General features: G+C 43.3%; 3 protein-coding genes across 4 annotated transcripts; 2 read left to right on the top strand and 1 right to left on the bottom strand.

Moving 5' to 3' along the window:
- Positions 1–550: 550 nt before the first annotated feature.
- Positions 551–129,186, top strand: ARMC3 (armadillo repeat containing 3; the record flags this gene model as incomplete). 2 transcript variants are annotated; one of them, XM_082259096.1, is made up of 18 exons in its annotated part: positions 551–598; positions 3,298–3,415; positions 5,010–5,135; positions 27,317–27,385; positions 35,569–35,744; positions 35,823–36,017; positions 38,175–38,358; positions 48,304–48,456; positions 48,541–48,646; positions 70,607–70,856; positions 95,977–96,113; positions 102,388–102,556; positions 102,722–102,822; positions 106,271–106,369; positions 106,670–106,762; positions 119,468–119,674; positions 123,468–123,630; positions 128,978–129,186. In XM_082259096.1, 18 exons carry the CDS (start codon positions 551–553, stop codon positions 129,179–129,181), a joined length of 2,598 nt encoding a protein of 865 aa, XP_082115222.1. In that variant the 3' UTR covers positions 129,182–129,186. The 2 variants fall into 2 exon arrangements, with proteins under 2 accessions (XP_082115222.1, XP_082115223.1); XM_082259097.1 differs by lacking the exon at positions 551–598 and adding an exon at positions 1,901–1,987.
- A 17,646-nt stretch (positions 129,187–146,832) lies between these two features.
- MSRB2 (methionine sulfoxide reductase B2) lies at positions 146,833–181,759 on the top strand. Its single transcript, XM_082258045.1, has 5 exons — positions 146,833–147,067; positions 171,756–171,856; positions 173,738–173,814; positions 178,892–179,039; positions 181,178–181,759. Exons 1-5 carry the CDS (start codon positions 146,950–146,952, stop codon positions 181,274–181,276), a joined length of 543 nt encoding a protein of 180 aa, XP_082114171.1. The 5' UTR covers positions 146,833–146,949; the 3' UTR covers positions 181,277–181,759.
- A 12,813-nt stretch (positions 181,760–194,572) lies between these two features.
- On the bottom strand, positions 194,573–208,038 carry SPMAP1 (sperm microtubule associated protein 1). The gene is made up of 3 exons (XM_082257976.1): positions 207,789–208,038; positions 199,059–199,158; positions 194,573–195,112 (listed from the first exon to the last, which is right to left on the bottom strand). The coding sequence occupies exons 1-3, from the start codon at positions 207,966–207,968 to the stop codon at positions 194,955–194,957; spliced, it is 438 nt and encodes a 145-aa protein (XP_082114102.1). The 5' UTR covers positions 207,969–208,038; the 3' UTR covers positions 194,573–194,954.
- Between the last annotated feature and the right edge of the window lie 52,648 nt (positions 208,039–260,686).

Genomic DNA, 260,686 nt, shown 5'->3' on the forward strand with positions numbered 1-260,686 from the left:
CCCATTTTTCTGTAAATACTTTTATTTGCACCAATTTTAACCTTTTTATAATTAAACCTTATTTTGAACAGTGTTAAAAAAAAAAAAAAAGTTCAACAGATGCTAAGATGGCAGTTTCTTTGGCTGTAAAGATAGGAGGGTTTAGTTTCTATTTTAAATAGTTTGTCTCAACCCTCTAACTGCCTCCTTTGCTGGACAACTTTGTCTATTAAAGGAAGTTGAAAAACAATAGACTTACTGGCCAGATCATCAGGTAATACATTTAGACAGAAGCCAGTTATGCATGTCTTTGGAGTATGGGAGGGAGTACCCAGAGGAAATCCACACAAAACAACAGAGAGAAAATGTAACCTCCATGCAGATAAGTGTTCTGGGCCCTCAGTTGAGAACCCCAGTGCTGCAAGGCAGGAGAAATAACCACTGATCCATTGTGCTGCCCCATTGTTCCACTTTTAAAGTTTTTTTTGTCTGGATTTGGGCTTCATGGAATGCTAGTTTGTCCCAGTATATTTTAGCACCATAATTGACTGTCTTATATATTTTTTGTAGAATGGGAAAAAAAGTTAAGAAAGAAGTTGAACCACCCCCGAAAGATGTGGTAAGTTTGTCACCAGATGCATGAAATTGAAATGCACAATTTCCAAACAATGAATATAGTTCAGAATGCAATATGTTACATTACAGATTCCAGTTACATTGTGGCAGGTTTGCATTTTTAGACTACGCAATTAAATAAACTTGAATTCTGTAAATGTTCCATACTACACTCTTAACCACTTCAGCCCCAGAAGTTTTTTCCCCCTTAATGACCAGGCCATTGTTTGCGATTCGGCACTGCATTACTTTAACTGACAATTGCGCTGTTGTGTGATGCTGTACCCAAAAAAAAATTGATGTCCTTTTTTTCCCCACAAATAGAGCTTTCTTTTGGTGGTATTTGATCACCTCTGCGATTTTTATTTTTTGCGCTATAAACAAAAAAAGAGCGACAATTCTGAAAAAAAAAAACAATATTTTTTATTTTCTGCTATAAAACATTCCCAATAAAAAAATGTAAAAATCTATTTTTTTTTCATCATTTTAGGCCAATTTGTATTCTGCCACATATTTTTGGTCCCAATAAGTGTATATTTATTGGTTTGCACAAAAGTTAACGCATCTACAAACTAAAGGAAAGATTTATGTCCTTTTTTTTTTACTAGTAATGGTAACGATCAGCCATTTTTAGCGTGACTGCAACATTGCTGCAGACAGATCGGACACCTAACTGACATTTTTGACACTTTTTGGGGGACCAGTGACATTACTACAGTAATCAATGCTAAAAATAAGCACTGTTATTGTAATAATGACACTGGCAGGGAAGGGTTTAACACCAGGGGGCGATCAAAGGGTTAAATGCATGCCTAGGGGGTGTTTTCTAACTGTGAGGGGGAATCAACACAGGGACGTGTGTTCCTAAATAGGAGGAACACAGGAGCCCTGTGTTGTTTGCTTACAGAACAACAGCCTGCTGTGTTTATAACGCAGGCGCCGGCCCCGCAGATCAGCTTCCCCTCTCGCAAATCGCACGAGGAACGATGTATAGGTACGGGGATTCGCGCAGCCGAGCCACTTTGCCACAGTTTATCTATGGCGGGTGATCGGCAAGAGGTTAATGCATTCGTCCTTTACTGCTCTATCCTCTCTTGCCCCAGCAGTTTGGTCATCAGTTTATACAGACCCCACTTTTGAGAGACATTCACCTTCCTGATGCTGTACACTACAGCCTTTATCCCAAACTGTTCAGAATTCTGCACAGTGCCTCTTGCAAATACAAACTGCAGACACCATTGACTTTAGTTCCTCACTGGACCAAAATGCTGCATAGAGGCCCTGGTTTGATGCTCTTGGAGTCCATTGTGGAGAACTTTGGTATGTTCAGACGGAAGGCTGTGCTGCCCTGAGAAGAATGCGCAGGAAAAATCTTGTAGGAGCAGGGTTACAGGTAAGTACTGTATAAATTATCACCAGACTATTGGGGGATCAGGAAATGATAAGTGCACTAAGTAGCCTATTTATACTGCAGAGCAGATAGTGTTATTCAACGGACCCTGCAGTGTTTTCTCCAAAGTAAGCCTATGCCTGCCCATGGATTGTCTTCTCTCTGCCTAAAGTGGATGTAAACCTAAGTCACAAAATCTGAACAAAGCACATAGATCTGTAGTATTTACTTGTCTATCTCCAAAGCTCTAAGTCTGGCTATAGACGGTTTGAACAGTGTGAGGGCAGGCTGAATGTACCAAGTTGATTGACCGATCAACTTGGGTACAACCCACTTGCCGGATTCACTTGCAATAATCACTGGTGGCTGCTATAGCCGCTAGCAATAATCACTGTTTTCTCCCGGCGAGGACCGGATCCCCCATCCGCCGGCAGGAGGGATTCCCCTGTCAGCACTGTTTGTGTTGATGGGGGAATCTTGCAAAATTTGCACGGCCTATGGCCTACCTAAGTGTCATTTCTCTCTGGTGCTTTGTTCCTCTCTTTTTAGCATGAGTCACTTCTAAGAAGTTTTTCCGACACACGAGATAAATCTGTGACGGGGGAGGAGAGCTCAGCACACAGCTGGTCTGTTCAGAACACAGCTCTGCAAGTTCCTTTGTTTCTGTGCCGTGTGTGAAGGAGGGGCATGTCCCTTTCCTCCAATCAGCTCTCACACAGTGTATAAGGGCTATAACTGCAGCTCTCTGCCCCCTCTTCTGTGCTTTAGACAGATGCAGAAGGATTTTATCACAATTGTGCACTTTTGAAGGGATGTAGAAGGTGTTCTTTCATCATTGTATATCATCTGAGTCATCTGGATATATATGAGAGTTTACAACCACTTTAACACTGCTGAGAGAACTCCTTGATTGGATGAGTGGCTGGTCAAAAAACGTTGACAGGTCATGTGACTGGACTCTCATGCCCCCTGCTTTTTTCCATTTAATGGTATGAATAGTGGTCTGGTTGGGGTCCTACAAGTACTCTTATCTTATAACTGCCTCCTTGTATGTTCCAGCTGAAAAATAAGGGGAGGATTACTAAAACTGGAACTCTTCTGAATCTGGTGCAGCTTTAAATGGTAGCCATTTTGCTTCTACCATCAGATTGTTCAGTTAAACTTTGACAATAAAACCTGGAATCTGATTGGTTTCTGTGCAGAACTGTACCAGATTTTGCATGCTCAAGTTTTAGTAAATCTCCCCCATAATGCCTTATGTGTTGACTTTTTTAATACTCCTTTTTACCTTTCATGCTCTTCTCTCCTTCCAGTTTGATCCATTAGCAATTGAAAGTAAGAAGGCCGAAACAGCTGTGTTGATGCTGCAGTCTCCAGAAGAAGAAATTCTCACAAAAGCTTGTGATGCCTTGTACAAGTTTGCACAGAAAGGTTCGTTTTCTTTGAGGTAACATCATGAAATAATAAGTCTTGGAAAATGTGTGTAAATGTTGCAAGCCAAATGTGACTTTCAGATACACATTCCCTGGATCAGAGGCGTAACTAGAACCTTTAGGGCCCCGGTGCAAGAAACCATGAAGGGCCCCCCGGACCCCTAGCCGGGGGCCTTCTCTTCAAGCCTGGGTATCTTTTCACTGATCCTGGGACTCTTTACTCTCGTTGTGGGACCCTTTCACAAGTTTTGCAGTGGGCCCCCTTCCTGCCATCTTGGGGCCTCCGCACGGTGGTGGAATGCCGGGGCCCGGTCGCAAGTGTGACCTTTGAGATCCTGAAGGTTCACACAATGGTGTCAGTAGTTTTTATTTTGTGCCATTTTAATTGAATTATTTTTTATCAATTTATTTTATTTTTTTACAATGTCACTGACTAGAACTCCATTCAGAAAAGGAATGAGCTGGTAAATTACATATTTACCGACCCCTTCCTGGTTCTCTATTGTGACACATCCCCCTGCAGCAGCTGGCAGGAGAGGGAAGGGAGCACAGTGGGGGGAGGGGCAGCACAGTGGGGGGGACCAGGGGAGCACACAGGGGCCCAGAGACAGCAGAACACAAGTGAAGTGGATAGGAGGAGTGGTGGGGGCAGTATACAGAGGAACCAATCTCCTCCATTTTCCTCCTGCAGCTACAGGTGGAAAAAGGAGGACAGTGATTTATCTACATGCTGCCCCTGCCGATCCTCCTATCCAGGTGTACAGGGGAGCATCACACGCCCCCTGGAGCATGGGGCCCAGTTGCAATTGCAACCCCTGCAACCCCTGTAGTTACGCTCCCCTGCCCTGGATCACTTCCACAGACTCCCTGATTGGGGGCCATACTCGCCATATTACCAGGGTTCCAAAATTAAGCCATGAGGTAAGAAATATTTAGCAAGGAAGCAATAAGGTTGGATCACGGCAACAAAAGAAAAGAAATTTGGAGATTTGGAGGAGGCTGAGAGCAATATAATGGGCTTTTTGAGTTAGGGAATACATACTTGAATTGAACTTTTTTTTTTTATCAAAGTTTACTTTAAGTGACAACACTGATCTGAATTCAGAAGCAATGTAGCAGCATTGTCACCCCATCACAAGAAGCTGGATCAAGTGCACTTTACTGACAGCATCATCGGGTATTCTTGATACTTTCACAGGGGGACTAAGGGAAAAATTATAAGTGAAGATGTATGTACAGTTTTGTGCTGCTGCACATATTTTTTTTATAGGAGACCATAGTTATATTTTAATATTTAACTAAACATTCATTACCTAGATGTGCAGATGTTAAAACACTTACAGTATGTATCATACTATATCCACAATCTGTAAAAATTGTATTAATGCAAAATTGCAAGTTGTTGTAATATTGGTAGCAAAACTGTTTCATGTTGACATATATAACGATCATCAACATAGATCTATAATGATGTTGCTTACTACCTCACTTTCTACAGCGCTATATAGGTCACCCAACTTAATTTTATTGATCCTGTAACAAGCTGTAATTTCCTTTCGATAACACTAAATTATTAAATCCTGTTCCTCCAGGAGATGAAAATAAAGTAACACTTCTAGGACTTGGCGCAGTAGAATCACTATCTAAGCTCATCTCTCATGAAGATAAAACAGTTCGCAGAAACGCCGTCATGGTGTGTGGGATCATGGCAGCACACAGTAAGTTTTTATATAAAAGAATTTCTGAGAGAAACTGGGGTAAGCACTATCCATGATTTTTATTTTTATTTGCACTGGCAAATACATTTTATTTTGAGCCCCCCCACGCGCACACACGTATGTGAAAGCACACAAGTGGGATACCTATGTGTAAAAAATGTTGCTTGTGTAACACATAGTACATATAAATGCGCACAATGGACTGAGAACAATTATTCCAAGCCTATTATTCATGGCTAACTCTAAAGTGATGACCTATAGGAGCTTTTTGAGCGTCGCCTATGGAAAATATATGAAAGAAACCAAGGAAGTGTCCCTGGGGAATTTAACTGGACAAGGCTGGGTAGTAAAAAGGTATGAAGCAATAGAAAAATAGATATTCTATTTTTCTATTTCTTCATACTCTTTTACTACCCAGCCTTGTCCAGTTAAATTCCCCAGGGACACTTCCTTGGTTTCTTTCATGAATTCGTTTGGGGAAGGGACAGTAGGCTCTGTTTTGGGCACACTTATGTATCTACCCTTTGCCTGTACCTATGGAAAATATAGGGATTGTTTGACAGACTCGTTCAGTTTTAAAACTTCCCATGTTTAGTATCTATTTAATCAGTGAAGGCTCATATTTTATAGTATATCAGAAATTGGCTAATATATTGTGCTTGTGTGCCTAAAAATGGACTTTAGTGCATTTTTTACTTAAAATTTGCACTTGATAAGCTGTTATGTAAATATCATGTGACATAAAAAATGTGGAACTACCACAATTGTACTCTTCTGGATGTCTTTTTTCAGAAAATATATAAAGTTTTGGGGGTTTTAACTAACCTTCAGGCCTAAAATTATTTTTTAATCATGTGCGCAAAAAATCACAAAAACAGCCCTGGCAGGGAAAGGGTTCAGGTCCAAGGAATCCTGAGAAAAACTAAAATCTACTTTTGTGTTTAGCACTCCTCCCATAGCCTCTGAAGAAACAGAGACCATTGCCTACTGTGGCTTACTTTATTTGGAGCCTATTGTCAGATAAGTAAGATGCTAGCAACACGTGAAACATGGTAGTTCCTGTACAAGCCTAAAGGGTTGATATACTAAAGACAAATAGACTGTGCACTTTGCCAAGTGCAGTTGCACACTGCAAGTGCAGTTGCTCCAGTGCTTAGTAAATGAGCAGAAGCTCTGCTAACTGCCTTTATCCATTCATGTACAAGTAAAAAAGCTAATATATATTTCCTTTCACGTGATTGGATTTTTTTTGCCAAATGAAGCTTTACCTCATTTACTAAGCTCTGGAGCAATTGCAGTTGCAAAATACACAGTCTATTTGCCTTTAGTAAATCAACCCCTATGTATTATATGGTGCTGCGAATGTGCAATGGCAGATTTCTATTCTGGGAAGACACAGAAGGGACTAACCATAACACTCAACTCACATTTTCCGCAATGATTAAAGTATTACAGGTTACCCATTTTAGGTATCTAACAATATGGATTTACAGATATTACATGTGTATGAAAGTCAGGGCTTTTTTTCAGCAGGAACGCGGGGGAACGCAGTTCCGGCACCTCCAATGGGTGATGGAGGGTCTACTGATGCTGGCTGCTGGGAGATCTTTTGTTGCTGGAGGGGGATCTATTTTTGCATGGCAATCTATTGTTGCTGGGGAGGATCTTTTGATACTGAGGGTTACTTATTGCTAGAAGGGATCTACTGTTTAGGGAGGGGTCTACTGTTGCTGGCTGCTAGAGAGTCTATTGATGCTGGCTGCTGGGAGATCTTTTGCTGCTGCTGTGGGGGATCTATTTTATTGCTTTTCTTGTTGCTTTTCTTGTTATCATAACCTAATTCCATACATTCCAATACAAAATTATACTTGGTTCTATATTCTCTAAAAGAGTCTGCACTGGAAGCTGGGTAGGGGGTGGAACCAAGGTTCAGTGCTCGGAGGTTGGAAGGGGTGGAACCAAGGGTTAGTGCTCGGAGGTGGGTAGGGGGCAGAGACACAAAGTAACTTAGAAGGGGGAGTTCCTGCACCTATCCTCTGAGAAAAAAAGCCCTGATGAAAGTAATATAGAAACTCTCCAAACAGTCAAAAGTAGGCCTGGTGAGGCCCTGATATTGGTGCACTGTCCATGTACTGTAGATGTCAACTCTGCTAAAGCTATATTTCACCCTATATTAGGGCCAATATCAGCAACGCAATATTAGAGCTTCAGCAACCAATTGAAGTCAATGCAGGTCGCCTCCAGGTAGCCCCAAAGTGGTACAGGACCCTTTTTCTAAGTCGGAGCGACTTGTGTCGCTCCTATTAGAACGGGTCCTGTGCTAATCTATAGCAGGCGACCCACCGCAACTTGTCAGGCGACCAAGTCGCCTGACAAGTCGCGCTAGTGTGAATGGGCACTAAAGGTACTTGTAGAAACCTTTTAGCTTCTGTTCCTCAGTCATACTGTTGGTTTAGCAATTTAAAGGTTTATACATTTATTGTATTTATTCTTTTTTAGTTTCCATACTTTTATTTACATTTTTATTCATGTTTGCCTGCAGACCAAGCTGGAGAACAAAATTGACAGTTGGGACAATAAATATAAATCAAACAGGGATGCTAGAACAGTTTGAGGGCCCATTCACATATTCACGTTCTGGTGCGTTAATGTGCATTATGTTGCATGTTGTGTTAAACAGCCCATTCATTTGAATAGAATGCTAAAAGCACCAGAATGCACATGTGCCATTTTTAGCACCACAATGCACAATAGTGCTTTACCCAGCCTTGTGGTGGGCTTCCACTCAGAATTAAGTGCACTGCAGCACATTAATGCACATAATGTGTGTTGCTACGCTTTGAAGTAACATGTCTGGTAATGCACATTTTTACCCAGCAATAGTGTGAATCCAGGTTTAGGCTATGTGAATAAATGGTGACCATTGTAAGTATCCCTGGCAATATAAGACTATATTTACACCCCTGTGTTTTTCACATGTTATAATTTCAGGGTAGTGTGCTTCAGACATGTTTGAGGTACGTTTTTTACATGTGTTTTTCAAACATTGTTGTAGATTTACACGCGTGATCATTACTCCCTGTAAAAATTGTGGCAAAGACGCATCAAGCAGACTTTTACAAGGACCACTCCTGCACTGTATCTAGATGAAGACCTGTGAATGCACCCTTACTGTATTTATTTGTTCCAAACCCTATTACTGACTTTTGCAGTACATCTTGGTCTGCAAATATAGAAAAAAAGTATACAAAAAGGCAAAAAAAAGAAAAAAGATGCTTTACAGTAATGTGTGGCAAAGTAGGTGGTTTACCAAGCATTACTGGGAGCCAATGGTAAGTCATAAGCAACTTTCCAGTGCCATTTGTGCTGAATGGCACTCCAACACACCTTCAATGCACCACAACACACAAGTGTGAACTCTCAGTGTTGTGGTGGGCTGTATATACAAAATGCTGCAGGTGTGTTGCAACCTGTATTTTGGTGCATGGCAGTCTATGCAAAATGATTGGGGGTTCATACTGCAAAGTGGGTCCGTTTGTGAAACTTCAGCTAGGAGATCTGTTTGCAACATTCCCCAAGAAATTGTAGATGCTGGGGGTGATTAAAACCACCATTATCAAGGCAAAACTGATATATCAGTTTTAGATGGACTTGACCAAGGGAAATGGACCATGTTTTACACAGTTTTTCCACAGCCATCTGCTGTTTTGGAGAGTGGAAAGTCAGTAGAATTTAGAAAATAATTCTAGAAAGCACTATGAGACATTGTAGAAGGTGTTCAGTAGAGCTGCTCTCTGTCTAACCATCCAGAAAAATAATCAATAGCACATCAATGGAATAGAAAAACCTCAGTGTTTCTAAGACGTTTCACAACTCGCCAATTCTTCTTCATATAGCCAAGTGTTTGTAGTTTAACTCAATTAAATCAGCATCCAGCATAATTAGACAGGAAGAGCATTGACCTAGCTTTCATATAGCATGAAGCTTCAGCAAACTGTTACATTTTTTAATGTAATCTGTGCTCTTTTTAACATTTGTTTGATGTATAAATGGTGTCAGGTGAATGAAAATTATCTAATAAATGTGTGTTAATATTTAAAGAAAGCTTGTTTCTGGGACTGTTATGTGAATTTTTTTCACATAGACATGCTCATACTTGCCTTATTGCAGCCTTTCTCAGCCTTTTTTTTTTTAAATTAAATTCACTTTCTCTACCTTTTTAACACAGAGGAAACCTTCAAATAATTTTTGGGCCTCAGGGAGCCACTCTGAAAACAATTTCATCGGGGGTTATTATCGAAATGTCCCTTATAATGATGGTCATTGGCAAAAAAATGATTTCCTTACAGTGATGGTCAGAATCCCACCCTTACAGAAAGCTAAATAAATAATTGGTGTCATGTTGCAGGTTCTGCCAAGTGGCATCAGATCCAGAACTATGGTGGCACCATCAAATGAGAGGTCAATAAGTCACAGCTTGAGGAACCCTTAACCTCTGGAGGAGCCTTGGTGTTCCATGGAACCCTAGTTTTGTATGGCTGGTGTACAGGGTATTGCTCTCCTTCTTCAACCTCATCCTATGCCCAGGGCTACATTAGAGCAATGTTTTGTTATTCATGCTACTAAAATTGTTACAGAAAATAGTTATTTGAAGCCCAGAAATAGAATTGAATTTGGACTCAAACTTTCAGGAATCAAACTGTCACGGACTTGCAATAGTGTTTGGCAAGCTTATCTGTCCCTTCATGTCTGTATTAGAGGTCAGACTGCACTTCTGGTTCCTTTTTATCACCTCTACTTCCTGTTCCTGCCCCGCCCCAGGTCATCACAGGAAGTCTATATTAACCAGTGCACTGCAGGTCTGCTTTGCTGTTCAACAGTGTTTGTTTCCTGTTTGCCGTGTGCTTGATCTACTTTTCTGTGTACTGACTTTGGCTTGTCTCTGACTATTCCTCGTCGCCTGTTACCCTGACCTTTGGCCTGTCCCTTGGTTACCCTTGTCTGCCTGTTACCCCGACCTCGGCTTACCCATAACCATTCCGTGTGTCCTGAGTGGCTGCTTTCCTTCTCTCCCTACGGAGCGTGACCTGGGGGACCCCAGGGGCCGCGACCTGGGCCCAGCTGCAGCCAAGTCCATCCTCACCAATAGAGGCTCTGGTGAACACCTGCTGGGTCTTAGACTCAGCGCCCTGGGGAATCTTGGGCTCACGTTCCGGTCCATCCGCAGCAGTCTGCTATCGGGTTCAATACCTTGCGCTGCGCCCCTGCCTCCAACAGGGTGCAGTTGTCACCTGGCCACAGGTGACCTGACACAAACCTTTTTTATTCGCTGCAGCAGGGCGGCTTAGCCCGGTTCATGCCTGTTTGCCAAGTGCCAAGTAAGCGTGTACATTACGTATATAAAAACAACAGTTATGTCACAGATACATATTTCTCTAACTGGCTTGGCATTTATCGATGGCAATTAACATTCCTGGCTTCACGTCTATCTGTATTTTCGGAGAACAGAGAGGAAGAGGTAGTGAGAGAGAAGTGGGGGCTAAAATGTGCAGCTTGATACTGTCCTGGTCTCTGTAGTGCCACAGAATCTACCATTTTGTTTTAGAAGACTAATTATCCATCATTTTAGAAGGTTTTCCAGGTGATGCCCCAAAATCACTATTGATTACAGTAGAATTCCGGGCTATCAATAACTAATCTTAAAACTGTTCCCACCCCCTGTCTAACACCTATACTAACTACCCTGTAGATAAAAGATGCGTACACTTACCTATTTTCAGGGTGCTCCAGTGTGATCACGTGATTAGCTTTCCTGAGTGAGCTAGCAGTGGCTGAAGGGAGAGGAGTAATTGCCAACGGATGTCCCATAGTCACAGCCATTGTCAAGCGCTCTCTCCCCTGTAACTGACACAGGGGAGATCATGTGTCCAGACTGGAGGAAATCTCCCCAAAGTAGGAAGGCCTGTCTTAAGCTATACACTTCTAGATTTTCAAATAAATCTTCATATGAATATTCATACAAAAATTCTAAATTCTCAGTACATTCAATGACTTGACGAATGCCATTCAAAAATACTAAATTTAGTTAGTTTTTAACATTTGATTTTTCAATGAATGGACTTTTCTAAACAAAAGCCACATGCACTGTTAGAAATTTGTTCATTCAAGAAAAAATTTCCATCCTGCTTCTTCAAATTTTATCATCACTGTGGTCAGTTATGAACTTTGATTTAATCCTACTAACAATTGGAAAGTTAAATGAACGTTCTTAAAACCAAAAGACTTTCAACAAAATTCTACTAGTGTATGGCCAGCTTATCTTAAGTATTTGCAACCACAACAAGTTAGCAATTGAAAGATTTCCTCTCTCCTCCTGACAAAGGAAGGGTAGAAGGGCCTACTCTGATTACCTGCAGACAGTCACTTAGGGACAGTTCACTCATCCATCCTTACTCCCAGTTACTCAATAAACAGTCCTGGGGTTTTGGTTTTATATTTATTGTGGAACTTGGATGGGAGAAGGGAATAGTGGGATACTCCAACTTGAACTATTTACAGTTGATAAGGACAACTCTCACTTGGCCTCACCAGGTTATTTGTGGAAGCAGTCACACTGCTTTAACCATACTGCCACTTCTATGGAAGAATTAAGTCCTCTTGCTCTCTCTAGCAGCAGACTTGATGCAACTACATTATCTTCAGGACACTCTTCAGCATCCCTTTGACTGACACCTGTCCACTGACTCTCCCAACAGAAAGGGTGGCCCCTCTCAGAACAGGCCCCATGACACAGATCTGTACTCACTGTAGGCAGAATCAGATCCTCTCCAGTATCTCCCTGGAAGACATCTTGGTTCAGCTCCTCTCTGACTCTATGGCCTTCAGGTTGACCACCTGAGGCCACATGGCAGCTTCTACAAAGGAGGGGCAGCTGCCTCCTCTCTCCGGGACCCTTCTCTCCAGCTGAAATTCCCAGAGCACATGAGCCCTTAGCATTTATACAGTATACCAGCATGCACCAAGGCACTTTCCTCTGCCAATCACCAGCAATATGAATTTACCCGGCAATCTCTCTAGTAAGCAGAAAAGATGCAAGAACTATATTTTCTCTTTTAGCACCTAGGAGGGTGCTACTTCCACCCGCCGCCAAACTGAGCCATGTCCTTACTGGCTCTTGGCATCCGCCCCATCAAAAATACCTGTACAAAAATTTACAAGGAGTATCCCACAAACGTAAAAAGGGGGAAAAGGGAAATAACCTATGTACGGGGTCATGGGGCATACCCCATATGTGGCCAGTATATACAATAAATCTGCTGTACAACATTTAAAAATTCACACAGTTCTCACCAGGTGCATTATATCAATGCACCCCCCGCCAAACAAAAATCTGTCTGACAGAAGAAGGTTAAACATCCAGACTGACTACGCTAAAAATAGCATTCATACACATATATGATAGGCAGTAGACAGCCTCTCAAAGGGAATGAAGCCCTAGCCCTAACAGCAACTTTGTAACATTAGAACTCTTCGGGCTCACTAGCCCCTTTGTAAGGCAAACTCTTCCTGTTGGACCAAAAACTCAGCTTAGCTCAATAGTAGTGATCAGGATGAGATATGCGGATGATCTTGCCTTCAGGACTCAGGATACTGATGACACAGGCTTGGCCTATTCTATCTGGGCGCCATCTTGCTCCTCCACACATGTGTCTGTTCCTCAGCTACACGTCGTTCTGTGCCCAGCCCGGGCATGAGTGCGGAGTAGGTCTGGGACCTTAGTGGTGTAGGCCTCACAGAACCCAAGATTCCTTGCACACTTCATCCGAATGACCGCTGCCTCTGTCTCTTCCCTAAGTTAACTGGAACTTGCAGGACTTCTTCTACCTTTAGTTTCCCAGTCCCACTTAGCCTCCACTTCTGATTCCCAGTCATCGATTCTCTCTTCCAGGGATCCATATCGATACTCAAAGCTGGGTGACCCCACATCAATGGCCCCTGCCTCCCCTGCATTGAAAAAACTGGAGGACTTCAACTTCAGGGCCCATTGACACCCCTCTGCCTCTTTAGGAGTTGGACTATTCATTGCTGCGACCGTAACCAATGTACCTTGCGACCGCTGCTCGACCCTCACAGCTTGTGTGCATTGAATCTCGGAAATGTGGGTCTCCCTGGTTTGGCAGATGCTTGTGCGGATCTGTACTACTGGTCCTGGCCCCAGTGGTACTCTCGGCACTCCCCGTCCTCTCCCAAAGGGAATGGCCACTTTAGGTGTCAGCAGTTCAGATGCGGTTCCTACCTCCCAGTATACATACAGTCTTCTGGGGTGGCAATCACTCTACTCCAACTTCAGCAACATGTCACCTCAGTGCCCACACTGGCCTCACCCTTGTAGCCGCACAGACACATTCAGGCATCTTGCACATACCAGTCCAAGATGCTCCATGACCCCTCCGCTGCACAATGCCAGACTTCCCTTGGGCGTCAATCGGACCCCTGTGTCCAACAGGGTTGGATTTTGCGATTCAGTCCGCTCTACAGGTTCTCCGCCAACACGTGGGATAGCCCCTGTGCTCCGGCTCGCTCCGGCATCCGCCATCTTTCTCCTCCACACACGTCTGTTCCTCAGCTACACCCCATAGCGTAAGTGACGTCTCAAATCCCTTCCTCTGTTTGGATTGGTGGCCCATGGATGGTGACTCTGCCCACATCTCCAGACTTGCTTACTCTCCGGTGGTGGCTCCTCCTGCAAGGCAGATATTTTAGCATGCTCTCTCCTGCTCTGTGCAGTAACCCCTTCCCTGTTGCCATCAGGTTGCTCAGCCTGCACGAATGGTACTGCAATGCAGATTGTGTTCCCTGCTGCAGATACACATACATCTGCCTCTTCTATTAGGACTTGAGCTCCAGTTGCAGTCTTCCATTCACAAGCCAACCGAACTCCCTCTTTGCTAATGGAATATGAAATTTGTCTTGCTGTTACCAACTGCACGGCAGACATTTTCTTCTACAACACATGTACCGACATAACTCCAGACGCGCTGATCCCCGCATCCAGGGTCACTGCTTTCTTGACCATAACTTTAAAGCACACTTGTACTGATTAATGTAAAGCAGACATTATTTTCTCTCACAATACAGCACATCCTTTCTCCACCGACACATCAGCACTTTACTTGGGAAGACATGGCGTTTCTTGGGTAAATGTCCGGTCATTGCCTGTAGCAACCAATGCTGTAACTCAGAGGAAATCCTGGACAAGCCCCCAAATGTAGCAATGTCCCTGTAGGGCTTGCTGTGTGTTGACTTCTTGGGCCTCCTCTGATTACCTGCAAGCACCGAGGCACTTTCCTCTGCCAATCACCAGGGCTGTACTAAATGCCTATGCACTCATTTGTCAGGTTTCCTCCCACTGTCCAATATGCCACCCTATTGGACCAGTGTGAAACACTTAAGACAAACTGAGCTGCACCTGAGCACCATGAGCAGTCCTCACTAGCACATCCTGCTCTCTGGTAGGCAGAGAGCAATATAAATTTACCTGGCAATCTCTCTGGTGAGCTGAAAAGATCCAAAAACGATATTCTCCCTTCTAGCACCTACGTTGGAGGGTGCTACATCTATTTCAGGGTGGCTCCTTTCTCTTGCAGCAACATATGGAGCCACCCTTGTAAGCAGGGACTGCAGCTGTGTCTCTGTATACTGTGTGCATCAATGAAATTACACAGCCCTTTAGCGTAGGATGGCAAGGCACTTTTTCTGCTACTCCCTCCTCCAAGCTAACAGACTGGTTAGAGACTGCACTGTTAATGCTGTCCTGTGAAGGGAAGCTGCACTGAGAGGGTAGGATCCAGCAGCATTGAAAGTTGGACTTCGGTTAGAATTTCAACAAATAGCTTATTGGGGGAATATTTATTTTATTGTGCTCAATGTGTTAAACTAAAAAAATGGATTGGATTGGAATAGATCATGATTGCCACCAGTATTGAGATTCAAAATCAAAATTCTAATTCAGTTGGAATTCCATTGAAGCTTAGAACCCTATTGTATTCAATAGAGTACTGTGTTTGATGGCCACTTTTGTACTCTTGGAGGGCTGTTAGACAAGATGTGGTCACCCACAGAGCACTGAAAGCCACTCAGCTCGGGGGGCCTTTGCTAATGCAAAAAATAGAAAAAACTGCGGAGGGCTTCTAATGCAACTTTACAGGTTTGGGGAATACCCTAACGCTTAATGAGTATACCATAGTTTTCAGATATAACATAACTATCAATATGGTAGTGCATATCTCTCTCTACAATTGATTCCTATTTTACACTTTGCTTACAAATAGCAGCAACACTCCAAACTATTTTTCAATAAGTATTTGAGTCAAATGCTTTTTCTATAGTCGTTTAAATTCATACTAAACTATATTCTTATTTTTTTTTAAATAATCCATACATATCCACTACTTAAAAGGAAAAGTACAGCCAACGCTTGTTTGGCTATACTTTTTCTGTGGATCACAAGAGTGCAGCCGCTTTGCACTCCTGTGACTCGTTTTCAGTAGACAGCTGAAGCCTGCTGTTGGCTAATGTCACAGAGCTGGTCCAGGCTCGGGAAAGATTGCGACCATATGGTCGAACTCTGCCCACACTCAACGAGCCGCCCCCTCCACAGCCCGGGGCTCCAGTGAGCATGGGGCAGAGCAGAGAGCCAGTGACTGACAGTCATCAGCTCTCTGCTCAGGAAGCTCTGAGAACCGAGTGATTGATGGTGTTTGATCAATCAGTTCCCAGTGTTAGAGCCAGCTGGGGACAGATGGAGCATTCACAGAGGTAAGTATGATTCTGGCAAAAAAAAAACATTCCTATACTTCTCTTTTTAATTAAATTGTTCTTTGATCCCCTATTGTCCATGGTTCCTGGTTCATCTTGGGAGAGGGTGGCTACGCTCCCACTTACAGTGGGACAATGGAGAACAAACAAGGAATGTGGAGATTTGGAGGAGGCTAAGAGCAATACCAGAGTTCATTGTCACTTTCAGCAATAAGATGTGCATTTTCATTAAGCTCTAATAGGACTACTTTGACTGAGAGAAGTAGTAGCACCAAAATATTTTTAGAACTATAGAACTATTGGGAAAATATTTTTTTTTTTAATTTTGGATAGCGTAAAGGAAGGTTATATCTCCTGTCAGTTTTTTTGTCCCTCTAAGGCCCATTGGGGAGATTTTCAGTGCCTTGAAAAAGTATTCATACTCCATGAAACTTTCCACATTTTTTCATGTTACAACCACAAAGGTAAATGTATTTTATTTGGAGTTTTTTGTGATGGACCAACACAAAGTAGCACATAATTGTGAAGTAGAAGAAAAATGATAAATGGTTTTTAAAGTTTTTTTTTACAAATAAATATCTGAATTGTGTGGTATTTGTATTCAGCCCCCCAGAGTCAATACTTTGCAGAAACACCTTTCACTGCAACTACAGCTGCAAGTCTTTTTGGATATGTCTCTACCAGCTTTGCACATCCAGAGAGTGACATTTTTGCCAATACTTCTTTTCAGAATAGCTCAAGCTCTGTCAGATTGGATGAAGAGCATCTGTGAACCACAATTTTCAAGTCTTGCCACACATTCTCAATTGGATTTAGGTCTGGACTTTGACTGGGCCACTCTAAAATATGAATATTCTTTGATCTTAACCATTCCATTGTAGCTCTGGCTGTATATTTGGGGTCGTTGTCCTGCTAGAAGGTGGACCTCTGCCCCATTCTCAAGTCTTTTGCAGACTCAAGCAGTTTCTTTTCTTCTAAGACTGCCCTGTATTTGTCTCCATCCATTTTCCCATCAACTCTGGCCAGCTTCCCTATTCCTGCTGAAGAAAAGCATCCCCACAACATGATGCTAACATGACCATGTTTCACGGCGGGGATGGTGTGTTCAGGGTGATAATTTTCTGCCACACATAGCATTTAACTTTTAGGCCAAAAAGTTCAATTTTGGTCTCATCTGACCAGGAACACCTTCTTCCACCTGTTTGCTGTGTCCCCCATATGGCTTCTCACAAACTGCAAATTGCTTATGGCTTTCTTTCAACAATGGCTTTCTTCTTGCCATTCTTCCATAAAGGCCAGATTTGTAGAGTGCGTGACTAATAGTGGTCTTGTAGACAGATTCTCCCACCTGAGCTGTGGATCTCTGCAGCTCCTCCAGAAATAACATGGGCCTCTTGGCTGCTTCTCTGATTGTTGCTCTCCTTGCCCAGCCTGTCAGTTTAGATAGACGGGCATGTCTTGATAGGTTTGTAGTTGTGCCATTCTCTTTCCATTTTCGGACGATGGATTGAACAGTGCTCCACGAGATGTTTAAAGCTTGGGATATTTTTTTATAACCTAACCCGCTATAAACTTCTCAACAACTATCTTATCCCTGACCTGTCTGGTGTTTTGCCTTCGTGATGCTGTTTGTTCTCTAAGGTTCTCTAACAAATCTCTGAGGCTTTCACAGAACAGCTGTATTTACACTGAGATTAAATTAGACACAGGTGGACTCTATTTACGAATTAGGTGACTTCTGAAGGTAATTAGTTCCACTAGATTTTAGTTAGGGGTATTGGAGTAAAGGGGGCTGAATACAAATGCATGCCACAATTTTTAGATATTTATTTGTAAAAGAATGTAAAAACAATTTATTATTTTCCTTCCACTTTGCAATTGTGTCACTTTGTGTTGGTCTATCACATAAAATCCCAATAAAATACAATTTACGTATTTGGTTGTAACATCACAACATTTCAAGGGGTATGAATACTTTTTTAAGACACTGTACCATATTTCCTGTCCCCTAGTCAAAACAGGAAGAGAGAGGAAATTCCTACAAATGAAGGGAATGGAGCTCCCCAGGTCACCACAACTAGTGTCCCCATTGAAAGATTTACCCTCTATTACTTTTCTAGGGATAACCCAAAAATTGGGATTTTCTTATACTTTAATTTTCAATCATAACAATAAGCAGGACAAAAAGAGAGGGTGAATTTCCCCAACGGGGGCACGGACTGCAGTAGAAACCGAATAGGTGTTCTAATCCCTCTCCATTCAATCCAAAGCTAAATAAAAAAAAAAATAATTCTTGCCTTTAGTTATACTTTATTTGCTAAAGCAATGGGTATAAATACATTTTGTTTCCATAAAATACAGTATTCACCCCCCCCCCTTTTTTTAGGAAAAGTGTTACCAAACTTCTGTCCTTTACAACCACTTCCAGTCCTCCTGCATTTGATCCAGCAGCATCTGAACATCATTGCTTTGGAATGGCTCCTGAATAGTAACGATGGTGGACCATGCTTGCAAAATATTGACAGGGACACTTGTGGTCTCCACCAGTGTAATGTGACAGGGACAGGGTAATGCAGAAATGCATGGGGTGACTTTTTTAATGAGTGAAGGGCCAATGCTACTGTATCTCACAAAAGTAAGTACACTCCTCACATTTGTGTAAATATTTTATTATATCTTTTCATCTGACAACACTGAAGAAAGGACACTTTGCTACAATGTAGTGAGTGCACAGTTTGTATAACAGTGTAAATTTGCTGTCCCCTCAAAATAATTCAACACACAGCCATTAATGTCTAAACCGCTGGCAACAAAAGTGAGTACACCTCTAAGTGAAAATGTCCAAATTGCGCCCAATTAGCTGCATCATGCATCCTGCTCTGAGGACTGCGCCTACCAGCTCTACCCACCTACAGAGTGGACATCACCAGCCAGCTCTTACGCCACTGGTGCCATCTCTTGCCCTTACACTCACTGGCAGAATATTAGCTGGCATAAAAAAGGGGAAAAAATATAATCCTGCTACTTTATAAAAATCAGGTTAGGCCACATCTGGAGTATTCTGTTCAGTTCTGGTCACCAGTCCTCAGATGGGATGTGCTGGAGCTGGAGAGAGACCAAAGAAGGACAACTAAATTAATAAGGGGATTGGAGGACCTCAATTATGAGGAACGACTACAAGCACTAAATTTATTCTCGCTGGAGAAGAGACACTTAAGAGGGGACATGATAGCGATTTACAAATACCTCAATGGTGATCCCAGCCTAGGAAAAAAAAAACCTTCAGTCTCAGGGAGTGTAAGAGGACACAGGGCCACACAATGAGATTGGAGCAGAAGTGGTTTAACCTTAAGCTGCGCAGGGAGTTTTTCACTTTCAGGGCGATACGGATGTGGAACTCTCTTCCACAGTTGGTGGTGTCAGTGGAGAGTATTGATATTTTAAAAGACTCTTGGATGTGCATCTTAAAGAACACAACATACAAGGATATGGGAAATAATTACCGACACTGACACACGTACTCCTAGACAGGTTGAACTGGATTTACTATTGTCCATATTCAACCTTAGCTGCTATGTAACTCGCTGTCTCCACCTTCCGGAGTGTTGGGCAGGAGGTGCAAGGTGACCTCTACAACATTTCAGTCTTAACCAGGTACATAATACCCCATAACAGTGAGTGCCAGAAGAATCAGAATCACCATGTATGTAAATACATTATAATTTCATGCTGTTAGATAATATAAAATATTTAAAAAGAAAATTTACTCACAACGATTATAATTTCCCTTTAAGATACTGTCTGTCTTCATTGTATTTTTTATTCAGCACACTGGCCGAGGGAAGAGAAATGTCATATATGAGGGGTGGCCTGTAAAGGACACTGTGCTCCGGAGTCTCAGCCAAATGTCAGCCCAGCTGTTTCTATGAAAAGAAGTAGTTATAACAAATAACATACATCAGAAATTGTGGGTTTTTCTTTCGAACAGATCTGCTGTGAGCACAATTTGTTGCCTCCGGTGGTAATAGTGGCTTCTATTCTTGTTTTGAAGGATTTCTCAAGTGGTCAGTGGCTTAGGATATCAGACACTATATGAAACTTAGGGCACCTGCAAACTATTTGTCTGTCTATCATTTGCCACTTATTCCCCAATAAGTGGCAACCTGTTTGGTTACTGGCCATAGTTAAATGTGAATTGGCAGCCCGCTAGTATGTCGCAATAAATCCGCGTCACATCTGGAGTTCCCATTCTAAAATGGAAAATCCAGGTCACAGTAATGTAGGGCAGAGCTTTTGCCTTGCAAAGTGTATCTCCCTAAGTAACACATAGGCCATCTAACTCAAACAGATGGCGTTGACCTTATTATTGTAATAAACAGGTCAGTCAGGGCTTCCGATGGAACACGACCTGATGTCTTCTATCATTGGGCAGATCTACAACAACCTATGTTCCTTCCTTCCCTGGATTTGTCCATTACTTCTTTTTATTAAGGAATTTATCTGTCAAGTTATGTATTCCACATTCTCTCCTGCTATGTCAGTACATACGGACAGTGTATATTTTAATTGCCTTTTAATATATTCCAAATACCTTATATTATATTATGCCCGTTTTCAGTTCATTTACGTAATCATATATGTTTATATAGGCGGGTGATGAGGGGTTAATGATCGTCAAGGACACTGGGTGGTTCCATCCCCTCCCCAACCTAGCTTTAAAATGCTTCCGTTGCCTTTTTTCCCGTGGCTTGACAAAGCGCATGCGCGTGAAACATGTCGTCACGGCAACGTTCTCCTTCATGCGTTCCTGGCTGGTTTCACTTCCGGTTTTGAGACTTCTGCTCCGCTCTGCATCGCTGCAAACATCACGCGCTGAGTGCCGGCTGGTCCGGCTCAGCTCCTGGGCTCCACAGCTTGCATTCACATCCTGGAGGGTGTCATTCTAGCCCACCGCAGTGATTGGACCTTTCCACCCAGTGGTCCCGGCCGCAGGTCATCACCCATCACCACCGGCAGAAACGGCTTGGAACACATTTTTAACTATTGCTTCCTTCAATAAATGTGTTTCATATTCATGGGCTGCTTTCACAGTTATCCATAATACCAACATCTGGACAGCGCTACCTCTTTCTCCTTTGGCAACTTTCAGGCTGGCAACAGCATTTTATTGGTAGCAGCGCTGTTGGTTGGTTTGGGACCGTTCACAGTTTGTTTGCCGCAGTGACAGCGCTGGAACTTTGTTGTTGTACTTTGATATTAACTGTATGTCTAAAGCTGGTCAAAAAGCTAACAGGCTCCTCCATCCACTCTAAACAGCATGGCTGGACTTTGATGGTTAAACATTTTCCAGCAGACACCTTCAACAAGAGCGAAACTATCCCCAGCATTAGTAGCCCACTGACTAGGTTTACAGCTCACCTGCTGCTTTTCCTTGGTTTAGATATACTTTATGGATCAATTACACTATTGTCACAACTCACAATGCCAGGTGTTATAGAGACAGGCCGCTAGGGGGGTCCCATAAAACTTTTGCTATGGGACCTCATGAATTGTAGTTACCTCCCTGGTTCTGAGGTTGAATGTCATCTTAAATTAGTGCTTGCAGTTGCAGCACAACAGAAAAAAGAAGCTGCAAAATCATACAAAAAATACAACTGGCACTTTGGTTGCAATAACAAATTCACTCACAAAATATACAGTAAAACTTTGGATTGCGATAATTCGTTCCGGAAACATGCTTGTAATCCAGAGCAATCTTATATCAAAGCAAATTTCCCCATAAGAAATAATGGAAACTCGGATGATTTGTTCCACAACCATTTATTCATAAGTCCTTCAGTTTCTAGTACATATAACTAGGGCCACGGATAAGGCAGGACAGCCAGACCTCCTGTTCTGGGCCCTGACCTTATCAGTTCAAAAGGGGAGCCGGGCACCTGCCTGAGCAGGAGGTCCAGCTGTACTGTCTTATTGCAGACACCGATCCTCTTCTGCCTCCTCTTGGAGCGCTGCCAGCTTCCCCTCTTCTTACTCCCTCCAGCTTCACTGAAGGGGAATTGGTTCTAGCACGTGCACCCCCTCCATCTGTTATCCAGGGCCCCTTTCCCCCCACAGCGCTGCTGGCTTCCCACCTCTCCTCTCTGCTGTGGGCACACAGGGGGATGTTTTAGGATAGAGAGCGGGGAAAGGGGCAGGTAAATATGTAATTTACTGGTCCCTTCCATTCCTGAATGAACACAGTTAGCGATCGGTACCAGTTTCTCATGTGTTCATTTGTCACTGATGCATAGTAAACTATGTTTACTATGCTTCACTTAGTAAATGAACAGGAAACATCAGAGCACTTCCTATTTATTCAACTGTGCAGCTGAGGCTACAGTGAAAGGGACTGAAAAATCTGTCCTGTCACTTTCGGCTGGGGAAGGGGAGGCCCTGTCATGTAAGCTGTTTGTGGCCTAGTGATTTCTAACAGCAGCCCTGCATATAACAAGATTATAGCAATGTGATAGGTTGTTTAACCATAAAATGTCCATCAACAAATGGCAGCCATTTAGAAGCAAAATCCAGCAGGAGCTACAGAGTATAACATAGTAGAGAGGCGCCTCTAAGTGTAGCAATATGGTTACATTCAATGAAGGTTCAACATTTATTAACTCACATGGTTGATGATCAAAACAGTCACATCTACGTATGCAGGCCTCCGGGGTAAAGCTGTCTACATAGACCGTCCCCCGCACCGCCAGCTCTCTCTGCTGTCAGTCCACAGTCGTGACTGGGAAGATTACCTTGCAGTAGAGCGATTTGAAAGCGAGGCTTGAATCGCTCGTGGAGAGCAGTGTGGAAGGGATTTTGTTGATGGCGGTGAGGAGGACGGTCTATGTGGACAGAGGGGGGTAAGGGGAATGGTGCTGTCTGGCAATAAATTAAGTCTGTATGGCAATAAATATATTAAAAGATGATATGTGAGTATATAAGAGAGAGGAATATATAAGGATGGATACAAAGGATATGTATATAAAAATATATAAATATGCACTAGATAAATATATATAAAGAATTAATTAAAAATGGAGAATCAAAGTGCTATGTGCATAAAATGTGCAATCAAGGTAAACATAAACTTAAAATTTATACAAATGTTGTACTCATAAATATATATATATATTGAATTTACATAAAAGGTGATAGGGAATAAAGTGTCAAAAAACCGCAGGTGCAGTGAAGGGTACAAGGTGAACAATAGTGATGTCGCGAACATAAAATTCGCTGTTCGCGAACGGCGAACGCGAACATCGGCGAATGTTCGCGAACCGGCAAACATTGCGAACCGCCATAGACTTTAATAGGCAGGCGAATTTTAAAACCCACAGGGACTCTTTCTGGCCACAATAGTAATGGAAAAGTTGTTTCAAGGGGACAAACACCTGGACTGTGGCATGCCGGAGAGGGATCACACAAAAAAAAGTTCTTAAAAATTTTAATTTTTTGATAGAGAGCCAATTATTGGAAAAATTAAAAAAAAATAAAAATAAAAAATTTGTTTGGATTTAGCATCCGGGGGGTCTAAAAAGTATACCTGTGAAGTTTCAGCTCTGTAGCATGTCCGGAACCAGAAAAAATGACGAATTAGGGTTAGGGCTAGGGCTAGGGTTAGGGCTAGGGCTAGGGCTAGGGCTAGGGCTAGGGCTAGGGTTAGGGTTAGGGTTAGGGTTATTTTTATGGCTAGGCTTAGAGGGTTAGGGTTAAGGTTAGAGGGTTAGGGTTATGGTTAGAGGGTTAGGGTTAGGTTTAGTGTTAGGGGCTAGGGTTACGGTGAGATACTTAGGGTTAGAGTTAGTAGCCCTACCCCTACCCCTCTAACTCTAACCCTAAGCACTAAAAATAACCCTAACCTTAGCCCTGACCCTAACCCTAGCCCTAACCCTGATTCTATTTTTTTTTTCTGGTTCTGGACATGCTACAGAGCTGAAACTTCACAGGTACACTTTTTAGACCCCCCCAGACAATAAATCCAAAGACATTTTTTTTTTTTAAGTTTTTTTTTTTTTTTTTTAAGTTTTCCAATAATTGGCTCTCTATCAAAAATGACAATTTTTAAGAACTTTTTTTTGTGTGATTTAGTGTCTAGGGGGTCTAAAAAGTGTACTTGTGAAGTTTCAGCTCTGTAGCATGTCCAGAACCAGAAAAAAAAAAGATAATTTTTCAGTAGAGCAGGGATGGTGGGAACCCCTTTTACACCTATATGATCTTTTTTTCTGGTTCTGGACATGCTATATATATATATATATATTAAAAAAATACTCAAATACCAGCCCTCAAAGGGGCTTTTGGGGACAATATATATATATCACAGAACAAAAAAAATTACACAAATACCAGCCCTCAAAAGGGCTTTTGGGGACAATAGATATATATATATATATATATATATATATATATATCCAAAAAAAACCTCAAATACCAGCCCTAGGAAGGGCTTTTTGGGGTGCTGTCCTTACAGCAGGAGTGTACCAAGAACACTGGCTAACAAGACCGGGAACTGTCCCCAGCTATAACAGCAGCAGCAGCACTTTCCCTGCTCTCAGTAACACAGAAGTGATCTAAGATGGATGCTGCCCTTGCTTATTTATAGGAGGTGGGAGGGTGTGGGAGGGAGGTATGCTGATTGGCCTGGAATGTGTCTGCTGACTGTGATGTTCAGGGTCAAAGTTTGCCTCAATGATGATGTATAGGAGGCGGACCGAACATCGCATATGTTCGCCCGCAGCGGCGAACGCGAACGTTCGAAGTTCGCCGGGAACCGTTCGGTACATCTCTAGTGAACAATCATCAATAGGATAAATTAACCAGTGCATGCAATGAGTGCATATGCAAAGAAATAAATACCGTGGATATAAAGTGCCAAATACGTGAAATCGTATTACTATGCATACATATAAATGCAGGTAAGTGACATAAACTCAATAGTTATTGGTGATATAAAAAGAAAAGAAAAAGGGGAATTGATGAGTCCAATCGTGCAATATTGTGACTTGAAAAGTCCAGAGGTGGTTTCAGCAGGTGCCAAACTGATATTATCAAGGTACCGAAGGGGTCACCTAGCACCTCACTGCCCACCACGGGGTCATTTATTGCACCTTGATAATATCAGTTTGGCACCTGCTGAAACCACCTCTGGACTTTTCAAGTCACAATAGTGCACCATTGGACTCATCAAATCCCCTTTTTCTTTTTATATCACCAATAACTCTTCTCTTTTATACTCAGTTGTGACATGACGCTACTTTTATATCAAGATATTGCTTGTTTATCAAGTTAAAAAGTTTAAAAACATTTTGCTTGTCTTGCAAAACAGTCTCAAACCAAGATACTCTCAATCCAAGGTTTTACATGCAAACTGATGATTGGAGATGCAGTTGGGTAATAAATGTTCCCCCTCAGCCTAAGTTACCCCACCCTTTAACCACTTGCTGACCGCTCACATTGCTGCTACTTCAGCAGAGCGGCTCGGCTGGGTCTGGCGACGTAGACCTACATCGCCAAATACCTCCCTCTCTCAGCGGCTTGCGCATGCCGCCGGAGGCTCGCTCCCGCTGTGTTTAGACACAGTGGGAGTTGGGCCAGGGGAGGAGAGGCGGTGATCACCGCCTCTCTTCCCCGATCATCGGGGAAAGACTGAGGAAATCTGTGTAAACAAAGCGGGCGGATCTCCTCTGTGACAGGCAGGGACAGATCACAGGATTCACAGCATAGCTGAACCTGGGATCTGTGTCTGTGTTACATAACCCCCCCCCCCCCCCCACACACACACACGTCAGTAAGCATGAGGCACACATTTAACCCCTTGATCACCAACAGTGTTAACCCCTTCCCTGCTATTGTCATTATTACAGTAAGGCTACGTTCACATGCTGGCGTACCGGATCACGGGCAGAATCACCGTGATTCTGCCCCCGATCTGGAATCATTGCAAATCGTGGGACGCCTGTGCGATGCCTGTGATTTGCAATGGCATCCCAAACGCCGTGCGAAGTTGCAGCGATTTAGCCTGCCAAATCGCGATAACATCGTGCACACAGAATCGCAGGACGCACAAAAGACGCTCCTGCACCTTTTTGGTCGCCTTGCGTCCCACGATTCTGTTTGTGTGATGTTACCACGATTCGGCGGAGATCGCGGCAACATCGCACAGCATTTGGGATGCCATTGCCAATCACTGGCATTGCACAGGCGTCCCGCGATTTGCAATGATTCCGGATCGCGGGCAGAATCGCGGTGATTCTACCCGTGATCCGCTACGCCCACATGTGAACGTAGCCTAACAGTGCATATTTATAGCACTGATTACTGTAGTAATGTCACTGGTCCCCCCAAAAGTGTCAAAAATGTCAGTTAGGGGTCCGATCTGTCCGCCGCAATGTCGCAGTCCCGCAAAAAAAATAAACAATAATTGTTTTTTTTTTCACAATTGTCGCTCTTTTTTTTTCAAAAATTAAAAAATCGCACAGGTGATCAAATACCACCAAAAGGAAGCTCTATTTGTGGGGGGGAAGGAATTTAATTTGGGTACAGCGTTGCACGACCGCGCAATTGTCCGTTAAAGTAACGCAGTGCCGAATCGCAAAATATGGCCTGGTCAGGAATGGGGTAAATTTTTCCGGTCTTAAAGTGGTTAAAAATACGCTCACTGAGAATTTTTTTGTCAAAGACATGTAGCTAAATACATTTTGGCCTAAATATATGACAAAAATTGAATATATTGGATATTTTTTAACTGTCAAAGTAGAAAATGTCAATTTTTCGCAAAATTTTCGCTCTTTTTTTATTAATATCACAAAAAATGAAAATCACAGAGGTGATCAAATACCACCAAAAGAAAGCTCTGTTTGTGGGGAAAAAAAGGATGTAAATTTAGTATGGGTACAGCGTTGCATGACCGCGCAATTGTCAGTTAAAGTCGCACAGTGCCAAGTTGAAAAAAGTGGTCTGGACGTTAAGCAGGAAAATCCTCCGGTCCTAAAGTGGTTAAAAAAGAAAGTGCACCTATAAGTTTTTGTTTAGTTTTTAATTTCTTATGTTGCACATTCTTTACTAGAATATGACGATGCTTATGCTGAGTATGGCTGATTTGTGCTTTGATGACAGATGATCGAAAAGAAAAATGTTTTGTGACTGCAGCAGACGAGACACACAGTTGGTTTTATTCAAACAGCAGCCTTGGGGCCCCTAGGGCGTCTGTGTGTTTCGCTCTTGTGATTGAGGAGGGATTCGCTGATGAAAAATAACGATGTAGAGTTTTGCTATATTACCATGCACTGCAGTTACTAAATAATTTCTTCCTATCTTTTCGTGTTTTATCCCAGATGACGTCCGGAAACTGATGCGGAAGCTGGATATCATACCTTCCTTAATTGCTCGTCTTGTTCCAGAAGGTAACTCTCTGAATCTGCAAAATATTCTGTTTACAAACCCAGCCATCTGCTCCGAAGACTCCAATGTAACCAATATCTGCTTATACGGATTACATTAACTGGTGTTGCAGCCTCCGTAAAACTATTAAATGATTTATAGAATTTAACACTTGAAAAGAGCTTTAACCAAGGGATCCAACTTGCTGAATGTGTACATGAAATCAGGCTTGCTGTGTTTTCGCGTATAGCTTCACTGACATACTGTTATTCAGAGTATTCATATCAAAGTTTTTAATACTCCAACGTATAACATAAACACTTAAGAATTTGAGAAAAAAAAAACTACAGCCATTCTGTGAAGACATACTGACACTTGTGGTCTGTCCATGCTTTTACCTGCTATTCATGCAGAGATTTTAATCTCGGTGTTTGGCCAAACCTTCTTTGCAGAAATTATAACTGAACAGGTCTGAACTAGGGAAATAAATTGCTACTTTTATTGAATTGACCGATTATCGGCAATGCCGATATATTGGGGGGGGGGGGGGGGGCGATATGCACTTTCCCTCATATATCGGAATTGGCCCCTGAGGTTACCGATATTGCCGATATTTCGGGAAAGTGCATGCACTGGAGTGATGCTTGCAGCTAGAGGCATCACCCCGGTACCGGCGTCCATAGCCGACGGTCGGCTGTCTTGTAATGACAATTGATGCGGCTGAGAAGCCACTCAGCTGTCATTACAAGGAGCGGGAGGGGACGACCCCCCTCCTCCCACGGGTCGCGCGGGGCTCCCGTCCCACCGGTAGACCCGGGCATCCTACCTGCATGGCCGCCGAACAGAAGACCGGATCAAAGCCGTATTCGGCTCTGATCGGGTGTCCATGTAAAAACCCAGAAATTATGTCATAACATCATTTCCGGGTACTCGGCGGCAAAATAAAAAAAAAATGCGAGCATTCAAAACAGCCAAACTTGGCGTTTTGAATGCTTTTAGATCCCTCCACCAGAGTACCTGTAAAAAAAAAAATTTAAAATGTCTGAAAATATTGGCCAATATCAGCCGATACCGATATCCAATGACCAAAATATCGGTATCGGCAATAAAAAAACGATATCGGTCGATCACTACTATAAAATATTCTCCAGTTCTGCTATGGTTAAGCTGCAGTGTGGATTTGGGTCATCAACGATTCAAAATTAATGTTACTTCTCCCATGTCTAAATCAAGGGTTACATTCTGTGTTGCTGGCCATCGTCTTCTTAATTTTTGTCCTGGTAGCCCCCTTAACATAGTACTTCCTAAGTCACACATATCACAGAGTACAGAGCTCAGTGGGGTCACAGCTATTCTTCTGCAGATATGGGCTTTCATTGAGTGCAAGGTTCTTAGGGGGCTTCAGTGAATGATTTAGAAGAAGTGTAGAAACACGTAAAGCAAATATGTACTTTGGTCATTCAGGGCATAGAAACAGGTTTGAATAAAAATATAGAAATCGGCGCAACTGTACTAAAAAGTGTGTCCTAAAGTGACACGTGTATCACCAAATATATATATATATATATATATATATATATATATATATAAATAATCATACAAAATACAAATATGAGATGCAAAAAGTGCACAGTGCTAAATGATTAGTGACTTCAAAATAAAACAAACTTCTATGCATGTGATCATATCAGGTAGTGATTACACATGCATTTCTTTTAAACAAGTTGTGCAAAATTGTGCTTCACTGTAAATAAATATAGATAAATAAATATACTGATCTGTGCAAAAAGATATTGGGTGCTAATTTGTGTAGTATCACGATAACCTATCGTCAATTTATGACAAAATAAAAAAAATAAAAAAAACAGAAAAAACTTTTTCTTATAAGTATAAAGTCAATTAATAGTGATTCATAAAAGTCCAAAGACAAAGTCCAATAAAGTGCAGCAAAAAAGAATGTGCAAAAAGTGCAAACTGAGTTGTCTTTTCAAAAATAAGGTGCAAAATGTGCTGACTCTTCAGAGGTGATTGTGCTGACTCTTCAGAGATAATGTGCGTAGTGAGGCACCCTTTGTGCTGCCTTCACCGGTCGCCCCCTAAAATAACTCACCGGATGGTAAAGTTATAAACCAGCAATAGCACTGTTTAGAAACAGGTTTGCATGATAGCTTGCCCCTCCACTGGTCATATTTAAAATAAAACAGTAATTAAAACTTTTTTTTTAGTATTTTACAGAGTGGAGATGGATTAGAACACCGATTAGGTTTTTTTTTCCTGCTGCCTGTGCCCCCAAATGGGGTCGATTCACCTTCTCTATTTATCCTGTTTACTGTTACAAAAAATAAAAGTAAAGGAAAATCCCACATTTTTGACTGTCCCCAAAAAAGTAAGAGAGGGGAAGTCATCCAATAGGAACACTTGTTCTGGTGACCCCAAGGGATTTCCTTAAATTGCAAAGATTTCCTTTCACTTTCAATCTCGGCTTTGGGACAGGAATTAAAAGTTAATCTCCCTAATGGGACACAGCTATCAAAAAAAAAAAAAAAACTGGGGTTCTAACCCTCCCTTACTCTATCCGAATAAAAATAAAATTGTGCCTATAGCTCTACTGTAAGCTATGTATACAATAGTAAATTTTTTAATAAACATTCGTACAAATATTTGTACTAACATCCATATGAGAATGCTCAGTACAAATCGTAAGCAGGTTGAAGCAGTCAGTAGGTGCAGTCCTGGCTTGGAGGGTTAAGGTTAATGTTTTGCCCGGTCTTTTAGTGGGTCGGTCTGTCTGTCTGTCTGGGTCTGGAATAAAGATATATACAGTGGCGCTAGAGGGATGTATAACAAACATAAGATTTGCAAACACATCATGATAAAATAGGAAAGTCCATGGTGGAGATCCATGAGATGAAAAGTAATCAACCAGCACCTGGCGGGTGCACCCTTTGTATCAAATGTGGGAACAACAAAATTTAGAATGAAGGTATACTGGACAAGAGCAGTTTTGATAAAAAGCATAAAACAAAACTTTACTGGACATCAAGATACATAAATCTTCTTACACATAAAAGTTACCATAAACCTTACACAAAATACTATGACTTAAAACATACACTCCTATTCCCAATATGGTAGTTGAATGTCAACAGCTTACACTGGTTAGCTGGAGGAACAGGACAATAAGAAATCCTGGCTGCATGCTTGGTCTTTCCACAGCTCCAAAAAACAGAGTATTCCTTATGCTATGGACTCTTTTTATAGTCCTGTATACCAACCACCCACAGATGTAATCATTCCTCTTGACCTCTCACAGGTCATTTTGTGAGTGAGGTCATCAACACATGGTTGCAGTTCCCCCCACCCCCCTCTCACCCTCACTAAACCACCTGTGGGTGAGAGATATTATTACACATGTATGGGAACATTTGTCATGAATCTGTTAACAATATCCACAACTGATACACCCTTAGACAAAGAAAGTGACTCTGTATAGTGGAAATAGGAACAGAGGGGCGCCAGACTCAGTGCAGTATTAGATGATTTAATCAAAACAAGACAAGTGGCAACTCACAAGATTGATGAGTGAAATAGTTACATAGTTAGTGAGGTTGAAAAAAGACATCAGTCCATCCAGTTCAACCTATGATGTGTGTGTGTGTTTGATGTTAACCATACATTGTATACCCCCTTATGTTGTGGTCTTTAAGGTGCCCATCTAATAGTTTTTTGAAGCTATCGATGCACCCTGCTAATACTAATGCTTGTGGAAGAGAATTCCACATCCTTACTGCTCTGACAGTAAAGAACCCTTTACGTATTTTAAGGTTAAACCATTTTTCCTCTAGTTTTAGTGAGTGGCCACGTGTCTTATTGTATTCCCTTTCTCTGAAAAGTTTGTTGCTTATGCTAGGGTTATCACCAGTACAGTATTTGTACATTGATATCATATCCCCCCTCAAGCGTCTCTTCTCCAGAGAGAAGAAGTTCAATGCTTGTAGTCTTTCCTCATAGCTGATGTCCTCCTTTCCCCTAATTATTTTTGTTGCCCTTCTCTGGACTCTCTCTAGCTCCATCACATCCTTCCTGAGGACCGGTGCCCAAAACTGGACGGAATACTCCAGATGTGGCCGGACCAGAGTCTTGTAGAGTGGGAGAATAATCTCTATTTCTGGAGTGAATCTCCTTTTTTGTACATGCCAGTATTTTGTTGGCTTTGCTTGCAGCGGCTTGGCATTGTATGCCACTGCCAAGTCTGTTGTCCACTAGTACCCCCAGGTCCTTTTCCATCTTAGATTCACCCAGAGGTTCCCCCCCTAGTGAGTAGCTTGCTTTCGTGTTTCTGACGCTCAAGTGCATTACTTTACATTTTTCAACATTAAACCTCATCTGCCATGTAGTTGCCCACCCCGTTATTTTGTTCAGGTCTGCTTGTAGGGTTTCCACACCCTGCATCGTAGATATTGGCATGCTCAGTTTAGTATCATCCGCAAATACAGAGAGTGTGCTAGATATCCCCCTCCTCTAAGTCGTTTATGAATAAATTAAACAGGATTGGTCCCAGGACAGAACCTTGGGGGACCCCACTTTCCACACCCGCTTAATCTGAGTACTCCCCATTAATCACCACCCTCTGGACTCTCCCCTGGAGCCAGTTCTCTATCCAGGTACTCACCCTATGCTCCATACCTACGTACCTTAGTTTGTACAGTAAGCGTTTGTGGGGAACTGTGTCAAATGCCTTTGCAAAGTCCAGATACACCACATCCACAGGCTTTCCTTTGTCTAGATGGCAACTCACCTCATCATAAAAGGTTAATAGATTGGTCTGGCAAGAATGATTTTTTCATGAATCCATGCTGATTACTACTAATAATACTGTTCTCATTACTAAAGTCTTGTATGTAGTCTCTTAACATCCCCTCCAAAATCTTGCAGACTACTGATGTTAGGCTGACCGGCCTATAGTTACTCAGGATATATCTCGGCCCTTTTTTAAATATTGGTACCACGTTGGCTTTTTTCCAATCAGCTGGCACCATACCCGTCTGTAGACTATCCTTAAAGAGCAAGAATAAGGGTCTGGCTATCACCTGGCTGAGCTCTTTACGAACCCTCGGGTGCAAGTCATCCGGTTCCGGTGATTTATTTATGTTAAGTTTCTCTAGTTTAGTTCTAAGTCTATCTTCTGTTAACCATGGGGGTACTTCCTGAGGTGTATTATTTAATTTAGCATTATAAGCTGGGTTAGTGTAGCCCCCCAATTATTTTGTGAAGACTGAAGAGAAGAAATGATTTAACACTTTTGCTTCTCTCTGTCCTCTGTGGCCAGATTCCCTTCGTCGCCTTTTATGGGGCCAATGTGTTCTGGCCTCGATTTCTTACTATTTATATACTTAAAGAATTTCTTGGGGTTTTTTTTACTCTCTTCCGCTATATATCTCTTGTGTTCTATTTTAGCCGCCTTGATTTCGCCTTTACATTTCTAATAGGCTCAAATAGTTAGAACTTATCAGTTTCCAGGCCTCTCCTAGCCATCTGGGTATTGTAGCAGCCCTTGAGCCCTGGCTGTGTCACTGAATGGAAGCAGGAAGTGGCCGATTGCCACCGTAGCCAGCATGGAACGCAAGACGGCGCTGGGCCGGACATGACTTCACTACGGAGGACATGCTAGTGTGCTGACGTATAGCATGAGTCCTGCTGGCACTGGGGAGCTACAGTTCATTGAGGGAACCATGAATACCAACATGTACTGTGACATACTGAAGCAGAGCATGATCCCTTCCCTTCAAAGACTGGGCCGCAGGGCAGTATTCCAACATGATAACGACCCCAAACACACCACCAAGACGATCACTACCTTGCTAAAAAAGCTGAGGGTAAAGGTGATGGATTGGCCAAGCATGTCTGCAGACCTAAACCCTATTGAGCATCTGTGGGGCATCCTCAAATGGAAGGTGGAGGAGCGCAAGGTCTCTGACATCCACCAGCTCCATGATGTCATCATGGAGGAGTGGAAGAGGACTCCAGTGGCAACCTGTGAAGCTCTGGTGAACTCAATGCCAAAGAGGGTTAAGGCAATGCTGGAAAATAATGGTGGCCACACAAAATATTGACACTTTGGGCCCAGTTTGGACATTTTCCCTTAGGGGTGTACTCATTTTTGTTGCCAGCGGTTTAGACATTATTGGCTGTGTGTTGAGTTATTGAGGGGACAGCAAATTTACACTGTTATACAAGCTGTACACTCGCTACTTTATATTGTAGCAAAGTGTAATTTCTTCAGTGTTGTCACATGAAAAGATATAATAAAATATTTTCAAAAATATGAGGGGTGTGCTGGTCAGCAGAAGGAAGTATGAAGTACTCTAGAATTTATTGGTAGAGGGCTGCGCTGACTTTGGACTTGATAAAACGCAGTTGACCAACCCGAGCAGAAGACATGGCTCCCCAAATCCCTACGGACTGTGGAAAATTTTGCATTTAATTTGGAAATCAAGGTCCTAGAGTCTGAAGGAACAGTGGAGAGGCACACAATCCAAGTTGCATGAGGTCCAGTGTGAATTTTCCACAGTCAGTGATGACTTGGGGATGGGGAGCCATGTCATCTGTTAGTGTTGGTCCACTATTTTTTATCAAGTCCAAAGTCAGCGCAGTCCTCTACCAGAAAATTCTAGCCCTTCATGCTTCCCTCTGCTGACCAGCTTTATGGAGATGCTGATTTAATTTTCCAGCAGGACTTGGCACCTGTCCACACTGCCAAAAGTACCAATACCTGGTTTAATGATCATGGTATAACTGTGCTTGATTGCTCAGCAAACTCGCCTGACCTAAACCCTATGGAGAATCTGTGGGGTATTGTCAAGAGGAAGATGAGAGACACCAGAACCAACAATGTAGACGAGCTGAAGGCCGCTATCAAAGCAACCTGGGCTTTCATAACACCTCAGCAGTGCCACAGGCTGATCGCCTCCATGCCAAGCAGCCATGATGCAGTAATTCATGCAAAAGAAGCCCCAACCAAGTGTTGAGTGCATACTATACTGTACATGGACATACTGTACTTTTCAGTAAGCCAAGATTTCTGTATTAAAAATACTTTTTTTTTCTTTTTTTTTTTTTTATTGGTCTTATGTAATATTCAAATTTTCTGAAATACTGAATTTTATGTTTTCACTAGCTGTAAGCCATAATCATCAAAATTAAAGAAAGAAAGGTGTTAATATATCACCCTGTGTGTAGCGCATCTATATAAAATATTTGAGCTTCACTTTTTGAATTGATTTACTGAAATAAATACATTTTTTGATGATATTCTAATTTTATGAGATGCACCTGTATGTTCACACTATAATCCTCAGTGCCGGGTCACACTTGTGCAATGCAGGAAGGCTGCGAATTTGCAGCCTGTTCCCGCATCGCAAACGCACATCTGGCAGTTCACACTGCCATATGCGATACGCTGGGGGTGTCAATGAAATGTTAACGACACCCCCAGTTTGATCGCATATCGCAGTGCGATCTGACAGTTCGCACAGGATCGGATCGCACAAGTGTGAACCACTGTGCGATCCGATCCTGATGCGGCTGAAAAAATGCCTCATGTGCGTGTTTGGTGCGGGTGCAGTGCGAATTTAGCCATACAAAGTGTATGGCTGAATTCGCACTACACATCCGATCGCATGTAATGAAGAAGCAGTGCGCTCCGATATTACATGCGATCGCCGCACACGCGGAAGTGTGAACCGGCTCTCAATGCTAAATTAGCCTCTGCAGAAGCATACTTTATACAGGGCTTGAATCATCACCAAACCAGTCAAGTAAGCCAATGATGAAAACTGATCACGTGTCTACAAGCTCTGTAAGATTAAAAATGTTCAGAGTTCATAGACTGAATCTATTCATTGTTTGAGCATATTTTAGCTGTGGCTTACACTAGTGTTATTTCAGATGCGACATGAGTTGTACAGAATTGCATGACAAGAGAAATCACATTATTTGTAACAGTGCCCATTCAACCCAATGCAACCTGCAGTGTGATTTTGTAAAAGGTTCCTGTGCTACTTTGGTGCGATTTACAGTGCAATTTGACCCCATAGAACATGCAAGCCACATCCAAAATGACATCAATATAAGCACAAGCTTTTTTGCATTAAGGCAATTCAGTGAAGTATATTTGAACGTCTATCTGTTCTTCTTCCTATTACAGAGGAAGTAGTGGTCCACGAGTTTGCCACCCTTTGCCTAGCACACATGGCTACTGACTATTCCAACAAGGCAAAGATATTTGAACTGAATGGCTTAGAACATCTCATCCGTTTACTAGGCAGTCCTGATCCTGATGTGAAGAAAAATTCTGTGGAATGTATTTATCTGTTGGCCCAGGTAAAGGAATGTTCTTCATATTAGCAGTTTTGTTATTTTGACATCCTGCGATTAAGATTGTGTTTGACTTTAACCCAGGACTTTCAGACTCGCAGTGCTGTGTGTGAAAACAATGCTGTGCCCCCGTTGTTGGAGCTCTTAAGGTCAGACTACCCGGTTATTCAGCAGCTGGCCCTGAAGGCTCTTGGCAGCATCAGCTGTGAAGCAGACTGCAGGTTGGCTCTGAAGGAGAACCAAGCTATGGATTATCTCCTAAAAATCCTGGAAACAAAGGTATGCAACCGCAGACTATAGTGGTGTTCTTTTCCGGAAATAAATGAACCCAGACATGATTGATATAAAGTATCTTAGTGGATATACCCGGCATCCTTACACCATTGAGGTCCTGGGTCAAATGCCCAGTAAAGCTGTATGCTGCATGTATGTTCTTCAAGACATGGATGAGCAAGTTTGGGGTGGAGGAACTTGACTGGCCTGCACAGAGTCCTGACCTCAACCCAATAGAAAACCTTTGGGATGAACTAGAGCGGAGACTGTGAGTCAGGCCTTCTCATCCAACACCAGTGCCTGACTTCACAAATGAGCTTCTGGGAGAATGGTGAAACATTCCCAAAGGTACACTCCTAAACCTTGTGAACAGCCTTCCCAGAAGAGTTGAAGCTGTTATAGCTGCATAGGGTGGGCCAACTCAATATTGCACCCTGCGGACTAAGACTGGGATGCCATTAATGTTCATGTGTGTGTAAAGGCAGGCGTACCAATACTTTTGGTAAAATAGTGTATAAAAGGTTGCCGGTAGTAATAGGTTTACATTGTCTTAATCTAAGAGCCCTCCAGCTAGAACCAATGGCCCCCTCCCCCACTTATACTCAGTACTCCCCCTCTTATCCACTTACAACCAATGGCTCCCCTCTCCCCCCCACTTATCCTCAATGTCCCCCTCCCCCACTTAATTTCTGCTTTCATCCAGTACACATCCAATTAATGCGGTTTTAAAGTTTGTGCATGAAGCCAAAAAGAGGTTTATACTTACCTGCTCTGTGCAAAGGTATATTCAGCATGGACCAACCAAATTTCAATCCATGTATGTGCAGCCTGGTTGTACATAAATCAATCTACTGATCGATTTATGTACAACCTCCATGTTGGAAAATTTCTGCAGGATCTGCGCCGCCAACTATAGTCAGCAGCCCTGATCAGTGTATTCTGACTGGGGGAAAGTCTCCCTGCTGTCAGAAAACAATGTCTTAGTGGGAGGATTCCCCTATCCATCTTGAGTGTGTGGATGGGGGAATCAAGTCATTTTTTTTTCTTTCAATCCACTGGGGTTAGTATGAGATTAAGTGTAAGGGAGGGTTATTATAATAGTTAGGCAGGCCATACACAAGTCATTTTGTTTTTTCCTTCAACCAGCAGGTGGAACTGTGGGGGTCATAAGGTTCCCCTTAACTACTTAAATACAGGGCATTTTCATCCCCTTCCTGCCCAGACCAATTTTCAGCTTTCAGTGCTCATTGGCGTCTATGGGAAATCTTGGTCAGCTTGATATGGCACTGCTCCCTGTCTTTAACATTGGCGTATATGGGAAATATTGGTCAGCTTGACATGGCACTGCTCCCAAACCATAAGTGACAGGGACACCAAACTTGGGAAGCACAGAGAGGGGACCCAGGACTACAACATATCAATACAATTTAAAAGTGGGGTTTGCCTGTACACTTCACTGACTGAACACACTATCCACTAACTACCAGCCCAATCTCAATTGTCACACACTATACACGGCTGCCGTGTAAGAGTCAGCATTATATAGTGTGGGGCGTGGACTTAGCCCCTGAGCCATGATTGGCCATTGATGGCTCTCACAGTACATTGTACTGTGATTGGCCAAAGCATACAGGTCAGGTGCATGCTCTGGCCAGTCATCAGCAATCAATGCACTGCAACAGCGCAGTGCATTATAGGGCACACATTGGCGGGCAAAGTTCCCGCCTAGCGCCCCATTTGTTTTTGTGTTCAGCGAACACTCGAACAGCTGACGTTCGAGTCAATTTTACGCTCAACTCAAACACAGAGCCCATCCCTAGTGAGGAACCCCCCCTAGGGTAGGCCATTGCTATTGAGCCGGTGTTAATGCTGATAGATAATGTATCATGGATTTCAGCTTCAAAAATATCCAAAAATAGTTTCCTCCAAAAAATGCATTTGATATATCTTTGTAAATTCGGCAACATACAGCACCATAGAAAACCATGCCATTTCTTCACCACAAAGTTTCTGTCTATGGACAACAGACATAATAAAACCAAACTATGTGCTTTGAATGTGTAGAAGTGTTTTGTGGCGCCTGCAACTTTTTCCATGCTGTTTGTTCTATATTGTACATCTCCAAGTCCTTTGTCTGCATATGTGCTCATTATGCCTTCTTAGGAGCTTAATGACTTACACGTGGAGGCCCTTCTGATAATCGCTAACTGCCTTGAGGACGCAGACACCGTGCAGCTTCTCCAGCAGTCAGGAGGACTCAAGAAGATTCTGACCTTTGCAGAGACATCCCCCCTGGCTGACATACAGAGGAATGCCGCCAAGGCCATCGCCAAGTCAGCTCACAATGGTGTGTGACATTCAGTGCATAATTACATTTAGAATTATTCTGAAATAACACATGTGAATGGTCGCAGCTCAGAACCATTTCTCTGATGGTTGCCACTGGATAATGTCAATCTTTTGACAGTTTGTCTTTTCTTTACATCAGACAATGGCAAAAATGTATTTGTGAGCTGATTAGCTTATAGATTAGAGGCTAGAATAATTTCCATGCATTAATAAATTAAGCTTGTACACCATGGGGCTAATAATTAAAGTGGACTTACAGTGTGTGTATATATATACATACACACAATTAAAAAAAAAAAAAAATTATATATATATATATATATATATATATATATATATATATATATATAATATATAAAATCATTTTATTATAAATAATTAAATAATCATATCAATGTTAAGGTTGTAAACACCTTGTTTTTATGTAGAAATGTAAAATAGAAATGTGCATGAGAGTATCCTTGACCCCTAGATATACAGGCTCAGCTTTCTGCTCATTAGAACTGAGAATAGTGGCTATACCTGTTTTCCCAACACACAACAGCCTAGCAGTATTTAAGCATATGCACAGAGCAACCATATTTAATCACTGGATAGGCAGGCTCTACTCCTTGCTTTGCTCTGTTACATGATGATTTTGGCTAGCTGCTCCTCATTACACTGCAAGACTAGGGGGGAGATTCAAATGACATATAGGTAATTTGAATCACAGTCGGAAATCTTTCTGATTTTGCCCGCATTTCCTGAATCGCAGAAAAACACGGGACACCCTAATTGCTGTGCGAGTTGACGCAAAAAGTCACATGACAAATTGCAGCTAAATCACTGAAAAGAAGTTCTGGGGGAAAAAAATAAATTGCACCACGTTTAGGGTGCCATTGAGAAATAATGGCATCACAAACATGTTCAGCGTTTTTCCGTGATTCTGGAATCGCAGACAGAATAGTGGCAATCCTGCCCGCAATTCGAATCATCTATGTGTGAATGGAGCCTTACTAAGACTGGTGCACAGAGAATCTGGGGCAGCTGTGCATGGTAACCAAGCAACTTCCAGGTTTTATTGTCAAAGCTTAATTGAACAAGCTGAAGTTAAAAGCTGATTGGTTACTATGCACAGCTGCACCAGATTCTGTGTGCACCAATTTTAGTAAATCTCCCCCTATGAAATTTCACACGGGCGATCCGATCCGCCTGTTTTTCAGGCAGACCTGATCGGATGCTCCATGCATCCCTATGGAGCAGCGGATGTCAGCGGAGACATGTACGCTGACACCCACTGCTATCCGATCCGATCCTGTCCTTGAAATCCGGACAAATGGAAACCCTAATTTCCATCCGTCTGGAGAATTGGATCAGATGGGATCGGATGAGAACGGACAGGCGGTCCGTTCTCATGCGTTCTCCCCATAGAGGACAGCGGGAATCTGACAGCTCCGTCTCCACACACAGAGCGGAGACAGAGCAGTCATACGGCTGCTCGCTGAGCAGAATGGACTCCGTCGGGCGGTGCGCCCGTGTGATAGAGGCCTTAGCTGGGTCATTAAAAACAGTGCTCTCCCTGTGTAATTGGTGTCTTAGTAAATCTCCCCCTATGAGTTTGCTGGGTCATTGAAAACAGTGTGCTCCCTGTATAATTGGTGTCTTCGTAAATCTCCCCCTATGAGTTTCCTGGATCATTGAAAACAGCATGTTCCCTGTGTAATTGGTGTCTTAGTAAATCTCTCCTATGAGTTTGCTGGATCATTGAAAACTGTGCACTCCCTGTGTAATTACATAGTTACATAGTTACATAGTTGGTGAGGTTGAATAAAGACAAAAGTCCATCCAGTTCAACCTGTGTAGATGTGTGTGGCTGTAATCATCTTGCATACCCCTGAATGTTCTGATCCTTGAGATGTACGTCTAAGAGTCTTTTGAAAGCCACCATACTACCCACAGAAACCACCTCATGTGGTAGAGAATTCCACAATCTTGTAGCCCTAACAGTAAAGAACCCCCCACGTTGCCTGAGGTTAAAACGCTTCTCCTCTAATCGCATTGTATGCCCCCGAGTTCTCATGCAATCCCTTCGACTGAACAGCTTTTTTTCTAAGCCTAGATCCCCATTTAGATATTTAAAAATTGCTATCATGTCCCCCCTCAGGCGTCTCTTCTCCAGGGAGAATAAATCAAGCGATTGCAGACGCTCCTCATAATCAAGGTCCTCCAATCCCCTAATTAGTTTAGTTGCCCTTCTCTGGACTCTCTCCAGCTGCAACACATCCCTTCTCAGGACTGGTGACCAGAACTGGACCGAATACTCCAGATGAGGTCGGACCAGAGTTTTATAAAGTGGAAGGATTATAGTCTTATCTCTGGAATACATCCCTTTCTTTATGCATGCTAATATTCTGCTAGCCTTGGCAGCTGCCGCTTGACATTGCATGCTGTTGCCTAATCTATCATCAACCAAGACTCCCAGATCCTTCTCCATTTTTGATTCTCCCAAGGGTTCCCCTCCTAACGTGTATTGTGCTTTTATGTTTCTAGTCCCCAAGTGTAAAACCTTACATTTCTCCACGTTAAACCTCATTTGCCATGTCTTTGCCCACTCCGTTATTTTGTCCAGGTCATTCTGTAGGATATCTGCTTCATGCTGTGCTGTTATTGTCCTGCCTAATTTTGTCATCTGCAAAAACTGATATTGAACTACTGATCCCGTCCTCAATGCTGTTTATGAATAAATTGAACAAGGTTGGTCCTAGGACTGAGCCTTGGGGGACCCCGCTTACTACCTCAGACCAGTCTGAGTACGCGCTGTTTATTACCACCCTTTGGACACGCCCTTTTAGCCAGTTCCGTATCCAAGAGCAAACCCTGCTGTCGATACCTACAGACCTTATTTTATAAATTAAGCGCTTATGGGGAACTGTATCAAACGCCTTAGCAAAATCTAGGTACACCACATCCACTGGTCTGCCCCTATCTAGCTCACAGCTCACCTCCTCGTAGAATGTTAAGAGATTGGTTTGACAAGAACGCCCATTTGTAAACCCGTGCTGGTTACTACTGATGATGCTGTTGTCCTTAGCAAACTCTACGATATAGTCCCTTATCATCCCCTCCAGAAGTTTACATACTACTGATGTCAGACTGACAGGCCTATAATTTCCCGGTATATGCCTCTGACCCTTTTTGAATATCGGAATCACGTTAGCTTTCCTCCACTCCCCTGGTACATCTCCTGTCCTAATACTGTCCGCAAAGATCAGGAACAGTGGTCTGGATATAACCTTACTGAGTTCCTTGAGTACTCTCGGATGTACGCCATCCGGGCCTGGTGATTTGTTTGTGTTGAGTTTATCCAGCCTTTCCCTGATTTCACCCTCTGTTAGCCATAGTGGCAAGTCCTGTGTATTACTACTAACTATACAGTCATGGTCAGTGTACCCCTCCGATTCCTGTGTAAAGACTGATGAGAAAAAAGCATTCAGTACGGTTGCTTTTTCAGTGTCCTCTGTAACCATCCTCCCATCATTGTTAATTATGTGTGCAATATGCTCTGCCCTATTGGTGTCTTAGTAAATCTCCCCCTATGAGTTTGCTGGATCATTGAAAACAGCATGTTCCCTGTGTAATTGGTGTCTTAGTAAATCTCCCCCTATGAGTTTGCTGGGTCATTGAAAACAGTGCGCTCCCTGTGTAATTGGTGTCTTAGTAAATCTCCCCCTATGAGTTTGCTGGATCATTGAAAACAGTGTGCTCCCTGTGTAATTGGTGTCTTAGTAAATCTCCCCCTATGAGTTTGCTGGATCATTGAAAACAGTGCGCTCCCTGTGTAATTGGTGTCTTAGTAAATCTCCCCCTATGAGTTTGCTGGATCATTGAAAACAGTGCGCTCCCTGTGTAATTGGTGTCTTAGTAAATCTCCCCCTATGAGTTTGCTGGATCATTGAAAACAGTGCGCTCCCTGTTGGTGTCTTAGTAAATCTCCCCCTATGAGTTTGCTGGGTCATTGAAAACAGTGCACTCCCTGTGTAATTGGTGCCTTATCCCAACTATTAAGCAAAAAGCAGAAAACCAGCACTGAGCTATTAATGCTCCCTCTATTGGCCAATCTACAAATCCCTACATTTACAAAATATGTGTGGGCAATATAAAAATATATACACATTTGTGTTTTGTCTGCAGAGAGTATACAGAAAAATACCAAACAATCTCAGAAAATCAGTGTGCTTCTAGCTAGGCTCCTGTAGTAGGCTGACAATGTTGCCTCTAATTCATTGAAATCCAAGCACTGTTAGCCCTGCTGGACTACGGAACACTTTCCCCATGTATTACGGAGATGAAGAGAGGGGGAAAGAATTCTTTAGTTCACAAGAAAAAAAACAGGGCTGACAACACTGTTTGGGATCTTAGTGTAGGAGTGTAGTCCGCTCACTACAGGAATTCATTTTTTGTCATTCGTACAGTACAGGAGGAAGGCTTAGGTTGTATATTGCTACCTTCAGGTGATTTTTAGCAGCAAATAACCCTTCTATGGCTAAGCCTGTGTCCTGTACTGTACTCCAAGAAACAGATTTAAAAGGCAAGTCAAAAATCCCTTTTTTTTACCCTGTCATTCACTATAATAGAATGACTAATCATTCTATTATAGTGAATGACAGGGTTAAAAAAAAGGGATTTTTGACTTACCTTTTAAATCTGTTTTTTGACTTACCTTTTGGGATTTTTGACTTACCTTTTGTATCCAAGCACAAGCATGTTAAGATCACTACTTATTGAATATTGAAAGAATAGCTCAAAATATGTTCTCAAAATTCGTCCCCTTATTCCCAAGCTTAAAATACATTAAAAAATACATTAAAACCTTAATAAACATATAAAAAATATCCTTCCTTTTGCAGCATTAGATCCGATACCTAATAGCAGGTCCACTTTAAATGTAATATACACTAAATCTCTGTGTCATTTTGCACATTTGCTTAGCGTGTATCTTTTTTTTTTCTTTCTTAGTGGGATATGTTCAAATCTAATTTGTTTTCACTTGTTTGCTTCTCTTGATTCATCTGCTAATTATGCCCACTCTCTGTTAATGAGCCATCACCCCCGTAGAGCTGCTCAGGGGGGCTGGTGGGTACAGCATGGTGCCAGAACATCCTCAGCACGATTATCACGCTAATTGGCTGACACTATTGATCTGGAGGCAAAGTGTCCGCTCCATACATGGGGGCCTGTTTGTTTCACAGAATCCTGTTCGGGGACCTAAACTCTGACACTGGGGGTTATTTCCCAGTGAAATGGGAGGGCTGATTTCTAACAGTGTCAGTTACATTTTGATTGCTCAAGTGTGTCTATCTATGTCTGTATCTATCTATCTATCTATCTATCTATCTATCTATCTATCTATCTATCTATCTATCTATCTATCTATCTATCTATCTATCTATCTATCTATCTATCTATCTATCTATCTATCTATCTATCTATCTATCTATCTATCTATCTATCTATCTATCTATCTTTCATTAAATCGTTTTTGAATGTTGTATTGTAAATTAATCTATCTATATATATTTATCCATCTATCTAAACATCTAACCATAAAGCCTAGTACACATGCAACGAATTTCCGCCGACCGGTCGTCCATCTTTTGTCCAGAGTGGTGTTTTGTTGGCTGGAATGTGCTCTAGACTGCATATGAATTTTGTCGACCGACAGAATTCTACTTCAGAAGTGATGTCATGTGTTGGTTTGCTTTCTTTCTGTTCTTTCTTCTCTGAGCATGCCCAGTCTTGCTCATAGGATTTTTCCCTATCGAAATCTGTACTGACTGCACGAAAATCGGACGTGTTTTGACGGAGGACAAAAATTTTATAGCCTGCACACCAGAATTTTTTTCGGGCCGAAAAGTCGGAGTCGGTTGTCGGAAGCATCATACTAACAAGCCGAAAATCAGCAGATCGGTCGTCGGACGAAAATTCCCGGCCGAATTTCGACTCGTGTGTACGGGGCTTTAAAGTGGACCTTCACTTCAAAATTTGTCTTTTCCTTCTTGCAGCTCTCCATCATTTTAAAGCTCCGATTTTTATTTTATTTTTTTTTTTGCTTACATTTTTTTTCTGGCCCTGCCACCCACACCACATTCTCTCCTAGACTTCTCTTCTGGAAGTCTATTCTAAGCATTAAATACTTTTTTTTTTTTTATAAAAAAAAGATTTGTTTTGAACTCTCCTCTTGCTAGTTTTAGATCATCTTAGCTTTATTTTGAAAATGCTGCTCTACTGAACCTTAAGCTGCCCATAGGTGGATCAAAATTTGGCCAGTTCAACAGGCACTGGCCGAATTTTGATCCATCTTCTCGTCCCCACTTGACAAAAGTTGGTCCAATTACCAACTTCTGTCCAACAGGACTGTTGGAAAATAATTTCTTGTAAAGCCAGCTGCAGCCAATCGGCCACTGATCACTGTATTCTAACAATGGAGGAGTCCCACAGACTACAGTGGCACACCGGGAAGGGTTCCCCCATCCACCTCAAATTTAGATGTGGGGAAATCTGTTTTTCTTTTTTTTTTTTGATCAGCCCTCCGACTGTTCATAAAAAAAAAAAAATCAAGTATCCAAGGCCGGCCTTATGCTGGTAATACCCTATACGAAAAATCGTTTAAACAAATTTTCAAAAAACGAACACTTGGCCGTGAGAATAAACGATCGTGCCATCATGTAATGACCGATAAATCATTCAATGCACATAAATGAATCAGTTTTTTGTTAGTTTTTTTTCACATATACCTTATGCAAACAGTTTGGACGAGAAACACATTAACCTTTCAATTTATCGTTCGTTCGTCAGAAAATTTCCAAACTCGTCCTTCGTTTTTTCGACTCAAAAACGTCACAACCGATTACTGATTCGTGCCCATCAACTGGCTGAAAAACGAAAGAACTGTCCAAATTACCAAATTGCGGCCGATTTTTTGAATAGTGTATGGCCAGCATAAGTCTTACCCATATTGTGTTTAAAGGTTTCAATCATGTCCACCCATTTCCTTCTCTTGTTAATGCTGTACATATGAGGTTCTCATAGGCTCTCCTGATATGTTTTAGCCTTGAGACATTTAATACATTTTTGTTGCCTGTCTCTGTGCTGATATTTAAAGGGTAAGTCCACTTTCTTGGGGGGAAAAAATAGCATATTCAACTGTGATACGTTATTATGGAATTGATTTTTATTAAAATATTACTTTTCCTTTTCAACCTACAGCCCTGATTTTTCTGTAAAATGTAATGCAATATGGCAGCCTGGATGTGTTCTGTACACAGACCCCCTCAGATAGGTCATTTCCTGCTTGTGTGATTGGCTTATTGATTTTCCCACAAGTCTACTCTATGATACAAGTCAGATTTTGGGCATCCAATTCAAAAAAATGTCATTTTTGGTGAGATACTCTCAAAAGGAAATCACCTCTAAAGGGATGCAGAGCCTGCCACTTTCCTCATAAAGGCCCTGCAGGTGCAGCAGCTGACTAGTAATTAAAAAATCACACCACACAGATTAATTCTGCACATGGACAGACAACAGCTATTACTTCAGAATAGCAAAAGGTAGAAATCTGCAACAAAGTTTGCTAAAATCCCTGCAATTTACATAGATTACCCAGAGACTAATGTTTTTAATCTCAGCAAAAATGGAGTTACTTTTTAACCACTTACCCTCCTGAAGATTGTCCCCCCTCGTGGCCTGGTCATTTTTTGCTTTTTGGCACTGCATTATTTTAACTGACAACAGAGTGGTTTTGCAACTCTTTATACAAATTAAATTAATATTTTTTTCCCCCATAAGGCTCGGTTCACATATATGCGATGCGGGAAGGCTGCGAATTCGCAGCCTTTTCCCGCATCGCACACGCACCCCCGGCAGTTCACACTGCCATATGCGATACGCTGGGGGTGTCAATGTAATCTTAATGACACCCCCAGATTGATCGCATATCGCAGTGCGATCGTGCAGTTCGCACAGGATGGGATCGCACAAGTGTGAACCGCTGTGCGATCCGATCCTGATGCGGCTGCAAAAATGCCTCCTGTGCGTGTTTGCACCGGGTGCGATGCGAATTTAGCCATACAAACTGTATGGCTAAACTCGCACCGCACAGCTGATCGCATGTAATGTCGGAGCAGTGCGCTCCGACATTACATGCGAACCCGGCACTCGCAGAAGTGTGAACCGGGTCTAAATAGAGCTTTCTTTTGGTGGTATTTGAGCAACACTACTTTTTTTTTTTTTTTTGTGCTATAAACAAATTAAAACAAAAAAACACTGAAACAAAACCCCAATATTTTTTACTTTCTGCTATAAAACATATCCAATAAAAAAAAATCTAAATTCTTCTTAAATTTAGGCCAATGTGTATTCTGCTACATAAAAAATCCCAATAAATGTATTTTGATTGGTTTATGCAAACTTTATAGTGACTGAAAACTATGGTATATCTACTGGAATTTTTATTTATATTTTTGTACTAATTGTGGCAATCAGCGACTTATATTGGGACGGTGATAGCATGGCGGGCAATCTGACACTAAATTACACTTTGTGGGAAACAGTGACATCAATACAGTGATCAGTGATAAGAAATAAGCACTCTCAGTGTACTAATGACACTGACTGTGAAGGGGTTAATATCTGGGGCGATCAAAGAGTTAACTGTGTGCCTAACAGTGCTTGGTGTGTTTACTGTGAGCTGCTTTCACTAAGAGATGTGACGGTTTTTATTCCCTGCTTTTCAGGGAAACAAATACTGGTGCATCCCCGCTGACAGGACAGAGCTCTGTATTGTTTGCATAGGCAGAGCTCTGTCCTGTCTTCCTCCTCACCGATCAGCAGGTGCCGGTGGTTATCTATTGGCCGGCACTCGCTGATCAGCCTTTGCTGTGACTCAACACAGTACAGCTGATGCGCCCCCTACCTGAAAGTGCTGGACCACATACTAGGTACATGATCTGGCACAGGAGAGCTACTTTGCTGCCATAGTAGGCTGTCATATACTAAGACAAACACACAGCCAGTTATCTTCCTAAGAAAAAAGGAGAGATACCGGTCTGTCTTCAAACAAGGTACTGCTTCCGCAGGACTTGCTGCAGTTGCTGGTGACACAGGTTCCACACTATACTCCGACCCTATATAAATGTTTGTAGTAACCCCAGGAAGGAAGAGTTTGGGTCCTTTCACACGGGCTTTCCGCCCGGCAGACTCAGTCTTGCTCAGCAGGGATCGATCCGCGAATCCCCACTAAGCAGGCGGATGACAAGTTCGTCCCTGCTTACTTAGTAGAGACGGAGCTGTCAGATCCCCACTCTCCTCTATGGGAGATCGGATGAAATTGGACCGCCTGTCCGTTTTCATCCGATCCAATCCTGCAGATGGATGGAAAATAGGGTTTCCATTCGTCTGGATTTCACAGACAGGATCGGATAGCAGCGGGTGTCAGCGGAGATGTCAGATCCCCACTCTCCTCTATGGGAGATCGGATGAAATTGGACCGCCTGTCCGTTATCATCCAATCCGATCCTCCGGACGGATGGAAAAAAGGGTTTCTATCTGTGTGGACTTCCCGGAAAGGATCGGATAGCAGCGGGTGTCAGCGGAGATGTCAGATCCCCGCTCTCCTCTATGGGAGATCGGATGAAATCATCCGATCCGATCCTCCGGACGGATAGAAAAAGGGGTTTCTATCTGTGTGGACTTCCCGGAAAGGATCGGATAGCAGCGGGTGTCAGCGGAGATGTCACCGCTGACATCCGCTGCTCCATAGAGGTGCATGGAGCATCCGATCCGGTCCGCCTAAAAAAAAAACTGACACGCGGACCTGATCGTAAAGCCCGTGTGAAAGGCGCCATACAGCTTGATGCCTAAAAATTAAAAAAAATGTATTTATCCAATTTGTTCTGATTGCTTACAGCCGAGAACAGAAAATTCTTCCATGAACAAGAAGCAGAGAAAACCCTGCTGTACCTGCTGACTACTGATAATGATGGGGTGAAGATTGCTTCATTGCAGGCTATCTCCATTATGTGTTCTAATGCGGCTAGTAAGGATGTCTTTGGTACGCACGGTATGTTATCAAGCTGGGTAATGTGCAATGAGTTGTATGCAGCCGCCCACTACACTGAGCTAATAAGCTGTATTCTTCATTTAGGAATCCCTCCGATAATTCATTTATTGAACAAGGACAGTGCAGAGCTACGAGAAGCTGCAGCCTTCACCCTGGCCAATCTTACCACTGGTTCCCCGAGCAATGCCAGGTAATTATCTGTCCTTAAAGTTACCAGAATACTGATGCCTTGTATGCCCCTGAGCATCTGCCCACTGAGCAGCAATATATAGAATCCCCCCTGTGTTCTCCACTTGACACCGGTGACATTTGCCTGACCTTTATTCCGTGTGATGGGAGAATTGGACAATATTTGACGTCTCTCCACTGGATCAATTTTAAAGCCGGTCCTCGTCAGCACATGTCACAGGGAAGCGTGCTGTTACATACAGAAAAGAAGCCGCTTATATGAAACAGGTTGGGAAGGTGGATGGCTTTCCGTCAGCAGCGGTAAAATTCTTTGCCTTCAGGAGTTTTGGCAAAGGATCAGGTATTGCACAATAATAGTCTGAAATGTTGTCATGAAAGGTCAGAACGCCATTCATTTCTAAGTGTGTTTAGGGGGTACCATTTAGAAAGGACAATTTAAAGGTACACTCTAAATGACATTTTTGCTTTTGATCTGGTTTAGACCATAACACAGCTTACCTGTTTAGTAATTTCATTCCTGGCTTTTATTCATAGCATTGTGTGCCCTTATCTTCTGAATGATCCTGAAATACAGTCTGATGAAATGCAAACCAAGGGTTCTGTGGTTCAAGGGCTCAATAGATTCTTATCCACACTCAATTTCAGGGGCATCAATGGATTGTCAATGAGGTGCTCAAAGTAGCAAACCTTTTACAGAAAAAAAAAAGTAAAAATTGTTGCATTATGCGGCATTGTAACACCTTGGAAACTTCCAGGACATGTCTGACCCTGTGGATAGATCAGTGTTTCTCACATTTTTTTCAGTCAAGGCACACTTTAAAATTATGGACAGTCTTCAAGGCACCCCATTCTAAAATGTAAAAGCCAGGGCTGGGACAAGGGGTGGGCAGAAGGGAAGGCTGCCCTGGGCACTGTGGTTTCATGTGAGGTGGGGGGGGGGCACCACAAGGAGATTTTTTTTGGGGGGGGGGGTTATGTTGTAAGGGGCATGTATTGTTCTAAAAAAGGAAATTTGGGGGGGGGGGGGAGTGCTAAGAGTGGTTATGTAGGGAGAAGGGGAATGGGGGAAAGAAGATCTGTGCTAGCTGGGGGGATTTGGGGGAGTTCTGGGGGGGATTTGAAGTGGGGGGGTGTTGTGTACTAATAGAAGGAATTTTAGGGGGTAGAAGATTTGTGCAAGGAAGGGTGACATTTTTTTTGGGGGGGGGGGGGCATTTGAGCTGGGAGGGATGGGGAGGCAAACATTTGTGCTGAGATGGGGAAATTTCAGCAAGGGGTGGATTTGTACTGTAAGGGGGGGAAATTTATGCTTGGGGGGAAAGCATGCTGATCAGCGCTCGGTGCTTTTATGGGGGGATTTTTGCTGACACATAATGCTCATACATCTTGAGGGGGGGCGCAGTTTGGCATGTTCGCCCAGGGCTCTAGGTGACCTTGTCCCGGCACTGGTAAAAACAATTCTAATAGTTTTGCATAATGCAGCAACATCCACACATAGGACACCCAACGTTAGAGGTGATTTTTACTTCCAAAGCAAATACACTTTTGCACACTGGTACGCACTAGTATTCCAATGTTTCTCCTCTCCCTTAGTCAGCTAATGTCACCTCAGTGCTGATAGAGAGAGGCAGATGAGGGTCAACAGACCGTGGAGGCAACAGACCTCCTCCTTATCAACTTTTACTGTCATAATGGCTTTGTGTAACTAAAAGGCCGGCTTCATCCACCCATGGCATTTTGCCAAGGCACCCCTGAAGAAGCCTCAAGGCACCCTGGTTGAAAAAGGCTGGGATAGAAAAACAGAAAAATACACAGACTGCCTTAAAGGAGAACAGTCAAAGTTATTTTGGCTATACTTCTCCTGTAGGTATGGGGAGTTCAGTTTGTGTTTGATCAGAGCAGCGGGGGATAGATACAGCATCTGATCAATACTGCAGACACCTGAGTATAAAAGTTTTTTATTTCTAAGTTAATACTTCTCTTTTAAGCTGACCATGCACAGAGTGAATTCCAGCTGTTTTTTTCACTCCTCTGTCAAAAATCTTATGAGGAGCACTTGGTCTTGGCCAGTTTATGGTGAAATTATGTTCTTTCCACTTCTAAAATATGGCTCCAACAGTGCTCACTGGAACATTCAGACATTTAGAAATCCTTCTGTAACCTATGCCATCAATATGTTTTGCAACAATAAGGTTGCAAAAGTCTTGAGAAAGCTCTTTGCTTTTACATAGATAGTCAGGTTGAAAAAAGACACAAGTCCATCTGGTTCAACCAAAAAAAAAAAAAAACAGTAAAAACAAAAAACAAAACCCATCATGAAATAATTCGTGTGTGACACCTTGGTAATGAGACACATTTTTATAGGCCATCAGTTGAGACTGAACCGGCTGATTTTAATTTGCACTGACAATGGGCAGGATTGCTTTTTAATTTCTGATAGATTTCATCTGGTGTCTCGGCTTTCCATGCCTGTTTGCACCTCCCTTTCTTCATGTGTTCAAAAAACTTTTCCCCTGTGTCATTCCATTTTATTACACAACTTGCTTAGCCCCCGTTCACACTAAGGCGACCTGTGAGGCGACCTGGTCGCCTCACAGGTCGCCGTAGGTCGCCTTTCATAGGGAAGCTGCGGACCCGTTCTAATAGGAGCGACTCAAGTCGCTCCGACTTAGAAAAAGGGTCCGGAGCTTCTTTGGGGCGACCCGGAGGCGACCGCCATAGACTTCAATGTTATGAAGTCCGTGGCGGCCGCTCCGAGGTCGCGCCGCGCTGCTCGCACCGCGACCTCGGAGGTCGCCCCCCGAAGTCGGATCGCCCCTATGTGAACGGGGCCTGACTAAACTGTATTTTTTTGGGTTGTTTTGTTTGCATGGATTACATGGGTTGTTCCCAATGTGGTGAAAATTTCATGTCAATAGCAATATACAGTGGGTACGGAAAGTATTCAGACCCCCTTAAATTTTTCACTCTTTGTTATATTGCAGCCATTTGCTAAAATCATATAAGTTCATTTTTCTTCCTCATGAATGTACACATAGCACCCCATACTGACAGAAAAACACAGAATTGTTGACATTGTTGCAGATTTATTAAAAAAGAAAAACTGAAATATCACATGGTCCTAAGTATTCAGACCCTTTGCTCAGTATTTAGTAGAAGCCCCCTTTTGATCTAATACAGCCAGGAGTCTTTTTGGGAAAGATGCAACAAGTCTTTCACACCTGGATTTGGGGATCCTCTGCCATTCCTCCTTGCAGATCCTCTCCAGTTCTGTCAGGTTGGATGGTAAACGTTGGTGGACAGCCATTTTTAGGTCTCTCCAGAGATGCTCAATTGGGTTTAAGTCAGGGCTCTGGCTGGGCCATTCAAGAACAGTCACGGAGTTGTTGTGAAGCCACTCCTTCATTATTTTAGCTGTGTGCTTAGGGTCATTGTCTTGTTGGAAGGTAAACCTTCGGCCCAGTCTGAGGTCCAGAGCACTCTGGAGAAGGTTTTTGTCCAGGATATCCCTGTACTTGGCCGCATTCATCTTTCCCTCGATTGCAACCAGTCGTCCTGTCCCTGCAGCTGAAAAACACCCCTACAGCATGATGCTGCCACCACCATGCTTCACTGTTGGGACTGTATTGGACAGGTGATGAGCAGTGCCTGGTTTTCTCCACACATACCGCTTAGAATTAAGGCCAAAAAGTTCTATTTTGGTCTCATCAGACCAGAGAATCTTATTTCTCACCATCTTGGAGTCCTTCATGTGTTTTTTTAGCAAACTCCATGCGGGCTTTCATGTGTCTTACACCGAGGAGAGGCTTCCGTCGGGCCACTCTGCCATAAAGCCCCGACTGGTGGAGGGCTGCAGTGATGGTTGACTTTCTACAACTTTCTCCCATCTCCTGACTGCATCTCTGGAGCTCAGCCACAGTGATCTTTGGGTTCTTCTTTACCTCTCTCACCAAGGCTCTTCTCCCCCGATAGCTCAGTTTGGCCGGACGGCCAGCTCTAGGAAGGGTTCTGGTCGTCCCAAACGTCTTCCATTTGAGGATTATGGAGGCCACTGTGCTCTTAGGAACCTTAAGTGCAGCAGAAATCTTTTTGTAACCTTGGCCAGATCTGTGCCTTGCCACAATTCTGTCTCTGAGCTCTTCAGGCAGTTCCTTTGACCTCATGATTCTCATTTGCTCTGACATGCATTGTGATCTGGAAGGTCTTATATAGACAGGTGTGTGGCTTTCCTAATCAAGTCCAATCAGTATAATCAAACACAGCTGGACTCAAATGAAGGTGTAGAACCATCTCAAGGATGATCAGAAGAAATGGAAAGCACCTGAGTTAAATATATGAGTGTCACAGCAAAGGGTCTGAATACTTAGGACCATGTGATATTTCAGTTTTTTTTTTTTTAATAAATCTGCAACAATGTCAACAATTCTGTGTTTTTCCGTCAATATGGGGAGCTGTGTGTACATTCATGAGGAAGAAGAATGAACTTAAATGATTTTAGCAAATGGCTGCAATATAACAAAGAGTGAAAAATTTAAGGGGGTCTGAATACTTTCCGTACCCACTGTATCTTTAGAAATATATTTACCTAGAAAAATTGTGACTTGTTCAATACTTATTTTGCTCGCTGTATAAAGGCAATGAATTAGCCAAGTGCTATTGTTACATGCATAAATCCCTGTTTAGCCAGTCAGATTTGGCCCCCCTGTGCTTCTGGGTCCCATTAGCAGTTGTGTGGTCTCCTATGGCCATAGTCTTCTTGATGAAAGTTATGAAAACAGAAAGTTTCATACAGGTGCAATTTGATATGACATGAACCACATCCCAAAAAGGTATATCAATACAGCAGATACAAGAAAAATGGTGGGATTTTTACAGGATTTTTTTTCACTATCACCGTTAAAAAGGTCACACTATTTTGCATGCAAAAACAGTAAAATTAAATAAAACCATGAAGTGAAATAGCAGTTTGCTATTCCCCTATATAGGGTCTGAAATCCTAACAGACAAGCCCCAATACATCATACACTATGTTGCCAAGAGTATTGGGACGCCTGCCTTTACACGCACATGAAATTTAATGGCATCCCAGTCTTAGTCTGTAGGGTTCAATATTAAGTTGGCCCACCCTTTACAGCTATAACAGCTTCAACTCTTCTGGGAAGGCTGTCCACAAGGTTTAGGAGTGTGTTTATGGGAATACTTGACTATACTTCCAGAAGCGCATTTATGAAGTCAGGCACTGATGTTGGAGAGAAGGCCTGGCTCGCAGTTTCTGCACTAATTCATCCCAAAGGTGTTTTATCAGGTTGAGGTCAGGACTCTGTGCAGGCCAGTCAAGTTCCTCCACCCCAAACTCGCTCATCCATGTCTTTATGGACCTTGTTTGTGCACTGGTTTGCAGTCAAGTTGGAACAGGAAGGCGCCATTCCCAAACTGTTCTCACAAAGTTGGAAGCATGAAATTGTCCAAAATGTCTTGGTGTGCTGACGCCTTAAGAGTTCCCTTCACTGGAACTAAGGGGCCAAGCCCAACTCTTGAAAAACAACCCAACACCATAATCCACACTCCACCAGTGCACAAGGCAAGGTCCATAAAGACATGGATGAGCGAGTTTGGGGTGGAGGACCTTGACTGGCCTGCACAGAGTGCGGACCTCAACCCGATAGAACATCTTTGGGATGAATTAGAGTGGAGACTGCGAGCCAGGCCTTCTTGTCCAACATCAGTGCTGACCTCACAAATGCGCTTATGGAAGAATGGTCAAATATTCCCATAGACACACTCCTAAACCTTGTGGACAGCCTTCTCAGAAGAGTTGAAGTGGTTATAGCTGCAAAGGGTGGGCCAACTCAATATTGAACTCTACAGACTAAGACTGGGATGCCATTAAAGTTCATGTGTGTTTAAAGGCAGGTGTCCCAATACTTTTGACAATATAGTGTATTTTATCTTCATATAAAATATATATAGATACAATAATCCTCAATGATGCAAGGTTTTAGGTCTGCAGGAACTAGTAAAAAGTAATCCCAGCGGACCCAATGTGTTTTGCTTGCGATACGTCCCTTCCATGGACAGACACCCTAAAAATCACAGACCATGGACAGACACCCTAGAGATCACAGACCATGGACAGACACCCTAGAGATCACAGACCATGGACAGACACCCTAGAGATCACAGACCATGGATAGACACCCTAAAATCACAGACCATGGACAGACACCCTAGAGATCACAGACCATGGACAGACACCCTAAAATCACAGACCATGGACAGACACCCTAGAGATCACAGACCATGGACAGACACCCTAGAGATCACAGACCATGGACAGACACCCTAGAGATCACAGACTATGAATAGACACCCTAGAGATCACAGACCATGGACAGACACCCTAGAGATCACAGACCATGGACAGACACCCTAGAGATCACAGACCATGGACAGACACCCTAGAGATCACAGACCATGGACAGACACCCTAGAGATCACAGACCATGGACAGACACCCTAGAGATCACAGACCATGGACAGACACCCTAGAGATCACAGACCATGGACAGACACCCTAGAGATCACAGACCATGGATAAACACCCTAGAGATCACAGACCATGGACAGACACCCTAGAGATCACAGACTATGGACAGACACCCTAGAGATCACAGACTATGGACAGACACCCTAGAGATCACAGACTATGAATAGACACCCTAGAGATCACAGACCATGGACAGACACCCTAGAGATCACAGACCATGGATAGACACCCTAGAGATCACAGACCATGGACAGACACCCTAGAGATCACAGACCATGGACAGACACCCTAGAGATCACAGACCATGGATAAACACCCTAGAGATCACAGACCATGGACAGACACCCTAGAGATCACAGACTATGGACAGACACCCTAGAGATCACAGACTATGGACAGACACCCTAGAGATCACAGACTATGAATAGACACCCTAGAGATCACAGACCATGGACAGACACCCTAGAGATCACAGACCATGGATAGACACCCTAGAGATCACAGACCATGGATAGACACCCTAGAGATCACAGACTATGAATAGACACCCTAGAGATCACAGACCATGGACAGACACCCTAGAGATCACAGACCATGGACAGACACCCTAAAAATCACAGACCATGGACAGACACCCTAGAGATCACAGACCATGGACAGACACCCTAGAGATCACAGACCATGGACAGACACCCTAGAGATCACAGACCATGGACAGACACCCTAGAGATCACAGACCATGGATAGACACCCTAAAATCACAGACCATGGACAGACACCCTAGAGATCACAGACCATGGACAGACACCCTAGAGATCACAGACCATGGACAGACACCCTAGAGATCACAGACCATGGACAGACACCCTAGAGGTCACAGACCATGGACAGACACCCTAGAGATCACAGACCATGGATAAACACCCTAGAGATCACAGACCATGGACAGACACCCTAGAGATCACAGCCCATGGACAGACACCCTAGAGATCACAGACTATGGACAGACACCCTAGAGATCACAGACTATGAATAGACACCCTAGAGATCACAGACCATGGACAGACACCCTAGAGATCACAGACCATGGACAGACACCCTAGAGGTCACAGACCATGGACAGACACCCTAGAGATCACAGACCATGGATAAACACCCTAGAGATCACAGACCATGGACAGACACCCTAGAGATCACAGACCATGGACAGACACCCTAGAGATCACAGACTATGGACAGACACCCTAGAGATCACAGACTATGAATAGACACCCTAGAGATCACAGACCATGGACAGACACCCTAGAGATCACAGACCATGGACAGACACCCTAGAGATCACAGACCATGGACAGACACCCTAGAGATCACAGCCCATGGATAGACACCCTAGAGATCACAGACTATGGACAGACACCCTAGAGATCACAGACTATGAATAGACACCCTAGAGATCACAGACCATGGACAGACACCCTAGAGATCACAGACCATGGACAGACACCCTAGAGATTACAGACCATGGATAAACACCCTAGAGATCACAGACCATGGACAGACACCCTAGAGATCACAGACCATGGATTGACACCCTAGAGATCACAGACCATGGACAGACACCCTAGAGGTCACAGACCATGGACAGACACCCTAGAGATCACAGACTATGAATAGACACCCTAGAGATCACAGATTATGGATAGACACCCTAGAGATCACAGACCATGGACAGACACCCTAGAGATCACAGACCATGGACAGACACCCTAGAGATCTATATGGAGCACCAGGACCCTGGCTTGAAAATAATTTTAATTTTCCACTGAAAATGAATGAAAGAAGTAACAATAGGAAGTTCTCATCAAAGGCATCAAATGTCTTGTAAGTTCATGGCTAAAGGAAAATGCCTAAGATTCATCTTTTATATTTTGGTAATTATAATTTGTAATTACCTTTAACATGAATAATACAGCGAGATCTCATCTTAGCAGTCAGTTATGCTGCAGTCAGCTGAGAGTTACAGATTTCAAATTTAATATATATATTTTTAATTAGAACGTTACTGCCATCTGTTGGTAGATAGGCAGAATAACACTTCACAAATCTTCCAAAAAAAAAAAAAAAAAATACACAGGCTGCTACTACTGACCTCCTGAACCCCTGGCTTTAGTGCTTCAGAGACTCAGAGTCAGTGATCTGAGACAAGCATGCATACATATATGCTTTGAATCATTTAGGCCATAAATAAATAGGAAATGATAAGGATGAAGTTTGTATGAGGATAAAGTTTGTGCCTTTATAAACGAGTCAGCCATAGAAGATCCAGTATTATTCTTAAATGGGAGAGTCATTCACAGTAATAATCACCAGTTTAGTTATACAATGTCAGGTTATGTACAATGGATGTTTGATTGCACATTGCAACAGCACCTACATTAAAGTGGCTGTAATCCCTCACATGTACCCAGTGATGTGACTGGCCTCTGGTAATACACAGAGACTAATAAATACTTGTTGTACTTGTTTATCTGCAACCCTCTGCTCTCCAGAGCTGCTCAAAGTGTTCAGGTTACACAGCATTTTTTAGGTTCCAGAGGCAGGGGGTGGGGATCTGACGTGACGCAATGGCATAGAGCAGGGACCTGAGTGTAATCTGAGACCAGAATGGAGGGAATGGACACACTCCCCTCTATGTACTCTCATAGGGAAACATGCACAGTTTAGGCTGTTAATGAAAACTGCATGCTAGAGCCCCTGTCACCCATGAGTGCTTGGAGTCAGGGTCAGGAGAGGGGGATTTCTGTTGGAAGGGGGAATTTGGGGGGGGGGTGGCAGGGGTTAGGTATTGTGCAAGGAGGGGGAAATTTGCAGGGGGTCCTAAGAATGGTCATTTAGGGGGATTTGGTTTGAGAGGGGGGAAAGAAGATTTGTGCTAGGAGGGGGGATATGGGGGAAATTTGAAGTGGGGGGAGAAGATGTTTCCACGTATGGGAAATTTTAGGGGTAAAGTATTTGTGCTAGGAGGGGGTGAATTTTTTATTGGAGGGGTGCATTTGAGCTGGGGGGGGGGGGTTTGGAGGATGGGGGAACAAATGTTTGTGCTGAGAGGGGGGGGACTTCGGGGGGGGGGATTTGTACTTAGAGGAGGGGGAATTTATGCTTAGGGGTAAGCGTGCAGATGCTCAGTGTTTTTGTGGGGGGAAGTTTGCTGACACATAATGCTCATACATCTTGGGGGGGGGGGGGGCGCAGTTTTGCATGTTTGCCCTGGGCTCTAGATGACCTTGTCCCTGCACTGCTTGGAGATGCTATAACCTGTCAGATTTTGACTGATGCAGATAGCAAAGGAAGGAGAGAGCAGACAGAGATCACACTAGGAGTCTGGATTGAGGCATGTACACACTATAGAAGGATACGCTTTGTTTATTTTTAATTTCAGAGGTTTACAATCACTTTAAAGCTTACAATTCAGTTCTTAGCAGGAGTACGGTTTCAGATTAAGCCCTGCTTGGCAGGGGCTACTGTTGGATAGAATTGCATTGTGTGTACTTTGATCCCACAAAAACCCAGTTTGCTGGAAATAAATATTTCCCCTAAGAAAATCTAGAATTACAGAACAATAAAGCTGGTCTGTGGGCTAAACACGTACCCTGGAATTCATAGCTAATTAACTCTAAATTCCATCGTTCCTCTGCTCAACAATCATCAATGTGGGAGACAGATTTCTGTACCTTTGAGAAACAGGAGGGGGCAGTACTGAGGCTGGAGTGTCCATAACGCAGACACTTCATACTTAAAGCACAGTTGTGGGTGGGGCCACTCACCCTGCACTTGGGGCAGGGGAGGACTGGGGCAGGGGGGAAATTGCCCCGGGCCATTCTAATGCTCTGTAAAAAGGCTGCATCGCTTCTGCCACAGACATGCCTAAAGGATTCCTGCTGAAGAGAAGTAAAAAGTCCCCACTGCTGACCTACTGAGTGCGGAATGAAGACAAGGACAGCACGCAGACCTCAGAATACATATTGGCCTAAATTGATGAAAAAATTTGATTTTTTTATTTATTTATTTTTTTATTGGGAATATTTTATAGTAGAAAGTAAAAAACATTTTTTTTCCAGAATTGTTGCTCTTTTTTTGGTTATAGCGCAAAAAAATAAAATCCGCACGGGTAATCAAATAACACCAAAAGAAAGCTCTATTTGTGGGTAAAAAAGGGGCATCAATTTTATTTGGGTACAGCATCACATGACCACGCAGTTGTCAGATAAAATAACAGTACCGTATTGCAAAAAATTGCCTGGCCATTAAGGGGTAAAACCTTCTGGTCCTTAAAGCGGAGTTCCACCCAAAAGTGGAACTTCCGCTTTAGGGAGTCCTGACCCCCCGACATGCCACATTTGGCATGTCATTTTTTGGGGGGGGGAGCGGGTACCTAGTTTTGACAGGTACCCGCTCCCACTTCCGCTCAGAGCGCCGCGGCGCCCTGAGCGGAAGTTCTCCTCTCCCCCCTCCCTCCCTGCAATCTTCTGGGGCACGTCAGAGGTCCCAGAAGATTGCCGGCCAATCACGGCGCGCAGCGCGACTCGCGCATGCGCAGTGGGTACCCGGCTGTGAAGCCGCAAACTGTAACAGCCGGGTGCCCACAGCAGTGATGCCGGCGCCGAGGGAGAGGATCGAGGCTTCCGGCGGCCGCATCGCTGGACCGTTGGACAGGTGAGTAAATGGCTGGAACTCCGCTTTAAGTGGTTAATTCCATCTACAATTGTTAATTCATTTTTTTTTCTCAAGGCTGTCACATTGGCTGCATCTCTTATCACACCTTTACTGATCTACATTATATTAACAAAAGTATTGGGACACCTACCTTTACACACACATGAACTCTAACCACTTAAGCCCCGGAGGATTTGGCTGCTCAATGACCAGGCCATATTTTGCGATTCGGCACTGCATGACTTTAACCGACAATTGCGCAGTCATGCGACGCTGTACCCAAATGAAATTTACGTCCTTTTTTTCCCACAAATAGAACTTTCTTTTGGTGGTATTAGATCACCTGTGCGATTTTTTGCGCTATAAACAAAAAAAGAGTGACAATTTTGAAAAAATAACAATATTTTTCACATTTTTTTATATGAAATATGTAAAAATCTAAATTTTTTAACATTTTAGGCCAATATGTTTTCTGCTACATATTTTTGGTCAAAAAACCCGCAATAAGCATATTTTGATTGGTTTGCGCAAAAGTTATTGCGTTTACTAACTACATTTTTATTGTTTTTTTTTTTACTAGTAATGGCGGCAATCTGCAATTTTTTTTGCGGGAATGCGACATTGCGGCGGACAGATCGGACCCCTGACTGACATTTTTGACAATTTTGGGAGTACCAGTGACATTACAGTAATCAGTGCTAAAAATATTCACTGTTACTATAAAAATGACACTGGCAGGGAAGGGGTTAACTGTACTGGCGATCAAGGGGTTAAATGTGTCCCTAGGGGCGTGATTCTAACTGTGGAGGGGTGTGGCTTGTGAAGTAATCACAGAGACATGCGATCCTATATAGCAGGATCGCATAGCCTCTGTGATTACTTTAGTGAGAATGACAGACGGTTGTGTTTACATCAGCCATCTGTCCTTCTCTCACTGCTGTGGGAGATCGCAAGTGGCCGGCGGCCATCGGAGCCACCGGTCACACGTGCTGGCTCCCCAGCTAATGAGCGGGGGCGGTCGCTACAGTCTCCTGAGCGAGCAACGTAGTATTATGTCACTTTTCCCAGGAGCGCCTGCCTGCCGCAGTAGAACTGCGGTGGGCGGGGCTGAAGTGGTTAATAGTATCCCATTCGTCTTAGTCTGTAGGGTTCTGTGCTCTAATTCATCCCGAAGATGTTCTATCGGGTTGAGGTCAGGACTCTGTGCAGGCCAGTCAAGTTTCTCCACCCCAAACTCACTCATCCATGTCTTTATGGACCTTGCTTTGTGCACTGGTCCAAATCATTGGGTGGAGGGGGGGATTACGGTGTGGGGTTGTTTTTCAGGGGTTGGGCTTGGCCCCTTAGTTCCAGTGAAGGGAACTCTTAAGGTGTCAGCATACCAAGACATTTTAGACAATTTCATGCTCCCAACCTTGTGGGAACAGTTTGGGGAATGGCCCCTTCCTGTTCCAACATGACTGCGCACCAGTGCACAAAGCAAGGTCCATAAAGACATGGATGAGCGTGTTTGGGGTGGAAGAACTTGACTGGCCTGGTCCTTATCTCAACCCAACAGAACACCTTTGGGATGAATCGGAGTGGAGACTGCAAACCAGGCCTTCTCATCCAACATCAGTGCCTGACCTCACAAATGAGCTTCTGGTAGAATGGTCAAACATTCCCATAGACACACTCCTAAACCTTGTGGACAGCCTTCCCAGAAGAGTTGAAGCTGTTATAGCTGCAAAGGGTGGGCCAACTCAATATTGAACCCTACAGACTAAAGCCCCGTACACACGTAGCGATTGTCGGCCGTAAATATTTGGCCGCCGAACGATCGGCCGATTGTCGGCTTGTTAGTATGATGCTTCCGACAACCGACAGCGACTTTTCGGCCGAACAGAATCTGTTGTGCAGGCATTAAAATTTTTGCTGGCCAACACCAGAACGGCCGATTGTTCGCCAGTCAGTACAGAATTTGGCCGACAAACAGCCGATTAGCAAGACTGGGCATGCTCAGAAAAGAAAAAAGACAAGGAAAGTTAACCATCACATGACATCACTTCTGCAGTCGGCTGTTGTTGGCCGACAAAATTCGTGTGCAGTCTTTTGCAGTTTTCAGCCGACAGGACAGCACCGGACAAAAGACGGCCGATCGTTCGGCCGACATTCGGAACATGTGTACGGGGCTTAAGACTGGGATGCCATTAAAGTTCATGTGTGTGTAAAGGCAGGCGTCCCAATACTTTTGACAATCTAGTATATATGCGCTTATTAGAACACTCTAGTTTATTTGAATTCTTAGCAAGTATCACCTGGAGATGGGATTGTGGATTAAGTTCCGTACAAGAATGGACACTTTGATTAATGATAGTATTTCAGCGGCACAAATTAATTATCATCGGCTCAGATCATTTGTCAAATTCTGTATTTAGCATGAAGATGAATCTGCTCATTTAGATAGTCGTGTGTTTAATATATGCCGTGGATTTCTGCAAAGAATGTTTTTCCGTCTTTCTTTTTAAAGGGACAAACAGCTGGCTTTTACCGTGATCGTACCTTCGGTTTTTGTGCAGTTAACTTGCTGCTTCCCATAGACTTTATATTAACTCTTGCATTTTTGGCCTGTTTTTGTAACCACTTCTGGACCAGGATTTGCCCCCTTAATGACAAGGCCTTTTTTTGGCTCTGCGATAACAGACAATTGCGCGGTGGTGCGACACTGTACGTGCATAAAATTGATGTCCTTTTTTTCCCACAAATAGAGCTTTCTTTTGGTGGCATTTGATCACCTGTGGGATTTTTATTTATTGCGCTATAAACAAAAAATAGCGACAATTCTGAAGAAAAAAAACAATATTCTTCAATTTCTGCTGTATAACATTCCCAAAAAAAATTTGAAAATCTATTTTTTTCATCCCTTAAGGCCAACTTGTATTCTGCTACATATTTTTGGTTAAAAAAATCCCAATAAGTGTATATTGATTGGTTTGTGCAAACGTTATTGCATCTACAAACTAGGAAAGTTTTATGTAATTTTTATTTATTTTTTTTTTTACTAGTATGGGCGGCGATCTGCGATTTTTAGCGGGACTGCGACATTGTTGCGGACAGATCGGACCTCTAACTGACATTGTTGACATTACTACAGTAAAAACATGCACTGTTAAAACAGCGCTACCAGGTAGGTATATATAAATGACATAAAGTGCATCTGTGCTAAAAAATTTAATTTTCATAAATTCATATAAATATATAAAGTGCACTACAACATATTGATATAAAAGTGCTCACGTGCAAAAATTATATATGCATAGATTCATATAAGTATATACTAAGGCCCTGTTCACATAGGGGCGACGCTACTTCGCACCGCGACCTCCGAGGTCGCGGTGCGAGCAGCGCGCCGCGACCTCGGAGCGGCCGCCACGGACTTCATAACATTGAAGTCTATGGCGGTCGCCTCCTGGTCGCCCCAAAGAAGCTCCGGACCCTTTTTCTAAGTCGGAGCGACTTGTGTCGCTCCTATTAGAACGGGTCCGCAGCTTCCCGACACAAGTCGCTCCGACTTAGAAAAAGGGTCCGGAGCTTCTTTGGGGCGACCCGGAGGTGACCGCCATAGACTTCAATGTTATCAAGTCCGTGGCGGCCGCTCCGAGGTCGCAGCGCGCTGCTCGCACCGCGACCTCGGAGGTTGCGGTGCGAAGTAGCGTCGCCCCGATGTGAACGGGGCCTTAGTGTGAATGGGGGCTAAATGTGCCACATGTATCTTTAAAATCTAAATATATATACAATAAGTAAAAAGTGACAAACTATGTGAAAAAGTTTGTTAAAAATAATAAGGTGCAGTCCAAAAGAAGTGAATAGTCCACTTAAAGTGCTGATAATCCTCCTCCACACAAAAAAGTGCCTTACTCTTTTCACAACTTAAGGTCTGCCCAGGAAGTAATGTAAAAGTTTTCCATACAACAAACTGGACACTGAGGGTTTGTGTGCAAAGGTATCTCGGAGAAATTCTTTGGAGGCTTATTCCCATTGTCCATCTGGGGACACCGAGGCTTGATAGCACCATAATCTGAGGTTGGAGGCTGATTTGGAGGTGTCTGCTTGTTATTCTTAAGGCTTTTGATTTGCCAAAATCTGGTGAGTGGATCCCCAAGAGGGCCTGTTGCAAGCACTGGGCACTTTTTTGTGTGGAGGAGGATTATCAGCACTTTAAGTGGACTATTCACTTCTTTTGGACTGCACCTTATTATTTTTAACAAAATTTTCACATAGTTTGTCACTTTTTACTTATTGTATATATATTTGGATTTTAAAGATACATGTGGCACATTTAGTATATACTTATATGAATTTATGCATATATAATTTTTGCACGTGAGCACTTTTATATCAATATGTTGTAGTGCACTTTATACATTTATATGAATTTATGAATATTTAATTTTTTAGCACAGGTGCACTTTATGTCATTTATATATACCTACCTGGTAGCGCTGTTTTAATATTGCAATTTCTTTATTCTTAGTTTTATCTAAGTGTACAGCTGCTGCAGGTAGTAATTGCACTTATTATCATTTAATACGGGTTTTAAATACAGTTTTTCCAAGTAAAAATATGCACTGTTACTGCAATAATGACACTGGCAGGGAAGAAGTTAACCCAGGGGCGATCAAAGGGTTAAGTGTGAGCCTAGGGGAGTGTTTTCTAACTGTATGGGGGAGGGACTTGTGAAATGAACACAGAGACCTGTGATCCTATATAGAAGGATCACAGGTCTCTGTGTTCATTTCAGAGAAAACAAAGGTCAGCTATGTTTATAACAACAGACTGTCGTTCTCTCTCAATGGAAAGCGATTGCGGGTGCCCGGGTGGATCGGCATTCCTGCTGCCTAGTGGGGGCAGGCAAGCCTCTGGAGGCACACGCTTGTTTCCAGGAGCGCTCCCGCAGCTGGGCCAGTTTGCCACAGTATATCTGTGGCGGGCGGTCAGCAAGTGATTAAGGCGCACCCAGAGTCCTGCATGCTGCATCTTTAGTGCACTTTCAGAAAATGTGGCAAAAACGTGCAACCTAATAGAAAGTCTCTGAAAACCTCGGGTACACCCACACTGCAGCCAAACTGCAGCTCAGCAGTGTGAAACTGGTCTTAAGCCTCATACACTCCAGTAGTTTTTTTTCTGTTCAACCCAGCAGGGCTGAACGAAAACAAAACTGACAGATCAGGAGGAGCCGCTGTACTAACTATCTGATGTCAGTACAGCTATCTCCCATGCTGTTCTATTGTGTTCTGGCAGGGGGGCGCATGCCCCCCCCCCCCCAGAACACTTTAGTCAGCGCTCTCAGCCACTGGCTAAGAGCACTGATCCGGAGCCGATCAGCAGACCTTTTTCGGTCATGTACACGTGGGCCGAATGTTGACCAGTTTCTGTTGAACCGGCTGATGCCGCCCGACATTGGGCCCGTGTGTACTAGATCATAGACAGAGCGATTTTCTTCCCTGCAACCACAGGTTACAGTCAGTGTTGATGAGGGAATCCCTTTTGAGGAGCCATTGTGCTCTGGGGCAGGGGAAGCCATCCCCATCAACACAGAGATTATTGCAAGCGGCTATAGCAGCATGTAAAATCCAACAGGCTGAATGTATCCAAATGATCGCTCGTCCAACTTGGGTACATTCAGCCTGCCCATACATGGTTCGAATGTCGGCCGGTTCCTGCTGAGATTCGAACCATCTATGGCCGGCTTTAGTTTTGAAAAGAGTGGAGAGGAATTTAAAACCCGTCAGGTTTATGGCTAGAAAAGACAGCCAAATACTCCCTTGCGCTTAGTGGTCCTCATCAAAGGGATGGCCAAAACAGTGACATCACATACACGGTCTAATGCCCGGTGGATGCAGCCCTCCCGAAATAGGGGTTTCCAGTGTGGAACTACAAAAAAGGGAAGGCGCAAACCCCTGGTGCATTACTCGAGTAAAAAGGCATTTCCCTGGGTCAGCACAGCTCTGAAAAAGGTGGTGCAACCCCCGAAACACGTCCACGTACTTAATGTGAGGTTGTAGAAACACTTGCACTTTCTTTTTTTGTTTAACTTGTTTTTATTGAAAATAGTTAAACAGAACATAAACAACACAATCCGACACAGCAAATTGCGGGAAAGCTATAAAGTCATAACAATAGGAGTACAAATGACCAACATTTGCCATGCAGTGCCAGAGAGTACTATAGAACGCGAATGCATACATCATATCCTGCACAGCTCTAACTCGAGACGAGCAATCAGACCATAATCAGTATGAGCAGAGAAGCGTAAACCATGTCGGAGGAAAAGCAGAAGAAAGAGAAAAAGAAAAGGAGGAGATAAGAAGGGCGGGGGGAAGGGGAAGGAAGGGGGTAGGTAGACCACGAGCTACTAAAGTTTAAGCCTATACATATGAATTGGGTGGGGCAGTATTGGAAGTGCCATTTGTGATTAAAGAGATATAAACCGGGGAGGTTTTAAAGGTGGACCATGAGTACCAAATAGATTGAAAGCGGTCCAGCTTGTCTCGGGCAATAAAGGTGAGTTCTTCCAGCCGAAAAGTCGCATCCACTGCACTTGCACTTTCTACTTCATTGTATCCTTCCTTTTATATGCTGTACACCTCTGCACTTTTAGGAGTATGCATTTTATTGACTTCCTTTGATTTTATTAAATACCTTTTTACTCGGGTAATGCACCAGGGGTTTTCACCTTCCCTTATTTGTTTTTGAGGTTTTTATGGCTGTCTGTGCTCCTGTTAGGGACATTCACCCTCTCTTGGTCCTGTTTTTCTTTTTATGTTATCACTGAAAGTGAATGAAAATCCCAAATTTTGAGTTGCCCCCAGAACAGGAATAGAAGGTAAAATTTAGAGGACACCAGTCTAGGAGTTACACTAGTTCTAAAGGCCCTGGTGACAACTTTGAAGGGCTTTTCTCTCACTTTCTGTTTTGTCTATGGGATAGGAAGTAAAAGGGAAATCTCCTCAGCATGACTCAGATGGCAAAAAAAAAAAAAAAAAAAAACTTGCCAGGGGTTATAACCCTCCCTTACTGTATGCAAAATGGGGGGGGGGGCAAAAAAGGCTTTTCCTTTAGTTCTGTCTTAACCACTTAACGTCCGCCCCATAGTCGTTTTTCTACTACAGGGTGGCTGTCCTGTACAGAATCACGTATATATACGTGATTCTGCACTTCCGCCTGCAGGGGGCACACACACTGGTGGCATGCCACTTCTGCTGTGAATATTCACCACAGAAGCCAATTTGCGGGTGCTGGGCACTCGATGTCCTCCAGCACCCACCAGTCGTCGGCAATACACAGAGAACTGAGATCTGCCTATGTAAACAAGGCAAATCTCAGTTCTGACAGGGGGGGGGGGGGGTATGTTTTCTGTGTCTCTTCAAAGCAGGGACTACAACCCATCTCTTCCCCTAGTAATAGCAGCATACAGTGTACACAAAAACACTGGCTAGGCACACAGTTAACCCTTTGATCGCCCTAGATGTTTAACCACTTCCCAGCTGGTGTCATTAGTACAGTGACAGTGAATATTTTTAACACTGATCACTGTATTAGTGTCACTGGTTTTTGCAAAGTGTCAGTTAGTGTCCGATTGTCCACTACAATATCGCAGTCCTGCTATAAGTTGCTGATTGCCATCATTATACAATAAATAATTATTCCATAAATGTATCCCATCATTTGTAGACACTATAACGTTCATGTAAACCAATCAATATGCGCTTATTAAGATTTTTAATTTTTGTTTTTTAATCAAAAATATGCAGCAGAAGACATATTGGCCTAAATGTATGAAGAAATTACATTTTTTACATTTTTTTTTACTAGACGTTTTATAGCAGTAAGTAAAATATATATATATACACATTTTAAATTGTCGGTCTTTTATTGTTTGTAGCGCAAACAATAAATGCAGTGGTGATCAAATACCACCAAAAGAAAGCTCTATTTGTGGGGAAAAAAGGACAAATTCTATTTGGGTGCGGGTGTGTGCGAAACTGCGAATGTCATTGTAAGTAACGCAGTGCCGTATCGCAAAATGTGGCCTGATCATTAGGGGGGTAAATCTCCTGCAAGTTGAGGATCAGGCTATCTCCATCCTCCAGGTGGGCATGTGCCCTGTTTTGCATTGTTAGTCCCATTGTAGTTGAGAAACTCTGGTATTTTAGGGACCAATCGCATTATGTTTTTCTGCACTTGATGAACACCAGTTAGGGGCATAGTTGTTTTTTATGTTCACACTACAACACTGCATTCAGGTCTGTTGCAGAAAAATACAGACATTCTGCATCGCTTTGCAACGCAGTGGAATTCACCTGAAGTCGCCATCCAAACTGCACTGAACTGCAATGCAAAAGAATAAATGAAAATGCCACTTTGACATTTCAAATTAATTATTACAGGTATTTCTATAGTGCCAACAGTTTTAGGCAGCAGGTTACATATTGTACATTCACACCAGTCCCTGCCCTCAAGGAGTTTATAATCTAAGGCAGCCTTTGTCCTGCATTTTGCCTTGCCTAAAATTTGATCAAAACTTGTATAGAAGCCAGCAGGTGGATAAAGCCTGCCTTTTAGTTACACAAAGCCACAGGTTTTCATTGTGCACCATTACGACTTTCTAGACACCACTGACATCCGTTAATAAAGAGGATGTCTGTTGCCTCCACAGCCTCCTTGTTTGACCCTCCATGTGCCCCTCTCCTTCAGCACTGGGGTCACATTAGCTGACTGATGGAGAGAAATTGAGGGAGAAGAGAAACATTGGAATACTAGTCAGTGGAAGGAACAGAGGCCGCGTGGCTGAGGTTGTCTCTCTCCCATAGCACCATAGGACTCTGTGGATGTGCGGCACCAGGGACCTTTCCTCTCTTCCTTCCACTGACAACAGGGCACGGGACAAGCTCCATCCCTTGCTGGCCCTCCTGCAGTGGATGCAGCATCACCCACACTAATCCCCATACTGATCGAGCCTGAGGAGCAGGGTGGATAAAATCGATAAAAACAAGAAAGAAAAAACAGAGGGCGCACCGGCCTAGTGCATTAACTGCAAAAAATTGATTTAATAAAAGTACAATTCCATACTCACAAATGAAGATATCATAAAAACATATCAACAATGTTGTTACAGCATCTGAATAGTCGCATCACAGTAATGAAGTCCTTGCAGCGACTAGCTAAATTTTTTTTGAGGTAATGCGCTAGGCCGGTGCGCCTTTTGTTTTCTTTCTTTCTTGTTTTTAGCTCATCCAGTCTTGGGAAGGCAGCAAGGCAAGCGTTATCTTGGAAAACTATAATTTAAGCCCTGAGAACCTCTTTGCCTGAGGCCTACCTTCAAGCGCAGGAGAGTGGAGTGTTTGTTTGGATAAAATCGATGATTTAAAAATAATAATAATAATAATAATAATAATAATAATAATAATAAAAAATAAATATTCAGATTCTTTTTTTTTTCATTTAAATCCAGATTTTTTTTGTTTTTTTTATACATTTTTTTTAAAAATAAAATGCTTTAAATCCAGATTTTTTTAATAAATAAAATACTTTTGGAGTAAAAATCTATCCAAAGATAATTTTTTTCTATTTAAGATACAATAATAATTTAGTTTATTCAGCATGAAATGGAGCTCAGTTATGCATCATGAGGCTGTAAGTTCTGCAAAATTTACATTTTTGGTAAACTCATTCAATGAATCCAAGCTCCGCAATCTGAGATATAATGCACTGCATTGATGCATTCACACAATTTCACACTACCAGTAAGAATGCGTCCTTACTTTTTAAGAGCACCTGTCATTTCAGATTCATCATGGCAGCGCCTGTTCGCAGACATTCACTCACCCGCTGCCGCCATGTCCATCACCTTGTTGTGTCACTTTCGCATCATCAGCCGTCCTATTAAAATGAATGGGACTGTTGGTGAGTCAACAGCGGGTCAGAGGAAGAGGTGCTGCAAGACAGAGATGACAGTTGCCCTTTAAATTTTGATTTAAATCATGTTGATTTAAATCAAGCCTTTTTACTAGCAATTTAAATTGTGATTTAAATCTACTTGATTTAAATCAAATCCACTCTGCTGAGCAGTACACCAGACAATCCATGGGTCACAGGGAATACTAGTCATTACCAGTGCGCAAAAGTGTATTTGCTTTGGAAGAATAAATCACCTCTAATCTTGGGTGTCCTAGGTGTGGATGTTGCTTCATTATGTAAAAGTTAAAAATATTAAGTTAAAAAAAAATTTTTTTACATTTTAGAATGGGGTGCCCAGAGAATGTCCATATTTTTAATTTAACAAATTCAATATTTATTAAGGAGAAAAAGGCATACACAATCAACAAGAGCAACGAATTGAAATACATCTGAACATCAAGGAAACATCGGAGTAGAAGGCAGGAACCATTCGGACATCTGCATAATTTTAATTTTAAAGGGTGCCTCAACTAAAAAAAGTTTGAGAAATATTGCTCTAAGGTTCTTAACTCACATACATACAAACACTAGGGCCAATTTAAACAGGGGCCAGTTAAGCTGCCACTACAGTATGTCTATGTAAACCTATGCAAACACAGAGAGACCACTTCAGCTCCATTCAAACTTTTTTTCCTATAGGATTCATTTGAAATTTTTCATTTGTTATGCCTAAATGTATTTATTGTTTTCTCTTTTACCCAGCAAAGTTGCCGAGGCAGATGGAGTTGCAGCGATAATTCATCTGCTGTCTGATAAAAGGGATGGAGTGGTTACTAACACCTGCACAGTTCTCATCAACATGGCTGCACAAGAGTCTCTTCGGCTCACTCTACAAGCTCAGGGTGTCATGAACGCTTTGGTGGACCCATTGCAGTCCTCCAGCAGTCTGGTGCAGAGTAAAGCAGTGCTCACAGTGGCTGCCGTGGGGTGTGATGCGGATGCCAGAGCCGAGGTGAGAAACATTTCCAGACAAGACTGGGGATCCCCAGAGATGGTGGAACTACACTGCCTTCTGGTCTTTTAGATGTCATATGATTTGATTTCATTGACTTTAGTGCCGGTTCACACTTCAGAGATGTCAGACATCGCATGTGATTCGGAGCGCACTGCTCTGCAAATCACATGCGATGTCTGTGCGTTACGAATTCAGCCATACAGATTGTATGGTTGAATTCGCATCGCATTTGGATCATAGTCACACAGGACCCTTTTTTTGGTCCACACCAGAATCTGATCGCATGGGTGTTCACCCCTATGCAATCCGATTCATGTCCGAACTGACAGTTCGCACTGCGATAGGCGAACTGATCTGGGGGTGTCATTAACTTTGTATTGACACCCCCAGCGATTCGCATATGGCAGTGTGAACTGCCTGCGAGTTTGAGTGCAATGAGGGAACCTGCAGTGGATTTGCAGGGTTCCCGCATCGCATATATGTGAACTGGCACTTAAACTGTATGGAGTTCATCACTTTTTAGCAACTGTATCAGTTTCGTCTACATGCTGAAAACAATGTACCCAGAGAAGGGATGAGCAGGGGGATATAAATGGAAACGTTTGCTGCATAATTGCTGATTCTTTTGTTGAGCTTCCTATTCCAAATTTACCTGAACAAAAGAAACAAATTTTCTCTTTTTTTTCCAGATTTCTTCCAGGGATGAGGTCTATTTGCAATTTTTTTTTTTTTTGCAAATTTCACACAGCTTTTATAATTTACACCTATAATTTATACATTTTCTAATTATATTTCGTCTAATCTTGGGTGAAAGTTGTGTACAACATATGGAAATAGACCCCTTAGTGTTTGTAATTGTACTTTTAATGTGTTTGATCTTTATCTGTCACTTTAAAGCAGTCTTAACCTTTTCAACACAGAGGAACCCTAGAAATAACTTTCTGGTCTCTGGGGACCCCTGCTAAAAATTAAGAATCTACAACTCATGACACATTAGTGGGACAGTCAGTGGGAAGAATTCTCCTTACTCTGGTCATCATTGGGAAGAATTACCCCCTTATAGATAGCTAAAAGGAACAATGGTGTCATTGGAAACTTATCTGAGAGGCAGAAATTTCCCATTTCTCAAAGAACCCCTAGCAACCTCAGGAGGAACCCTAAGGTTCCATGAAATCCTGCTAAAAATGTATATAAACCCTAGGACAAAAATATTATATATTACACGTAACAGTCTTAAGATGTGATGGCTTCCTTATTTTTCCTTTATCAGGCACAATTCCCTTTATTGTCACCTGTTGTTCCTCTGAATAACACACATCCTATGTGGCTATGCTCACTTACTTTACTGTATCTATGGAGGGAGCCATGGTTGTCAGTCAAGTGGGACTTCAAGCATTTTTGCCCTTGTGCATCTTCATTACATAGTTACATAGTAGGTGAGGCTAAATAAAGACAATAGTCCATCCAGTTCAACCTGTGTAGGTGTGTGTGGCTGTAATCATCTCACATAGCCCTTAATGTCCTGATCCTTGAGATGTAAGTCTAAGAGTCTTTTGAAAGCCACCATACTACCCGCAGAAACCACCTCTTGTGGTAGAGAATTCCACAATCTTGTAGCCCTAACAGTAAAGAACCCTCCTCGTTGCCTGAGGTTAAAACGCTTCTCCTCTAATCGCATTGTATGTCCTCGAGTCCTCATGCAATCCCTTCGAATGAACAGCTTTTTTTCTAAGCTGAGTTCCCCATTAAGATATTTATAAATTGCTATCATGTCCTCCCTCAGGCGTCTCTTCTCCAGGGAGAATAAATCAAGTGATTGCAGACGCTCTTCATAGTTAACCACTTAAGCCCCGGAGGATTTGGCTGCTAAAAGACCAGGGGGTATTTTGCGATTCGGCACTGCGTGACTTTAACGGACAATTGCGTGGTCATGCGACGCTGTACCTAAACAAATTTGACGTCCTTTTTTCCCACAAACAGAGCTTTCTTTTGGTGGTATTTGATCACCTGTGCGATTTTTTGATCACGCGCTATAAACAAAAAAAGAGCGTCAATTTTGCAAAAATAACAATATTTTTCACATTTTTTTATATGAAATTCCCCCCCCAAAAAAAGTAAAAATCAGAATTTTTTAACATTTTCGGCCAATTTGTTTTATGCTACATATGATTGGTAAAAAAAAAAAAAAAAATAGCAAAAAGCGTATTTTGATTGGTTTGCGCAAAAGTTATTGCGTTTACTAACAAATGGAAAGATTTTTGTCATTTTTGTTGATTTTTTTTTAACGCGTAATGGCGGCGATCTGCGATTTTTTTCCGGTACTGCGACATTGGGGCGGACAGATCGGACCCTTGACTGACATTTTTGACACTTTTGGGGTTACCAGTGACATTTCTACAGTAATCAGTGCTATATATATGCACTGTTACTGTAAAATTACACTGGCAGTGAAGGGGTTAACTTTATTTGAGAGGGAGGGGTTATGTGTGTCCCTAGGGGCGTGATTCTAACTGTGATTGGCTGTGGCTTGAGCTGTAGGAACACTGATCAACGGTCCTACATAGTAGAACCGTATGATCAGTGTTTCTACACAGGGGAGAATGACAGGCGGCTTGTTTACACTAGCCGCCTGACTTTCTCCCTCTCCCCCGACGATCGCAGAGTGACCGGCGGACATCGGGTCCGCCTGTCACACGCGCGGGGGGGTCCGTGACCGCGCGGGAGCGCGCCGCCGGCAGCGCGCGCTCGCTCCCCAGAGCCTCACAGGCTAGTGACGTACCCCTACGTCACTCTGCCTGTGAGGGGCTGACCGCCGCAGTATATCTACTTGCGGCGGTCGGCAAGCGGTTAAGGTCCTCCAATCCCCTAATCAGTTTAGTTGCCCTTCTCTGGACTCTCTCCAGCTCCAACACATCCCTCCCTCATGGGGGATGGAAGATTCCAGACAATACAAATACATAAAATGCTTCTGACCAGTGTACATGGTTGTATAGCAAAAACATATACAGAAACAACAAGATATAGTAGGAGAGAGAACCCTGACCCTAGAAAACCTATTGATTTTATTCAACAAACATGTCTTGGCTCAGGTGACACTTGCCGACACATCCAGAGATAAACAGTCGACTGTACACTGTAACATCCAGTGCTTGTAAAACTTTATTATTTCAGCACAAACTTCTAAAACACCTGCCTGGGGCCCTACTCCTCTGATTTGTTTTACCCACCACTGGACTTAATAGCCAAGATCTCTACCATTAAGGCTAGTAGTGGGTGAAACGCATCAGTGGAAATCCCAGGCTGTACTTCTCCTATCCTGGAATATTAAAGTTTTACAAGTCTTGGACCTTTCAGAGTGTTACTGGTTGTATTTCTCTGGATGTGTTGACAATTTATGGTGAGGATGAGCCCTTTCTTGGCATCTGCACTAGATCAGCTAGGACAGAGGGAGTAATCCACTGTAAAGAACCTTAGACCAATGGAAAACCTTTACTGGTCAGGTGCCTCCTGCCTTAGGAAGAACACCAAAATGGGAGACAATGATGATGTTTTCCACAATGCAGACTAGCATCTGCCTTTATTTTTAACTGACAGATTATTGCAGTTGGACAATGTGAGGAAGCCAAGGAACGGGTCATTTGACGTCTCATTAAGTTGATATAACGAATTAGTCCCCTTTCACACTTGTGCGACTTGTCATGCAATTTGGAACTGCAAAATCGCATGACAAGTCGTTCTTCATTATTTTCAATGAGCCCCATTCATATCTGTGCGACTTGAAGTCGCACCGACTTCAAAGTAGTCCCTGCACGATTTTGATGTGTTTTGAGTAAAAGACATAAGCCCAGTCAAACTCGCATCAAAATCGCGGCAAAAAGTCGCCTCAAAATCACGGTAAGATTGCGCCACTTTGAAGTCGCACAAGTGTGAAAGGGGCCTGCAATAGAGTTTGGGCACCTAGCTTGATTTTCTCCTTGAGAGCATGATGGTAAAGGGGCGAGTGATCGACTGTCTGATCATTCACCTCCAAATGCCTTTTGGTAATTTTCCATGTTTATAAAATGTATAGTAAAGTGTATTTGTCAATGGAGTTAAGTAAACTGAGTACCCTGTTTGCCCAACAGCCAGATTTCTTTTTCTTCCATGGAAATTACAGTTCTCTATTCACCATATTTAAAGAAGTTCAGTGTTACATTTGCCAGCGCTGATTGCTCTGAAGCATTTGCAAGCAGGTGGAGGTTGCAGTATATCCTCCTACCTGAAGGTGGCACTGTGCTGTGGCCATCTTTAGTTTGGAGTATATACTGTCATTAACCACTTGCCTACCAGGCACATTTACCCCCTTCCTGACCAGGCCAATTTTCATCTTTCAGTGCTCTCACACTTTGAATGACAATTACTCAGTCATACAACAATATACCCATATGAAATCTTTATCAATTTTTGAGACAGATAGAGCTGTCTGTTGGTGATATTTAATCACCACTGGGTTTTTTATTTTTTGCTAAACAAACTAAAAAGACCACCCCCCCCAAAAAAAAAAATGTTTTCTTAGTTTCGGTTATAAAATTTTGCAAATAAGTAATTTTCCTTCTTCACTGATGTGCACTGATAAGGCTGTATTGATGGGTACTAAATGAAGTCAAACAAAGGAAAGCCGCTCAAGGTGTAGTGATGAGCCTGGTGCAGGTCAGATCCGTCATCCGCAATAATAAAACATCCAAGAAGTGGGACCGCACTCAAGGCAAAATTGAAATCAATGGTGTCCTTTATTCCTCATAGATAAATTCGTACAGACAGTGCATGACAGACATGTCAGGTTGACGCGTTTCACGATACGAATGATCGCTTACTCATAACCACAGAACAAGACAACGGTAATCGGCTAGCCCTTGTAGATGAACAAACAGGTGATGTTAACCGCTTGCCGACTGCTCACAGTATATTTACTGCGGCAGTCAGCCCCTCACAGGCAGAGCGACGTAGGTCTACGTCGCTAGCCTGTGAGGCTCTGGGGAGCGAGCGCCCGCGGAGGCGCGGTCACGGACCCCCCCCCCCCCGCGCGTGTGACCGGCGGACCCGAGGTCACTCGGCGATCGTCGGGGGAGAGGGAGAAAGGCAGGTGGCTTGTGTAAACAAGCTGCCTGTCATTCTCCTCGGTGTAAAAACACTGATCACACAGTTCTACAATGTAGAACCGTTGATCAGTGTCCCTACAGCTCACAGTAAGAGTCACGCCCCTAGGGACACACACAGCCCCTCCCTCTCAAATAAATTTAACCCCTTCACTACCAGTGTATTTTTACAGTAACAGTGCATATGTATAGCACTGATTACTGTAGAAATGTCACTGGTAACCCCAAAAGTGTCAAAAATGTCAGTCAAGGGTCCGATCTGTCCGCTGCAATGTCGCAGTACCGCAAAAAAAAAAAATCGCAGATCGCCGCCATTACGCGTTAAAAAAAAAAAACAACAACAAAAATGACAAAAATCTTTCCCTTTGTTAGTAAACGCGATAACTTTAAAAAAAAAATACGCTTTTTGCGATTTTTTTTACCAAACATATGTAGCATAAAACAAATTGGCCGAAAATGTTAAAAAATTTTGATTTTTACATTTTTTGGGGGGGAATTTCATATAAAAAAATGTGAAAAATATTATTTTTGCAAAATTGACGCTCTTTTTTTGTTTATAGCGCATGATCAAAAAAAAAAAACGCACAGGTGATCAAATACCACCAAAAGAAAGCTCTGTTTGTGGGAAAAAAAGGACGTCAAATTAGTTTAGGTACAGCATCGCACGACCGCGCAATTGTCCATTAAAGTCACGCAGTGCCGAATCACAAAATACCCCCTGGTCGTTTAGCAGCCAAATCCTCTGGGGCTTAAGTGGTTAAGGTGGTGTAATCAAGCACATCTTGAACCAATTATTCAAGAATTACACAAGGGCGAGCCGGCAAAACCTTTTGTCTTGTGTTGAAGACAAATAATCACAAAACCTCATAAGAGGAAACAGTAAGGCCTCTTTCACACGGTCCGCCTCTGTAGGCGATCCGTGTTGCTCAGCGGGGATCGATCCGCAATCCCTGCTGAGCCGGCGGATGACAGCTCTGTCTCCGCTTGCAGAGCGGAGAGGGAGGTGTCACAGCCCCCGCTGCCCTCTATGGGGGATCGGATGAGAGCGGACCGCCTGTCCGCTCTCATCCGATCCGATCCGATTACTGAACGGATGGAAAAATAGGGTTTCCATCCGTCCAGATTTCACGGACAGGATCGGATGCAGATGGCAGCGGGTGTCAGCGGAGGTGTCTCCGCTGACATCCGCTGCCCCATAGAGCTGCATGGAGGATCCGATCAGATCCGCCTAAAAAAACTGACAGGGGGATCTGATCGGATCGCCCGTGTGAAAGAGCCCTAAATTAGTTACAAAGAACATACTTGTAAAAACATGTCGTATAGGAATATATACATAACAATGTATCTAAAGACTAAACAGTTAATTTCTAGTGACAAAAAAACCCAAGTGAATAAAAAAGTGAAGGAAGTTGCCGAAGCATACATGTATCGATGCTGTCATCGAATCGATGCATGTATGCTTCGGCAACTTTCTTCACTTTTTTTTTTCAATTTTGCCTTGAGTGCGGTCCTACTTCCTGGATGTTTTATTGATGGGTACTGGCTGCACTAATGTGCACTTGTTTGCACTGATGGGGCTGCACTGATAATCAGGTCACTGACACAGCTGATCACATGGTAAAAGGCCAGTGTGATTGGCCCTTTACCCCGATCTGTGATAAGCTGTGTTCAAAGGACAGAGTGCGCCCGATGCACAACACAGGGGGCGGGGTTCTGTGACGACGTCTATTGATGCGCTCCCAGAACTGGACAACCACGCTGTAGCTGTCTTTCGGCTATAGCGCAGTGGGCAAATGGTTAATTGATTCCTGCTATGGGTTCCAGGCAGCCATCATGGGGAGGACAGCTTATCTTGTTGAATACAGAAATCCTGTGGGATTTAGGCAGCCATAATAATGCAGAAATATATAAATAGGAGATTCTGCCCCATGTGGAGTAAGATAGGGGCAGAGCCCCTCTCTGATTAGGGAGAGAGTAGGAGTAGCATTAGGGAGAGGTACGAGCTGAGGATGGAAATAGTAGGTTTCCCCTTACAGGGTGTTTCCTTTGTCAGCATCCTGGAACAGGCTTCCACTTGCAGTTGGATATCTGCAAGGACATTAGGTATCATAGTGTGAACAAGCAGTATCATAGCCCCTCCCAGGGAACCTGTGGTCTATAAATGTCTGATATATTACTATTGGAAAGTGCCTTGTGGATAAACAGCACCCTCTTCTGCCTAAAGAAGTGTATGACCTGCAACATATGTGGTGCCATTGCTGTACATTGCCTTAATTCTGTGAGCAGTCAATTTCTACAATATAGACAAAAAAAATGGAGAAAAAAATAGCAAATAAAGAAAAAACAATATAGCGCATACAATTGCGACACAAATCTTATTCTAAATTAAATGTTATTAAAAATTACCTTTCCTTTTCAACCTGCAGCTGTTGTAATTTTCAGAAAATGCAATGCAATATGGCCGCCTGGAGCTGTTCTGTACACAGAATGTATACTGACCACACCCCAGAAATATCATTTCCTGCTTGTGTGATTGGCTCACTGATTTCCCCAGAAGTCTGCCTAAGATACAAGTCAGATTTCTGGCATCCCCTGCAACAAAAATGTAATTTTTGGTGAGATACTCCCAATAGGAACATGTCTAAAGGGATGCAGGCCCAGCAGCTTCCCTTATTAGTGCTCTGCAGCTGCACAGCTGACAGATAATTATGAAACCACTCCCATTAGACCCACTAAGCACAGAGGAACAAACAGTGATTTCTTCAAAATAACAAAAGGTAGAAATCTGCAACAAAGTTTGTTAAAATACTTGCAATGTACAGAGATCACCCAGAGGGGAATGTTTTTTTCCTCAACAAAAGTGGAGTTACGCTTTAACCACTTACCGACCGACCGCCGATTTACATCGGTACTTTGAAGCTAAATACTGGGGTTATGGCAGCAGGTAGCTTTTATTTTTCCAAACGGCGGCGGTCCTCTTTCAGATAAGGGTGGTCCCAGTGGCAGATTCGCCACGGGTTTACCCTTACAGTGCGGCGGAAGAGGTGCCCCCCCTCCCGCCACATCCCAGTAGTTTTCCCCGCTTGCCAGACCCGCCGGCAGCGGCCCCCACTCGACTCTATGGTCTTGGAGCAACCGGTTTAAAGAGCCAATTTTTTTTCTGCAATTTTTTTTATTTTTTTTTAGTGTAGTTGTAAGGTCTGAGGTCTTTTTGACTCCAGATCTCACAATAAAGAGGTCCTGTCATGCTTATTTCTCTTACAAGGGATGTTTACATTCCTTATAATAGGAATAAAAATGATCAAAAAAATATATTTTTTTTAAACTGTAAAAATAATAAATAAAATAAATAGGAAAAAATAATTAATTAAATCACCCTGTCCCCATTAGCTCACGCGCAGAAGCGTGCTCATACGCAAGTCCCACCCACACATGTGAGGTATCGCCGCGATCGTTAGAGCGAGCGCAATAATTTGACCTCCTCTGTAACTCTAAGCTGGTGACCTGTAGAAACTTTTAAAGCGTAGCCTATGGGGACTTTTAAGTACCAATGTTTGTCGGCATTCCACGAGCGTGCACAATATTGAGGCATGACATGTTGGGTATCTATTTAATCGGCGTAACATTATCTTTCACATTATAGAAAAAAATTGAGCTAACTTTACTGTTTTTTTTATTTTTTAATTTAAAAAAGTGAAAATTTTCCCAAAAAATTGCATTTGTAAGACCGCTGCGTAAATATGGTGTGATAAAAAATATTGCAACAATCTCCATTTTATTCTCTACGGTCTCTGCTAAAAAAAAAAAAAAAAATGTATATATTTATATATATATATATTATATATAAAAAATATACACATACATATATATATATATATATATATATATATATATATATTTGCAGTACAGACCAAAAGTTCAAAGAGTTTTCTTTATTTTCATGACTATGAAAATTGTAGAGTCACACTTCAAGAGGTAGTCACCTGAAATGGTTTTCACTTCACAGGTGTGCCCTGTCAGGTTTAATAAGTGTGATTTCTTGCCTTATAATGGGGTTGGGACCATCAGTTGTGTTGTGCAGAAGTCAGGTGGATACACCGCTGATAGTCCTACTGAATAGACTGTTAGAATTTGTATTATGGCAAGAAAAAAGCAGCTAAGTACAGGAAAACGAGTGGCCATCATTACTTTAATAAATTAAGGTAAGTCAGTCCGAAAAATTGGGAAAACTTTGAAAGTATCCCCAAGTACAGTCACAAAAACCATCAAGCGCTACAAAGAAACTGGCTCACATGCGGACCGCCCCAGGAAAGGAAGATCAAGAGTCACCTCTGCTGCGGAGGATAAGTTCATCCGAGTCACCAGCCTCAGAAATCGCAGGTTAACAGCAGCTCAGATTAGAGACCAGGTCAATGGCACACGGAGTTCTAGCAGCAGACACATCTCTAGAACAACTGTTAAGAGGAGACTGTATGAATCAGGCCTTCATGGTCAGGGCCGCTGTTAGAAATCATGGGGCCCCATACAGCCCAACTGATGGGGCCCCCTTCAACCAAACCCTTGACGCCACCCATTGCCCCGCCCCCTGATCCCAACTCGAAACAAAATGCAGGTTTGTTGCCGTTTATATAAATGCTTGCGGAGCCAACGTGTGCGTTCGCAATTGCGCATAAGCATAAAGTAGTGGGGGCAGTTTAAATTTATTTAAAATTGTATTTTTATTAATTTTATTACAAAGAAAAAAATCATACACTGTATCTTTACATTTTTTTTTCTTTTTTGCTATCACAAGGGATGAACAACATCACTTGTGATAGCATGAGCCACGACAGATACTCTTTAAGGAGAGATCTGGGGTCTTTTAGACCCCATATCTGTCCAAAGCATCTGATCAAACTAAGATCAGTTTGATCAGATGCTTGTTCAAACCGGTAATGGCTACATGAGACCGAAACTGGAAGTGATAAAATCCTTGTCGCTTAATGCCACACAGTGGGAGGAACGACATCTGCCCCTCTCACTGTGTCTCAGGAACTGGATGCTACTGTTTGCATCCTAAAGGCGGTAAAGGCAGGAATTCCACTGCCTGTAAAAGTAATCCAATGGCTTCTTAGCCACTAGGATTACTTTTACTGTGTGCAGAATCACTGAGGCAAAAAAAAAAAAAAATGATATCTTGTTCATTGCTGTAGTAATGACCAAGATATCACCCTTCCAACCCAGTGACATACTGGTCTGTAGGGGATTGGTTTGGGGGGCAGTAAAAATGCAGCTCTGCTGCACATGTTTACTGCTCCCCCAACTGAATTGTAAAGTAGCATCTCACTGTGTCCTATGATCATCACACAGGCAGCACAATAAGCAGGGGCTCTATCATGGCTCTGTGTTACATGGCTGTTGGTTGCTGAATTTGTTTTGGTTGTGCTGGGTTACAGTCTGTTATGCCCCGTACACACGTGCAGATTATCTGAAGACTTGTCTTCAGATTTACCTTTTCTATGTAGTGCAAGGGCCTGCCGGATTGCATACAAATTGAAAGTGTTTAGGTTTGACCTCATATTATATGGTTTTGGTAAGTCTGCAGACAAAAGTCTTCAGATAATCTGCACGTGTGTACGGGGCATAAGACTCAGTACAGCCAACAGCCATAAGTTGACAAAGTCAGCACCCAACAGCCATGTGACAAAGAGACTTGATAGAGCCCCTGCTTTTTGTGCTGCTAAGGATAACCTGCTGTTCTGTGATATAATAGGACACAGTGAGGATTCTTTCCTCTATTCTCCACTCACTGTGTCCATTGCTGCTGCACTCTCCTCCTGCTGTTCGCTGACAGCCACTCAACTGCTTCACAAAGTTCACATCTCCTCAGGACAGAACCCGGGAGCCGAACGGAGAACAGTAGTATCACTCCGCCGGCCGGGACTATTTGAATAGTGGGGCGACATGATGTACTTGCGCCTGAAAATAAAGAAATAGTCCCTCCACTGCGCTCACCTCCTGGGCCCCTTTGTAGACCTGATGGGGCCCACGAAAATTATATACCACCACCCCATAGGCAAGTAGAAGTGGGAGAGGAGTTTAGAAAGCAATTTTTTTGAAATATGCAGTAACGAACTTTAATGTGGCCGGACCCCCACTGTGTAGCTGATGGCCAGGCCCGGTACAACAGGGCTGGTTGTACTGCCCTATCAGCGGCCCTGTTCATGGTAGAATATCTGCTAGGAAACCACTGCTAAAGAAAGGCAACAAGCAGAAGAGACTTGTTTGGGCTAAAGAACACAAGGAATGGACATTAGACCAGTGGAAATTTGTGCTTTGGTCTGATGAGTCCAAATTTGAGATCTTTGGTTTGAACCACCGTGTCTTTGTGCGACACAGAAAAGGTGAACGGTGTAATGTTCTGGTACCTTTGGGTACCCTAATTACTCTTTCATAAGTGTATGCACCCCACCATTGTCTTTTGGTAAGGTGCGCATACACCTTTAAGACTGATGCTGTCATCACTGAGCGCCGGACTGGATGGCTATTTAGATCGCCGGCTCTCACTCACATGTGTTCGTTCAAACTGCTTTGTGCCTTGATGCTAACCTGTCTTGAAGCTCTCATGCTTGCAAGCATACCTCGCTGTCGGAACCACGCTGCGCTGATCCCTGTATCCCGCTACCGGATCATCCGCTCTTGCCGAACCTCTCCTCTGCTACATTGCTATTAGTGATAAGTACCCCACAGGGGAAACCTCTATAACTTTCATACTAAAGCTTACACTATCTAGCTCTGCATACTAAGGACTATTACTACATCTGCATTATCTAAGATTGCTAGCTCTTGAGCCTACTACCACCTGTTCTTGCACTGGGTTGATCTCTCTTGTATGTCCACCTGCTACTCTGTCATCTGCTACCATACATGATTGCTAAACCTATCTGCATCCCATCTGCTACTATCTTACTTTCAAGAACATTTCCTTTCAAGTGTCTGTCATCTACCATCTCTACCCAACCTGTCTCTTCAGCCTATCATCACTGTGTTACTATATACATAAGTCACTCTAGGAAACATCTTATTGAGTGTGTGTATTTACTTGCTGAATTGAGATCATCCACACATGATGAGTCATTGAGAGTTGGGAATGGTGTCTCAGCGTTTCTCTACATGACTACTGAAGTGGAATATTTCTGCAGCTGAAAATCCACATCATACATAAAACGCAGGAGCGTTACAGATTGAACGAACCACAAATGGATTCAGCAGAAATAACCACTCAGATGACACAATTAAAACAGCAAGTACCTGCGTTAATACACGCACTTGCTGAATTAAAAGAAGACAATCAGGCTCTGTCGCAGCAGGTAATTAGACTGACACAACTTACCACTGCTCAGTCCCCTGAACCCAAAATAAATCCTCCTTTGGTATTTACAGGCGATCGCAAAAAATTTTGCGAATTTAAAAACGCATGTGAGTTACTTTTCTTGCTAAAACCCCGTACCTACCTTACTGATCACATTAAGGTTTGTACTATTATTTCTTACCTAACAGGCGATCCTCGGGCCTGGGCAGACTCTCTTTTTGAGAAAAGCGACCAGCTTCTCAACTCCTATGCCTTGTTCCTAGCAGAACTCACTAGCCTATATGATGATCCCAATAGGCAGAGTACTGCCGATCTTCAATTAAGATCCTTGAAACAAGGTGGGAGACCTGTAGAAGACTTTGTCGCAGAATTCAAGAGATGGACCCTTGATTCAGAATGGAATGATGCATCTCTGAAATCCCAATTTAGGCTTGGCCTATCAGAGGCCGTTAAAGACGAGCTCGCCCGAGCGGATCTGCCAAAAACCCTGGATGCATTGATACAACTCAGTATCACCATAGATAGAAGACTACGAGAAAGAAAGGCTGAGAAAATGGGAATGCCATTATCCAGTTCTTCTCGGATTTCGGCCGTTGACCCCGTTCCTATGGAGGTAGGAACCATACGCCCACCTCTATCAACTATGGAAAGAGCCAGAAGACGATCTGGTAATCTCTGCTTGTACTGTGCATCCCCGGATCACAAGATAAACGTCTGTCCCCTAGTCTACAAAAAGAAGGGTGAGTGTTCACATGTCCTCCTAGGGGGATTGACAACTTCGATCACTAACCCTTACCTTTCTGTTTGCTTAACATTACAGTGGGACCAGAACAGGATTACTACTAAGGCCATGATTGACACAGGATCTTGTGGAAATTATATTGACATACGTTTTGCTGCTTTAAATAAAGTTCCTATTATTTCTAAACTTAAACCTGTCTCAGTGAGTCTTATTAACGGTGTTCCTTCATCCTCTGGTCCGATCACTGATCAGACACAGGCACTCCTAGTCACTACTAACGGGTCTCATATGGAGACCACTACCTTCGATCTAATACCTTCACCCCACTTTCCCATTGTTTTGGGACTTCCCTGGTTGCACACACATCAACCAACCATAGATTGGAAGGAACGGACCCTGACCTTCCTCTCTTGCTATTGCGAGGGTACGTGTAACCTCCCGTCTTTCGGGAAGATCCTGTCTGTGGTGACAGATGAGATTGCACCACTATGTTATCAGGATCTCTCTGAGGTTTTTCTTGAGAAAAATGCTCAAGCACTACCTCCCCATCGAGACTATGATTGTAGCATTGATCTACTCCCAAATAGCAAATTCTCGTTCGGTCATGTTTATCCTCTTTCACAGGATGAACTTTCCCATCTCAAAGAATATTTGGATGAGAATTTGGAAAAAGGTTTTATTAGCCCTTCCACTTCTTCCACAGCAGCAGCACTCTTTTTTTGTCCGCAATAAGGACTCAAGTCTCAGGCCTATCATCGACTATAGGCAATTGAATGCTATTACAATAAAAGATCGCTATCCTCTACCGCTTATCCCTGAGCTCATTGAGCAGGTGCGTGGAGCTACCTATTTTTCAAAATTGGACCTGAAAGGAGCATACAATCTCATTCGAATCCGTGATGGACACGAGTGGAAGACTGCATTCAGAACCAGATACGGATTGTTCGAATATCTTGTAATGCCATTCGGGCTATGCAATGCCCCTGCAGTTTTTCAACGATTTATAAACAATATTTTCAGAGACTTACTAGATGTCTGTGTTGTGGTATATCTGGACGATATACTTATATATTCACGATCCCTGTCTGAACACATAAGACATGTAAGACTAGTTTCTCTATCGCTCATTGACAGACGTAGTCCTCGGTGATACAGCACCTTCGGGTTATGTTGCCTCCACAGGAGTAGGACTAGACAGGAAATAAAATGCTCTGGCCACACCCTAGGGGCAGTCCCAGAGGGTATATCCTCTCTCTCTCTGCCTCAGCAAATCAGTTTTTTTCTGTCTAGTCAGGAGTAGGGACCGATCTTCCATCTTGCTTTACAGTCGCTGGCTTAATGGCCTGGCCATTGAGACCCAGGTACTGAAGGACAAGGGAGTGTCAGCTTCAGTTATTCCTACCTCCAGTTAAAGCAAGGAAAGCGACTTCCAGCACATGGAAGTCTTATATTGCATGGTGTGAATCTATTGGATTTCCCCCACAGACCTATTCGGTGACCCGAATTTTGGTCTGTCTGCAACAAGGGGTTGAGCAGAAACTATCCTTGAGCACGATCAAGGGTCAGGTTTTCGGCGTTAGCAATCTTCTTTCAAGAAACCTTTGGCTAATCATTCCTTGGTGTGGAATTTCATCCAGGGGGTGCGACATCTGGCTCCGCCAGTGCGCGCACCCTTACCGCCTGGTATCTTAATTTAGTGTGGTCGGTTCTTCAGAAACTTCTCTTTGAAGATATTAGGGAGATTCCCTTGCTTACATTCCCAGAAGGTGGCCTTCTTGGTGGCCATTACTTCTCTACGCAGGGTGTCAGAACTGGCCGCATTATCCTGTCGTTCCCCAGATCTGGTGGTTCATAGGGATAAGGTGGTTCTTCTTCCGAATCCATCCTTCCTTCCTAAAGTGGTTTTCGTAAGACGGACTCACTTTTTGTGATCACGGATAGCCCTTGAAGGGGGTTGCCTGTGTCTGCCGCGACCATATCTACATGGATCAGTCAGACGGTGGTACAGGCTTATTCTATTAAGGGTCGGAATCCTCCGTTCCCTGTTAGGGCGCACTTCACTCGAGCGCTCAGTACTTCCTGGGCCTTTCGCCATCAGGCGTCAGTGGTCCAGGTATGTAAAGCGGCCACCTGGTCGTCGGTACATACCTTTACAAAGTTTTATAAAATTGATGTGATGGCATCGGCGGATGCCTCATTTGGCCGCAAGGTTTTGCAGGCCGCAATTTGAGGAGACCGGTGGTCTACCTCGAGGGTTTTTTTCTGTTTGAAAATTTTTTTGTTGAGTCTCATCATTAAGGATGAGCATTGTAAACTTCTAGTTGGCACCGGTTGGGCCTTCTAGATTTGGATTTGATTTCCATTTTCCCACCCCTCATTTGTGATACTGCTCTGGGACTTCCCGAAGGTGCTGTATCACCGAGGACTACGTCTGTCAATGAGCGATAGAGAAAAATGGATTTTTGTAAAATCTTACCGTAAAATCCTTTTCTCTTAGCTCATTGACAGACGTAGTACCCGCCCCTCTGTTTTTTTGAGTTGGGTTGGGTTAAATTCTCTAAAGACTGCTTTTATGACATAACTGATTTGCTGAGGCAGAGAGAGAGAGGATATACCCTCTGGGACTGCCCCTAGGGTGTGGCCAGAGCATTTTATTTCCTGTCTAGTCCTACTCCTGTGGAGGCAACATAACCCGAAGGTGCTGTATCACCGAGCACTACGTCTGTCAATGAGCTAAGAGAAAAGGATTTTACGGTAAGATTTTACAAAAATCCATTTATTATCGAGATTGCTTGCACACAACCTTTATGTGAAACTGAAAAAATGCTTGTTTCATAAAGAAGAGGTACTGTTTCTAGGCTACATCATATCCAAAACAGGAATCGAGATGGACATGAGTAAGATATCCTGCATTCAGGATTGGCCTACACCAACCACACGCAAGGCGCTACAGCGATTCCTTGGATTTTCGAATTTCTACAGGAAGTTCATTAGAAACTTCTCTGCCATTGTGAGACCCCTCACACAGCTCACTAGCATTAAAAAACCATTCAAATGGTCAGATGAAGCAAATAAAGCTTTTCACCTGTTAAAGACAAGGTTTACTTCTGCTCCCATACTACGCCATCCAGGCCATCCCTCCAATACATTCTGGAAGTAGATGCGTCAAACATGGCAGTAGGAGCAATACTCTCCCAACGACCAACTCACACTTCACCACTTCATCCAGTCGCCTTTTTTTCTAAATCCCTAAGCAGTCCAGAGATAAATTACCCCGTGGGTGAAAAGGAACTGCTTGCTATAAAATTGGCTCTGGAGAATTGGCGACATCTACTCGAAGGCACCCAATTACCAATACTTATATACACGGACCATAAAAATCTCCAATATCTTCAGACTAACAAAACTCTCTCGCACCGACAGGTACGATGGTCACTATTCTTTCTAAGGTTTAACTTCCTAGTGACCTACACACCTGCAGACAAGAACAAAAAGGGGGATGCACTGTCACGACTAGCTGAAGAAAACTGCTTCGAAATCCCTTCCGTTCCTATAATACCTCATAAATGCATTATTGGAGTTGTCCGTTCCATGAAGGAAGAGGTTTTGCATGGTATAAGTTTGGATTCACCCCCACCACAACTAAATACTGATGCAGAAGGCTTCCTCTACTACAATGACAAACTTTACATACCACCTACCATACGCACCAAGATCTTGGAATTATCGCATGATGTGCCTATGGCAGGACATATGGGTATGACAAAGACTCTTAACCGCTTGCCGACTGCGCACAGTATATTTACTGCGGCAGTCGGCCCCGGCCAGGCAGAGTGACGTAGGTCTACGTCGCTCGCCTGTCACTCCTTCCAGAGCCAATAGCGGGCGGGCGCGCGCCCGCCGAGGCGCGCGCCCGCCTCGGCTCGTTCACGGAGGAGTGCGGGAGTGTGACTGGCGGACCCGATGTCCGCCGGTCACACTACGATCGCCGCTACAGCGGGAGAAAGACAGAGCGGCTTGTGTAAACAAGCCACCTGTCAGTTCTCCCTGTGTAAAAGTGAAGATCAAACAGTTCTACTATGTAGAACTGTTGATCTTTGTTTTTACACTAGTAGCCATGTCCCTACACAGTTAGAATCACGCCCCTAGGACACACTTAACCCCTCCCTGTCCAATACTGTTAACCCCTTCCCTGCCAGTGTCATTTTTGCAGTAACAGTGCATATATATAGCACTGATTACTGCAGTAATGTCACTGGTACCCCCAAAAGTGTCAAAAATGTCAGTCAAGGGTCCGATCTGTCCGCCGCAATGTCGCAGTACCGCAAAAAAAATCGCAGATCGCCGCCATTACTCGTTAAAAAAAAAAACACCAAAAATGACAAAAATCTTTCCCTTTGTTAGTAAACGCGATAACTTTTGCGCAAACCAATCAAAATACGCTTTTTGCGATTTTTTTTACGAAACATAGGTAGCGTAAAACAAATTGGCCGAAAATTTTAAAAAATTTTGATTTTTACATTTTTTTTTGGGGGAATTTCATATAAAAAAAAGTGAAAAATATTGTTGTTTTTGCAAAAATTACGCTCTTTTTTTGTTTATAGCGCGTGATCAAAAAATCGCACAGGTGATCAAATACCACCAAAAGAAAGCTCTGTTTGTGGGAAAAAAAGGACGTGAAATTCGTTTAGGTACAGCGTCGCACGACCGCGCGATTGTCCGTTAAAGTCACGCAGTAAAAAATCGCAAAATAACCCCTGGTCTTTTAGCAGGAAAATCCTCCGGTGGTAAAGTGGTTAATCTGATTACCAGGCAATTCTGGTGGCCTGACATGAAAACATCTATACAAAAATTCGTCTCTTCATGCAATGTCTGTGCCAGGTCCAAAATTGACACTACGAGACCATCCGGTCTACTATGCAGTCTACCAATACCCCAAACTCCATGGGAAGTTGTGTCCTTGGACTTTATAGTGGAATTGCCTCCTTCCAAAGGATTTAATACCATCTTAGTGTCAGTGGACCATCTGACAAAAATGGCACATTTCATTGCTATTCGCAGACTACCTTCGTCCAAACAAACGGCAGAACTCCTGATGAAACATGTCTTTAAGTTACATGGTATCCCAAAAACTCTTCTGTCTGACCGTGGATCACAATTTATTTCCAAGTTCTGGCAAGAACTATGTCACATACTACGGATCGAGCGGAAGCTCACTTCTCCTTACCATCCGCAGACCAACGGACAGACTGAAAGAGTCAACCAATGCATCGAGCAATATTTACGTTGTTACACTTCTTACCAACAGGATGATTGGGTGGATCTTCTCCCTCTGGCAGAATTTGCCTACAACAACGCAACCCACAGTACGACCAAGCAGAGTCCGTTCTACTTGAACTATGGGTTTCATCCCTCTATTCTTCCACCACGCATCCTTCCTTCAAATAACCCAGTAGCTTCAGACTATCTTACCCAAATAAAGGACTCTCTGGGTTTGCTTAATACTACCATTGCACACGCTCATAGTCAACAAAAGAAGTACTATGATCTTCGCAGAAGACCTTCTCCTCAGTACGCTATCAGGGACCTTGTTTGGCTCTCAACAAAAAATTTAAGACTGAAAATCCCTAGCAAAAAGCTTGGACCTCTGTTCTTGGGACCTTTCCCAATCAAGAAACTTATTGGAAAAGCTGCAGTACAGCTTACATTGCCAATAGACCTCAAAATACATCCCATTTTCCATGTGTCGCTACTGAAGCCCCATGTTCCTGACCAAGGAATAAGGCCTACTATCCCACCTCCTCCTCCTGTACAAGTTGAAGGTGGAGAAGAATATGAGATAAAAGAGATTCTGGATTCTCGTATCCACAGAGGAAGACTTCAGTACTTGGTTCGATGGAAGAACTATGGGCCCCAAGACGACACCTGGCTAAACACCTCTGACATACATGCCTCTAGATTAATCCGCAATTTTCATGCGAAGTACCCAGACAAACCAGCTCCAGAGGCCTTCAGGAGCCGGCCTTAAGGGGGGGTACTGTAATGTTCTGGTACCTTTGGGTACCCTAATTACTCTTTCATAAGTGTATGCGCCCCACCATTCTCTTTTGGTAAGGTGCGCATACACCTTTAAGACTGATGCTGTCATCACTGAGCGCCGGACTGGATGGCTATTTAGATCGCCGGCTCTCACTCACATGTGTTCGTTCAAACTGCTTTGTGCCTTGATGCTAACCTGTCTTGAAGCTCTCATGCTTGCAAGCATACCTCGCTGTCAGAACCACGCTGCGCTGATCCCTGTATCCCGCTACCGATCATCCGCTCTTGCCGAACCTCTCCTCTGCTACATTGCTATTAGTGATAAGTACCCCACAGGGGAAACCTCTATAACTTTCATACTAAAGCTTACACTATCTAGCTCTGCATACTAAGGACTATTACTACATCTGCATTATCTAAGATTGCTAGCTCTTGAGCCTACTACCACCTGTTCTTGCACTGGGTTGATCTCTCTTGTATGTCCACCTGCTACTCTGTCATCTGCTACCATACATGATTGCTAAACCTATCTGCATCCCATCTGCTACTATCTTACTTTCAAGAACATTTCCTTTCAAGTGTCTGTCATCTACCATCTCTACCCAACCTGTCTCTTCAGCCTATCATCACTGTGTTACTATATACATAAGTCACTCTAGGAAACATCTTATTGAGTGTGTGTATTTACTTGCTGAATTGAGATCATCCACACATGATGAGTCATTGAGAGTTGGGAATGGTGTCTCAGCGTTTCTCTACATGACTACTGAAGTGGAATATTTCTGCAGCTGAAAATCCACATCATACATAAAACGCAGGAGCGTTACAAACTGATGGACTCTACATGCCTGGTTCCCACCGTGAAGCATGGAGGAGGAGGTGTGATGGTGTGGGGGTGCTTTGCTGGTGACACTGTTGGGGATTTATTCAAAATTGAAGGCATACTAAACCAACATGGCTACCACAGCATCTTGCAGCGGCATGCTATTCCATCCGGTTTGCGTTTAGTTGGACCATCATTTATTTTTCAACAGGACAATGACCCCAAACACACCTCCAGGCTGTGTAAGGGCTATTTGACCAAGAAGGAGAGTAATGGGGTGCTGCGCCAGATGACCTGGCCTCCACAGTCACCGGACCTGAACCCAATCCAGATGGTTTGGGGTGAGCTGGATTGCAGAGTGAAGGCAAAAGGGGCCAACAAGTGCTAAGCATTTCTGGGAACTCCTTCAGGACTGTTGGAAGACCATTTCAGGTGACTACCTCTTGAAGTGTGACTCTACAATTTTCATAGTCATGAAAATAAAGAAAACTCTTTGAATGAGAAGGTGTGTCCAAACTTTTGGTCTGTACTGTGTATATATATATATATATATATATATATATATATATATTATATAAATATATAATGTTTAGGGGTTCTAAGTAGTTTTCTAGCAAAAAAAAAAATGATTTTAGCTTGTAAACAACAAGTGTCAGAAATAGGCTTGGTCCTTAAGTGGTTAAGCATCTGCGTGTGTTTGCTCCATTCTCCAGTGCGCTGGTTAGGCCCCGCCTACAAGAAATTATGAATCACCGTTTTTATGAAGGATTCATCATGGATGCCTATAGAGGCCCTGTGCTCTTGATCCTGCCTCTGCCCCATCATCCATATTTGCTATACATTTGACACACTTTAAATTAAGATCTTTGCTTGCATTCATTGTTTTCAGACACTGCTAGAAAACGATATAACTGGAGAGTATAATGAGGGTCAATTCCAGTAAAGCTAAATAGAGGAATCCAAATAGATTCACCCACTAAATCTGAATTCCTTTTTAGCAGTTTCTTCATTTTGTTGGTGACCAACGCCTTAAAGTGATTTTACCATTCTGCACCTACTCTAAACTCTGATGGAAGTGTTAAGCATGTTTAAAATGAGAAAATTATCAAAATGATTTAAAGGCGCTTACTGTATAGGAAATCATTACAGCTTTCAAGGCACTGAAAGTCTTCCATCTGTCAGATTAGTACAATAAATCAATCAGTGGTAATCTGCAAGTACCCTGCAGGCGCAAATTGATGTCCTGTATTGTTGGCTATTAAACTGACACATTCATCGGTCTACCCTGATGGATATGTTTTTAAGGGAATGTGATGTGTTTTGCTTTTATTGTTACAAATTATATTTATTTTATATCTATAACTGCCACAAGTATGTTATTAGAATGCAATTATGCAGGTTGAGCTCAGTTTTCACAACACCAATAGCGCATTTACAATTTAATAAGGCAACAAATAGAAAGTCTAACTGGAGCTGACACATTCGGAAGTGTATCTAATCCAAAAAACAGAAGTTAAAAGCGGAACTTCACCCCCCCCCCGAAACCCCCCCACCTGAAACCCCCCCACCTCCTCTGCTATATCTGGAGAATTTGGGAGAGGGAGCGGGTACCTAGTTTTGACAGGTACTCGTTCCCACTTCCGCTGTCCTTGCCCGCAGCCTTCTGGGAGATTTCACTGCAGTGCCAGGACCCAAAGTCACCTAGAACTCTGGACGAACATGCAAAACTTCGCCCCCCAAGATGTATGAGCATGACGTATCAGCAAAATGCCCCCCCCCCCTCCAAAAAAAATTAATAAATAAAATATTGGCCACTAATCTGCAAGATTACCCTCAAAGCATAAATTCTCCCTCCTCCCAGTACAAATCTGCCCCCCTACTGAAATCCCTCCTGCTAGTACAAATCTCTGCCCCCTCCACCCCCCAGCACAAATGCCCTGCTCCCCCCAAAAAAAATCACCACTCCTAGTACAAATCCTCCACCCCTAATATTTCACCCCAGAGTATATATTCTCCCCCGACTACTCCAAATCCCCCTCCTAGCTCAAATAACACCTCCTCCCTCCATCCCTCTTCCTAGCATGAAAGCCCCTCTCCAGCCCCCCCCCCCCCCCCAAAAAAAAAAAAAAATTTCCTCCTAGCCAAATCCCTTCCCCATATCACCTCTTCTAGAAGAAACCCCCCAAATCGACCCTCCTACCACAAATCCTCTTCTACTTTCCCGCTTCCCACACATATCACCCCTGAATCACCACTTCTCGCACACAACGCCAAATTTCCCCTCCTAGAACAATTCTTAAATAAACCCCCTGCTGCCACCCAAATTCCTCCTCCCAACACAAATACCCTTCCCCCTTAATCTCCTTGTAATGCCTCCCCCACCTCACATGATACCACAGTGCCCAGGGCAGCCACCCCTCCTGTCCCCCCCCCCCCTGTCCCAGCCCTGTATCACAGGTCCCAGAAAGCTGCTGCACCATTCACAATGCACGGCTCATGCATGCGCAGTGGGTACCCGGCTGTAAAGCCGCAAGGAGTCACAGCCAGCTGCCCACAGTTAACATGCCAGTGCCGGGGATCTGAAGACCGAAAAGAACCGGCTCGGGTGAGGACGGCGTTGGATCCTTGGACAGGTGAGTGTCTGTTTATTAAAAGTCAGCAGCTACAGTATTTGTACAGATTTTTCAGAACTGACTAAAGAACCTATTCAATATATTGCAGCCTACCAGTCCAGGAGAAAGGTGCATTAGTTTTCTTTTTTCTGACTTTTTTTAACTTTATTTTAACCTATTGATCCAGTGAATAAAACATTCCCTGTTGCTGGCTGGCTACTTTGCTGATTCCACTGTATCTATGGAGGGAACCATGGTTGTCCCACATGTTGGACATGTCTTCCTCAATTCATCTCCTTTAAACTGGCCATACAAATTTTCGACGATTCAGCAGAAAATCAGACAGAATTTGATCTGTGTATGGCGAGCTTTACATGGGGATGGGAATTATTAGTTCCAGGAAAAATTGCCTGGAAGGATCATACGATTCTTTGGGGTTTCAGTTCAGCTCACATGATGTGTCCATTGCCTGAATAAACGAAAACTAAAAGCTGACACTTGTACCTGCTCCCCTGGCAGTGTTTGATGATTGTCCCATACCCTGGGACTGCCACTTTTGCTGGACAGCTTGGTCTGCAATTAAAAACCACTTCCCAATCAGCGACCTGCCCATAGGTTAGGCTTTCAGTTTATTTACCAGGATGTCGTCCCGGTACCTTTTTTTTTTTTGGAGCCGCTGGACTGCTTTTAACAGACAGCGGGAGGGGACAATTCCCCCCTTCCGCGGCTTGCTCGGGCTCTTTCTGTCCCACCGGTGATAGGTTTAGCTTTGATCGGCTGTTCACTATAGTAACCTGGAACCAATGACATGACATCACTTCTGGTTTACCTAGATGTCAATGGCGCCAAATCAAAAGCATTCAAAAACATCAATCTTGGTGTGTTGAATGCTTTTCAGGGCAGAGGAGAAATGTGGGGTCTTATAGTACCTGTCACATGCCTATTGCTGTAACAAGAATGTTTAAATTCCTTGTGACAGCAATAAAAGTGATTAAAAAAAAAAAAAATTAAAGCAACAGTGTAAAAAATAAATAAATAAAATAATTAAAAAAAAAAGTAAAGTGCCCCCATCCCCCTCGTGCTTGTGTGCAGAGGTGAACAGGCTCGCATGCATGTAAACAGCTAATGTCCCACATGTGAGGGATCACCACAAACGTCAGATCATGGGCAGGAATTCTAGCACCAGACCTCCTGTGTAAAGCCTTGTACACACGCAACGATTATCGGCCGACCGATCGGCCGTCTTTTGTCCAGTGTTGGTTGAAATGTGCTCTAGACTGCACACGAATTTTCTCAGCCAACAAAAACCAACTTCAGAAGTGATGACATGTGCTGGTTAACTTTCCGTGTCATGCCCAGTCTTGCTCATCTGATATTTGTCTGCCGAAATCTGTACTGACTGACTGAAAATCGGCCGTTCTGTTGACGACCAACAAAAATTATATAGCATACACAACAGATTTTGTTTGGCCGAAAAGTCGGAGTCCGTTGGCGGAAGCATCATACTAACAAGCCGAAAATCGGCCCATCGGACGTTGGCCGAAAATTCACGGCCAACAATCGTTGCGTGTGTACGAAGCATAAATCTAAAGTCATAACCTGTAACGGCTTTTAAACTGTCACCTATGAATAGTAAAATTTACGTAGTTTGTCACCATTGCACAGGTGTGTGCAATATCAAAGTGTGAACTCTTTGGTATCTATTTACTCGGTATAACATCATCTTTTATATTCTGCCAAAAATTGGGTTATGTATTGTTTTTTTGCATTAAAATTCCAAATATTTTATTCTTTTCTCATAAAATTGCGCTTGAAAAAATGCTGCACAAATACTGTGTGACATAAAAAATTGCAAAACCCACCAGTTTATTCACTTGGGCCTCTACTTTAAAAAATATGTAATGCTTGGGGGTTCTAGCAAACAATACTGATTGTCGCATGTAAACAAAAAGTGCCAGAAAAGGCCTGGTCTGGAAGTGGTTAAATGCAGAAAAGAAATGAAATAAAGGCATGTAAAAATTTTAAAAAAATAAGTTTTCACTGCTTGTTTTGTCTACAGGGACCTGGTACAGCAGTACACTTACCTGGTTCCCGCAGGCTCCTCTCCACTGCTATACCGGTCCCTGAAGGCTCTTCTGCCTGCTTTGACTGTCAAAGTTCTTCTGATGTCATCACTTGCAATCACCCTGCACAAGTATAGCAATAGGGAATTTTTATTGGCTGAATGCTTATTCCAGGTCTGTTATTCAGAGGTACTGAAGCCAGGCAACTGGAATTTTCAAATGGTAGTCAGAAATGGAAGCTTATTTTTCTTAACTAGTATATTAGAAAGAAAGGTATATAGTTTTGTCAATTGCTAATGTATTTGACATGCGTACAAGTAAACTATTTTTAACTTAAACATATGATATCTAGTTTAGGAACGCCGGTGGACTGACCTATCTTGTTAAACTTCTGCACTCCGATTATGATGAGGTGCGGAGAAATGCATGCTGGGCCATTGCTGTGTGTGCAAATGAAGAATTGACTGCAGCTGAACTCTATAGATTGGGGTAAGTAAAGCATTAACACTAATAGAGATTCATTGATGTGCTTCATTAAGTTCAGTCTTTAAATTAGAACTGTAATCTAAATAATTAAGCTAGATCCACATTTAATACTTGAGTGAATGTGTTTTTATGTGTGTTAATATTTTAAGCTTTATATGCAGAAATAAACTGCCAAGGTCATAATGATGGACTACAAACTATTTGTATTTTAAAGTGCCAATCCACTTTTAAAAATTAGTGCGGTTGCAGATTTGCAGAAAGGCGCTACAGTCCATTTTACATTACATGCTTGTAATCCAAAGCACTCGTATATCAAAGCGAATTTCCCCATAAGAAATAATGGAAACTCCGATAATTAGTTCCACACCCATTTATTCATATAAAAATTATTACGGCATCACAAAATACAGTATTTTTATCCTGTATTTACTGTAAAAATAAAACAAATAAATCTGCACTTCAAAATACAGTACTGTACAGAATAAAGTGTACTGTACTGTAAAATAAAACAAATTAACATGCACTTTGCATGACCTCTCCATATACCAATATGACCAGGCTCCCAATCCACAGTTCCTTTTGTATAAAGAAAATACAAATTACAGAACACTCACAATGATAACGAGTTTGGTGCAATTCCAAAACCGCTGGTGTATTTGTACTGTAGTGTTCAGTAAAGCCGCTGGTGTATACAGTTCTGTATATGGCCAGAGGTCCGGGGGTGCTGGTGGCTCCCAGCGATTCCTGCAGAATTTGGAGACACTCGGGAACTTTTAACGTCACTTCCGGGTGCTCCGAACACGCGTTACGTCCGCCCACCCAGCTGGGAGTGTCTCCGGGTTCTGCAGGAAGCGCTGGCAGCCACCAGCACTCCTGGAACTCTGGCCACATACAGAACTGTATACTGTACACCAGTGGCTTTGGAATTGCACCAGACTCTTTAACATTGTGAGTGTAATTTTTTTTTTAACATTAAAACTACTGCTTGTATATTTCTCCTATATTAAGGTAATGTTTTAAAAAAAAAAAACTTTGCTCGTCTTTCAAAACGCTCGTTAACCGCATTACTCATAAACCAAGGTTTTACTGTAGTTTCTATGGGTCATGTTCACCTCAATGCAGTTTCCACTGGGATGTTTTTTGGAAAGGTGCAGGCATTTTTTCCTACATGCAGCACGTGCGTTTTTTGGTTCCATAGACTTCAATGGAATCACATAAAAAGCGACTGAAGAACGCATGTACATACATTTTTGGTGTGTTTTCCTGCATGACAACATACACCTCCTCCTAGCAACATAACACATCCCCAAAAAGCATTAAAAACGCGCATACAAAAACGCTCCTCAAAAAGACATCAACTGCACATGCGTAGATGTGAACCTAGCCTTACACCAGTAATGTCTTTTCTTAAGGGCTCTTTCACACAGGCGGACCGTTCAGATACACCTGCCCATTTTTTTGGTAGATCTGAACGGTCCCCCCATGCATCCCTATCTGCCAAGTTGTGCGGTTGGTCGGCGCCGGTGGATTCTGGCGCTTCCTAGTCCGTGTATGGCACTTGTAGGGCAGGGAGGATTTCACTTGGTTGGCTTGGCTGTGGTTGTCAGAGTCTGCGGGCAGGGGGCTTATTGGAATCTGGAAGCCCTCTTTAACAAGGGGGCCCCCCGATCCTGGCCAACTCCCATGTGAATGAGTATAGGGTACATAGTTGCCCATTCACTAAAATAGGGTGAAAAAAAGTAATAAAAACACAGAGATGGTTTTTGACAATTCCTTTATATATAAAAAAAAAAAAAAAAAACAGTGTCCCCCGATGTAAATCCATTGTCAATCATGACCCCGGAGGGACCGGAAAGAAAAATATAAAGCTCCCGCCGTCTATGAAGGCCGGCAGCCTACTGAGGGCTCTGCCATTTGACAGTTCTTATATAGGTAGGGGCGGGGCCACCTGGAGACATCACCTGGTTGCACCGCCCCCTTTTGTGACATGAAAGACCAGTGAATGCTGGGTCGCTGGCAGAGTTGTACTTGAAACCCATACTTGAGTAAAAGTACAAGTGCTCGATCAAAAAGTGACTTGAGTAGAAGTGGAAGTGCTCGATCAAAAAGTGACTTGAGTAGAAGTACTAAAATATTCAACATTTTTTGTACTTAAGTATTGCAAGTAGTTTTTTTTTAAATTTTGCTACTCAAGTACTGAAAGTAAAAGTACCAGTAGTTTTGAAAAAAAATTGCTACTCAAGTACTGAAAGTAAAAGTACAAGTACTGTGTTATGTAGTTATTAAAGAAAGAAGTCAAAAGTTTGAACATCATATTGTTTTTTATTATTTCAAATGCAGCTTTTATTTATACATACAGTAGCTTTTATTTTCATATGCGCTGATAACACACATGTTTTGAGCTTCATGAAACCTGCCATCTACTGTTCTGGCAGTGGTAATTTTTATAATTGTAACGAGTAACTATGCAGCACAAAAAAAAATATCGGAGTAGAAGTATTTAAATCATTGAGAAAATGTAGTGAAGTACAGTAGTGTAGTAGTTCTACTTAGTTACTATACATCTCTGGTCGCTGGCATAACAAGGGGGCGGTGCCACCAGGTGACGTCACCAAGTGGTCCAAGCCCTTACCTATATAAGATCTGTCAAACAGTAGAGCCTGCAATAGGTGGCCAGCCTTCATGGACGGTGGGAGCATTTTATTTCCTTTTTTTACTTTTTCTGGTCCAGCGGTCGTTTTTATATTACTTTTTGACACTTTTTTGGTAAATGGGTAGGGGTACTATGTACCCCATATTATTTCACATGGGGGGGCAGGATTGGGGGGCCCCCTTGTTAAACAGGACTTCCAGATTCCAATAACCCCCCTGCCCGAATAACCTCACAACAACCATGGGTTCTGGGGATGAGGCCTTTGTCCCCATCAACATTGGAGACAAGGTGCTTTGGGGTGGGTGAACACCTTTTTTTTGGCATGGGGTTCCCCTTAAAATCCATACGAGACCCAAAGAGACCCCATGTTGTTTTTTTCCTTATTTTTTTTTCAATAGCCGCGTACTGACAATTGCAACCGCAAGTCAAATTTAATTTGATTTGACTCGTTTTTTTTTTTCTTTAGAAATTTCATTTTTGCTGCAGCAGGTTCCATGCATGCTACAGATGCGCCACTTTAAAGCCATAAACACTAAAGTAGGTACTCCAAGATGAACCCTTGATCTCACTTACAAAAGTTCTAATGAGATAAAGTGACTCTAAACAGTGGGAGTATATCAGTAAATAGACAACTGGAAAAATGAAGTTAAAAAACCTGATTTGAACTCGAACACCAAAAAATATTTATATAGAAAGTGTATATGACAATACTCACTGGACTGTAATGAATTGATATATACTTTAATGAATTAAAAATGTGTTACAAAAAAGTGGCTATGTGCAAATTACAAAGTATATGATATATTAAAAACAGTACCAAGATTTACATCATACACACCTAAAAACGTACATTCACCTCTCTCACTCAATATACCTATTTAAGCCCCTATGTATATCAATATATGTAATAAATCAAAAACAATCAAAATAATCAAAGAATATATAGTGATAATGGTGATCCCATGTATGGTGGATGGATAGATGGGAGGAAAAAGTTCAATATTGGTGAAGCAAAAAGGAAGGAAAACAAACCTTTTTCCATTCAATGATGGTATTCTTGTGAAAGATGATGGTAAACGCGATGGAACAACCCCAATTCAGATGCCAGTGCCCCCTAGAGGGAAAACAATGAAAAGGGATATTGCATGGAAAACATACATATAAGAAATGTAAAATAATTCTATGCACTCGCATCAATATTTCTATGCACATGGCGAACATACCTACCTAATAATGTATATCACAACACATTTGCATCAAATACTGGTAGTATACAAAACTGTATACTACCAGTGGGTATTCTGTATTCCATTATAAAAAAAAAAAAAGTAAAACAAAACTGTTATTTCAAAAAAGGTACAAAACTGAGGCTGTCGTTCAATCCCGGTCATTTGGTGGCATTCAATTCCCAAATCCACCGGGTCTCATATTGGAGAACCACCTCATCAAAATGTCCCCCTCTAGTGTCCTTGGGGACTACCTCCAGGACCAAACATTACAGGGATCGAGGGTCTCTGTTGTGTTCTAGACACACGTGGGGCACGTAGATGGTATGTAGATATGTCATATATTTGATCCTGAAAACATTTGCGAATGGTTCTGATGGTTTTGCCAATATAAAAAGAGTTACAGGTACACAATATAACATATAACTCCCATGGTGTAACAATTGTCTCTCTGTCTGCATGTGAGGGTCCTACCTGTTTGCAATTCCAAAGTGTCACCTTTTATCATCTATGGGCAAACGTCACAATGTCCACAATGTCCACATCTGGTCATGCCCACATTGGTAAGGTGACAGGCAGACTAAGGGGACCCCCCAGGCACTATATTTAAAGGAATTTTTTATTTTTATTGTTGCACTTTAAGCATCATTAAAATCACAGCTCCTAAAAAAAAAAAAAACTAATAATTTTTTTTAAAAAATTTGCATTGATACGGTACCCGGATCCCGATACCTTTTTTATGGCCAACTACTTGCATATAAGCTTTAAAAATGGACACTTTTGATTTTTCCGGTTTGGCTCCCTTAGACATCAATGGGGTTCTGCATTCAGGTTAGAACTTTTCCCCTGTTGGGGAGTTCTGCTGCCAACCAAATAGGGGGGTGTTTGGCACATCTCTACCATAGAGCCCTACTAGGAGGAAGTGACATCACTTCCTCCTAGTGATCTATGATAGAGATAGCCATACAGGAGGGAAAGGAGTGACAGATTCCATCGTCAGTGGGGGGTTTTAAAATTATTTTGAAAAGCACAAATTATTTTGACAAATTGGCAAAACAAAAAAAAATCATCTTATTTTAGAAAAGGGGGGGGGGGGGGGTGTCCCTGAATGGCAGTTTGGAAATGTGATCACCCTAGGCGGCGGGGATTGTCAGAACAAGTCTGGTCATTGGAGGAGGGTAGGCTGAGTTCCCAGCACAGCTAGAGAACTGACCACGCTGTGCACTCATGCCTAGTGTGGTCAATTTTTAATAGGAAAGCAGAGAGACTGAGAGGATCGCCAGGTATTTCACACAAAGGAAGCAATATAAAAGAGAAGAGGATTGTTTTTCATACAAGTACACGGTACTGCAGGCACATATCAGGAATATGAAATGTTGGGTTTACATATTCTTTAATCCCTCTACAGAGAGATTCACATAATCATAATCCGTTCATGTAATTAAGATTAATTTGCATCCCAACCACCTGCTCCTGATTTGGTGTACTGTACCCTGATGATCGTCATTATTCTTTGGGGGGGGGGGGGGTTGATCTCTAGATAGCTAAAGCAATAAGGGTTGCTTCTGTCCCTTAATATAGAACAAGGGGTTGCTATGGTGCCTCAAGCCAAGGGAATGGGACTTTATGGGCAAGTGATCATGTACAAGGTTTATACATAAATATAAGAGAGGGAACTGGAGAGACTGAAGGAATGCCCTGCCTGGAACCACCCTGGAAACCCAATCCCCAACCCAAAATCACCTTGATTAAAGAAGGGACCCCCAGAAGCTCCTCTCCTTTTTGGAGCACCACTGTGACTGCCACTTTGCAGCACAAACCTGCCACATCCATTGGTTCCTGTTGCGATTAAGGGACAAAAAGAATCACACATGAACAGGCAAACAAATACCTGGTGATAAATCCTTGAAAAAGGCTATAAGATAGCCGAAACGCGTCGGACACGCATTGGGGATCTCTGTGAATACCTTTCCAAGCCCTTAAGCATGGAAAAACAGAGATAATATCCCAATAAAGTCACCATATTTACACCTGTCATGGATTTTTCCGAAACCTTTCTCTTCACCTACTCACTTTTGGGTCTATAACCCAACACCCACTAACGCAATACTCGTGTGTGTTTTTTTGAATCTATGTCTAAACTAATTTCTCTAATACATTTTATTTATATTTATGTATAAACCTTGTACATGATCACTTGCCCATAAAGTCCCATTCCCTTGGCTTAAGGCACCATAGCAACCCCCTGTCATTATACTTTTAACTCCTGTGCAGCTGCATAGCGCGTACAGGCACTATGTCCACCCCTACAAAAGTGCTGGATCAAAATAATATTTGCAGAAATATGTTGATGTTGTTCTGCCTTTAAAACTGGTCACCTTTTTGTTTTTGTGTTCAGGACTTATGATGTCCTCCAGGAGATAAATCTTTCAGCAAGTCGCAGAAGCAATTTTAGCGAGCTGGCTCTGAACAAGATGCTAGATAATAATCTTTCTCTGAAATACAACCAGAAAGGATTTTTATCCTACAGCAACCTCATAAACGATGGATTTTATGACCACGGCCGGGTATGTTAGAACATGAAATTGTCAAAAACTTAGCTGCATAACACAGCTTAGACTTTAATTCAGTAACATCCAAAAGTTTCTAAACTACATGTTAGTTAAATATGACAATTTGGCTTTGATAAAAACACTTTACTGTTAATATTTGTGCCAATTTCCTTCCTACAGATAAAACCAGATGCCAAGTTACCATCTCTGGAAGAACTTAGTAGACAGGAGCTGAACCAAATCCGGGCAATTATTTTAGTCAATACAAGATTACCCGAACTGTAAGTACTGAGCTGAGCTGCTAAACCACATCTGGGAGCGGGGACGGGAAGCTATTGCCAAAACAGGTTCAGTGCTTCTATTGTAAACTTTGAGGATAAATTGCTCCACAGTGCTTGCAGCTACAAAGGGCAGTGGGGGTTTGTTTTAATCTGTGTTATGTTAAAAACATGCAAATGCTTGAATGTCCTTAGCCTTGCCATCCACTTTGACATTTAGTATTATATGTATCTATATATATATAGATGTGTGTGTATATACAGTGTGTGTGTGTAGATATAGATATATATATATATACACACACACACACTATATTGTCAAAAGTATTGGGACGCCTGCCTTTACACGCACATGAACTTTTTAAAAGCATCTCAATCTTAGTCCATAAGGTTCAATATAGAGTTGACCCACCCTTTGCAGCTATAACAGCTTTAGCTCTTTTAGGAAGGCTGTCCACATGGTTTAGGAGTGCGTCTATGGGAATGTTTGACCGTTCTTCCAGAAGTTCATTTGTGAAGTCAGGCACTGATGTTGGATGAGATGGCCTGGCTTGCAGTCTCCACTCTAATTCATCCCAAAAGTGTTCTGTCGGGTTGAGGTCTGGACTCTGTGCAGCCAGTCAAGTTCCTCCACCCCAAACTCGCTCATCCATGTCTTTATGGACCTGGGCTTCTGTGTGCTAGTCCTATAATAGACTTCCACCATATAGTTGTGATATATAAATCAGAGCATGCTTAGACCAGTTGGAGAAGTCTTTTAGCTTATCCAGTTCAGAATAGTTAAAATGCGTGAATAGTCATACTGGAAATGTTGTCAACATTTTGGCTTAGGATCTACTTTGAAGCCCAGTTGATCTCTCCATTTAAATTAGCTAAATATATTCCAGGTGCAAAAAAACTAAAATGTGCTAAGACTTTCAGTTAGAAAGCAGACACAGCTTAAGTAGAAATTCCTGTCCCCTGCCAACAAATGTTTTCTTTGTGGAAGCAGTGGTCTATCTGCATAGGTCCAGCATGCCTCCTGCTGATTCAAAGCCAGAGCTCTGCAATCAGCAGGGAGCATGAACTTTCCTGATTGCAGACCTATTGGCTTGATTTATTAGGGGACTTCTGACTTCTGCTGTAGTCTTGCTGCTTCCACACAGAACAGGGACGTGCAGTCAGGGGAGGCAGGTGAGGCAGAGCAAAAAAAAATGATCGCGCTTCGAGGGCCGTAGCTCCACGACCTGGGGTCACATATTTGGGGGGTAGGTAGCCGAGGTCCTACCCCATCATTGGACAAAATTTGGGGGGCCTATGGTTCTGTAGATATGGGCTGCTTGCATAGCCACTCAGAAGCTACATACAGATAGCTTTAAATACATGCTGGCACACCCTGTTTGCAGCAGACTGAGAGGATGACTTCTTGCCAGAGGCACTGAGCTCAATGGACAGCTTGGTGCCTTGGACCAATGATAAAGCCCCATTGGTACAACAGCTGTCCAATAAAAATACTGCAGTGGAAGCTCTCCTCTCACTGCAGTGTCATAGAAGGGGGCATGTGTCTAAAAGATAAAGGTTTACCCATAATCCCATGTTTTTCTCACACAGTGAAGAGGAAGAATCTGCTGCTGTTGAAAATGCACTTTTTTAATCAAGCAAAATAATATATTATTATACTATATGTTATAACATAATCATTTATTATTTATCTATTTACTGTGAAATTACTGGTTTGAAGTTATAATTTAAGCCACCTGCTTGAGTACAGTTTTTGAAAATATAGTAAATTACCTTAAAAACAATATATAATAATTATTTGTATATTACTTACTTATGGTAATTAACCACTTGCCTCCTAGGCCAATTCTGACACTTCTCCCTTATATGTAAAAATCATCATTTTTTTTTTTTTGCTAGTAAATTACTCAGGGCCCCCAAATATTATATACTGTATATATTTTTATGTGTAAAACAGGTTCACAGGAAATGACGCTGTAGCGTACCGCTGCCCGGAAGTGCGTCGACGCGTTTCGCCCGTTTTTTAGCTGGACTCTTTCACTGTTTTACCGTTTGTTTTAAATTCTCCTGCATTTCACCTTTTAATAAATAACCCTGAACCCTTTATTGTTTGCTTGTTTATTACTGAATAATACTGTTAGTCCCCGTTCACACTAAGGCGACCTGTGAGGCGACCTGGTCGCCTCACAGGTCGCCGTAGGTCGCCTTCCATAGGGAAGCTGCGGACCCGTTCTAATAGGAGCGACACAAGTCGCTCCGACTTAGAAAAAGGGTCCGGGGCTTCTTTGGGGCGATCCGGAGGCGACCGCCATAGACTTCAATGTTATGAAGTCCATGGCGGCCGCTCCAAGGTCGCGGCGCGCTGCTCGCGCCGCGACCTCTGAGGTCGCCCCCCCAAGTCGGATCGCGGCAATGTGAACGGGGCCAAAGATTTCTGGCTTCAGAAAACAAAGAGACATGTTTTATTTTTTTCTACAATCTTTATTATTATATTATATTATTATTATCTTTGCTAATACTATTGTTTCCAGCATCAACAAAAAGAGTGACTAATAAACATCTTAAGGTCCCTTTCACACATGGGAGTCCGTGGGCGGACTCCGTTTTTCTCTGCGGGGGATCTATCCGCTGATCCCCTGCTGAGCAGGCAGATGGCAGCTCTGTTTCCGCGCTTTGTGCTGAGACAGAGCTGTCAGGTCCCCGCTGTTCTTTATGGGGGAACCAGATGAGAACGGACCACCTGTCCGTTCTCATCCGATCCTATCTGATCCCATCTGCTGGACAGATGGAAAATAGGGTTTCCATCCGTCCATTTTTGACGGACCGGATCGGATCGGATGTCAGTGAACATGTCTCCGCTGACATCCGATGCCCCATAGAGATGCATGGGGCATCCGTTCAGATCCCCCTGAAAAACTGACAGGCGGATCTGAATGGTCCGCTACTGTGAAAGGTTTGTAAATATTTTTGTTAAATTAGTATAACTAGTAGAACTGCAATCACTTATATAATGAGAATTGAATAAGTAACTTGTGAATATGTAACCAAGTGTATCTGGCTCTTTTACTAGCCACTGACCTCACCGCACATCCCAGACACAGAGAGCAAAGCTCCTACACTGCAACTGCTGGCAGGGGATAGGCCTTCCCACTGCTTCCTGTTAATTGGAAAGTTCTAACCCTTACTCAAACAGGGGGCTTGTTTGACTTCTGCAGAAGGACCACTGCTTCCACACAAATAGCAAGGATCCTTCTCTACAGCATGCCTGCAGGGGAGAGGCTTTTCTTCTCAGGTTGTGGCTGCTTTCTAAGATAAAAAAACAAAGACATTGAACACCTTTATGTTTTGATGCACCTGGAATGTATTAAGCTAATTTAAACTAAAAGTTCCATTCCGGCTTTTAATAGTGACAAGTTTGTCTTGTAGCTTACATGAACAATTATTCTTTCAGTGCTACCCCATCACCAATTCCAGTGGAGGAGAAAACAGAGCAAAGCATCAGACGATCTCCATCTTCACAGAGCAGGAGCGCCTCTAGAGAACAAGGAGGGTATGTGCTTATATTTCTGTCTTCCCTACTGTCCAGTCCAAATGCGAACAAATTAATGTCCAGAGGCGGACAGAAGAGGTACAGTAAATAATATAAGGAAAAAATGATCACAGCTTTTTACATTTTGAATTTTGGTGCTGCCTTGTGGCAGTCACAGCCCTGATGGTGAAAGCAAATTTCCCATCACAGAGCAACAAGGTTACTGAAACTGGTTTCTGATTGGTTGATTTTGAACATTATGTGCATTGGCAAAATTCCTGCTGTGACAAGTTTTAATATCTGATTACTTTTTACTCTCAGTCGGTCTCAGTCACCTGTAGAAGACAAGCAAGAATCTTTTTCAGTGAAATCTCCTTCTGTAAGCCGGAGTAGGATGAAAGAGAAGTCTTCCAGGTAATTCTCATATATAGTTGTAACAAATTCAGTTGTGTAAATATAGCAGATTTGGCCCTTAACAGCCCATTCAGACTGGCGCGATCCGACTTCGAGGGGCGACCTGTGAAGTCGCGGTGCACAGCGTGCACCGTGACTTCGGCGCGACTTGCAGGGACTTCACATAATGGAAGTCTATGCAAGTCGCTCCCAGGTCGCCCCAAAGTAGTACAGGACCCTTTTTCTAAGTCGGAGCGACTTGTGTCGCTCCTATTAGAACGGGTCCTGTACTACTCAATGGCGAGCGACCGACCGCGACTTGTCAGGCGACTTGGTCTGACATGGGCTCTTAACATTGTATTTACTTATATAGTTACGTAGTTTCCCACTGACACCACTGTTTGTGGAAGGGAGATCCATATCCTTACCGCTCTGACGGTGAAAAACCCTATGCAGCTTAAGGTTAAACTGCTTCTCAATCAGTTTCATTGAGTGGCCCTGTGTCTTCTTACATTCCCTGATACTGAATAGTATCCTCCCTATGTTAGAATCACCATTAAGATATTTGTATATACAGTAACTATCATATTTCCTTTCAAGCGTATCTTCTACAGGGAGAATAAGTTTAATGCTTGTAGTCGTTCCTTGTAACCGAGGTCCTCCAGTCCCCTTATTAGCTTTGTTGCACATCCTTCCTGAGGACTGGTGACCAGAACTGGATAGAATACTCAAGATGTGGCCGAACCAGAGTTTTATAAAGTCGCAGGATTATTGTTTTATCTCTTGAGTAAATCCCTTTTATACATGCTAATATTCTGCTAGCTTTGCTTGCTACAGCTTGGCATTGCATGCCATTACTAAGCCTGGTATTTATTAGGACCTCCATTCTGGATTCCACCAGAGGTTCTCCCCCTAGTGAGTAACTTGCATTCATATTCTTAGCCCCCAAGTGCAATACTTTATGTTTATCAATATTAAACCTCATTTGCCATGTAGTTGTCCACCCCTTTATTTTATTAAGGTTTTATGGTTTGTTTGTTTTTTGTAAGGTTTCAATATCCTGCAGTGAAGTTATTGCCCTACATAGCTTTGTATCAACAGCAGATACTGAGATTAAGCTTTTTATACTAACCTTCTATATAATTTATGAATAGATTAAACAGAATTGGTCCCAGTACAGAGCCTTGGGGTACCCCACTTACCATTTCTGAGCTGTCTGAATACACAGTATTTATGACCATCCTTTGGACACGCCCCTGTAACCAATTTTCTATCCAGGTACAAACCTTGTGGTCCATGCCTACAGACCCCAAATTGTAAATGAAGCGTTTATGGGGAACTGTATGGAATACTGAAAAGAAAATGTACAACGCTCAGGTGGATCTATATCCACAATAAGCCGTGGGTGCTGGACCTCGGATCGCCACCAGATAACAGGAACATGAAGAGAAAGTGGCCACACACCAAAACGTTAACTTGATAGTAGCAAAGATTTATTTGTACAAATCTGGATACAAGGTACAACAGCGTTTCACCCGACCAACAGCATGCTTGTTCACTACGGTAGTGAAGCTGTTGGTCGTGTGAAACCCGTCTACCATTTCCATTCTGTTGTACCTTGTATCCAGATTTGTACAAATAAATCTTTGCTACTATCAAGTTAAAGTTTTGGTGTGCAGCCACTTTCTCTTCATAAACTGTATAGAATGCTTTTACAAAATCCATATACGCGACAGCCACAGGCCTTCCTTTATCTAGATGACGGCTCACTTTCTCGTAGAATGATAACAGATTGGTTTAGCAAAAATTACCTATTCATAAATCCATGCTGCTTTCTACTAATGATATGGTTTTCATCAGAAAATTCTTGAATATAATCCTTCATCATCCCCTCCAAAAGTTTACATACTATCAGTGTTAGACTGACTGGCCTGTAGTTTCCAGGAGTACATCTCTGCCCTTTTATTAATATTGGTACCACGTTGGCCTATTGCCAATCATCTGGTACCATTCCCATCAATAAGCTGTACATAAAAAATAGGAATAATGGCCTGGCTAATAACCTGACTGAAGACAAAAGAGGGGGGAAGGGACAGATAGTCCAACAGCTCTGGTGTAGTATACAAATGTACACCTTTATTAAAACAATGTAAAAAGATCCTATTCACAAAGGTAGCAATTAAGGGCAAAACTCTGTGCCACTGTCAGTGCACTATCCCGAGACACACAGGAGATCAGTCCATAACCCAGCTTCCAGATCACCGACAGTGTGCCGGCTCTTCCTAGGCACTGAGCAGCCTCCTAATGTCCCAGTGCCAAAAAGGTGACCTTAAGACATTTAGGGACATTAAGCAGTGGCTCAGAAAGCATTTAGTACAGTTGCCTTGTCATTTGTAACCAACTCCCCTCGATCATGCTGCATGGGGCCAATGTGCTCTGACCTCACTTTTTTACTGTTAATATATTTAATTTTTTTTTGGGATTATTTACTCTCCTCTCCTTTACTCTCCACCTTATATTTTTTAAAAGCCATTTTTTTCTCTTTGATATGTCTTTTTACATTAAACATTAGCCACCCCGGTTTAACCTTAGCTTTTTTATATTAGGTGCCCGTTGAATACACTAGATAATACCTTTATTAAATATGTTCCTAAAGTACTTCCATTTTTCCTTAGTGTTCATTTTTCCTAAAATTTTATTATTATTATCTTGCACTGCCTTTCTGCCTACTTTTCCCATGATTTATGCTGAATGTTATTATCCTGTGGTCACTGGTTGTATATAGTTCTATTTGTCTTCATGAAAGTGGAACTTGCAGCTTTTTTGCACTTTTGAAGCTTAGTGGCTGCTTACACAGTGCAGTGATATTACTGCACAACAATCCTGTTGAAAAGCAATAAACTCCAGTTTGCATACTTTTTTTTGTGTATTAGAGAAATGGCACTTACGCACTCAGGCTAATCCCTTGATCACGCTTCTGATGGAGACTGGACCTTTTTAAATCACAGCTACACATTGGCTCCCACTCAGGGAGAATTGTTTCCTGCAGTAGAGGATGGCTAAGACCTTAAATGCTCCTCCCTTTCTCTTCAGTTCTTACTGTGTGTGTGTGTGATAAAATGTTGATAAAATAACAATAAGTACAATCTGTATGTAGGTTAAACTATACATACAGCAAAAGTTTTTTTTCTTAGTTTTGAGTAAAGCGAGGAAGGGTTAGAACCCAGACAAGTTTCTACTGCCATTTGGGGCTCTGTTAGAGAGATTTCCCCTTCTTGTCTTGTTGACAATTTACCAAGCCGATAGTGAGGGGAACTCTCCATCAGCAGCACAGAAATGAAAAAGCTTTTCTTTAATACTTTTATGGGCTATGACACCCCAGGTCAGTAGGGTGGTCTCGTGATCATAAGGCACTGCAATAGGCTGCACAGTCATGACATCATCGGGGGGGGGGCATCCTACCAGTTACCAATCATCAGCAGGTAAAGTAGACCTTTACTCAAAAGTGAATGTGCCAATAAGAAATAATCCTTGCTTGGGTCCCTCACCTGCCCACAGCCTCCTGTGATAGATTACATGTCCCAGAAGTTGCAGGACAAATCCCACAGTGTCAAATGATCTTGCACATGCGCAGGATTCCTCAGGAAGTCACAGCTGACTCTCAATTCATAGATAGACCACTACACCAAGAATAACATTTTATTTGCAAAAGCCAAGGAAAACTAGGAAGTTGCAAAGGTTCCTCTTTCTCAGGACAATGGACAAATATATTTTTCCTTACTTCCTGTCTGCTGAAACCATGCCAATAGAACAAAAAGTGAGGGTTAATCTCTCAAATGGAGCCTCAGGTAGCAGTAAAAACCCAATATGAGGTTTAATCCTTGTCTACTCCATCCAAGACTAGTTGCAAGATGTATATTTGGTATACACTTTAATGTTGTAAAAGTGCCTGGCAGACTTTTAATCTTAAAGATGCACTGAACAGAAGAGCTTTATAGTCTAAATCAGGGGTCTTCAAACTATGGCCCTCCAGTTGTTCAGGAACTACAATTCCCATCATGCCTAGTCATGTCTGTGAATGTCAGACCCTTACAATGCCTCTTGGAATATGTAGTTCTGCAACAGCTGGAGGGCCATAGTTTGAGGATCCCTGGTCTAAATGAAAGCTTTTAGTCATAGCTGGCTATGGTTTTTACTCATTATGGGGCAATAATGTTGGAGGTCACTGGAAGTCTACCAGTTGTTGCATTGTCAACTACCTGACCTCACACCCTGTTTCTGATTGTTCAGTGTGTTAGGGAAGGCAATCAATCAATATGCTGCAGACTAAAGCTAGCCATACATGAGACGGAATTCGGCCGGTTCAGCAGGGACCATCCAAATTTCAATCCATGTATGGTCACCCTTATTTTTCTATTGGTCAACTTCTTTACAACCACCCTATAGTTTTTTTCCAAACAATTAGTGCTACCGGCTATATCCGGCAACACTGATCATTGTGTTATGAATATGTGAATGGGGGGGGATCAGTACATTTTTTTTTTCATTCTGCTTTTATTCAACCTGCTGAGCACTTATCCTGTGGATTACAGTAGTGTACTTACTTCTGCACTCCTGTGACCCAGATGCAGCTGACAGTGGGCTAAAATCCACTGTCTGCTGACATCACTCAGCTGGCCAAGGCTGTGGAGAGATCCCAAATTTAATGTTGAGACCCTCCCAATTGCCTGATCAGCAGCTGGTTCAGCCTTTCATTGAGTCACTGAGAGCATGAACAAACCACTCCCACCCCCTTTACAGCCCAGAGGTCCAGTGAGCTCTGGAGGGGCAGAGCAGAGACCTGGTGACTGACAGTCACTGACTATCTGCTCCTTAAAGGCCAAGAACTGAGCAATTAGCAGTCTTTGATTGCTCAGTTCTCAGTCTTAGGGGTGGCTGATTCTCCTCACTGCTTGCCAAATGCTCTCTGAAGAGCCATTGTAGTTGTGTCTCCCTACACTGTGCATTAATAAACACAACCTTGCAGCCTAGAATGACAAGGCATTCCCCTGCTCCACCTTCCTCCCCTCCTTTCTCCAAACTAACAGACTGGCTTGAAACCGCACTGCCCACTGTTAACTCTTTCCTGTGAAGACTGGAAGTTCAGGGAAGCAGCAGTGAGAGAGCAGGAGCCAGCATCATTGAAAGTTGTAAGCTGCAAGTTCTGGGGGTAAAAATGTTAACAAATTCAGGTTCAAAAGGGGGGATAGGTGGGACTTTAAATGAGGCAATGACTGGGTAGAGTCATATGCCTCCATCCCTGGTATAGATAGATAAAGGAGGAGAGAGGTTTGGGACTTTAAATGAAGCACACGGCTATAAAGTGATGAAAAATCAATGTGTAAATATCATGTTTATTTGTACATATACACATATTAAGTCATTGCAAAATACAATGAATAAATAGTATTGCTCATTAATAACACATAGTACATGTATATACTCAGGCATATCTCCACACCACCGTGGTGTGGGCGGTGATATAATCATGTAGGACTAAACCGTCCAAAAGAAAAAAGGGGGGAAAAAAAGGCAAAATCTGTAAAGGCTACGAGTAAAGTAGAAAATGGAATAAAGAAAAAAGGAAAGAAAAAAAAAAAAAAAAGAAAACCAAAGAGGGCCAGGAAAAAGAAAAAGAAAAGAAGGAAAAGAAAAAAATAGTAGAAAAACGAAGAGGGCTGTGGGGATTTTAATGGTACCGTACTTTAAAATATGAATACAACTTTTATTATATCAATAATGATAAAAAGACAGACATGACATAACAATAAGTGTTACATATACATTAAAATTGATCTCTCTAAATCAATAGGCCTGGAGAGCCGTGAGCTGTACCAGAGCCTTGCCCGACATGTTTCGCAGTGAGTAACCGCTTCCTCAGGGGCCTAAATGTTTTGAAGAGACGATCATAAATTTCCCTGGTAAGGGTATAAACATAGTCACAGTATCAATACACATTCTTCATTCCACAGTGTGGGCGGTGTTAATTGGTGACCTGGACCTCTCTATAAAGATACATTGATAGATGATGATTGTAAAAGTGAGTAATAGTTTAGATGGTAGTAATGGCGTAGTATCGAAAACATTTTAACAAATAGTTTCCTGGGCAATGTTAATTTTAAAAAATGTGAACTAAATCATTGCAAATGAATACGGAATGCAATTAGCACCACAGATAGGCAGGTTTCTACCTATATTACATTCGTAGATTTATAGGCCATTATGAGCCACTTGAGGGCGGGATGATTTCACGGTGTGCCGACGCACAGAATGTTTCTTTTTTTTTTTTTCTATCAGCCACCCAATGCTGTTTTCTACTGGCAGATGTTTTTACTTTACACTAATTAATTAAAAACATGCACGGCTTAAAATCATGTGGAGTTTTCTGGAGAGCTCAGAAATCCTCTACTGAAAGACAGACGTGCCTTGGAATGTGTCAGCCAATTCTTTTTTATGAATTAGCAGACGCCTAAACTGAAGCAGATGTGCTTTCTACCAGAATGCCTTCGTATGACGGATTTCGGAGCAACAACTAAAATTAACAAAGCTGAACGCTTTGGATTATTACATGTAGTGTCACCATTTTAACCGTGTTGCAAGGTAATTCATTAAAAAGATTCTGTTTTTAGCAAAGCACAGATAATAATTCAAAATCTTTCAACCTGGGCTCATTCTATTTAAGAAAAAATATACCCGTTTTCAGTCAATTAAATTTCATTTTGAATGTCTCTAATAGCATTGTGTTGGCTTCAGATGATGCTCACCATAGTTTTCAGTTTTTAAGGACCATAAAGTCATTAAAAATTGGAGGTGGCAGATTGCAGAGGTCCATTTAATTCCATCTGATCATTTGTTTAATCGAATTAGGCTAATGAACTAGCTGATTTTTGATCCATCCATGGCAAACTTAATAAGAGATCAAGAAAAAAAGAACAGGTGTTCTCGTATATAGAGAGACCCCTATTAGTTTAAGTGGACATTAAAGACACATACAAAAAAAAATGACTTTGATGAAATATTGATTTATTTAAACAATTAATAAAAAACATTCAAATGTTAAAAGGGTGAGCCATGTAACCAAAACGGACTCAACCCGAAGGGGAGAGGGAGGGAGGGATAACAAGGGATAATCTTCACAACAGATCATTGTACATGGTTTTCATGCTATTCACAGCATAGCAATGTGCAGTGGTGCAGACACTATTTCTATTTAACAGATTTCATCTCCAAATACGGAAAGGTTTCTTCAGGGTAAGAGCTGTGAAAATGTGGAATAGACTCCCTCCAGAGGTGGTTCTGACTAGCTCACCTGATTGCTTTAAAAAAGGCCTGGATTCTTTCCTGGGTGCACATAATATAAATGGGTACTAATATTTATAGGTAAAGTTGATTCAGGGAATATCCGATTGCCTCTCGGGGATCAGGAAGGAATTTTTTCCCCTGATGTAGCAAATTGGATCATGCTTTGCTGGGGGGGGGGGGGGGTTGCCTTCCTCTGGATAAACAGAAGTTTTTAAACAAAGGAATTGCTATATTGTTGTCCTGAACATAATTATAAAAAAAAAAAAACAAACACAAACAGCCTATGTGTGCGTTCCACACACAGGAAGTTCCTGACCGGAAGTGACGTTCGTTTTGGTCCGCAACCGGAAGTGCGTCAACGCGTTTCGCCGTCAATACAGCGTCTGAATTATTTTTGGCACCTTGGCACCTTAATTGGATCACCATAAGGACTTTTTGTTTCAAGCACTGAATATTCTTTTGGAGTATATTTAACCACTTATGTGTATACATGCACTTTATAATTTATTGGATATTGCATATATTTTTTAGCACTTAGCACTTTGTGTATATGATCTTTACTATGCACTTTATAAATTATTGAATATTGTTTATATATCACAGCACTTATCACTTTATTGAAGCTAGCGCTGCATAAATTCGTTTTTATCACAAACAGCCTATGCCCACTTTAGAATACTGACATGTCAAAAAAACAAAAACACCTGTGTTAAAGATCCTACAGACGGTGTGTGTTCGAGGCTGTGCACCAGAATAGATGTCAAATTGGGAGCAGTGGCTGTGTCCATGCAGCTGCTGTGTCCCAATTGACATAAATGGGACTGCCTGCAAGTGAATGGGAATGCAAGAAAAAAAAACCTATGCAACGTAGGGAAGGAAAATACGGCCCTCATACGGTATTACTCCTATGTGAATGAGACCTAGGAAATATTGTATGAGCTAAATGCTCTGTGAACATGTTAAGAACTCACCTAAAAAAAATGCTATAAATAAAATGTCATCAAAGGGATACCTTCGTTTAGTAGAGGAGTATTTTTAATATGCAGCTAAAATTAAAAATACGGAGCAATGACCTCAAACTAGCGAGAGGACAATTTCTAAACGAATCTTAAAAAAAATTTTTTTTCCAAAAGAGTAGTTTATGATTGTAACAGATTTCTAGCAGAGGTTGATTCAATGAACAGTAAGTGAATTTAAACATGTTCGGGATAAACCTAGATCTATACAAAAAGATAAAAAAAAATAAAAAAAAAACAAACACAAGAAAGAGAAAAAAATACAAATAAATAAATAATATATATAAAAATGTAAAATTGCAATCTCTCCTATGCACGACTAAAACTGCATTATTCACATTCAGCAGCGCTTAATCCAACTAGTTAAATGTCCCATATAAATAGTCCAAACAATATTCCGTCCAGTATTGTAAATAAATATAAATAAATATCAAGAGATGCAACTCATTCTGTCCAGAGAGTGTTTCACACTGGTCCAATAGGGAGGCATGTTGGACAGTGGAAAGAAACCTGAGGAATGGGTGCATGGGCTTTTAAGACAGCCCTGATAATTGGCAGAGGGAGAGTGCCTCAGTGCATGTTGGAATACTGTATAAATGCCAGCAGCACATGTGCTTGAGGTCTTTTGTCTGGATAGTGGAGTCCTGGAGGGAGGGGGGCGGCTGCCTCCTCCTCCTGTAGAGGTGCCATGTGGCCTCAGGGGGTCGTCCTGAGGGCCTGGAGAGTAGCAGTGAGGAGCTGAACCCAGAGGTCCGGAGAAGCTGACTGAGAGGGGAGACACTGGAGGATCTGTCTCTGCAGTACAGTGAGTACAGAATCTCGTGTCAATGGGCCTGACCTGCTCCTAGGTTAGTCAGTGGACAGGTGTCCGTTGAAAGGGGATGCTAGTGAGAGTGTCCTGAAGGTAAGTTATCATCCACCAAGTAGTCTCGTCAGAGAGTAAAGAGAGCAAGAGACCCTTTTTACACTTGTGACAGTGTGGATTAAGCAGCCTAGCTGTTTCCAATTGACATAGAAGTCCTGAAGATAGAAGTCCTCCACTAATGTGAATAGTTCAGCTGGAGGATCCCACTATTCCCTTCTCCTATCCCAATTCCAAATAAATACCAAAAAAAAAACGACACCCCTAGACTGTTTATTTGTGTGACGAGCCAATAGGAACAAGGAGAGATCCACGGACTCTAAGGTAACCGTGTTCTGGTAATCAGGGGAGCCGTCAAGTCACTATTCAGCAGGCCCTGCAGGGACAGTGCTACATGCGGATGGGTCCATACAGCCACTTCATCCCTATTTGGTCAATGTGTAATGATATAAAGCAGGAGGTATGTGTATTAATATATACAGTTGCCTGCAAGTACATACAAACTATGCATAGAAACTGGGGAATTAAAACATCAACACACATTAATAATATACTTATATTAAGCTGATCACTTCCATATGTATGTAAAAAATTACAAAGATTATAAATGTCTCTTTAAGTAACTCAGTGGAGTGGTTTTTCTTAGCATCTCAGAGGTCAGGCCGTAGCTTTGTCATTTAGATCTGTCTGTAGGGTATTAATTCCTCTGTCCAGCAGCTGCAGATTTATTTATTGATACGGATTCTAATTTCAACTCAAATTATTCATTTAAAGAAAACACTGTTTGTGTATTTCTTTGCTTTCCCATATATGTTTTGGTGTTTCTGATATTACATGGCTGTCCTGGCTGATTCTTACCTTATAAATCACAGAGGATTACCAGTGAGTTCAGACAGCTAAAAATCTTGGTAAGCCTTAAAGGAGAGGAGACCTGTCATTAAAAGAGAAGTTTGGGGTTTTGTTTTTTTGTAGAAATCATCCTTACCTAGGATGCTGCATCTGTCCCCCACCACCTCTAAGGCTACGTTCACATGTTGGCGTAGCGGATCATGGGCAGAATCACCGCGATTTTGCCCGCAATCCGGAAATCATTGCAAATCGCGGGATGCCTGCGCGTTGCCGTTGATTTGCAATGGCACCCCAAATGCTGTGCGATGTTGCCACGATTTCCGCCTGCCGAATCGCGGTAACATTGCGCAAACAAAATGAATCCCCAAAGAAGTTCTTGTATCTTTTTTGGGCGTCATGCGACCCGCGATTTTGTTTGCGCGATGTTACCGCGATGCGGCAGGCGGAAATCGCGGCAACATCGCACAGCATTTGGGGTGCCATTGCAAATCAACGGCAACACACAGGCATCCCGCGATTTGCAATGATTTCCGGATCGCGGGCAGAATCGCTGTGATTCTGCCCGCGGTCCGCTACGCGAACATGTGAACGTAGCCTAAGACTAAAAAACTGAGCGATCAAACACTGATAATTGTCAGTGCTCCGTGAGCAGAGAGCTGGTGACTGTTGGTCATCGCTCCCCTCCCCCCATCCACCCCACCCCACGTTTATTGAAGCACTGGCCTGTGGAAAAAGCTGGAGGTGCTGGCTCAGGCTCTCAGTGGCTCTTTTATTGCATAAGAGACATGCAGTCTGGAGCACACAGAATCTGGTGCAGCTGTGAATAGTAACCAATCAGCTTCTAACTTCAGCTTGTTCAATTAAGCTTTGACAATAAAACCTGGAAGTTGCTTGGTTACCATGCACAGCTGCCCCAGATTCTCTGTGCACCAGTCTTAGTAAGGCTCCATTCACACATAGATGATTTGAATTGCGGGCAGGATTGCCACTATTCTGTCTGCGATTTTTTTTTGACAATTAGCCCTAGTTCACACTGAATGCAGCTTTGAAATCATGGGACTTCATCTGAAGTCATCTACATTTCAGTTCGACCTCGGGGCGACTTGAAAGACATTCACGCACAGATGTCTATTGTAATCGCTCCTAAAGTTGTCAAAAGTAGCACCGCAAAGTCGGCGTCGCACCAATTGGGATGCTCCCATTGACAGCAATAGGCTGCAATTTGAGATGCTATTTGACCTGTCAAATCGTGTTGATGTGAACGGGGCCTAAAACCTAGAGGCTAATTGGGTACTGTGCACAGCTGCACCAGATTCTGTGTGCACCAGTTTTAGTAAATCACCCCCTATGAATTGTCTATGAATCACACAGGGGTGTGCACCGCATTCCTGTGCAATTCACATGCGATTCAGTGTGGTGCAATTTGAACCCATTCATTTTGAATAGACGCAAATCACACAGCATCACACCAAAGTAGTGCATTCACTAACTTTGGGAACACACTGCAATCGGATTGCATGCTACTTTTGTGTGTTTTGGGCAGAAAAAACGCATGGATCGTGAGTTTCCTGCACCGCATTCTAGTGTGAACTAGGGCAAAGTCATTACATCAACAGATTTTGTTTCCTTTTGGAAGTGTTAAAGGAAGTGGAACATCAGTTGATCTGGCAAAATCAACGGGTAATAAAAACTGTGTTACGGGGGAACTTAGAAAAACAAAAATGTTTACAATTGGCATTTATATAGTTCTGACAATTTACACAGTGTTTAATATATACTGTACATTCACATTAGTCTCTGCCCTCAAGGAACTTACAATTTAAGGTCCCATAATTCTTATACAGACACATGCATACTAGGGCCAATTTAGACAAGAGCCAATTAGCCTACCAGCATGTCTTTGGAAGGTGGGAGGAAACCAGAGTACCCGGAGGAAAGCCATGTAAGCACAGGGAGAACATGCAAACTCCATGCAGGTAGTGTCCTGGACCCCAGTGCTGCTAACCACTAAGCCGTAGTTTGCCTTCAACTGTGAGTTTTCATTGCTGTCTGTGTCCCTGCTGGGGAGATTCACTCAATCTGCCCTGGAGACCAGTCAGTGGAACAAAAAGTGATGGGAAATCCACAATCCTATAGTTGTCACTGTAACAGAATAAGAGTAGAAATCAACAAATGGGGACCATCTGAAAACTACCAAAATGGGGTTTCCATTCACTTCCTTTAATGTGTCCAGGATCAGGATCAGTGTTACACTATTTTGCACCCAAGGCAAGACCAGCTACTTGCTACAATCTGCCACATTTTTTTTTATAATGGCACTTTTTTTTATTTATTCACTGTGTGCCATTATAAAAAATATATATTAGTGGCGGAAGTGGCCACTGTGGCGGAACATCAGGGCCCGGTTGCAAGTGTGACCTTTTCGACCCTGGTAGTTTGAGCCGGATTAAGAGCATCATGGGCCTGGTGCTGAGGATTTTGGTGGGCCCGAGATAATGGAGCCCCTTACCCCTTGACACACATCCACTAACCTGACAGAGTAACCATTCTCTACTCACATAAAAAAGCTTTAGCTTTAGATACATTTTATTCATTTCCATAAAACACTTCTGTACAGAGAATTAAATCTCTGTAAAAAGCCTATTTTTTTTTTTTCAGCAAAGGAAAGGGAAAAGTGAAGAAGGAGGAAGAGAAGATGAAAGAGGAAGAGGAGGTACCCCAGGTCAAAGCTTCCCCAGATCCCAATCCTGAGACACTGCAGTGGTTTCCACCATGTGACCAGGAATTAAATGAATATATCTCAGAGGCTTCCAGAACAATCCTTCCTCTTCCACACATCCGAGATCAAGTGGTAGCACTGGCACAGTAAGTACACGTTTACAGTATTTAGACCAAATCATCCAATAGGACTATGGGGGATATTTATTGAGACTATGGAGGAGAGTGCAAAATCTGGTGCAGCTCTGCAATGCTCCCACTGGTGCGACATACGCTCCGACTTTAGGAACACATGTGGCATGACGTGTATAAATCAATGATTCCCTATAGGAGCCATCTTAACTGATCCGAAAAAAGTCTGTCCGACTTTGAAAAAGGTTCCTGCACTTCTTTGGTCCATCTTCAGCTCATTCAATATCATTAAAGTCGGATCATCATCTTAACTGATCCGACTTGTGGCATGCGACTTGTGCTCTGATGATCTTTGAGTATGATATGGATCTTGAGGGAAAACCCCACGCCAAAATTAAAGAAAAAACAAAAAAACGGTGTGGTATGGGTTTTAAGGGGAACCCCCACGCCAAAAACAAAAAACCGTGTGGGGCCTTCCCCAAATCCATACCAGACCCTTATCCAAGCATGCAGCCCCGCAGGTCAGAAAAGGGGGGGAAGGAAGTGCCCCACCCCTCCTGGACCATACCAGGCCACATGCCCTAAACATGGGGTGTGCTTTGGGGTAGGGGGGGCTTTGTGCCCCCCTACCTACAGCACTTTGCCCCCATGTTGATGGGGACAAGTTTCCCGACAACCCTGGGCAGTGGTTGTGGTATTCTGCAGGCAGGGGGCTTAACGGGAATCTAGAAGCCCCCTTTAACAAGGGCCCCCCCAAATCCGGCTCTGCCTCCCCATGTGAATAGGAGTACATTGTACCCCTACTCATTCACCCAAAAAAGTGTCCAAAACAATTAAAAACAGTACACAGGTTTTTGACAAGTCCTTTATTAAAGTAGCCCCAACTTGCCCTCTTTCTCTGGTGATGTCTTCTCCCTCTGGTCTTCTACCTGCGGTTCTTCTCCCTCCTGTGTATTCTTCCTATGGTTTTCCCTTCAGTTCTTCTCCCTTTGCTGTCTTCCTCCGGGTTCTTTTCCCTTTGCTGTCTTCTTTCTCCGGTTCTTCTCCCTCCGCTGTCATCTTCCTTTGCCGATTCTTCTCCTTACACTAGCTCCCACTGTTGTGTGGGCCATTACTTATATAGCCATGGGGCGTGGCTATCGGGTGACATCATCCAGAGACCCTGCCCCTTGTGACATCACTCGGGGCTCGAGGAGTGAGGAAGAAGAACCAGAGAGAAGACCAGAGGGAGAAGACATCACCGGAGAAAGAAGACACGTTGGAGCTACATTGATAAAGGACTTGTCAAAAGCAGTTTAGACACTGTGTATTGTTGTGATTATCTGTGATTGTCCACAGCTAATCACATGGTACAAATGGGCTGTGATTGGCCCTGTCTGTACCATGTGATCACTGTGACCAATCACAGCTAGCAACACAATTGTACACAATAAATGGCATGAAATTAAGCCATGGATTGTTTACAACTGTCATGTGAACTTCTGTGATTGGTCACAGTGATCATGTGTTTCCTCCAGTGGTGATATGTTATCAGTGCACGGGCTGTTCTAGGGAGGACGTCATATCATGTCCTCCCAGAACAATAGGGTTCCCGCCCAAATGTAATTTTACAATAACTCGGGCAGGAAGCAGTTTAATAGCCCGTTTAGAGCTAATATTGGTGACAGGCGAGCGCCTGCCTATGGGCATGCCTAATGCCCACATCGATGCACATCTGCCTGGCCAGTTGCGGGCCTGCGCATATGTATGCGCCTGGAAACTTATTCTGAACTATGGGCTTGCCTTCCCTGACAGTCCAGCTCAGAAGGCAAGTTTTACACTAGATTACTGCACAGACCGGGAAGAAATACACAATGCGCACCAAGATTCCAGGAAGAACACACATGCCTTTTACATCCGACCGCCATCTAATCAAATCCACTGGATGGAGGGGGAACGGATCCCTATCTGTCTTTTTGGTGGATTGGATTGGATGTAGACGGGCATAAAAGGCATGTGTATTCTTCCTGGAATCTTGGTGTGTATTTCTTCCCGGTCTGTGCAGTAATCTAGTATAAAACTTGGCTTCTGAGCTGGACTGTCAGGGAAGGCTTGCCCATAGCGTCTGTTACACCTGCCGCTCAATAGAGAAGAATGGAGGTTCCAATCGAGTCCGCCTAAAAACGGACAGGAAAGAGTATGGCACAACTGCAAACCTACCAAGACATTGCCGTCCACCTAAACTGAAAGGCTGGGCAAGGAGAGCATTAATCAGAGAAGCAGCCAAAAGGCCCATGGTAACTCTGGAGGAGCTGCAGAGATCCACAGCTCAGGTGGGAGAACCTGTCCACAGGACAACTATTAGTCATGCACTCCACAAATCTGGCCTTAATAGAAGAGTGGTAAGAAGAAAGCCATTGTTGAAAGAAAGCCATAAGAAGTCCCGTTTGCAGTTTGCGAGAAGGCATATGGGGGACACAGAAAACATGTGGAAAAAGGTGCTCTGGTCAGATGATACAAAAATTTATTTTTGGGCCTAAAAGCAAAACACTATGTGTGGCGGAAAACTAACACTGTACATCACCCTGAACACACCATCCCCACTGTGAAACATGGTGGTGGCAGCATCAAGTTGTGGGGGTGCTTTTCCTCAGCAGGGACAGGGAAGCTGGTCAGAGTTGATGGGAAGCTGGATGGAGCCAAATACATGAGAATCTTAGAAGAAAACATGTTAGAGTCTGCAAAAGACTTGAGACTGGGGCAGAGGTTCACCTTTCAGCAGGACAACAACCCCAAACATACAGCCAGAGCTGAAATGGTTTAGATCAAGGCATATTTATGTGTTAGAATAACCCAGTCAAAGTCCAGACCTAAATCCAATTGAGAATCTGTGGCAAGACTTGAAAATTGCTGTTCACAGACGCTCTCCATCCAATCTGACAAAGCTTGAGCTATTTTGCAAAGAAGAATGGGCAAAAATGTCACTCTCTAGATGTGCAAAGCTGGTAGAGACATATCCAAAAAGACTTGCAGCTGTAATTGCAGCGAAAGGTGGTTCTACAAAGTATTGACTCTGAAAATAAATGCACGCCACACATTTCACATATTTATTTGTAAAAAAAATGGAAAACCATTTATCATTTTCTTTCCACTGCACATATATGTGCCACTTTGTGTTGGTCTATCACATAAAATCCCAATAAAATACATTTATGTTTTCGCTTGTAACATAACAAAATGTGAAAAGATACAAGGGGTATTAATACTTTTTCAAGGCACGGTATCTAAAACATTACTTCTAGGTGGACTGACCCTTTAAAGCTTATGGAAAATCACCAAATCATCATTTGGTTTGGAGATTACACGTAACTAGCTCTCTATTGCTTCTAGTATCTAAAAAGAGTTGTGAGGGAGCAAAGGGAAGGTATGCTCAGCTGGTCTGGCATTAAAGTGAACCTGTCCCTTTGCCTTGCATGTGCAAAGTACATCTTCACTGTAAACGTTCTACTAGATTAACCCTGGTAAATATTCTTTTCCCTCTCACTATAATCTCAGTCATTATATTTACTTTCTACAGACTTCAGACTAAAACTGATTTTATTTTAAGCTTTTATGCTGGCTTTTTAACCTTACATAATATGCAGCTGAACAGTCAAGATCCTGAGACAGCCGTATATATTACCATTTTAATTCATGTAATGATATGAGCATAATTGCAGCAATCATTTGGGGGGGGGGGGGGGGTGTTTATAGAAAAAAAAAAAAAAAACTTCTTTATAGGAATCAAAAATCTGATGTGTAATGGATCATCTTCTTTAATTTCACGCAGGTTTGTGGCCGAGAAGATGGGCGGTGCTATAGAGAAGGATCGCCTGCATGAATTCAGCTGGGAGCTCCATATCAGTGAACTTAAATTTGAGCTAAAGAGCAATGTCATTCCCATTGGGAAGATTAAGAAAGGGATATTCTATCACCGAGCACTGCTCTACAAGGTATGCTCGGAGAGATATGTATATTTAAAGGGCATTTTCACTATCTTACTGTAGAGATAAATCAACTCACCAGAATCACATACAGTATCTCACAAAAGTGAGTACACCCCTTACATTTTTGTAAACATTTTATTATATCTTTTCATGTGACAACACTGAAGAAATGGCACTTTGCTACAGTGTAAAGTAGTGAGTGTACAGCTTGTGTAAAATGTAAATTTGCTGTCCCCTTTTTGCAAGAAATAGTTAATTGAAACCCAGAAATGGAATTGAATTTGGACTCTAACTTTTAGGAATCAAACCTTTTTATTCGCTAGTGATAAATGACTTAGCCCGGCTCATGCCCGTTTGCTAAGTGCCTAAGTAAGTGTGTACATCGCATATATAAAATAAAAATTACGTCACAGATACATATTTCCCTAACTAGCTCCTTCTCCTTCAGATGTTGCCTGTAACATTTGTCTATAGCAATTAACGTTCCTGGTTTCATGCTTAACTGTATTCTCGTTAGTTTTAGGAGAACAGAGAGGGAAATATAATCAGAGAAGTGGGGGCTAAAATGTGCAGCTGTCCTGGTCTCTGTAGTGCCACAGAGTCTACCATTTTGTTTTAGAAGGCTAATTATCCACCATTTTAAAAGCTTTGCAGGTACTGCCACACCCTCAAAATAACTCAACACACAGCCATTAAGGTCTAAACCGCTGGCAACAAAAGTGAGTACACCCCTAAGTCAAAATGTCCAAATTGGGCCCAAAGTGTCAATATTTTGTGTGGCCACCATTATTTTCTAGTACTGCCTTAACCCTTTGGGGAAGGAGTTGACCAGAGCTTCACAGGTTGCCACTGGAGTTCTCTTCCACTCCTCCATGATCATCACGGAGCTTGTGGATGTTAGAGACCTTGGGCTCCTCCACCTTCTGTTTGAGGATGCCCCACATAAGCTCAGTAGGGTTTAGGTCTGGAGACATGCTTGGCCAGTCTTAACCTTCACTCTCAGCTTCTTTAGCAAGGCAGCGGTCGTCTCTGAGGTGTGTTTGGGGTCGTTATGTTGGAATACTGCCCTGCGGCCCAGTCTCCAAAGGGAGGGAATCATGCTCTGCTTCAATATGTCACAGTACATTTTGGCATTCATGGTTCCCTCAATGAACTGCAGCTCTCCAGTGCTGGCAGCACTCATGCAGATCCAGACCATGACACTCCCACCACCATCCTTGACTGTAGGCAAGACACACTTGTCTTTGTACTCCTCACCTGGTTGCCACCACACACGCTTGACATCATCTGAACCAAACAAGTTTATCTTGGTCTCATCAGACCACAGGACATGGTTCCAGTAATCCATGTCCTTAGTCTGATTGTCTTCAGAAAACTGTTTGCAGGCTTTCTTGTGCATCATCTTTACAAGATGGGATGACAGCTATGCAGACCAATTTGATGCCGTGTGCGGCGTATGGTCTGAGCACTGACAGGCTGACCCCTTCCCACCACCACCCCTTCAACCTCTGCAGAAATGATGGCAGCACTCATACCTCTATTTCCCAAAGATAACCTTTGTATAGGATGCTGAGCACGTGCACTCAACTTCTTTGGTCGACCATGGTGAGGCCTGTTCTGAGTGAAATCTGTCCTGTTGAACTGCTGTATGGTCTTGGCCTCCGTGCTGCAGCTCAGTTTCAGGGTCTTGGCAATCTTCTTATAGCCTAGGCCATCTTTATGTAGCACAACAATTCTTTTTTTCAGATCCTCAGAGTTTTTTGCCATGAGGTGCCATGTTGAACTTCCAGTGACAATTAGGGGGAGAGAGAGAGAGCGATAATAACAAAATTTAACACACCTGCTCCCCATTCACACCTGAGACCTTGTAATAGTAACAAGTCGCATGACACCGGGGAGGAATAATGAATAATTGGGCCCAGTTTGGAAATTTCACTTCGGGATGTACTCACTTTTGTTGCCAGTGGCTTAGACATTAATAGCTGTGTGTTGAGTTATTTTGAGGGGACAGAAAATTTACACTGTTATACAATCTGTACACTCACTACTTTACATTGCAGCAAAGTGTAATTTCTTCAGTGTTGTCACATGAAAAGAGATAATAAAATATTTACAAAAATGTGAGGTGTGTATAAGCTCTAGCATGTTTAATGCAATTTCAAAAATAGTTTTCAGTCTATAAATCTGTAGTTTTCAGTAAAATAATACCAGATGATTGTGTCATGTAGGCGCTTTCAGTTATAGGATGATACCTGCCTCCCAGCTGTTCTCTTGTGCTGTCACTTTGTCATGTGCACCCTGGTAAAGAATAAATGCAGCCATGCTGACGCATATTGTGCAGGCATGGTACCCTGTTGTCACTGTCAGAAAGGTGGTCAAGAACAAAGATTAGTAGCAGATGCTGGAGTGTGTACATGTAGATAAGAAGCGGCTGAAAGAGGCTGGATGAGATCTGCAACACTGAGATGCAAAAAATGAGTAAAAAGCAGCATTTTTGGGGAAAAAAACAGCAGTTGTTAATAATAGTGCTTTAGCAACAGAAATTTAATTTATTAAGGGTTTAGACATGAAACCCAACTACAGTAAAATTTATTTTTTTAAAGATTATCTTCCAAGCATAAAAAAAAAAGATATTTATCCCTAATGCTCACCTCCTCTTCAGCGCTTTCCATTGCAGTAATTTTTTTCTGCCACTAGATGACACCAGTGTTCCACATTAAAGGGTACTCTGTATCTTTTATTTAACCCACTTCCTATGGTTGCAGGGTGTCATGCACACTCCCTCTGTGTTGATGTCACCACAGCACTTGCATTCAATAGTATATAGATGCTAAATATCAGCGCCACTCTCTGTATCATCGAAGACTGAATGGAAAGTTACAGAAGGCTGTCAGAGACTGAAGACATGCAATAGGAGATTGTCAAAGGCTGCAAGCATGCTACAAGAAATGGTTAGAAAATGCAGACATGCTACAGTTGTTGGAGACTGGAACATGTATGACAAGACAGTGTAATGTTCTGGTACCTCTGGTACCCTTATTCCACTTTCCATTCCGTGTATGCGTCCCACCATTCTCTTCTGGTAGGTGCGCATACACCTTTAAGACCGATGCTGTCATCACTGAGCGCCGCAGAGCGGCTATTTCAACCGCCGGCGTTCTCACTCACATGTTCGTTCAACCTGCCTTGCATCTATGCTTACAAGCGCGTCTCGCTGTGGAACCTCGCTACAGATCCCTGTACCTCGCTACCAGGATCACTTCCTCAGACCCGAACCTCGCTACTGATCCCTGTATCTCGCTACTGGATCACTTCCTCATCACCGGACCCTTCTACTACTATACTATAGTGATAAGTACCCCGCAGGGGAAACCTCCATAACTTACACTACTACTATTGCATTAAGGACTGTTACTACCTATCCATACTATCCTATCATCTGCACTGTTACATAGATTGCTAGCTCTTGAGACTACTACCATCTATCATCTGCACTGCTGCATAGATTGCTAGCTCTCCTGTCTACTACCATCTATCATCTGCACTGCTGCATAGATTGCTAGCTCTCCTGTCTACTACTATCTATCCTTGCACTGGGTTAGTCTATCCTGTATTTGTCATCTGCTGTCCTCACCACCTGTTAGCATACTCGATACTAACCTATCTGCATTCCTAAATACCATCTTGAACTCTCCTGTACAAACCTGCTTACCATCCTTGTCACTGTTCACACCTGTCCCTTCCGCACATCACCTTCATACTATCATATACATCCTATTACTCCAGGAACATCTCATTGAGTGTGTATATATCTGTATGTTGAAGCTGACAGGCCCACGGTGATGAGTCCTGGAGAGTTGGATCTGGTATTCAACACATCTCTACATGACTACTGAGTGGAGATTTTGCAGCTGTAAATCCAGCCTATAACAAAAACGCAGGAGCGTTACAGACAGTCAAAGACGTAAGGAACATTACATGAGACCAGGGCGTTTTTTCTCAGAGAAAAGGTGCAGGAACTTCCCTTTCTAAGTTACTTTGTGTCTCTGCCCCCTACCCACCTTCGAGCACTAACCCTTTGTTCCACCTCTGAGCACCGACACTTGGATCCACCCCCTACCCAGCTTCCAGTATAGCTCCTTTTAGAGAATATAGAGCCAAGTATAATTTTGTAGTGGAATGTATGGAATTTGGTTATGATAACAAGAAAAGCAATACAATTGATCCCCCACAGCCAACAGCAATATACCCCCCCAAGCAGAAATAGACCCCCAGCAGCAGCAAAAGATCTCCCAGCAGCCAGCATCAATAGACTCTCTAGCAGCCAGCAACAGTAGACCCCCTCCCCAAACAGTAGATCCCTTCCAGCAACATTTAAACCCACAGTATCAAAAGATCCTCCACCAGCAACAATAGATTGCCATCCAAAAATAGATCCCCTCCAGCATCAATAGATCCAGTATCAGTAGACCCTCCAGCACCCCTTGCCATGGCATACATTCAGTGCTAGAGGTGCCGGAACTGCGTTCCCCTGAGTTCCCACTGAAAAAAAGCCTTGCATGAGACTGCTAGAGATTCATTCTTTCCACATTTGTCTTCCCTGCAGCCCCCTTTATATTAACTTTTGCCACATTTGATGTTTCTCCCAGCAAGATCCAATAGGGCCACTTCACACCACAATTTCTGCATTCCAGATGTGCTTCTGCATGTGCGTTTTTGACGCATTCCAGTGCGTTTTGTCACCTATTTTCTTATTATTATTAATATTATTCTTTATTGAGGACATATGTGTTCTGGATCATTTTTGCATTTTGTCTCATTCCAGATGCGTTCAATACAGAAAAAAAAATGCAGCATGTTCTACTTTTGTGGACTGCACTGGAACAAACTAATTCTGTTTGGAATCCATGCTAAATTATGTCCATGCGTTTTTTATGCAAAATAAAAATGCACTGGACTTCATCTGGTGTGAACCAGCCCTTATAAAAGATCAATGCAAGAGAAAAGGGAAAGATACCCCAAAGTAGAATAGTGTGAAGAAAATAAACCCAGCCATTTAATGACATAAGTTTAGACTAAAGAAAACTTTCCTTCACTGGACTGAGTAAGCACTGAGGCAAGGTAAACACAGACTACTGTCTGCAGGGGCCCCTGAGGGCCACACAATAGGTGGTAAAGGGATGCAAGGCTATAATGTGTGTGTTTCCTGAGCTGTAATGGAAGCGTTAGCATTGTCTGTACTCTGGAAGGTGTATGTATGTTCTCCAGGCTGTAATGTACAGTGTTAGAATGGCTTGTACTCTTTAATATTCATGTTATTTAGACTGTAGCATATAATGTTCATTTTTTTTAGACTGTAGCAGACAGAATTGGCATTGCTTGTACACTGAAACGAGGGGACTACGGTCGTGCTTGGAATGAAGTCAAGTTGCTTAGTGACTCACTGAGACCAGGGACAAGAGCTCCTCCAGAGAGTTATATTGTGGATCTCATGCATGAACCAGGTCACCTGATGAAGAACGGAACTGTGGAGGCCGAAACTTATCAACAGATATGAGACTTATATCCATAAATGTTCAGGATTTTCCTTTTTTTTTTTTCTTTTTTTTTATTATTTAATAGGACATCTGTTGAAAATGTATACATTTCATGTAACAAGCTATGTGAATTCATTTATATTGTACCTTATTTCTGTATGTATTTCTTTGAGTTCTTTCAAGGCTTCATGTACACTGGCAGCTCCTAAACTTGAGTTTAGAAGCTAGCTTTTGGCATTTTTTTGCCAAAGCTCCTAAACTCAACTCCATAAAAGCCTCCAGACCCTGCACTTTCTGCTTCCCACCTCCGTCCTCAGCTTCCTACCAGCAGCAGCAGCAGGGAGGGTGGGAGGTTTCTTGACTTCTGATGGTAGAGGGCTCTCGAGATCTGTTGTAAATGGGGGGGGGGGGGGGGGGCATCATCTGTCTGGGCAGTCTCCAATAAAGCAGTAAAGTTTTTTTTTTTCAGACCTGCATTATCTACTACAGGAGTGTGAGTGGGCTCTGTGACAGACTGCACATGCCCGGAAGGATTTGCCCCCTTAATGACCAGGCCATTTTTTGCAATTCGGCACTGCGTTATTTAACGGAAAATTGTGTGGACGTGCGACGCTGTACCGTAATAAACTTGTTGTCCTTTTTTTCCCCACAAATAGAGCTTTCTTTTGGTGGTAATTGATCACCTCTGCGATTTTTATTTTTTGCACTCTAAACAAACAAATAGCGACAATTCTAAAAAAAAAAATAATTCCCCAAAAAAAATTTAAAAATCATTTTTTTTTCATCCTTTTAGGCCAATTTGTATTCTGCTACATATTTTTGGTTAAAAAAAAAAAAATCGCAATAAGCGTATTTTGATTGGTTTGCGCAAAAGTTGTCTACAAACTAGGAGAAAGATCTATGTCATTTTTATTTATTTTATTTTTTTACTAGTAATGGCGGCGATCTGCGATTTTTGGCAGGACTGCAACATTGTGGCAGACAGATCGGACCTCTAACTGACTTTTTTGACACTTTTGGGGGGGACCAGTGACATTACTACATTAATCAGTGCTAAAAATATGCACTGTTACTGTAATAATGACATTGGAAGGGAAGGGGTTACCCTAGTGGGTGATCAAAGGGTTAAATGTAAGCCTAGGGGAGTGTTTACTAACTGTGGGGGGAGGGCCTTGTGAAATGACCTTAGAGACCTGTGATCCTATATAGAAGGATCACAGGCGCTCTGTGATCATTTCAGAGAGGAGAACGGTCAGCTGTGTTTACAACAGCTGCCCGTCCTTCTCTTTCAGCGGGGAACGATCGTGGGTGGCCGGCAGCAATCGGTGCCGCCAGCCCCCTGCATCGGCATGCCTGCTGCCTATCCCCTAGCACCACATGCGCGACCGATGTAGTACTACGTCGGTTTGCGCAGCCGAGCCAGCCTGCCACAGTAAAACTGCGGTGGATGGTCGGCAAATGGTTAAAACGTAAGTTATTACTAAAACCAGTAATAATCGAATGCAGAGGCAATTAATTAGTATGGTAAAGAGTAGGTACATTTATATAGTCTTACTGATACAACCGGCCCTTTGAGGGCAACCATGATGCTGATGTGGCCCTTGATGCAATTGAGTTTGATACCCCTGGTCTAGTGTAAGTTTGTTACAGTCATATATGTACAATTATGTTCATAATGGTACACCCCTACCCCTGAGGAAGAATTTGAAAAAGATTTAAAACACATTGGGCCACCCAAAAAATTGACTTTTATGAATAGAGGAATAGTAACTACATGTTATATGCCTGATCTGGGTTGCAATGGGATTACCACTTACATGAATGTATACATGTGTACATTTTACAAAACAAAGTTCCAACTAAAGTTTGATACATTATTTTGTAAAATGTGCAATTTTTTTATTGTTATAAAGAGTTAATTTTAATGTGTATAATAAAAGTGAAGAGTTTTTTTTATAATTTAGTTGTTGCCCTAAAAATGCCAACAGAGGTTAATTTGTATGGATTTATTCTATCCAAAGCAAAAAAAAAAAAGGCCAGAGGCCCCTGCGGACGCAGTATCCTGTAAAACGCATTGGGCGGAGCATACAGCGTGACATTATGCCGCCACATCGGCAATCCGATTGGCGTGTTTGATGTAAGTGTCAGCGGCTTTTTATTCAGTTTTTATGTACTTGGATTTTTTATACGTATATTCGATTGCGTCTACTGCTGCTCATAAGTTAAATAAATTGTTTATAACCTAATGGTGATTTTTGAGCACAAGAGCTGAGTATTGCCCCCCAGTGGATGAAGGACGAAAGGGAGAAGATATTTTGGTAGATGATGGATGTGTGCATCTTTTACAGCTGATCTGCTTTTTAGCTGCACACTTACCTGGCTGTTAGGTTGCTGGTGGTAACCTGATGGCAGAGGAAGGCCCCGATGTTCGCTACAGGGCGGAGCTTGGACGGGAACCCCCAAGGTAAGTGACACAGGCTAGCCTGAGGTGCGGAATCTAAGTATCCACCGGTTTTCGACAGAGCCTCTAATGGTGAGGATGGACTTCGCTGCGTTTGAATAGCAGGTTGCGGTCCTCAGGGTCGCCCCACCAAGGGTGAGCCGGTCAAGGTCCGAAGGCAGATAAACAGACAAGGAAGATCCGAGAGAATGGTCAAACAAGCCGGGGTCAGGACGGGCAGCAGACAAGCGGAGTCAGGGACGAGCCAAAAGGTCAACAGGAAATCAGCAGGAAACAGGTCACAGGTTCAGGAACAAGGGCAGGAGATGTAGACAAGACAGCAAAGACACAGTGCTGCTGAGGTGTTCAAATAAGGCAGCCTGTTGCCAATTACTGCAATTAGTCTGGACTGGGTTAACCCTTTAGATGGCAGACTCATGACAGCACATCAGTGTGCTCAAGGAGCGTCCCCAACACTGGCACTATTGCTTGAGGGCGCATTGCATGTGGATGGTGGCTGGTGTTAGAACACTTTTCGTTCACAGTGTGGCACAGGGTTCACATGTGTTGTTCTAGTTGATGGTTCACAACAGTATTCCACTATAGTTTTCCCCATTTTTCCTGGATGATTTATGAGTTGTGGGAGGTCAGCTTCAAGTGGAGAGTTCTCAGAGGGGTAATCCAGCCGTGTGTAAGGTTTAGAGCCGGTTCACACTATTACGACTTGCCAGGCGACTTGGTCAGCCTGGCAAGTCGCGCGCCGTCGGGTCCATTGAGTAGTACAGGACCCGTTCTAATAGGAGCGACACAAGTTGCTCCGACTTAGAAAAAGGGTCCTGTACTACTTCAGGGCGACCTGGAGGCGACTTGCATTGACTTCAATTATATGAAGTCCGTGCAAGTCACGCCGAAGTCGCAGTGCACGTGACTTCACAGGTCGCCCCCGAAGTCGGAGCGACCTAATGTGAATGGGGTCTAAGGGCTTCCTACCAGTGTTTATTTGGTCAGCATATACAGCAAACAGAAAACGATTTCCGCGCAGGGGTAGAAAACATTGTCCCAAAGCAAAAGTCCATCCAAACAAATGTAAGCCTCCTGGCTAATAAATAGACCTCACTAGGTCTGCTCCAGTCCTGCAGGCATGTTCCCTCACAGCACCAACCCGATTAACCCAGCGACAGCCAATTATACCCCAGGTTTTCCCCACAAATAGAGCTTTCTTTTGGTGGTATTGGATTACCTTTTTGCGCTATAAACAAAAAAAGGCCGACAATTAAAAAAAAAAATGTTTTACTTTCTGCTATAAAACATATCCAATAAAAAATTTAGGCCAATATGTATTCTGCATCAATTTTTTTGGTAAACAAAATTCCAATAAGTGTATATTGATTAGTTTGCACAAAAGTTATAGCGTCTACAAACTATGGGATATATTTACTTTTTTTATTTTTATTTTTTTAGTAGTAATCGCGGTGATTAGCGACTTATAGTGGAATTGTGATATTGCGGCAGACACTAACTGACACTTTTTGGGGACTAAAAACATGCACTGTCACTGTACTAATGACGCTGGCTGGAAGAGGTTAACATCAGGGGCGATCAAAGAGTTAACTGTGTGCCTAGCTAGTGATTTTGTGTACTGTGGAAGGTGTTTTTACCAGGGGAAGGCATGGAACCATGACAGACCGGCAATCTGCCTTGTTTACATAGGCAACCGTTCTGCCTCTGTACCAAGAGATTGGTGGGTTCTGGCAGGCATTGAGTCCATGGTAAAATCACAGTGGGAGCATGCGCGCCCCAGAACCAGAAGTGCAGGACCACATATACAGTGTTAATATATATATATATATATATATATATATATATATATTTGTGTGTGTGTGCAATGTGTGTGTGCACGTGCCGCTAGTGGCCCGTTTACTCACAGCAGAAGCTGATCATTGGGCAGAGACACAGAATGAATGGTGGGGGGAGTGATGGGTTTGGTGTCCCATCACTTCCCCTAGTAAAAACACTCAACACAGTACACAAACACTGACTAGGCACACAGTTAACCCTTTGATGGCCCTACCCCTTCAGCCAGTGTCATTAGTACAGTGAGGGTGCATATTTTTTAGCACTGATCGCTGTATTAGTGCCACTGGTTCCCACAAAGTGTCAAGAGTGTCAGCCCGTGTCTGATTTGTCCGTCACAACATCGCAGTCTTGCTCTAAGTCGCTGATAGCCGCCATTACTAGTACAAAAATATAAATAAAATTCCAGTATATATACCAAAGTTTGTACACGCTTTCACTTTTGTGCAAACCAAATATTATACGCTTATTGGGATTTGTTTTACTAAAAATATGTAAATTTTTTTTTGGAAATGTTTTTAGCAGAAAGTAAAAAATATTTAATTTTTTTTTTCAAAATTGTTGGTCTTTTTTTGTTTAAACCGCAAATAATAAAAAACACGGCGGTGATCAAATACCACCAAAAGAAAGCTCTATTTGTGGGGAAAAATTATTTGGGTACAACGTTGCCTGATCCTGCAATTGTCAGTTAAAGTAAAGCAGTGCTGTATCGCAAAAAATGGCCTGGTCAGGAAAGGGAGTAAATCTTCCAGAGGTTAAATTCTATCCAAAAAAAACACAATATCCCCACTCACATTTTATTGTGTGAAGCTGTCAAGCCCTCCACTGACTTACGCTCACCCAACAAATTCAATTCTAAATACTAACAACATCTTACAAAGCCATCCACAGTTTAGCCTCCAGCTACATCACTAGCCTAGTCTCAAAATACCAACCTAATCGCTCTCTTCGTTCCTCTGAAAACCTCCTGCTCTCTAGCTCCCACATCACCTCCTCCCATGCTTGCCTCCAGGACTTTTCCAGAGCCTCTCCAATCCTATGGAACTCCTTACCCCAATCTGTCTGGTTATCTCCTACTCTATTAGCTTTTGGACGATCCCTGAAAACCCTCCTCTTCAGAGAAGCCTATCCTACCCACACCTAACAACCGTACTTCTATTTTCTCCATCAGCCCCCCCCCCCCCACAGTTATTGCCTTTTGTTTCACTTGACCCTCTCTTCTAGATTGTAAGCTCTAAGGAGCAAGGCCATCCCATTCCTCCTGTATCGAATTGTATTGTAATTGTATTGTCTTCCCTCACATTGTAAAGTGCTGCACAAACTGTTGGCGCTATATAAATCCTGTATAATAATAATAACCTTGCACCAGGAATGTATCACCTATTAAAGAGGAAGTAAACCCTCCTCTACAACTTGTACCTATAGGCAAGCCTATGATAAGACTTACCTATAGGTACTGTAAATATCTCCTAAACATGTACCGTTTAGGAGATATTTACCTTACATGCAGCCAGTGACATCACTGGCGCATGCGCTCTGAAGGAACGGCCGCTCGTGCCGTTCCTTCAGAGTCCCGTGCCGTGACTGTTGGCTCTCGTGCGCGTGCGCGGGAGTGAAGTCACCGCGGCTCCGGCCAATCAGATGGCCGGATGCCGCAATCCCGGAAGACGGGCGACTGGACATGTCGCCCGTCATAGAGGTGAGTGAGCGGCACGGCGGGGGCTCGTTCTAAGGTAAGTATTGCATAATGAGCTAGTATGCGATGCATACTAGCTCATTATGTCTTTCTCTTGCAGAGTGAAAAAAAAAATATGCGAGTTTACAACCTCTTTAATGCAACAAACATCAGCTCCACTGTCATAGTATGTACATTTAGTTTCGGTTCACATTTGTGAGATGTGGGAATGCTGCGAATATACAGCATGTTCCCGCATCGCATCCGCACCCATGGCAGTTCACACTGCCATATGCGATACGCTGGGGATGTCAATTAAATGTTAACGACACCCCCAGTTCAGATCGCATATCGCAGTGCGATCTGAAAGTTCGCACAGAATCGGATCGCACTAGTGTGAACCACCATGCGATCCGATTCTGCAGCGGACCAAAAGAAGGGTCCTGTGCTTGTTAGGTGCGATTGCGGTGCAAATTCAGCCATACGAACTGTATGGCTGAATTTGCACCGGGCAGAGATCGCATGTCATTTTAGGAGCAGTGCGCTCCGAATTATATGCGATCTCTGTGATCGCACAAATGTGAACCAGCACATAACAGCATGGGCTGGATATAAACATCCAAACATACTGATAAATATGAGATAACGAGTAATATGGGACAAGGTTTTGAAACTTTTCTGATCCCTTTTGGGCTTTAGACAGTTTATTTGAGACAAAATATTGCTGTACACTAATTATAGAACTCCGGAGTCCCAAGTATGACGTGGATGAAAGAGTCTCTTTGTTATTTTGCTTTTTTTTAACTTGATAGATTAAATGAACTGAAACATTTGAAGAGAGATGTAACTATATAATGCAGTAGTGTTACATTTTCTGAACATTGCAAGATAGGGAAACACTAAGCTGTGACCTTTCAAACGGTGAGTGATCCTTTCCAACTTCTCACTTACTGATTTATCTCTGTCAGAGTTATTTATAGCAATGAATGATACATAAATAGCTGGTAGTGTAGAACATTTTATCTCAATAATCTGTTACAATTAATTTAGCTGCAAACTTTATCTTCCATTATTATGACTACACAATGAGTAAGGCTTGTTCACACCATGTCCTTTGAGTTGCGTAGATGAATGGAGATTCAGTGCAAGGCCACATAGAAAACAGTTGTTCTGTTCACACCATCCAGGCACGCTGCCTTGCACCGAATGTCACCGCACAGCAGTGTTGAGTTGAATGAAGAGTCGTTTTGAGGCTCCCACCAACCCTTCTGATCCTACACAACATATACCTGCACACACATTTGAGGCTTGGTTCACATACATGCGAATTGGATGCATTTTGAACCGCATCCGACTTGCATTACGTGAATTAAACCAGCTTTCTTTAGAGCTAGTTCACATATGTCTGGGACGGCCGCAGTCGTTTTTAAAAAGTCCTGTATGATTTTAGATCTGGTTTAGGTGCGAATTCAAGTGTCATACTCTTAAAATCTGCAACTGCATCGCACCTAACTGGTGAACGAGACTGCACTGGACTTCTTTGAAAAATCACAAGGAAACCGTGCCCGAACATACAGTATGTGAACTGAGCCTTATGCCAGGTTTACACATATATGGATTGGATATGTGTTCCCCCGCATCGAATTCACATGACAGGGGAATGTGACCGGCCCTCAATGGAACTGATTCATACAGCTTCAGGCGGCCAGGATCCACATTTAAAAGATCCTGTACGTCTTTGGTTCTGATTCAGGTGTGAATTCAGGAATAAATTGGGACCTGGTTCACACCTGAATCAGTGAACAAGGACACACTGCGGATGCCATGCATGAACAGTGGCTGCAGCATATGTGAACCCAGCCCTAGAGTGCAGACTGGTGTGAAGGATAACTCAAGTCTAAAAAAACTCAAACCTCTAGAGCCCATTGTAAGCAGGGCCATCTAGCTAGGTAACCAGGTACGTGATCTGGCACAGGAGAGACGCTCTGCTAAGTTATAAATCAGCAAGTGGTTAGGCCCCATGTTCACTGAGTGTTTAGACCCGGGGTGTGAGGTTCTGGCGTTAAAGGAGTTGTAAAGGCAGAAGGTTTTTTTTTTTTATCTTAATGCATTCTATGGATTAGGATAAAAAGCCATCTGTGTGTAGCAGCTGCCCCAGCACACCCTAATACTTACCTGAGCCCCATCTCTATCCAGTGATGTCCATGAGTCCCTTTGCTGTCCAGGTCTCTCCCTCCTAATTGGTTGAGACACAGCAGCAGTGCCATTTGCTCCCACTGCTGTCAAACTCAGTTAGCCAATCAGGAGAGAGAGGGGGTGGGGGCTGAATGCAGCTCCGTGTCTGAATGGACACAGGGAGCTGCAGCTTGGTTCGGGTGCCCCCATAGCAGGCTGCTTGCTGTGGGGGCACTTGACAGGAAGGAGGGACCAGGAGTAATGAAGGGGGACCCGAGAATAGGAGGATCCATATGCACAGAGCAGGTAAGTATAACATGTTTGTTATTTGAAAAAACTCACTTTCAATCACTTTAAAGTATAGGTGGAGGACACAGGTGCACCATCTGGCCCCACTGAAAGGCTGACAGCTGCTGAATAATGCACCTAGCTGTACTAACGTTTAGGGCGATCCCAAGGAACATACTGCCCTAAACGTTAGTACCGCTTGGCGCACCATCCAGCCTTGTCCAAATGCAGCAGCTGTCAGCCTCTCATAACTTTTGTCAAGCTGCTGGCAGTGGGGCTGGATGGTGACGCGGCCTCTGCCTGCACCTAAACGCAAGAGCCTCATGTACCAGGGCCAGTGGTGGCTGGTGCTCCATGGGTCGGGGGAGGGGGCGGCAGACGAACCTGACCACGGACCCCACCAGCTCCAGCCCACGCCGCACACCATACCCCCTTTCCCCAGTCGCCAGCTCACTCACCCTGTGCTGCCCCTGGACTGACATGTGGAGGCGGAGGCTTTCCCCTCAGTCTCCTCTGTGTCCCCCTTCGTTGGTCGGGCTTCCCCTGCGTCTCCTCCCTCCTCCTCCTTCGCCAATAGGATGGCTTCTCCTTTCGGCCAATCGGGAAACGGGTCTCAGGACCCACTTCCTGATTGGACAGGAGGAGAATCCATCCATATTCATTCGCTATTGTCACACAACTGGGTGGGCTCAGGGCGCAGTGCTTTTTTGAAGCCTATTAGAGCCTCTGGCTCTAATCACGTGCTTCAAAAAAAAATCTCCCATTGGAATCCATGCATCCGGCGCCCTGCATGTAGATAAGGGGGCCGGATGCATGGATGGGGAGGCAGCACCACTAATGGATGGGCTGCCACTGACCAGGGCTAAATACTCAGTGTGCATGGGGCTTAAAGGAAATCTGTACTGAAAGAAATATATAGGCTGCAATTTCTGATCTCCTTCTAAAATGCCAATTTCCTGGCTGTCTCCGGCTTCAGTAGTATCTGAGGAACTGACCCAGAACAGGTGTGCAGCCATTAAAGTCAGAACTCTTGATCAGCACACTTGTCATAGAATAGCATTCACTGAAGCAAAGAACAGCATTGACATCTCCTGTGTTATTCCCCCAGCACAGGTTTCTTTAATGAGGATCCCACCCTCTCTGTTGCACTCTCTGTGTATTTTATATCATGCAGAATGCCATGTGAATAATAAAAAAAAAAAAAAATCAATATACAGTATAATAATAATAACCTGCATTGCATGCAGAGATCTATTATGACAAACATTTATCTACAGCAGATATTTCAAAATTCGATACAGTAGGTGTTAGAGTGCCACCTAGTGGATGTAGTAAGGGTTTGCTGATAATGTGTACCCTGTAGTTTAGTTTATTGTATTCATGTATACTCTATTGAAAACATTGTTTAGTGTGTTAGGATCCTTTCACACTTATTTGTAAGCAGTACCATTTTTTTAACATCTACTCTAGTATAATTATTTTAAAGAAGTAATACATAGGGGTGGATTTACTAGAACTGGATCATGCAAAATCTGGTGCAGCTCTTGCACAGTAACCAATAATCTTCCAGGTTTTATTGTCAAAGCTTAATGCCTCGTACACACGCAACGATTATCGGCCGACCGATCGGCTGACTTTTGTCCAGTGTTGTTGTGTTGGTTGAAATGTGCTCTAGACTGCACACGAATTTTCTCGGCCAATAAAAATCTACTTCAGAAGTGATGTCATGTGCTGGTTTACTTTCCGTGTGTTTTTTCTTCTCTGAGCATGCCCAGTCTTGCTCATCAGATTTTTGTCTGCCGAAATCTGTACTGACTGATGGAAAATCGGCCGTTGTAGTGACGGCCAACAAAAATTTTATAGTCTGCACACCAGATTTTTTTTGGCTGAAAAGTCGGTTGTCGGAAGCATCATACTAACAAGCCGAAAAACGGCCGATCGGACGTTGGCCGAAAATTCACGGCCAACTATCGACGCGTGTGTACAAGGCATAACTGAACAAGCTGAAGTTAGAAGCTGATTGGCTACCATACACAGCTGCACCAGATTCTGAGTGCTCCAGTTTCAAAATTCCCATGTACTGCACGTATTCATCCTTAGTGTTTACACATAAGGTGACCCCAGATAACCTGCAAGCTTGCAGTCTAATTCAGGTAACCAGTGAGTTATAAACTGCCATGTTGTCTTTGGTTAATTAACAGTGGTCACAGTACACTTCTCAGCTGCTGCAAATTACTGAGATAAAGGACAAAGCAACCCTTGACCTTCCTTTACTACTCTTTTCCTTTCATACATTCATACATGTGCCAGCTTTCAGGGCTATAAGTCAGACCTGCTATACTGTATAGAGGGTACAGAGGAATTATTGGTCAAATATAGGGAGGCTAAATAATAATAATGCCCCCAACTGTCCTGGAACTGAATCCCTCTGCCACTCTGTCCCCCCCCCCCCCCCCCCAGTTCTTGCTCTCTTTGATGTGATTCAGGCTCCATTCACATGTAGGCGTTTCGGATCATGGGCAGAATTGCCACAATTCTGCCTACGATCCCGAACCATCGCAAGTTGCGAGACACCCGTGCGATTCCTGGGACTTGCAATGGCACCCCAAATGCGGCACAATTTTGCCACGACTGTCGCCTGACTAATCGCGGGACGCCTGTCGAATCGCGATAAAAGAGAATCACGGGACGCCTGTCGCCCAAAAGAAGTTCTTGTACTTCTTTTGGGTGACAGGCGTCTTGCAACAAAATCGTGCCGCATTTGGGGTGCCATTGCAAGTCACGGGAATTGCTGCATCCCGCGACTTGCGATGGTTCGGGATCGCGGGCAGGATCACAGCAATTCTGCCCGCGATCCGAAACGCCTATATGTGAATAAAGCCTTATAGCTCTATAAAAAAAAAAAAAATGTTTTATATACACACACACACACACACACACACACACACACACACACACACACACACACACACACACACACACACACACACACACACACACACACACACACACACACACACACACACACACACACACACACACACACACACACACACACACACACACACACACACACACACACACACACACACACACACACACACTATCTCACAAAAGTGAGTACACCCCTCACATTTTTGTAACTATTTTGTTATATCTTTTCATGTGACAACACTGAAGAAAAGACACTTTGCTACAATGTAAAGTAGTGAGTGATGTACAGCTTGTATAAGCCCCCATTCACACTAAGGCGACCTGTCAGGCGACCTGGTCACCTGACAGGTCGCCGTAGGTCGCTTTCCATAGAGAAGCTGCGGACCCGTCCTAATAGGAGCGACACAAGTCGCTCTGACTTCGAAAAAGGGTCCGGAGCTTCTTTGGGGCGACCTGGAGCGACCTGCATAGACTTCAATGTTATGAAGTCCGTGCCGGCCGCTCCGAGGTCGCGGGGCGAGCAGCGCGCCGCGACCTATGAGGTCGCCCCGGCAAGTCAGGTCGCTGCAACAGGCCTAACAGTGTAAATTTGCTGTCCCCTCAGAATAACTCAACACACAGCCATTAATGTCTAAACCGCTGGCTACAAAAGTGAGTACACCCCTGAGTGAAAATGTCTAAATAAGAATCAATTGGCACTTTTTCCTCCCCGGTGTCATGTGACTCGTTAGTATTACAAGGTCTCAGGTGTGAATGGGGAGCAGGTGTGTTAAATTTGGTGTTATCGCTCTCACTCTCTCATACTGGTCACTGGAAGTTCAACATGGCACCTCATGGCAAAGAACTCTCTGAGGATCTGAAAAATAGAATTGTTGCTCTACATAAAGATGGCCTATGGGTGTCCAACCTTTTGGCTTCTCTGGGCCACATTAAGGGTCCTTTCACACGGCCGCTCCGTGTAAAGGTCCGCTGCGGGACTTTTTTTTTTTTTTTTTCCCACGGAGCGGATGACATTTCTGTCATCCGCTCCGTGTGCCCGCATATCATCCCATCCGTTTGCGGATGATATGCGGACATAATGTAAGTATATGGCACTGCGGATGTCAGCGGATGACACCGCTGACATCCGATTTTCCTTCCTTTTCGTTTTTTACACGGAAGAAAAAATAGGGTTCTGTTCTGTTTGTAAAAACGGAACAGAACTGAAAGGAGGAAAATCAGGTGTCAGCGGATGGTATTCCGCTGACACCCGCAGTGCCATTCACTTACATTATGTCCGCAAATCATCCGCAAACGGATGGGATGATTTGCGGACACACGGAGCGGCCGTGTGAAAGGAGCCTTAGTGTAGAGTAATTTTCTCGGGCCGCATATAAAATATATACTATAGTTAAGGTATACAAGTAATAAAATGCCCTTCCCGCGCCGCCGCACCCCATCCCCCAGCACTAATTTAACACAACTTGAGGATGATGAAATGAAAGGGAATCAGTGTATGGAGGTTTACTTCTTCTGAGAGATATTAAAGTAACACTCTAACCACCATGACCACTTCAGTGATTTGAAGTGGTCATGGTGGTAGGAGTCAGAAATACTGCACATGCTGGGATATTTACAGTTATGTGCTGGGGGCTAGTTGCACCCCTAGCACATGTGACTTAGGCAGTCAGAAAATGTCATGTCCTTATTCATACATGTATGAACAAGGACATGACATATTATGACAAAACACAACTAGTTATTAAAAAACATATTGCAAAAATCTACACATGCTAATGCACATACCTTTTCTACTTATTTTGCAGACTGCTGGTGGGTAATGCTGGTGGGAACTGCTGGTGCGGTTACTGCTGTCGGGTAATTTTGGTCATGTGGGTACTGCTTTAAGAAGCAGAGGCTGCAGTAGAGAGCAGAGCCGTTGCTTCCTGTCTGGCTCCTGTCACAGGCGGAGTGCATTTGAGATAACTCCGCCTGTGACAGAGTCGGCACTATACAGGAAGCAACGGCTCTGTCACTGACTGCATACATCCTAAGTCTCCCGCGGCAGCCGGGAGATCACACGGTGCGTGCCTATCCAATGCAGCCTAAACAGTGCCCATCTAATGCAGCTTCACCAGTGCATGCCCATCCAATGCAGCCTGATCAGTGCCCATCCAATGCAGCATCACCAGTGCGTGCCAGTCCAATGCAGAATGCAGTGAAGAGAGAGGAGAGACGTAGAATTACGCAGCCTCTGCCTACAGTTAGTTGAAAGCTGCTGTGGCCGTGCCCCCGACTCGACCTCCTTCCTCCCCAGCAAAAAGAAAAAAAAATGTCAGGGGGCAGTGGGCCGCATTGCCTGTGGTCCTGGGCCGCATGGACATGCCTGGCCTAGGCTATAAGAAGATTGCCAATGCCCTGAAACTGAGCTGCAGCACAGTGGCCAAGACCATACAGCAGTTTAACAGGACAGGTTCCACTCAGAACAGGCCTCACCATGGTCGATCAAAGCAGTTGAGTGCACGTGCTCAGAGTCATATACAGAGGTTGTTTTTGGGAAATAGACATATGAGTGCTGCCAGCATTGCTGCAGAGGTTGAAGGAGTGGGGGGTCAGCCTGTCAGTGCTCAGACCATACGTCGCACACTGCATCAAATTGGTCTGCATGGCTGTCATCCCAGAAGGAAGCCTCTTCTAAAGATGATGCACAAGAAAGCCTGCAAACAGTTTGCTGAAGACAAGCAGACTAAGGACATGGATTACTGGAACCCTGTCCTGTGTGCGTGTGGCGGCAACCAGGCGAGGAGTACAAAGTGTGTCTTGCCTACAATCAAGCATGGTGGTGGGAGTGTCATGGTCTGGGGCTGCATGAGTGCTGCCGGCGCTGGGGAGCTACAGTTCATTGAGGCAACCATGAATGCCAACATGTACTGTGACATACTGAAGCAGAGCATGATCCCCTCCCTTCGGAGACTGGGCCGCAGGCAGTGTTCCGACATGATAACGACCCCAAACACACCTCCAAGAGGACCACTGCCTTGCTAAAGAAGCTGAGGGTAAAGGTGATAGACTGGCCAAGCATGTCTCTAGACCTAAACCTTATTGAGCCCCTGTGGGGCATCCCCTAAAGGAAGGTGGAGGAGCGCAAGGTCTCTAACATCCACCAGCTCCGTGTTGTCATGGAGGAGTTGAAGAGGACTCCAGTGGCAACCTGTGAAGCTCTGGTGAACTCCATGGCCAAGAGGGTAAAGGCAGCGCTGGAAAGTAATGGTGGCCACACAAAATATTGACACTTTGGGCCCAATTTGGACATTTCCACTTAGAGGTGTACTCACTTTTGTTGCCAGCGGTTCAGACATTAATGGCTGTGTGTTGTTATTTTGAGAGGACAGCAAATTTACACTGTTATACAAGCACTATATATATACACAAGCATATACAAAGATATGAACTGTACTCATTGGAAATCATGGGGTATGACTTGTCGCGTGACTTGGCAGTCGCCAAGTCGCAGGACAAGTCGCACAAGTGTAAAAGGACCCTTAATGGGTAATTTTTTGCATATTGTTCGCCTTAGGTACCATTCACACTTGAGCTCAGCATCTTTGGATTTTTTGCAGACTTTTTTTTTTTTTAGAGTTTGTAGAAGTGTTTTACGTGCATCTAAGACTTGGGCATCTTTTTTTAAAATAGTTTTAGCCAATGAAAAGCTAACTACTAGCCAAGAGATGTTAAAAAATGCACATTTTCGAGGTGCTTTCATTGAACTTTACTGGATCCAAAAATGTGTGACTCTGCCTCAAAAGAAGCTTATGTACTTTCTCGAATGCTTTGATTCAAGCAAAATTACATTCTGGTGTAAATGGGCACCACTGAATGAAATGAAAACCTTAGTGTTGCACATTAAAGTTCTTCTGGAGAAGCTTCAAATCACTAAGGCCCCGTTCACATTGCGGTATAGTGGGAACGAGTGTGATTTTGCAGAGTAAAAGGTGGTCCTATGCGACAGATGGGATTTTGTCTGTCGCATAGGGCCACCCATTTGGAAAGCACAATTTGCTGCACAATCTTGCCACAAGACAAAAGCTGCAGAATCACATTGCATTTGGGGTGTCATTAGGGATAATTGCACCCAAACACACATTGTGCATTGTGCAACGGTCATCACTCAATTTAAAATTGCGGGCAGAAACGTGGCGATTCTGCTCACAATTCTGAATCACAAAGTGTGAATGGAGCCTCAGGAGTGAACAGGGCAATCCCTGAAAACTCTGTTTACTTTGTACATTGCTGCGCAAACTGTTGGCACTATAAAAACCCTGTATAACAATATAACTTTATGGTCCTGGGGGCTTGGCAGGGGTGTACTCTTTGCTTACACACTTTGGCTGCATTCACATTTTGCATTTCTGTGAAAGCGTGCAAAGTCTCTCCACATTTTTGTGCAATTGTGGTTGTTGTTGCTTGTGTGTGTTTTTCCTTTGCAACTTCAATGGGTTGCCCTACACTCAACAAACGCAGCAAAGTAGCTCATGTACCTTTTTGAGAGTCAAGCTTTGTGTGTTTTTTTTTTTTAACCACACATTTTGCCGCATTTGATGCATTTTTTTTCTGTGACAAATGCACACCTTTTTTGGCTGCTTTTGGGGTGTCATTAATAATGAATGACAATGCACGCGTGACAGGCGTTTTTTGCACATTTTGTAAACCCACAAAATCACGTGCTTTTACGCACCTTCATGGAACATTAAATTGTGAATATGGGCCTTTGTGCTGTAACTTATTCTCATCTCAAATAATAATAAAATAAGCCTAATATTATTATTAATAAAACAACAGTAATAATAGCAGCAGTAGTAATCATATTAATAATAATAATATTTATAACAAAAACAACAACAATAGCAGTAATGATAATAATAATAATAATCATCACAATTTTAATAGCAGCAGTAGTAATAATAATATTATTAATAATAATAAAAACAACAACAACTGTAATAGCAGCAGTAGCAATAATAATATTATTATTAATAATAATAACAATTGTTATAGCAGCAGTAGTAATAATAATAATAATAACAACAACTGTAATAGCAGCAGTAGTAATAATAGTATCAATAATAATAATAATAATATTAATAATAATAATTGTAATAGCAGCAGTAGTAATAATATTAAAAATAATAATAATAATGATAATAATAATAATAATAATAATAATAACTGTAATAGCAGCAGTAGTAATAATAATAATAATAATAATAGTAATAGCAGCAGTAGTAGTAATAGTAATAATAGTAATAGCAGCAGTAGTAATAATAGTATTATTATTATTAATAATAACAATTGTAAGTCCCCGTTCACACTAAGGCGACCTGTGAGGCGACCTGGTCGCCTCACAGGTCGCCTTCCATAGGGAAGCTGCGGACCCGTTCTAATAGGAGCGACAAAAGTTGCTCCGACTTAGAAAAAGGGTCCGGAGCTTCTTTGGGGCGAACAGGAGGCGACCGCCATAGACTTCAATGTTATGAAGTCCGTGGCGGCCGCTCCGAGGTCGCGGCGCGCTGCTCGCACCGCGACCTCGGAGGTCGCCCCCCCAAGTCGGGTCGCGGCAATGTGACCGGGGCCTAAAAGCAGCAGTAGTAATAATAATAACAACGACTGTAATAGCAGCAGTAGTAATAATATTATTATTAGTAATAATAATAATAATAATAATTGTAATAGCAGCAGTAGTAAAAATATTATTAATAATAATAACAACAACTGTAATAGCAGCAGTAGTAATAATAATATTATTATTAGTAATAATAATAATAATTGTAATAGCAGCAGTAGTAAAAATATTATTAATAATAATAACAACAACTGTAATAGCAGCAGTAGTAATAATAATAAAAATAATAGTAATAGCAGCAGTAGTAATAATAATATTAAAATAATAATAATCATAATAATATGTAATAGCAGCAGTAGTAATAATAATATTATTAATAACAACAACTGTAATAGCAGCAGTAGTAATTATTATTATTATTATTATGAATAATATTATTATTACTACTACTGCTATTACAATTGTTATTATTATTGTTGTTGTTGTTGTTATTGTTGTTCTTGATAATAATAATATTAACAACAATTGTAGCAGTAGTAGTAATAATAATAATATGCCCCTCCCAGGCCAGTCACAATGTTGCGATCTGCAATAGAATATGTTTCTTTCCTCTGTATCTGCAGAGCAGACACAGAGATGGCAGAGGAATGTGTAGAGGGGATCCTATGTCTGCCCTTTAGCCCACATAGTGGCTGATTGTAGGGATGACATCAGAGGAGGGAGTGGTCAGGGAGAGCTGTGTTCAGCAGCAGACACACATCTGCTCTTGCAGCACACACCGCCTGTCACTCCATTGACTGCAGCTTTGCTGGGATTCTTCATCATGGCCAGACTACTGAAAAGCTTCAGCATCCTTCTGATGAGACAGTCACAGAGGGGGATGTCACCTGTCACCGGGAGCAGAGCCTGGAGCATAGCTAGGACGGTGCACTCAGATGCTGGTAAGCTGCAGACATTCAGCAACTGGTTTGTAGGGGCTTCCATAGGGAGGGGGGGGGGGGATGATTGCCTGGCTTACCTCTACAAAGACTATAATCACCATTGGGCACATCAGATCCCCACACTGGTAGTAAATGACTGGGATGGATTATGCAGTCACATGAAAAGTGTGTGTGCTGATCTTGCCGGGGACACTTCTGTTATGTTGACAAGGTGTCAAACATTCCCATCTGTCAGATTTGCCCATCACCATGAATCTTCAGATTTGCGATCGATTTGCCCATGCATGCTCATCTAAAGTGTAGATGGAAGACACTTCTGTACAATACAGGCGTCCTAGCAGGTTCTCTTTATCCGGTGAGTAAAGCCTCGTACACACGATCAGATTATCGGACGAATGTTCTTTAGTTTTTTGTGACATGCTAGTCTCATATGGAAAGTGAAGAGGTTACTTTCATACCAAAATTCTCCTACAACAGAATTCTACTTCAGAAGTGATGTCATGTGTTGAATAGTTTTGTATGTGTTCTTTCGTCTCTGAGCATGCCTAGTCTTGCTCTTATGATTTTTTTCGGACGAAAACTGTACTAATTAAATGAAAATCGGACATTGTGTTGACGTACGATAAAATGTTATAGCCTGCACATCCAGATTTTGTCGTACGAAAATCCGTAATCGGCTGTCAAAAGCACCATACTAACAATCCGAAAATGGGCAGATCGTTTGTCGGACGAAATGTTACTTCCGATTTTCTTATTGTGTGTACGGGCCATAAGGATGAGTGCAGTTTAAGTTGTAGCCCTTCTACAGTCTGTAATGATTATCAGGTAGTATAGGACTAGCATGATGCACATCAGCCATTTAAGTAAGCCTGACATAAAGATATGCAGGCTGACATTGCAGATTTCCCTAACTGAAAATGCTCTTTGCTTGGCTGTCATGCTTTGGCTTCAGTAAATCAGTGTCACTGATCCTGAATATACAGAATTTCAGAATTGCTCTGACTTTCACTTGCTGCAGGCTTGTTCCCAGGCTGTGACTCAAAAGCCAGATACAGCAAGGCAACCTTGGATTTCAGAAGAAGGCCAACAATGGCAGTCCACTTATTTCCCTGATGACGGTCAGCCATCCACTACAGACATCTCCCACCATCAGAGAGATTGCCCATTGCCCAGTAAGAAGGGGATGACTCTTTCACTGTGCTAATTATTCGTATTGATTGAGAATGGGAATAGCTGAGAAAATGACCCTTAGCCATGGGTGGCACTGTCACCAAGATTGTGAGTGCAGCCTAGATTACCAGGTGCCACAGCATTTCCTGCAGAATTGGTCTCAGGTAGAATAGGCTTAACAGAGAGAAGGTCCAATAACTTCATGATTGTGCAAACAAGGCTTAACCCGGTGCAACGAAGACAGAAAAGATCAACACCACAATTAAACTTTGTGACTGCATGAGACCGATTATTGTATTGGATGATCCTGTATATGCAACCATTGTACATAAAAGTCTACCCATGTGCAGCCCATGTGGCATATTACCATAGACGCATGTACACTATAGCATGTATAATTTTTTTTGTAAGTTCTGCTATGACCCTACATGAAAAGTTTGAGTGTGTAGTCATCCTGAATGCTGTTCTTTCCATGAGCCACCAGTATCAGTTGTAAAATTTGTTACAGTGTCATTGCTGCACTCTCTAAGGTGTATGTAAACCCAAACATTTCTAAATTAAACATACAGTATTGAAGGGCATGGTCCTTTAGACCTGCACTACATGGACATGACTGTGCATAACCAACCATTCTCATTCTGTGGCACCCTACGGGTTCTTCCAGAGATTTCTAGGAGTTTATTGAGCTGTGGTTGATTAACCTCCCATTTGATGGTGCCTGCATAGTTACAGAACCAACAACATGAAACTATTGGTCTTTCTAGTTGTAAGATTGGCTTTCTGTCCACCACCATAAGGGGGGCATTCTTCCCACTGATCACCATTATAAGGGGTCATTTGGGGCCCACTGGCCCCCAATTAATAATTTTTAGAAGGGTTTCCACTAGACCCTGAAATTCTTTCACAGCTTCCTCTGTGGTAGAAAGGTTGAGAAAGGCTGTTATAGACATTAGACATTTTCTTATATGGCCTTTTTGACCAGAAACAACAACAGAGTCTATAGCATGGGTGTTCAACCTGCAGCCCTCCAGTTTTTGCGGAACTACAAGTCCCATCATGCCTCTGCCTTTTGGTGCCAAATTCCATCATGCCTCTGCCTTTGGGAGTCATGCCTGTGTTCCGTGAGAATTACCTACCCGTGAGAAAAACCTACCCTCGTCACTTCCGGTTCACGGCAGTCTGTGTAACGCGAGCAGTTACATTAAAACAGCTGTGCTGCACTATGAGTCATCTCCGCTCCTGTCCATGTCACTTCCCTGCTCTCGGCTACTAAATATAAAAGCGGCGGCGGCTGTATGAGAAGATAAATCACGGAGCCGCCAGCCGCTTTTATATTTACTAGCCAAGATCAGGGAAGTGACCGGGACAGGAGCGGAGATGACTCATAGTGCAGCACAGCTATTTTATGTCACCGCCGCGTCGGTAGGTTTTTTTAACGGACACCGAGATCGTTTCAGACTAGTGCGCATGCGCACTAGTCTGATCCTCAGCTCTTCCATTAGGTATCCGGGGCTGTGAGCATGCGCACTGCTGCGCTGCTCAGCTGTTCCTGGCCGGAAGTGACGAGGGGTAGGTTTTTCTCACGGGGTAGGTAATTCTCACGTTACACCTGCAACTGTCAGCCTTGCAATGCCTCATGGGTCCTGTAGTTCTGCAAAAGCTGGAGGGCTGCAGGTTGGACACCTATGGTCTATAGGGTAGTGCCCATAGTCCAAAATGATCAGACAGATTAGAAGACCTAAATCCAGAGAAGGGCCAGCATACCAGTTTGAAATCTAGTGTGACTGTTTACTGATGTCCCATATCAGCACAAAAACACAGACATTTCTTGGGTAGATGGACCTCCTTTATCAAGGTGACAAGTAGATTAGAAAGCCTTGTCTGACCACTGTTTGTTCCCCTGGCTCCAGAATTGTCTGCTTGTGGTTCATCTTCCCTGCTCTAAACAGGAGCCCTTTAGGCTCCTTTCACACTATCCGTTCGTCGGACGGATTCCGTTTTTCTCAGCGGGGGATCGAGCCGCTGATCCCCCGCTGAGCAGGAGGATGACAGCTGTGTCTCCGTGCTGTGTGTGGAGACACAGCTGTCAGTTCCCCATGCATCTCTATGGGGGAAATGGGATGGGAACGAACCGTCGGTCCGTTCTCACCCGATCCCATCCGATCCCATCCGCTGGACGGATGGAAAATAGGGTTTCCATCTGTCCAGATTTGACGGATCGGATCGGATGTCAGCGGACATGTATCCGCTGACATCCGATCCCCCATAGAGATGCATGGGGGGACTGTTCAGATCTGCCAAAAAAAAACGGACAGGCGGATCTGAACGGTCCGCCTGTGTAAAAGGGGCCTAAGTCCTAACTGAGCTCACATCAAGAGACAGAATCTTGAATGAACTCCAAAATACGTCCCGAGCCCACTCTTTTTTGAAGCCTATTAGAGACTCTGGCTCTAATCACATGCTTCCAAAAAAAAAAAAAACATTGGAATCCATGCATCTGGCGCCCTGCATGTAGATTAGGGGGCCGGACGCATGGATAGGGGTGGCAGCACCCCTGTGCCCCCAATGGACGGGCTGCCACTGGCTCATTTACTCTTGCAAAAGTCTCTGAGAAGCATTTCATGGCGCAGTACTTTTCAGAGAACAGTACAGAAGGGGCCGACAGGCATTTAGGAGGTGATACCTTTTTTTTTGGCAGCCAAATGGGCCTTATGAATAGTAATTCTGTGGTGCAACCACAAGCTTAGTGTTTGGCATGCAGTTGTGGCATGCCCCTATTCAATTGAATGGGTTGCATTTGGTATTGGTACTCCCCAATGAACTCAACAGGGAGTATGGTTTTTGCTGCAGCATGAGTACAACTTCATCTGGTTGTCATGTTATTTTAAGGTGGGAGGTTGGGGGGGGGGTAGTAAAATCCCCCCCCCCTTTTTTGTTTTTACCACCCCCTGACTGCAAGTGTAAATGAGCCCTGAGTCTGAGTCTGGCTGGGGGACAGGGATAAGACCCCGTTGTATTACGTACTGGTAGTATTGAAAACTCAGGACTTTGGGCTGGCTGTGCTGGGTGGCAGAGCTGTGTAAATCCCAGGATTGAATGGACAGAAGTACAGACACTGTTATGTGTAGGGGGTTGCCGACCGCCACAAGTACATATACTGCGGCGGTCAGCCCCTCACAGGCAAAGTGACGTATGGGTACGTCACTAGCCTGTGAGGCTCTGGGTAGCGAGCGCACGCCGCCGGAGGCGCGCTCCCGCTCGCTCACGGACCCCCCGCGCGTGTGCCTGGCGGACCCGATGTCCGCCGGGCACTCACGATCGTCCGTAAGAGCTGGAGAAAGGCAGGCGGCTAATGTAAACAAGCCGCCTGTCATTCTCCCCTGTGTAAGAACAGTGATCATACGGTTCTACTATGTAGGACCATTGATCACTGTTCCTACACCTCAAGCCACAGCCAATCACAGTTAGAATCACGCCCCTAGGGACACACACAACCCCTCCCTCTCAAATAAAGTTAACCCCTTCACTGCAAGTGTCATTTTCAGACTTGTATAAAGTACTCGAAATTTCTACTTGAGTAAAAGTACAAGTGCTCGATCAAAAAATTACTTGAGTAGAAGTGGAAGTGCTCGCAGAAAAAGTTACTTAAGTAGAAGTACTAAAGTATTCAACATTTTTTTTACTTAAGTATTGCAAGTAGTTTTTTCAAAAAATTTGCTACTTAAGTACTAAAAGTAAAAAGTACCAGTAGTTTTGAAAAAAAAATTCTACTCAAGTACTGAAAGTAGAAGTACAAGTACTGTGTTATGTAGTTATTAAAGAAAGAAGTCAAAAGTTTGAACATCATATTGTTTTTATTATTTCAAATGATTTATTCAAATGATTAACCGGTGTTTGTTAGTAGTTTCTTGATGCACTTTAAGCGCTGTAGCATCATTTATTTGTTTGTTTCATATTTTCTTTTTATTGGAAAGATTTGGTATAGCAGCTTTTATTATACACAGCCTTTATTTACGTATGCGCTGATTTACAAATGACATTATACACATTTTTTTGAGCTTTATGCAACCTGCCATCTACTGTTCTGGCAGTGGTAATTTTTTTAAAAGTAACGAGTAACTATGCAGCACAAAAAAAAAATACTTGAGTAGAAGTATCGAAATCATCGAAAAAATGTAGTGAAGTAAAAGTAGAAGTAGGAGAAAAAAATTCTACTCTAGGAAAGTACAGATACCGCATTTCGGTACTTAAGTACAGTACTTAAGTAGTTCTACTTCGTTACTATACATCTCTGGTCATTTTACAGTAACAGTGCATATGTATAGCACTGATTACTGTAGTAATGTCACTGGTAACCCCAAAAGTGTCAAAAATGTTAGTCAAGGGTCCGATCTGTCCGCCGCAAAACCGCCGCGAAATCGCAGATCGCCGCCATTACGCGTTAAAAAAAAAATAACAAAAATGACAAAAATCTTTCCCTTAGTTAGTAAACGCAATAACTTTTGTGCAAACCAATCAAAATACGCTTTTTGCGATTTTTTTTTTTTTACCAAAAATATGTAGCATAAAACAAATTGGCCTAAAATGTTAAAAAATTTTAATTTTTACATTTTTTTTTTTGGAATTTCATATAAAAAAATGTGAAAAATATTGTTATTTTTGCAAAATTGACGCTCTTTTTTTGTTTATAGCGCATGATCAAAAAATCCCACAGGTGATCAAATACCACCAAAAGAAATTTGTGGGAAGAAAAGGACATCAAATTAGTTTAGGTACAGCGTCGCACGACCGCGCAATTGTCCGTTAAAATCACGCAGTGCCGAATCGCAAAATACCCCCTGGTCAGGAAGGTGGTAAAATCTTCCGGGGCTTAAGTGGTTAAGGTCCAGGAGGGCAGTATTTTTAATATGAAGGCAAGAACATGGGGAAAAACATTCACACTGGCAGGAGAAAATTTTAAAACTAATCTTAGAAAGTATAATTTACCGGAGTAGTTGATGCTTAGAATTACATATTTTATGCATTTTATGTGTTTAACTTTTAACTTTGAGCTCAGCACTAAGAGCCGGGGAATGTGTGCTTCATTGACAACCATCAAAAATACATATTTGCAATTTGTATTCACACTGATCACCTTGTGCATGTGATGGGAATTGTGTAGAGGTGGCTGATAAATTCCGTATTCTGGACAGCGAAGGAGAATTTTTTACTGCTTCCTAGAGAGAGGAGGCGATGTGAGGATGAATGCTTCGTATATATGGACTGGAAATTTCCACTGCCTTCCAAGCACCATCTGTGGCTATTTCCAGAGAATTACATTCAGGAGGAAATGAACCCAGAAGCCCAGTGCTTGTAATTAACTGACTTCATGGATGAAGAGGTATCTGCTCTATGAACAGCGCTCGGTCTCAGTACAAGCCAACCATGAATCATGTTGTATATTGATTCCAATGGGTTTTATTGATCGCAAGCTTGCAGAAAATCAGGCTGTTGCTGTCTATATCAATCAAGGTAATGATCTGAATGTTTTGTCTGATAGTTCGATAACACTAGGCATCAGGAAATGAATGGCCATTCATGCAGGAACCCAATGCCTGCTCGTCTGTATTTTCTGACAATGTGGGAAACAGAAGCGATTGGGAAAGATTTGTTTGGTTCCCCAAGAACACTCCTTCAGCGTTGTCAGGTGTAATGCCTGGTACACATGGGAAGTTTTTTTTCTTTTTATTCAACCCAGCAGGCTGAGCAAAAAAAACCAAAAACTGTAGAGCTTGTTGTACTAACTATGTGATGTTAGTACAGTGTTCTCCCTGTTCTGTTGTGTTCTGACAGGGGTACCGCCTCTCCGTTTAAACACACTGGTATGCGCTCTCACTCACTGGCTGCAAGCAGAGCTAACTTAATAGCATCATGGGCCCCTGAGCAAAGACATGCACTGGGGCCCCTACTAGGGAGTTTTATACTGGGAATGGCTAAATTATGCTACATATTTGGTGTGGCTTTTTAGTCTGATTAAAAACAACAAATATTCTCAACTAGGGAACTATTCCAAATGAAATTCACCTCCTGTACATACCGCCAGGGGCGTAACTACAGGGGTTGCAGGGGTTGCAATCGCTACCGGGCCCCATGCTCCAGGGGGCCCGGTAGCAAAACAGTGGGTGAACCTCTAGGATCTCAAAGGTCACACTTGCGACCGGGCCCTGGCATTTCACCACTGTGGGGAGGCCCCAAGATTGCAGGAAGGGGGCCCACTGCAGAACTTGTGAAAGGATCCTGATGCGGGACCATAATAAAAGGCCATGCAATGAGAGTAAAGAGCCCCAGGATTAGTGGGAAGAGCCCCGGGCTTGAAGGGAAGGGCCCCGGCCAGGGGTCTGGGGGGCCCTTCATGGTTTCTTGCATCGGGGCCCTGAAGGTTCTAGTTACGCCTCTGCATACCGCCCCACCTTCTCTACACACTGCACCCTGTATATACTGACCCTCTTTTCCCCTGTAAACACTGCGCCCACTTTTTTTTTACACTTTCCCCATCTCTGTACACACTGTCCTCCTGTCATAAATGCCTCTCCCAGTCTGGATAGATCAGTGGCTTATATATACAGTATGTATGTATGTATGTGCACAGTACAAGGGAGGGGGAGCAGAAGGGCTCAGTACGGGGGTGGGGGGGGGGTGGTGTGGAGCAGGAGGGCGCAGTACAGGGGGGGGGGAGCAGGAGGGCGCAGTACAGGGGGGGGGGAGCAGGAGGGCACAGTACAGGGGGTGGAGCAAGAGGGCACAGTACAGGGGGAGAAGGAGGGCACAGTACAGGGGAGGGAAGAAGGAGGGCATAGTACAGGGGGGGAGCAGGAGGGCACAGTACCAGTACATGGGGGAGGGAGCAGGAGGGCACAGTACAGGGGGGGGGGCAGGAGGACACAGTGCATGGATGGAGCAGGAGGACACCGTAAGAAAAAAAACACACAGAGAGGAAAGGGATCACCATTGACAGTGCACTGGGCAAAGCTCTTGCTGCTGCATGCTCGTTCAACAGAAGCTGGTTGTGAGATTGGCTTCTGTCGGACAAGGATCTCTACACAGTGGCTTATATATACAGTATGTATGTCTGTGCACAGTACAGGGGAGGGGGAGCAGGAGGGCACAGTACAGGGGGGGAGCAGGAGGGTACAGTGCAGGGGGGGAGCATGAGGGCACAGTACAGGGGGAAGGGGCAGGAGGGCACAGTACAGGGGAGGGGGAGCAGGGGGGCACAGTACAGTGGAGGGGAGCAGGAGGGCACAGTACAGGGGGAGCAGGAGGGCACAGTACAGGGGAGGGGGAGCAGGAGGGCACAGTACAGTGGAGGGGAGCAGGAGGGCACAGTACAGGAGGGGGAGCAGGAGGGCACAGTACAGGAGGGGGAGCAGGAGGGCACAGTACATGGGGGAGGGAGCAGGAGGGCACAGTGCATGGATGGAGCAGGAGGACACCGTAAGAAAAAAAAACACACAGAGAGGAAAGGGATCACCACTGACAGTGCACTGGGCAAAGCTCTTGCTGCTGCATGCTCGTTCAACAGAAGCTGGTCGTGAGATTGGCTTCTGTCAGACAAGGATCTCTACACAGTGGCTTATATATACAGTATGTATGTCTGTGCACAGTACAGGGGAGGGGGAGCAGGAGGGCACAGTACAGGGGGGGGAGCAGGAGGGTACAATGCAGGGGGGAGCATGAGGGCACAGTACAGGGGGAAGGGGCAGGAGGGCACAGTACAGGGGAGGGGGAGCAGGAGGGCACAGTACAGGGGGAAGGGGCAGGAGGGCACAGTACAGGGGAGGGGGAGCAGGAGGGCACAGTGGAGGGGAGCAGGAGGGCACAGTACAGGGGGAGCAGAGGGGAGCAGGAGGGCACAGTAGAGGAGGGGGAGCAGGAGGGCACAGTACATGGGGGAGTGAGCAGGAGGACAGAGTACGTGGGGGGGGGGAGCAGGAGGACACAGTGCATGGGGGGAGCAGGAGGACACAGAGCATGGGGGGAGCAGGAGGACACAGTAGGAAAAAAACACACAGAGAGGAAAGGGATTACCATTGACAGTGCACTGGGCAAAGCTCTTGCTGCTGCATGCTCGTTCAACAGAAGCTGGTCGTGAGATTGGCTTCTGTCGGATAAGGATCTCTACACACAGGCCAAATGTCAGCTGGTTACTACTGTACTGGCTGATTGATATTTGTCCTGTGTGTACAGGGCTTTATTCTATAGACCAGCCATTCTCAGCCAGGGTTCCTCCAGAGGTTTTTAGGGGTTCTTTTGAGTTGTAACTGCTTAACTTCCCATCTGATGGGGCCTGCATAGTTCTAGAGCCAATGTCCCTTGGCAGAGCCAGCAGCATGACAACAATAATGTAGCAATGAATTAGATGTCTGTAAAGGGTGGCATTCTGATAGAGATGAGCTCAGGCATGTTCTGATACTCTTCTTAACTCATGTGGCCCAATCCACCAGGAAGCTGTTACCTGTGTAGTGCTACCTCTGAAAGAACCTCTGTAGATTAGAAAGGTTCTTTCCCCAATAGTGCAGAGGCAGCCAGGCACACAGCAAAAACAGTTCATTCACCCCCGCTCATGGAACAGAGGTCAAGAGGTAGTCTTTTTAAAGTTTATTTGCTAGCAGAGCTTGGGAGGGAATTTGAGGTAATGCAGGACACTCTAAAATGGAACACATTGCTAGCAGAGGACACTTTTCGCTTAGTAGCTGTAGCACTTGTATAGGCAGACTGGAACAGTCCACTGTTCACGGCTGGGGACCATGAAGCATTAGAAGCACAAGTAAAGGCTTTACTCAATGGATCCTGGTACCCAGACAGTCCATAAGTGCAAAGTGGTCCAGCATTTAATCCAGAGAGCTCCAGGGGCAGGCAGATCCATCCCCACAGGGGGGAAAAGATAATCTCCTCAAGGCTCCAGACTATTTAAAGCAGTTGTATACCTCGCTTGGTGGTTTTTATTCACAGGTAAGCCCATAATAAGGCATACCTGTAGGTAAAATGAATATCTCCTACACCTGCAAGGTGTAGGAGATATTCACCCTGCATGCAGCCACTGACAGCAGCGCATGCGCTCTGAAGGTCCGGCGTATTGTGCCAGAACTTCAGAGCTCCTTGGTGGAACAGAGGGCTCCCACGCGCATGTGCGGGAGTGACGTCATCGCGGCTTCGGCCACTCCCAGTGCCTGAGCCCGTGAACCTGGAAGAAACACCGGAGGAATGTGTCAGCTCCCTCAGCGGTGTGCGGGCACCACTGCGGGGGCTTAGTTCTAAGGTATTTCATAATGTGCTAGTATGCGATGCGTATTAGCACATTATGCTAATGTCTTACAGTTTTTCTTTTGTTTTTTTCAGTGGTTTACTACCGCTTTCACAGCAACCTGGCTCTATATCGGCACACTTCCCCAGGTGATTGGCAAGGCCCTGCTGAATATTCAGACTCAACAATGGAATCCTGCTGCCCTAAGTTCCAAAAATATCTCCTAGAGGCAGGTGGATATAACCATAGGTAACCATACTACCATAAGCACAACAAAACAATCACTGCTCCTGTGATTACTGCAAAAGCCAAAACTAAATTTACTTTGCAACTGAACTAGGAGGGTACCTGTAATGGGCAATCATTTGAAGCCAAGACATTCCCCAACCCTGCAACCCCACATTTACATGTCCATTGTATATGTGCAGCTGTATGGCACAAAAATGCCCCCACCACAGATGATTGGCCCATGAAAGATGGCACCTTCCTGATGGGCTCAGTAATGTAGGATCAGAAGAGCATCAGAATACGCTCAAGCTAATCCTTACTGACCTCCACTGTATGTCCTCATTCACACAGGCAGCCAAGGGTTGGTAAAGGCACACGTTTGAGCCACCTTCTAACTGTCAACCTAAAGAAGGGCATGCAGCCACTAAGGGCAGTACTGCTGCCAAACAAGTATGTGAGGCTGTAAGACTGCGCCACAACCACTCTGCAACCGCATGTAATACATGTGATTACAGCATGGTGGTGTGACAGGAGGTGAGGAGGCAACATATTTCCGCCTGTGGAATGCCTCTGAAAAGCAATCCACTGCCAATCACTTATCAGAGGCGTGGCTAGGGCTGCTGCACGTATGAATAAGCCCTAAGAGATTCATTCTTCCGAATAACCACCAACCACTAATTTTACCATTGAACTCAAATGAACTGGTTTTAGTAAAGATTCCTCAAAACTTGGGACCATTTTTTTTAAGGGGTTCTCCTCTGGGGTAAAAATGTAAAAATCCTGCTACAGACAGCGGATTGTGGCCAATATACATTCATTCCAGGGACGTGCGGGGAGGTCAGTGGCTGGCGAGGCACTGGCTACTATCAGATACACACAGGTTACATATTCACAAGTTATGTATTCAAATTATGTTGGCGATTGTAGTTCAACTAGTTCTACTAGTTATACTCACTTAACAAAAATATTTACAAACCCTGTCCCTTTAAGATGTTTTTTGAGATCTCACTGGTTAAATCGGAGTTCCGGCCTCGGAAAAGTTTTTTAGAAAAAAATACCCCCGGGACAGTCAGGGCTAGTGCATTCCACAATGGATAGCCTCTGAATTGTCCCTGGGTTCACTTACCTTTTAGAAGAAATACTTACCTTTAAAATTTCTTGTCCAGCGCTGCCATCTCAGGTGTGGGCAGCTGAAGCCAGAGCGTCCTCTTCGGTGTCCTCTTCCGTGTCTTCTTCGTCCCAGAATGCCCTGCACCGGCCCCGCTCGTCACTTCCAGGGCAGGCGCGGCATCCCTGCCCAGAAGCTGTTTAGCAGGGAATGACGCGCCTGCGCCCGAAGGGACGAGTGGGGCCAGTGCAGGCGCATTGACTCCTGGGAGCGATGACGTTCAGCTCCCAGGAGTCATCGCAAGCAGGAAGTGACGGCGCGGGCCGCGGCTGCAGGAAGAGAGGAAGTAGAAGGAAGGTAAGTATACTTTCTTCAAAAACAAGGTAAGTAAAAAAAAATAAAAATTTGGACTATCCATTTATTTTTCAGGTTAATGTTAGCAAGCGGATGGCCCAAAGTAATTTTTGAGGCCGGAACTCCGCTTTAAGTACAGGACTGTTACAGAATGCAGAAAAAATAAATAAAACTTACACTGTGTTCTGTATAGCTACCAACAATCCTGGTTTTATTAAAACTAGTCCTTATGTTGGTTAAATTAGTAAACTATGAGAACTAATGAAAGTGCCATATATAATAAAATAAGAGAACCTGAACCATTCTCTGATTATATAGAATATATAGAGCACCTTTTTATTAGTTCTCATAGTTTACTAATTTAATCAGCATAAGGACTTCTTTTAGCATATGTAAATGGTGTTCAAACCACATGTGAGGTATTGCCACGATAGTTTGAGCGAGTGCAATAATTCTAGCACTAAACCTCCTCTGTAACTCTGAACATGTAACCTGCTAAAATGTTTAAAGCGTCGCCTGTGGAGATTTTGAAGTACTGAAGTTTGGCACCATTCCACAAGTGTGCACAATTTTTAAGCGTGACATGTTCGGTATCTGTTTACTTGGCATAACATCATCTTTCACAAAGATACAAAAAAATCAGGCTAACTTTAGTGTTTTTTAAATTTTTTTATTCACTAAACAGTTTTTTTCCTTTAAATAACACGTTTGAAAAATTGCTGCATGTAACGGAACCGCCGACCCACAATGTGCTTGTGGACTTCCGTCAGTATATGGCTTCCTCCAGTCTTGAATATAGATATCAGATATTCCAGCCGCCCTACATACAAAACTAGTCAGACAACTTAGCTTGTATGTATCTGAAAACAACTACTAACTCCTTTATTGAACAAGAAACAGACTTTAATACACTTGAGAAGTATGTCAGTCACTACCTGAACAATGACCCGAATATTTACCCAAAACTTCACACAATGGTTAGATAATGAGGTACAGTTGACTCATGGCTAATCCCATCTAGACAAGATTATCATTACCATGCTAATTAACTCAGCGCACTTAAACAAGCTGTGATGACAAGACTACCCGGCAACAAAGCTAAAACAAAATACAAAATTACACATTATCCTAAGTATAAAAACAGAACACCTTATTATACAGACAATGGCAAGAGACCCAAGTATCAGTCTGTCTGTCTCCTACATTGTAGTACATGGAATACACCTTATTTAGGAGTCACAGACTTCATGGCAATGGTCTACAACAGTCTAGGTCTCACAGTGTAAAGTGGGATTAATATTCATAGTTCTTGAGATATATTGTTCATAAATATTACTGTCCCATTTGAGTAATCCAAACCATATTCTGTGTCCATTAAGTGCATAATTTCCTGCAGAAGTCTGCCTAAGATATAAGTCAGATTTCTGGATTTCTCTGCAACAAAAACGTAATTTTTGGTGAGATACTCCCAATAGGAACACGTCTAAAGGGATGCAGACCCAGCAGATTTCCTCATTAGTGCTCTGCATCTGCACAGCTGATTGATAATTATGAAACCACTCCCATTAGACCCACTCAGCACAGAGGAACAAACAGTGATTTCTTCAGAATAACAGAAGGTAGAAATCTGCAACAAAGGTTGTTATAATCCTGGCAATGTACAGAGATCACCCAGAGGGGAATGTTTTGATTCTCAACAGAAGTGGAGTTACACTTTAATGGCCCTGTAATAGATTTTTTTATTAAATTGTTTCTTATGGTGTTTTTCTGCTTACTTGTAATGTCCTCCCTGAGTTTCCAAACCTCTTTTTCCCTCTCACTTCCATCTGTTTGGAACGAGCAGTGCATATTAGTTGCGGTCATGTGGACTGCTCTATGCACACTGCACATCCCACAGTCCATCTCTGGAGTGAGCTAAAGAGGGTGGCTACACCCCTACATACAGTGGGGCCATGGAGAAGGAACGTAGCCACCCTCTAACAGGAAGTTACATCAAAGCAGCCAAAAAAAAAAGGATTTGGAGAAGGTTGAGAGCAATAGAAGAGTGATTACTGGGCATGTTTTGCACCTCTGAAATACCCAAAAACTGCCGTGTGCAACAGTGACAACTGATAGGAAGCGGACGCGTTCCACTGTATCATGTAAACAAGACCTGGCAGCCCTACAATTAGCATTTTTAGGAGGAATGGAGCAATGACCGCTTCTATTTTCTTTATGTTTTGTGAAGATTATCGGTGGCTTGTTACTTTCTTACTGGTTCTTTAGACCTACAAGAAAAAATTACCCAAGGGACTTTGCGAGGCACAACTACAAATGTAATATGTACACAAATGTATTGTTTAGACATAAAACAAATACTACATACATTTAAAAATATTTGTGTCACATGCAATTGCAGATATACATGAATAGCAGACTTGTATAAAGTACTCGAAATTTCTACTTGAGTAAAAGTACAAGTGCTCGATCAAAAAGTGACTTAAGTAGAAGTGGAAGTGCTCGCAGAAAAAGTTACTTAAGTGGAAGTACTAAAGTATTCAACATTTTTTTTACTTAAGTATTGCAAGTAGTTTTTTCAAAAAAATTGCTACTTAAGTACTAAAAGTAAAAAGTACCAGTAGTTTTGAAAAAAAAATTCTACTCAAGTACTGAAAGTAGAAGTAGAAGTACTGTGTTATGTAGTTATTAAAGAAAGAAGTCAAACGTTTGAACATCATATTGTTTTTTATTATTTCAAATGATTTATTCAAATGATTAACCTAAAGGACAATCACAATTCCTTAGGCTGTAACTTTTTGTAAACAAAAAACAGATAAAGTATGTCCCTCCCTTCCCCTTTTAAAGCATCCCTCCTTCTCTTCCCTGCATGTTTTTTTTTCTCCACAGCTTATTGGTGCGCAAAATCATATATAAACCAATGTGATATACAACAATATATTCCAATAATGAAATAAAGGAAGAGTGTATGAAATCTAAGTCAATAAAAAGTTCAAAATATTGTGAATCTTCAAATATATATATGTGACAAAACAAGATGAATATAATTTCATATCTGCTGTTAATGGGAAAGAACCTCCCAACCAGGGCCGGCCTTAGGTGTTCAAGCGCCCTGTGCGAGCTGATCCTGTGGCGCCCCCACCAGCGCCCTGCACATTTTTTCTTGTACTTTTTTTGCACTTCATTTGACTTTTCTTTTTTATGATCACTACAAACTTAGCCCTCCTTACATTAGAGACCCCCCTTACATCAGAGACCCCCCAACGGAGCCCCCCTTACAACAGAAACCCCCCAACGGAGCCCCCTTACAACAGAAACCCCCCACAGAGGCCCCACTTACATCAGAGACCCCCCACACAGAGCACCCTTACAGAAGAGACCCCCAGCCCCCACAAAGAGCCCCCTTTACATCAGAGACCCCCCACACAGAGCCCCCCTTACATCAAAGACCCCCCACACAGAGCCCCCTTACATCAGAGACCCCCATACAGAGCCCCCTTTACATCAGAGACCCCCACACACAGAGCTCCCCTTACATCAGAGCCCCCCATACAAAGCCCCCCTTACATCAGAGACCCCAACACAGAGCCCCCTTACATCAGAGCCCATCCCCACACAAAGCCCCCTTACTTTAGAGACCCCTCACACAAAGCCCCCCTTACATCAGAGACCCCAACACAGAGCCCCCTTACATCAGAGCCCCTCCACACAGAGCTCCCCTTACATCAGAGCCCCCCACATCAGAGCCCTCCCACACAGAGTCCCCCTTACATCAGAGACCCCCACACACAGAGCCCCCTTACATCAGAGACCCCCACACATCAGAGACCCCCCACACAGAGACCCCTTACATTAGAGACCCCCACACAGAGCCCCCTTACATCAGAGACCCCCCCACACAGAGCCCCCTTACACCAGAGACCCCACACACAGAGCCCCCTTACACCAGAGACCCCCCACACAGAGCCCCCTTACATCAAAGACCCCCCACACAGCGCCCCCTTACATCAGAGACCCCCCACACAGAGCCCCCTTACATCAGAGACCCCCCACACAGAGCCCCCTTACATCAGAGACTGCCCACACAAAGCCCCCCCTTAAGTTACATCAGAGACCCCCCCATGTTTCCCTTAACCAAGATGGCCGCCAGTGCCTCGATCGCACTGCGCATGCGCACGTGCCTCTACTGCGCGGCCGCTGGAATCCCCGCCTCCCAGCGCTGAGACGTCAGCGAATGGAGACAAGGAGGGGAGAAGCGGAATGTCCGAAGGCCGCCACACATGTCAGAGCGCCGAGAGGCGCATGTGGGAGCACTCCACGCCGGCCCAGCGGAAGCCTGAAGCGGAACAACGCTACCCAAATGGCCAGAGACCAGGTACCCATGAAAAAGGGGGGTATCTTTACCTTTGCCTTCCTATAGAAAAGGGGAGGGGAGGGGGGGAAGGCAGAATAGGGAGGATAATTGAAAGAGTAGGAGAGAGCAGTAAGGAGGGAAACCAAACAAAAAAAGGAAAGGCAGAGAAAAGTAACGAGTAACGATGCAGCACAAAAAAAATATATCGGAGTAGAAGTATCGAAATCATCGAAAAAATGTAGTGAAGTAAAAGTAGAAGTAGGAGAAAAAAATTCTACTTTAGGAAAGTACAGATACCGCATTTCGGTACTTAAGTAGTTCTACTTCGTTACTATACATCTCTGATGAATAGCTATTGTTGCATAAATCCTAATATGACTGAAAATCCACAGGGTAAATACACTGAACAAAATTATAAACGCAACGCTTTTGTTTTTCCCCCCATTTTTCATGAGCTGAACTCAAAGATCTAATACTTTTTCTATGTACACAAAAGGCCTATTTCTCTCAAATATTGTTCACAAATCTGTCTAAATCTGTGTTAAGCCCCGCACACAGGATAAGAAAATCTGAAGGGAAATTTCGTCCGACGACCGATCTGCCGATTTTCGGATTGTTAGTATGGTGCTTTCGACAGCCGACTACACTTTTCGGCTGACAAAATCCTGATGTGCAGGCTATAAAATTTTTGTTGTCCGTCAAAACAACGTCCGATTTTCTTCTCATTAGTACAGATTTTGACGGAAAAAAATCTTAAGAGCAAGACTAGGCATGCTCAGAGACGAAAGAACGCATACAAAGCAATCCAACACATGGCATCACTTCTGAAGTAGAATTCTGTCGTACGGGAAAATTTGTATGAAAATAACCTCTTCACTTTCCACATCAGACTAGCATGCCACAAAATACGGATGACAGATCGTTCGATAATCTGATTGTGTGTACGGGGCTTTAGTAAGCACTTTTCGGAGATAATCCATCCACCTCACAGGTGTGGCATATCACAATGCTGATTAGACAGTATGATTATTGCACAGATGTGCCTTAGGCTGGCAACAATAAAAGGCCACTCTAAAATGTGCAGTTTTATCACACAGCACAATGCCACAGATGTCACAAGTTTTGAGGAGGCGTGCAATTGGCATGCTGACTGCAGGAATGCCCCCCAGAGCTGTTGCCCGTGAATTGAATGTTAATTTCTCTACCATAAGCTGTTTCCAAAGGCGTTTCAGAGAATTTGGCAGTACATGCAACCGGCCTCACAACCGCAGACCACGTGTAACCACACCAGCCCAGAACCTCCACATCCAACATCTTCACCTCCATTTTTCTGCACAAACTGTCAGAAACCGTCTCAGGAAGGTCATCTGCATGCTCATCGTTCTCATCGGGGTCTCAACCTGACTGCAGTTCATCGTATCCAACTTGAGTGGGTAAATGCTCACATTCGATGGTGTCTGGCACTTTGGAGAGGGGTTCTCTTTACGGATGAATCCCGGTTTTCTTAGAATTTTGAATTCAGCTCATGACAAATAGGGGCAAAAACAAGTGTTGCGTTTATAATTTTGTTCAGTATACTTATGTACGGATTTCCTATGCGTTTCGCAAGAAAGCACTTGCTTCCTCAGGATAGGTACACATAAATATCTATAATTTGAGGTTGTTTAGGAGAAAGATAGAAAGAAAGAAAGAAACTCCCGGCTTACAATTTGATAGAATAGTCCTATAAGCCCCGGTTCACACTTGTGCGAGTGCCGGGTACGCATGTAATGTCGGAGTGCGATCGGCTGTGCGGTGCGAGTTTAGCCATACACTTTGTATGGCTAAATTCGCACCGCACCCGCAGCAAACACGCACAGGGACCCTTTTTGGAAGCCGCATCAGGATCGGATCGCACAGCGGTTCACACTTGTGCGATCCGATCCTGTGCGAACTGCACGATCGCACTGCGATATGCGATCAAACTGGGGGTGTCGTTAAGATTACATTGACACCCCCAGCGTATCGCATATGGCAGTGTGAACTGCCGGGGGTGCGTGTGCGATGCGGGAACAGGCTGCGAATTCGCAGCCTTCCCGCATTCGCATACGTGTGAACCGGGGCTAAGTCTCCAAACATGATCCGTAATATTACCGATCATGTTTGGAGATTTATAGGACTATTCTATCAAATTGTAAGTATGAAACCCCCCCCCCCCCACCCCCTTTTTTTTATTTTTTTTCTCTCCTAAACAACCTTGTCTCTAATTCCAGATACACATACCTTGGTTTGCGAGCATAATTCCAGCGGCATGCTTGTAATCCAAAGCACTCTTATATCAAAGCAAATTTTCCCATAAGAAATAATGGAAACTCAGATGATTCGTTCCATAACCATTTATTGGTATAAAGAGGGCTTTTTTTTCTCAGAGAATAGGTGCAGGAACTCTCCCCTTCTGAGCCCCTCCCCCCATGTGTCTGCCCCCTTACCCAACTCTGAGCGCCATCCCTTGATTCCATCCCCTACCCTCCTCTCAGTACTGTCCAAAGTTTCATTTTGTGGTACTAGTAGTAATTTAAGTAAGTAATTTGTATGGAATTTTTTCTGGTCTAATATATAGAAAAACAGTAAAACAGAGCCCCCCCAGCAAAAGTAGACCCCACTCCAGCAACAATAGATCCCTCACACAATCAACGACCCCCCCCCCCCCAACCACAATGGACCCCACCCAAGCAACAATAAAACAACCCCAGCAATAATAGACCATACCCCAGCAACAATAGTTCCCCCACACAACAATAGACACCCCACATAGCAACAATGGACCACCCACAACAAACAACCACCCCTAGAAACAAAAGACCGACCCCAGCAACATTAGACCCTCCCAGCAGCAACAACTGATCTCCAAGCAGCTAGCATCAATAGACCCTCCAGCAGCAACAACAACAGATCTCCAAGCAGCTAGCATCAATAGATCCCCTAGCAGCAACAACAGATCTCCAAGCAGCCAGTAACAATATACCTCTACCTCAACAGTAGATCCCTACTAGCAACATAAGACCCCCCCCCCCAGCAATAATAGATCCCCCACCAGCAAAATTAGACCCTCACACAAAAACAAGTCCCCACAAGTGTCGACAGATCCCCCAGCAGCCAGTATTAATAGACCCTCCAGCACACCCTACACCCCTTGCCATTACATACATTCAGTGCTGTGCTGGAAGTGCTGGAAGTGCCAGAACTGCATTCCCCCGCATTCCCGCTGAAAAAAAGCCCTGGGTATAAATAAAGATATGCTGCTATTATGTATATATAAAGTACATTACTGTACAGTATAAGCATGCCGTCCCCCTCTGTTAAATAACATTATGAGTCCTTGTGTTTGTACTGTATATAAAGATGCTGATTTCTACTGTATCAGAGCGCCTCCTGACGCTCACGTGACTCCTCTGCTTCTCTCCTCCCCAGATGATGTCAGCGGGAGTGATCGGTCCCACCCACCGGGGAGAGCAGAGAGCCGAGAAATCACGCGAGCTCTGGGAGACGCTCTGACACAGTAGAAATCAGCATCTTTTATATACAGTACAGACACAGGGACATATAATGTAATCTAAAAGAGGGGATGGCATGCTTATACTGTACTAAACCACTTTAACATTGTGAGTCTAATACTGCTTGTATATCAAGACAGCGCTCACATATCAAGGCAAAAAAAAAAAAAAAAATGTTGCTCGTCTTTTAAAACGCTCGTAAGCCAGGGTTACTCTCTCTCATGGGGAAGGAAATGCTATCTTGCGAAACGCGTAGAGAATCTGTACACGAGTATTTACCCTGTGGATTTTCAGTCCTATAATAATATATGTAATGATTGTACTTATGTAACGATTGTGCAATTGTATGTGACACAAATATTTTTAAGATATGTAGTATTTGTTTTATGTCTAAACAATACATTTTTGTATATATTACATTTGTGGTCGTGCCTCGCCAAAGTCCTTTTGGGCAATTTTTTTCTTGTGTGTTTACATACACTCCAATGCCCTATGCCAGCTCATTCTTGGAGGTTCTTTACTGTCTGTGCTTCTGAGAGTCGTTTACGTATGTTGTGTCTGTAGCTGGTTATATAAGTATGAAGTTCCCTATTTCATAACCGTCTATGGCATATCATGTGACCGCAGCGGAGCCATTGGCTGTTGAGTGTCTTGCTCTGATAATGTTATCTAACTCCTGACTGTTCACACATGTAACTAAGGAGTGCTGACCTGACCTGAAATGACTTCCTGACGGCAGAATAGGAGGCCTGGCAGCTGGGTGTTAACCCCTTCCTGTACCTTTCCTGGGAAACTCATACAAAGGTTATGTGCCTTGCAGAGACCTTGGAGAGAAGACAGCGGGCATTTTCTGTTTATTTTACTTTTTTAAACTTTTCATGACCAAACAAAGCTCATGCTCCTTTTTGGGTGACCAGCTTCAAGCGATGCGATTTGCCGTGCAACAATCGTGGCACATGGCACAGCATTTTAGATGCCTTGAAAATAATGGTCCTGAACCTGGGTATTGCGATTGCACTGTGTTTTGGGATTGCAGGCCAAATCGCAGCGTATCTGCCTGAGATCCCAAAATGTCAAATGCTAATGGAGCCTTACCCTCTCAGAGTAATGAGGCTTTAGCCTGGGTTCACACTACTGCGGTGCGGGCAACGGCACGATTCTAGTGCGGGTTTCCGCATCACATCTCCCGCAGCAGGAATGTCACACTCAGGTGTACCAAGGGGTTGGCGAGATTGGCGCCCGCAAAAAAAATGGGCAGTGTTAGCAGTGATTTTTGCACCCTCCGCTCAGCCTGCACCCACAGCGCCCCCAGGCAGCGTGTGGCTCCAATCCTGGAGCTCTGTGTCCACTGTAGGCGGCGGCAGTGACGGGCTCTTCCGGAGCTCCGTCTCCGCTCACACATGCAGCCAGACAGCGTTCACATGACCGTGACATCATAAATCGGTTCCAGCTCGGCGGCAGGCTGGGGAGGGGATGGTGACTGCACTGGGGCTGTCAGAGGAGCTCATACCGCCGCTCAGCATGGTTAGACTCCCTCAATCTCCTCTCCACTCCCAGGTCCAAAAGACAGACTGACTGGAGGACCCCCCCTCTCTCTCTGTCACCCCCTCTCTCTGTCACCCCCTCTCTCTGTCACCCCCTCTCTCTGTCACCCCCTCTCTCTCTGTCACCCCCTCTCTCTATCTGTTACCCTCTCTCTCTCTGTTACCCCCTCTCTATCTCTCTCTGTCACCCCCCTCTCTCTCTCTCTCTGTCACCCCCCTCTCTCTCTCTCTGTTACCCCCTCTCTCTCTCTCTCTCTCTCTCTGTCACCCCCCCTGTCTCTCTGTCACCCCCTCTCCTTCTCTCTCTCTCTCTGTCACCCCCTCTCTGTCTCTCTCGTCACCCTCTGTCTCTCGTCACCCCCTCTCTCTCCCTCTCTCTCTTGGTCACCCCCTTTCTCTCTTCGTCACCCCCTCTCTCTCTGTCAACCCCCTCTCTCTCTGTCACCCCCTCTCTCTCTCACCCCCCTCTCTCTCTGTCACCCCCTCTCTCTGTCACCCCCCTCTCTCTCTTTGTTACCCCTCTCTCTCTCTCACACCCCCTCTCTCTCTCTTTCTGTCACCCCTCACTCTTTCACTCCTCTCTCTCTTTCTTTGTCACCCCTCTCCCTCTATCTCTCTCTCTGTCACCACTCTCTCTCTCTCTCTGTCACCTCTCTCTCTCTCTCTCTCCCTCTCTCTCTCTCTGTCACCCCTCTCTCTCTCTCTCTGTCACCCCCTCTCTCTCTCTCTCTCTCTCTCTCTCTCTGTCACCTCTCTCTCTCTCTCCCTCTCTCTCTCTGTCACCCCCCTCTCTCTCTCTCTGTCACCCCCCCTCTCTCTCTCTCTGTCACCCCCCCCTCTCTCTCTCTGTCACTCTCTCTCTCTCTCTGTCACTCTCTCTCTCTCTCTGTCACTCTCTCTCTCTCTCTGCCACCCCCATCTCTCTCTGTCACCCCCATATCTCTCTGTCACCCCCTCTCTCTCTCTGTCACCCCCTCTCTCTTTCTGTCACCCCCTCTCTCTCTCTTTCTCTCTGCCCCCCCCTTTCTCCTTGTTCAGTGATTTTTAACAGGACTGTGACATTGCAGTGGACAGATTGAACACCTAACTGACACTTTTGGAGGGATCAGTGACATTACTACAGTAATCTGTGCTAAAAATATGCACTGTTACTGTAATAATAACACTGGCAGCGAAGGGGTTAACACCTGGGGCAAGTAAAGGGTTAAGTGTGTTCCTAGGGGGTGCTTTCTAACTGTGTGGGGGATGGAATTGCTGGATGAACACAGAGACCAGTGTTCCTAAATAGGAGGAACACAGGATCCCTGTGTTCATCACTGACAGAATAGTGGTCTGCCGTGTTTACAGCAGAGAGAAAACAGGCGCATCTGGGTAGGATTGTATACGTTTTAATAAGACAAGATGCAATAAAAACGTACATAATAGTAAGTGAATACAGGTCCATGAATGATCCGGTGTCCAGGGGCTGCTGGGGCCGTCTCTTGGGTCAATGGGGTGCCTCTCGTCTCGTTGTCCTGTCCTGCAGGAAGTAATGTAGATATGAGAGATTGAGTTCAAGGGCTGGACCGCAGGTGAGCCGCAGCGTCTGCCGTCTAGGGATCACCGGCGTGCTCAAGATGCGTTTCAGAGCATGCGCACTGCAGGAAAGTGCCAGCACGCGCTCCTTTTTTCAAGTTAATGTGTTGGGAGTGAACAGTGCCTATTTACATGCTCCGAGGATACTGCCACCTGGTGGAGAAGATGCACATGACACTCCATAGAAGAGCATTCTATTGCCATCTAGTGGGAAAAAATGCGCACTGACCCATCGAGAAGCATACTATAAAAGGTTGCGCAGGTGACACCATCATACACATACACTTTGAAAACAAGCTAAATTGAGGAATAAGTGTACTTTTGGATAAACAAATATATAGATATCAAAATATAAAAATGTTTACTTTGATTGTCAATAACCCTTTATTGTACTTTTTCTTTCCTCATGGAAATTGGTTTGTTGCAATTATTTGCATCTGTTACAATTCCTGTTTGGATTTCTGTTGCCTATGTTATGGCATTGTTGTAACCTCACGAAAACTTTTTCTAATAATAAACACATTGAAACAAAAAAAAAAAAAAAAAAATATATATATATATATATATATATAAAAGTTGTGCCTGGTTTCCTCCAGACATGATGTTTGCCATTCAGGTCAAAGAGTTCAATCTTTGTTTCATCAGACCACAGAATTTTGTTTCTCATAGCATGAGAGTCCTTCAGGTGCCTTTTTGGCAAACTCCAGCTGGGCTGCCATGTGCCTTTTACTAAGGAGTGGCTTCCATCTGGCCAGTGCCACTCTACCATACATGCCCTATTGGTGGAGTGCTGCAGAGATGGTTGTTCTTCTGGAAGGTTCTCCTCTCTCCAGAGAGAAATGCTGAAGCTCTGTCAGAGTGACCATCGGATTTTTGGTCCCCTTCTTGACTAAGGCCCCTCTCCCCCAATCGCTCAGTTTGGCCGGTCGGCCCGCTCTAGGAAGAGTCCTGGTGGTTCCAAACTTCTTCCATTTACGGATGATGGAGGTCACTGTGCACATTGGGGCGCAATGCTGCAGAAGTTTTTCTGTGCCTCGATACAATCCTGTCTCAGAGGTCTACAGACAATTCTTTGGAGTTCATTGCTTGGTTTGTGCTCTGACATGTACTGGTAACTGTGGAACCTTATATAGACAGGTGTATGCCTTTCCAAATCATATGCAATCATCTGAATTTACCACAGGTGGACTTCAATCAAGTTGTAGAAACATCACAAGGATGATGCGTGGAAACAGGATGCACCTAAAGCTCAATTTTGAGTGTCCTGGCACAGGCTGTGAATACTTATGTACATGGGATTTTTTTTTTTTTTTTTACTAAATTTGCAAAGATTTCAAACAAACTTCTTGCATGTTGTCATTATGGGGTATTGTTTGTAGAATTTTGAGGAAAATAATGAATTTAATCTATTTTGGAATAAGGCTGCAATATACCAAAATGTGGAAAAAGTGAAGCGCTGTAAATACTGTCCTGATGCTCTGTATGTAGTGTATCTAGTGGTTTACACAGCTAATAAAAAGTTTACTAATTTCTTTGGCACAGGATCCCTTACAAGGTACGATGAGGCCAATGTTTCTACTGACTGGCAGGAGAAACTGACTCCGGAGCAGTACTATGTAACCAGGGAGAAGGGGACTGAGTTGGTGAGTAGGGTAAAAAATATATATTAACTACTTGCCTTCTGTGCACTTAAACCCCCTTCCCATCCAGACCAATTTTTAGCTTTCAGCGCTCGCACGCTTTGAATGACAATTGCGCGGTCATGCTACATATAACATTTTTATCATTTTTTTCACACAGATAGAGCTTTCTTTTGGTGGCATTTAATCATCTCTGGGTTTTTAATTTTTTATAAAAAAAAGAAAAAAGACAGAAAATTTTGAAAAAAAAAAAGTTTTTCTTATTTTTTGCGAGTAAATTTTGAAAATAAATACATTTTTTCTCCTTCACTGATGTGCGCTGATGAGGCGGCACTGATGGGCACTGATAGGCTGCACTGATGGGCACTGATGAGGTGGCACTTATGGGCACTGCTGAGGTGGCACTTATGGGCACTGATGAGGTGGCACTGATGAGGAGGTACTAATATGCCGCACTGATAGGCGGCACTGATGAGCACTGAGAGGTGGCACTGCTGGGCACTGAGAGGTGGCACTGCTGGGCACTGAGAGGTGGCACTGATGGGCAGCACTGATGGGCACTGGCGGGCGGCACTGATGGGCACTGGCGGGTGGCACTGATGGGCACTGGCGGGTGGCACTGATGAGCACTGATGAGCACTGATGGGCAGCACCATCAGTGCCCACACTCAGTGCCCATAGTGCTGCCAGTCAGTGCTCATCAGTGCCTAGATGAGCAGGCACTGATGGGCACTGACTGGCAGCACTATGGGCACTGATTGTGTGCACTGATGGGGGGCACTGATGGTGGGCACTGTGGGCATTGAAGGTGTGTTTGGTGTACCTCTAGTAATCAGGGCACTGGTGATTGGTGCCCTGATTACTTTTTTCTGTGTCCCCGGCGCTGTGCAGCTCTCCCTCCTTCCTCACACGCAGGCTCTGTGTGAGGAAGGAGCGCCGGCGATGAGAGATGATCTCATATGTTTACATGTGAGATCATCTCTCATTGGACGGCTTGATCACGTGGTGAATGGCCGCTGTGATTGGCCATTCACCACGATCTGTGATCGGCTGTGTCCAATAATAAAAATGACAATTTTTGAAAAAAAAGTCATATGTCATTCAGTGTAAAATTAATTTTTTGAACGTTTTTTTTGTCCCAACTCTTTAGAATAAAAAATCATAAGAAGGTAATGGAGTGAAAAATTATACCATGTAAAAGCATTACACCTCCTGCAGAAACCAATGTAAAAATGATTTTGGTTGTAATAAAGTTAACTGATGCGTAGTGATATACAGCAGCGAAACCTGGTCTGAACACTCAGGTTTCAGTGACTTGTAGTCTGGAAAGGGTTAAAGCTGAACTCCATGCAGAAAATTAAAGACACAACTGAGTGCAGTTCTGTAATCATTAAATGTGTTCAGTTGTACACCGTGTACCTGAATGTGACCTAGTGTCAGCCCCTTTAGTCCCTATACAGCAGAACTTAGCCTGGGGCAGAGAGGAGCAGTGCAAGGTGCTGATCCGTTATGTTTGCAGTGAAAGGAGCCTGCTGATAGGTGCGGAGAGCAAAGAGATGAGCTGATCAGGCTGCTGCTTCTCCTTTCACTGTCCAGTCACAGGCTGGGGGAGGAACAAGACCAGTAAGTGTAACTGAACTGCATGCAAGAAAATTCAGGTCTACTGCCTTGCCAGATAGTGCAGAGCTGCGTAAATCTCAAATCTGAATGGACAGAAATCCAAAGCCTTTGGCAGGTATAATGTCTCCCTTATATGTATTCCATGCATATATTTAGCTGTTTGCCTGGAGCTCAGCTTGAAATATTAGTTTATTCGTTATTATTGTAGGGATTAAGACTCTGACGCATTATCCGCAGTATGACCGCAGTGTATATTGTGTTTAGCCTTTCAGCGGCATCTATCTGAACAATACAGAAGATGGGATGTATCACTGCGCCTGCTGCAAATCTCCACTCTTCAGGTAAAACCCCGTCATTTCCTGCATTCCCCTGTTATTTGGAAAGTGACAACAAAATGAAGAAAAATGACATCCCTGATATAACAAACAACCTGAAAATAATGGAAATGAAAGGTTTATGTTTCATGCGGTAGCCCTTTGACTCTCTGTACACATTGCATACGTAGGAAGGTGACATTATTACCAATTTCTTAACAGTGCTGAAAAATTGACAGACATAATCAACCTATACACCGAGCTCTGTGTTCCATCTGCAATTACCTGGGATTTCAGCCAGTGCTTACAGTATTTTAAGCTTTTATTGTATAGTTTTTATTTAAACTCACATCCTATTTATTGTCATGCTATATTTTAATGACCACATTTCATATGCTGATCTGTGAAGTAGCGCCCTCTAGTGGTTCTCTGTTTAGGCACTTCCTTGCCTCTTCTTTGTTATTATTAATATCATTATTATACAGGATTTATATAGCGCCAACAGTTTGCACAGCGCTTTACAATATGAGAGTAGACAATACAGTTACAATACAATTCAATACAGTAGAAATTAGAGGGCCCTGCTCATTAAAGCTTACAATCTAGAAGGGAGGGTCGAGTGAAACAAAAGGCAATAACCATGGGGGATGGGGGGCTGATGGAGAAAATGGAAGTATAGTTGTTAGGTGTGGGTAGGATAGGCTTTTCTGAAGAGGGGGGTTTTCAGGGATCATCTAAAAGCTTATAGAGTAGGAGATAATCGGACAGATTGGGGTAAGGAGTTCCATAGGATTAGAGAGGCTCTTGAAAAGTCCTGGAGGCGAGCATGGGAGGAGGTGATGAGGGGGCTAGAGATTAGGAGGTTTTGAGAGGAACAAAGAGAGCGATTAGGTTGGTATTTTGAGACTAGGCTAGTGATGTAGCTGAGGGCTAGGCTGTGGATGGCTTTGTAAGAGGTTGTAAGTATTTTGAATTTAATTTGTTGGGTGAGCGGAAGCCAGTGGAGGGCTTGACAGAGGAGCAGCGGACACTGAGCGATTGGTGAGGAGGATAAGTGTGTCGGGCGGCAGCATTCATGATGGATTGAAGGGGGGATAGCCTGTGTAGAGGTAAGCCAAGGAGAAGGGAATTGCAGTAGTCGAGGCGCGAAATGACCAGGGAGTGAACTAGGAGTTTTGTTGTGTCTTTGGTTAGAAAGGGGCGTATTTTGGAGATGTTGCGGAGGTTGAGGCGGCAAGATTTGGACAGCGATTGGATGTGGGGTTTGAAGGAGAGTTCAGAGTCCAGGACAACACCTAAGACCTTGGCTTGTGGGGATGGGCTGATAGTAATGCCATCGATATTGACGGAGAAATCAGGGGAAGGGGCACGCGGTGGAGGAAAAATGATAAGCTCGGTTTTGGATGGATTGAGTTTGAGGTAATGGTGTGACATCCAGACCGATATATCTGATAGTAAATTAGTGATACGCGAGGGGTGGATAAATAGATTTGGGTATCGTCAGTACCCAACGTGACCCAGCTGACCCAGAGAGGAGGTGTAGATTGAAAATATGAGAGGTCCAAGAACAGAGCCTTGGGGGACCCCAACAGAGAAGGGAAGATGAGAGGAGGAAGTAGAATTGTACATAAAGCTAAAGGTGCGGTTGGATAAGTAGTAAAATAACCAGTGAAGAGTACATTCACGAAGACCAAAGGCATGCAGTTTTTTGAGGAGGAGGGGATGGTCAACCGTATCAAAGGCAGCAGAAAGGTCCAGGAGTAGGAGTGCAGAATAGGGTCCATTGGTTTTGGCCATTAGTAGATCGTTTGTCAGTTTTAGGAGAGCAGTTTCAGTGGAGTGTTGAGGCCGAAATCCAGACTGAAGGGGATCAAGGAGGCTATTCTCAGCAAGGTGGTCGCACAGTCCGTTGTAGACCAGATGTTCAAGGAGTTTGGATAAAAAGGGGGGCAAGGAAATAGGCGTAGGATCTTTGCATAAAGAACTGAGCACCACAAACAGAAAACACTATGTAATTCACTTTTAATATTCAGAGAAAACTCCCCAATCCATCCATGTCTCAATGCTTTATTTAATTGAGAAATCCCTTTGAAAAACTCCCCCAAGCTTTTCTAGCTGTACCCATCCTGGTGAGGGCATAGGATTTATGTAGCATTTACTTTCTGGAATCTATCTGCCCTTACCTCAGGCATGCAGACTGGAGGGTGTGCTTAGCTGAGAAAGCCCCTTCTCCTCTCCTGCAGATATAAGAAAAAAATGACGACTCCTGGAATGTACAACATCATTTTGGCCTAGGCCAGAGACCAGAGAAGTAACTGTAAAAAAAAATGTAATAAAAAAAAAAAAGTTTAATTATATATTATAATATATACTCTTGTGGAGGGATCTGGGGGTCTAAAAGACCCCAAACCCCTCCTCTGCACTTAAAAGCATTCAAAACCGCCAAGTTTGGCTGCTTTGAATGCTCGCATTTTTTTTAATTTTGCGCCGAATACCCGGAAGTGATGTCATGACATCACGTCCGGGTTTTTACATGGAGACCTAATCCGAGCCGAATGCGGCTTTGATCGGGTCTTCTCTTCGGTGGCCATGCAGGTAGGATGCCCGGGTCTCCTGGTGGGACGGGAGACCCGGGCGAGCCGTGGAAGGCGGCGGGAGGGGGGGGATGTCCCCTCCCGCTTCTTTTAATGACAGCTGAGTGGCTTCTCAGCCTCATCGGTTGTCATTACAAGACAGCTGACTGTCTGCTATGGACGCCGGTACCGGGGTGATGCCTCTAGCTGCAGGAATCACTCCGGTACAGCCCTTTCCCGAAATATCGGTAACCTCCGGGCCGATTCCGATCTATCGGGGTAAGTGCAGATTGGCCCTCGATATATCAGCTTTGCTGATAATCGGTCGATCTCTAATCTAAACCCAGGAACAAAAATGTAATATATTGCAACTTACCAGTCCTCAGATATGGTGGCTGCATTTGTTTTCTATTTTCAGGCTTTTTTCCTTTATTTTCACTTGGTGATCTGAATGTAACATACCTTCTGTACCAGGGTGACAACGCTTATTCATCGTAATGTATCTATGGAGGAGCAGCATTGTCACCCTTACTTCTGAAGTATTTTAGGACTACAGAACACCTCCTGCTCCCCTCTGCTTTATAACAAAGTCCACAGAGATAACTGGGAATAATGTAAATGATAACAGTGAAACACGCACTGGCATCTAATGTCTAAGAGGTATGTCTACAAATATATATATATATATATATATATATATATATATATATATACAGTGGGTACGGAAAGTATTCAGACCCCCTTAAATTTTTCACTCTTTGTTATATTGCAGCCATTTGCTAAAATCATTTAAGTTCATTCTTCTTCCTCATGAATGTACACATAGCACCCCATACTGACAGAAAAACACAGAATTGTTGACATTGTTGGCATTGCATTTATTAAAAAAGAAAAACTGAAATATCACATGGTCCTAAGTATTCAGACCCTTTGCTCAGTATTTAGTAGAAGCCCCCTTTTGATCTAATACAGCCAGGAGTCTTTTTGGGAAAGATGCAACAAGTCTTTCACACCTGGATTTGGGGATCCTCTGCCATTCCTCCTTGCAGATCCTCTCCAGTTCTGTCAGGTTGGATGGTAAACGTTGGTGGACAGCCATTTTTAGGTCTCTCCAGAGATGCTCAATTGGGTTTAAGTCAGGGCTCTGGCTGGGCCATTCAAGAACAGTCACGGAGTTGTTGTGAAGCCACTCCTTCGTTATTTTAGCTGTGTGCTTAGGGTCATTGTCTTGTTGGAAGGTAAACCTTCGGCCCAGTCTGAGGTCCAGAACACTCTGGAGAAGGTTTTTGTCCAGGATATCCCTGTACTTGGCCGCATTCATCTTTCCCTCGATTGCAACTAGTCGTCCTGTCCCTGCAGCTGAAAAACACCCCCACAGCATGATGCTGCCACCACCATGCTTCACTGTTGGGACTGTATTGGACAGGTGATGAGCAGTGCCTGGTTTTCTCCACACATACCGCTTAGAATTAAGGCCAAAAAGTTCTATTTTGGTCTCATCAGACCAGAGAATCTTATTTCTCACCATCTTGGAGTCCTTCAGGTGTTTTTTTTAGCAAACTCCATGCGGGCTTTCATGTGTCTTACACTGAGGAGAGGCTTCCGTCAGGCCACTCTGCCATAAAGCCCCGACTGGTGGAGGGCTGCAGTGATGGTTGACTTTCTACAACTTTCTCCCATCTCCTGACTGCATCTCTGGAGCTCAGCCACAGTGATCTTTGGGTTCTTCTTTACCTCTCTCACCAAGGCTCTTCTCCCCCGATAGCTCAGTTTGGCCGAACGGCCAGCTCTAGGAAGGGTTCTGGTCGTCCCAAACGTCTTCCATTTGAGGATTATGGAGGCCACTGTGCTCTTAGGAACCTTAAGTGCAGCAGAAATCTTTTTGTAACCTTGGTGAGATCTGTGCCTTGCCACAATTCTGTCTCTGAGCTCTTCAGGCAGTTCCTTTGACCTCATGATTCTCATTTGCTCTGACATGCATTGTGATCTGGAAGGTCTTATATAGACAGGTGTGTGGCTTTCCTAATCAAGTCCAATCAGTATAATCAAACACAGCTGGACTCAAATGAAGATGTAGAACCATCTCAAGGATGATCAGAAGAAATGGAAAGCACCTGAGTTAAATATATGAGAGTCACAGCAAAGGGTCTGAATACTTAGGACCATGTGATATTTCAGTTTTTCTTTTTTAATAAATCTGCAACAATGTCAACAATTCTGTGTTTTTCTGTCAGTATGGGGTGCTATGTGTACATTCATGAGGAAGAAGAATGAACTTAAATGATTTTAGCAAATGGCTGTAATATAACAAAGAGTGAAAAATTTAAGGGGGTCTGAATACTTTCCGTACCCACTGTATATATATATATATATATATATATATATATATATATATATATATATATATATATATATATATATATATATACTGTATATATGAAAGGGCTATAAATACTCTTACAGGGTTTTCATTACTTCAGATGTCAAAGAAATAGCTGCCAATGTCTCTGGTTTTGCTCTCTAAATTTCAGTTCGGATAAGAAGTATAATTCTGGAACTGGCTGGCCCTCATTTTATGAAGCACACGGAACCGTCGGGGATGATGAAAGCAATTCCAATGTACTGAGACGTCCTGATAACTCTTTGGGGAGCATAGGAACTGAAGTTATTTGCAAAGAGGTGAAGTGCATTGGCAAGGAATTTTACCACGGCCTCCTCATTGTAGATAGGAGAGATTTTTTAAACAATTTTTTTCCTATTTTCTTTTATATCTGATGACCTGATAAAAAAACTATATAAATATATAAGACAGCGAGGGAAAGACCGAGACTCTCTTTCCTTTTCCCTTTCTATTCCCTTTTTTCCTTTTCCTTGTTCCTTTCCTTCCCCCATTTTCTTCTCCTTTTCCTTTTTCATTTTCCTTTTTTCTTCTCCCTATCCTTCTCCCTATCCTTTTCCCTATCCTTCTCCCTATCCTTTTCCCTATCCTTCTCCCTATCCTTCTCTCTATCCTTTTCCCCTTTCCTTTTTCCCTTCCCTTTTCCCTTTCTTTCCCCCATTTTCTTCTCCCTTTCCTTCTTTTTTTTTTTCTATCCTTCTCCCTTTTGCCGTTTCCCTTTTCCTTATCCCTATCCTTCTCCCTTTTTCTTCCCCCTTTCCCTTTTTCCTTTTCACTTTTTCCTTCTCCCTTTTTCCTTCTCCATTTCCCTTATACATTTTACCTATTCTTTTCCCTGTTCCTTCTCCCTTTTCCCTTTCCTTTTCTTTTTAATTTTACTTTTCCTTTCCTTTCCCTATTTTGTTCTCCATTTCCTTTTCCTTCTCCCTTCTCTTTTCTTTTTCCCTATTATTTTTTTCCCCTTTCCTTTCTTCATTTTTTTCTATCCTTTTCCCTTTCCTTCTCTCTTTTCCTTCTCCCTTTCTTTCTCCCCTTATGCTTTTCCATTTCCTTCTACCCTTTTGCTTTTTCCCTTCCTTTTTTTCCTTTCTCTTTTTTCATTTCCTTTCTTTCACGTCCTTTCCCTTTTTACTTTCCTTTTCCTTATCCCTTTTCTATTCTTTCCTTTCCCCATTTTCTTCTCCCTTTCCTTTTCCTTCTCCCTTTTTCTTCTCTCTTTTCCTTTCCCATTTCCCTTTCCTTTCCCTTAACATATTTCTCTTTCCTTTTACTCTTCCTTCTCCCTATCCTTTTCCTCTTCTCCTTTTTCCTTCTCCCCTTTCCTTCTCCCTTTTCCTTTCCCTTTTTCTTTTCATTTTCCCTATCCCCTTTATTCTCCCTTTCCGTCCCCCATTTTCTTCTCTCTTTCCTTCTCCCCTTTCCGTCCCCCGTTTTCTTCTCTCTTTCCTTCTCCCATTAATTTTCCCTTTTCGCTTTCCTTCTTCCTTTTTGCTTTCCTTCTTCCTTTTTGCTTTCCTTCTCCCTTTTTGCTTTCCTTTTCCCTTTTCCCCTTCCTTTTCCCTTTTCTTTTCCCTTTCCTTCTTACTATCCTTATCCTTTTTCCTTACACATTTTCTTCTTCCTTTTCCCTTTCCTTCTCCCTTTCCTTTTCCTTTTTCCCATTTCCTTCTCCCTTTACTTTTTTCTCCCTTTTCCTTTTTTCCTTTTCCTTCTCCCTTTCCTTTTCTCTCTCTCTCTCTTTTCCTTTTTCCCTTTTCCTTTTCCCTTTCCTTTTCTTCCTCTCTTTTTTTTTTTTTCTCTTTTTCCCTTTTTTTTTCCTTTTTTTCCCCTTTTCTTCTTTCTTTCCTTTTCCTTCTCGCCTTTTTTCCCTTTTACATTTTCCTTTTCCCTTTCTCCCTTTTTCCTTTCTATCTTTCTATCTTTTTCCTTCTTCACTTTCCCCCTTTTTTCCTTTTCCCTTTATCCCTTTTTTCCTTTTTCCTTTCCTTTTTCCTTTCCTCCTCCTTTTCCCTTTCCTTTTTCCCCTTTTCCTTCCTTTCTTTTCTTTTTTTCTTTATTGTATTCGGTCAAGAAGTCACCAAACCTAGTTGTACAGCTATATAAACATATTGTTTTATCTGCCAGGGACATTGTAACTGTTCAGCCAGTGATTTGCATACATCTGTCACACATAGCAAGGCACCACTATTTCCTACTTCATCTTAGCAGCTTCCTGTGTTACTTGCCTCCTTATTGGACAGTCCAGTGAAGATGCTGATTTATCGTCCAATGAGGAGGCTGGGTGTGGCATGAGAAGTGTCAAAACTTAACCCGTAAATAAGGCTGTCACTTGTCACTAGAATTATTCTTGTTAGTTGTGTATAAAAAGAACACGTGTCTGTATTACATTATTTATTTCTTTCTCCTTTTCTTTTGGCAGTGTGACGCCCACCTTGGTCATGTGTTCGATGATGGCCCCGCCCCCACGGGTCAGAGATTTTGTATTAACAGTGTTGCACTGTCTTTCAAGCCAAGCTAGATGAACGGCAGCTCAGCTGGGAGAATTCTTTTTAGACATTTATTTTCTGTTTCTGTAATATTTCAGTCTTCGTTGCTGGTTTACTGGACTACCCGATCTTGAATTTTGTACATATCTATTTCGATTTCAATGTTTGGTCCAATGTTTTTTGGGTTTATTCAACAAACAGCGAAAATTGTAGTAAAATTGTAGTAAATCAGGGTAACAAATCAAAATTCATGTTACAGCAGTCAGATGAGCACAAAATGTTTTCTGATTGGTTGCTGTCAGGTTTGCACTTACCACTCGGCTACTTACCTTTTTGTTGAATAGGCCTAGCTGTGTTTCATGTGTAAAATTATCAGTTTTATCCTAGGAAAACAAAACATTTACTATAATTCTGGGGGTAGGTTTGTGCTTTTTGCAAATTATAAAATACAGTACATGTCCTTGTTAAGGGTCACCATACATGTTACAATCTGACAAGGCTTGTTAAAACCTATTGCCAATTCATCAAAATGTTACATGAGTTTTGATGTGTTGACATTGACTTCTATGGACCTCCCCATCCATTAAAATGCAAGGAAAAGCAGACACAATGGCTGAGAGCGCTGACTGGAGTGTTCTGGGTGGGGAGGGGGGGGGGGGTGCCGCCCCCCTGTCAGAACACAATAGCTCAGCAGGGGAGATTGCTGTACTAAAGTCAGATAGTTAGTACAGCAGCTTGTCCTGAGCAGCCAGGCTTTTTTTTTCGTTCAGCCCTGCTGGGTTGAATGAAAAAACACTACTAGTGTGTACGTGGCTTTAGAAACCTTCTGTATGTGGCCAACCAACACTGAGGGCCCTGGGTGTCGCAGACCACTGTGGAGTAATTTAAAGGAAAGGTTTTGCAAAAAATGAATATTTAAAATAATAATTTCACCCATGTTGCAAAAATGTGCATCTATGTATTTATTTATTTTTTGCATTGGATCCAGCAAAGCTTTGTATGCATGGATCGCGGGTGTAAAAGTCTGGCTTCTGCAGAGTTTTCCATCAGCTCAATATACTGCTCTATACTGAGATATGGACCTTCAGCTAAGAGCTGAAGGAAGTATCAATGGACTACATAAGCGGTGACTTCATCACGCTTGTGCTCCATTGAAAACTCCAGTCTCTCTTGTGCAGTGGCAGATGAGACTTGTAGTTTTTTCATTCACATCTCTCTCTGGATGAATTGAAATTTGTCAGGAGCTGGTAGAAGATCCCCATATTTTATAAGTGGGGGCAGTATGAGGATGGGGGTGCTGTAGACTCTGACTGTGTTTCATGCAACACCCTAAATATTGGTGTAACATGGAACATTGTCGAAAGAGTTAACTTCTAAATAGGAGCTTTGGTGTAATCAAAACCTTTTTTAATAGAATATAACAGTTTGGTCTTTCTTTTGAGAGCTGCTAAAATTCAAGCTATGTGATTTCCTAAACCAGACATAAGACAGAATAATTTGCTCTCCATGGGAGTCATGCACCACCACTGCCACCGCCACTATTGTCATCTATGATATACTGAGAAGGAGGCGTGGGCATGAACAGTTCCTAATTTATTAAGTTCTTTCACATGTTTTGACTGTTAAAGCCATGATAATACCTTTTAGAGTTGTAGTAACATTAGGTGTTGGGTAACGTTCTTTTTTTAATGCAATATAGGTGGCCAAGAAAAGGGATAAGGGCCATTTTTCTTGGGAGATGTCTGTCTAAATAATGATATCACTGATTGGTGCTGACAAATAGTAAAATTATCCTCCACTGGATGCTGCTATAGAAGGACTTTTTTATTTTATCATCTCTTAAATGTTTTCTGTGTTTTCCTAAATAAAGGCTGTATGATGGCATAGCCTGAATGTCTTCCTGTACTTCTGAAGCCATATATATGGACATCACAAAACAAAAAGGCTCACCACACACATTACAATCTCCTTTAGCTCTATGTTGGGTAGTTAAAGCGGAGTTCCAGCATGTTAAAAAAAGAAAATGTGTGATATATACATAATAAATATACAATAATATATTTTCTGACGAACAATATTGTAAATGCTGTATAAAGTCTTTCTTTTATTAAATTTATTTAATTAAAGTGCTCAAGTGCAGATCTTAATCTTCAGTGTAGATAAAAAATATATAGGTGCTCGGGTGCAGATCCGTCCAGATATATAAAGTGCTCTCATGAGTGACCCTCCAGGTCCCCTACTCACCACATTGTGGATGTATCAGCGTTTGTAGTAATCTAATGGGACTTGTAATGTCCGAGCTCCAATGTTTCCTCCAAAGAATAGGAAGTGCCTCTGATGGGATCGCTCCAATGGGATGAGGATCATATATCCAAGTATATATAAATGAAAAGAAGGGGCCAATAGTGTAATACGTTCAATTATTTTATTGTCCCCCAAAGTTTAATAAATATACTCAGGAGAAGAAAGGATAAAATTTGCAAATGAAACAAACAGGAACGCCGCAATTGGCGTGCGTTCCACCAAATCCAGGAAGCCCGACCGGAAGTGACGTTGCGTGGCTCCACGCTGGAAATTACGTCAACGCGTTTCACCCTGTGTGTGGGCGTTGTGTGTGGCCCCTTCTTTTCATTTATATATACTTGGATATATGATCCTCATCCCATTGGAGCGATCCCATCAGAGGCACTTCCTATTCTTTGGAGGAAACATTGGAGCTCGGACATTACAAGTCCCATCAGATTACTACAAACGCTGATACATCCACAATGTGGTGAGTAGGGGACCTGGAGGGTCACTCATGAGAGCACTTTATATATCTGGACGGATCTGCACCCGAGCACCTATATATTTTTTATCTACACTGAAGATTAAGATCTGCACTTGAGCACTTTAATTAAATAAATTTAATAAAAGAAAGACTTTATACAGCATTTACAATATTGTGCGTCAGAAAATATATTATTGTATATTTATTATGTATATATCACACATTTTCTTTTGCTAGCGCTGTTTTAATATATTTCTACACACGTTTTTTCCAATAATTGTTTGGATGCACAGCAGCTGCACATCATTTAATATTGCACCTTAAAGAATTTCTGATTCACATATAGGTGTTGAGCGCTGTTATAATTTTAGTTTTTTCATGTTAAAAAAAGAAAATTAAAAGTCAGCAAATACAAATTATGTAGCTGCTGACTTTTAATATAGGGACACTTGCCTGTCAAAGTCAGCCCCCCCGAAGCTGATGCCATCGGCTGGGGTCCAGGTGCCAGCAATGCAATTAAGGGGAAACCAGCAGTGAAGCCTTCAGGTTTTACAACCAGTTTCCTACTGCGCATGCGCAAGTCGTGCTGCACTTCGTCTTCTGGGACACACACGGGTCCCAGAAGGCAGCGGGGGGGGGGGGGGGGCAGGAGCAAGGGCCGATCTAAATCCTGAGATGACGTACCTCGTCACGGAAGCCGTGTTGGAAAAACAAAAAAAAAGGTACAAAACACCCCAAAAAATACGAGGAGGGCAGGGTCCTCGATTGGATTACACCTATTTTGATTTTAGCCTGGAACTCTGCTTTAAAGCAGAATCTTGCATTACATAGTTTTGGTAGATCTTAAGTTAATTGTACAAAGATTATATGGATGGATTGGAAGGTGTATGGTGAGCTTAGCTCTGACTGCTCCTTAGTTTTACAGGTTGATCCCCACAGTCCCAATGTTGGTTAAGAGAATCTGAATGTAATTCCTCAATAAATGACGTTTAGTTTGCTAAATCACTGTTTATCATATACAAATATCATTTGTTTGTTTTTTTTTAAATAAAACATTGTTTTCCTTTTTTCTTATCCTTGTTGCATGCTGCTGATCTTCTGCAGCAACATTGCAGCCACTTCCTATATACATGCACTCCACTGATAGCTGATGCACTCTATTGATGACAGTAGCAGTGCCTGAGTGACAGGATGACAAAGCAGGACCACAATAGAGAGTCAGGCAATGTCACCAATTACAGGAAGTGCCTGAACAAGGACCTTTATGGCAGGATCCCCAGGTTTTATTTTAATGAAAGCTGACCATTTACAAATATTGAAAATTATTTTTAAAGTGATAATTAGGTTTCATGCACACAGCCACAAGAGAGCTGAACAGGCACCTTCAGTTGTAATTCTCTGCCTTGGAGTCAGGGATGTACACCCTGCTCTGAATGCAGACTGTCTGGTTTGGATCAGCGTATATGTCTCTGTATGCATGTACCGCTCAGATGTGTGTGTCAGCATACAGCCATGGCGTATTCCAGCCTGTCATTGATTTTTTTTTTACAGGCAGCTGACTGTACTTTGCAATTGTGACTTCGGTCAGATAATTAGGTCTGAATGTACACTGTATGGCCCTCTTGCAGCTTTGTGCATGAAGCCCAGCTCATAGCATCACTTAACAAAAACAAAATGCTACTTACCTTTTTACTTAATTAGGTATCTTATCTAGCTTTTCCTTTCTATGTAATAGCAAGGAGGGGCTGTGAGTTCTGTTTACTATAATTATCTCTTTCTGTACAGTACTGTGCTGGCAGATCACACTATCAGTTGTGCTCTGTTCTAACAAGGGGTTAAAGATCTCAAGGCTTAGGAGGTATGTTGCATGTTAAAGGCGAAGTAAACTCCCCTTGTTTGTTTGTATCTAAGGCTATGATAAGGCTTACCTATTGGTACTGTAAATATCTCCTAAACTTGCACCGTTTAGGAGATATTTACTGTATACTGCGCCAATTACGTCATCGGTGCATGTGCTCTGTACGAACCACCGCCATTTCTTCAGGGCCTATGCCGTGACCAGCAGCTCCCGCGCACATGTGCGGGAGTGACTCATCGCGGCTCTGGCCAATCATAGCGCCGGAGCCCGCGAACCCGGAAGAAACACCAGGGAAGATGTTGGCCATGTCAGCGGTGTGCGGGTGCCTCTGCAGGGCTTCATTCTAAGGTAAGTATTTCATAATTAGCTAGTATGCAATGCATACTAGCTCATTATGCCTTTGTGTTGCAGTTTTTTTGGGGATTTTTTTCCTGGAAGGGGTTTACAACCCCTTTTAACACACTTTTTTTTTTAAAAACTGTCCTATCAGTCTGTCCACTAATTGCACATTGCAAGCTATCTAAACAACAAAAGCCTCCCTATTGAGTCCTTTGTATAAACCTGCTCCTAAAAATCAACTACACAGGTAAGGCAGGCCGTAGACACCACAGGTTGCAGGAAAGAAATTCCCACATGTCCCCCATCAACACAGACAGTGCTGACAGGGTAATCCCGCCTCCCGGGAAATTGTACCGTGATTATTGCTAGCAGCTATAGCAGCTGCTAGCGATAATTGCAAGTAAATTCTGCAGGCTGGTTCTCAGATTTGAACTGTCTATGGCGATAGATAGATAGATAGATAGATAGATAGATAGATAGATAGATAGATAGATAGATAGATAGATAGATAGATAGATAGATAGATAGATAGATAGATAGATAGATAGATAGATAGATAGATAGATAGATAGATAGATAGATAGATAGATAGATAGATAGATAGATAGATAGATAGATAGATAGATAGATAGATAGATAGATAGATAGATAGATAGATAGATAGATAGATAGATAGATAGATAGATAGATAGATAGATAGATAGATAGATAGATAGATAGATAGATAGATAGATAGATAGATAGATAGATAGATAGATAGATAGATAGATAGATAGATAGATAGATAGATAGATAGATAGATTTTTTTCATTGCAATAAGTCTTTATGATGTTTTGACAGTTAAACATATGGCACTTTTCCACTGCAAGTACTGGCTCGGCTCTACTCGGCCCTGCTTGGCCCGGTTTGCTTTTCCACTGCTGGTACCGCATGGTACGGTGTTGGAACAGTTCGGTACGGTACGGTATGGTTTGCTTTTCCACTAAAGTAGCACTAAAGTTAAGTGGGTGGGATAACAACAATTCTCTGACCAATCAGTGGCTAGTAATGACTGCATGCAAAGGATTGTGGGATATGGTACCTCTTGGAACCACAATCGAGGTGGTAGTGTTTTTGAGAGCCGTACCGTTCGGTTCCATGCAGTGGAAAAGCGCCACCGTACCGCACCGAACCGTTCCTACACCGTACCATGCGGTACCAGCAGTGGGAAACCACAAAAGCGAGCCGAACCGTTCAGTTCCATGCAGTGGAAAAGCGCCAATAGTGGAAACAATAGGTCCCGTTAAAATATTAGTAGTAACACACAATAACTGGATTGTAGGGTTAAACAGTGTTAATACAAACAATTGTCTTTGCAAAAAGGTAGGAAATATAGACCCTTGGGATCAGGTGATTAAATGGTCAGAAGGAAAGGGCCGGGGTAGAGAAAGCCCGTAGTGTATGTGCCCCTGGGGTGGCAGCCCAGGGGTGCCTTAATTCTCACTGGTGAGGGGCAGCTCGCCTTGAGTTTTTCGGCACCATGGTCACTGCACCTACGCACACTTTTTTAAGCACCTGCCTCTTGGGCAAGGCCTTTTGGCTTCGACCAGAGGAATTTTTATTCCGGCCGGAAGGCCTGCCTTTGTTTTTCACTTAGGCACTAATTCACCTCTCCACTTCCCCTCCCCCACCTTTTTTGTTTGTGTTCTTGGGAGCAATTAAGCACTCCATGTGACATTGATAGATCAGATCTGAGACCGTATTGGCAACGGTAGATGGAGACGGTGTGCGCCACAATCTGGTAATGTTCAGCTTGGCTGCTAAAAGTAGGTGGATAATTACCAATCTATAGTTTGGTGGGAGATTTTCTATCCCAATGTGTAGTAAGGGCAGGGTTAGGGATTATCTGTTGGCCTGATATGATTGCTATGAGAGTGAAAATTTGTCGCCAGTAAGGTCGTAGAGATTTACAGTACCATAGGATGTGAGCCAAGGTACCTTGATCACCACATTGTCTCAAGCATGTGGAGGGGTTATTTGTGTAAATTTTTAATATATTTTTATGTATGCGCCTAGTAGATGGAAACACATGACAATAATATAGTGAGGGTTTCTCAAATTTGACTGCAAAAGTAAAAAAAAATATTTTAAAGTGCTTTACAGCTTGTTCAGAATAGGTAAATACTTTAGTGTTCATGATCTGGATACAGGTTCCCTTTAGGAAGATATGAGAGAGCAGTGGCAGGCTCGGTCCACTGTGGGTGCTGAATTAATGTTCAATGGCCATGACCTATATATAAATCCATTGTATTCTTATTATGGTTTCAGAATGAGTTTTACAGCCAAATATTTGTATTCCAATTCAACAGCCTTCTGTACAGCACCTTACCATCATAATAGGTAAAAGCACTATGTTCCAATTCTAAAGGCAATAAAAGCGAATGTTAACTCTTTCTCTATTCTCTTTGCTTTGGCAGGACAATGGGTCTATTGAAAAGCTATCTAGATTTAATAATGACAGTTACCTTCAGTGACAATGCAGGTCAGAGGGGACACTCTACTCGTTCTTCCGCTTATCACAGTGTCCCTGGGAAAGTCACATTTAATTAAACACACAGAGGAGAGGACAAGGTTTTTTCTGCCAGTGCCTATGCATGCACCACGGCCAGCGCAGCCTAATTTGATGCGTTTCTGTACAGACATATTGTGTGCACAAAGCCGACTTGACACCTTTCATTGAAATGTCAACGAGCTGACATTATCGCTGAGGATATTGGCATGTAAATGTAGAATCGGAGGGTTCTTACACCAATTTTACATGTCAATATAAAATCTCAGGGAACGCACACCTGGAATCCCTTGTAGCTCTACAATCTTATCCACATGGAGTATTTATTTCACTAATGAGCCTAAAGGATAACTAAACCCAAGAATAAAAATTTAATGTATTGCAGTCTATAGTCCTGAAATGTGATGGCTGCATTTGTTTTCTTTTGTTTTCAAGCTAAGAAAATTTTCAGCAAATAAAGAAAATATCTCTTGACCTTGCGAGGAATGTTGTGTGCTTGTCACTCCCTGTAAGCTGCATATCTCCCTTCCTAGCTATCTTCTGTAAAGTACTTATTGCTAGTTTTTTTTTTTTTTTTGTTATCTTTTACAATATTATTTTTTATTTTTTTACAATTTTATTTTAGGAGCCCGTTGGGGAGCTTTGGTAAAATGAACAGACCCCTGATGTCCCACATTTGAGACAGAGAAAGGGACTGGGGACAAAGCTTCTCTAGTCCTTCTCTGCAACCCCAACTGCACTGGACAGTGAATGTGTCAAGGTCTTAGGCTGGCCATACATGTTCAACTTTTGTTGTACAATTTTCTGTTAGATCTACCACAAACCACATAATGTGAGGTCAAAGCTAAACAACACATTCACTTGTATCTAATTAGGCAGGCCTTCGTACTACATACTTGAAGGTAAATTTCAAGAAAACTGGACAGAAAATTGTAAGAAAATTGTATCATGTATGGCCAGCCTTACCTTTGAAGAGAGAAGAACTCACTGCTCAAGGTGGTGTAATTGCCTGATGACTCACACATGCCCCGGCTCGCCTCCGTGGAAACTTGATAAAGGAAAAGGAATTGGCAGCACTCCAGGTTGAGTCAAAATCCAGATTTATTGACTGGACATCCAAATATGACAATCGTGACAAAGTAGACGCGTTTCACACACTGACTGTGTGCTTAATCATTGATTTATAAGAGGCAGCAGATTGCTGCCTCTTATAAACTCTTGATTGCATCATCATTTGCCTGCTGCTCAGGTGTCGCACAGTGATGATGTTGCTCACCTGACTATATCTATCACCTGATGGGTTGCAGTCCTTGCCCTTGTGCTCCAAGGTGCATCACTGCTTGCAGGCTTCTAGGCTCCGTGTATGACCTGGCTTGGCTGACGACTCTCCTGGCTCTCGACCCCACATTGGCAGATGGCCTGGCATTGGCAGACTACCTGCTTCTGGACTTGACCCCGGTTTGGATGACTACCCACTTCTGGACTTGACCCTGGCTTCTTCCTGGCCTCGCTTCCTCACTCTTGCTGGGTGTATATTGTTGTTTTCTTCAATATACTGCTTTATTTTACCTGTATTCCCATGTGGTCTGGTTTCCTGGCACCCTGACAGAATGAATGGGAAGTGCTCTGTGCTGAGAGGCTTCCTGTTCATTCACAGACTGAAGCCTAGTAAACATAGTTTACTAGGCTTCAGTTAAGAATGAACACAGGAGTGATCAGTAGAGATCACTCACTGTGCTCTTTCAGAAAAGGAAGGGCCAGTAAATGAAATATTTACTGGCTCCTTCCCCTGCTTTCCATCTTGAAACATCCCCCGCATGCAGCCGGCGCGAGAGATTCGGGGGGAAGTCTGCAGTGCCAGGAAGAAGAAGGAATCGGCAACGAATGGGGTGATTAGAGTGTGCACGCCTATGCTTACTGCCCTGCCTCCATGTATTGGAAATGAGGAGCAATGAACATGTGTGTAGTCCATATAAGAGCAACAGCTTAGGGCAGGGTTGTTAAACCAGGGTTCCTCCAGATGTTGGCAGGGGTTTCTTGAGTAAGAGATTTCTGCTTCACTAACAACAATGATCTTTTTAGTTATCTGAAAGGGGGATTCTTCCTAATGACCAAAAATGTAGGAAGCTTTCTTCCCACTGACCATCACAATAATGTACTGTGGGCTGTAAATATATTAATTATTAGCAGGGTTCCCCATTTCAAGGGTTCCTTCATGTTACAAAGGTTGACCTAGGGCAGTGATGGCGAACCTTGGCACCCTAGATGTTTTGGAACTACATTTCCCATGATTTTCAATTACACTGCAGGGTGCATGAGCATCATGGGAAATGTAGTTCCAAAACATCTGGGGTGTCAAGGTTCACCATCACTGATCTAGGGTGACAACCATGGCTCCCCCCCCCCCCCCCCCATAGATACAGTGGATGAGTGAGCATAGCCACCCAGGAACAGAAAGTGTGTTCTTTACAGGATCACCAGGTGAAAATGGAGCAAAATAAGCTTAAAAAAAGGAAAATTAATGCAGCCACCAGACCAAGGGCCAGTAAGCTGCAATATATTAAATACCAAGTTTTGGGTTTAGATACACTTTTAAGCGGATATTTACCCTCCCCATCCACTTACCGTCATTTCACTCCTACCCCCGCCCCCCCTCCCCTCCTCTCATTGGCCATTTTATTTTTCAGGGTACCTTCCTTGTACTTCTTGGATTCTCTTCTAGGCGAGAATGATATATTCAGTCCTAAGCCTGCTGCTGATTCAGAGGTAGGCAACAAAAGCCTTATAAAACACTATTTGCTCGAACAGGAAAAAAGTCTTTCCTGATTCCCAAAAATCAGTCCTATATTTCCTGGATCAGCATTCTACGTTTACATTTTGTGCATTTATAAACACATCCAGACATTTTTTTTAAATAATCATTTCTGTTCTGTTAGGTCAAGTCTGTTCCACATGTTCACAGCTCCTACTATACAAATCCTTTCCGCATGCTGAGGTTAAACCTCTTTTCCTGTGTAAAATAATGCTAGCAGCAAAGCATAGTAATTGTAGTCAAACAAAACCCATTTCATACAAGTGCTGGCTCAGAAAACTTGCTTGATTGCTCTGGGTTCCAGCAGTTGTTGGTGGTGGACCGTGGATCAGGCACTATTTTATGAATAAGAGACGCGGTATCACCTTCTTTTTTTTTTTTTTACCAGTTTACATGAATATAAACAATGAATTGAAGACCAAAGAATAAAAAATTGCTAGGAGGTCAGCTTTTAGCAGGAGAGACAAGAGAATATCTGCTGCTACAAAAAAAAAAAAAAAACAATTCTCCTGATTTTTCTCGCAATTTTATATTTTCCGTGTACATCATATAACGCATGCAAACCAGAATGAGTGATGGTGGAGATGGCAGCTGCAAGGGAACAAAGAATACATCGCACAATGCTGGAGAGTTGTAAGGTTAAAGGGTAACTCTACTTTTATGGGGAAAAAATAGCAAACAAAGAAAAAATAATATAGCGTATACAATTGCGACACAAGTCATATTGCAATTGAATGTTATTAAAAATTACCTTTCCTGTTCAATCTGCAGCGGCTGTAATTTTCTAGAAATGCAATGCAATATGGCGGGCATCACAGTGGTGTAGTGGTTAGCACTTTCACCTAGCAGCAAGTGTCGCTGGTTCGAATCCCAACCACGACACTACCTGCCTGGAGTTTGCATGTTCTCCCTGTGCCTGCGTGGGTTTCCTCCGGGTACTCCGGTTTCCTCCCACACTCCAAAGACATGCTGGTAGGTTAATATAAATCCTGTATAAAAAAAAAAATAAAAAAAAATTGGCCCTACTGTGTATGTATGTGAGTTAGGGACCTTAGATTGTAAGCTCCTTGAGGGCAGGGACTGATGTGAATGTGCAATGTATATGTAAAGCGCTGCGTAAATTGACAGCGCTATATAAGTGCCTGAAATAAATAAATAAAAATAAAAATGTATACTGACCGCACCCCAGAAACCTCATTTCGTGCTTCTGTGATTGGCTCACCAATTTTCCCAGAAGTCTGCACTAAGATAAAAGTCAGATTTCTGGCATCCCCTGCAACAAAAATTTATTTTTGGTGAGATTCTTTCAAAAGGAACACGTCTAAAGGGATGCAGGCCCAGGATATTTCTGCATTAGTGCTTTGCAGCCTCACAGCTGATTGATAATTATGAAACCACTCCCATTAGACCCACTTGGCACAGAGGAGCAAACAGGGATTTCTTCAGAATAACAAAAGGTAGGTGCAGTGCTTTGCGAAAGTATTCGTCTCCCTTGAACTTTTCAACCTTTTGCCACATTTCAGGCTTCAAAACATAGATATATAAAACTGTAATTTTTTGTGAAGAATCAACAACAAGTGGGACACAATCATGAAGTGGAAGGAAATTTATTGGATATTTCAAACTTTTTTAACAAATAAAAAACTGAAAAATTGGGCGTGGTGCTTTCACTGTATTTGCACCGGAGAGCTGTAAGAGTGGCTGTGAGAGGCGAAATGGTGAGAACATTGAACGGTAAAGGGCTACTGGGAAACTGAGAGCCAGAGAAGAGCCCTGTCCATCACCCAGGAAACAGAGGAAGCTGTAATAGACTGCTGTGAAGCCTGGGAGAGGACATAGCCAACCTGGAGAAGCAAGGGCTTGTGGGAGATATAGTCCCCAGAAAGACTGAACCTGGTGCTGCAGAGTGGTGTGGAAGTACAAATCCTAGCAAGACCAGGGATCTGCAGAGGAGAAAAAAGGCAGAAAGTTCCTAGGCTCAAGACAGTTGTATTGAGGACACTGTGGGTTACACATTGAAGAAGGCTGTCTATGGGATAAATCACAACAATTCTGGTAATGCAGAGAGGCTCTACTACTGACATCAACAGGTCTGTGGGAACCTCATCATTGAGTCCAGGAACACCGCCTGCTTTGTTGGAATGCCTTCACTGAGTTGTGTCACTAAGCATGGACGGAGAGCTGGAGGGAGCAAGTTCCCAACTTACATGATGGTCAAAGGCCATACCCACAACCTTCTGCCAACTGTTGAAGGGGAGAGTACTACTGGTTTGGGACACAGTTTGCGCACTTATGCCTGATTTTGTGTGACTAACATAAGTTGAGCGCTCCAACACCACAACTTGGGCCCCAACTTACACTTTGGTCAGTGGGAGGGAGTTGGACAAAGGCTAATGGACCTCTGACGCGTTGCATTACCCTGTAGGTTAGGATCCCCCTTAGTATAGTGCTTTGATCGGCTTGTTCTTTTTTTGAGTTATGAGTTATATTGCACCTGCCATCGTATGCCCTATTATAGTGTTGACTGTGTTTTTCCAATTGTTTCAGTTATTAATTTACTGTGTGTTGCAACACTAAATATTCACCCTTTGTCTTTGGTGTGTCAGGGAATGTGGTGCTGCCCAGAGAGTCATTGGCACTGGGAAGAGGGGACTCCAGATACGGGGGGGGGGGGGGAGTAAGCGCTACACAAGTTTTCCTTTGTTCATCTTCTTTGCACTGGGGGAGGGGTCATTGAATTATTAATTTGCAGAAAGATTTGTTTTATGCTTCCAGTTCAGCTCACAAGAAATGACAAGGAAACAGCATTACTAGCAAGAGCAACAGCCATTTTCTGTACTTGCTGAAATTGTTCTTAGCTTAAAAAAAAAAAAAAAAAAAAACTAATGCAGTCATCACATTTATGCACTGTTAAGCTGTGTTACATTTTTTGTTCTTGGGTTTAATTATTTTTTAACAGATGTCTTTGTATCATTGGTTGCTGTATAATTTTTTGCTGGGCAATGCAAAATACTTTTTTTTTTTTTCCTGAATGTAAATGTTTGGCTGGAGATACAAAAAAGAAGGTACAGACTAGCCTTGTGCCACAAGGGAAATATATTTCATAGCAAATATCTTTTAATGAGTGCCAGTGAACATAACAGAATAGAAATCCAGTGGCAGAGGGTCGCTGTTCTATTGAAACACATGGGTGTGGGCTCACACAAAAACGTTACACAAAATTACTCTTGTACGGACAAATACGTTAATGTTGACAATTTCACGACATTAGAAAAAGCATAGCACTGTCTGTTCTACCAACATAAAGAAAAGGCGTTACACTCATCAAATTTACAAAATGTTGCTCACATGCTTGTTGCAAAGACAGACCATTATCTCTTTATTTAGTAAATAGCTGACTTGGTGACAATCCCGAATGCTGAGGGCATTCTGCGCAGGGACGGGGTGTTTCTTCTGTACCCATAGAGTCCATTGTAGCCGATTACAGGTTTGACGGACGACAAGAACTGACCATGACCGCTGGTGTGTTCTGCTGAGTGACCTGGGACATGACAGGAATATTGATGAGGCGGTGGGCCATACGGAGGATCACAAGCCCCACATATGATCACACCAACAGATGTCAATGTAGAAAAGTCAATGATAAAAATACGATTCATTAAATCTGATCCCCAGGCAGATATAAAAGGTACACATTAAAATAGCTCTGTAATTATTAATCATCGAATGTATTTTTGGAAATGCTACCGGAACAGTGGCGGCTGGTGCTCCATGGGCTAGGGGGGGCGGCAGATGGACCACACCAGCTCCAGCCCACACACTATGTCACCCCCCCCCCCCCACATCGCTGGCTCACTCACCCTGGACTGACGTGGAGGGCAGGAGGCGGAGGTTTCCCCTGTGTCTCCTCCCTCCTCCTTGGCCAATAGCATGGCTTCTCCTTTTGACCAATCGGGAAACAGGACTTAGGACTCACTTCCGGATTGGCTGGGAGGGGAATCAGTGTGATAATAATATTGTCGCACAACTGGGTGGGCTCAGGGCGCAGTGCTCTGCGCCCCGAGCCCACCCTTCTTAAAGCCTATTAGAGCCTCTGGCTCTAATCATGCGCTTCAAAAAAAAAAAAAAAACCCCATTGGAATCCATGCATCCGGCACCCTGCATGTAGATTAGGGGGCCGGATGCATGCATGGGGGTGCGGCACCTCTGCGCCCCCAATGGACGGGCCGCCACTGTACCTGAATGTGATTTGGTATTAGCCTCTTGCAGTTCACTGTACAGCAGAGTTCAGCGAGGGGGAGAAAGAAGCAGCACAAGGAGTCATTCAGAGGTATTGCACTGAAAGGAAGCTGATTGGAGGAGAATGCAGAGTAACAGAAACATGAGCTCAGCTGCAGGTGGCGCTCAAACCATAGCGGCACTGCAGAGGGAGAGGAAGTCAAGAGGAACCTGGTTTCTCTATGGTTTCCTGGGTCACTGGATCAACTATCTGATTGGATGCTGGCACCCCATGTAACTCTGGAAGCCATCTTGGGTCAGGCAGAGTCTATTTAAGACCCTGGCTCCTGGTCTTGGCACACATTATACATGTAGGTAGTGTAGGGACAGGCCACACACCTATCAGGGACATTGGTAAACATTAGGGAGAGGTTCCTGAGAAGTAGGGACAGTGCAGGGACATGCAGTTCTTGCTGGAAGCCTCCCAACTTGGGTATGGACCGGACAGGCCGCATTCCACCCCTCGAGACTGATGCTGTCACAACAACACCTGAGACCTAATGCTACCATTCATCGCTGTAATCCTATGAGTGCACCAGGAGGAGTTGTTTTATGCCGGGCTTTTTCGTGCATTGCTGAACTGTAATTTCAATACATTTCTGTTTTCTATAACTGGACTTTAAGTGTTTACTGTGGCTGCATCTCCCCACATTCTGCTCTCGAGTCACAATGTGGGGGGGGGGGGGGGACCAGAAAGTGAAAGTGCAGAGGAGAAAGGCCTGGTTCCCTACTCCTCCAAACACAGTTGTGCCCAAGTGGCAGAGCTTTGTACAATTTAGGATTTATGGCAAAAAGATAAACTTTATGGCAGGTAAAAGAGGTCTTTTGTGTATATATATTTTATTTGCGTATTGCTTGGAGTTCAGCTTTAAAGAAAAACAGGTCTTCCATTTCTGATGTCTTCTAAAAATGCTAGTTGCCTGGCTCTCTCTGGTTTAAATAGTTTTGGAGTCCCTGACCTGGTACAAGTATGTAGTAAGCGATGTCAGAGAGAGGTCATTGCTCATGTTTGTTCTAGGCCAGTGGACTTGGAAAATACTGAAACCATTGGATTAGTATGAAAGGGGATTAGTAGTAGAGAGGGCAATAGAAAATAATTCAAATATATAACTAGGAGCACAAGTTTATAAAAACAGTTTTAATAAATTGTCACTATTTCTTTTTATACATTGAGTTCACATTGGAATTTCAGACACGCCTCACCTCTTTGCTTTTCTCTTTCCAGTGCATGCCTTGCAATTGCTGGGAGCCAGAGACAGGCTCTACAAAGCAAAGCAGCCATCTTCCTGCTAGTTGTGGTGTCAGAGGACTATGCACCAAAAAGAGGGGTGCTCTGCCCAACACTGCAGCCAGTGTTCTAGGACTCCTAAAAAGATGGGACAATGTACTACATGTGCTCTGTTCCATAGGGAAATGGGAAATCAATAATGTTAAAAAAATAATAATAATAGTGATTAAGTTATGTAAATGTTGGAAAGCAATAAAGCTTCACAGACTTGACAACTCTTCACGCTATCCACAAGTGAAAAAAGCTGTTTTGGCTATACATACGCTTTAAGGGTAGGTTAAGATTTGAATCTAAAACTGGCACTCTGAATATTTATTTGCGTTCGGATCGCTTTATTTTCAGAGGCGATTGAGAGACAGTGAGGAGGCGATGTGATGCCTCCTTGCCGGCTTTTTTAACCTGATTTTTGCTAAACAAACGTGCTGCAAGAGCATGCATTGCACAGAGTTACAGGGAATTTGCCGAGCTTCCCCATTCCCCGCAATGGATCACAGGAAGGATGGTCGGCACTCGGGATAGCATCCAAAATAATCTTCCTTTATTGGAAACACATGTACAATCACTGTTTTGGTCATGTGACCTTTTAGTGCACTATTTAAATGTGGGGTATGGTTAAGTCATGACAGCCGAAACACGTTGGTTGTTTTACAGAAACTGTACATGCTTTTTCAATAAAGGAAGATTATTTTTGGATGCAATCCTGAGTGCCAACCATCCTTCCTGTGGTCCATGTGTTATAAAGGTGTCAGCAGCCTCAGAGTCTGAGCACCGGGGGGAGCTGTTATGCATAAAGGTGGAAGCAACCATGTACCTGTTTCCACCAAACTAAAGCCTCGTACACACGCAACGATTATCGGCCGTCCGATCGTCCGACTTTTGTCCAGAGTGGTGTTTTGTTGGTTGGAATGTGCCTAGACTGCACATGAATTTTCTCGGCCAACAAAAATCTACTTCAGAAGTGATGTCATGTGTTGGTTTACTTTCCGTGTGTTTTTTCTTCTCTGAGCATGCCCAGTCTTGCTCATCAGATTTTTGTCTACCGAAATCTGTACTGACTGACGGAAAATCGGCCGTTGTGGTGCCAACAAAAATTTTATAGCCTGCACACCAGATTTTTTTCGCCCGAAAAAGTCGGAGTCGGTTGTCGGAAGCATCATACTAACAAGCCGAAAATCGGCCGATCGGACGTTGGCTGAAAATTCCCGGCCAATAATCGATGCGTGTGTACGAGGCATAAACAAGGCCTGAGATGCCACATGCTGGAAGCTGAAGTCAGGCTTATGGTGGAAGCGTCATCTAACCCAACAAGGAGAGTATGAATTTGTTTGGGAAGGCTCAAGGACAGAAAGAGCTTAGGGTGGAAGGTAATAGTTTAGTGATGATATTAGGTAGAATATTAGGCTCCATAAATGTAGGAAAGTTCATCAGCCCCCCCCCCCCCCCATATAGTCCTACATAGACCAGTTCCTCTGGCAAACTCTAGACTGCCCACCTAAGCTTAACAAAATAGTCATGGAGCTTACAGATCTCTGAATACACTCTTCCTGCCCCATGTGGTAGGGGTTGGCCCCCAAGTGGCCAATCACCAGTGCTGTCACATCTGTGAAAGGAAAGTAAGTCACAAATTCCCCCATAATGCCAGGTATGTCACTTCACTTACCCAGCTACAGTATATGGAGTGCCAAGGGGAGTGTAAGGACTTTAGGTATAAAGAGCCTCTATTTAAGTGAACCAGTTTTGCCGTGCATGGTCACTCTTTGGGTGCTCTTCTCTATGACTTTTATTAAGAAGTCAAAGATTGGTCTTACCTCTACCCCAGCTCTCTACTGGTCAGCAAGACTGCCTATCACATTGATGGACCTATAAAGTGTTGCAGGAGGTGGGAAGGGTGTATTGCAGACTTCTTACTAGACCAACATACCTGACCCACTATTATTCCGGCTCAGTAGGTAGAAAGCAGCAGCACCTTTGTACTGGAATCGATCAGCCAGTTCCCCATAAGTTGATGTGCCTCCATGGGACTGTGAAGAAAGCATTTTCACATTAAACCCCAATGACAAGCGCACAGAAATGATAATTGCAAAATCTTCCTTATTCAAATGTACATAGTGAGTGATTAAACATCAATAACCCCAGAGTTCAGGGTCAGCACATTGACGTAGTCAAAGAACACTAGACATAGTCTTTTGAGATGGGAATCATTTGAAATCATACCTCTATCACCCATCCACTATCCCCACCTGGTCCTATTATCATTATTCCACACCTAAAAGTAATAAAAAACATCATACTTTCTTATCATGCATACTGAACCCATCAAATTCCCCTATGGCTCTCCTAAGAAAATGTCTGGAGTCAGGTGGGATGAGCTGGGTGGTCAAACAATGTGCACTAGTATCAATAAAAATAAAAAACTTTTAAAGTTAAAATGGAATAATGGCGTAATATCCTGTATATATTCATGTTTGTTTTAATTTTCCGAAGGCCAATAAAATTTCTTTACGTAACTATCGAAGTCTGCACTAATAGGTAGTAGAGCGACTTTCAAGGAATCAATATATTATATTTCTAACAGATATAGGGTAATGCAGCACCAAGATCTATAGCTCCAGTCATAGGCAAACAGCATTTATACATGGTCCTGGGCTGGATGAGTCTCTAACTCTATCCATAGTTTGCTTCCCACCAGTCTGCTTTCAAAGGAGACCAAGTACCGCTGATGCGTCAGAATCGGCAACCCGTCAGATTAGGTATCGAAAGTGACGTTCCGTCAGCTGTGCATGTGTTCCACCGCTACTAGGTTTGCTAATGTGACAGAACACCTGCAGTCAGAAGAAGGCGGCAGCGGACATCTTACTACACCCAGCTACGTCTTGAATTTTAGAGTAATTTTAGCAATAAAGTGAGCGGAAATAAATAAATAAAGTGAGCGGAAATAAATAAAGTAGATTGACATTTGTGATGCTGTTTTGATGTTACATTTGGAAACAAGCTGGATGCCAGCAGTAGGAAGGTGGCGGAGGTCATGTTGGTACACCCCGCACTGCTCAGCGCTAAACCTTTAAGATTTACAAAAAAAACATCCAAACAGCATCACAGATGTCAATATACTATATTTATTCTTATCCGCTCACTTTATTACATACATAGTTACATAGTTACTGAGGTTGAAAAAAGACATCAGTCCATCCAGTTCAACCTATGATGTGTGTGTGTGTGTGTTGCTACCAGTAATTCTAGCAGTGTATATTCTCACTTTATTCGGTAAATTACTGTGGAAATAAAGAAGTAGCTGAGGTTTTAATAAAAAAATTTTTACATACTACACTATAAGAGCTTATTTCCCTGTCCTGTTTGGTATGGCATGGCAATGCTTTATATTGGCAGTACCAGGTTTTCTTTGGAAACAGACTGGCAGGGACCGAGACTCATCCAGCCCAGGACCATGTATAAATACTGCTTTTTTTGACTGGGGCTTTAAATCTCTGTGCTGAATTTGTCCTTTATCTGTTAGGACAGGCATGTCCAACCTGCGGCCCGGGGGCCACATGCGGCCCAGAACCCCAGGCAATGCGGCCCACTGCCCCCTGCCAATTTTTTTTTTTTTGCTGGGGAGGAAGGAAGTCAGGTCGGGGGCACGGCCACAGCGGCTTCCAACTAACGGTAGGCAGAGGCTGCCTTGGATGGGGGGGGGGGGGGGGGAGGCGAGCATGTGCAGTGTTTCTGACTCTTACCACCATGACCACTTTAAATCACTGAAGTGGTCATGATGGTTAGAGTGTTTCTTTAATATCTCTCAGAAGAAGTAAACCTCTGTATACTGATTCCATTTCATTTCATCATCCTCTAGTTGTGTTAAATTAGTGCGGGGGGTGCAGCGGCGTGGGAAGGGCGTAACTATAGTATATATTTTATATGCGGCCCGAGAAAATTTCTCTACACTCAATGTGGCCCAGAGAAGCCAAAAGGTTGGACACCCATGTGTTAGGAGTTGGTATGTATTGCTGTGGATTGCCTCACTAATGAGACTTCAATAGTTACCTTCAGGTTATATAAGGACAATCTTTGCTGAACCATTGATAGTCACTTTGTTCCTTCTTTTTTTGTAAATCCTTTGTTTTATTTTCAAAAGTTGCCAACTTACAAAAGATGAGAATAGTTGTTCAGAACATACAGTAATTTCCAAATATTAGGAAGAGATCAATAACGATGTCAAGTACAATGCAGCAACATAGAGTGTTATTCAATGCATTATCATCGATTCTCATCCAAAAGCAGAATAGTACAAAACCAGGGGTGCAAAGGAAGAAAATTGTTCTTTCTTTTGTGATATTTTAGACCTATTTTAGCATTCTCATTAACAGCTTGTAATCCCGCCCCCGGCAACTCTTCGCTACCTTTAATTCTCTACTTCGTTCTCCACTACCCCCTCCCACCGACTCACTCACTGCCCAGGAGATTGCCTACCACTTCAAACAGAAGATTGATACAATTCGTAAGGAGATCATTGCTGTTCAGATACCTTCCATGCCTTATGCTTCATGCCAACAGGTGCGATCTTTACTTCCCTCATTCAACCCCACCACTACAGATGAGGTTGCTAAACTACTTGCTAACGTCCACTTAACCATCTGCCCTCTGGATCCTGTTACCTCGCAAATGCTACGTTCACCTTCTGGCCCTATTCTGTGCTTTCTTACCCACATCTTCAATCTCTCCCTCTCTTCTGGCATCTTCCCCAACTCTCCAAAACATGCACTAGTCAGCCCCATACTTAAAAAGCCTTCACTGGACCCAACCGATCTTAACAACCTACGTCCTATTTCCTTGCTCCACTTTTCATCCAAACTCCTCAAACGTCTAGTCTACAACCGACTGTGCGACCACCTTGCCGATAATAGCCTCCTTGATCCCCTTCAGTCTGGATTTCGGCCTCAACACTCCACTGAAACTGCTCTTCTAAAACTGACAAACGATCTACTGATGGCCAAAACCAATGGACACTATTCTGTACTCCTACTCCTGGATCTTTCTGCTGCCTTTGATACAGTTGACCATCCCCTCCTCCTCAAAAAACTCCATGCCTTTGGTCTCCATGACTGTACTCTTCACTGGTTATTTTACTACTTATCCAACCACACCTTTAGCGTTATGTACAATTCTACTTCCTCCTCTCATCTTCCCTTCTCTGTTGGGGTCCCACAAAGCTCTGTTCTTGGACCCCTCCTATTTTCAATCTACACCTCCTCTGTGGGTCAGTTGATAGCCTCCCACGGCTTCCAATACCTTCTCTACGCTGACGATACCCAAATCTATTTATCCACCCCTCAGCTCTCTCCCTCAATCTCCTCACGTATCACTAATTTACTATCAGATATATCAGTCTGGATGTCACACCAATTTTTCCTCCACCACGTGCCCCTTCCCCTCATCTCTCTGTCAATATTGATGGCATTACTATCAGCCCATCCCCGCATGCCAAGGTCTTAGGTGTTGTCCTGGACTCTGAACTCTCCTTCAAGCCCCACATCCAATCGCTGTCCAAATCTTGCCACTTCAGCCTCCGCAACATCTCCAAAATACGCCCCTTTCTAACCAAAGACACAACAAAGCTCCTAGTTCACTCCCTGGTCATCTCGCACCTCGACTACTGCAATTCCCTTCTCATTGGCTTACCTCTACACAGGCTATTCCCCCTTCAATCCATCATGAATGCTGCCGCCAGACTCATCCACCTTACCAATCGCTCAGTGTCCGCTGCTCCTCTCTGTCAAGCCCTCCATTGGCTTCCGCTGACCCAACAAATTAAATTCAAAATACTAACAACATCTTACAAAGCCATCCACAGTTTAGCCCTCAGCTACATCACTAGCCTCGTCTCAAAATACCAACCTAATCGCTCTATTCGTTCCTCTCAAAACCTCCTGCTCTTTAGCTCCCTCATCACCTCCTCCCATACTCGCCTCCTGGACTTTTCCAGAGCCTCTCTAATCCTATGGAACTCCTTACCCCAATCTGTCCGATTATCTCCTACTCTATTAGCTTTTAGGCGATCTCTGAAAACCCTCCTTTTCAGCGAAGCCTATCCTACCCACACCTAACAAATGTACCTCCATTTTCTCCATCAGCCCATCCCCTACGGTTATTGCCTTTTGTTTCACTTGACCCTCCCTTCTAGATTGTAGAGCAGGGCCCTCTAAATCCTACTGCATTGCATTGTATTGTAACTGTATTGTCTTCCCTCACATTGTAAAGCACTGCGCAAATTGTTGGCACTATATAAATCCTGTATAATAATAATAATAATAATAATATTTGAGTTTAGTTCTATTTTATGTGTTCCATTACTTTTTTTATGACGGATGCACATATTTTTATTTTTTTTTATAGTTGAGTAATTTGCATTATCCATCACTTTATCATCATTTTACTTTTAGGCGCTGCATTTACACTAATACAATTTCTTTGTTGCAGAGGTAATGTTTTTGAAGCTTATATTTCTCCTTTTTCTCCTAGTTATTGAATTTACTCTCTGTGCAGGACTTTTACCTTTTGTTTATGGTAGTGTTTAGGTACATTTATATAAAAAAACCCATGCTAGGTGAAACTAAACCTAAAACAATATCACCATTGCTGCTGTTCATAAACAATAACTGCTAAATCACAAACCACAGCGCAAAACAGTGCCAATAGGAAAAATGACATATAAAAGAACAAGTGACAAGTGAAACTTCATACAAATTTCCAATTCAAGCAAGTGACAAGTGAAAGTCTGTAAAAGTTTACAATATATGATCCAAGAAAGTGCTGAAGAGCCACAAAATTTCTAAATAATCATTCAGTGAACTGTGCTCTTCACTCTCTTGTGCTTGAACTTTCCAGATATTGTGGACCCCTTAGCAATATTGTGTAGCACTACTCCCATGGGAGCTGCTGGTTACGGATTCCCCTGGGTTACCCATAGCAACAACTTGACAATATAGCATTTTCAAAGTGCTTGGCTCAGTCAGAAAACTAGGGGTTTTGGTTTTTGTTGTTTTATTTGAGAACTTGGATAGGAGAAGGGATGAGTGGGAAACTCCAACTGAATAAACTATGCACAATTATTAGGACTGCTGAATATAACTGAATGCGGCAAGGCCGCTGCTTCACCTTGATACTGCAGTGAAGTAGTATTAGATGAGCTGCACTGTACTGTACTGTAGATCACTCTTCAGGGCCCTACTTGGTATCGCCTTTGTCCCTATTCTTCAGGGTTTTCTACACAGCACCCCCTTACTGTAACTCTCTGTGAGCTGACCCCTTGATCCTCTGACTTCACTGGAGTGGTCGCCCTTCCTTGGCTGACCCTTTGGCAAGTCCCCTGGTACTCACGGACACTGTTTTTCACGGAAGACTCTGCCAGCAGCTCCACCGTCAGATTCACTGGATCCTCTGCAGCTCAACTCCACACCTGGTTCACTAGGCCGACTGCAGTGACCACTATCCTCATACAGCAGGAGAGACCAGCCGTCAGCCTCCTCCTGGGACTCTGCTTCCCGCCAAAGACGCCCTGTCACATGTCCCCCTGGCTTTATGAGCAATTCCAGAATGCACTGCAAGAGTGCCCGCCCACTGGGACTCCCACAAAAGCTAATGTGTCACTGGCTTGGTTTCCTCCACTGTCCAACAAGTTCCCTCATTGGATGCAGTGGGGACACTCCTTCAGACCCAGTGAATCACACCTGGAGACATGCAACAGGCAACCTAACAGATCAGGCTCCCCTGATAAGCAGAAGGAGCAATAGATGCTTTTACCTAGCACCTGTCTAGGAGGGTGCTACAATTGTATTTGGGTCAATCAGGCAATATCCTTACCCTCCATTTGTCTCTCATTTTGGTCTGATCTATATAGTTGTATATAAAATGCACTCTTTATCTTTCAGTGTTTCCCAGTGATAAACCTTTCATCCAATTTCTACATTTCTGGATTTCTAAATGACAAAAGCCTGTATAAAGTCAAAGTAGTGGTAAAAAAAAAGCACTAATAATTTTTCTGTATTAATCTTTTTAAGGGGGCGTGGCAGGGGGTGTGTCCTATGCATACATACGCTTTCTAATAGGTGTTCCCATCTCAAAAAGTTGGGGAGTATGCTGATGGCAGTTTAACCACTTCTGGACTGCCCACCGTGTATTTACGTCGGTACTTTGATGTTAAATACCGGGGTTATGTTATGGCAGCAGATAGCGGTCCTCTTTCCCATAAAAGTGGTCCCAGCGGAGGATTTGCTGTGGGATCACTTTTATGGGCGGCGGGAGAGTTGCCTACCCCCCTCCTGCCGCTTTCAGGTAATTTTCCCTGCTTACCTGAGCTGTCGTAGCGGGGAAATGATCCAGTCCATTGCAGTCCCAGGCAGGAAGTCGAGTGAGGGCAAGATGGCCCCCTCTCGGCTCTATGGCCTTGGAGGACCGGAGCGACGTCATACGTCACTTCCGCCCAATTGACTAAAAAGGGCTCTTTTTTTTTTTTTGCTTTTAAGGGTAGATGTGGGATCTGAGGTCTTTTTGACCCCAGATCTCACATTAAAGAGGACCTGTCCTGCTTATTTATATTACAAGGGATGTTTACATTCCTTGTAATAGGAATAAAAGTGATTAAATTTTGTTTTTTAGGGACGCTAAAAATAAAAAATAAAAGGTAAAACAAATAAGAAAAAAAAAATTGAAAGCGTCCCTGTTCCTTTCGAGCTTGTGCGCAGAAGCGGATGCATACGCAAGTCTCACCCACATATGTAAACGGTGTTCAAACCACACATGTGAGGTATCACCATGATCGTTAGAGCGAGAGAAATAATTCTAGCTCTAGACTTCCTCTGCAACTCTAAACAGATAACCTGTAGAAATTTATAAAACGTCTCCTATGGACATTTTTAAGTACCAATGTTTGTCGCCATTCCACGAGCGTGTGCAATTTTAAGGCATGACATGTTGTGTATCAATTTACTCGGCGAAACATTATCTTTCACCACATTATAGAAAAAAATTGGGCTAACTTTACTGTTTTCTTATTTTTTTATTCAAAAAATTGTGTTTTTTCCCAACAAAATGCGTTTATAAGACCGCTGCGCAAATATGGTGTGACAAAGTATTGCAACAATCTCAATTTTATTCTCTAGGGTCTCTGCTAAAAAAATATATATGTATAATGTTTGGGGGTTCTAAGTAATTTTCAAGCAAAAAATACTGATTTTAACTTGTAAACAAGTGTCAGAAATAGGCCTGGTTCTTAAGTGGTTAATCAGACCAGTTTTTAGGGTTCGTTCACACTAGCTTTGCTTTGTTCTCTGAAGAGCGATACATGTTTGTATTGTTCTTCAGAAAGCATTTGACAGATGGTGAGGAGGTGCTGTATTGCCTCCTCACTGCCTGCTTTAATGCCTTGATCCCTGCACTAGCACACCACAACTTCAAGCATTGCACGCGATTGAAGGGTGCTTGCAGAGTGGCCCTGTTCACTTAAATGGGCCACGCTTGGCGGGTGCTATGCCTGCCAGAAATGACAGGAGGCATATTTCCTCCCGCAGCTGCAAAGCATCACAGCCAGGGCCGGATAAGGGGTGGGCAGGAGGGACGGCTGCCCTGGATGCAATAGTTTATTGCAGGGATAGGGGCGCCCTGACCCTAACCTTAAAGCGGAGTTCCGGGCACAGAATCGTTTTTTTTATTTCAATCTCCCCCTAACAATCACCCTTACACCTCTATACATCCGCTAATCCTGTTTGTTACGGTGAAATAATCTGTTTGCAAGAATAAAATCTTACTTTATATAATTTCTGATGTGCGCCGCCATCTTTGCTGTGGATTGCCGAGTCCGTTGTGGGGAAAGGACTTCCCTTCTTCCTGAGTCGAGTGGGCGTAGGCCTGTGAGTACAGCGCGAAATCTCGCGCATGCCCAGTACTATGCGATCCGCATAGTACTGGTTTCCATAGGGACGGCAATGTTAGAGGAAGTTGCCGCCCCTATAAAGCCTCCCCCCGCCTCCCGGAAGCTGGGATCCGCCTAACATCGCGTCATTTCCTGTTTGGAAATAGCGCGATGAGACGAGCGGTCGGCCGCCCACGTGACTGCACAGTGCATCCTGGGAGCGCCGAGTAAGAGCTCCCAGGACGCATTGCGGGACCGGAAGTGACGGGGAGAGCCGCGGCTCTGAAGGGAGGAAGTCGATGGAAAGGTGAGTATATAATGCTCTATAAAAAGGTAAGGGAAGAAAAAAAAAACATGGGAATATCCAATTCTGCCTCAGCGAAGGGTTAGGAAGACCATGCAATAAATTGTAGAAAAACGATTCTGTGCCCGGAACTCCGCTTTAAGGGAAGGGGGGGTGCAGTTTGCATCTTTGCCCTGGGCGCTGGATGACCTTGTCTCGGCACTGATCACAGCCATGGCATGTGTACACCCTTAGTCGCTGCCTCTGCAACTAAAAGGGGGAGCAGATGCAGAGAGGGCCCTAAAATCGCATCCCAACCGCAGGGTTTTACAAACCCTTAACCGCTAGCGTGAACAAACTCTTAGATATTACATGCCAGGGTAAAATAAAACGTGTTTATAGAGAGCTACAGGTCAGACCTCAAGCAGAAAGGAGGGATGGAGCAGATGGAAGCCTTTACTCACCTGCCCAGTTTTCTTCAGTAATGGTGGCACAGGCCTGGCCAGGAAATATCCGCGTACATGGTAGTCCTTCTGGGAATTGTACGGCGGGATAACAGAGCCAAGTTTCGGTAAGGAGACGCTATAGTCTTTGGAAATCCTTTCAACAGCCACACAATCCAAGACAAACCTCTTCTCCCTCATCTGGATTTCTGCAAGAGAAGGAGAAGGGGCGAATCGACTCAAATGCCAGGATGTGACCCTCCTGGGAGATGGAGCCCTCCTGGGAGATGGAGCCCTCCTGGGAGATGGAGCCCTCCTGGGAGATGGAGCCCGCTCAGCCATTGGCACAGCTTGGAATGTGAAGTGTGAAGAGATCTGCAGGTCTACCTGCCTCCTGCTCAATTCACATTGGAATGCAGAGCGCAGATGAGGAGGGGTTGCTAGGAACACACAGAAACAAAAGTACAGGAGGATCAACAATGACCCTTCATTCATTATTAGCTTCCCGAGCAACACTCACATACACAAAGTCCGACACCTCCCTACCGGCCAGGCAGCTGGCAACTTCACCACTACCCTTTGTAATAATAATAATTGCCACTTCCTTATGACCAGAAATAATTGTAATATTAGTGATAGAGGTAGACCTAAACCAAGTCATAGGTTATGGGATTTTCTTTCCTGCAAAATCGCTCGATTCCCCAAACAACACAGCAGAGCTATTGTGTTCTCCCAGCAGGGGGAGGGGGGTTGGTTTTAGGGGCACTGGGAGCGGTCCCTGCTGGGAGAACACTCAGTGATTATTGCTAGCGGCTGGCAATAATCGCATGACAAATCAGACATGCTGGTACAATCAGCCTGCCCATACATGGTTGGAATCTCAGCCAGTCCCTGCTGAACGGGCTGAGATTCAAACTGACTTTGAAGTGCAACTTTGCTGCAAGTTTGCATTGGTGTGACTTGTGCGACTTGGATGTGACTTGCTGTCCCTCTGCAAAGTCAGACTTACTGTTGGATGTAAAAGATTCAGGTAGGATTTTCATGTAACTGTTGAGGGTTAACATTGAAGTCTTTGACCCTCAAGTTGCATGAATGTCAGACCAAAGTAGTGCATGAACTACTTTAAAGTCGCTATTACTTTAGGTCGCACATATATGAATGGTTATATATATATATATATATATATATATATATATATATATATATATATATATCGAAGAGTGCCGTGAGACCGCGCCCCTGGAAGACGTCTGTTTATCTGTTTATGACGAAACGTACGTCGGGCGGTGCTTGCGGTCACGCATGCCCATATGGAGGAGACACGGCGGCCATCTTTTGGGTGGTTCACTGCGGAAGCAAAGCGGAACATGCTGGAAGGGACATGACTGAGATGCTCGTTTTATCCTGCCTCGTGTAAGTGTTCTTAATCCATAATTGTTTTGAAATAAATTTAACGGTCTGCGCATATTGATATGATTATATGTCTGGATACTGCTGGATGTGAGGAGGATCGCCTTGGGCTCTATTTAAGTTTCGGGCACTTTGGATCTCTGTTATGGGGATCATCTCCATCCGGTAAGAGGCAGTGTGAACAGGGTGTCTGGTGGTGGTTTCCCGGATTCACAGTTTGATCTATCTGGCAGCTTGGGACATTTGAGGCTCCGTTCACATCTAGGCGTTTTGGGGCGTTTTTGGGGAGTTTTTCTGCTCTAGGATCAGCTCTCAAAACGCCCAACAAGACAAATCCTATTCATTTCAATGGCCCCTGTTCACATCTGAGCGTTTTGACGCTGTAAGCAAAACGCCCAATGCTCAAAAAAGTACATGAGCTTCTTTTTTGGGCAGATTACAGGCGTTTTCCATTGGTTTCTATTCAATCTAAAAACGCCTGCACAAAAAACGCCTGTAAAAACGCCTGTAAATCGCGGTAAAAATCGCGATAAAATCGCAGTAAAAACGCGCGAAAACGCTACGCTCAGGTGTGAATGTAGCCTTACAGACTTTTTTCATTCAGTCACTCTGAGATGTTTTTAGGAGAAGCGCTACATTGTTTACCATTTTTTACTTTTAATATGCTACTATTCCAGATTCTGTGTGGCTGCTTTCCAATTGTTATTATTTATATTACGTTTTTTTTCAATCATTAGCTAGCGCAGCAATATAGCCTTACATATATGAATGATTATCATTGGAAAACATGGGGTTCAACTTGTCATGCAACTTTGATGTCCAAAGTCGTATGACAGGTCGCACAAGTGTGAATGGGGTTTTAATGATTCAGAGAAGAAACTAAGGCTCCATTCACACTTGTACAATTCCAAAGTCATGCGACTTTGGAGTGCAACTTTGAAGCAACTTTGGATGGGTATGATTTGGTGTGGCTATTTGTTCCCTCCTCAAAGTCGAACCCACTATTGCATGTAAAACATTCAGGTACGACTTTTAAGCAACTTTTGAGGGTTAACATCAAAGTCTATGGCCCTCAAGACGCATGAAAGTCAGACCAAAGTAGTGTAAGAACTACTTTAAAGCCACTGCAACTTTAAGTCGCGCATATATGAATGGTTATCATTGGAAAACATGGGGTATGTATGACTTGTCATGCAACTTTAAAGTCTAAAGTCACCTGACAATTCAAACAAGTGTGAATGGGGTTTTAATGACACAGAGAAGAGACCAAGGCTCCATTCACACTTGCAGGACTCCAAAAGTCCTGCGACTTTGGAGTGCAACTTTGAATGGGTGCGACTTGGATGTGACTTGTCGTCCCTCTGCAAAGTCAGACCCACTGTTGCATGTAAAACATTCAAGTACAACTTTCAACAATTTTTGAGGGTTACCATTAAAGTTTATGGCCCCTAAGATGCATGAAAGTCAGACCAAAGTAGTGCATAAATTACTTTGAAGTCACTGCGACTTTAAGTCACACATATATGACTTGTCATGCGACTCTGATGTCCAAAGTCGCATGACAAGTCGTACAAGTGTAAATGGGGTGTAACACACCTCCCTCCCCCAAAAACAGTACCATCTCAATTAGTCAATTTACACTGTCTAGCATTATTACTATTATTATAATAGAGGATTTATATAGCGCCAACAATTTGTGTAGCACAATTCAATACAGGAGGAATCAGAGGGTCCTAACAGTAATATAAAGACTGTATTGGGCTTTCTTATTATCAAATGGAGTGATTTCAGCAAAATTTTGTCAAAACAGAAACTTTAAGTTTCACTCACTGGGCTACTTTTATAGGGGGTAGAAGGGGGGGGGGGTGTATTAAGTGTAGCTTAGGTTATTTTATTTAGGGTCCATTTTATTTAGGGTCCATTTACTTCCATGTGCTAGGGGAACACACATGTGCTACGGTGGTATTCAATTTGAATGGCATCGCAACATACTAAGGTAACACACATGCATTGCAGCGTGCTACAACACATAATGGTGCATTGTGGTGAATTGCGTTAAAAATGTTCTGGCATGTAATATTTCTGAGATGTTCGTCTGCATTGGCAGCCCATTGATTTCAAAGGACTCCCTTAATGCAACACTCCCTAACATGCAACTAAACCCAGGGCCCTGCATTCACTATATCTGGTCTCCCACAGTACACAGAACATGGAAATGCAATTATTTTAATAAATATAAACTGCTAAATACCTTTTTTCATTAGCAGTACATAACAGTCTTGTGACTTCTATCAGTGTCTGGTTAAAGCTTGTAGGAGGGGTTTTCATTCTCCTCTGACTCTCCTATGAGTTTGCAGGACCCCTGACCCTCTGTTTGGACAGTGATCATTGGCCCTGTGCTGATCACATGCACCCTGCCAAGAAAAAAAAAAAAAAAAACTCTTCAGCAAGACACAGTAAACTGAGCATGTGCAAAGTGACTCCAAGGCTCTGTTCTATTGGGAGGTGGATCAGGGACAGTGGAAGAAGGGGAGCATCAGAGAAGACAGAATAAAACAGCCTTTTTTACACAATGCAGAGGATTAACCCCTTAGGTTCCACAGTGGGTATAACAAGCATGCTTTACTGCATATACAGACTGATTTTACTGTTGTGGGTTTAGTAACACTTTTAGTGTGTTTTCCCACTGCCAAATGTAAATATGATCCGAGCGTTTTTGTATTTGTGTTTTTTCTTTCCTTTTTGTGTCTTTGATCAGTATTAGTGCTTTCCAGTTTTTCATTTGACTTTTTCTCCTCTTATTTCTGTGAAAAAGGTATGTTAACCACTTTACCACCGGAGGATTTTGCTGTCTTCCGTCCAGGCCACTTTTTGCGATTCGGCGCTGTGCGACTTCAACTGACAATTGCGCGGTCGTGCGACGCCGTACCCAAACGAAATTTATGTCCTTTTTTTTCCCACAAACAGAGCTTTCTCTTTGGTGGTATTTGATCACCTGTGCGATTTTTACTTTTTGCGCTATAAACAAAAAAAGAGCGTTTATTTTGAAAAAATAACAATATTTTTAACATTTTTTTTATATGAAATTCCCCCCAAAAAAGATGTAAAAACCAATTTTTTTAAAAATTTTTGGCCAATTTGTTTTCTGCTACCTATGTTTGGTAAAAAAAATCGCAATAAGCGTATTTTGATTGGTTTGCGCAAAAGTTATTGCGTTTACTAACAAAGGGAAAGATTTCTGTCATTTTTGGTGTTTTTTTTTTAACGCGTAATGGCGGCGATCTGCGATTTTTTTTGCGGGACTGCGACATTGCGGCGGACAGATCGGACCCTTGACTGACATTTTTGACACTTTTGGGGGTACCAGTGACATTACTGCAGTAATCAGTGCTATATATATGCACTGTTACTGTAAAAATGACACTGGCAGGGAAGGGGTTAATTTTATTGGAGAGGGAGGGGTTAATGTATGCCTGGTGCTTACTGACGTGTAGGGGGGGAGGTGACTGAGTGAGTCATGGACAGATTGGATGTCCAGCTATGCTGAACAGTCCGATCTGTCACTCCCTGTAAACACAGCGGGCGGATCTCCAGACTCGATCCCCGACGATCGGGTAAGAGCAGCGGCGATCGCCGCTGCTCCTCCCCTGGCCCGACTCCCGCTGTGAATGAAAACAGTGGGAGCGAGCCTCCGGCGGCGCGCAAGAAGGGGGAGTGTCTGACGACGTAGTACTACGTCGTCAGACGATAACGAGCCACTCTGCCGCAGTAATATTACTGTGAGCGGTCTTAAAGTGGTTAATGTGACTAATCTCACAAATTCTATGTAATGGTGAATTGGTGCGCTAAACAAAATGTGTAAGACAACAAATGTTGAATTTACACTACATATAGAATGTGTGAAATGTGACAAAAATGCTGTACAAATATCAAAATAAACAATTCAAAACAACTGAAGTGACCAGATGTTCAAAACTGTGATTCCCAACAAAATCAAAGTCCATCGGGTGATAACAAGAAGATTGAAGTCTCTTGATATATGTATACTTGAGATATTCAGAAGTGATAAAGGATCCCACCACCAGCTGACAATCCTGCTTACCAGATAAATAGAATTTCTAGGCATTAATTCTATGCATTGGCATGCACGGTTCACCCTGGTGTGACACACAATAGAGCCTCTTGCCAGATGCCTTTATTAACTTGCGTGTCTCAGGTGATTCTCCTGGTTGGATTGGATAATGGTGTTGATATCCTCCTGAGTGTTCCCCAGTCTATCAGATTATACACTCTTCTAATAATATATCTCAGCTTGTGGCTCCAGTACATACCATGTAATGAAACAAATGAACCGCCCGTAGTGCATTATCCTTAGTTTATTAAAAAAGCATAGGTAAATGTACTTACAGGAAACTGGTCTTGGTGTTGGCATATATGTGTGGAGCCTGTCGGTATCCTGTGTCCGGCTTCAGCACGGACGCCTCGGATAACGTGGGTGGCGGCGTGACACGCCTCCTCTCCAACGCGTTTCCTCTGAAAATACTTCTGCTGGGAGAGGAAGCCTCCTATCTGTAACGTTCATGCGTTTTTGTTTGTGGATGGATTTACAGCTGCAGAATTATTACACTCAGTAGCCTTGTAGAGAATCTGTTGAACAACATATCCAACTCTCAGGACTTCATCACCGTGTACAGCCTGTTATATACTATATATATTAATAGATGTATAAATGGAGGGACAGAGTATATGGATATATAGATGAGAGACAGGCTATTGTATGGTGAGCGCTAGAAGTAGTATAGGAGAGTTGCAGGTGATGGTAAGCAGATAGGTTCTGATGTCAAGTATAGTGCAGATGGTAAGAGGACACAGATGGAGTATACTTTAGACAGAGTAACCTAGTGCAAGGATAGTTCAAGGTAGTCCCAAGAGCTAACAGTCTTATGCAGATGATAGTGAATAGATAGATACAGATAGTCTTGGTAATTGCAGTAGATGACAGTAGGAGATTGGTTAGTAAGAATCCCCTGCGGGGTACTTATCACTTAGATAGGTTAGGAATAACAGTGTCCATTGGAGAGGGGTGATCCCGTAGCGGGATACGGATCACCAGCGAGGTTTCCGGCTTTAGTTCAGCAAGGAAGGTATGTCAGCAGCTCCGACTTCTCAGGCGTAGGTGCGATGAACATGTGGGTTTGAACGAGCGATGAGTGAGAGCAAACCGGCGATTGAAATAGCCGCTCATAGCGGCGCTCGGCAGTGATGTCATCCGGTCTTAAAGGTGTATGCGTCCTTTGTTATACAAGATGGGACGCAAAGAGAGGAGAAATATAGGAACAAGGGTACCATAGGTACCGGAACATTACACTATCCCAGCAGAAGTCTTTGAATTGTTTATTTTGATATTTGTACAGAATTTTTGTCACATTTCTCACATTCTATATGTAGTGTAAATTCAACATTTGTTGTCTTACACATTTGTTTAGCGCACCAATTCACCATTACATATCATTTTGCTAGGCACAGCTTCTTGGTTGCAGCTTTACACGTTATTAAAGCGGAGTTCCGGGCACAGAAATGATTTTTTTGATGAACATACCCCCGGGACAGTCAGGGCTAGCACATTCCACAATGGCTAGCCTCTGATCTGTCCCGGTTCGCACTTACCTTTTAGAAGAAATACTTACTTAGAAAATTTCTTCCACAGCGTTTCCATCTCTGTTGTGGGCAGCTGAAGCCGGCGCAGTCCTCTTCTGTGTCTTCTTCCGCGTCTTCGTGTCCCAGAATGCACTGCACCGGCCCCTCTCGTCACTTCCGGTGCGGCGCCGCATTCCTAAACAGCTTCTGGGCATGCCCAGAAGCTGTTTAGCAGGGGAATGCGGCGTCGCCCGTAAATGACGAGCGGGGCCGGTGCCGTCGCATTGATTCCTGGGAGCGATGACGTTTAGCTCCCAGGAATCATCGCGAGGCAGGAAGTGACGGGGTGAGCCGCGGCTCCGAGGGAGGAAGCAGTCAGAGGTGAGTATTTACGATCTTCAATAAAAAGGTGAGTAAACAAAAAAAATAAAAATAACTATCCAATTCCTTTTCAGGTGAGCTCTACCTAGCGGAGGGGCACAAAAAAAAATAGTTTTTGTGCCCGGAACTCCGCTTTAATTATCAGCGCACTTTCACATATTTTTAATCTCCCAAATTCTGCCAAAACTTTTTTGGGAGATGAAACCTCTCAACTTCGCTCATCCTGCTGAGCGATAGATAAAAGATTTATTTGTAATATAAAGATTCTGTGGAAATAATTACAAATGAGAGAATAGATTTCAGACAAGTAAGGTCGGTCTCATAGATTTGCAGACTAGCACAGTGATTTTTACATCACTGCTAAGCAAGAAGTAAAGCCTTGATTTGTAAGGAGCAGATATTCCTTCTCCCATATCCAGGAAAGGCTCAACGATGGAATAATTGCAAGGTGTGCAGTCAATATATGTGCATCACAATTATGTATTTAGCTATTTGCCTGGAGTCTTGCATAAAGCGGTAGTAAACTGCTGGAAAAAAAAAACCTGCAAGACAATAGCTTAACCAGTTTCGGACCGCCCAACGCATATATATTACGGCAGGCAGGCCCTCCTGCGCGAACCGACGTAGCCCTACGTCAGTCACCCGCCGGAAGCTAGGGCGCGCTACCGCCCCCCACTGGGCAGCGGGGACTCCAATGCACGGGGCAGGCGGCTCTGATTGCCGCCGGCCACCTGCGATCACTCCCCATTGAGAGAGAAGAACGGTCAGCTGTTGTAAACACAGCTGACCGTTCTTCTCCATGAAATAATCACAGAGCCCCTGTGATCCTTCTATATAGGATCACAGGTCTCTATGGTCATTCCATAACCCCCGACCCCATACAGTTAGAATCACTCCTCTAGGCTCACATTTAACCCATTGATCACCCACAGTGTTAACCCCTTCCCTGCCAGTGTCATTATTACAGTAACAGAGCATATTTTTAGCACTGATTACTGTAGTAATGTCACTGGTCCCCCCAAAAGAGTAAAACATGTAAGTTAGGGGTCCGATCTGTCCGCCGCAATGTCGCAGTGCCGCAAAAAATCGCAGATCACCGCCATTACTAGTAAAAAAAAAACAATAAAAATTACATAAATCTTTCCCGTAGTTAGTAGACGCAATAACTTTTGCGCAAACCAATCAAAATACACTTATTGCAATTTTTTTTACCAAAAATATGTAGCAGAAAACAAATTGGCGTAAAATGTAAAAAAATTTAGATTTTTTTGGGAATGTTATATAGCAGAATGTGAAAAATATTGTTTTTCTTTCAGAATTGTCACTCTTTTCTGGTTTATAGCTCAAAAAATAAAAATCGCACAGGTGATCAAATACCACCAAAAGAAAGTTCTATTTATGGGAAAAAAAAGGACATCAATTTTATTTGGGTACAGTGTCGCAAGACCGCGTAATTATCCGTTAAAATAACGCAGTGTCGAATCGCAAAATGTGGCCTGGTCATTAAGGGGGCAAATCCTTCCGGTCCACAAGTGGTTAATGTCCTAGTATGCATCTCATACTAGCACATTATGAAATACTTACCTTAGAACAAAGCCTCCGCAGCAGCACGCATGGAGTTCAATGGAGCTTTATTTTTCTTTTTTTTAACCATGTGATTAGAGCCAGAGGCTCTCACAGGCTATAAAAAAAAAAAGGGTGGGCTCAGGGCGCACAGCAGTGCGCCACGAGCCCGCCCAGTTGTGTGACAATAGCAAAAGAAAATTTGCTATTGTTACATGGATCCTCCTCCTGGCCAATCAGGAAGCGGGGTTTTGAGACCCGTTTCCCGATTGGCCGAAAGGAGAAGCCATGCCATTGGGCATGGAGGAGGAGTATCACGTACCTGAAGGTGAGCCTGAAATGGTGAGGAAGGACTCTCTTACGCCTCTGACTCAGGGCCCCTGATAGTGCAGACAGGAGGCGCCGGAGTATAGAGTAGCACGAGTGCCTGGTGGATGCTGGAAGCAGGCCAGTGTCCACGGACAGGGATAGCCAAGTAGATCCAGTGGATAAGCAGGTGTACAGGCAGCAGGTGCTGGAGGCAGGAGTCAGGATAGCAGGGTTGGCTGACAGAACCAGGTGATCGGATCTGGAGAAGACAGGAGCGTAGTGAGACAAGCCGGGTCAGAAGCCAAATTGTAATGCAGTAGCCAGAAGTAGCAGACTGGAGTGGAGGTCAAAGGACAAGCCGGGGTCGGTGCAGGCGGAGAGCAGAGGATGGTCAGGACAAGCCGAGTCTGGAACTGGTAAACAGGATACAGGTTTCAGGTACAGGTCAACAAAGGCTGAAGACAAAGCAGCACTGGAGCTGAGCCAAGGCTGGGTTTGAATAGCCCATTTGGCGCCAGTATCTGTCACACGTTGCGTGCTTGCGTTCGCGCATGCGCATTAGCCAAGTCTCTGCGTAATTTCAGAGCATGTTTTTGCCTATGAACAGCAAACCTCCTCTTACAGGAGGGAGGAGATACTGCTGCATCCAGGCAGGGTGAGTGAGGGGAGTCCTGTCCTGTCTCCTATCTCTCCTGTCCTGTCTCCTGTCTCTACTGTCTCGCTGTGGTCCGGGGGGGGGGGGGGGTCAGGTGCGGTCCGTCTGACACCCCGCCCCCATCCCCCGGCCCATGGAGCACCAGCTGTCACTGCAAGGTACCATCTATGACTTTTCAATGAATCCTGGTGACAGAGGTAAGGTACTCGGGAATGTTTCTGCATATTTTATATGGTAAGTGGCCTTCAGCTGTGGGTGTCAAAATATTGGCGGGTGCTGATAATGTTCTGAATCTGATACGTCCCCCTATATTATCTAAACTTACTACATCGGACTGTCTTATCGGCCTTTCATCTTTGAAGTTCAAAGTCGGTGTAAAGAATAATGATCTCCATACTGCCTGTCACTGCTCACCAAGCCTCCAAAAACCACAAAATAAATATTGTGCCGGTATGAGCAACACTTGACCGTGACTGAATGTAGATTAGGAGGGACGCCGATCAGACTCATTAACTAGGACGACCTCATGGAAAACAGCTTTATTGCAATATTTCAAACGCTGAGCGGGATTTCCAAGGCTGAGCGTGGCCGAGAAGATAAACAACGCGGCAAAGATCAAATAAAAACAGTAACTGATAATCAGAAGCCGTATAGAACACGTAACAGCTATTTATTTAGATAACAAAAATTATATTGTTTTATTATGTTTTAAAAAGTACATAGCATAAACATGAGAGTGTTTGTCCATTTCCAGTGGATGTAGAAGTACACATTAAGGGATACATTGGTGCGATGATGGAACCCGGCAAATCTACTGCCATTCCCGCATCGCACCCGACTCGCAGGCAGTTCACACTGCCATATGCCAACTGCTGGGGGTGTCAATACAAAGTTAATGACACCCCCAGATTAGTTCACATATTGCAGTGCGAACTGTCAATTCAGACAGGAATCGAATCGCATAGAGGTGTGAACACCCATGCATCTGATTCTGGTGCGGACCAAATAAAAGGTCCTGCACGACTTTGATCCGAAAGCAATGCAAATTCAGCCATCCAGTCTGTGTGGCTGAATTTGCATCGCACAGACATCGCATGTGATTTGCATAGCAGTGTGGTGCGAATCAAATGCGATGTCTTGCATCGCTATAGTGTAAACAGGCACTAAGGCGTGCGTTCCAGATGCTTTTCTGCATGTACGTTTTTTGATGCAGTCTGGTGCATTTTTTCCCCCTTTTTTTCTTAACCATAAATAAGGACATGTGTGTGTTCCAGTGCATTTTACCACGTTCCAGTACAGTCCAGTGCAGAAAAAATGCAGCATGTTCTACTTTTTTTTTCTGGAACTGGAACGCACTGGAATTGACCACACTGGTGTCAAATATGGCATTGAAAACCATATTCATTGAAAACTTTCCATTCATTTTTGATGCAGAAAAAAAAACGCACTTGACTGCATGTGGTGTAAATTGTCCCTAATACCGTAGTAATAAGAAACCAAACATCACAGGGTTATTATAAAATGAAGGTATAAGGAATAAGTCCTGCGAGCGACCCTGGGGCTCTAAATCGATCAGTTATTTGCCGCAGACACTCCACTTCTCATAATAGTGTGCTTAATAGAAATAAATAAATAGTGTTGCGCAAATAAAAAATTATTAAATTAATTAATTTGTGCTTAAATGATTAAAAACCCAAAAGATTTATATGTGACATAATATTAAAGTGCCAATAGTGCTAATAAAGTGTTAAATATAATATAATATAATACTCATAGAAAAGAGAAAATATATAGATATAAAAGTGCAGTGTGCAAAGTGCAAAAAGCCAATAAACAAAGTCCAAAATGTAATCCTAAAGTGATCTGTGCTCCCAGAGAGAAGTGACCAGAGTGTCACAGTGGACAGCCAGCCGTGCACCCCCTTGTGAATGCGTGCTCACCTCCAATCCTTAAAAAGAGCGCATAGATTGTAATCCCAAAAAGATCATCCATCCATATCCTTCAGGGCTCCTCTCATTCACAGGAGTTGCAGCGTCAATCAATGCAGTATATATGCAAACAAAAAGACTTGCAATAGTGTATGAAATCCTTAACCACTTGCTGACTGCCGCACGACTATTTACGTCGGCAGTCAGCCCCTCACAGGCAGAGTAACGTAGGGCTACGTCGCTAGCCTGTGAGGGTTTTGGGAGCGAGCGCGCGCCGCTGAAGGCGCGCTCCCGCTCCCGTGCGGTCACGGACCCCCCCGCGCGTGTGCCCGGCGGACCCGATGTCTTTTGGGCACTCGCAATCGTCCGTGACAGCGGGAGAAAGGCAGGCGGCTAGTGTAAACAAAGCCGCCTGTCAGTTCTCCCTGTGTAAGAATGATGATCAAACGGTTCTACTATGTTGGACCGTTGATCACCGGGTCTCTCCTCTCCACGTCTGACAGCTGCCTGCAGCGGGCGGGGCTGAGGATTCCCCGCTAAAGTCAGCCAGGAGGGGAGGAGGAAGGGGAGGAGGAGAGATTTGGCGGGTCACGTGAGCGGATATTGGCGCTCTGAAAACTGGTAAAGAATGGCTTATTTTTAGAAAACACAGACACAGGGGCACACAGGATTATTATACAGACTGTAGATAGTATATGAAACTTTAATTGAAACTACAGCAGCAGGAGGGGAGGAAGGGAGGGGGCACTGACACAAGAGTAGACCGACAGGGAGGGAGGGGGGAGAGAGGACAGAGGAGGACAGGAGGGCTGCGGATGACGGAGACACGTAGACTGACCACAATATCAGGGCTCAGCACCCATGGTATACTGTGGTCAGTTTACAGACGGGCAGACAAAGCCAGACGGGATCAGCCTGGTATTTTAGGTGATAGAAGGGGCCAAATTACACAGCACAAGCACTGTGTTGTATACCATGCTTTAAGGGAATATGATCAATATATATATATATATATATATTTTAGGTTAACAAACCCTTTAAAAATAAATTCTGCTGTTTCCCCTTCAAAAAAATAAATACTCACAAGTCACGGCTCGCGGAGTGACTGATGCCCCTGTCATTACATTGTTGAAAAGGGGCAAAACATGGATGACCCTAAAATAATGCCCCCCCTGAAAAAAGTTCTGCAGATGCCTATGAGTGTAATGTTAGAGATCACAACAGATTTATAGTGGTGCTACAGGTAATAAAACCATAGTAATATATCAGTAAGAGAAACCCAGGAGAACAATAAACGGTAGCAGAAAGCAAAGTAGAAAAGGAAGAAAGTGAGAGAGAAGAAGATGTAGAGAGGAGAAAGAGAAAAGAAAAAAAGATGGGGGAGGGGTAAAGGGAAATGTAAGTAAAGGAAGGGAAGGGGAAGGCCATCTATACATGGGAGGTCTAGATAATGAAAATTAAAGAGAACCAGTCATGATTGTGCCCATGGCCAAATAAAATCCAAAACTGATTTAATTGTGCATTTGGCTTACTTGTGAAATATTTACTGCTTTTGTCTGATACCTTAGCTCAGCCATTCTCAACCAGGGTTCCTCCAGAGGTTTCTGGGTTTTCCTTGAGCTGTGGCTGATCTGAGGATGCTTGCATAGTTCCAAGTCCACTTGGGAGACCAGCGTGTGGGCGGGGCCAAGTGTTTGGTACCCAAGATGGAGTAAATGAACATGGAGACCAAAGAAAGTGGCACCATTATTAGTTGGTGAATTAGTAGTAACAAATAATACGCAGAAGACAGTGGCGAGGTGCTTACACAACAGTCCCAAACAATAAGTCACAGAGCCTTGATACCACTGGAACCCGGGTACAACAGCTTTTAACACAGTTTCTGCACTTCAGCGGACACTTTCATAGGGCTTACATTACCGGAGAAGCAGATGAGTGGCTGGTAGGCAGAGCAGCAGTGCAGTCACACTTGGTAGACTGGTAGAAAGATCCTTGTCCCGAGGGCAAGGACAAGGGGTGGGCAGGAGGGGAGGCTGCCCTGGGCAATGTGGTATCATGTGTGGTGGGGGGGGGGGGCACCACAAGGAAATTGGGGGAGGGGGATTTGTGTTGGAAGGGGCAATTTGGGGATGGCAAGGGGTTCAAAGAGTTGTGATTTAGGAGGATTTGTGTTGGGAGGGGGGATGGGGGAAGAACATTTGTTCTATAAGTGGGGTTTTTTGTGCTAGGAGGGGGGATTTAAAGTGTGTGTGTGTGGGGGGGGGGAGATATGTACTAGGATGGGACACTTTAGGGGTAGAGGATTTGTGTTTAAAGGAGGTGAATTTTTTTTTCGAGGGGGAGGGCATTTGAGCTAGGGGGATTTGGGAGATGGGGAGGCAAAGATTTGTGCTGAGAGGGGGGGATTTCAACAGGGGGGATCTGTACTGGGATGGGGGGTATTTATGCTTAGGGGTAAGCATGCAGATTAGTTCTCAGTGTTTTTGTGGGCAGTGGTGTATTTTGGTTTTGTGCTGCCCTAGGCAAGACTAAAATTGGGCGCCCCACCCCTCCCCCACCTATGTAACTTTGCCCCACCCTTTTTTTAATGGATGTGGCTCCCTCCAAAATTGAAGGACTACAAGTCCCAGCATGAACCCCTGAGATGTCACGAGAGAGGCGGTGGGTGAGGGAGAGAGAGAGGGGGGTGGGTGAGGTAGGATGAGAGAGAGAGAGAGAGGGGGGTTGAGAGAGAGAGGGGGGATGAAAGCGAGAAAGGGGGGATGAGAGAGAGAGAGACAGAGAGACAGAGAGACAGAGAGAGGGGGATGAGAGAGAGCGAGAGGGGAGATTAGAGAGAGAGAGGAGAGGTGAGAGAGAGGTGGGGTGAGAGAGAGGGGGGTGAGAGAGAGAGAGAGAGAGAAGAGGGGTGAGAGAGAAAGGAGGGGTGAGGGAGAGAGAGAGGGGGGTGAGAGAGAGGGGGGATGAAGAGAGATAGAGGAGAGTGAGAGAGAGAGAGAGATAGGGGGTGGTGAGAGAGAGGGGGGATGAGAGTGAGAGAGAGGGGGGTGAGAGAGAGGGGGGAATGAGAGAGGATGCTCTAGCAACCAGTGGCCAATAGAGTCTCAGGTGGAGGGGGGGAGGCTTCAATGCTGCCCCCCTGCAAAGTGCCGCCCTAGGCCTGGGCCTTGTTGGCCTAGGCCAAAATACAGAACTGTTTGTGGGGGGTTATTTGCTGACACATAATGATCACATTACTGGGGAATGGGGGGGGGTGCTGTTTGGCATGTTCACCCTGGGCTCTAGATAACCTTGTCCTGGCACTGCTTGTCCCAACTGTCTAGAGTCCCAAGATAGCAGAGCCAAAAGGTGGAATCCCTGCTCTGTTCCTTGACAGGAACCTCACCCTTGCACTAATTACACTGTCCCCAGTCAGTGGGGGTCCTATCCCTACTCCAGCCATTTGGCCAAATGCGTGCCAACTGCAGTGGGACAGTGCTATTTATTATTATTATTGCCCTCACTTAAGATGGCCACAGAGGTCAGCCAGCATTCAATCAGACACCTGCTCCCCTGATACCACCTACGAAGGCTTCCTTTCCACCTCCATTCCCTCCATTCCCATGCACAGCAGCCAGATGAATAGAGCCACCTACAGCAGGGAAGATAAACTGCACCTGCCTGCCCTTGACATGATGCCAATGATCTTCCTGGGTGTCTGGAGTTTGACCACCACTGTATTAAAGGGTTTTGTTCTGCTGTAAATGGGGGGAATAAATGCTACTCTGAACAATTTGAAATGAGAGGAAATCCTACCTGTCCTCACTAACAAAGGAGGACATCCTGCATTTCATTACAATTATTGTGTGTGACTATGGGTGTGGTTGCCACCATCCTTATTAATTATATCTCAAAAAACACAATTACTCTTTGTAGGGCTTTGAAGGCAACTTGTAACCAAAAAATACGATTGAAATAATAGCATTTCTTTTCTAATTTTCTCAATTTAAAAGGTTTCAACCACATATATTACATCACATATTACATAGCATAAAATATTGTACAAAACGGGGTTACAACATCAAAAAGTGTGATCCAAAGAGTATTGCCCATCACCTGATGATTTGGTTTGCAGTTATTGGATTACTGGTTGGCCCACTCACCTTAGGGACACCAACGCGTTTCAAAATATTTATAACTGCATTTCATTACCCACAATGTAGGAGACCAGCTTCTAGATCTTTAACCCTTTGTTACGGTTAAACAGACAGTTAGGGTAGGACAGACAGTGCTCATATCTAGTTTAAGGCTAGGTTCACACTGATATGATGCAGGAAATGCACAGGAATCACTGCATTTCCCGCATGGCAATCGCACTGTTCATGCGATCTGTTGCAGGTGTCAATTGAAAGTTAATGACACCCCAAAAGCAGGTTGCAGAAAGCAGTGCATTTGCCTGAACCGGATCACATAGGGATCGACCGATTATAGGCAAAGCCAATATATCGAGGGCCGATATATCGCACTTTTCCCGATATATCGGAATCGGCCCCTGAGGTTACCGATATTGGCAATATTTCGGGAAAGTGCTTGTACCGGAGTGATTCCTGCAGCCTGAGGCATCACCCCGGTACTGGCGACCATATCCGACGGTCGGCTGTCTTGTAATGACAACCGATGCGGCTTAGAAGCCGCTCAGCTGTCATTACAAGGAGCAGGAGGGGATGACCTCCCCCCCCCTCCCGCTGCCTTCCGCGGCTCGCCCGGGTCTCCTGTCCCACCGGGCAACCAGCCTGCACGGGCGCTGAAGACCCGATCAAAGCCGCATTTGGCTCTGATCGGTCTCCATGCAAAAACCCGGAAGTCATGACATCACTTCCGGGTACTCGGCACCAGATTCAAAAAATACAGCCAAACTTGCCTTTTTATATGCTTTTAAGTGCAGAGGAGGGGTTTGGGGTCTTTTAGACCCCCAGATCCCTCCACAACAGTACCTGTCAAGAAAAAATAAAAATAAAAAAATATCGGTGCATATCGGCTGATACCGATATGCATTGGGCAAAATATCGGTATCGGCAACGAAAAACCGATATCGGTCGATCACTAGTATAAATATCCATGCGTTCCGATTCCTTTTTTGTGCAGATGCAGTGCGATTTGAGCCATACATAAATGATTTGCTCAAATCGGGCCACACAGAAACACATGTGATTTGCACTGGAATGCGGTGCGATTCCTGTGAGAATCGCATGCAATGTGACAGTCTGAACCAGTCTAAAACTGACATGAGATCTGCCAGCACAGCACAAACCAGGTTGATTATAGTAAACATTATCTGCCTGTCCCAGTCCCCTCTGCATAGTAGGGGAAAACTTCCGTTTTTAGAAAAGAACAAGAAAAAAGGTAAACCTTTTTTTACATTTATGATATGTGAATGAGAACATGTAACAAATATGTAGTAGTAATATTTTGGTTCCAAAATGGAAAAACGCTTCACAGCTAAACTTTAGGCAGCTTTCAAATTTCACAAAGCATTTACCTCACATAAGCAAATGCTTTCCCTGCCCCCCCCCCTCCCCCAACTGCAAGGGTTAATGGTCGGGACTAAAGTTCAGCCAAGAGGCAAACTGAGTGATATTTTGATCTGTGTTTACTGGAATGCATTGGTAGCTCAGGGCAAAAAGAAGACCCGTATGGTCACTTTGTAAAAAAAAATAATAAAAAAAATAATAATAATAGCATAGCTAAAACTGACGGACAGGTAGAACATGCAAAGTCCATGCAGACCGCAGACCTCCAAGTGACCGCATTGTAAGGCAATAAACTACTACTCCCTATATGGTTTATGTAGGTCCAACATTTAAAGCGGTATTTAACCTAAAACCAAAAATGGAATATATTGCAGTTGGCCAATCAGTAGATAATTTTCTTTTATTTAAGACTTTTTCCTCTCTGCTTTCACCCGATGATCTGCCCAGTAACACACCCCCTGTGTTAGAGTGCCCCCACTCTGGATGAAGGAGAACAGGGTGGCAGCTTTGGACAGCACTATTGTCCATTTGGGAGGAGGGGAGTGTTAGATGTACTAGCAGATTTAGATACACTAACAATAAACTCAAACTCCAGCCCACACTCTAAGCAAGTATGGCAAACCGCTTTTGTGATAAAAGTTTTACATAAATACCCTTCCTTCCTCCCATCCCTATCTCCTTACCCTCTTTCTCTTCCTTTTCTGAGTTCTGTTCTGCTTCTTTCACACTCCTCTTACTTATCTCTCCTAAATTCTTGTTAAAATCAGGGAATGATGGCCGGGAAGGATTACCTTTCCAACTATAGTTCTTCCATATGTTCAAGGTAGTGTCTGGCTAATTTTGGTTCCAGATGGTTATGTTAGCCCTTTCCCCAGTAACTGGGCTGGGCCCTACGTCTACATTAGGAACCTCATTGTCCACTGACCTAGTGATTCAGTTTGATTCTCATCTTGATGCTATGTTTGTTGTACGTTGTTGACATATGTGCAATACCGTTTGCTTTTCCATAAATAAAATATTTGAAAAAAAAAAAAAGTTTTACATAAATAATTAAAAGCTGATTGTTGCAAGCACCACTGTTAGTGGTAAATGGTTGGTCTCAACCCTCTAAGAGCTACATCTGCAGGACTACGTCTATAGAATGTAGGCAAGGAGATGGGGGTTCTGGATCAGAAATCTGTGGATAATCTGATGGTGACATATCCCATTACTCCAGTTTTTCATCATCTTCCTAAAATACATAAGCAACAGACTCCGGTGAACGGCCGCCCCATAGTGGCTGGCATAGGATCATTATTGGACAGACTGGGAGAATGGACAGACCAATTCCTCCAACTGCTTGTTGTACTTTTACCTGGTTATATAAAAGATAAGGGTCATTTGTTAGCCCACATGCAGGAAATTTTATGGTCGTCCACAGAATGTACTTGGATTACCATAGAGCAGGGATCTCCAAACTACGGCCCTCCAGCTGTTGCAGAACTACACATCCCATGAGGCATTGTAAAACTCTGACATTCACAGACTTGATGGGGATTGTAGTTCTTGAACAACTGGAGGGCCATAGTTTGGAGACCAGTGCGGCATACAGGGCTGGCCCAAGACATTGTGCTGCCTGGGTCCAAAAATGAATCACGCCCACCAAAAGGCCCACACAATTTTATTTTACATCATGATAATTAAAACTAAAATTAAATGTATCAGGAAGTCAGATTTATATACAATAGCACCTTGTCTACATGCACAAATATATAACCTACTATTATGTTCAATTCCAAACCACAAACCCCAGTATTATTTCGTTTGTCTGAATGTCTGACTTCATTGCGCACACCACATTCACATAAGGAACGTTCCCCCGGAGGAGACCCTCCGCCTCCTCATACTCATCGGTTTGCACTAAGGGTGGCAGTATGAGATAGGGAAATGCCGCCCGTAATTTGCAGTAAACTGATGACACACAAAACTGCTGGAAAAAAAATCTTGGGCATCAATCCGCGCCCCCTCTCAAAGTGCTGCCTGGGTCTAATGGACTCAGTGAGACCCATGGTTGGGCCGGCCCTGGGGCATAGATGTAAAATCTTTGTATTCTTGCATCCCCCTCTCTCTTACACTGATAGCCATTAAGCATCATCTCTCTTAGTACATTTTTTACAGTCCTAATGTACATGACAGATATTATATTCATAGTCAAGGTGCATCCATGGGGCAAAATTTTCCCCCTCCCTGGTGAACCTTTATATGGGCTGGTGGGAAGAATAATTTTTATTTACCCATAATAATTCATTCAAAACCAGTATCGCCTTGTATGGTCGCTACATTGATGACCTGATTGTAGTATGGCATGGATCGGGTGACGCAATAGGTGAATTCATGAAATAATTTAACAACAATTCTCTACATTTAGAGCTCCCCTGTGTGCACCATCCAACTAAGTAGACTATTTGGATTTTACTTTAATGGGCCATCCATACAGTAGCACAGAGACTTCTAGAACTTTTAGAAAGCCCTGTGCAGGGAATTCCCTTTTACAGACTAATAGCTGTGACCCCAGTCATACCATCAAATCTTTGCCCACCAGTGAATTCATCAGGGCCAGAAGGAACTGTTCTACAGAGGAGGATTTTCTGCAAGAGTACAGTAATCCAGAATCGAGTCCAAGAAAGGGGCTATGGAGTAAAAACAATAGCTAGAAGCAAAAACATACAGTAGTTCTTCATAGAGATCGGGCGGAGATGATACAGATTAGTAGTACAAAGAAACACAACGCTTTGTAGCAATTATAACAAAAAAAAGTTACCTTTGTTACTACATTTTCTTTAGTCTCCATTCACACTGGTACGACTTGTCAGGCGACTTGGTCAGCCTGACAAGTCACGCACCGTCGCTGTCCATTGACTGCTACAGGAACCGTTCTAATAGGAGCGACACAAGTCGTCCGACTTAGAAAAAGGTTCCTGTACTACTTCGGGGCGACCTCGGAGCGACTTGCATAGACATTCATTTTATGAAGTCCGTGCAAGTCGTGCCGAAGTCGCGGTGCACAGGACTTCACAGGTCGCCCCCGAAGTCGTGCCGCTTCAGTGTGAACCGGCACTTAGAACAACAAATTTGTTACAATTTTTACCAGTTCTGGACCGGAAGGATTTGCTCCCTTTAATGACCAGGCCATTTTTTGTCATTCGGCACTGCGTTACTTTAACGGAAAATCGGGCAGACGTGTGACGCTGTACTGAAATAAAACTGATGTCCTTTTTCCCCACAAATAGAGCTTTCTAATGGTGGTATTTGATCACCTGTGCGATTTTTATTTTTGCGCTACAATTCTAAAAAAAAAAAGAAACAATTTTTTTCATATTCTGCTATATAGCATTCCTTAACCACTTAAGCCCTGGAAGATTTTACCCCCTTCCAGACCAGGGTTTTTTTTGCGATTTTTTTACTGCGTGAGTTTAACGGACAATTGCGCGGTCGTGCGACGCTGTACCTAAAACGAATTTGACGTCCTTTTTTTCCCACAAACAGAGCTTTCTTTTGGTGGTATTTGATCACCTGTGCGATTTTTTGATCATGCGCTATAAACAAAAAAACAGCGTCAATTTTGCAAAAATAACAATATTTTTCACATTTTTTTATATGAAATTCCCAAAAAAATGTAAAAATCTAAGTTTTTTAACATTTTCGGCCAATTTGTTTTATGCTACATATGTTTGGTAAAAAAAAAATCGCAAAAAGCATATTTTGATTGGTTTGCGCAAAAGTTATCGCGTTTACTAACAAAGGGAAAGATTTTTGTCATTTTTGGTGTTTTTTTTTTTTAACGAGCAATGGCGGCGATCTGCGATTGTTTTTTTGCGGGACTGCGACATTGCGGCGGACAGATCAGACCCTTGACTGACATTTTTGACACTTTTGGGGTTACCAGTGACATTACTGCAGTAATCAGTGCTATACATATGCACTGTTACTGTAAAAATGACACTGGCAGGGAAGGGGTTAACTGTATTGGAGAGGGAGGGGTTAAGTGTGTCCTAGGGGCGTGTTTCTAACTGTGATTGGACATGGCTACTAGTGTAAAAACAGAGATCAACGGTCCTACATAGTAGAACCGTCTGATCTCCATTTTTACACAGGGGAGAATGACAGGCGGCTTGTTTACATTAGCCGCCTGCCTTTCTCCCTTCACTGCGAACGATCGCGAGTGACCGTCGGACATCGGGTCCGCCGGTCACATGCACTGACTTGTTAGGGAACGAGCCGGGGGCGGGCGCGCGCCTCAACGGGCGCGCGCTCGCCCGCTATTGGCTCACAAGGGAGTGACAGGCTAGTGACGTAACGGTACGTCACTTTGCCTGGCTGGGGCTGACCGCCGCAGTATATGTACTTGCGGCAGTCGGCAAGTGGTTAAAAAAACAAAATTCAAAAAAAAAATTCAAAAAAATCACAATTTTTTATAATTTTAGGCCAATTTGTATTCTGCTACATATTTTTGGTAAAAAAAAAAATATTTTGGTTGGTTTGTGCAAAAGTTATTGCATCTACAAACTAGGGGAAAGATTTATGTAATTTTTTTTTTTTTTTTTTTTACAAGTAATGGCGGCGATCTGTGATTCTTAGCAGGACTGCAACATTGCGGCAGACAGATCGGACACCTAACTGACATTTTTGACACTTTTGGGGGGACCAGTGACAATACTACAGTAATCAGTGCTAAAAATATGCTCTGTTACTGTAATAATGACACTGGCAGGGAAGGGGTTAACCTAGAGGTGATGAAAGGGTTTAGTGTGAGCCTAGGGGTGTGTTTACTAACTGTATGGGGGCGTGGCTTGTGAAATGATCACAGAGACCTGTGATTCTATATAGAAGGATCACAGGCGCTCTGTGATCTTTCCAGAGAGTAGAACGGGCGGCTGTGTTTACAACAGCTGACCGTCCTTCTCTCTCAGTGGGAATCGATCGCGGGTGCCTGGCGGCAATCGCAGCCTCCAGCCCCGTGGATCGGCATCCCCACTGCTCCGGCGTGCGCTCGCCCCCCCCCCCCCCCAGCACCACGCGCGCGACCGACATAGGGCTATGTCGGTTCACGCAGGAGAGCCAGTCTGCCGCAGTAAATGTGCGGCGGGCGGGCGGTGCGGAAGCTGTTAAAGAACATCTTCCCATTCTGTATGCTGATAAGGATCTGTATAGGGTCATCAATGGTGGATGTCATTTTTCATGTAGAAGGGCCCCTAGCTGAGGCAGTATGTTGTCACCTAGGTTATTTTGCTCACGGAAGCCAAACAAGCCACAGACTTGGCTTTCCAACATAGGATCCTATATGTGTGGCCTAATTAATTGCAAGAAGTGCCATAAACCCAAAAAAAGCAGCTAAGTGACTTCTTTTACAACTGATATAACATATACCATTAAACAATATAATAATTGTAGCTCTCAATCGGTGGTTTATGTAATTCAATGCAGTGCCTGTAATTTGCAATATATTGGGTGTACTCCGTCCTGGAACAAGGTCATCTAGAGCCCAGAGCAAACATGCAAAACTGCCCCCCCCCCCTAAGATGTATGAGCATTATGCGTCAGCAAACTTCCCCCCACAAAAACACTGAGCACTAATCTGCATGCTTACCCCTAAGCATAAATTCCCCCTCCTCCAAGTACAAATCCCCCCCCTGCTGAAGCCCCCCCTCTCAGCACAAACATTTGCTCCCCCATCCCCCAAATCCCACCCAGCCAAATGCACCCCTCCAAAAAAATTTAAAATAAATGAACCCCTGCTAGCACAAATCCTTTACCCCTAAAATTTCCCCTATGTGGAAACATCTCCCCCCCCACTTCAAATTTCCCCCAAATCCCCCCTCCTAGCAAAAATCTTATTCCCCTCCCAAACACAAATCCCCCTAAATCACCATTCTTACCACCCACTGCAAATTTCCCCATCCTTGAACAATACCTAACCCCTGCCACCCCCCAAATTCCCCCGTCCAACACAAATCCCCTCCCCCCAATCTCTCTATGTCACCCCTCCGCCTCACATGATACCACAGTGCCCAGGGCAGCCCCCCCTCCTGCCCATCCCTCGTCCCGGCCCTAGGTGTACTATACGCCCGCTGAGAGTTAGAATCTCAGAACATGTGAATGACACTTCTAATATTAATGCCAAAAATATTTCAAATGTGTCAAAACATTTCCGAGAAGTACAAGTACCGCTGCAATCGTGACACCTTTTATTTTCTTGTCTTCTCTGATCAGGTTAAAAAAACCCCCAAGAGGAGGCGATACTTATCGTATTTTGCTTATATGTGAGCTATGGTGGATTCATACCCTCAATACTAGAAAACCACATGGCCTGAATGTTACGATGGACATAAATCTTTTTTTAACATGATTCTTTTGGTTTTGCTGCATTAGATGGAATATATGAAAACATGTTCTAAATATCCATTATATGTCTCTCATAAGTCTGCTGTGTCTCTTCTTTTTTTTCTCCATGTATTTTTAATTGACTTGATTGTTTCTAATTAGGATATCCCCGCCCCTCTTCTGAGCGTTTGTTTTGCTATAAATATCAGTTTTTAGATCAAACATGTGTGCTTTGATGAACGCTTCATAGCCGAAACGCGTCAGCATATAGCCTGTACCTGTGTACCCATGTAACAAATAAAGTACTTTTATTTAAGACCATCCAAGTTGCCAGCCTTCCTCATTCAAGTACATCTGCAGGTCACCTTGTTCTGTTTAAAAACAACAGACTTTTTGGCCAGATCACTCGGAGGGAAAAAAAGAAGGAAGATCTACAAAAGATAACGAATGCAGCCATTACATCTAAGGATTGGTAAGCTGAAAAATAATAAAACATTTGCTTCTGGATTTAATACCTCTTAAAGGCAGGTCAAAGTCCCTTTGATGCGTTGACTTCCTGGTACCTACATATATATCGGTGAGATCTCACAGATTTAATTTTCCTAATACATTTTCATCCTTACAGCTTCTCTGATATCACCAGATGAGGGGATATTTGTTGCTCTGGGATATCCCTTTACATTTTAAATAGATGTCCGGACCACAGACTGGGGCGAAGGTTCTTCCACCAACAGGACAACGACCCTAAGCACTCAGCCAAGATAACAAAGAAGTGGCTACAGGACAACCCTGTGAATGTCCTCCAGGGATCCTCAAACTACGGCCCTCCAGCTGTTGTGGAACTACACATCCCATGAGGCATTGTAAAACTCTGACATTCTCAGATATGACAAGGCATGATGGGAATTGTAGTTCCTGAACAACTGGAGGACGATAGTTTGAAGACCCCCTGTCCTAGAGTGTCGGAGCCAGAACCAGACATGAACCCGATTGAACATCTCCGGAGAGATCTGAAAATGGTTGTGCACCAACGCTCCCCATCCAATCTGATGGAGCGCCCCCCGCCCCACTAGGTGACGGGGAAGCCCATCCAAGGGGCCTGCGGCCGCTATTGCCCCCTGACACCCGCGATCGCTCCTTGCTGAGAGAGAAGGACGGTCAGCTGTTGTAAACACCGCCAACCGTTCTTCTCTCTGAAATGATCACAGAGCGCCTGTGATCCTTCTATATAGAATCACAGGTCTCTATGGTCATTTCAACAAGTCCCTCCCCCATACAGTTAGTAAACGCTCCCCTAGGCTCACACTTAACCCTTTGATCACCCCTAGGTTAACCCCTTTCCTGCCAGTGTCATTATTACAGTAACAGTGCATATTTTTAGCACTGATTACTGTAGTAATGTCGCTGGTCCCCCCAAAAGTGTCAAAAAGGTCAGTTAGGGGTCTGATCTGTCCGCCACAATGTTGCAGTCCCACTAAAAATCGCAGATCACCACCATTACTAATAAAAAAAATTACATAAAACTTTCCCCTAGTTTGTAGGTGCGATAACTTTGGCACAAACCAATCAAAATACGCTTACTGCAATTTTTTTTTTTTGTTTACCAAAAATATGTAGCCGAATACAAATTGGCCTAAAAGGATGACATTTTTTTTTTTTTTTGGTGAATGTTACATAGCAGAATGTGAAAAATATTGTTTTTTTTTTTTCAAAAATGCTGCTATTTTTTTGTTTATAGCGCAAAAAATAAAAATCGCACAGGTGATCAAATACCACCAAAAGAAATCTCTATTTGTGGGGAAAAAGGACATCAATTTTATTTGGGTACAGAATTGCACGACCGCGCAATTGCAAGTTAAAGTAACACAGTGCCAAATTACAAAAGATGGCCTGGTCATTAAGGGGGCAAAGCCTTCCAGTCCAGAAGTGATTAAATGTATTTTTGATGATTCATTAATTTTTATGCTGCTAGCTTATATTTGAGGACGGGCATTAGGTAAGAGCACAGAAAGCTCTCACTTATAGAGAAAGAGGATTATCTTCTCTGAAATAATGCTCTATGCATCTGTGAACCTTAGAAAATTAAAACAAAGTATTATATCTACAATAAACCACAAGAGGGAGCCAAAGAGCTGTACAATTTTCTATATAATGACACTTCCTATGAAGCACATAGCAATTTGAACTGGATGGGATACTACTACTAATAATAGTAATATATGGCTGTATTCAGGTGAAATAATTATCTGCACTTGAATTAAAGATCAGAAGTCTTGAAGAGGTCTGTCACTTTCTGGACATGGACAACCCCAATTCAAGGCATTTGACACTTAGTGGACTTTTTTTTTTTCTTTTAATTTAACTGGCAGGGGTGCTTAAAATGATGTTATTTCTTCATGTAAAACCTTTATCCCAAAAGGAAAAAAAACATGCTTAAACTGATTATAAAGTGTGACCTGGAGTTTGCCTTTGATTAGTTAGTGTATTCAAATCTGCTAATCCATTTAAAGTGATTAAAAAGTCTAGTTTTTATTTTGTTTTATAAGTAACAAACATGATATACTTACCTGCTCTGTGCAGTTGGTTTTGCACAGGGCAGCCCGGATCCTCCCTTTTCTCGGGTCCCTCTTCTGCTCTCCTGGCTCCTCCCTCCTGTTGAGTTCCCCCACAGCAAGCAGCTTGCTATGGGGGCACCCGAGCCGAGCTGCAGCTCCGTGTGCTCAGACACAGAGCTACAGTTCGGCCCCGCTCCCCTCTTCTGATTGGCTAACTGATATTGAAGGCATAAATGAACGTTACACCAGTCAATTCCTCCACCATCACTCCAAGGATATAAGACAGAAAAAAGGGTATAGGCTATAGAGGGGGGCTATATCGGTGCTGGTCCTACCGCCTTGAGAGACAAAGATCAAACAAGATAAATATAAAGAAAACCTTTTATTGAAAATACATTTAGTAAAATTCTGTACAACAAAGGTACAGTTGGACAAACACCAACATATATATAAGAACAATAAACATATGTGGACCTCTTTAGTGACACCTTACCCACACCCAGATCTTTGTCTCTCAAGGCGGTAGAACCAGCACCGATATAGCCCCCCTCTATAGCCTATACCCTTTTTTCTGGCTAACTGATATTGATTGACAGCCATGGGAGCCAATCAGGAGGAAGAGTCCCAGATGGCCGAGGGACTCGTGGACATTGCTGGACAGAGAAGGGGCTCAAGTAAGTATTAGGGGTGCTGGGGTGGCTGCTACACACAGAAGGCTTTTATTCTTAATGCATAGAATGCATTAAGATAAAAAACCTTCCTGACTTTACAACTCCTTAACACTTCCTACCTCCCAAGACTGACAATGCTGCTGCTTGGGGTCAGCTGAGGAAGAGGAATGTCCCTCAAAGCGCATCTTGTGACCCTGGACTCCAGGTGGACATTACCATCCATTGGCCATTGACACCGGGAACGAGGAAGCCGCGGTACTGCATATGCTTACTGGGCTGTCAGAGCCATTTCCCCATTAACAGCCAGTGGCATAGAGATCCGAACTTTGTGCCTGTAGCAGCTCACCATCCATCCATCCAGCTGCACCCTTATAGGACTGTGCCTCAACCACAGGCTTACACTCTCCCGTGGACTCCCATCTATATGTGTGGTTTTTATGCTTTTGTAAGTATTCATATTTAACTTTTCCTTATAAAAAAACCTTCTTGGAACTTACTTCACCAGAGTGGTTGCGCTGTCGTCACCCCCCCCCCCCTTCCCTCTCACTGACAATGCTGCTGACTGCTGTGCCTCCTTTAAAAAAAAGAGGAAAATAAAATAAAAAAACTAATCAGCCACCACATCTAATGATTGGTAAGCTGCACTATATTACATTTCTGGTTTTGGATTTAATACCAGTTTATAGTGGAAGTAAACTTCTTTCCTGACTTTTACCTATAGGTAAGCCTATAATAAGACTTACCTATACTTACCTTCTAAACTTGCACCATTTAGGAGATATTTACGTTACATGCAGCCAGTGACATCGCTGGCGCATGCGCTCTGAAGGAACAGCCACCCGTGTCGTTCCTTCAGAGCCCTGTCCTTTAAACGGCGGCTCCCGTGCGCATGCGCGGGAGTGACGTCATTGTGGCTCCAGCCAATCACAGAGCCAGAGCCTGCAAACCCGGAAGCAAGATGGGTGAAGATGGAAGTGGCTGCAGTGCTGACATCTAGGCACTGGAACAGCTTCTTTTTAAGGTAAGTTTAACATAATGTGCTAGTATGTGATGCATACCAGCATATTATGACTTTACCTTGCAGGCCATCGGTATATAACTGCTTTAAAGCGGAGTTCCGGCCTCAAATACCTTTTCTAACTAAAAATACCCCTATAATACTAATCCATCGCCCTTTACAGAACCGCTATTCTCATACATACAAGGTGTACAGGATTGGATTTTAGTCAAAATCTTACTTTTAAAAATGCTGTCTGGGCGCAGCCATCTTAGATGTGGGCATCTGAAGCCGCAGTGTAATCTGCTGTGTCCTTCTTCCTGATTCCAGGGAGTGTTCTGGAAGTTCTTCCTGATTCCAGCCTCCTGATAGTGATGACAAACAGCTCCCAGGATGCAATGCAAAGGCGGAAGTGATGTCGGTGGCCGTGGCAACAGAGGGGGGAGACGGAGGAAGTACCATCAAAAATGGCCTGAAAATAAGGTAAGGGACCCCCGAAAAATATTGAGAATGCCCAATTGTTGATCAGCATAGCGAGCACTCCAGGAATCACTAAAGTTGCAAAATAGGCCGGAACTCCACTTTAAGGTAAGTTTAACATAATGTGCTAGTATGCGATGCATGCTAGCACATTATGACTTTACCTTGCAGGCCATTGGTATACAACTGCTTTAAGGCAACCCATTCAAATTGAATGGACCACCAATATACACTACTGTTAGTTTCCATATGTGGACTTTGTGCATTGGGCTGTCATTCAATGTTGCGTGCATTACTGCGCATTGCAGTACTGTGCATGGCACCGCAATGAGGAAGTGTGACATTGCCCTCAAAATTTCAGGAGTCATTCACAGTAATTTTACGATTTCAGCTTTCATTTTAAATAATACCTGGTAGTTGTGGCCCTTGTTGGTCCTTGTTCAGGCATCTCCTGTAATAGAGTGACATTGCTTTATCCATTACACATCTGTGTATTCCAGAGTTGTCACCATTAGGAAACCATGAGAAATGAAATGCAGCCATCACTGTGCAAGTAGACAAGAAATGACTGCACAGAGGCTATAGAAGCTCAACAGCACTGTAATGCAAAAAAAAAAAAAAAAAAAAATGAAAAAGTATTTATTATATATTTTATAATTATTAATACCAATAATGGCAATTGATTATTGCTTTAACAAACAAATAAATAAGGAAAATGATCAGCGCAGATTCTTATGGTTCCCAGACAGACTTAATCTAATGTGTCCTCCCAAGGGAATAGTGCGAGTGCCAGATATGATATCGCACACAGATATTATAATTATAATCAGCAGTTGTGGAATCCAACAATTCATTAATAAATAAATAAATAAATAAATAATATATATGTGTATAGTGCAAACTGCAAACTCCAGCCAGCTTCCTGGCAAATATATATAAAGTGCAAAAATGGAAAACTTCAAATAATATTCTGATATATCATTAAAAAGATAAGTGCAAGTGCATATATGACCCTAAAATGATATGTTAATGTAGATTAGGTGATCAGCAGTTGTGAATGCAGAAAAAAATCGCAATTCTGTTTGCACTATACACATACTGTACTGTATATAGTATTTATTTATTAATTAATGAATTGTTGGATTCCACAACTGCTGATTATAATTATCATATCTGTGTGCGATATCATATCTGGCACTCGCACTTTTTCTTTGGAGGACACATTAGATTAAGTCTGTCTGGGAACCATGAGAATCTGCGCTGATCATTTTCCTTATTTACTTTTATGGATCAGCAGCATTTTCTTATTCCCTTATTGCAGTTTTATTTAACCTTTGATGTCCTGGGCGCTTGATTACCCATTTCCCTTACTCTATTTAACAAACGAATGTCATTTATTTTAGGTTTACAGGGTTTTTATTTCTGCTTTATGCGCTATGGACAACATGAAGTCATCATCATCAGACCACAACCAGGTGCATTACCCACAATCTCCACAAGGGGAAGACGTGTCACCAAAAAAGAAAAAGTATTCTGTAGCCAGCTTTCAAGATAGGGGCGGGGAATTGAAAGCTGACATGTCTAGCAAGAATTACAGAAAAAAAAAAAAAAAACACGTATTTAAATGAATTTTTCCATGGAACTGATTATTTATTAATTTATTTATTTCATTATTACAGGTATCTATATAGCGCTGACAATTTACGCAGAACTTTACATATACTGTATATTGTACATTCACATCAGTCCCGGCCCTCAAGTGGCTTACAATCTAAGGTCCCTAACTCACATTCATACATACACATACTATTTTTTTTTTTTTTAAAGGTGAACTCCTAATAGAACAGACATGACAGGTACACTTACACCCCCTCTGGTTATGAAAGGTGAACTCATAATAGAACAGATATGACAGGTACACTTACACCCCCTCTGGTTATGAAAGGTGAACTCATAATAGAACAGATATGACAGGTACACTTACACCACCTCTAGTTATGTGCCCAGGCTTGTTCTTTATTATTCTGCTGTGCAGCCCTACCAACAAGCAGAAGGTTGTAGTTCTGCATGTTAATTTTCATGGGATAGAATCACTGCAGTCTGCTGGATGAATGGCATTGTGTGAAGGCTAGTATATTGGCAGGAATCCAAAGAACAAGGGGTGGACAAGATGGGAAGCTGCCCTGGGCCCTGCGGTATCATGTGAGGTTGGGGGGGGGGGTGCTGTGATCAGATTGAAGGAGGATTTGTGTTGGGAGGGGGAATTTGAGCAGCAGCAGGGGGTAAGAACTACTCTTGAAGGGGAATATTTGTGTGTGTGCGGGGGGGGGGGGGTTCTAGGAGTGGTGATGTAGGGGGATTTGTGTTGGGGGGGTGGGGGAAGAGGATTTGTGCTAGGAGGGGGGATTTGAGGCAGGGTGTGCTTGAGGAGGTGATATGGTACAGGGGGATGGGGGACTGTGTTAGGATTGGAATTTTTCTTTTTTTTTTGGGGGGGGGGGTGCGCTAGTAGGGATGACTCTACTAGCATTTGTGCTAGGAGGGTAGATTTGGGGAGGTGGAAGATTTGTGCTAGGAGGGGGAGGCTTTGGAGTGGGAGGGGAGGATGTGTACCTGGAGAGGACATTTATGGGATTTTACCATTTGGCACAGTTTGACATGTTGGCTCTGGGCTCTAGATGACCTTGACCCGGTACTGCTAATGAAGCACAGTGTTTTCTGGGTCTTTATTTCCCACTTAAAGTGGAGTTCCACCCTAATTTTATACTTACCTCCATCTTCTCGCTCCGGGTCACCTGAAAAAGAAATGGATAATCGCATTTTTTTTTTTTTACTTACCTCGTAGCGAAGAAAAAATACTTACCTTACTTCCTTCTTCCTCCTTCCTCGGCCACGGCCCGTCGTCACTTCCTGGCTCTGCAATGATTCCTGGGAGCTGAACGTCATCGCTCCCAGGAATCATTGCGCCTGCACCGGCCCCGACGTCAGTTCCGGGGCGCGCGCGTCATCCCCTTCTAAACAGCTTCTGGGCATGCCCAGAAGCTGTGGAGGGATGACGCGCGCGACCCGGAAGTGACGTCGGGGCCGGCGCAGAGCATCGTGGGACCGAAGAAGGGGGAAGAGGACGCCGAAGAGGATCTCGCTGGCTTCAAGCTGCCCACATCTGAGATGGCAGCGCTGGACAAGACGTTTTCAAGATAAGTATTTGTCCTAACAGGTAAGTGCAACCCGGGACAGATCAGAGGCTAGTAATTGTGGAATGCACTAGCCCTGACTGTCCCGGGGGTATTTTTAAAAAAAATAAAAAATTCCAGGGTGGAACTCCGCTTTAAGGATAAAGAGTTAGGAGTTTTCACTTTGCAAGTTTATAGTTGGGTTATGTGCTTTGTCTACAAATGGCCATCAAATGGAATATCTGGATTCTTAAAGGGAACCTGTGAGGTTGGAAATATGGGCACTGTCACTGCTGATGGTAGGGTTGCCACCTTTTCTTCAAGCTAAACTCAAACAATTTAGTGGCCTGGGACACTTTTGAGTGCCCCAAGGAGAGTAGTAATGCGGTGCACATAGGGTGCTGCAGCGAACAGTGGGTGTGGCCAAATTTCTCTGGCTGACATCATTGCCCTGCCCCCCAGTTATGCTAAACCTGCCCCCAGACAGCTGCCCGCAGCTCCCGGACAGAAACAGATTTGTGTGTCTATCTTGGTTACTTGAGGAGCCACAGCTTGGTCTGAATAATGTGTCCGGGTTTCACTCTGCTTGAAACCCAGACACATGATTTAAACACGGACTCTCCGGGTCAACCCTGGGCAGGTGGCAACCCTAATTTAAAGGTACAAACATCAGAACTGCTAAGAATTTGTTGACTTTGATATCAATGGAATCAGTGACCTCTGACAAGCATGCAGCCAGTGAGGTCTAAAAAGTCTACTCTCAAAAGTCTGATACGAGTTTGTTACAGGTCAGTGAACCAATACCTAGTACAAACCCGATTCCAAAAAAGTTGGGACACTGTACAAATTGTGAATAAAAACAGAATGCAAAGTTGGGGAATTTTCAAATTTCAATATTTTATTCAGAATACAACATAGATGTCATATCAAATGTTTAAACTGAGAAAATGTATAATTTTAAGGGAAAAATAAATAGATTTTAAATTTTATGGCATCAACACATCTCAAAAAAGTTGGGACAAGTCCATGTTCAGCACTGTGTGGCATCCCCTCTTCTTTTTATAACAGTCTGCAAACGTCTGGGGACTGAGGAGACAAGTTACCCAAGTTTAGGAATAGGAATGTTGTCCCATTCTTGTCTAATACAGGCTTCTAGTTGCTCAACTGTCTTAGGTCTTCTTTATTGCATCTTCCTCTTTATGATGCGCCAAATGTTTTCTATGGGTGAAAGATCTGGACTGCAGGCTGGCCATTTCAGTACCCGGATCCTTCTTCTACGCAGCCATGATGTTGTAATTGATGCAGTATGTGGTCTGGCATTGTCATGTTGGAAAATGCAAGGACTTCTCTGAAAGAGACGATGTCTGGATGGAAGCATATGTTGTTCTAGAACTTGGATATACCTTTCAGCATTGATGGTGCCTTTCCAGATGTGTAAGCTGCCCATGCCACACGCACTCATGCAACCCCATACCATCAGAGATGCAGGCTTCTGAACTGAGCGCTGAGAACAACTTGGGTTGTCCTTGTCCTCTTTAGCCCGGATGACATGGTATCCCAGTTTTCCAAAAAGAACTTTAAATTTTAATTCGTCTGACCACAGAACAGTTTTCCACTTTGCCACAGACCATTTTAAATGAGCCTTGGCACGGAGAAAATGCCTGTGCTTCTGGATCATGTTTAGATATGGCTTCTTTTTTGGCCTATAGATCTTTAGCTGGCAACGGCGAATGGCACGGTGGATTGTGTTCACCGACAATGTTTTCTGGAAGCATTCCTGAGCCCATGTTGTGATTTCCATTACAGTAGCATTCCTGTATGTGATGCAGTGCCTTCTAAGAGCCCGAAGATCACGGGCATCCAGTATGGTTTTCCAGCCTTGACCCTTATTCACAGAGATTGTTCCAGATTCTCTGAATCTTTGGATGATATTATGCACTGTAGATGATGAGAACTTTGAACTCTTTGCAATTTTTCTCTGAGAAACTCCTTTCTGATATTGCTTCACTATTTTTCGCCGCAGCATTGGGGGAATTGGTGATCCTCTGCCCATCTTGACTTCTCAGAGACACTGCCACTCTGAGAGGCTCTTTTTATACCCAATCATGTTGCCAATTGACCGAATAAGTTGCAAATTAGTCCTCCAGCTGTTCCTTATATGTACATTTAACTTTTCTGGCCTCTTATTGCTACCTGTCCCAACTTTTTTGGAACGTGTAGCTCTCATGAAATCCAAATGTGCCAATATTTGGCATGACATTTCAAAATGTCTCACTTTCAACATTTGATATGTTATCTATATTATATTGTGAATAAAATATAAGTTTATGAGATTTGTAAATTAGTCCATTCCTTTTTTACTCTCAATTTGTACAGTGTCCCAACTTTTTTGGATTTGGGTTTGTAAATTCAGAATTGACAGCTCTGAAGCCTGTGTAGAAAGATGATCCGCACACCGGTAGTTGCTCTTAAAAAATCTTAATTTTTATTCAGGAACCACAGAACACAATTGCTGTTTAGAACAGTTGACGCGTTTCATCCTATAAGGCCTTAGTCATAACTGCCTCCTTATAGGCTGAAACGCGTCATCTGATCTGATCAGCAGTTGTGTTCTGTGGTTCCTGAATAAAGATGAAGATTTTTTAAGAGCAACTACCGGTGTGCGGATCATCTTTCTACATATGTACTCAGTTAAACGGCTGTGGATTGGGCACCCGGGAGCTCGTTTATTGTTGAGCTGTATGGGTAGTGGCGCTGCTCCTTCTGTTTGCGCTCTGGAGCCTTCATAAACAGGTCAGCAGTTGCTTTTTTATTTCTGTCCCCAAATGTTTAAATTGTATCTACATATTACAGCTTTCTAGTTTCTACATATGGCCGCTGCATTCATTTTTTTGGGTTTTTTTTTTTAGATGAAGTACATCTTCTGCAGGTACAGATCTGAAATCTTAAACATTGTTCTCAGAAAGTGCGCTGTGCATGCGCAGAAAGGTAAACAGATCTATCACCAGCAACACCCTCCTGGGCAAGCCTCTTACCAGATTTGCAGAACCATAGACTATTTAGCACCCTACAAGGTAGGTGCTAGGTAAAGTATAGTAGGCCTTGTCTGCTTATCAGCAGGGCCATGATTTCAGCTGGGCTGTCATGGTTCCCAGGTGTGGCTGTTGAGACTGGGAAGTCTCCCCACTGTGCTAAATGAGAGGGCTCTCATTGGGCAGTGGAGGAAACCCAGCCAATGGCACACCCAGGCTTGTATCTACCCCAGAAAGGCAGATTCTGCCGCAAAGCATTCTGGGAGTGGGTATAAGTTTGAGGGGAGCACATGACGCAGCATCTTTGGCGGAAAGCAGAGTCCCAGGAGGGAGAGTACGGCTGTCTCTCCTCCTGTCAGCAGGATCGGGTGTCCCAGGCGGCTTGTCTGAGGGGACAGAGGGCTGAGCTGCAGAGAGGATCTGGTGTGCCGAGGACCAGCGGAGTTGAGAGGGGTCGAGTTTCAGGAAAGCATTCCAAGTTTGTGAGTACTGCAAACTGCCCCTGGGGGGTCTGCCTAGTGAGAGGGGTCCACTCCGGTGAAGGTCCAAGGAATTCAGGAGCTAGCTATGCCGGTGCAGGAGCAAGTGTAAAGGGGGTGCCAGTGTTGACCCTGAAGAGTAAAGGGGATGCCAGTGAGTGGACCCTGAAGTATTCAGTGTACAGTGGAAGTGTACAGTGTGCAGTGTGCAGTGTGCAGTGTTGAGAGTTGCAGAAGCAGAAGCAGTTTACAGAGGCTACCTCAGTCAGGAAGGACTGGAGGGAGCAGTGTTTAGGACTTTTGAGCCAACCAAAGCATCAGAAGTCAGTTCTCAGTACAGTCAAAGACTTTTGAGCTAACCAGAGTGTCAGAAGTCAAGATTCAGTAAAGTACAGCAAGTCAGTGTTTTTCAAGCGCCAGCAAGCGTTGGTTGGCATCCAGCCAGCGTCAAGTCAGCGCTGAAAGGCATTTTTCTTCAAGTGTCCCAATTTGTACCTAGTTGAGCCAGAGGAGTATCCCACTCATTCCCTTCTCCCATCCCCATATAAAATAAACAAAACAAACCGAAGATGCCGGCCTGTTCTCCGACTCAAATCTCACACTTGGGCATTCAGCTTAAATGGGCTGAAGGTGTCACAGGTGACCATGGCAGACCCACATCAGGCCCAATGCCTGGAAATCCTGCTACAACTATAATGGTCAAACAGGCAAAAGCAGCTGAACAGCTGATCCCATAAAATGACTTAAAAAAGTATTAGGCCCTGTTCACACCTGAGCATTTTTCAGCTCGTAAAACGCTCATCTCTAAAGTCTCAAAATGCCCAAAAAGCAAAATCCCATTCATTTCATTGGCCCCCTGTTAAGATCTAAGTGTTTTGTCGCCTGAAGCAAAACGACTGAAGCTTAAAAAAGTACACAAGATTCTTTTTGGCAGAGTACAAGCATTTTTGTTAGATGTCAATGTCTGCCTCCAAACACCTGCAAAAAGCCCCAAAAAAAACGTGTGAAAAAACTCCTGAAAACAATACGCTCAGGTGTGCCTTAGGGAGAAAAAACTTCCATAGCGAAGCCCATCAAGGATTCAAAGTATTTATTTAAAACAGTGGCAACAATTACCATGGTACAGCAAATAAACAGCATGTACAATGCGAATAAGAGAGGCAGCAGGCAGTCGGCTCCTGGGATACCGCTAAGTAGGGGCTCGGCACGCATGGTGATGTCACCAAATAGGATAAATGTTTTGTTATATCGGTTTGTAACGCGCAACAAAAAAAAAAAAACACATTGATCCTGCACTATTTGTCCCTAGCTGTCTCTGGGGACCAAAGAACCGATCCTCTTCATATTATGGAGCAGAGAGGAAGGTGTTCTGTAGTCCTGTCTAACAATACTGCTCCTACATAGATACAGTACAATGAATGCCAGGGCTGGAACAAAGGGTAGGCAGGAGGAGCAGCTGCCCTGGGCACTGTGGAATCATGTTAAGTGGGGGGGGGGGGGGGCAACACAAGGTGATTGAGGGGGGAGGGGAATTGTGTTGGAAGGAGGAATTTGGTGGGTATCAGGGGGTAAGGATTGTTCTAGGAGGGGAAATTTGGCGACACGTACCAGGAGTGGTAAATCATGGGTGATTTGTGTTGGAAGAAGAAGATTAGTGCTAGGAGGGTTAATTTGGGGGGGTTTGTACTAGAACAGGTCCTATTGTAGAGGGGGGGGGAGGAGATTTGCGCTAGCAGAGATAATTGGGGGGGGGTGCTTGAGCTAGGAGGGGGGATGGGGGGATATTTGTGCTAGGAGGAGGATTTGGAGTAGGGGAGAAGGAGGATGGATACCCGGAGGGGAAATTTGAGGGGTGGCGGATTTGTGCTAAGCGGGGTGATTTATGTTGGGGGGGGGCAGAGATTTGTGCTGGGAGGGAGGATTTCAGCAGGGGGGTGGATGTGTACTGGGAGGAGGGATAAATTATGTTTAGGGGATAATCTTGTAGATTAGTGCCCAATCTTTTTTGCTGATATATAATGCTCATACATGTTGGTGCAATTTGGCATGTTTGCCCTGGGCTCTAGGTGACCTTGTCCCGGCGCTGGTGAGAGCTCAATGTCACCCTTGGATAGAAAGTGTGTTACTGGCAGGATCACCATCATTTCTCCTAATGAGACACAAATCTCAGAGCCCCTCAACTTACATGGGTGAGAACCTTGAGTGACACCAAGCACTGTCACATTGGTCATACTTTCATGCTGTCATCCCAGTACAAAGCTGGTTACCCACACTTACTGTGGTTAGTGATTTCATTGTGCAATAGTGAAACACACTTCTCTTCCCACCACAGTTATGAACAGAAACCTGTCAGTCAACGTTCAGCAAATACTCCTGTTCACACTTGGCCTACGTTAGACGGGGTTCAACAATGGCTAATAGAGTTTAATTAAAGCTGAACTCCAGCTACCATTTCATGTTTGGAAAAGTGGAACTTCACTCTCTGAATCAACATTGACTACTTTTAAACCATCTGCTCCTAGTAAATAGATAGGAAGTTATATCTCAATTCCTTGTTTTAAACTTTATTTTTCCTTTTCTTCAGTTACTTCCTGGTTTCCATTCCTAGGCAAATGATGTCATACATCACAGGAGTCTTCAGGAGAGGAGGAGGGGTTTTCTTGGCTAAGCACGTCCTCATGTTTGCATGCCTGAGCTAAGGGCAGGTGGAGTCCAGGAACTAAATTCAACATGAATCATCTGCCCTTACTCAAGATGGCCACTGCCAGAAATGCTAGGGGGTGGTTTTCAAAGTGATTCTTAACCAAAATAAAGCATAGAGACATGGATGGATGGGGAGTTTGATTTGAATAATACAAAATAAATGAAATAGTAGTTTTCGGTTTGTGGTGCTCAGATGCAGTGCAGTTCCGATTTAAAATAGTTTAATGTATTTTGAAATGCAACTAATGTAAATAATGAATTTGACTGTATTGGCCAGGGGCAGACTGGAAACTTTCGGCCCAGGGAGCAAGTACAAACCAGAGGCCCATAGTGCAGGGCCTCCTTACCACTTTCCCTCAACCCCCCCCCCCCCACTCTCCCAATCCTCCTCCTGACCCCCATTCCAAGCTGAAGCCCTGTGCCAGAGACTTTCTACTTACCGGCTGAATCCGGGTTCCCGACCTGGCCAGCAGGGGGAGGCTGGGGGGAGGTGGGACAGCTCGGTTGGGGCTGGCTGGGGCAGAAGAGTCTCCAGTGGGGCATGGAACCTGGCCTCTGCTCAGACACAATTGATACCATCCATGCTGTGGGGGGGGGGGGGGGGAGAGGCCTGCACTTTGGCCTTGCCTTCAACTTGCTCTCAGTAGGTCAGCGGTGGGGACTTTTTACTTCTCTGCACCAGGAATCCTTTAGGCATGTCTGTGGCAGAAGCGGTGCTGCCTTTTTACGGGGCATCAGAGCGGCCCAGGGGGCAATTGCCCAGTCCTCCCCTGGTATTGGCTAACATGCAGCAGATCAGGTGACCAGCCAAGCTGTGCGCAGAGCTGCATGAACAGAAATACAAATCCTTTTGTTGGTTTTATAGCCCCCACATACTGTATGTAATATAACAAGGTATGACAGCTCCTTCCTGGGAATCCAAAAGGAAAAAATATAACCTGCCCATAGCTGTGTTTAGACGAATGCAAACCTCATCCGTTTTGGGTGACCCAATGACAGAACCCCAAAAGAAAAAAAGGCAGTTTACTTTCTCCTGCTTTTTCCATTTGCAAACTAAAGGCATTTCTATGTGTCAGGAATGCTCTGGATAGGATGGGGGAAATACTACTAGTAGCAAAACAGTTGGAGCATTGTTGTGCATCAGCTACCATGGACAGCTCAGTCTCAGTCATAGCCAGGAGACACTACTGTATATAATAGGAGATACTGGAACAGAAGATATGACAGCATAACTATTGTAAAAGGAGATATTTGATAACAAGAGAAATATTATAACATAATTACCAATACAGTATAACAGGATATATATTGTAACAGGATAACTATTATGATAGGAGATATAATATAGCAAAGCAAATATTCAGACTGAAGATTTGTTATAAACAGAATACATATTATGACAGGAGATATATTATAATAGGAGAAATATTATAACAGGGAATATATTATTACATGAGAGATAATATACCCATAGATAGAACAGAATAAATATAACAATAAGAGATATATTATAAACTGATAAATATTATAACAGAAGAAACATTATAACAGGAGATATAATAGGATACATATTAATAGGAGATATATTATAGCGTAATACATATTATAAAAGAAGATTATGACCTAATAAATATTATAACAAGAGATAATATTATAATGTGATACATTTTATAATAGGAGATATATTATAATATAGTAAATATGAAAGTAGATACATTAAAACAGGATACATTTAATAACAGGAGACATAACATAACTGGGAATATAACAGGAGAAATATCATATTAGGAGATATATTATAACAGGAGAAATAATATGACAGGGTATTTTTTTTTATAACAGGATAAATATCATATTAGGAGATATATTATAACAGGAGAAATAATATAATAGGGTATTTTTTTTATAACAGGAGAAATATTATATTAGGACATATTATATAACAGAAGAAACATGATAAAGATATATATATTATCCACTTAAGCCCCGGAGGATTTGGCTGCTAAAGGACCAGGGTTTTTTTTTTTGCGATTTTTTACTGCGTGACTTTAACGGACAATTGCGCGGTCGTGCAACGCTGTACCTAAACGAATTTGACGTCCTTTTTTTCCCACAAACAGAGCTTTCTTTTGGTGGTATTTGATCACCTGTGCGATTTTTTGATCACGCGCTATAAACAAAAAAAGAGCGTAAATTTTGCAAAAATAACAATATTTTTCACATTTTTTTATATGAAATTCCCCAAAAAAAAAATGTAAAAATCAAAATTTTTTAACATTTTTCGGCCAATTTGTTTTATGCTACCTATGATTGGTAAAAAAAAAATCGCAAAAAGCGTATTTTGATTGGTTTGCGCAAAAGTTATCGCGTTTACTAACAAAGGGAAAGATTTTTGTCATTTTTGGTGTTTTTTTTTTAACGCGTAATGGCGGCGATCTGCGATTTTTTTTCGGTACTGCGACATTGCGGCGGACAGATCGGACCCTTGACTGACATTTTTGACACTTTTGGGGGTACCAGTGACATTACTGCAGTAATCAGTGCTATACATATGCACTGTTACTGCAAAAATGACACTGGTAGGGAAGGGGTTAACTTTATTGGACAGGGAGGGGTTAAGTGTGTCCTAGGGGCGTCATTCTAACTGTGCAGGGACATTGCTATTGGTGTAAAAGCAAAGATCAACAGTTCTACATAGTAGAACAGTCAGATCTTCACTTTTACACAGGGAGAACTGACAGGCAGCTTGTTTACACAAGCTGCTCTGTCTTTCTCCCTTCACAGGAGCGATCGTAGTGTGACTGGCGGACATCGAGTCCGCCGGTCACACGCACTGACTTGTCTGTGAACGAGCCGCGGCGGGCGCGCGCCCGCCCGCAATAGGCTCGCAAGTCAGTGACAGGCGAGTGACGTATCGATACGTCACTCTGCCTGGCCGGGGCTGACCGCCGCAGTATATAGTCGTGCGGCGGTCGGCAACAGGCCATAACAGGCAAACAAAACCTTTGTCAGATATTATTTTGCTCTTTGCATACCAATAGGAAGATTTCTTTTTGTTTCCTTCCCAACAGACTCAACAGGAATTTGGATGAAATGGCTCCAAAGCCAGAGAAATGTGAAGATTTTCCCTCACTTCCTGTTCCAGTGACAATTGTATTACTTTGGATTGCCTATCCCTTTCCATCCCAGTAGACAATGGTTACCAGGACAATTAAAGGGGTGGATCTTTCTAAATGGGGATCCAATTAAAAACTTTACAGAGGTCTAATCTTTCCTACTCTATCCAAAAGAAAAATCCTCCAATGTCTCCCAAGGCTGTGCTGAATCTGATAAGCTGAAAAAACATATAATGTCAAAAGTATTGGGACACCTGCCTTTACACTTTATTGGAATCCCAGTCTTAGTCCGTAGGGTTCAATATTGAGTTGGCCTACCCTTTGCAGCTATAACAGCTTCAACTCTTCTGGGAAGGCTGTCCACAATGTTTAGGAGTGTGTCTATGGGAATGTTTGACCATTCTTTCAGAAGCACATTTGTGAGGTCAAGCACTGATGTTGGACGAGAAGACCTGGCTTGCAGTCTCCTCTCTAATTCATCCCAAAGGTGTTCTATCCGGTTGAGGTCAGGACTCTGTGCAGGCCAGTCAAGTTCTTCCACCCCAAACCCGCTCATCCATGTCTTTATGGACATTAAGGTTCATGTATAAAGGCAGGCGTCTCAATACTTTTGACAATATAGTGTATGTTAACTCACTCAAGCCAGTCCCCCGACAATGTCATCTCTTTGAGGAAACCTGTTGGGTATGGCTAGGACGCTTCGCCATCACGCACGCTTGTTCACTGACGGTGCAACCACAGAGCCTGCTGCTTTTTTGGGAAAGTAATTGTATCAGTTTTTATTGTTCTATGCAAGTTTTTTTAAACCTATTGCCCAAGGATTTGCTTAGTGTGATTCCCTTTGCAAGTTTCACTTGTTATTTTTTGAATAAATAAAATAAATGTTTTATATGGGTTACACTATGGGCGTATATGCTTTTTATTTTTTATCCTGCTGATGAACCAACCCTGACTGGATCACGTAAGGAGATGTAACACGCACATTTGACCATACCATATGATGGCCCACAGGATTCGGTAAGAGGCTTTGATACTTGGTGTCACCTGGTGGTGGAAGCACTAAGAATTGTGATTGCGGGGAAACTGGTGGAGCAAGTGAATCATGGACAATTTGTTTCCTTTGGACTTTCTTGTTTCACATGTATTTTTCCTTTTCAGCCCTTGTGTATGGGCTCTAATGGACACTATTTATATATTTGGTGTGATTTCTTTATACACGTTTTTCACCTAATAAGTTTGATGTCATTATGTTGATTCATTTTTGTGTTTTCACAATATTGAGTTTAATTTTTTTAGCTCTGCTTCCAGTGGCGGCCGGCAGGAGAGGAGAATAGACACACAGGCAGCGGTTTCGAAAGGAGAACTTGCCCCCATCAATGCAGAGATTAGCGTGCGTGGCGTGCCCCCTTCAATAATGCAGTGCACTTACCTGGAGCCCGCAGCGGCGGCTTCTCTTCAGTCACGGCGGGCGGCTTCTCCGAGTCCTCACTGTGTCCCCCGGCGGCGCGTCTTCGAGTCCTTCCGCTCCCGCCTCCTCGGTCCTCCCGTCTCCCGGCTTCATCCTCGGCGGCGGCTCTCGCTCTCCTGTCCTGTGTCCTCCCTCTGTGCCAGGCGGGAACTGAAGGTGATCCGCCCCCACGCGTCACGTCAACAGGTCCATGTCCTCCTGTGATTGGTCCAGGCTGGAGTCTGCACCAATCACAGCCCGGACATCAGAAAAGTGGGGGGTGTCAGGGCGCATTGCTCTGCGCCCCGATGACCCCCTGAATCGGCGCCCCTGCTGGCCGAGGATGGGGTCAAAAACCCCACCCCCCCATACCCAGGGACACAGTCCGGCGCCCCTAGTGGGCGAAAATTTGACTTTTTTTTTAATCTCTCTTCTTTCTTTTTTTTTTTGGGGGGGGGGGGGGGGGCGGCCGCCACTGGCTGCTTCATATATTTATCACATGTTCAATCACTAATAATGGAAAGTGAATGGATTCGTGGGTCCAAACTCTGCTCAATATTACAAAGCTCAACATTTTTTAAGTGAATTGCAAATTTTCTATTGGCCTAAATATGTCTGATTTGTAGAGCAGTCATGAGTTCTATCATTCTTCACAGGTCACGTATACTCAGATAAATTAAAAGTAGATGAAATTCACAGACTTTGATTTCTCTGTTGAATATCAAAGTGTTCCTAGACTAATCCCAAAGCTATATATATATATATATAAATAAGTTCCACGCTATGATGTACGTCACAGGCTGCAGCCTACCTCACATAACCCCAAAGGAGGGGTATATAGACATGAATTATTAAAAGGAGGAATAGGTGGCGCTACCTGTGGGCAAGTAGGAATTAAACCTATTGGAAATTAAACTAAATCTAATAAATTCCGTGATAGAAAAAAAAAAAAAAAGATATATAAAGTGCTATATATATATAGAGTGCAGACAATGTGTATGCGAGTATACACACCAATTATAACTCCAAAAAAAAGCTGCAAATAGTATAGCTTAAATTATAAATGTGAACCAAAAAACACATCAGTAAGGTGACAAAGTGTAAAAAGGTGACATCTATGCAAAAAGCGAATAATTATACATATAAAATTATTTGATCAGTAAAAAAATAAGAATTAAATCTACAGTACTTTTTAACCAGCTGACATCTGTGCAAAAAGTGAATGATAATAAATATACGAATGTGTAAGTGGCGGTTCACACTACTCCGCTCCGACTTCGGGGGCGACCTGTGAAGTCGCATGCAGCGCGACTTGCACGGACTTCATAAAATGAATGTCTATGCAAGTCGTCTCCAGGTCACCCCGAAGTATTACAGGACCCTTTTTCTAAGTCGGAGTGACTTGTGTCGCTCCTATTGGAACCGGTCCTGTAGCGCACAATGGCAGCGTGACGGACCGTGACTTGTCAGGCTGACAAGTCGCGGTCCAAGTCGGACTAGTGTGAATGCAGTCTAAATCAATAAGATATGATAAAATGAATCAAACTCCACAATAATAATACCATTAAAAAAAGTCCATGTGAAAAATGAATAATAAATTGCCAGTGGTAAATCAATCTACATGGTGAATTGTGACTGTGAATGAACTCACAGAGCCTATTTATGAAGTAGCGATATGGCCTTAAAGCTTAACTCCAGGCTAAACTAATATTGTCTAAATACATTTGTCATGTGTATTTTTATTTGAATCATGGTGTCATTTGTGGATTTCTTCCAGATCTGTGCAGTAATCCAGTGTAAAACTTTGCCTCTGTGCAGGAGCTTCCTGTAATAAAGACTGCTCACTGCTGTGCTTTCTCCTTGTGCAGATTGACCAGTGGCGGTCCATCCATTAGGGGCACCGCCCCCCCCCTATCCATGCGTCCGGCCCCCTAATCTACATGTAGGGCACCGGATGCATGGATTCCAGAGGGAAATTTTTTCTTTTTTTTTAAAGCAGGTGATTAGAGCCAGAGGCTCTAATAGGCTTCAAAAAGGGTGGGCTCGGGGCACAGAGCACTGCGCCTTGAACCCACCCAGTTATGTGACGATAGCGAATGAATACTCACTAATTGTCACATGGATTCTCCTCCTGGCCAATCAGGAAGTGGGTCCTGAGACCATTTCCCGATTGGCCAAAAGGAGAAGCCATCCTATTGCTGAAAGAGGAGGGAGGAGACGCAGGGGAAGCCCGACCAATGAAGGGGAAGCCAACGCTGCCTCCACATGTTAGTCCAGGGGCAGCACAGGGTGAGGAGCCAGCGACCAGGGGGGTATGGAGTGCTGTGCGGTGTGGAGCAGGCTGGGGCTGGTGTGGTCCGTGGTCAGGTCCGTCTGCCGCCCCCCTACCCATGGAGCCCCAGCAGCCATTGAGAGCGACTGGTCTTTTCTCCGCCCCCTCCTGTAGTAGGTGGAGCCTTCTGGGTCCCTCCCATAGCTCTGCTCTCTGCACAGGCTATGTACAACACAGTGATGGTGTCACTGCAAGTGTAATATCTGGGTTGGCAAAGGGTTGTGGTAAAGATAAAGTGGGTTTTTGTGCTTTGTGGCTAATAAAGAATATATTTAAATTCAGTTTGTTTTGCCCTCAGTTTAGGTTAAAAAAATACCACATTCACAAACATAGCACTGTTTTACAAATGTACTTTGGGGGTTTTTCTTGCTTCGGGGGGTCCAAAGGAAGAAAAACAGAGGCCAAGTGGTCCATTGAGTGGTTTTCTTTTTTTTCTTCTTTTAACCTTTTTTGTCTAGAGATCCATGTGTGTCCCAAGCATGTTTAAATTCACTTACTGTTGACTGACTGACAACCTCCGCTGGAAGTCTGCCCCAAGCATCAACTACTCTTTTGGCAAAATAACTCTTTCTAATGTTAGTTTTGAACTTTCTTCCTGCTAGTTGGAGGTCATGTCCCTGTGGTCCCGTTTATTTTCATGAATGGGAAAAGAAAAAAGAAACTGCTGGGTGGAGAAGACCTTTGACAGGTCATGTGACCAGCCTCTCCTTCTGTGTTCTCTGTAGTTTTATGCAGAGAATACTCTGACGGACACCGCAGGCTACGCATGGCAGCTTGCACTGTCATTGTAAAGGACCAGCAAAATGCTGGCTCATTGTGGAGAAAACACTGCGGTGGCTGTTGGAGAATAGATTGTGATATCAGCTCTCCATTATGAATAGCCCCATGCCTCAGACTGTCTGCACCCTTGGTTTTATACCCATGTGCATGCGGGAGTTTATGCAAGGGCCCATGTACAACGTAAAGCAACGCACAGCAGCAAATCATAGCAAAGGCTGTATGTAGAGCTAAAAAAAAGGACATTTTCATGAAAGGAAAACTGGCCTTAAAAGGTGAACTCCAGCCACAAAATCTGTCATTTAGGAATATTTCTCAAAAGCCACAAAGGATAGAAATCCACTTTGTGTGCACCAAATGCCTTCACAAACCCAGAACTTACATTATAAAAGTAGTAGTGACATCATCACTGTGCTATACTTAGCCTGTGCATAGAGCAGAGCTGTAGGAGGGACCCAGCAGGCTCCACCCACTACAGGCTACTTGCAGAAATCTACAGGAGAGGGCGGAGACAAGACCGGAGACAAGACCTACAGGAGAGGGCGGAGGGTGGAGACAAGATCTACAGGAGAGGGCGGAGACAAGACCGGAGACAAGATCTACAGGAGAGGGCGGAGGGCGGAGACAAGATCTACAGGAGAGGGCGGAGGGCCTTCGCAACCCAGAACTTATATTATTAAAGTAACTAATTCCTATGCTCTTAATGCATCACTTTACAAGCATCAGGTGTTTTTTTCTGCCAAAAAGCGGCTGCCAGGATGAAAGGCTTCAAGGCGCGTTGTCAAAGTGTCCAGTGTGCATGATGCCTAAGGCTGGCCATACACTATACAATTTTCTTTTTCAACTTTCCTTTAGATTTACCAAAACCATATAATATGAGGTCAAACCTAAACACTTTCAATTTGTATGCAATCAGGCAGGCCCTTGCACTACATAGTTTAAGGTAAATCTAAAGGAAATTGAATAAGAAAATTGTATAGTGTATGGCCAGCCTTAGGCTCGATTCACATCTATGCATGTTGCTTTTGAGTGTTTCTGCAGTGCTTTTTGGATGCATGTTTTTGATGCATTTTGCATTTTTAATGCTTTTTTTACTTTTTATTAGGCCAATTTGTTGTTGGGGAGATTAAATAATGCAAACGCGTCAAAAACACGCTAAGAATGCACTGCATGCTTTTCTGCAGCGTCTCCATTGAAGTCTATTGAACCAAAAAAAGCAGTGTTTTGCATTTAAAAAAGTCCCTGACCCTTTCTAAAAACGCACAGGTACAAAAATGCATTGATGCATTCCATAGTAACCCATGATTAAAAAAAAAAAAAGTGCTGCGTATCTGCAAATAACATGAAAAATTGCATTGGTGTTAATGGAGCCTAATGCCTCGTACACACGCATCGATAGTTGGCCGTGAATGTTCGGCCAATGTCCGATCGGCCGATTTTCGGCTTGTTAGTATGATGCTTTCGACAACCGACTCCGACTTTTCGGCCGAACAAAATCTGGTGTGCAGGCTATAAAATTTTTGTTGGCCGTCAACAGAACGGCCGATTGTCCGTCAGTCAGTACAGATTTCGGCAGACAAAAATCTGATGAGCAAGACTGGGCATGCTCAGAGAAGAAAAAACACACGAAAATAAACCATCACATGACATCACTTCTGAAGTTGATTTTTGTTGGCCGAGAAAATTTGTGTGCAGTCTAGAGCACATTCCAACCAAAACAACAACACTGGACAAAAGTCGGCCGATCGGTCGGCCGATAATCGTTGCGTGTGTACGAGGTTTTAAGCTCCATTCATACCTGTGTAGTTTGCTTTTGAGAGTTTCTGTTGTGCTTTTTGGATTTTTTAATGCGAATTTGCTGTGATTTACAGTGATTTTACCCTGATTTGCATTTAGCATTTTTTATTTACAAATTAGTTGTAGGGCAAATTTAAAAGATGCAAAAAATGCAAATTATGGTGAAAACACACTACATGCTTTTCTGCAGCTTCTCCATTGAAGTCTATTGAACCAAAAATGCAAAAAAAAAAAAAAAGTCCCTGACCCTTTCCAAAAACGCAGAGGCACAAAAATGCATTGAGGTGAATGTGTTCCATAGTAACCCATGTTAGAAAAGTCCTGCTTTTCTGCAAAAAACATGAAAAAAACACATTGGTGTGAATGGAGCCTACAGTAAGTCCCCAGAAAGCTCCAATATATTGCATTGTGTTCTTGGGTTGGGATACATTTTATTTTTATAATCACTGTTTTAAACAAGTGTTTTAATGTACCACATGCATTTATATCAAGGCTGGATGAGAACTTCAGAGCTTAATAAAACACTTTCCAGTTACACAAGTCACTGAAGCAGGGGAAAGAGGGTCTGCAAAAAGTAAAGAAATGTTCTGAGCCTGAAAATTGAAAGCTAATGCAGCCAGCAATTGTAAAGAATAGGAAGCCCCTAGGAAATAGGAATATACTTTATTGTGTTCTTGATTTTAGATACATTTTATTTTTATAACCATTATTTTTTCCTTAAACAAGTGTTTCAATGTAAACCACTTGCCCTTCCCAGCCACTGTCATTAGTACAGTGACAGTGCATGTTTTTTTTTAGCACTGATCACTGTATGAGTGTCACTGGTTCCCAAAAAAGTGTCAAAGGTGTCAGACTGTCTACTGCAATATCATAGTCCTACTATAATTCACCGATTGCTGCCATTACTGGTATAAAATAAATAAATAAATACAAATTTCAGTATATATCCCATGGTTTGTAGACGCTATAACTTTTTTTTTTTTTGAAAGAGAGAGTTGGGGAGATGATCCCTTTTGAGTGTAATCTCAGTAATGATTCTTGCGACTAAATATAAATCTAATATTTCCTAAACATGTGCAACAAAGCATATTCATGTGTGAACAAATCAATCCAAAGTGTATCTCAAATACTATTCAAACTGACTAGCTAATGACGAGATATAAACATTACTGGTAAATAAAGCGAAAATGCTGTACAAAATATGCATTAGGCCTCTTAGATATTGCAGCTTGAAAAAGCTTAGTACAGCTTTTTTTTTTACTAAGCTAAAATACAGCCCATTATTTATAATGTGCCTATGCACACAGGCCCATAAACAAGTGCTGTGCATTCTTCAGTAAAAAAAAAATAAAAAAATAGAAAAATCTGATTTTTTGGTCAGTAATTTACGCCTCATGCACACAGACACGCGCAAATACATCCAAAAAAAAAAAAAAAGCCTAAAAAGTAGATGCTCAAACAGGAGTATCATGTGCAAGAGGCCTTAAAAGTGCAAACTGCTGAGAAAAAAAAGAGATGTAAAAAAAACTGCAAAGAGTAAAGTGCTGAAAATATAAAAACATGTACCGTGCCCAAATACTGTATATAAGTAAATAAATGTCCCATGCAGAAACAAAGTCCGTATGTGATCCAAAAACAGATGAAAACAGCCCATCCTATAACTAGAGAGCTATAACTAAAAATACTCTATGTAGTATAATACATATTGACCTAAATTTATGAAGAAACTAGATTTTTTTTTTACATTTTTATTAGATTTTTTATAGCAGAAAGTATTTTTTTTTAAATTGTCAGCCTTTAGGCTACATTCACACCTGAGCGTTTTTTACCGCGATTTTACCGCGATTTTTACCGCGATTTACAGGCGTTTTTACAGGCGTTTTTTGTGCAGGCGTTTTTAGATTGAATAGAAACCAATGGAAAACGCCTGTAATCTGCCCAAAAAGAAGCTCATGTACTTTTTTGAGCGTTGGGCGTTTTGCTTACAGCGTCAAAACGCTCAGATGTGAACAGGGGCCATTGAAATGAATAGGATTTGTCTTGTTGGGCGTATTGAGAGCTGATCCTAGAGCAGAAAAACTCCCCAAAAACGCCCAAAAACACATGTGAACGGAGCTGCATTCACATGTCAGCTTATAATCACGGGCAGAACCGCCGCGGTTCCGCCCGCGATTCGGAGATTTATTGCAAATCGCGGGACGCCTAGCGTTGCCCGTTGATTTGCAATAGCCCCCCAAACGCCGAGCGATGTTGCCGCGATTTACGCCCGCCGAATCGCGGCAACATCGCGCAAACAAAATCGCGGGACGCAATACGCTCCAAAAAAGTACAAGAGCTTCTTTGGAGCGTATTGTGTCCCGCGATTTTGTTTGCGCGATGTTGCCGCGATTCGGCGGGCGTAAATCGCGGCAACATCGCTCGGCGTTTGGGGGGCTATTGCAAATCAACGGGCAACGCTAGGCGCCCTGCAATTTGCAATAAATCTCCGAATCGCGGGCGGAACCGCGGCGGTTCTGCCCGCGATTATAAGCTGACATGTGAATGCAGCCTTATTGTTTATAGTGCAAAAAAATAAAAACAAATCCAGAGGTGATCGATTACCACCAAAAGAAAGCTTTATTTGTGGGAAAAAAAGGGGACACAAATTACATTTACGCAAAGCATTGCACGACTGCGCAGTTGTCAGTTAAAATATCGCAAAAAAAATGGCCTGGTCAGGAAGGGGTGTAAGGCTGGCCATACACTATACAATTTTCTTATTCAATTTCCTTTAGATTTACCTTAAACTATGTAGTGCAAGGGCCTGCCTGACTGCATACAAATTGAAAGTGTTTAGGTTTGACCCTATATTACATGGTTTTGGTAAATCTAAAGGAAAGTTGAACAAGAAAATTGTATAGTGTATGGCCAGCCTAAATCTCCTGGTGGTTTAAAGGCTGGATGAGAACTTCAGACTGCAATTAACACTTTCCAGTTACACAAGTCTGTCCATTACAGGAGCAGGGGGGAGAGGGTCTACAAAAGATAAAGAAAATATAATAAAATATATATATATATATACTAAGCCTGAAAAGCAAATGCAGCCACCATATGTAAAGACTGGAAATCTCCAATATATTACATTGTACTCCTAGTTAGACACATTTTATTTATTTCTTCATACAAGTGTTACAATGTAACCAATGTATCTATTTAGAGGCTGATTGTAAGCTTCAGAGTCCAATAAACCCTTCCAGTTGTAGGGGTGCTTCCATCCTAGGAGCAGGGGGAAGAGGGGGACAGTTGTGTTCTCTGTGCTTGGCAGGTGTCTAAAGCAAACTAACAGCAAGCTGAGAAAGAAGCAATGCGGAGCCTTGTCAGAGACCCCTGTCCCCAGCCATTGTCCCAGCCAGGGGGGGGGGGGGGGGATAAGTGCCAGGGGGACCCGCACACTCCGAACTCAGGCGTGCTCCCCAATAAATCTGCAGCCATTCATGCAGTCACATTACCTGTTCCCCTTGTAACGTGCATGAAAACCCTCCATAAGTGACCATGTCATTTGATTTGCCAGGCAATCTGCACAGCGATTGCCCACCATTTATAATGCTCAGTCAGCATTTAGCTTTTAATTGTGTGCGTGGGTGAAAGGGGAGCGGAACCCCCCCTGGCTGCGGGCGCACAAGTGGTGAGATTCCCATGTATCGTGCAGCTTGGCTCTCAGGCCAGCGGGGGGAATGGCGCCGCCAGAAGGGGGAGCCAGGTACAAGGCGGCTCAATTCACAACCCGCCCTTGTTGCAGGTGCTGCTTTTGACGGCCTCATTAAGTCATTGCTGTTCACTTCTTATGTTCACTTCCTAACCCCGAAGTGCTTCTAATTGTTCTCTATGGCAGCCTATGAGAATGGACTACTGGAGGGGGGGGGGGGGGAGAGGGTGGTCATCCTAATGTAGGACAAACACTGAGCACCTCTACAAAGGACCCTAATACAAGGCACATACAGTATGGGGGGGGGGGGGGGTAATACAAGGCTACAAGGCACATGCAGAATGGGGGGGCCTAATACAAGGCACATACAGTATGGGGGGGGGGGGGGTAATACAAGGCTACAAGGCACATACAGAATGGGAGGCCTAATACAAGGCACATACAGTATAGGGGGGATCCTAATAAAGGACACATACGGTATGGTGGGGGCCGTAATACAAGGCACATACAGTATGGGGGGGTGTAATACAAGGCACATACAGTATAGGGGAACCCTAATACAGAACACATACAGTATAGAAGGGGGGCCCTAATACTAGGCAACTACAGTATGGGGGGGGGCCTAATACAAGGCACATAGAGTATGGGGGGGGGGCCTTAATACAAGGTACAAGGCACATACAATATAGGGGGGATCCTAACACAAGACACATACGGTATGGGGGGGGGGGGGGGAGGTAATACAAGGCTACAAGGCACATACAGTATGGTGGAGGGGCTAATACAAGGCACATACAGTATGGGGGGGGGTAATACAAGGCACATACAGTATGGGGGGGGGGTAATACAAGGCTACAAGGCACATACAGAATGGGAGGCCTAATACAAGGCACATACAGTATAGGGGGGATCCTAATAAAGGACACATACGGTATGGTGGGGGCCGTAATACAAGGCACATACAGTATGGGGGGGTGTAATACAAGGCACATACAGTATAGGGGAACCCTAATACAGAACACATACAGTATAGAAGGGGGGCCCTAATACTAGGCAACTACAGTATGGGGGGGGGGGCTAATACAAGGCACATAGAGTATGGGGGGGGGGCCTTAATACAAGGTACAAGGCACATACAATATAGGGGGGATCCTAACACAAGACACATACGGTATGGGGGGGGGGGGGGAGGTAATACAAGGCTACAAGGCACATACAGTATGGTGGAGGGGCTAATACAAGGCACATACAGTATAGGAGAACCCCAATACAGGGCGCATACAGTATAGAAGGGGGCCCTAATACAAGGAAACTACAGTATAGGAGGGGGACCCTAATAGAAGGCACATAGAGTATGGCGGGGGCCTTAATACAAGGCACATACAGTATGGGGGGGGGTGTAATACAAGGCACATGCAGTATAGGGGAACCCTAATACAGGGCACATACAGTATAGAAGGGGGGCCCTAATACAAGGCAACTACAGTATAGGAGGGGGACCCTAATACAAGGCACATAGAGTATGGAGGGGACCCTAATACAAGGCACATACAATATAGGGGGGATCCTAATACAAGACACATACGGTATGGGGGAGGCATAATACAAGGCATATACAGTATAGGGGGGGGGGGGTAATACAATGCACATACAGTATAGGGGGACCCTAATACAGGGCATATACAGAATAGGAGGGGGGCCTAATACAAGGCAACTACAGTATAGGGGGGCCCTAATACAAGGCACATACAGTATAGGGGGGACCCTAATACAAGGCACATACAGTACATGGGGGGACCCTAATACAAGGCACATACAGTATAGGGGGGGCACTAATACTAGACACATACAGTATAGGGGGACCCTAATACATGGCACATACAGAATAGGGGGACCTTAATATAAGGCACATACAGTATAGG

This window comes from Pelophylax lessonae, assembly GCF_965119305.1.
Source record: "Pelophylax lessonae genome assembly, chromosome: 5".
Lineage (NCBI taxonomy): Eukaryota > Metazoa > Chordata > Amphibia > Anura > Ranidae > Pelophylax > Pelophylax lessonae.

What these genes read in the sequence shown, in the direction of transcription:
- SPMAP1 (XM_082257976.1), bottom strand. Translation starts at nt 207,968, where the DNA reads ATGAGGGAGAAGAGGTTTGTCTTGGATTGTGTGGCTGTTGAAAGGATT. An exon ending in TACTGAAGAAAACTGGGCAG is followed by an intron (nt 199,159 to 207,788) that starts GTGAGTAAAGGC and finishes CTTTCTTCACAG; the next exon opens with TCCCATGGAGGCACATCAAC. An exon ending in CCGGAATAATAGTGGGTCAG is followed by an intron (nt 195,113 to 199,058) that starts GTATGTTGGTCT and finishes GTCATGTCCCAG; the next exon opens with GTCACTCAGCAGAACACACC.
- MSRB2 (XM_082258045.1), top strand. Translation starts at nt 146,950, where the DNA reads ATGGCCAGACTACTGAAAAGCTTCAGCATCCTTCTGATGAGACAGTCA. An exon ending in GACGGTGCACTCAGATGCTG is followed by an intron (nt 147,068 to 171,755) that starts GTAAGCTGCAGA and finishes TCTTTGGCACAG; the next exon opens with GATCCCTTACAAGGTACGAT. An exon ending in CTGAAGTTATTTGCAAAGAG is followed by an intron (nt 179,040 to 181,177) that starts GTGAAGTGCATT and finishes TTCTTTTGGCAG; the next exon opens with TGTGACGCCCACCTTGGTCA.